This window comes from Sminthopsis crassicaudata, chromosome 4 (genome assembly GCF_048593235.1).
Source record: "Sminthopsis crassicaudata isolate SCR6 chromosome 4, ASM4859323v1, whole genome shotgun sequence".
Taxonomy (NCBI): Eukaryota; Metazoa; Chordata; class Mammalia; order Dasyuromorphia; family Dasyuridae; genus Sminthopsis; species Sminthopsis crassicaudata.
Genome location: NC_133620.1, coordinates 209,906,290 through 210,194,647, shown reverse-complemented (window position 1 = coordinate 210,194,647; position 288,358 = coordinate 209,906,290). Strand labels below are relative to the sequence as shown.

The window sequence follows — 288,358 nt, the reverse complement described above, 5'->3', positions numbered from 1 at the left end:
TATAGTGGGGAAACCACAGTCTTTATGTCCTACCTCACCTCTCCCAGCTCCAGTGTAGCTAGATCTATTGGAGAAATAGTTGAAAGCAATGATCCAATGTGCTCAGTGATTGATCCATTTGTTCAAAAAATATTAAATACCTAATATACTGTTAGGTCATATTAATGGCAATACCTCTCTTGTCTATTATGATAATATACTACATACTTTAAAATGAAGAGAACAAAAGAAAGATGTCTCAGTGAACTTCAAACCCCACAGTTCTCTCAATTACCTAGTAATGTTAATATACTTTTAAGAAAAGATCTATGCAGAATGTTATACTATGTAAGTTTTTTTTCCCTTGAGGGGAAAAAAAGCTTTGTCCCAATAAGGATATGTAATTATTTTTTGTCAATATACTACTAAGAATTCTAGATATTAAAAAGAGACATTTTTAATGCTCTTTCCCACACAATTGACTAGTTTCAATGGATTTTTCATTTATCCAATTTTTCCTCTAAATCAAAAATGAAATCTTTTTGATGTTTATAGCCCTCCATAATCTGGTCTCCTCTTACCTTTCAATCTTGTTACAACTTTTTCACCTCTATATACTTTGTGATCCAATGACAATGAACTCTTTGAACAAAGTATCTCATTTCTTAACACTAGGCATTATCACTTTTCTCTGTTGATTATCTTTATTTTATCCTGTATATACCTTGTGCATACATCATGGTCTTTCCTATCATATTGAGAATTTCTTGAGAGCCTGTATTGTCTTTGATTTTTCTTTGTATCCTCAGTGCTTAGCAAAATATCTGATACTTAGTACTTAAATACTTAATAACTTCTTGCTGACTGACAAATTTGTAGTGTTGTCCCCAAATCTATTCAGCCCTTAATGGTATATCATGATTGTCTTTGAAAAATGTCACTATAACTACCAGAAGTGTATCATGTAGTCAGCTAAATCTAGAAATTTTGATGTTCAGTCGTATGTGAGTCTTCATGACTCCATTTGGAATTTTTTTGGAATAAGTACTAGAGTAATTTGTTATTTCCTTCTCCAGCTCATTTTACAGATAGGAAAACTGAGGTGAACAGGGTTAAATGAGTTGCCCAACATTACATATTTGGTGAATGTCTGTGGCTATATTTGAATTCAGGAAGATGAGTCTTCCTAACTTCAGGACCTCCAATATTCCACTTAGTTGCCCAGATCTAGAAATAGAACTTATAATTGTAGCTGAGAGTAACTCATGTCTGTATTTAAAAAGATAAACAGAATGGGAAGTAAAAAATAGGGGAAAATCAGTGTGTTTTCTTGAAGTTGAATATACATCATTCTGTAGTCCCAAGAAGTAGATGTTGAACTGAATATTTTATCTGGATGCCCAGCATTATATAGGTATATTTTTATGATAATCCCATTCCTTCCAGAGAGCGTGACAGATCTGATGAACATCCAGATTTCTGTATGCTAAAGTCATTTAGACCTTGCCTATAGATCCCTTTTCTTTTTCAAAAAATTATAAATTTACGAAATAAACGTTTTCATAACAGTAGAATTTTAAAAATGTTGCACATGTAACTGCAACTGCAAATCTATTATGTACAACTTACTATTCTTTTAAAATATTCAATAAAGTTATCATATGAATTTTTCCTTCTTTTTTTCTTGTTCCCCACCATGGTCCCCTTTTCAAAATAATGATGTCTAAAAGTGTATGAAATATAGGATTAAAAGGAAACCTTAATATTGAAATGTACTTATATAAATAATTTTTAAAAATATATTTTTGCATTAATATAAAATAAGAAAAAATAGGAAAAAGAAAGACTGAAAAGAAAAACAAAATAAAAAAAAAAGCATTGTCATGTACCCAGAAGAATATCAGGAAGGATTCAAAATATATAACAGTAAATTTCCATTTCAGAAAAGCATATATAAGAATAGAAGAAATTATATTCATGTATGTCCATCTTTTCTTTCTTTTTTATTAAAGATTTTTATTTATAAAACATATGCATGGGGGCAGGTAGGTGGCAGAGTAGAAAGAGCACCAGCCCTGAAGTCAGGAGGACCTGAGTTCAAATATGGTCTCAGACACTACTGCCTAACTGTGTGACCCTGGGTAAGTCACTTAACCCTGATTGCTTCAGCAAAAAACAAAAACAAAAACAAAATATACATGGGTAATTTTTCAACATTGACCCTTGCAAAGCCTTCTTTTCCAAATTATCCTCTCCTCCCCCTCTACCCTAGATGTCAGGTACTTGATTACATGTTAAATATATTAAAATATGTTAAATCCTAATAAATTCTACTCCTGATCCTTCTTGTAGCGTTTTTGCAGATCTCTTTTTTGTTATCCCTGCTAATTCTTCTGCTTTAATTCTGCTCCTTAACTTGTCTTGCTATTACCTAACCTCTTCCCACCCATGAATCCCTCCCTTGTCTTTCTTCCTCACTCTTTGCTTCCCCCTCCAACTATTTCTCCCCTGTTATTTCTTTATAGATTTTGGAGAATGTGATACTCCTTGATAATATATGTGCAATGTTGCCTATTTAATCTATTCCCAAGTTGATTAGGTTTTCAGAACTATGAGTCCTCCTCTCCACTTTAATGCCTTTATGTCTGTTTTTCCTCTGCACCTCATTTGTATAACATTACTATTTTTACATTTTCTAGATAGTTTTGCTTTTTAGTCAGATCACATTCAACTCTGTCCTGATCTTTCTTTTGAATTACCCAATTGCTGATGTTAGTCTTAAACATATGGTATTCAAATACATGTAAAAACCAAACAATTTGTCCATGTTTTTGAAACTGATCATTGATATTGGCTCTTATATGTTAAATTTTCTATTGAATTCCAGTTTGTTGGGAGAAAATCTTGATAACCTGCAAGTTCATTGAATGTCCTTTTTTCATTCAATGTAATGGATAATTTTGCTGGATTTGATATTTTTGGCTGCAGACCTAGTTCTTTTGATTGCCAGTATATATGATTCCAGGACTTGGGGTCTTTTATTGTGGCTACTAATAAGTCCTGTACAAATCTAATTGTAACTACAGCATGTTTGAATTTTTTTTTCTTGTTGTTTGTTTTTCTTTGTTTTTTTTCCTTGTTTCTTGAAAAAAAAAAAAACAAAGAAACTCTGGGGTTTTCAAAATTTGATAATGATGTTCTTATGTGTTTTCCACAAAGAATCTCTTTGAGGTGGTGATTGATAGACTTTTTCTATTTCTACTATTTTCTCTTGTTCTATCACTTCAGGACAATTTTCTTGTATTAGTTATTGCATTAGTATATCAAGGGTCTTTTATGGGTTACAGCTTTCAGGTTGTCCACTTATTCTTACATTTTCTCCTCTTCATCTGTTCTTTAGATCTCTTATTTTTATTATGTTTCATATTTGATTCTGTTTTTTCATTCTTTATATTCTGTTTTGTTATTTCTTGATCTCTTATAGCTTCATGGCTTCCACTTGTTCAATTATATTTTTCAAAGAGTTAGTTTTATCTTTAAGACTTTGTATTTCCTTTTTGGTTAACTTCCCTCCCCACCTTCTAATCTTCTTATTTTTCTTGGATGGTTTTATTTTTAATTTTTTCCTTAATGTCTCTCTTTTGATTTTTTAAAATCATATTTTGAGTTCTTCCATAAATTCTCTTTGGGCAGGAATGCTCTTAGCTTTGGGGAAATAAGAGTGTCTTCCTCTGAAGACAAACCCCAGTCTTTCCTATTCCCATAGTAATTTTCTGTGGTTGGGTTCTTTCTTCTTTGTCAATTCATTTTTTTTTAAATGAGAAGTATTAGTGCACATAATATTAATCATAGGATGGGAGGATTATGCCTCTAGCTTCACTTCATCTCTCCCCTTTGACCAGAAACCTTAAATCAACTCTACCTTCTTGCCAGCACCCATAGCTAGCAGCATCTCTGCCTCACTGCTTCTGCATTCACTAGTGTCCTGGTTCCTTCTTTCCCAGAGCAATTCATTACTTACATAGTAAGTGCTTAATTGCTTTTTCATTAATTAATTCAATTCTAGTGCTCATCCATTCATTCTGATACTTTATGAATGGCACCCAAGGTTAATATTTATAGTTGATTCTTGATGGCATCTCATATGATCCTTATAACAGATGAGAGGGAGGTGTTAGAGGTATTGTGATCATTACCATTTTATAGATAAAAAAACATGAAGATTAGAGAAATTATATAATTTTCCAAATATTCATACAGCTAAGGAATATTATCTCATAGCATGACTCCCCCTGGGGCCAGTGATTTAATGCTTCCTCTCTTTGTGAAGTTTTCTTTTGAGGGTACATACTCCTACAAAAATAATGCCAGCTTCTATTTTCTGCTTATGCTTAAAATATAACTAAATAGTGTTCAAGTTCTTTGAAAGAAGTTGAATGACCTTTGGGACATGAACAATTACTTTTTGATAGTCGAGTTTTCTTATATTAATTGTTCCTAATTTTTATTTCAATTTTCACATGGGGAAAGATAGATAAACAAAGATATATAAAACCTAGATTTTGCTCCATAGTTTTAGTAAAAAATTGAGAATACTGAAGATCACTTCCAAAGGTCTTGTGATAATCAGGTCAACTTTTACCTGAAAAAGCTCCCAAATAAGTATAAATAGCTCTCCCATTTTCCTCCCCAGTCAAAAAATGACACATGAATAAGAAAGATATCAAGAAACTTTCTGACGTGTTAGAATGCTTTATTTTAGGTGAAAGTTAAAAAAGAACTTAAAAAAATCATGTACTAGCTGTGTGATTTGGGAATAGGGGAATAGGAGAATAGGGGAATCACTGAGTATCATAATGGTACAAGCAATTTTATAAGACCTTAAAGAACAGAATATTTCTGAGAGAGGGTTTTAACACTTTGTTATCTATATCAGATGAAACCACAGGTCAAATAAATAACACTTCTCTCACCCTCCAAACTCCAAGCCCCACCCAAACTTAGACCATGAGTGAATGGTATACAGCTCTCCAAAGGCCTTTATTGACAAAAAATGACTTGGATTGTTATCTCTTATAGTAGTGGCAAGAATGTGTCAAACACTGTACTAAGTAGTGTATGGGATACATAAAAAACAAAAATAGCTCTTTCCTTCATGAAACTTGCATTTTTTTTAAATGGGAAAGAAGAAATGTAAATAATTAGGTATATATAATTTCTATCCAGAGTAGAGGAAGGCAAAGGAGAAGTCATTAGAAGCTGGGCAGTGAGGTGGGGACACTTTACTTTCTGAGATTATGGAGAACAAGTTCTTTCCTCTTATGGGACAAAGAGAAGGAAACAATTTCCTTTTTTTTTTTTAATGCATAGGGTAATTTCTGTTATACATTTAAAAAGAGTATGAGCCTTGGAAAGGATGCAGATATTACATTTAGTTATCACAATGTCCTTATTCACCTGGTGAAATTGTTTCCTTCAACACAAATTAAACTAGATTTTTTTGCCTAGTTTAATTTCTGTTGATGCAAATAGGAGCAACTATCTGACTTTTCAGGTAGCTCTAATTATAATTCTCTAGTTGTAGAGATAGGTAGCTATAGCTTCTTATGTAAGAAAGTTTTAATATTGAGAAGGGATTGTTTTATTCTTTGTGTTCACACCTTCAGCACAATACCAGAGATATGTTATCTAAAATGCAAAAAAAAATGCTTATTAATTGATTTTCTGTGTGTAAAAAATAGACATCTAAGGCAAAACATCTGAATTTTCCAATCTATTCTTTTCTTATCATGATTCCAGAGCTATCCATTATAATAAAAAGTAAACATTCCCCCCAAAATAGAAATAATAATTCAATGTTAAATGTGGCATTCCATTCTTACTAACTTCTCTGCAGAAGGAAAGTACATGTATTCTCACTCTTGCTTCTTTGGTGGTCAATATAATTTCATATTGTTTAGTTTTGATTGTTTTATAGTTGAAATGTTTTCTACTCTCATTGTTCTAGTTATTCTTTCATATGATCACTAAAAGTATGCAGTTCTAAAATATGTATATCTTTGACATCAGATCTTTATCAAAGAGGATGTAAAGAATTTCTTTCTCTCTTTTTTCACTTTGACCTTGTTTTGTATATAGTGTGATGTCTTGGTGCAGGCCGATTTTTTCTGTCATATTATTTTCTAGTTTTCCCAGAAGTTTTTTGACACAGTGAGTTCTTATTTTAAAAACTGGAATTTTTTGAGTCTATCAAATACTAAATCACTATAGTTATTTACCATTGTGTCTTGTGTGCCTAATCAATCCACTGATCCATCACTCTATTTCTTAGCCAGTACCAAATGATTACTACTTTGTGATATATTTTTAGATCTAGTATGGCTCTACCACCTTCCTCTGCATTTCCCCCATTAACTTTTTTGATACACTTGACGTTTTATTCCTCAATATAAATTTCATTATTTTTTCTAGGTCTATAAAATTCTTTTTTATAGTTTGATTGGCATGTTACTGATTAAGTAAGTAGGATGACAGGTAGAATTGTCATTTTTATTATATTAGCTCAGTCTATCCTTAAGTAATTGATATTTTCCCAGTTATTTAGATTTGACTTTATTTGCATGAAAAACATTTTGTAATTGTGTTCATATAGTTCCCTGAGTTTGTCTTCACAGGTAAATTCCCAAGTACTTTATATTTTCTACCATTCTTTTAAATGGATTTTCTCTTTCTATCTCTTACTGCTTGGCTTTATTGGCATTATATAAAAATGCTGATGATTTGCTAAATCTTGAAACTCTGCTAAATTTGTTAATTTGTTTCAGGTATTACAAAGAATTTTTTTTCTCTATTTTCTGCTTTCCTTTTTTTAATCCCAGAAGCAATAATTATATTCATGTAAAATCTTTTAAATTTCATATAATGTAAATTATTGTTTAATATTTTAAATCACTTTTTATCACTTGTAGGTTTAAGAATATAAATATTACACCTAGCTATGAAAGTCATGTGATTTTTCTAAATTATTATTATATTATCATTAATATTCAAGAAAGATACCATTCTTGATTTATTGTATTATATGATATAAACTCTTGGTCTAAAGCATATTTCCCCCCAAATGCTTTACAGCTTCCCCGATATTGTTTGTTAAATAGAAATATCTTCCCCAAGTAAATTATATTTATAGGATTATCAGTCTGGGTTATTAAGTTTAATAGTTTCTTCTTCTTCCTTATCTAGCCTGTTCCATTCTAATGTTTAACTAGCAATATCTAGTTTTTGTGATCATTGCTATTCCCAGTTCATTACTATTTTTCATTTCTCTTTAGATTTTTGATCTTTTATTCTTTGAAATGAACTTTGTTATTATTTTATTTTTCTCTACAATGCATCCTCTTAATAGTTTGATTGATGTAACAAGAAAGCTGTGTAATTTGATGAGAATTACATTGGCACAATCTGGTCATGAACACTGACTACAATTCTCATTATTTAAGTCATTCTTGATTTTTAAATAACTAGTTTATAATTGTATCTATAAAGATTTTAAGTGTGCCTTGATAGATTGACTGTCAAACACTTTATGTGCTTTATACTGATATTAAATGAGCTTGAGGACCTTTCACCCCCAAATATATATATACAGACAAAATTTTTAGTACTGAGATTTGAGGATAGGATGTTGAAAATATCACTCCTCCTCCAAAAAAAAAAATTGGGAATTTGTTGTTTAGATAACAAGGGCTTTACTTCCTCTTTTCCTTTATTAGATTTCTTTTATTAGGGCTTTAGCATCTAATTATGAATTTTCTATTGATCTTGACTGAAACAAGCTACTACTTTAAATAGTACTGTTTTGCTTGCTTTTATTTGTATTTCCAGTGCTTAGCAAAGAATCTCATATAAAGTAAATGCTTAATAAATATTTTTATTAATTTCTTCATTTTTCTAAAATCTTACTTTGGTTTCATTTAAAATAGTTTTCATCTATAAAATTTGCCTGAATTTATATGAAATTGTACTATCAATATAAAACTTTCTTTCTAAGGATCAATCTGTGGAAACATTTCTGCTTTTAGTAAAAATATGTTGTGCATATGTAGAAATATATTAATGTATACATATACAATGTATAAATAATCAAACATCTTTATACTGATATATTTTAACAATATACTGATATGCATTTAAAATTTATAATACTTATACACATAGTCAGGGAGTGGGGCAATAAATCTTTATTAAATACTTGTATGTCAGGCATTATGCTAAGTATTAGAAATAGAGAGAAAGAAAAAAATTATGATTCTTTCCTATAGATATATTTAATGAGAGAATATGTAAACAATTATGTAATACAATGCACATATATGTATATATGCATATATGGATGATTGAGCATATTTGTTTTTGTACATGTGTGCACATACAGACCCAAACATATATCTCCCCTTATTGCCCCAAGAACAGTAGATATTAGAAGAAGAATAATCTGGGGTGGGTAGTATAGGAGTGGGAAAGATCTTCCATGGAAAGAAGGATTTGGGATGCTAAATCTTAGATATGCAAGCTCAATCTTGAAGGAAATATACAAGGTAAAATGAGTAAGAAGGTCATTCCAATCAGGGGAAATAACCAATGAAAAGGTTTTAAAGAGAATGATGAACCTGGAGAAGAACAAGAATGTCAATGTTGGAGTATGAGTATGTGATGGGGAAGAAATTATAAGGACACCAGAAAAAAACGGAAAGACTCAGGTTGTAAAGAGCTTTAAGTGTTGAAAAAGGATATTGCCTTTGATTCTGGCAGTAATAATGAGTTACTAGAATTTATTTGAGTAAGACCCATGCTCAGACCCAAAATAACTTTGCCAGCTGAACAATGATTAGATTCAAGTGGGAGCGACTTGAGGAAGGGACTTGAGAGGAATGTACCAGAATACTTTTACAATAATCCATATATGAGGGAAGGAAGGTTTGAACTAGGTTAAGACTTGTCAGCATATTTAAAATGTAAAATATCAAGAGGAAGTCAAAGATGATTGTAATATTGGGAAGCTGGGTGAAGATAGTGGTTCCCTCAAAAGTAATTTCAAAGTTTGGAAGTAAGTGGGTTTTGGGAAAAAGACAATGAATACTGTTTTAGACAGGTTGAATTTTAGATTTCTAAAATACAATTGGTAACATGAACAGATATATGCTATGTAGTTCTTAATGAAGTTGTTTATTTGAAAACGTAACAATAAATATGCCTAATGGAAAGAAGTTCTGCTCATATTATTATCCTAATATATATATATGTATATATACATATATATATATATATATATTCTTGTCAGTCAGTATATGGAAAGATCATGGAATCTCTTTCATTCGTTTGTCTGTTTTATTACATTGCTATCACTTTTATTCATTCCCCTTAAACTTGACTATCTTGAAAATGTCTTGTTAATCTTATTTTTCTCCACTGTTCCCCCATACCATGTACATATGTTAGAATAATAGAGAACTGAATTTATTTCTAGTATATTTATTCATTTACTGTGTTTTATAATATGACATTGTATTTTTGGTGTGCTTTTACATGAGCACATATATTTACATGAGTTTATATAGTGTGATTTTTTTTCCTTCATCTATACAGTAAGTTTTTCTTAGTTCAAAAAGCTACTCAAAGGTCATAGTAAACTTGGATAGACATCTAGACACAATTTTATGAAAGCCATCTAAGATTGAGTTAAAAGAAATAAATATTCTTCTTTGATGGTTGGAACAATTGCTCATGTCAGAAAATCCCAGGTTGGAGAAATAGCAACCAGAGTGATTTGACATCTGAATTAGAAAGGATAGATAGCTCTTATGTTGTGGGTGGGCCTTTTATACTTTAAAAGTTATAATGTTTTTATTTAAAGAATTCATTGAATTTCTGAGCATGTGTGGTATGTAGCAATTTAAAATTATTGAAGTTCTTCGTATTTTTAAGGGTACTTCAGCTTGCAAGAGGGAATCTTGCCTGTGAGTGTCAGGCAAATTGTCCTACAAAGTCAGCATGGCTGATCACATCTGAATTGAAATGCTTATACAAAAGGCAGATGCATTCTCATCATTTTAGAGCCCTCTCTTGTTCATTTGTCTAGAACCCCAATCATTTCTCAAGTGAAGTGCTTTCAGAACATCAAAGTTTTATGAATAAAACAGGATTTTAAAAAAAGTTTTACATTTTTCTGCAATGTAAAACAAAGAAAACAACCATATTTAGGGGGCTGATTAACAGAACACCAAAAATGAATGCCTTTGATATTTAAGCAGGTAACTCAAATTAGAATGTTTTAACATGAGGCAGAAACAGATCCACATGTTCCATTAACATTTTGAAAATGTGGAATAAAAGTTGTCCTTGATATTTGTAGAGTAAAGTGGGGAGAATGAGAGTCAAACTAATGATTTTTTTTTGAGGTGGTCAAGGTAAATTGGAGAGATTCAGTATAAGTGACAACAATGTGACAAAAGAGCTATTTAAGTGTTGAACAGGAGAGACCAGGATACAAGGAAAAACTACTTTAGCTCATTTCTAAGCTGTTATATTTTCTCCATATCTTTTAAAACAAAGAACTATTCAGGAAAACAAAATGTGCTCATTTATATAAGGTGACCTCCCTATGTATTCTGAGGATGTAACAGTTATCCTTTAATATTATTAAGATTCTTTAGAAAATATAAGATTAATTTTTGGTTTAACAGAAAGATTGAGCAGAAATACTAGCATCCATTCAACAAAATCACAAGCTAAACACCCCATATGGACACAAAAATCATCTCATTTGTGCAACTAAAATGATTTCTGTGCCTATTAAAAGTGTAGTGTAGTTTGATTATATGTTGATGGGCCACTTGTAAAAAAAATTTGTTTCTCTGCCTCTTCCTCTGATAACTTAAAGAGCTTTATACTACATTAGACAATAACCCATTATCATCACCAACACCACCAAAAAAACAAGGGGGGGAAATAGTGGATTTTCTTTTGATAGTACTTCAGCTTGAAATTTTTGGCAAATAAACTTTTTTTTTCTTTCTTGGTTTCACATCAACTGTTTTATTGGCAGGTTTGTTTATTAATTATCTGGAGCAATGGTTTTGAGAGACTTACAAACTTACTGAATAATAATTAATACAGACTTCTCATAAGGTCATATAGGTTAGTTGAGTTATTCCTGAAAATAATGAAAACTATTCTAAACTAAGAAGTAACTTAGGGAAAATACCTTTAATGGCAGTTAAACTAAATTTTTAATTTGTAGCCTTTCTTTTCTTTTTCCTTTTTTTCTGATGGGAAAGTAGACGGAAGGGTCTCAAAGCTAAGCCAAAAATTTAACAAAGAGGCTATTCTTTCGTTTTCTGTATATACACAATAGAATTATGGAATATTAGAGCTACTTATGTAGTATAATGTATATAGTACTGGATGTGGAATTGGGAATTCTTAAGTTAATGCCTTGCCTCAGACTCTTATTAGCTATCAGGATATGAGTAAGTCCTTTGATTTCTTTGATCCTCTGTTTCCTCATTTATAAAATCAAGACAAGAATAACCATGACAACTTTTTCAAAGGGTTGTTGTAATCCCTCATTGAACTTATGTCTGAACTTTTGAAGTGTTAAATAGAAATCAGACAAGGAAATGAAGTCACCTGGCTGGTTAGTTATGGATACTGGATTAAAAGCTAAATCTCCAAACTAGAATTCAAACCAAGGTTTCCTGACTTTCAGTTTGCTGGACTTTTCTCATAACAGATGAAATTCCATCCAGCTTTGTAGACTAGTTGATTTGTAGTTAAAGTGTAAAGGGGCTAGATATTCTTGTTTAAATTAAGCTTGCCAAAGATATTTGCTTCTAGGACATTTCATGGTTATTAGTTTTAGAAGTAGTTTTATTTTTATTTTATTTTTGAAGGTAATTGGATATTTATATAGATAGTAGAGCATAGAATGTGTATTTCCACTCTGGAAGAGTTGAATCTTTGCTACTTACTGAAAATATGATCCTGGCTACATCATTTATACTTTGTATCTCACGAAATGCTTTCATATTTATTTACTAAATAATAGATGGGAATTTCCCATTCTGAATTTACTGATCCTTCCTGTACTCCGATTCTGTAACTAGGGGAATGATTGGAGTCTTTGGGCATCCATTCACCCTAAAAGATCCTAGCGGGATGATTTAGGTATTCTGTGTACCTTAGTTGCTTTATCCTGAACATAAGAATCACAGGAAATGGAGGAATAAATAGTGAACTATGCCAAAATTGGGAAGTTGGGTATTATTCACACATACTGCTCTTTCAAATACCCTACACAGGGTGACAAGATAAAATTTCAAAGACAATAAGATTCCAGAAAACCCTATGTAAAAATAATTTGTTGTCATGCCAACACAACTTCACTATGCTGGCCATGTATCAGAGATAAACGATCTTAGAAGTTATGAAAGAATTTTTCCTGACCACTACATATATTTTCCCACTTTGATTATGATCATTTGTTATTTATTTCCCCCTTTTATTTTTAATTGGTCAGGGATAAAAGTAGAAGTGGAAGTGGAGTTAACAATATATAGAGAAAAAAAGCACGGGAGGGCCATGAAAAAAAATTTTTAAGTGCCTAGAATAGAAGAAACTTCAGAAGGAAATAAATACAGTTTTAAAATTATTTGTGTGGAATGCATTATATATTTCTTTTAAAAAGCAAATGATATAGCATGAGAATATACTTTTTATAACCAATTCTCTTTTTATGGTCTGTGATTTTTGGAGAACACTGGACTAGGTAGGCATCAGGAAGCCTGAATTCTAGTCTCTAGCTAAAAAATTTAGACATACTCCACCTCTTTAGACCAGTTTCCTTTTCTGTAAAATGAGGGAGTTTGATTGGATGATATCTAGGATTCCTTGTAATTCTAACAATCCTAAGTTCCATTAAGTTATAGATTTTTTTCTTTTGATAGCAGAGGTAAGAGGGAACTAGGGGTCTAGTCTTGCCAGACCTCATCAGAGACCTGAAATTGCAATTTAGAGGCATAGAGAGTTACATGGGATATTGATATTAAGCTTAGCAACTTACCCAGAATTATATAATCAAAATGTATCACATGTATGATTGAAATCTAGTTCATCTTTGAGTGTAACAGACTTTTCATCCATTATACTACACTATCACTCTGTTGTTATATGGTCTTTCTAAAGTGAATTGAAGATCATATTGCATTTGCTTTTAATTGGAGAAGTTTGTAGTTAAAATGTAACTCTTAAAGACTCACATATAACATAGCTTAGAATGGCTCTGTGCAATGTTACATTGATGAAAACTAAAGGGAGTAAGTGTAAATAGAAGTTATGTCAAAGATGGAATTTGAAAATTCCAACTGTACATAGTTTTGTGACTGTCATATTGATTTGTTCTAACATTGAGAAAACCATCAATGAAATTTATTGATTGAAGAATAGTCCATAATAAACCTACAGGGTAGGAAATAATTTGAAGAGTTAGAGTATGTTACATATACATACTGTAGATTCTTGTATTGAAACTGTTTCATTAAATCTTGAGCATAATAATTTAGACTGGTTAAGCACTGGAATTCAAGGAAGGGAAGGGGTAAAAGGGAAGATGGAAGCTTCTATAATACCTTCACAGATTTTCCTTCAGAAGTCTATCAGATTAGATCATTCATCTAGAACTAGAAAAAATATAATGCATGACAAAGAAAATCAAACACGACAAAAATCATTCTATTTTGAAGTACAGTAATATGTTTGCAGACCAGTGGCTTAATTAAAAGTGAATGACTTATGTAAAGAAGTACAGTAAGTGGGTTCAGAGTATGTCAGTTTGTATTCTATTATCACCTGTATTTTTAAGCATGTCAAAAACCAAATCTAACCAGAGTTAAGAATATTGTTTAATTTGGCTCAGTATCCTTTTGTAATCAGGAGAGGAAAAAATAGAATAGTAGATAGATCACACACATACATATACACACACTTTACAGGAAGAAATGATATATGCTGACTGTAGAATTTAGATTTATAATGATAGATCTGAATGAATGTGCAGAACTTCAGGACTCTTTTTGCATATTATTTAGGACATTTTGGCACTGTTTTCTATAAATGGGCTCCTCCCTGAGCAAATTTACTGAGGGATCTTGCTACTGCCAGATATGTCTCCAGGTTTCTATTTTGGCTCAGATCAAAACTATTAATTACTTAAAGCAACTGCTTCTGTAAAGTGGCACAAAATTTTGTCAGTACCAAAGAGTGATGTCTGTTTTCTAGTTCATCTAGAACTGATGTAGGAGGGAAAATAATAACCTCTACTACCGTCAATCTCCAAATAACCATACTAGGAAAGAAGGTAGGTTACTTTTCAGTGCACTATGCTCCTGTTAGTTAAAACATTAGGATCAAATGAGAAAAAATAGATGTGAGTGCCCTTGAAAGAATTTGTGTTATGCAGATTTTTTTTTCATTGCAGATATTTTTAAATCATTGATTTTCTTTTAAACCAATAATAGGCAACTCCACCTCTGCTGAAGGTCACTAATCTAGAGAAATTATCAAGGATCAAATACAAATAAAAGGAAACACAATTTCAGTTTTTTTCTTGGAAAAATATATCTACTCACTTTGTAAATGAAGATTAAGAAAACTGGGATTTTGTACAATGAAAATAAGATAATTTCTATTTATCTATTTGCAATCTTTCATTGTCATATATATTCAGTTAAAGGAGAGTCATACAAGAAGGGAAAGGGAAAAGAGGAAAAGGAGGTTAAGGAAGAAGACAAAATAAGAGAGCCAGAAAAACAGTTAATAGAAAGATCGAGAAGAGTGGTTTATTTATCTCTTCTTGTGGAAGAGGAACATGATGTCAGAGAAGCAATACCACGACATGCAAGTAAATTGGATTTAAGTGAGGAAGGGCTGTGCAAAATCACTACCCTTGCTTTTTCCTCTTGAACCATCTAGGTTAGGTCCAATGGCCAGATATTATAGATCAGAAAGGCTGGACATAGTCCTAGATGCTATGGGAGACTTTGACCTTTTAAAGCTAAGGTCTTTAATAGGTCTAAATTTGACTGAAGCAATGTCTAATCAGTGATTAAGGCTAGGTCAGAAATGAGGCAGAGAATTTAAAGGACCAATCAAAGGAAGAAAGTTTGTGGCCAAAATAATGCTATTTACATTCTCTCAGCCAATCAGGGCCTAAGCAATGACTAAGTAAGTCAAACTTAGCCTGGACCTATTATTTGCCAATCAATGAAAGCTCCAGTGATTTGAGTTTAAGGCTATAATCATAGCCTTATAAGTCATAACCCTTAAACTCCACGGAGAATAGAGAGAGTAAAGTACCTTAGGGGAAAAAAAAGAAGAAGAACACTACATTGTAAAAAGTACACTGGTAGAAGTTAAGTTTTATTCTGTTAGTCTGCCTCATTCACCCATTCCAATACCCTGAAATTTCTAATTAAGCATCATCCTTTAAAAGTTAATTAGCAGATACATCAAATAATTAGATGTTCACTTTAAAAGGGACCTTGGAGATCATGAAGCTTATTCAGGCTCCTCAGTTCGCAATTTTGGAAACTGAAGTCCAGAAAATTACCTAATGTCACAGAGCTGAGAGTACAACCCATTTTTTGTAGCCTAGTCTAGAATATATTCTTCTTTCCTAAAATATCTAGCATGTCTACTCAAAATAAGATAGTAACATAGAAAATGATTTTCTGTGCTCCAGTAATGGCAGACTCTGCAAAATCAAAGGAAGACATCAAGCGAGGAAACTCTGTCTTCCAGTCAAGATAAGCACTTTCTCTATACTTTATATTCTTAGAAATCTGCCAAGAGCATTGAGAAGTTTAAATGAATTGCCCATAGTTGTGTAACAGAATATCAGTGTCATGAAAACATTTGCAACAGTAAAGGATTTCTGAACATAGTTACCAAAAAATTCAAATTTTAATTCAAAATTAAACTCATAATGAATCTGAGGTGTTTCTGGCAGTGCCTTCCTATATTGCATCTCGTGACTTAACTGCAACCTTAGTTCTGAATATGCAACATACATACTTTGTATTGTGCATGTACAAATACTGACAGAAACATCTTAGTTCAGATTTGAGATAGGATCATATAAACTATTTCTCCAGCAAAAAGGGGTCATGAGTGGAAAAAAAATAAGAAGCCCTGTTGTAACTGGCATGATATGTCAGACGAGAGACTTGAACCAAGGCATTCCTGGCTTTAAGCCTGACTATTATTAAATCATAATGATGAAGTCCTGGGTCACTAAGAGGAGTTGGCAGAGAAAGCCTGAAGTATTGATAAGATTATTCCCTGAGGCAAACAGGGAAGGGCATTAATAGGGATCAGTTCAACTTACAAGATCACTCTTATGGAGTTCATGGTACCTCAGTTTACTATATCCAATTAGAAGTTAGGTCAAATTCCTGAGGTTAAATTTTCCTTGTAAATCTGTTTATATCCTACACCATCTTGGCTGAATCACTTTTGGGTTAACCTGACCTGGTGGTGTTCTGCCTCATGGTGTCTTTCTCTTCTCCCCTTTCTCAGCCCCCTATCATGCCTCATATGCCTTATTATAGTTTATTATAGCAATAATAATAATATTATTATTATAGCTAACTCTTTTAGAGTACATGAAACACACCAATGATGCTTACACAACACAAATTATTAGGGATTTAGAAAGAAAACAAGAGTTCCAAATTTAAGTAGGGCAAAATATCAACTCTATTATGTTGTGTTACAGGCGCCACCTGCCAGTGGCTGCTAGAGGTCTAACTCAGACATAGAATGGATCTCTTCATGTGAGAGGATGATGATGATACAAGAAGACTGAGAAGCAATTGCTGTTCTCTGACCTCTTTCCTCTTCACTCTGCCTCCAATTTATTTCATTCCCAATCCACAAGGAACATCTTGGAAGACTGCTTTGTAATTCTGTCGAGTGTTATGATTTACAGCTGTGGAGGCTCCTGGAGAATTGACCTGCCCCTTCACTTAGGCATGGCCCTTAAAACTACTAGATGGCTGTTTTGGCAAACTTTACAAGTCATTTAATAGTGAGAGTCTGCATTGTATAAGATCATAGGGTTAGAATTGTATACAAGTCTTGCCTCTGACACATACCTTTAACAAGTTGCTTAATCTCTCAATGTCGCAAGCACCTAGTTGCAAATACATATTAGTGTATGTATTTCCATATTAAGAGCTCTAGACACTGAAGCATAGATCCAGGCCAAAAATAATTAAATAGTAGAATCACAGGGAAGAGTAAGATTAAACAAGGGAAAGGAATCATGGAAATATTCACAACTGGAACTATATTCCAGTTGTTAATCTCCTTTTTGTTTTCTTTATTTTCTCAGAAATGATATAATTTCTTTAATTTCTTGGAAATTATTACGAATTGGTAGTACTTATTAATTTTATTATTTTATTAATTACTTTTTATAATTCTGTAAGAATTTTCATTTTATGCCTTAAATCTTAATATCTTTCTTTCATATCTTGATGAGGGGAACTGACATTTGTGAAATGCTTTATGATTTGCAAAGTATTTTACATGTATTATTTCATTTGATTCTCATAGTTCTGGTCAACAAGTTAATAAATATAAGAGATGGCATTTGAACTCAAGTATTCTCTAAGTCCACAATTTTAACTAACATTCCATACTACTATTTATTTTGCAATATAGATGACAATATCTCTTTTGCAAGTTTTTGAGCATGTTTTGATCCCTATGGATCTGCTTTCTCATCTATAAAATGAAGGAATTGGACTACAACTCCTTTAAAGTTCCTGTTAGTTCTGTCAATGAACTTCTCCCCCTTCTTCCTTAAAGAAAATTAGGTTAGAATGATTTGATATATCAGCAACAAACAAACAAACAAACAAACAAACAAAAAAACAGCAAAGAAGATCTAGGCTGTATCAAAATAAACTTTGTTCCCATGAGATTATTCATAGAATGAACAACACATAAATTTCTGGGCACTTCAATATTGGAAAGATGTCAGAAAATTCAGTTCAGAAAAGAGCAGCAAAACTGATTAAGGGACTGTGAAAGCTGATTTATGAGGAAAGATTAAAAGAAATATATATTATATATCCCAGAACTGTGTAACATAATGTTCTGAAATGGCTGAATGCCAGAAAAAAAAGTGTAAAGAATGCTAAGACAGTTGGGGATATGTGCTAACTGTGAAAAATATCAGGCAAGTCCATAAAGGTACCCCTCATTTAAAATTTCAATCCCAAATAGAGATGGTTATCATAAGTATGGGATGCCAAATAATATTGTTTTGACTTTCTTTGTATTAATTTTCCAGTTCTTATGACCCAAGTTTATTGGAAACTGAATAGATATTTATAATTGTAGCTAGTAGGCATTCTTAGCAATGTTCTCTTTCATAAGGTGGTCCAATCAAACCTATAATACAGAGTCTACAGGAAACCTTGCTGCATGTTTTTAGCTAGCTGAGATCATAAAGAAATATAAAGCTGTAGAACCAGAGTTAATTAGAAAATAAGTATACCTTAACACTTGATGAAATTTTTTCATTTTATACAGGAAGAAACTAAGTTATACAGAAGTGATGACTTGGTCAGGTGATTAAGAAGAGTTGCAGCTAGAGCCCAGGTATTTTGATTGCCAAATTCTCGTAACTACTAACTACCCTCCTACCACTAACACAAAATCTATGGGAATGCAGTAATCACTTCAATGATTTGGCTTAAAATTAGACTCTTACTTAGCAGATAAATCATAAGGAGAAATTTGAGATGTAAAAAGGTTAAGTTACTTGCTTAAGGTCAAACAATTAGAATAGATAATTGAAGCCAAATCTTTTTGACTTTAAGGTCAAAATTTAGTTATTATGCCAGACCTTCCTTTGTAATGTGAGGCTGAAGGCTTGAATTAGGCTGTATGGATGAATTGGAAAAAGGGAATATGTGAGATATGTTGTGGAAGTAAAAATAATAGGTTTGTAAACTTGGGTGACTAAGGAGAATGATCATGTCCTCAACAGTAACAGCAAAGTTCTGAATAAGGGTATAGTTTTGGGGAAAGATAATGAGTTCTATTTTGGACATACTGAATTTTAGATGTCAATAGGATATGCACTATGAACTGTCTAATAGATTGTTGATGAATTGACCATGGAATTCAGGGGAAAGATCCCAATTGGGTAAATAGATCTGTGTATCATTAGCACAGAGTAAACAATTGTTATCTGTGGTTGTTGATGAGATTACCAAGAGAGTGTAGACCAATGGTGTCATATTCAAATAGAAATGGATTCTGTTGGCTGCACATTTATTTAGGAAACCTCAAATTAATATTGTATGTTGTATTGTATTGTATTTATTTTTTAAAAACGTTTCCCAATTGCATTTTAATATATGTTTCCAGAGTTTTATATGAGGCTGGGCTATAAGTTTGGTTCAGTGGTATAGAAGGGAAAAGAGAAGAAGGACCATGATAGAGCTAATGATCCCATACTTACTAATGATGACATTGTTGGAGACTTCAGCAAAAGAGACTGAAAAAGAGGCAATTTGATAAGAATAAAAACATGAGAATAAGTCTTGGAAACTGAGAAAGGAGGAAATATTCAGAAAGAGATGATCAGTAGTGTCAGATGCCTCACAGGGGTCAAGAATGACATGTATTAAGAAAAGACCATTTATCAAGATTAGAGGTTTATAAGAAAGTGAAAAAAGAAAGTAGAGGTGTCCAGTATAAATGGCTTTTTAAAATTTAGTTGAGAAGATTGATAAAGATGATAGGTAGTAGAAATGGTATGATTTATTATAGTTTTTAAGGATGGGAATGTTTGTAGGCAGCAGAGGTGTATTGTTACTTAGGAATAAATGGAAAAGTAGAGATAGAGGGTATATCTACAGCAATCTATTGAAAGTGTAAAAATGGGATAGGATCAAGATTGCATTTAGAGGCTTTGACCTTGGCAAAAAGGAGGATAGCAGGAAGATAGTAGAAAATGATATTAAACTTATTGCTATTGTTTGTCCTTCATTCTCAAAGAGGATCATGAAATCAGGGAGATGATGCCATGACATGCAAGTGAATTATATTTAAGTGAAGGAGGGCTGTGTAAAATCATAAGCCTTACTTTCTCATCGAGAAGCTTCTAGGTCCAGTGACAAGATATAGATGAGGATAGGTGGAGATGGCCCTGAATGCAAGGAGACTTTGGCCTTTTTAAATATACTAAAGTCTTTAATAAGTCTCAGTTTGACTGAGATGATACTAATTAAGTAATTAAGACATAGTAAAAATATGTGTGTATGCGTATGCATTCACATATAATGCATATATTATGTGCATGTGTGTGTCAGTCTGGGAGAGGAAGACCTTCAGGGTCTAATTGTTGATCAGTTATTGATAGAAGAGATCAGATTTGGGTTAAAGGCATGGTCCTAGCCTGTAAACCCCAAGATATCTTGGGAGATTTCAGTGATCCAGGATCATCTTCAGTTGTTTTGAGATATAACATGTCACTTCACCCAGATGGCACTAGTGAGAAGAAAAAGCTCTTGGTGAATAGTCTATTTTTTTTCTAGTGAACTATAAGGTGAAGTAGGATGGGAGATGATGTTATGGTTATGGGAAGCTTGAGTAGAGAGAGGAAGTTTTGGAATAGTTATTATGGTGAGGAGGGGAAAATAATTAATTATCAAAGGGTAGAAGAATAAATTTGTGATGACTCCAGTTTGCATGTTTTCATGATTTCGTCCAGCACCATTAGGCAGCACATGAATATATGATATGCCAGAGCTAGGGTTTTCCAAGGCACAATCAATAAGAGGATAAGGAATTAAGGGACTGGAATTGAGAGAATAGTATGAGTTTGAACTAGTTCATCAGTTGATGAGAACAGGAAGGAAGCAGAGTGTAACCAGAGCACAAATAGTGATTTAGAATTGAAGGCTGGGAATATTGTTCACAATGAAAATGAATAACAGGTTTGAAGTCATAAGGCATAGTAGATGAATGATATAAGGATGTGATCACATGCAGGAATTTCAGAATTCTTGAATTTGGAAACTGAGTCTAAATAAGTGATAGCAAGATCAAGGACATTAATGTTCCTGTATATAGAGAAACTGGAATTTTAGAGTTCATTGGGGAAGCTGAGTAGATTAAGGAATTGGGAAGTTAGGCTGCTTGAGGCAAGTCAATGATTAGTTAGAAGACCCCTACTATGGATTCAGAAGTTGGGATGAAGAGAGATTGTGACCAAGGGGCTAGGCTCACTGAAGGATAGACATTATGCTGAAAGTCTGGGAGTTGCAATGAGGAGTGATAAGTATTAGTATCCTCTGACCTTTTAATAGCTAGTTAATATCAAAATGAGAACTAGGATAGTAATTGAGAAAAATAATTATAATACAAGTCAAACTGCAATAAATGATAAGAGAAAGAGGCAGGGTGCATTGGAAATTCAGAGGATAATAGAGATCATTCTAGCTGAGATGATTATTTTATCATCCTATGTAATTATTTACCAGAGGTTCTCCTACTAGCTCTTTGAGTCTGATAGTTCTCCAAAGACATTGAAAAAGCCTGATATTTGTATAATTTTCTTGCATTTGTTGACCTTCATTTAAAGAAAATTTGATGGAGTAGGTAATGCTTAAATGGAAAGAAGAGCTGGGTTATCTTAACCACTCAACTACCAAATTAATATTGCTAAAGCATGGATATAAATATGTCTCTGCCCTGTTCATTATGCTTTGGTGACTCCCCAATGGCTACAGGATAAAATACAAACTTCTCTTTTTGCCATTTGACTTAAAGTCAAATCTTAAGTACTTTGCCATTTTGTATTCCAAAGGCATTCCAAAAACAGTCTCCAAAACAAAGATATCCAAATATCCAAATACAAAATAATATATTTTTGTATTTATATCTTCATCTCCTAAAACAGTGTATGTATATTTATATTTAATAAATTTATAATTATTATTTAATAAATCCATGTTGAATTATACCAAATTGAATGGAGGAAAGGTATTCTAAACACAGAGAATGGTGGGAACCAAAGAACTGAGTTTGAAAAATGCAAAGCATATTTGAGGCATAGTAAATAATATAGTTTGATTTTGATTGCAGCATTTAATATGTGAAAGTGTCAAGAGTGTAAGTGATTATAGAATATTTAAGAAAAAGAACACCTTGAATGCCAAACTATTTTGACATTTTGACAATGGACAGTCATTAAAGATCTTTTCATAAATGAGATTATTCTGGTGCCACTATGCTGAAAGGACTAAAAGGAAGAGAGGCAATAGTCAGGAAAAGCATACTCTCCAAATGGTTCTGGTGAAACATAATAAAGGTTTCATCTAGGGTAGTACATTGGAAATGAAAAATTAGAGTTTCAAATTCTGTGAAGAAAAACCAATAGACTCTCAGTTTTATGTTGAAGAGATTATTGGTGGCCTTCTAGGGACTCATTTCAATAGAGTTATTGAGTGAAAGCCACTGGAAGCAATCTTTTAGCAAGATGTGAGAAATCTACTACAGGTAACTCAAGGATGGTGGTAATGAAGGGAAGGAAGAAAACAAAAAATGAGAACTTGAGGTTATAGGGATGAGAGAAAACATTTTAGCAGATGGGAGACTTGAGCATCTTTTAGGCAGAATGAAAGAGTTAATGAAAAGTGAGAAATTAAAGATATAAAAGAAGGATAATTGAAGGTACATGATATTGGAGGAGACGTAAGGCATAGGTAGAAGAGTTAGTTTTGGAAAGGGTGAAGGGGCATTAAAAAAAAAAAGAATAAGAGGGGATTCTTCAAGTACATTTTGATTAGAAATAAATTTTATTCTATATTTTCTGAATTCTAGGCTTAATTCAAAATCCAATCACCAGAGAGCAATCTAATTTTTTTTTGTTCAACATTTCCAGGAAAAATTTATAGACTATCAGAATATATAATATCTATGTTGGACCATTCAGTCATGTAAAACTACTTGAAATTTACTCAAAAATTCTGGCATATTAAAATAATGGCATTGAGGGATAAAGATTTAGGTGACTATACATTGCTTGGAAGAATGGTGGTGTCCTCAAAAGAAATAGATAGGGTAGGAAGGAAAGCTTTTTCAGGGGAAAGATAATAGGGTTCAGTTTAAATATGGTGATTGAATTAGGATATTTCTCACTTTAAGTGGTTTCAAGTATGAATGAATGATGCAAGGCATCAAACTTCTTTACCATGCCAGAATTAAAAACAAGATAAAGAATTGGAAAATTGGTGTTGAGATGGTTTCCAGTCTTCTGTAAAGTTTTTTTTTTTTTTTAACCTGAGCATATTTTTAGTTTCTACTAAAGTCTTTGAAACAGTCATCTAGGAATTGTAATATAATAAAGCTGAGATGCATAGACAGGAAAAAATGCAGTCAGTAGATGATTGCTTTTAAAATTGGCAAGCTTATGGACTGAAAAAATATTTAAATTCAATACTCTCAATAAAATTTAACTAAGAAAAAAAATTGAACCATGTACTAGCACTATGCAAGGTGCTAGCAATACAAAAATGAAATACAGTTTCTACTCTTAAGTTGCTTGTAGTCAAGTCAACAGAACAAGGTATTCCAATATATATATAAATATACACACACATATATGTTTATCATTGATCTATAAGTTGTTCTTTATCCACATATATGCATATCACACACACATATATATGTATATACCGTGTTTCCCCGATAATAAGACACTGTCTTATTATTTTTTTGGGACTAAAAAACACCAGAGGGCTTATTTTCAGGGGAGGGCTTATTTTATCCTCCATCATGCCCCTTTTATCCTCCATCATGCCCATTTTAGCCTCCATCATGCCCCTTTTATCCTCCATCATGCCCATTTTAGCCTCCATCATGCCCCTTTTAGCCTCCATCATGCCCCCTGAGTGCTTATTTTATTCTCCATCGCTTACTGAACTTACCGAGTTTTTAGATGGTCCTGTCTCAGCTCTACTCCGCAGCGCTGCTCTCAGTAGCGCCAGCAAGCAAATCACCAGGGAAGAAGAGGATGACGCGCTCACTGCTGCAGCTCTGATTGGATGCAGCTCGGAGCGCGACGTGCGTTTCACCCGGGAGGGGAGGGCGGCGCTGCTTACTGAAGGTACCGCTACGCAGCATATAGCGCAGGGGATCACCATGATGACCGTTTTCATAGTAAGTTCGATAGGGCTTATTTTCGGGGGAGGGCTTATTTTAGCGGAATATTAAAGAGTATGTGGGTGTCTTATTTTCAGGATAGGTCTTATTATCGGGGAAACACGGTACATACACATATGTGTATGTGTGTGTGTATATAAACAAAGTAATTTCAGTAAAAAAAAGCACTAAAATTTGAGAGGGCTGTGAAAAGCCTTAATTAGGATTTGGTAGATAAAAAGAGCCAGGGATTCCAAGAGGCAAAAGGAAAAGAGAAACAATCTCAAAGTCCTGAGTGACAAACTGTTTTTAACCAGAATCAGGAAACAGAATATTGTGTATTACTGAAAGCATGCAAATCAATTTGGCTAGAATATAAAGTAGAGTTTTGAAAGGAGTGATATATAATCCGTCTGGAAAATAGGGAATCACTGAAGTAGGAAAAAATAGGGAAGGGTTGGTGTCAGCATCAAGTTTAAGCAGTATCAATTTAGTGGATATATGGAACATATATTGAAAAGGAGACGGATTAAATGTAAGGAGACCAATTAAGAGGCTTCTGCAACAGCAAAATAAAGAAATGTTGGTAGTCCAAAATTGAATATTGGGCTATATAGATAGAGAAGAGATTGTGGAAGTAGAATTGTTTGGCCTTGGCAGCTGATTGAATAGTGAGTGGAGAGGGATGGTTGCTGAGAAACAGTGAAGACTTGAAGACTTTTGTTGAGATTGTTGACTTGGATGATTTAGAAGAATGGTAGTGCCCTAAGTAGAAATGTAAAAGTTAGGAATGGAAATTGGGTTCAGGGAAATAATAATAATAGGATCCAGTTTGGACATGGTGAGTTTGATATGCCTAGTGAATAAAGATTCCAACTCATAGTTGTTTTTTTATAGCTGTAGCTCAGAAGAAAAGTGTTGGATATATATTTATATATATATATATTAGATAGTAGTTTTCATAAAAATAATAATTAAATTAATTATAGCTAATGATATTCCTGAGAAACGAAGAGAATTTATAATAAAGAGGAGGGGCCCATGTTTAGGTAAATAAAAACATTAAATAATAATAATTACTATATTATTATAGACTACATACAGAATATTAATGTATCTTTAATTTGGGGATATTGGTTCATAATAACATATTAAAGTTGCATAATTATAACAACTAATATTATTATAAACAATATTTATATAGCCTCTGCAAAATACTTTACAAATATCTGATTCTACCTTCATAATTTTGGGAGATAAGTTCTATTATTATCTCCATTTTATGGGTGAGGAACCTGAGACAAACAGGGGAAGTGGCCTATCCAGGATAATTCAGCTAATAGTGTTTGAGGTAGTATTTGAACACAAAGTCTTCTTGACTACAGGTTCAGTACATCCATCTGCTGTACTACCTAGCAGCCAAATGAAGCTCTAATAAGAAGAGAAACTCCTGAATGGGGAACAATCTATGAATTAATTATCTGATAAAAAATCTGATATATAAGATATATGGTGAACTCACAAGTCCAAAAGAACAAGAACTGTTTCCCAATAGATGTGTGGCAAAATGTTATGAATAAACAATTTATATAACAATACACTAGTAATCAACAACCTTGTGAAATATAGTTCTAAAACACTAATAACTAAAGGAAATAAGATCAAACTCATTTCATAACCAATACAATAACAAAAATAATAGAAAAAGGAAATAGTACTGAAGGTGTTGCAAAAACACACTAATATATACTATAGATACCACATCTATCATACAGTATATGATGTAGAGATATAAACTGATCTAACTTGTGGCAATCAATTTGTATTTTGCAAGAAAAGGCATTAAATCATTTATAGCCTTTGAATTCTCATAATTAGCATATACCACAAGGAGGTCAGTGACAGAAATAAAGGTCCTCTAGATAATAAACTCTTCTGAACTGCAATCTTTTTGGTAGAAAAATAAAACAAAACCAAACCAAGTCCCTGAAAAATTGGGTTTTCATCAATTGGGGGAATGGTTAAATCAATATAATAGTGTTTGAATTTAATGGAATATTATTTAGTCACAAGAAAAGGAAAATATGAGGATTTCAGAGAAACATGGGATTACTTGTATGAATTAAGAGAGAATAAAAAAATAAAAATGAGGATACAACTACAAAAAGAGTACTATAATGTAATGTAAACATAGCACTAAAAAGAAATTAAACAATTATGAATTGTAATGAAAGTTTAGGATCTCAGACATGGAATGCAATATATGCTGTTAGATCTAATGGCTGTGTTCATATGCTCTGCTTAAATGATTATTAATACAAGGACACGTTAAATATGATTGAATCTAAGTTGAAATGATTATGTTCTGAAAATGAAAGATAATAAAACGACTAAGAAAAAGAGAAAAGAGGAAAAAATATAGGATACCATAAAGGAAAATGAAACTGTTAGATTAACTGTGTGACCCTCTTAAGTAAAACAGCAGAGGTAATAGTTTCGTTTTCCCCTCACAGAGTTATTGTGAGGACTAAACGAAAAAAAGTATTTGTTAAGTGTTTGGTAAGCCATAAAGCATTACAAAAATTTTAGCAATTTAGGTGCAGTGTAGTGTAATACAAAATCAGGCTTAGAGTTAACAAATTTGGATTCAAACACTTTATAATTTATTTATTATTGACAAGATACTTTAAATTGTTCTAATAATCACTTTCCTTGTCTGTAAAATGGATAATAGTCTTTGTACTATTAGCATCTCAGAGGTATAAAAAAACGTTTTGTAAAATTACGAATTTTACATTGATGGCAAATTATCATTCATAGTTAATTATTTATCAGTGATTAATAGTACATACATTACTAATTTGGGATAAGGGAAAATTTTTAAATTATGTCCACAAATGAGGGATGAGATGTAATTGAGCAAATCAAACTATGGAGTGGTCAGGTAAGAAGAAAAATTAGTCAGTAGTATCAAATGCTACAGAGATTGAAAAAAGTTTAAGGTCCAAGAATAGACCATAGACTTTTGAGGTTAGGAGGTAATCCTTGCATAAAGCAGTTTCAATTGAGTAGGAGGGTCAAAATCAGGATTGAGAAGTAAGCAGGAGGTGGTTAAATGGAAACAATACGTGTTGACAGCTATTTCTAGAAGTCTGAAAGGGTGAAGAAAGATGGTGTGATAGCTTGAGGGAATACCAAGATCAAGTAAAGGCTTTTCAAAGATGGAGATACTTGGGTTATTTGTAGGCAGCAAGAAAGGAACCATTGGAGAAGTACAGATTAATGGTGGATAAAAGAGAGGAATGATTGAGGTGCAAATTCCCTGAGGAGATAGGAGGGAAAGGGAGCCATTAGCAAACCATAGCAACAAGATTTACTTCATTCTGGATAAAATGGGAGATGCTGAAAAGGGATGTTAAAATATGGAATGAGTTAAGGAGGAGCTTCTGCTTTGTCTTAAATATTTAGCCAGAGCTTTGTAGATTTTGAAGATGTCTATATCCTAGATGACTTCAAAATCCCTTCCTACTCCAAATAGATTATGATGAGATTAAAAACAAAAACAAACAAATCAAACCAAACCAACAACAAAAACATCACTTAACAGTTCTCTAACACATCTCTAAATAGTCTTCTGTAGATGTTGAAAATTCACAAGCTTTTTAAAGTGATTTCAATGGAAGTGAATTGAATCCCTTAGTTGTCCCTTTAAGAAGCAAATTAAATTAAACCCTATTGCTTTTGAGAGGTTTCTAGAGGAACTCCTTCAAATTCAAAACTAGCAATATTACCATATACTATTAATCACTAGTGTTATATACAACATTCAAATATACTGGAATTTTCTCTTTTCAGACATTTCACATAAGTATAAAACGAATTTTATGTGTTGCATTTTACTTCAAGAGGAACACTTAATCCTGGTTTGCTATCTATCAGTGCTTCAGATATATTTCTAAACAGAGAACGTCCTAAGGGATTCATAAATCATACATTACCTTTTAGCTATGCCATATTTTAAAGTAATGTTAACATACTAAAATAATAAAGGTTGGTTATTTGCTCATAATGCACTTATGTTTGTCTTGCTGGGCTGTGTGAAAATAAACCACGTGCTACTCATGTGGAAGCTAACTATAAGATATGCCAGTTCAGTTTACCAGCACCTTTAATACTGTACCAAAACACTTCAGTAATGAAGAACTACTTGTAACTTCAAAGCACAAGGAAACATTAGCTTCCGCCGCCCCTCCCCATAGCCCTTGACCTACAAGCTTTCCTTTTTATCTTTATATAAAAGGAATACATGCTTTTCAAAAAAAAATAACAAAATAAAATCTTGGTAGATTCTGGATATTTTGTCCATCATGGAATAATAGGCCATGAATATAATCCATGGTTTTCCCCCTCTGTTTCAAGTGTTTCCTTCTTTATGGATATTATGCATATCTATACATATTTATATTGATATTCTTATAAACATATCTATCTATCTATCTGGAGGCAGGGGACAAAGAACTCTTGCTTTCAACAAACAGTGAGTGGGAAAATTCTTTCTAAATCCCTAGGCACTTTTTGTTTTGATAAGCCTGAAGGTCTAAGGAAGTGAAAGTCATCCTTTAAATATATTTTATTTTCTCCTAGGGTAGAAAGGGAGCTACATTTTTGTGCCTTGAAGGAAACTTAAAAAAAAAAAAAAAGATTGTCAACAGCACCAACTGCAAGCATTAACCAATGCTTTTAAAAAGGCCAATAGACACTGGAAAGTGAAATCTTCTATATAGCTGGTTTCAATAGAACAGCTTTTTTTTTTTTTTTTTTTTTTTTTTTTTTTTTTTTTTTTTTTTTTTTTTACAAGCTACACTAACTTATTAACTATTGAAACAGAAGGAGGTAAAACAAAGTTTGAAAAATTAGACTTTTGTAATAGAAGGATCTAGTTTAAATAAAAATAAAAAATCAGTTTGGAAAGTTTGTGCTTTTCCTATTTTTGATTGTATTTTATAAAACATGTCCTTGGGGGCAACACATATGCCAGTTTTAACTCATTATGTTGTATATAGTTACACACAAAATGAGATGATTTTGTGAATAGTTTTAATGAATTTTTTTTTGGTTTTAGATTCTAGAATTGATGATGTCAGATAAAAGTAAATCTTTGATTTGTGCAAACATTTTCAATTTGGAATGAAAAGTTCCAAGTGCCAATCAAATCACTCTGATATCCACTAAATTTAGACACTGATCATATAGGTGAACTGCTTATGAAATATTTCTTTCATGGATTTGACTCTTGATCAATTTAATTCTTTTTGGATTATAGCCAAGGTAAATACTTACCAGTCATAAGACAGATGTTGGCCTAGCTGTTGCATCCTGTTAATGAAAACATAAAGAGTAAATTATATTTAAATAATTATGATATCCTAACATTCTCTTGTTTCAATAGTGTCAATGTAAAGGCAGGAGATCTAAATGAAGGTTCTGGAAAAATTGAGCGGATTGTTTCTTGAGAATTTAAATTAAACATAGACAAGAAGACAAATGAGAATGAATGAAAAATTACCTACAGCATTGGAGAGAACAGGAAGGTTGATAAAATGCAGATATATTAAAGTATCAAAGTAATGGTATGTTACATTTTTATTTACCAGTATAACATTTTCACCATACTTTTACATTTATTTTTTCATTTCAATCTCACAATATTGATCTTAATTTACAGATAAGAAAACTGAATTCTAGAGAGGTTATGATATTTAGTTATTAAATCATGGAGATAAGACACTCAAGATTTTTGCTGTATCCAGTGATGCTTTTAAAATACTGTGTTGTCTAAACTTTATATTCAAACTTAAAATACTTTATTGCAAGTTTCTTCCTTAAAATAGTGCAGCAAACTAGATTCCTTTTCTTTCTTTTAAAATGTTATGGTTTTTAAAAAAAAATTGTATTTTGGAATATGTCTCAATGGTTTTGATGTAGCTGTTTTAAAATCATGGTCTCAGTTAAATTACAGATTTTAACAATATGATATAAATAATTTCCTTTGCATATTTTAACTGAAAATGCCTATTATTTAATTAGCAAAAAAGATCATAGGGGCTGGAATAGCCAAAACCAGGAAGGTAATTTGGGTTAGTACACTGGTTTCCAAAATTTCAAGTATGAGGAAGCCTTTTAATATTAAAAATTTTATAGACACACACATGGCAATAAATGCATAACTATTATTGCTGATTTTTTTAGTATTATTGTTTCTATTTCTTTAATTTACTTAGAAATCATAGGTTGACTAAACCTACTATGAATTTCTATCTATGAATTTTTATTTTATGAATGAATAAAGAAGACATTTACCACTTCTTGTATGTCTAACAATATGCAAAGCATTGCAGATACAAATAGAAACAATGAGACAAGCTGATCTTATGAGCTTACATTCTAATTGGAAGAGAATACACATAATGCAAAATTTAGGTGCGATATTGACAGAAAGATTCAGAGACCTAAATATTCAGTGATTCAGTGGTTAAGAAAAGGCCCAAGAATTCTTAGATTTTATCAGTGGATTAGTTTCCAGTGCTTGGACCTGGAAGTCCTTAGGAGGGAAAGGTAGGGTAGATAGTAAAGGAAGTTGGTCCACTATCTCATCAAAAGGAATGAAGTTGGTGACTTTCATGACATTTAAGTTGTATGAATAGTTAACCAGCCTAAACAGATTCTTGTTTTTGGAGTTTTGGGGATTGAGGAGATAAAAAGTGTTAATGAGGAAGGGAAGAGGTAAAGGAGCATCCAGTGGTGGTGGTTTTAAGTTTTCCTTGGAGACATATAGCATAAGTATAAGGTATTATTAGACAGTCTATAAAAAGTATGTTTTATTATTTATGGCAGTTTAAAAAACAATTGCTCCTTTATTACTTTCTTAAAGTAAAACAAAGTCACACACACACATACATATAAAGACAACAACAAAAAATTAGTTCAACAATCAATTATGCTTTTTTAATGTCTGAAAAATTTTAGAATCAAAGGTTTGGGGCAGAAATTGATTTCTTCCATATTAATTGTTATTGGATCATGCATATTATTTGTTGTATGTCCAAAATATTTATTGACTATTATTTATACAGATGCTTCTGTTACAGGATCAAGGATAGTCACTTAAACCCTAGCCAATTTATTATGTTTGTATTAGACCTTATGCTAAATCAGATTGTTATATATATTTTGAGAGCATTTGCCAGTTTTTGTTTGTTTAAACCTAGCTTAGAGATAAAGTAGTAAAATATTCAATGCTTTATCATTTATACTATGAATGACCAAATTTCCAACTGGATGTGTGATCTTATCAACTTATACATTTCCTCCTTTGAAGCTGATAGCAAGTCATCCATAAAAGTCCATCTTATGTGACTATTGTCAATATCTTATCTCATAAGTTTACCATAAATAGTACATTTAATGGACTAAGAATAAAATCCTTATAATTTTTATTTTATTATGAGGATACCAGTGTAACCTTTGGACCAAGCACTTCTTTATTTTTTTGCTCTCAATAAATACATGTTCCATATTTTATTTCTAATGAGAATATCAAGATTGATAAAAATTAATTCCTATAGTAGTATGATATTCATTGGTCATCATACTGGGATTTATTTAGAGTATAAACAGCTATACTAAATTTTATAGTCTAAAATGGTGATTCTTACTATTTTTCAAAATTTTGCCATTATTACCATAGGAGTAAAGTGTAATAAAAGATTATGAATTGTTTTGTATATTTCTTTGTTTCATGCATTATCATGCCTAAAGCATTTATCACCTAGTGACCAATTTACTGGTGAAGTACTATACTTAGCTATACTACTATTTGAAAAGATTCATAAGCTCTTTGATTTAGAGCTCAATAGGATCTGAGAGATTATTCAATCCAATCCCTTCATTTTATAGATAAAATAGAAACTATTAAAATCTAGCTTCTCTATTTGGAGGAAACTTAAATTTAGCAACTTTTTTTCCCCAATATTACACAAATAGTAAGCAATTGAGGTCATATTTGAACTCAGATCTTCTAGTCTTCCAAGTTATCCATTGAACCATCTAGCTTCTTCAAGAGATTAAATGATGTTCTCACTGATGTGTGAAAAACATCTCAAATATTCACATTAAAACTATTGTGACAACATAGTTGAAAGCTTAGATAAAAGAACCTTGCAGAGCTTGTACTGCCTTGGCATAGAGTTCAGGAACTTGAAATTCCCTCCATGCCAGGATGAGGACTAGGGAAGGACTTGGCAAGAAGAATTGCAGCAGATATCTTATATCTACAAAAATGTCCTACAGCTTTTATAACACTTTCCTCAAAACAACATTGAGAGAGGCAAAGTCAATAGAGTTCCATTTCAAAATGAGAAAACAGCCATGGAGAGATTATTTGTCTTATTGAATTATAAAACTTGTAAAGATAAGATTCAGAAGATCTGGATTCAAGTCAAGATTTTAAGTCTAGTATTAATACTCTCCATTTAACTATGTTTGCCAACTTTCTTTGTTTAGTTTTTCAGGGTTAATTGAATTTGATATGCTCATAGTCTGTGCATGTCATTTAAAATATCTCTTGCATCTGACTCCTTATAGGGATGTGTATCTTTCCTGTTGTATAGAATCTTTATTGAGTACGTCATACAAGGTGGACAGAAAGCCACTCAGCACTATTTAAGGACACTATAAAACATGCCCTCAATGTTGTCAGACCCAAGACAAGCTTGACAAAATAGTTTTGTAACCTATAGAACAAAAAGATCAAAACAACAGACTTCATAGCTATAGATTACAACTTTTAAAAAAGAATATTGACATCTTTTATTTTTTACATCATAGTCATTTGTCAACATATTTTTCCTCCTGCTCCCAGGGAATCTATTGATTATAAAGAAGAATGAAAAAAACTCAGTTCTTCCAGTTAACTAACATATGAACCAAATTCAATATTATATTCATTATTCCATACCGATTGTTGTCACTTCTGCAAAGAAAGGGAAGGGGGTAGTGCTCAGAGATAACACTTTCTAATATTTCTTCTTCAATGACAAGCTTAGTCATTAAACTTTTATGACGTAGATATCAACTTCTAATTATAACATTAGATTATAAGTACTTTAATCATATGGTTTTTGTTAATTTGATTATTAATATGGTCAATTATACTAATAGTTTTCCTAATATTAAACCAGCCCTGCATTTCTGGTATAAATCCTACTTGATCATGATGTATTATCCTGGGGATGATTTTCTGAAGTCTTTTTGCTAATATCTACAAGTACTTTAAATGGAATGGTTTTTGAAAACCATGATTCATTATTCTAAAATGAATTAAGATGTACAAAATACATCTACAGAAGAGTTACATGAAATAGGTGATATATATATGACTTCCCATTTTACAGATGAGGAATTTGGAGCTCCAAATGGGAAAATTACTTCTCCACAGTCATGTTGCTACTCAATCTCAAAGTCAGGATTCAAATCTAGGGCGTCCTCAACTCTAAGCCCAACTCTTTTTATCTTCCCTCTACACTATGCTAATAACAATCCTATAATGAGGTATGGTCAACAGGGACCTTTTCAAAAATTTACTAACAATCAAATCCTGATGTCAAGAATTGTCTCAATGATCTTTTTCTTTTCCCCAGAGTGCTGCATTACTTTCATAATCACAGGTTGTCTGAGAATCAGTAGAGATTGATTTTTTTTTGAAAGTAGTACTTTAACCACTTCCTTGAAATACATGTTCTAATGTACTATTCCCTAGGCTTCCTCTGCCCAATGAATGTTAAATACAGATTATATATGTCACATAGTTTATATATCAAACCCAACAACAATAAAAACAAAAGACATTCCAAGATGCCCATTTTAATTATTCATTGAGACCTCAAAGCTGATTCAGTCATGTTTTTCTTGGGCTGCAAGCCCCTTTCTAGAGGCATTGTAACACTTGTCTCCTCTAAAGGTTGAGTGAAAAAAATTTTTTTGAAAAAAAAAAGTAATTTCATTGGGTAATTTTAAGAATTCAAAAGAGAGAGGATTTTATTGTTCAGGTTGCCATTTGTTGAGTAGTTTCCCATTGTCTTTCTTTATAACACATGGTTTCTTTATGTTTAGTGACAAGATCTTTTTCTTGAAGAGCATCCATTTTCTCAATTTGTGGATATCAAAAGATAAAGTCAGAGACTGTCTTTCCTAGGTCAACTGTCTCAGACTGTCTTAGCTTTTTGGTAATGAAAATAGCTATGTAGAGATACAAGATAAATTGGTGTATGAGGATGTCAGTTTAAAAATTCACCAGTCTTGAGACATTTCATTGTAGATTTTTGAAAAAACTAAATACATCTGAAATGCTATTTTTCTGACACTGCTTTTCATATATTTTTCATGTAATAATGCTTATCTTTGAGTTTACCATATAGGGGAATTTAGAAAGCATTAAGTTCAAATTCCTTATTTTACAAATATGGAAACTGAGACTAAGAAAAGTAAAATGGTCTGATACTAAAATCATAGATTTAGAGATGGAAATTAGCTTAAAGAAAGTCAAGTTGAATTCTACCATTTTATAGTTCAGAAAAGTTTGGGTCAGAGACAGAAACAGAAAAAGCCAGAATCAGAGCCAGAGAGAGACAGAGACATATACACATATACACACCTAGAGACACACACAGAGAAGAAAGAGGGAGGGAGACACACACATATAGAGAAGGAGGGAGAGAGAGAGAGAGAGAGAACAGAAGAACAGAGACAGAAATCAAGAAGGGAAGAAGAAAGGAAAGAAAGTGCTTAGCATGTTCCAAATCTTGTGCCTTATAAGCCCTGGGTGTACAAATATAAAACCAAAGGCAGTATTTATCTTCCAGGAACTTACTTTCTAATGGGAGAAACAACATATATAGGAAGTGATGGGCAGGAATGGTTATTTTATTTCAGAAAGCATGAAAGAGATGATGAGTACCAGATGTTATATTTGTAAAGTAAGAATTAAACTCAGATCTGATTCCTTTCAAAATTTTTCTTTCATTTTTATGCTGCCTATCTCTCTTCCTTAAAGATAAATTATATTGATTTGTATCCATTGCGTATCAAAGAATGACCTCTCCAATATAATTACATATTTTAAAAACCCCACTAGAGCATGCTTAGATAATAAGGGAATTGCTAGGTTTAATGTTCACATCAGTTTTATGAAGTACTCTCCTATGTGAAAGCAAACTGTGTTGCAAGGTGTCTGGTTGATGAGTGATTGTGTATTTTTCCCCTTTAGACTTGTCTCTATAGATCAACTTTCTAGTTATTGTGCAAAAGAGAAAGAGAGAGAGAGAGAGAGAGAGAGAGAGAGAGAGAGAGAGAGAGAGAGAGAGAGAGAGAGAGAGAGAGAGAGAAACTATCACTTTGGAGTTTGTTCTAATTTGTGCTGAAAATTTTCAAATGTGTAATGTTTTGCATCAGAGTGCAAGTCTGAGTAAATTATGTATTGTGTCTGTCTAGTCAGTTAAAGAAACTAAGGCCTCATGCAAGAGATGAATTTTTTTTGTTTGGATCTCACTAATCTGCCAACTTATGGTTACTTACATTTACTCCTGTTTGCCACAGGTGAGATGGGTGGAACATCAGACAGCTCATTAGAGAGACAAGCAGACTGTATTCCCAAAGCCAGATGACAGAACCAGGCATGGAATGTATTGTAATTTCTAAGCTACAATACATCTTCAAGCTGTCTGCAGCAAAATGCTTACTAAGCATTGCATGGCGGCTGTCAGAATGCTTCCGAGGGTGGTAATTAAATAGAAGCAGCTCGATGGTTCATTTTGTGGAACTAAGCCAAAATTATATGTGTTCTGGAAATGTGGCATCATGAACCTTACGTTGGAGGATGAAATACATTGTTTTGGGAGCTGAAGGCTTTCATAGAAAGCAGACCTATGGATGACATTAAAAAAATCCCTTCTCTTTCTTGATAACATGTTAATGTATAGTTCACTTGACTGAAAACCTAGCTATCAGCAATATTGCACTCTGCCCAACTACCAGTGGTCATAATTTCAAATGTGTAGGTCAGGTATGATTAAAAAAAAGCAGCATGAAAAATTGTTCAGAAAGTATATTGGTGGAATCTACTGGATTGTGAAGGGGATAAAACACTAGGCCTGAAGTCACAAGGACCTGAGTTCAAATCTAGCCTCAGAGATTTAATGCTTTCCGGTTGTGTGACCCTGGACAAGTCATTTAATCCAAATTGCTTCTCATAAAAATTCAGGCCGATTCCAATAGACTTGTGATGGAGAAAGCCATGTGTTGTCAGAGAGGGGACTATGGGGATTGAATGTGGATCTCAGCATAGTATTTTCACTTTTTGTTGTTGTTGTTGTTTGCTTGTTTTTTTCTTTCCCATTTTTCCTTTCTTTTGATGATTTTTCTTGTATAGCATGATAAATGTGAAAAATATTTAGAAGAATTGCAGATGTTTAATCTATATTGAATTACTTGCTGTCTAGGGGAGGGAGAAAGTAGAGATGAAGGGAGAAAAATTTGGAACACAAGGTTTTACAAGGGTGAATGTTGAAAATTATCGCTGGAATGCATTTTGAAAAATAAAAAAAGTATTGTTATATAAAAAAGTATATTGACCAAAAGAGATGCATTTATTTACCTACTGATAATTTCTCTTCTAGATCTTTTTTGATGCTTTACTCAATAATTTTATTCCTCCTAATTTAGAGGTGAGTTGTAGAGAGATACCAGCAAATATCAAGAGCATGCACCCTCACAATTTGTGACTCAGGAGTTTTTCCAGATGTGTTAATTTAGGGAGAGGAATTGGTCATGTGATCAGACTATTTATAGTTAGTTAAGGATCTCAAACCTCTAGTATTTTTATAACTCTTTAACGTTTGCAAAATACTTCATAAATATTGTCAGATTTGATCCTCACAAAAATCCTCAGAGTTAAGTGCTATTATTATATCCTTTTTAAAGATGAGGAAAGAGAGGCAGATAAAAGAGAAGTGTCTTCAGGCTCACACAGCTAGGCTGTTTTAAAGCTGGGTTTGTACTCAATTCTTCTTGAATCCAGGTTCAGTACTCTATTTACTATATCTCCTAGCTGCCTCTTAGAAATTATCTATTTTACACACATGAAAGTCACAGTCCAGAGAGGCATATTGACTTTTCCAAAGTAAAACAAATTAGAAAAAATAATTGAAATGTGAATCTGGATAATGTAACTCCAAATCTTGTTCCTTTTTTTTTTTTTTTTAACTATATTATGGAACCCTTGGGGATAAGGAGGGAAAGAAAGAATGAGATTGAAAGAGTTAAAAGAGAGAGTTTTTTCTTTAGGTACTAATTGATTAAAATATTTATTCTTTCCTAATGCCATGATCCTTCCCCCATACTGTTATTCATTTATTTTTTTATAATTCCCAATGAAGTCTTTTCTTAATGAATCAGATACTACTTACCAACATTTACTATCTTTCTCTACAATGACTATTCCAAAGCTTTTCATGTCTACTCTCATCTTCAACCATAATTAAAGCTCTGGAATTATTGATTCCTGTCTGATGTGAACAGCTGTGTCTCCTCCCCTGCCTTCCAATTCAGTGAGGGTTCCATTTTAACAAAGATTTTGAGGGGAAAAACAGTTCAGAAAAAAGCAAACCAAAATATTAACCTTGCTTGAAACTATATGCAATACATATATTTGCCTATCTTTTAAATGAAAGGAGGAATCTATTTTTCCCATTTTAATTTAGTACCAAGATTTATCATTATAAATATATAGTTGATTTTAATTGTTTTTTCTTATATTGTTGTAGTCATTGTATATATTGTTTTCTTGTTTATGCTTCCCTCACTCTGCTTTTATTCATGTCTTCCTATGCTTGATGAATTTTATATATTTACATATCTCACAATAAAATAATTCCTTACTGTATTCCCCAAATGGTTAGTTTTACTCACAGATTTAATCCATTGAAATGGATTCTCTTCTTGATGGTATGCATGGAAATTTTCTATCTGTGATCCTCTTTGGGTTTATGTTCAGGAGTAGGATCTTTAAGTATAAAAGTATGGATATTTCAGTCACTTTTTTCATATATTTCCAATTTTTTTTCCAGCCATGGAACCAATGTAGCTGAGTAGCAATCTAGCAATGTAGACTGGTTATTGGTTGATTGATTGTTGCCCTTTGTTCTTGAAGAGGACCCAAATAACATCCCTATTTTAGAGTTGAGTTACAGTGTGTACACAGTCTGACTGTGGCTGATCAGACCAATATGAGCTTGGAATGCTTTGCTACAGATTGGACACAAATAGTCTCTATGAACATTTGGAGTAATTCCCTAACTTTGTGCATCTTGTATTTCTTTTGAGCTAATTAAATTTTGCTTTACTCATAGTACACAGCATTTTCTTTAAGAAGAACATGCTTTCTCTGGGCCTTTGTCCTACAATAAATTCTAAGGTTCTTAAGAGTGATTTTGAGAGTGTCCTTGAATTGCCTTTTCTGACTACATTGTGAGAACCTGCCCTGTGTGAATTCTCTATAAAATAATCTTTTTGACAAGCATACAATTGGCATTTGAACAATGTGACCAGTAGAGTGGAGTTGTGCAAGTAGAGTTGGAATGCTTGGCAGTTTAGTTTGATAAAAGACCTCAATCTCAGTATCTTATCCTGCCAGATGGTCTTCAGAATCTTCCTAAGACAATTCAAATGTAAGTGAATCAGTTTCCTGGCATGGTGCTGATATACTATCCATGTTTCATGTGTATACAATGAGATCAGCACAATGGCTCTGTAGACCTTCAGTTTGGTAGTCAGTCTAATACCCCTCCTCTCCATACTTTCTGTCAACATGGCTATGTAACATGGATTGACTTTGGACTAATTTGTGATAGCCTAGTCTATTATTTTTTTATATCCAGTCAGGGATATTGGCTCAAACCTCCACTAATTTAGTTTCCTTCTTTTATGAATTCAGTGATTAGCACCCTAGTTCCAGCATTTAAAAGTAAAAAGGAAGATGTTTACTTTAAAGATATAAATCAAATGTAAAAACTCATGGCCTCCCAATTTCAGAATATAATTCCACTTTATACTGCCTTGCTTTCTTGGGAGAACAAGGAAAGAAATTAGACTTGCAGTTTAGCATATTGCTGTAATAGCATTACTTCTACCAAATTCAAATTTAAAACTCCAATATGAGCTTTGAGACCCTGACTTCTCAGGCCTTCTTTGCTGAAATGAGTACAGAATCAAGTTTGGATTTCTGGACTTGGATCCCTTAGGGTAGCACTCCTAATTAAAAGCCTAAATTCTGTACAGATAAAGCTGAATAGGATAGACAAAAAAGGCCCATACCTCAAATCTGTTTCTTAGGTTAATATGGCCTACTGTATGATATCACCTTCTGTGAGTGAAAAAGTCTTTTATCTTCAGATGTAGTCAGGAAAAAGACACCAGGGGAAATTTTAGACACCAGATAACTCATAGAAAATATTGCTCCCTTCTATAGGTCAAATAAATACTAAATATTGCTTTGTCCATAAATGTACAAGTCTTATAATTTTCCAAAGGGAATCCCTATTATCTTCCAGATGGATGATAACATTTTAAGTGACTGAGTATAGATGAACTGAATCCCATTATACTAGTCTTTCAATAAACACTCTAACTTTGACTATTCCATATTTTGATATTTCTAATTTTCAAGATGTAATGGAAATTCTCAGAGCTATTTTGAATGTGTATTTCACTTACTAATAGTGATTTGGAATAATCTTTCCCATTACTGATAACAGTATACTTCTTTGGGAAATGACTTTAGACATTCTGACCACTTTTTAATTGGAGAATGCCTCTTAGAATTGCGTGATTGTCTTAATTCCATAAATATCTTGGATATCAGACTTTATCAGAAATATTTGTCTCAAGTATTTTTACCATTCATCAAATTGATTTTGTTTCTACAAAAGGCTAGTTAATATAATTAAAATTGTTTTATCTTTTGTGAAATCTTTTGTTTTAATTCAATAAAGGGCATTGAAAGCATATATTAAAAGTTAATTGGAAACTAAATAATTAAATATTAAAGAATTAATGGATCAAAGAACAAATCATAGAATCAATCAATAATTTCATTAAAGGTAATGAAAACAGTAAGACAACATAACCAAATCTGTAGGAAACAAAGCTTTACTCTGGGGGGGAAATTTATAGCTCTAAATGTATAATCAATAAAGGAGAGAAAAGGAAAACAATTAATTGGACATGTAACTAAAAATTATTAAAAAAGCAAATTAAAAAACTAATTAAACACTCTAGTGGAAATTGCAAAATTGAAAGGAGATATTAATAAAATTTAAAGTAAAATAAAAACTGTTGAACTAGTAAATAAAACTTCGAACTGATTTTGTAAAATAAATAAGTAAATAAAAAGATAAAATCATTGGTTGATTTGATTAAAGAAAGAATAAAATCTAATTGCTTGAATCAAAATGAAAAGGGTGAGTGTACCACCAATGAAGAAGAAATTAAATCAATTATTAGGAGGTTTTTTTAACCTTATTATATATCAGAAAGGCATACTATGCATTAAATTGATGAATATTTATAAATCATATATAGATTGCCCCAGTTAACTCAGAAAAAAACAGAGTACCCAAGTAACCCTATCAGAAAAAGGAATTGAACATACTATAAAAAATGAGCTCCCTCAGAAAAAATCCCCATGACCTTGTGGATTTACAAGTGAATTCTACCCAAATTTTAAGGAACAATTAATTCTAATAATATATAATATATAAACTATTTTTAAAAAGATTAAAATAAATCCTACCAAATTCCTTTATGACACAAACATTATTTTGTTACCTAAATCAGGAGCAGAGAAAGAAACTATAGATCAATTTTCCTAGTGAATATTGATGCAAAAATCTTAAATAAAATGCTAGTAAGGAGAATACAGAAATATATTGAAAGATCACACATTTTGATAAGGTGATATTTATACCATAAATGTAAGACTTGTTCAGTAACAAGAAAGACATTTTCAATAAAAATAAGAACAAAAATCATTTAATCATATCAGAAGATGCAGCAAAAGCTTTTGATATAGCATACAATTCATTCCTATTGAATACACTAGAAAGCACAAGAATATATGGAAGTCTTCTTAATACTGATAAGAAATGCTTATATAAAAATGACAGCAAATATTATATATAATGGAGATGTTAGGAAGCTTCCCAATAAGATCAGAATGAAGCAAAGATGTCTTTTTGCCACTAGTTTTCAATATAGTATTATAAATGTTATAATAAATACCAATAAAAAAAATAGAAAGGAATTAGAGGAATAAACATAGACAATGAGGAAACAAAACTATTACTCATTGCTAATTATATGATAGTTTACAAAATCATAGAGATCAATAAAAATCTAGTTCTAATAATTAACTTTAGCAAAGTTTCAGGATATGAGATAAATGGCCATAAATCATATGCATTTTAATATATTGCCAATAAAACAAAGTAGGAAAAATTAGAAAGAAAATACCATTTAAAATAACTGCAAACATTTTAAAGTATTTGAGAGTCTACCTACCAACATAAATCCATGGACTATATAAACACAGTTACAAAACATTACACACACACACACACACACACACACACACACGTAAACACATATACATACACACACACAAGAGAACTGAATAGAGAAATATTAATTGGTCATGGTGAGATCAAAATAGAATGGTGGATTAGTGGAATAGATTATGCACACAACATACAGTAGCAAATGCTATAGTAGAGCAAGTATTAATAGTGCTTGATAACTCAAAAACCCAAACTTTGGGAACAAGAATCAGAACTTTACAAAAATTTCTGAGAAAACTGGAAAGTAGTTTGGGAAGAAACTAGAAAGAAATTAATATCTTAAACTAGGGGGCAGCTAGGTGGCACAGTGGATAGAGCACCAGCCCTGAATTCAGGAGGACCTGAGTTCAAATCTGGTCTCAGACACTTAACACTTCCTAGCTGTGTAACCCTGGGCAAATCACTTATCCCCAGCCTCAGGGGAAAAAAAATCTTAAACTATATTTCAAAGTATATAAAGGATAATGTAATAAGTAAATTAAGGATGCATAGAAAAATGTATGAATCAAAAGACAGAGTTCATGGCCAGCCAAAAGACAGAGAAGATCATGGTAGATAAAATGGATAATTTCAATTACATGATATTTAAAAGTTTTGCACAAACAACACTAATGCAGCCAAAATTAAAAAAGAAAGAAGAAAACTGGGGATTAAAAAAAATAAGTCTCTCTCTTGATGATGATGTCATTTTTCAAATATACAAGGAACTGAGGCAAACATAATTTTTAGTAGGAGTCATTCCCTGATTTATAAATGGTCAAGGGATATGAACCAGCTGTTTTCAGAAGAAAAATCAATAGTCATATAAAAATGCTTTATGTAACTATTGATTAAAGAAAGGCAAAATTAAAGTAACTCTGAAGTTCCATGTCACACTTGAAAGAATGGTTAACTTGTCAGAAAATAAAAAATAAGGTTGGAAGATCTATATGTACAATAATATTTATAGTAGTTCTTTTTTTTCTGGAAAATAATTGGAAATCCAGGGGATGTCAATCAACTGGGGAGTCACTAAACAAGTGGTGGTATATGATTTTGATGTAATACTATTGCACTATAAGAAATGATGAACAGAATGAGACCAGAAAATCCCTGGGAAGATTGACATAAACAGATTCAAAGGGAGTAGAACCAAAAGAATATTTTACATAGTACAAACAATTATAATCAATTATGAAATACTTAGATATTCATGACAATGATTCAAGACAATTCCAAAAGCTCATGATGAAAAGTGATCAACATTTCCAGAGAAAGAACTGATAAACTCTGAATGCAGTTTGAGGCTTACTATTTCATTTTGTTTCTTACTTTTTTTTCATTATGGTTAATTTGGAAATATGTTTTACATGACTTCACATGTTTTTTTTTTTTGTTGTTCAGTTCAGTCATGTCTAACTCTTTTTGACCCCATTTGAGTTTTGTTTTGTTTTGTTTGTTTGTTTTAAAGATATTGAGGTAGTTTGCCATTCCTTCTCTAATTCATTTTACAGTTGTGGAATTAAATGACTTGCCTAAGATCACAAGCTAGTGAGTGTCTAAGGTCAGATTGGAACTCAGGAAAATATGTCTCCCTTACTTCAAGCCCAGCATTCTATATACAGTATTACCTAGCTGCCATTTATATGTATAATTAATGTCATATTGCTTGTCTTCTAAGAGAATTTGGAACTTAAAATGAAAAAAAAATTATTAAAATAAAATAGAGATTTAAAAAATTCTCCTGCAGTCTTCATTGTGAAAGTATTTCTGTTTATTTTCCATTTTTTAGCATTACCTATTTAAAATTGACTCTTATATACATGTGACATACTGGTCTAAATTTTTTATTCTTATTGGTGGTAATCTGTTGTTGGCGTTTTATTTGTTTTTTGTGAATTTTCCATTTTCTTGGATAGTTTATGTCTTTGGAATTATCAAACATTGTGTTACTGAGTTTGATTGTCTATTGATTCTATTTATCTAGTCTATCACTGATTTATTCTACAATTTTTGACTAGTGGAAAATAGTTTTAGTATCAGTTATTGAGAGGCACTTAAGAGAGGACCTTATTCTACACTGGCACAGATAATTCATTAATAGGACAAATATAGTTTCAATTGAATATGGGCTCTTTTTTCGTGACAAAGGAGCAATGCTGTGCTTCATGCAAGAGATTCCTGAAAAAAAATAGATAAAAAATCTTGTCTTTCCCACTTTTTCTATTTTATACTTTCCCTACTGATAGTCTCTATGAGCTGGTTCTTATCCTACATTGAGTATTGGAAGCAAAATCTAACCTTTATTCTAATTTCTATATAAGATAATAGTCATTGGGGTTGGGCTTTCTGCTGTTTAGTGATTAGTCAAACTCTTAAAGTAAATTTTGGTTTCTAACTTTTAAAATACCACATTATTTCCAATTTGAGGTTTCTTTCAGAAGTTGACCAGTAGAATTTTTCTTTTTCATTTGTCCTTAAGCTCTAGTTGATCTGGAAAGCTTTTTTTAAGATTTTTAATATCCTGGCTTTTTGTTTGGTGATATTTTTAGGCATTTCAATGATTCCTAATAATCTATCCTTGATCTGTTTTTCTAAGTCAGTTGGTTTTGATGATAGATACATCATCTATTTTCTTCTAAATTTTTAGGTTTTTGATGTGGTTGTAGTATTTTTCAATATTAGAGTGAGATTTTCTATTTTTTTTTTTTTGTTTTTAGCTATTTATTCTTCTTCCAACTCTTCCTTCAAGAGTTATAATTGCATTTCTAAATAATCTGTTTCTTATCTTTCAGCCATTCTTATGTACTTAGTGGTCATTTCATCCTTTTATTTCTTAAGGGTTTATTTGAAACAATTTTTTCTCTTGGCTCTACTTCTTGAATTTTTCTTACCATGATATTTCTCGCTAACTTTATTATTAATATTTTTATTATTTATATTAGTATTTTATTATTAATATACATCCCTTTTCTTTTGCTCCATTGTATATGAAGCTAATTCAGTTAAATCAATCAAATATTTTATTAATTATTTATCATGTGTCAGAAACAGTGTCCCTTGGATATAGAGGATGACATATAGCAAGGAACCCTAAGTTCAGAACATGAATACTCCTCAGCAACATAAGATATATGGGTTCTTCTAAATTGAGGTACAGAGAAGCTTTACAGTGAGGATGTTGAAGGATATAATGATCATGTCACCTATAAGAAATATTGACCCAGCCATATGTTGAGCTATGTCACTTTCAAAGATGAAAACTGAAATGATGATCACTAGGTCTAGAATGGTCTATCAAAACCAAAGTGTTCCACTGTAGAACTCTGGAACAAATACATAAATTTTTGATTTATTTAACAAGAGAAAGATTCCTGTTGGAGCTGGTGGATTTGATGTAAAGTGAATTTTTGAAAACTTTGGATTTATGTTAGAAATCTCCAAAGTCTATTATGAGAGAATGGTTGACAGTTGGGCTGGTCCCAATAGGCAGCTCAGTTAGGCAAGGGAATTAGGAAAACTACTTTGATGTGTTCAAAATGTAATTACCATGTTTGAAACAAACTGTGCTTGTTATGAGACTCAGATGTTTGGGGCTAATGATTCTTATAGCCTTGTCTTATATGATCCTTATTTAAGTATTCTATTTCTTCTATTAATAAAGAAATTTTATATCTTTGTAAATGTTCATCCATTTTATTTAAACTGTCAATTTTACTGGTGTAAAATTAAGCAAAATAACTCCTAATAATCACTATAATTTTTTCACTGGAGTTGTATTCATCCATTTCATTTTTAAGTTAGTAATTTGGTTTTTTTTCTTAAATTAACCAGTGATTTAACTATTTTATTTATTTTTCCCCATAAAATGAGCTCCTAATGATATATTATTAATTCAAATTTTTCATGTTTTATTTTTTTACATTTAATTTTAATCTCTGATTTTCAATATTTCTATTTTGTTGTTTGAGAATTTTTAATTTGTTACTTTTTGATATTTTTATTTGCCTGTCCAATTAATTGATCTGCTTTTATTTTAAAAATTAATGTATGTAATTAAAGATCAATTTAAATATTGCTTTGGTTGCATCCCACAAACTTGGGAATGTTGTCTTATTGTTATTTTCCTGTGGGGACCAAGTTAACACCCTGGATACTTTCAGGATAAGCAAAAGTCCTTGACCATATTCTTGGTCTTTAGGGATAGAAGTGAAGGGAATGGACACAGCATCTCTATGACCTTCATTTTCCTCTTCTATCACCAAAATGAGTCTGATTTGTCTTACTCCACCCCCTAATCCTTACCACAATTCTCTATATACACAAAAAGATTGAACCAGCACAGAATAGTGAGAAGGGCCATTTTCCAAGGAATGCTAATAGAGTATTGTCCAATTGTTAATTAGCCTGAAGTGCTTGGTTGTCCAACCTCAGTGCATCAACTCAGAGTTTCAGCTCTTTACATTTTCCTGAGTGAATTGATTGGTTGTTTCTATGATTTGTTCTTTGACTCACTTGTTCTTTAGGATTAGGTTATTTAGTTTCCAATAAGATTTTAATTTATGAATCTATGATGCTTTATTAAATTAAACTTTTATTGCATTATGGTTTAAAACAGTTACATTTAATATTTTTGCTTTTCTGCATTTGGTTGTAAGGTTTTTATGACTTAGTACATGGTTAGTTTTGTGGATGTGTCATGTACAGCTGTTGAAAAAAGTACATTTTTTCTGTTTCTATTCAGTTTTCTCTAGAGGTCTATTAGAACTAACTTAAAAAAATTCTATTCATTACTTTCACTTCTTTCTTACTTATTTTTAGATTTATCTAGCTCTAATGGAGAAAATTGAGGTTTCCCACTAATATCATTTTACTATTTTCTTTTGCAATTCATTTAACTTTTCCTTAAAGAATTTGGATGCAATGACATTTGGCATTATAATATTAGTATTTTACTTCATTATCTCCATTTCCTTTTTTTAGCAAGATGGAGTTTCTATGCTTATTCCTTTTAATTAGATCTATTTTTGTTTTTTCTTTGTCTGAAATAATGATAGGTAGTCCTGTACTTTTTACTTTATCTGAAATATGATAGATCCTGCTTTAGTCTCTTAATTTAATTCCATGTGTGTCTCTCAGTTTCCATTGTCTTTCTGTAAGCAACATATTGTTGAATTCTAGGTGCAAATCCACTTCTGCTTCCTTTTTAAAGGATGAGCTTAACCTATTCATATTCATAATTATAATTACTAACTGTACATCTCTTTATCCTATTATCTTATGTTCATCCTTCTTTCTTTTTATCCTGTCCTTCTTGTAAAATCTATTTTGCTTCTAACCTCTTCCTTCTTTTATCCACTCTCCCTTTTGTTGCTTCCCTTTTATCTTAATCCTATTCTCTTCCTACTTTTATGTTGGGTAAAATAGATTTCTATTACTAATCGAGCTTGTGTACACACACACACATACACACTCCATATACACATACATATGCATGAATAGATACATATGCATATATGTATATATAAATGTACACACACACACATACATATATATATACACACACGTATTTGTCAGTTCTCCATCAGAACTTTTGCTCTTTCTTGACCAAAAGTACTCTTCTCTGTTCTAGACTTTGAAGCAGAAGTGCATGCAAACAATGGAGTTGCTCAGCAGTGTTTGGTCTTGCATCAATGGTAATACAGGGGTACTCTGTAGTCTTTCGGGTCAGTTATCAGGCTCCCTTATCATCTGTTTTTTGAAAGCTCCTGAAGGTACTGCTGCTTTTGTCACAACCATCTAAATTCCCCACTGAAGTTTTATCCACATAATCTCTGAATTAGCTTTTTTCAAAAATTTATTTTTTAATTAAAGCTTTTTTAAAAAAAAACATATACATGGATAATTTTTCAACATTGACCCTTACAAAATCTTGTGTTCCAAATTTTCCCCTCCTTTCTCCTATCTCCTCCCCTAGATGGGAAGTAATCCAATATATGTTAAACATGTTAAAATATATGCTAAATACAACATACACACACACACATACATATTTATACAATTATCTTGCTGCACAAGAAAAATTAGATCAAAAAGGAAAAGAAACTGACAAGAAAACAACATGCAAACAAGCAACAACAAAAAGAGTGAAAATGATATGTTGTGTCCACACTCAGTTCACACAGTCCTCTCTCTGGGTGGAGATGTAAGCTAGCCTTTTATTTGTGTTGTTGATCCTTCTTTTTGACCCCTTTAGTAGTCTTGGGCTGGAATAATGTCTCTTTCCCCTTTAGTTAGCTCTGTCATTCTAGAATTTGATTTGAGGTGCTATTTTAAAATTGAAGGGAAATGTTGGGAGAACTTAGTTGAGTGCTTCTCTACTCTGTAATTTGGGCTCTGTCTCTGCAAGTTTTTAGATAGTCTTTTAAAGAATCCTTTGGCCTAATAATATATAACTCTTTGACCAGTCTAATGTTGTTCTTCTCCAAAACTTACCTAAACTTGTTCCTATATGATAGATAGTTTATTATCTCAAAGAAATCCTAGCCTGCCAGATACCACCACACCTTCATTTCTGCACACATCCATCAAGAACCAGGGTCACTGCCATATCATGATGTGATATAGTAGAAAGAACACTGACTCAGGACAGAGTACCTATGTTCTATTTTTCCCTCTCATGCTTAATACTTGTGTAACCTTGAAAAAGTCACTTGAACTTCCTAAGCCTATAAAATGATGGAAGTAGAATTAATGTCTTTTCAGATTCCTTCTAGTCTATCAACATCAATGATTTTATTATAATCCTTTAATCCTATAATTATCTCAGCAGGCCTTTGGTAGAGGTCTCCAGATGTGTACAACTCTATTAACTATATGTGTATATACAAAAGCTTAAATATAATGTATTTTAATCAATATTTTATATTTTATTTCTATTTTTATTAATTTCAGATAATTGATTAACTATATAAAATATAAAGAGATTTCTTTTTTGTCTTTTCAAACTTAATAAGAGAGCATACTATAAAATGTAAAACTGTAGATTTTCATATCTCTAACTTATTTTGAATTATTATGTCTATTTAGGACATGAGGTAGCGAATTAAAACAGCAATACAGCAGTCATTTTGTAAAAAAAAAATTCAACTAGTAATGGGTCATCTGAGATTGCTAGTAGTGATTCTAGCAGATGAATTAAGGCTACTTTCTACTTTGAATTTTTTTCACCAGCATATTGCTCATGGTATTTAAATATTTGATACAGTTTTTGTAGGAGAAAAACACCATAAGGCAAATATGAGGGATAATAATACATCAAGTGCTTCTTTTTCCTTCAAAGTTAAAAAAAATTGCTATTTTGAATAATTTTTCTCTTCTTTACTTTCCATTTTTGCTCTTCCCCTCAATAGGAAATAATACTATTGGTTACAAAAATACATAATTTTTAATGATATCATAATGTTTGTGCCATTCTGGCATTAATCAATCATTTAAGCCATAATTTAAATACTTATTATGTGCCAGATATTTTAATAAGTACTAAAGCAATAAGTACAAAAATAGTTGCTGGTGTTGTAGCACACAACTATAATCTTTGCTACTGGGAGGTGGCAAGGAGATGATTTGACTTCAGATGTTTCAAACTGTAATAGGATTATATATATATTATTCACAATATATCTGGCACCAAATTGTGAGTCCTTGGGGAGCAAGGGACCATCAGAATGTCCAACGAGGGGTGAATTAGCTCACACTGAAAACTGAGTGTCAAAGTTCTAGAAAACTGCAGTAGGGTTGGGCCCATGAGTTCCCACTGCATCTTTAGCTAGAGTGAGAGACCTAATCATACAATACACACATGTATTTATATGTGTGTATATATTTATATATGTGCACACATATACATACACGTATAACACACAATTTTCTATATATAAAGAACAAAAGGAGACATTTTCAAAGAGCTCATATTTTGAAAAGAGACAAGAAAAACAGGTACAACATAATTGCAAAATAAACAAATAAAAATATATATGAAGTAATTAAGTACAAGGTAATTTGGTAGGAACCACACTAGTGAGCCGTTGGAGGAAAAGATTTCAAATTAATTACCAAAAAGGAAGCTACAAAGGAAGAGGGAAACTCTAAGAAGCAAAGTAAGGAAAGAGTATATTACAGGTATATAGGATATTCAATGAAAAGAACGGGGGTGGGGGAGAAAGAACAGAGCCAAAGTAAAATTGAATTGTATTGTGTACAAGGGAGTGCAATGTCCAGAAAAGATAGTTGGGATCAAGAAGCAATAGAAAACTATTGACTATTGGAATTGACTATGTCTTGAAGAGTTGCAGGGTAAGTACTACACTTTCCTGGAATTATTTTGTAGGAGAGATTTGAATAAAGAGATATTTGAAGCAGAGAGATAGATTAGGAGGCTTTTGGAAACAACCCAAGTGAGAAATAATTTGGTAGCTTTGTGAGTAGAAAGAATAGGTTAGATTTGAGAGAATTTGTTATGGTGGAGATTGGCAGCTGATTAGCTAAGTGGGGTAAGGGAGAATGAGAATCCAACATGATGGAAATCTTATGTACCTACCTACAGACACTAAAATGATAGTAGGGTTCTTTGTAGAAATTGTGAAATTGTGAAGGGACAATAGTTTAGGGGAAAGTTTTGTATATATTGAGTGAAAGAGGTCTGGCACATTGTTTGAAATACATGTAAATTGGATAGAGCATCAGTCCTGAAGTCAGTAGGACCTGAGTTCAAATGTGATCTCAGACACTTAATACTTCTTAGCTGTGTGACCCTAAGCCAATTGTGTCAGGAAAAAAAAAAAGGACAAATCTCAAGATAGCACAATGATTATTTACTACAGTACATACAAATGACATTACATTTGTGTAGACACCTGTTGAGTTTCATCATAAGTGGGATTTGCTGCAATCATAGATTGTAAATGTTAGGTTCCTGTTGTAAGAATCACAGTGCTTGCTTTTCTTCATTATGTGAAACGTGTAAACTCTAAGTTAAACAACTCTATGTATAAGCTTAAAGTATGGCATTTGTTATTTCTCAGGATCATTCCATTTAATTAATAAAATATTCCTAGAACTTTTAAAAATGGAAATATCTTTAGAATGACTACAGATAATTGAAATTTTCAACATTTAAATGTAACTGCTATTTTATTGTCCCTAACTTTAATAAGTGAAATAAAATAACTGATTTATTGTTACATAAGTAACACAATCAAGTAGAAAAGAAAATCCAATAGAAAAGCTGAAACTATTTCAAGGAAAGATAATAGAATTAATTAGGGGTAAAATAGAAAAAGAAAATTTTAAAAAATACAGATAATTCAATTTGCTAAATTTATCATGGAAGTTGACAAGTATCATTATTGGTGGAAAGATAAGTAACACATTCAATTGGAAAAGAAAATCCAATAGAAAAACTGAAACTAGTACAAGGAAAAGTAATAGAATTAATTTAAGTAGGGGTAAACTAGATGAAGAAAATTAAAAAAAAAATACAGATCATTCAATGTGCTAAATTTATCATGGAAGTTGACAAGTATCATTATTGGTAGAAAGACCATTGTATTTGCTTTCCACAAATTGTGTACGGGCAAGGAGCCAGAAACTTAATTACATGAAATATCTTCAAAATATACAACTAGAGTACATTGAGAATACATTAAAATTCTTCCAAATAAATTGAATAATTTTAACAAGCAAAAAAAAACAACACGAGGGATAAAATGTTGGTGACATCAAAGTAGATTGTTTATGATTAATAATATGACTTTCACATTCTGAAGTATAACAAGTTTGTTTGTTAAAAGCAAAATGATATTAAATGCAAGTGTTTATGTGGTTTAAATAATGATTGGTGAATCATATTCAAAACTGATTAGAATGGTCCCAGTTTCAGATGGTATGATGGGAAAAAAGGATTATAAGCCTAAAAACTGTTATGATCAATTAATTGAGAAATAAAATCTCCTTTTTTAATTGTAGTAAATTTATTTATTTTTAATAAACATTGCTTTATGAATCATTTTGGGAGAGAAAAATCAGAGCAAAAGGAAAAATCATGGGAGAGGAAAAACCCCCAGAAAAAAAAACAAGTAAACATAGCATGTGTTGATTTACATTTAGCTCCTAAGTTTTTTTTCTGGATGCAGATAGCATTTTCTATCCAAAGTTTATTGGGATTGCTTTGGATCACAGAACCACTGAGAAGAACCATACTTTTCATAGTTGATCATCACACATTCTTGCTGTTATTGTATACAATGTATTCTTGATTCTGCTTGTTTCACTTAGCATCAATTCATGTAAATCTTTCTCAATCTTTCTAAAATCAGCTTTTTTTAATAGAACAATAATATTCCACTACCTTTATATACCACAACTTTTTTTAGCCTTTCCCAAATTGGTGGGCATTTACTCATTTTCTAATTCTTTGCTACCAAAAAAAGAACTACTACAAACATTTTTGTATATGTGTATCCATTTCCTTCTTTTATGATTTCCTTGGGATATAGACCTAGTAATGGCACTGCTGAGTCAATGGATATGCACAGTTTTATAGCATCGTTTCAAGTTGCTCTCCAGAATGGTTCAATCATTTCACAACTCCACCAATAATGCATTAATATCCCAGTTTTCCCACATTCCCTCTAATATTTATTATTGCCTTTTCCTGTCATTTTGGCCAATCTGAGAAGTATGAGGGGTTACCTCAGAGTTGTCTTAATTTGCATCTCTTTCTAATCAACTGTGATTTAGAGCATTTTTTCATATGATTATAAATGACTTTAATTTCATCAACTGAAAATTTTCTGTTCATATCCTTTTATCAATATCATATTCCCATTTATCAATTGGGAAAAGACATATTCTTGTAAATTTGACAAAGTTCTTTACATATTTTAGAAATGAATACTGACTGTAAAGATTTTTTTTCTCCTTAGCTTTGTACTTCTCTTTAATCTTGTTTTTGTTGGCTTTATACATTAGTTTAATGTAATCAGAGTTGTCTTTTATCTTTCATAATGTTCTCTGGTTGTTCTTTAGTTATAAATTCTTCCCTTGTCCAAAGATCTGATAATTTATCCCTTGTTCTCCTAATTTGTTTATGATATCATCCTTTATGTCCAAAGCATGTATCCATTTTGATCTTATTTTGATATGGGGTGTGAGATGTAGGTTTATGCTGTATATATTATTTCCCAGTTTTCTCAGCAATTTTTGTCAAATATTGAGTTCTTACTACAGAGATTAGAGTTTGAGGGTTTATCAAATACTAGATTTCTATAGGTCTTGATTATTGTGTTGTATGTATCTAATCTATTTCATTGATCCACCACTCTATTTGATGACTGCTGCCTTATAATATAGTTTTAGGTTTGGTACTGCTAAGCCACCATCCTTTGTATTTTTTTTTTTCATTAGTTCCCTTGATATTCTTGACCTTCGTTCTTGCAGGTGATTTTTTTTTATTATTTTTCTGCTTCTATAAAATAATGTTTTGGCAATTTGATTGGACAAGTAGACCAATTTAGGCAGAATTGTCATTTTTATTATATAGCTCAGCCTAGTCATGAAGAATTGAAAGTTTTCCAATTGTTTAAATCTGACTTTATTTGTGTGAGAAGTTTTCTATAATTGTGTTCATACAGATCTTGGGTTTGTCTTGGCTGGTAGACCCCAAGTATTTTATTTTGTCTACAATAATTTTAAATAGAATTTATTTTTCTGTTTCTTACTGATAGGCTTTGTCAGTATAAACAGAAATGCTGGTGATCTATGTGAGTTTATTTTATATTCTGCAACTTTGCTAAAGCTGTGAATTGTTTCTTTTTTTTTTTTTTCTTTTTTTAATTTTTAGGTTGGGGTTAAGTGACTTGCCCAGGATCACACAGCTAGGAAGTGTTAAGTGTCTGAGACCAGATTTGAACTCTCGTCCTCCTGAATTCAAGGCTGGTGCTCTATCCACTGCACCACCCAGCTGCCCGCTGTGAATTGTTTTTAATAGGTTTTTGGAGGATTTTCTAGGATTCTCTAAGTATATCATCTTATCATTTGCAAAGAGTGATAGTATTATTTCCTCATTACCTATTCTAAGTTCTTTAATTTCTTTTTCTTTTCTTATTGCTAAAGTCAACATTTCTAGTACAATGTTGAATAATAGTGATGATAATAGGCATCCTTGTTTCATTCCTGATCTTATTGAGAAAGTGTCCATCTTCTCTCCCTTACAAATATTCCCAGACTCTCTAGTGTTTTTAATAGGAATGGGTGCTGTATTTTGTCAAAAACTTTTTCTGCATCTATTAAGATTATAATATAATTTCTGTTGGCTTTGTTATTGATGTGGATGATAATGGCAATAGTTTTCCTGACATTAAACCTATGTTCCTGGTATAAATCCCACTTGCTTATAGTACATTATCCTGCTGATAACTTGCTAATATTTTTTTTTTTTTTTTGCTAATATTTCATTTAGAAATTTTGTACCAATATTCATTTGGAAATTAGTCTGTAAGTTTCTTTCTCTGTTTTGATTCTTTCTGGTTTAGCTATCAGTGCCATATATGTGTCATAAAAGAAATTTGGCAGTACTTCTTTAACTATTTTTCCAAATAATTTACATAGTATTGCAATTAATTGTTCTTTAAATATTTGGTAGAATTTATTTGTGAATTCATTTGGCCTTGGAGATTTTTTCTTAGGAAGTTCATTAATGACTTGTTCAATTTCTTTGTCTAAAATGGGACTTTTTAAGCAATTTATTTACTCTTCTGTTAAGCTAGGCAGTTAATATTTTTGTAAATATTCATCCATTTCAATTAGATTGTCCAACTTGCTGCCATAGAGTTATATAAAATAGCTCCTAATTATTGCCTTAATTTCTTTTCCATTGGTGGTAAGTTCATCTCTTTGATTTTTGATGCCGATGATTATTTTTTTTCTTTCCTTTTTCCAAGCAAATTAACCAAATGTTTATATATTTTTAATATATATATATTATTAATATTATAATTATACATTTTTAACAGTATATGTGCATGAGTAATTTGTTTATAACATTATCCCTTGTATTCATTTTTCCAGATTTTCCCTTCCCTCCCTTTATTCCCTCCCCTAGATGACAGGCAATCTCATATATTTTACATGTGTTACAGTATAACCTAGATATAATACATGTGTGTAAATCCAATTTTCGTGTTGCACGTTAAGCATTGGATTTCAAAGGTATAAGTAACCTGGGTAGATAGACAGTAGTGCTAATATTTTACATTCAATTCCCAGTGTTCCTTCTTTGGGTGTAGTTGTTTCTGTCCATCATTGATCAGCTGGAAGTGAGTTGGATCTTCTTTATGTTGAAGATATCCACTTCCATCAGAATACATCTTCATAAAGTATTGTTGTTGAAGTGTATAGTGATCTTCTGGTTCTGCTCATTTCATTGAGCATCAGTTCATGTAAGTCTCTCCAAGCCTTTCTGAACTCATCCTGCTGGTCATTTCTTACAGAGCAATAATATTCCATAGCCTTCATATACCATAATTTACCCAACCATTCTCCAATTGATGGACATCCATTCATCTTCCAGTTTCTAGCCACTACAAAAAGAGCTACCACAAACATTTTGGCACACACAGGTCCCTTTCCCCCATTTAGTATTTCTTTGGGATATAAACGCAGTAGTAGCACTGATGGATCAAAGAGTATGCACAGTTTGATATACTTTTTGGGCATAGTTCCAGATTGCTCTCCAGAATGGCCGGATTCTTTCACAACTCCATCAACAATGTATTAGTGTCCCAGTTTTTCCACATCCCCTCCAGCATTCATCATTATTTGTTCCTGTCATCTTACCCAATCTGACAGGTGTGTAGTGATATCTTAGAGTTGTCTTAATTTGCATTTCTCTGATCAGTAGCGATTTGGAAAATTCTTTCATATGAGTGGATATAGTTTCAATTTCATTATCTGAGAATTGTCTGTTCATATCCTTTGACCATTTATCAATTGGAGAATGGTTTTATTTCTTATGAATTAGGATCAATTCTCTATTGGAAATGAGACCTTTATCAGAACCTTTAACTATAAAAATATTTTCCCAATTTGTTACTTCCCTTCTAATCTTGTTTGAATTAGTATTGTTTGTACAGAAACTTTTTAGCTTGATGTAATCAAAGTCTTCTATTTTGTGATCAATAATGATCTCTAGTTCTTCTCTGGTCATAAATTCCTTCCTCCTCCATAGGTCTGAGAGGTAGAATATCCTCTGTTCCTCTAATCTATTTATGATCTCATTCTTTATGCCTAAATCATGGACCCATTTTAATCTTATCTTGGTATATGGTGTTAAGTGTGGGTCCATATATAATTTCTGGCATACCCATTTCCAGTTTTCCCAACCGTTTTTTTCAAATAATGAATTTTTATCCCTAATGTTGGTATCTTTGGATTTATCAAACACTAGATTGCTATAGTTGTACCCTTTCTTGTTGTTACCCTTTGTACCTAATCTGCTTCACTGATCGACCAGTCAGTTTCTTAGCCAATACCAAATGGTTTTGATGACTGCTGCTATATAATATAGTTTTAGATCAGGTATACCTAGACGATCTTCATCTGAATTTTTTCATTAATTCCCTTGAAATTCTCGACTTTTTATTTTTCCATATGAACTTTGTTGTTGTTGTTGTTTTTTTTTTTTTTCTAGGTCACTAAAATAGTTTCTTGGGAGTCTGATTGGTATAGCACTAAATAAATAGATTAGTTTGGGGGGGGTATTGTCATCTTTATTATATTCGCTTGGCCTATCCACGAACACTAGATATCTTTCCAATTATTTAAATCTAACTTTATTTTTGTGGCAAGTGTTTCATAATTTTGGTCATATAATTCCTGACTTTTCTTTGGTAGATGGATTCCCAAATATTTCATTCTCTCAACATTTGTTTGGAATGGAATTTCTCTTTGTAATTCTTGCTGTTGCATTTTGTTGGTGATGTATAAAAATGCTGAGGATTTATGTGGATTTATTTTGTATCCAGCAACTTTGCTAAAGTTGTGAATTATTTCTAATAACTTTTTATTAGAATCTCTGGGGTTTTCTAAGTATAACATCATATCATCTGCAAAGAGTGACAGTTTGATTTCCTCATTACCTACTCTAATTCCTTTAATCTCTTTCTCAACTCTTATTGCTGAGGCAAACATTTTTAATACAATATTGAATAGTAATGGTGATAGTGGGCAACCTTGTTTCATTCCTGATCTTACTGGCAAAGGTTCCAGTTTATCTCCATTGCATATTATGTTTACTGACGGTCATAAATATATGCTCCTGATTATTCTAAGGAATAATCCATTTATTCCTATATTCTCAAGAGTTTTTAGTAGGAATGGATGATGGATTTTACCAAATGCTTTTTCTGCATCTATTGAGATGATCATATGGTTTTGTTAATTTGATTATTAATGTGGTCAATTATACTAATAGTTTTCCTAATATTAAACCAGCCCTGCATTCCTGGTATAAATCTTACTTGATCATAGTGTATTATCCTGGGGATGATTTTCTGAAGTATTTTTGCTAATATCTCATTTAAAATTTTAGTATCAATATTCATTAAGGAAATTGGTGTATTATTTTCTTTCTCAGTTTTCGATCTACCTGGTTTAGGTATCAGTACCATGTCTGTGTCATAAAAGGAGTTTGGTAAGACTCCTTTATCCCCTATTTTTTCAAATAGTTTATATAACATTGGGGCTAGTTGTTCTTTAAATGTTTGGTAGAATTCACATGTAAATCCATCTGGTCCTGGGGATTTTTTCCTGGGGAGTTGATTAATAACTTGTTATATTTCTTTTTCTGAAATGGGACTATTTAAGCAATTTATCTCCTCCTCTATTAATCTAGGAAGCCTATATTTTTGGAGGAAGTCATCCATTTCACTTAAGTTATCAAATTTATTGGCATAAAGTTGGGCAAAGTAACTCATTATTTCTCTAATTTCCTCTTCATTGTTGGAGAGATCCCCCTTTTCATTTGTAAGACTAACAATTTGATTTTCCTCCTTCCTTTTTCTGATCAGATTTACCAAAGGTTTATCTATTTTATTGGCTTTTTCATAAAACCAACTCTTGGTTTCATTTATTAAGTCAATAGTTTTTTACTTTCAATATTATTGACTTCTCCTTTTAATTTTAATATTTCAAGTTTGATTTTTGGTTAGGGGTTTTTAATTTGGTCTTTTTCTAGCTTTTTAAGTTGCAGGCCCAATTCATTAATCTTCTCTTTCTCTATTTTGTTCAAATAAGCCTCTAAAGATATAAAATTTCCCCTTATTACTGCTTTATCTGCATCCCACAGATTTTGGTATAATGTCTCATCATTGTCATTATCTTCGGTGAAATTATTAATTGTTTCTATAATTTGCTGTTTCACCCAGTCATTCTTTAAAATGATATTATTCAGTTTCCAATTACTTTTTGGTCTATTTACCCCTAACTTCTTATTGAATGTAGCTTTTATTGCATTGTGATCTAAGAAGAAGGCATTTACTATTTCTGCATTCCTGCATTTAATTTTGAGATCTTTATGTCCTAATATATGGTCTATTTTTGTATAGGTTCCATGAACTTCTGAGAAGAAAGTATATTCCTTTCTATCACCATTCAGTTTTCTTCAAAGGTCTATCATACCTAGTTTTTCTAATGTTCTATTTACTTTTTAAATTTCTTTCTTATTTGTTTTGTGGTTTGATTTGTCTAAATCTGAGAGTGCAAGGTTGAGATCTCCCACTATTATAGTTTTACTGTCTATTTCTTCTTGCAACTCTCTTAACTTTTCCTTTAGAAAGTTAGATGCTATACCACTTGGTACATATATGTTTAGTATTGATATGGCTTCATTGTTTATGCTACCTTTTATCAGGATATAATTTCTTTCCTTATCTCTTTTAATTAGATCAATTTCTGCTTTTGCTTGATCTGAGATAAGGATGGCTACCCCTGCTTTTTTGGCTTTACCTGAAACATAATAGATTCTGCTCTAACCTTTTACCTTTACTCTGTATCTCCCTGCTTTAAGTGTGTTTCCTGTAATCAACATATTGTAGGGTTCTGACTTTTGATCCAGTGTGCTATCCGTCTCCGTTTGATGGGAGAGTTCATCCCATTCACATTTACAGTTAAAATTACTAATTCTGTATTTCCTGCCATCATATTATCCCCAGATTATGCTTTTTTCCCTTGACCCCCCCCCTGAATCCCTTCCTCAATATTTAATTCATAGACTTCACTTGTGATCCGCAGCCCTTCTTTTTTAGTATCCCTCCCCCCTCCTTCCAAGTCCCTTCCCTTATTCCCCTTTTCCTTTTCCCTTTTAATGAGGTGAGAGAGAATTCTCTGAAAAACAAATATGTCAATTATTTACTCTTTGAGCCTATTCTGATGAGAGTAAGATTCACACAATGTTCCCCCCCTCTCTAAATTCCCTCAGAAGTGGTATATTTTCTATGCCTCTTCCTGGGATGTAGTTTCCCTGTTTTTATCACTCCTTCCCCTTTTTCTGATACTACCCCCTTCCCTTTACTACACCACCCCCTCTTTTTTAATATCAGTAAAATCAAATTATCCATGTGGATTTTCTATATATCCACAACAGTCATACAGTTCTCAAGAGTTATTTTTACCTTTTTCTTTTTCTCTTCAATCTTGTGGATGTAGATCAAATTTTTTGTTTAAGTCTGTTTTTTTTTTTTTTCTTTTTCTTAGAAACAAATGGAATTCCTCTGTTTCATTGAATGATCATCTTCTTCCATGGAAGAAAATGCTAAACTTAGCTCGGTAGTTTATTCTTGCTTGCAATCCTTGATCTTTTGCCTTTGAGGAATATCAGGTTCCAGGCCCTTCAATCTTTTAATGTGGAGGCAGCCAGATCTTGAGTGACCCTTATTGTGACACCTTGATATTTGAATTGCTTTTTTCTAGCTGCTTGCAATATTCTTTCCTTTGTTTGGTAGTTCTGCAGTTTAGCCACAATGTTACATGGAGTTCTTTTTTTAGGGTCTTTTTCAGAAGGTGTTCGATGAATTCTTTCAACACCTATTTTCCCTTCTGTTTCTATTATCTCTGGACAGTTCTCTTTGATGATTTCCTGTAAAATAGAATCTAGGCTCTTTTTTTTGATCATAGTTTTTGGGAAGTCCAATGATCCTCAGATTATCTCTCCTAGATCTATTTTACAGGTCTATAGATTTTCCCAGTAAGTATTTGATGTTATTCTCCAGCTTTTCTTTTCTTTTTTTTTTTTTTTTTTTTTTTTTGGTTTTGTTTTGTTTGACTGATTCTTGGGTTCTCAATGAATCATTCAATTCTATTTGTTCTGTCCTGATTTTTAATGAGTTATTTTCTTCATTCACATTTTTTAGTTCTTTTTATATGTGCCCAATTGAATTTTTAAATGAATTATTTTGCTCTATTGATTTTTTTTCCATTTCCCTAATTTTTTTAGAGACTTATTTTTTTTTCCAATTCAGAAATCCTACTTTCTTGAGACTTTTTTATCTTTTCCAATTCAGAAATCCTACTTTACTGTGATTTTTTAACCTTTTCTAATTCACAAATTTTGTTTCCCTGCATCTCCTGTAAATTCTTTATTTTTTCCAACTCAAATTTCAGGACATTTTTATTCTCTATCAAAGCTTCTCTTTCCTTTTCCCATTTTTCTTCAAACTCTCTTAACTTTTTAATAGTCTCTTCTAGGAGAGAGTTATGTGATAGGAGGCAGGTATCATTCCCCCATAGGGTATTATCTGGAGACTCTCTGCTGTTAACTTCCTTGGGGTTGGATACCTGCTCTTTCTCTTTTTAGAAGGAATCAATAGTTCTCTTCAGCTTTTTACTCATTGTTAAAAATCTTTTGTGGTCTGCCCTTGGGGTAAGAAGTTTATTTATTTACTTATTTACCAGCTTCCTCCCAGACTGGATGGATGCTGTGGCTCCTATGCCTGAGGTAGGAGAGAGCTCTGGGAGAGAGTTCCCCTCACCCCTCCCTGGAAATGCCTCAGTGGTGATACGGCTGTGCTGTGAGGGTTGCCCAGTGAAGGACCCCACTGTGTGTCCTAGCAACTTCCCTGAGGTTTAAGACTGAACAGTAAAGGCGACACAAAGCCCATCCAATGCATCCTGTGGGGCGCGATATCAGCGGCTGACGTGAAGAGCCTCTGCACTCAAACTGGAAGTGTCTGCCTGGAAACTGCGGTCCCTATTTCAAAGGTTCCCCTTCTCTGGGACTTCAGTGGCTGAGTTCCACAGCCTCTGGCCAAACCCGGAACTATGTGGATTAGATGTTGCCTCAGGTTGTGTCCCCACTGTTCAGTCTCTTAACTACCCCAAGGTGAAGCCCGGACAGTAGAAAGCAGCTGTACAGCTGTGCCCAGATCTGTTAGGTCACTTCCAGATTGGGGTGGTTCTAGGATCTGGCTCTATATTTTAAAGTGGCTTGATTTCTCTTCTGAACTGCTGTTTTATAAGCAGAGAAGAGCTAACAGCCTGTGCCAGATTCCTCTATCTCAGTGGCTTCTCTGATCCCAGAGTTCTCCCCAGGCTGATTGGCACAGTGTGCTAGCACCTAACCATCTGTGCTGGCCTTTTTTCTTCCTCCTTTGGAACTGACCTTTTCTGTAGAGACTCCAGATTCTCTTCAGCTGGTAAGTCGTGCTTTTAATCCTTGTGGTTTCTATCAGTCCAGCATTATTTTTGAGGCTGATTTAACTAATTGGTAATGAGGGAAGAAGGGAGCTTACAATTTCACATATATCTTCTCTGCCATCTTGGCTCTGCCCCCCTGTTTATCTATTTTTTTAGTTTTTTCATAAAACAAACTCTTTATCTATATTTATTAATTTAATAATTTTCTTTGTTTCTATTTTATTAATCTCCCCTTTGAGTTTCAGAACTTCTAATTTGGTATTCACTTGGGGGTTTTTAAGTTGTTCTTTTCCTAGCTTTTTTAGTTGCATGTTTAATTCACTGATCTCTTTTTTCTTTATTTTATTCATGTAGCTATTGAGAGATATATAACTTACCTTAAGAACTACTTTGGCTACATCCAACAGATTTTGGCATGTTGTCTCATTATTTTAATTCTTTTGGATGAAATCATTAATTATTTTTATGATTTGATGTTTGACCCACTCATTGTTTAGAATTAGATTAATTTCCAATTGGTTTTTACTCTATTTTCCCTTGCCCTTTAATGAATATAATTTTTATTTCACTGTGGTCTGAAAGGGAAACATTTACTATTTCTGCCCTTTTGCATTTGATTGTGAAGTTTTTATGCCCTAATATGTGGTCAATTTTTGTGTAGAAGACATGTCCTGTCGAGAAAAAGGGATATTCCTTTCTTTCTCTTTCAATTTTCTCCAAAGGTCTGTCATATCTAGCTTTTCTGGGATCCTATTAACCTTCCTAGTTTCTTTTTTTGTTTATTTTGTGGTTAGATTTGTCTGATTCTGAGAGGGTAAGGTTGAGGTCCCTAACTAGTATAGTTTTTCTATTTCTTCCTGAAACTGGCTTATCTTCTCTAGGAATTTACCTGCTCTGTCACTTGGTGTATACATTTAGTATTGTTATTACTTCATTATTTATGGTACACTTTATCAAAATGTACTTTCCCCTCTTATCTCTTTTAATAAGATCCTGCTTTATCTGAGATTAGAATTGCTACTCTAGCTTTTTTTCACTTCAGCTAAAGCATAATAAATTATGTTCCAGCCTTTTGCCATTACTCTGTATGTCTCTCTGTCAAATGTATGTTTTGTAAACACCATATTGTAGGATTCTCTTTTTTAATCCATTCTGCTATTTGCTTCTGTTATGTGGGAGAGTTCATCCTATTCACCTTCACAATTATGATCACCAGCACAGTATTTGCCTCCATCCTGTTTTCTTCCTTGCATATACTTTTGTTCTGTTTCTACCCTTTTCTTTGTCTTGTGTTTTTTTAACCCACCCCATGTATTGCCTTATCTCCTATCATCTTTCTTTTATTTTCTGTCAACCCTTTCTTACCTTGTCTTTTCTCCTTGTGTTCCTGCCCTTCCTTCTATCCTGTCCCTCCCTTTTATTTTCCTCTTTCTCCTCCTACTTCTTTACAGAATCAGGTAAATTTCTATATCTAAATGAATGATTAAAGTATTCCCTCTTAGAGCCAAAATTGATGAGATCAAGCTTCAGACAATGCTGATTTTGCCTCTCTTCTTTCACTGGTTGTAATAGATCTTCACCTCTTCATGTGAATTAATTTTCCCATTATATCTTTCCTTTCTTCTTTTTCTAGTACAGACATTTCCCCAGCCTTTAAATATCTTTTTCTTCAATGTCACCTCATCAGAGTCCATTCACAGCCTCACCCTCAGTCCATGTGATGCCCATCTCTGTCTGCCCCAGTGACAGATACAGTTCTCAAGAGTTACAGATATTGTTTTCCCATCTAAGGATCTAAACAGTTTAACCTTTAAATTATGTATATATATATATATACATATATATATATATATATATATATATATATATATATATATATATATATATATATATATCCCCTCAAGTTACGTTTCTATGCTTCTCTTGCATCCTGTAAGTGTAGAATAAAATTTTTGTTTAGTTCTGGTTTTTTGAATAGAAATAATTGAAAAGCTCTTGCTTCACTGAAGCTCCAATTCCTCCTCTGAAAGATGATGCTCAATCTTGCTGGGTAATTAATTTTTGGTTGTAACCTTAGGTCCTTTGTCTTCCAGAATTTGATATTGTAAGCCCTCCCATTCTTTGTAGAAGCTGCCAGATTCTGAGTAATCATGGCTGTTGTTCCTTAATATTTGATTTGTTTTTGTCTGGGAGCTTACAGTATTTTCTCCTTGAGATTGTTGTTTTAGAATTTTCAACAATGGGTTTTGTTTGTGGGATTTCTTTCCTAATGTGGTCAATGAAGTCTTTTAATCTTCCCCTCAGTTTCTAGAATATTGGGGCATTTTCTTTAATGCTTCTTATAGAATGTAGAATGATTTTTTTTTTTTGGTCATGACTTTCAAATAAGCCAATCATTTTAAAATCATTTCTTCTGGATCTGTGTTGCAGGCCAGCTATTTTTCTAGTAAGATGTTTCCAATTTTCTTCTATTTTTCTATTATTTTTAGTTTGTTTTATTTTTGCTGTCTCACAAAGTCATTAGTTTCTATTTGCCCTGTTCTAGTTGTTAATGTGTGATTTTTTTTTCAGTTGCCTTTTGTATCTCTTTTTCCATTTGGTTAATTCTACTGTTAAAGGAGTTATTTTCTTTAGACAATTTTTTTTTACTTCCTTTTCCAAGCTGTTGACTCTCTCATGCATACATCTCATTTCCTTTCTCATTTTTTCTTCCACTTCTCTTATTTGCTTTTAAAGTCTTTTGAGTTCTTCCAAGAAATGTCTTTAGGCTTGAAATCAATTTATTTTTGAGATTTCCTGTGTGGACATTATGTTCTTACCTGAGTTTGTGTCTGCCCTGTCATCATAGTAGCTTTCTATGGTTAAGATTCTTTTCTTTTTCTTCCTCATTTTCTTTCCTATTCTTTTGGTATTCCTCTTTTTTTTCTTCTTCTTCTTTTAAAATCAAGCTTTGCTCCTGAGGTAAAAGAAACACTGTCCCAAGCTTCCTATGCAGCTCTCAGCTTTAGCTTTGAGCACAAGCACCCCTTATGTTTGCAGGAAGTAACTTTATTTGCTCTTTTCAGAACACAACCTGGTTTCCCAGATTTTCCCTTCTGAGCTGAGATTGGAAGCTATCCCACTGATTTGCTCCTCTATTGAGCCTGGACTGAGGGGCTTAGTTGATGATTTGCTGTGATTAAGACCCCTCTCAACAGTTTTCCCAGAGTCTATCTGAGCTGGGCTGAACACCCTTTTCACTACAGTGAAACTGACCTTTATTGAAGTTTTTTCCAGTTTATCTTGAACAGGAGGGTGGTTTCATTCTGTCAGACTCTATTCAGAGGGTTGGTTTCATGTCATTTTTGAGAGAAACTGGGAGAGATCGAGCAGCTTCCTGACTTTACTCTAACTCTTCTTTTTTTATGCACATGTTTATTGAGTATTAATTATAAGACACATACTGTGCTAAACACTTTATAAATATTATCTCACTTGATATAAAAATCTTTGGAGCTAAGAGCTATTATTATTTCATGTTCCACAGGTGAGGAAACTGAGACAAATAAAGGTTAAGTGGCTAGTTTATAATCAAATAGCTTATATTTGAGACTGAATTTGAACTTGTTTTCCAGAGTTGGGCAACTAAGTGTTCTGGTTTCAGGAAGTCCTGAGTTTAAATTTGGCCTCTCTTACTAGCTGTGTGATCCTTAACAAAACACTTTACTCCTAATTTCCTTAGTTCCCCCTCTGTAAAATGGAGACAACATGGAGAAGAAAAAGGGAAATCACTCTAGTATCTTTGCCAAGAAAATTCCATGGATTATCTATGTGTCCTATGAAGTTGGACATGACTGAATGACTCAACGATAACAACGACAAATAACAACAACAATAACTTTCTTACTCCAGACCTTGTCCTCTGTTCACTATATTACTTGTTACTTGGTGAAGCAATAGATATATTAAAAATGTTCATGAGATTACTTACATATGATGATGGTGGTGGTGAAATTCATGCATAAATCTGAAATGCCACACATGGAGGAAATTTCAACCTGTTTTTTAAAGTTTTGAATAAAATTATTTGTCAAAAATAACATTGAACTATCCTGATAGAGCTCAGTGAATCTCAGGATAAAAACAGATCACACTCACTAGTTTAAAATCTGTCTTACTGACTTAGACAAAATTCAATGGAGAAAGAATCTAGAGTATCATAAAAAATGCAACAATAAAAAGGAGGAATAAAAGAGGAACACAGTTCCATATTTGGTAATGATTTAAAAAAACCCAAAGTGGATCAATGGAACAGATTAGATATAGAAGAACTAAAAATAATTCAGTGCTATAATCCAGTTTGTCTTTTTGAAAAATTGAATTATAAATTATCTAGTAAAGAATTCTCTTATTGATAGGAATCTATGGGAAAAACTAAATGATAATTTAGCAGAATGACAGTTATACCAACATCTTATGCCACATTTCATAAGAAACTCAAAATGGATAGGTAACCTGAATGTAAATAGTCAATACCATAAAAAAGAAAGGAAGGAAGGAAGGAAAGAAGGAAAAAACAATTCACTTGCCATTTATATCTGTGTTTAGGGGATGAATTTTTGGTTAAATACATGATTCAAAATACAACACAGATAATTTTGATTATGTGAAAATGGGGAAAATGTATGAATGATATTTACTGAACTAGGATAAAGAAATAAGAGGTAGACTTTTATTTTTTCCTTTAAAAAAAAAATCACAATTTTGAATATCACTGGGGCAGAGCTAAAATGGAAGAGAGAAACCAGGAAATTGTTTGAGCTTCCATTAATGCCCTTCAGAAACAACATTAAATCAAGCTTTTAATCAATTCTGGTGCAACAGAATCCACAAAAAGATGCAAAAAAAATTTCCAGCCCAAGATGACTTAGGACATCAGAAAAGGTCTGTCTTATTTGGGTAAAAGAAGAACAAAGCCCAACACAAGCTATGAACAGGAAAGTCAGCAGGAGGCTCTTGGCTACAGCATAGATCTGAAACAGAGGCCCTGTAGTCCTCACTCAGCATATCAGTAGTAAAGCAGGCAAGTTGTAAGACTGTCAGCACCAACACAGCAGATAAACTGCTATCTCCAAGACACAACAAACACAATTAGACTAGGTTAGACTAGACTAGGCTACCCTAGCAGAGTGGACAAGCATCAGAGGTCTCAGCATAGTAAATCACTAACCAGCTGGCTTTCTGAATTAAAAAACAAACAAACAAACAAACAAAGAAAAACAAGAGCCCTCATTTAGAAAGATACTATGGTGAGCGGGAAGGCCCACAAACTCAGATGAGGACAGCAATGTCAAAAATGTCTATATGTAGAACCTCAAAGAGGAATATGATCTCAAGCCCAAAAAGTCCTCTTGAAAGAGCTCACAAAAGATTTTGAAAATCAAATAAGAAATGTAGAAGAAAAAACCAGGGAAAGAAATTATGTAAGAGAATTTTAAGGAAAAAAAAAGGAGGGGGGTCAAATTGGGAAAGAAAGCAAAAATATTGACTGAAGAAAACAATTCCTTAAAAAAATAGATTTGGGGACTTCTGGGGGTGGTGTCAAGATGGTGGAGTAAATTCAGGAATTTGCTTGAGTTCTCCCAGTTTCCCTTGAAAATCATATGAAACTAAGTCTTTGAACAGTTTGAACATCTCAAACCACTCTTCCGCTCAAGATAGTCTGAAAAAATTTCAAGAAAGGTCACTTTCACTGGGGTAAAAAGATTGTTCAGCCCAGCTCAGATAGATTGTTGGAAAGCCAGTCTTCACAGAAAATCAACAATCAAGTTCCTCAGTCCTGGTTCAGTAGAGGAGTAAATCAAAGGGATAGCTTCCACTTTCAGCTCAGAAGGGAATCTCTGGGAAACCAGGCTGTTTCCTGAAAAGAGCAAGCAAAGCTACCCCTTCAAACACAACCCCTGTGCTCAAAGTCAAGGCTCAGAGTTGCACAGGAATCTGTGCTCCCTGTACCCCCTGGGAGCAAAAGTCAATTTTAAAAGTTTAAAAAAAAAAAAAAAAGAAAAAAGAAAAAAAAAAGAAAAAAAAAAAAAAAAAAGAAAATACCAAAAGAAACAGAAAAGAACTTTGATTACAGAAAGCTACTATGGTGACAAGGCAGACTAAAATACAACTTCAGAGGAGGACAGAATATGCACAGAGGAAATTCAATGAGGATATAAATTGGTTTCAACCCCAAAGAGGCTTCTTGGAAGAACTCATAAAGACTTTGAAAGGCAAATAAGAGAGGTAGAAGGAAAAAATGAGAAAGAAAATGAGAAGTATACATGAGAGAGTCAATAGCCTGGAAAAGGCAGTAAAAAAAAATGTATAAAGAAAACAGCTCCTTAAACTGTAGAATTAACCAAATGGAAAAAAGATACAAAAGACAATTGAAGAAAATCACACATTAATAACTATTCTAGCTGGAAGCTAATGACTTTGTGAGACAGCAAGAATCAGTCCTAAAAAGGACTTAGGAATCATCCTAAAAAGAATGAAACAATGGGAAAAATGTGAAATACCTTACTGGAAAAACAGCCAAACTAGAAAATAGATCCAGAAGAGACAATTTAAAAATTATTGTAGTACCTGAAGGCAATGGCCAAAAAAAGAGCCTGGATGACATTCTATCAGAGATAATGAAGGAAAATTGTCCCAATATTCTAGAACCTGAAGAGGAAATCCTGATTGAAAGAATTAATCAACCACAAGAAAAGAGATCCCACAAGCAAAACATTGTTGCAAAATTCCAAAACAATCTCAAGGAAAAACAAAACAAAACAAAAAACACTGCAAGCTGCCAGATAAAAACAAATCAAATATCAAGGAGCAACAGTCAAGATTTTCCAGCATCTGGCAGCTTCTACAATAAAGATTTGAAGAGCCTGCAATATCATATTCTGGAAGACAAAGAATATAGGGTTACAACCAAGAATTAACTTTAAACCTTGCAAGATTCAGCATCATCTTTCAGGGGAGGAAATGGAGCTTCAATGAACTAAGAAAGACTCAGTCATTTCTATTCAAAAAACCAGAAGTAAATAGACATTTTAATCTGTACTTACAGGACAGAAGAAGCATAGAAAGGTAAATAGGGAGGGATAAGATAGAAGGAAGTACAGAAACTCTAGAGAAAAAGTAAGAGAAGGGGGAGAGGGTGATAGAAGATAAGGCCATGGAAGTGTGGTTTAAAAAACTAAGACTAAGGACTGAGTGGAAAGAGAGAACAAAATTAACAAAAAGGAAACTAGTGAGTTTAATAAGATGTTAGAAAACGTAGATAGACCACTGGAGAAACTTGAATAGGGACAGAAAGCAATATATCATTTTCTTGGCAGTACATGGCACCTACACAAAAATTGACCATGTATTAGGGTAACTTATTTATAGCAACTTATCAACAGGATAATGTACTATGACCAAATTGAATTTATACCAAAAATGCAGGGCTGGTTCAATATCAAGAAAACTATTACCATCATCAACCATATCAATAACAAAAGCAACAGAAACCATATGATAATGTCAATAGATGCTGAAAAAGCTTTTGACCAAATACAATACTCATTCCTATTGAAATCGCTAGAGAACATGGGGATAAAGGGAGTTTTTATTAAAATAATAAACAGTATCAATCTAAAACCTATATCAAGCATTATTGGAATGGAGGATAACTGGATAGATTCTCAATTAAGATGGGGTGAAGCAAGGATGCCGACTATTACCACTGTTATTCAACCTTGTACTAGAAGTGTTGGCTTTAGCAATAAGAAAAGAAAAAGAAATTAAAAGAATTATAATAGGTAATGAAGAAATAATATCACTCTTTGTAGATGATAAGTTGATATATTTAGAGAATCCTAGAAAATCCTCCAAAAACCTATTAGAAACAACTCACAGCTTTAGTAAAATTGCAGGATATAAAATAAACCCACAAAATCACCAGGATTTCTTTACATTACTGACAAAACCCACCAGTAAGAGACAGAAAGAGAAATTCTTTTTAAAATTATTGTAGATAAAATAAAATAGTGTACATGGGGAGGTCTATCTGCCAAGACAAACAATTACAAAACACTTCTCACACAAATAAAGTTAGATCTAAACAATTGGAAAAATATCAATTGTTTATGGCTAGACTGAGCTAATATAATAAAAAAGACTTGTTTAGTAATCAATCTGCTAAAACATTATTTTATAGAAGTAGAAAAAATAATAAATTCATCTGGAAGAACAAAAGGTCAAGAATGTCAAGAAAATTAATGAAAAAAAAATACAAAGGATAATGGCTTAGTAGTACCAAACCTAAAACAATATTATAAAGCAGCAGTCACAAAAACCATTTGATATTTGCTAAGAAATAGAGTGGTGGGTTAGTTGAATAGAATTTGGGCATAAATAAATAAATTAGGAGAACAAGAGACAATTTACTTATCAGATCTTTGGAAAGGGGAGGAATTTATGACAAAAGAAGAACTAGAGAACATTATGAAAGGTAAAATGGACATTTTTGATAACATTAAACTAAAAAGGTTTTGTAAAAAGTCAACAAAAAAAAGATTAAAAGAGAAGTAAAAGCTGGGGAAAAAATTTACAATTAGTATTCATTTCTAAAACAGCTAAAGAACTGTGTCAAATTTATAAGATTATGTCATTCCCCAATTGACAAATGGTCAAAGAATATGAACAGAAAATTTTCAGATGATGAAATTAAAGCCATTTATAATCATATGAAAAAATGCTCTAAAGCACAATTGATTAGAGAAATGCAAATTAAAACAACTCTGATACCCTCTCATACTTCTCAGATTAGCTATGTTAATGACAGAAAAAGGCAATAATAAATATTGAAGGGAATGTGGGTAAACTGGGATATTAATGCATTGTTGGTTGAGTTGTGAAATGATCCAATCATTCTGAAGAGCAATCTAGAACTTTGCCCAAATAGTTATAAAATTGTGCATATCCTTTGATCCAGCAGTGCCATTATTGGTCTGTAACCCAAGGAAATCATAAAAGAGGGAAATGGATGCATGTAATGTCCTGTCTTCTTTCAATTATAATCCTTCTCTGGGAGGAGGTTTCTTTTCTGTATAATCTTTTCCTCTGTGAACAGGTTTCTTGGGAGGCTTCTGGAGCCTCCAGCCAGAGTGAAGGTAGAATCTCGAATCCTTTTCTTCCCCTCCAAAAGTGTGGGATTGCTGGACTGCGAATCCATGGGATCTTCTCCTTGACCCAATCCAGACTCAATGTTGCCTCTTTTTATCCTCCCAGAGAATGGGCTTGTGGGTACTCCCAGGGGCTTGTGTGAAGTCCTTACTGACCAATGAACTTGCTCCTCCTTTTAAAAGATGTGTAAAGTCCTTTTTAAAACTCCTTTTAAAGGTGTGAACTAAAACTGTGAACCCTGAGCTAGAGAATTGTTAAGTACCGACTTAGCACCCATTAAGAACCTAACATCTCTCCCTTTCTTTTGATTTAGAACATAAGGTGGTCATGACCTTGAAACATAAATCCATCAATATGGGAGGTATTACACATAATTACATAAATACATAGTAACATAACACATGCTAGAAGTGATGTAACAAATAACATGATAAAATAATCAAAAATTGAGAATTTATACATGTCCATAAGTCCATTAGTTCATGTGTCAGAAATCCAATAATTCCTGCAAGTTTTAAAGTCCTTTAATAGTCTTATCTTGTGTTAGGGAATCTTACAGTCTCCTTATCAGCCATGCTCTTTTAGTGTCAGATATTTCTTAGATCTTCTCCTTTGTTTTGAGGTTTTTCTCTTTTTCTGTCTCTCTCCAGGTACTTGTTGCAAATGGGGGGGGGGGGGCAAATCCACTGAATAAAACAACTCCTTTAAGAACTCCTATGGTCAAATGGAAAAGGATATATAAAAACCATGTGAAGAAAATAATTCCTTAAAAATTAGAATTGGACAAATAGAAGCTAATGGTGCTAAGTAATGTTAATGCCAGTCAAATTAGAGTGGATTAAAAAGTATAATGCTACAATATATAATTTTCAAAAAACACATTTGAAACAGACACACACACACATAGAGAATAAAGGTAAAAGGCTAGAGCAGAATATATTATGCTTCAGATGAAATAAAAATCAAAAAAATGTGGAGATAATAATCTTGGATCTCAGACAAAGCAAAAAGAAAAATAATTCTAATGAAAAAAGAGGCAAGGAAGAAAACTGCATCTTTCAAAAAGTTGAGATTGATTAGGGCTGGGGATATAGATACATACAGTACATATGCAAACCAAACTTTTACTGATAATATAACTTAATGTTGTGACTCACATATTCAGTTATGAGACTTCCTATACGTCATGAACCACAATTTAAGAAGCTGGTCTATAGAAAATGAAGCAATATCACTACTAAAGATATATGCACCAAATAGTGTAGAATCCAAATTTTTAGAGAAATTAAGTGAATTACAGGAAGAAATCAATAGCAAAATGACACCAGTGTGGGACCTCAACCTCCCCCTCTCAGAATACATACTTCTAATTGTAAAATAAACAAGAAAGTTGTTAAGGAAGTGAATAGATTATTTTATAGTAGATATGATAAACCAGTGAAGAAAATTGTATGAGATTAAAAAGGAATATAACTTTTACTTAGAAGCACATGGCACCTACACAAAAATTGACCATGTATTAGGTTATAAAAACATCACAATCAAATACAGAAAGGCTGGAATAGTAAGTGTATCCTTTTCAGATGATTATATGATAAAAATTATGTGTAATAAAGGGTCATGGAAAGATAGACCAAAATCAATTAGAAAGTAAATAATCTAATACTAAAAAATGAGTGGATAAACAATAAATAATATGAATAATCAATAATCTCATGCAAGAGAATGCCAATAATGAGACAACATATCAAAATTTACTTCCAAAGCATTTCTTCATGGAAATTTTATGTCTAGATGCTTAAATAATAAAATAAAAGAAACATTGTTAAATAAAAAGAAAATCTATGAACTGGGCATGGAACTAAAAAAGCTAGAAAAAGGAAAAAAAAAAAAAACAACTTCCAATTAAGCACCAAATTAGAAATTCTGAAAGTCAAAGGGGAGATTAACAAAATTGAAAATTTTTCTGTGTGAAATAGAGCATACTTTAAATTTACCCTAAGACTCAAAGTCACCACATTATTTTTTTTCTATTTTTTTTTATTATATATATATATATATATATATATATATATATATATATATATATATATATATATATATATATATATATATATAATATTCATAATATTGTCCCTTGTATTCATTTTTCCAAATTATCCCCCCCTCCCTCTATTCCCTCCCCCCGATGACAGGCAATCCCATACATTTTACATGTGTTACAATATAGTCTAGGTACAATACATGTGTGTGAATATCATTTTCTTGTTGCACAATAAACATTAGAATCCGAAGGCACATGTAACCTGGGCAGACAGATATTAGTGCTAACAATTTACATTCACTTCCCAGTGTTTCTTCTCTGGGTGTAGCTACCTCTGTCCATCATTGATCAACTGGAAGTGAGTTGGATTTTCTTTATGTTGAAGATTTCCACCTCCATCAGAATACATCCTCATACAGTATTGTTGTTGAAGTGTACAGTGATCTTCTGGTTCTGCTCATTTCACTCAGCATCAGTTGATTTAAGTCTCTCCAAGCCTCTCTGTATTCCTCCTGCTGTTCATTTCTTACAGAGCAATAATATTCCATAACCTTCATATACCACAATTTACCCAACCATTCTCCAACTGATGGACATCCATTCATCTTCCAGTTTCTAGCTACAACAAAAAGAGCTGCCACAAACATTTTGGCACATATATGTCTCTTTCCGCTCTTTAGTATTTCTTTGGGATATAATCCCAGTAGTAGCGCTGCTGGGTCAAAGGGTATGCACAGTTTGATAACTTTTTGGGCATAATTCCAGATTGCTCTCCAGAATGGCTGGATTCTTTCGCAACTCCACCAGCAATGTATTAGTGTCCCAGTTTCCCCACATCCCCTCCAACATTCATCATTATTTGTTCCTGTCATCTTAGCCAATCTGACAGGTGTGTAGTGGTATCTCAGAGTGGTCTTAATTTGCATTTCTCTGATCAGTAGTGATTTGGAACACTCTTTCATGTGAGTGGATATAGTTTCAATTTCTTCCTCTGAGAATTGTCTGTTCATATCCTTTGACCATTTATCAATTGGAGAATGGTTCGGTTTCTTATAAATTAGGGTCAGTTCTCTATATATTTTGGAAATGAGACCTTTGTCGGAACCTTTGTTTTTAAAAATATTTTCCCAATTTGTTACTTCCCTTCTAATCTTGTTTGCATTAGTGTTATTTGTACAGAAACTTTTTAGTTTGATGTAATCAAAATCTTCTATACAAAATAGAAAATTTTGATTATATCAAGTTAAAAAAGTTTTTATACAAACAAAACTAATGCAGGCAAGATTAGAAGGGAAGCAATAAACTGGGAAAACATGTTTGTTGTCAGAGGTTCTGATAAAGGTCTCATTTCCAAAATATGTAGAGAATTGACTCTAATTTATAAATCTAGTCATTCTCCAATTGATAAATAGTCAAAGGATATAAACAATTTTCAGATGAAGAAATTGAAACTATTTCTAGTCATAGGAAAAGATGCTCCAAATCATTATTGATCAGAGAAATGCAAATTAAGACAACTCTCAGATAACACTACACACCTGTCAGATTGGCTAAGATGACAGGAAAAGATAATGATGAATATTGGAGGGGATGTGGGAAAACTGGGACATTGATACATTGTTGGTGGAATAGTGAATGAATCCAACCATTCTGGAGAGCAATTTGGAACTGTGCTCAAAAAGTTATTAAACGGTGCATGCCCTTTGATCTAGCAGTGTTACAACTGGGCTTATATCCCAAAGAGATCTAAAAGAAGGAAAAAGCCCCACATGTGCAAAACTGTTTGTGGCAGCCCTTTTTGTAGTGGCTAGAAACTGGAAATTGAATGATGCCCATCAATTGGAAAATGGCTGAATAAATTGTGGTATATGAATGTTATGGAATATTATTGTTCTATAAGAAATGAACAGCAGGATGATTTCAGAGAGGCTTGGAGAGACTTACATGAATTGATGCTAAATGAAATGAGCAGAACTAGGAACTTATTATATATGGCAACAAGAAGATTATACAATGATCAACTCTGATGGATGTGGCTCTCTTCAACAATGAGATGATTTAAACCAGTTCCAATTGTTCAATAATGAAGAGAATCAGCTACACCCACAGAGAGAACTATGGGAAATGAGTGTGGACCACAGCATAACATTTCTTCTCCTTTTGTTATTGTTTGCTTGCCTTTTTGTTTTCCTTCTCAGTTTTTTTTCTTTCTTTCTAGATTTGATTTTTCTTGTGTAGCAAGATAACTGTATAAATATGTATACATATATTGGATTTAACATATAATTTAACTCATTTAACATGCATTGGACTACCTGCCATCTAGGGGAGGGAGTGGGGAAATGGAGGGGAAAAGTTGGAAAAGAAAGTTTTGCAAGGGTCAGGGTTGAAAAATTACCCACACATATATTTTGTAAATAAAAAGTTATAATTAAAAAAAAAGAGAGAGAGAGAGAAACCACATTGACTCTTTGGTGATGACCATCTTCTAGATGAAAGATCCTCCAATTAAAGAGGATTCTGTCAAGAATGCTGCTGCCAACAGCTTAGAGAGAGACCTCTCCACACCATCATTGCTATTGTAATAGAAAAATCCATTTCATTTTTCCTTATAGATTTGGACTATGAAGGATCCTTGATCTCCTGGAGGATAATTTCTTTTTGCCATATAACTTGGAAGATTTCAGTCAGATTCTGTATGAACAATGGACTCCCTGCCTTAGTGATCTGTGCTTGAATCAGGAATCTGTGCAAGCTGATTCTGCAGGTAAGAAGAGACTAATGGAATTCACATCCTCTTTTTCAGTTGGAAGTTTTGATTAGGGTTGGATTGATTTCAACCTGAGGTATCTAGTTAATGACTAGCTTTTATTGATGGTTTTTTGAAAATATTGTGGAAGTGTTCAGTCTGTCTCTTTAAGATGATATCCTTGTCACTTATCAGTATGACTATCAATGTTGAGAAGTTAAGATTCACAAAAATAACAAGAGTTGGAGACAGACTAGATACACATTGAGTGAGGTATGGCACCTTAATTAAGTGAAATATTAAATGAAATACTAAAATATCATTAACAATTACATCTCTAAAAGTTGAATAATCTCTCAGGAGAGGATGTGAGATGGAGATTTCCCTTCTTTGCTGCTCTTCCAGTAGTTGGGATAACTAAATAATTTATTATTTATCATTATAACCCTTTTAGTTCATTTATTGCCAATGAAGATGACCTAGCTGTGCCAGACCTAAAACTACATGACAAAGCAGAAGTCATCAAAACCATTTGGTGCTGGCTAAAAAACAGATCAGTGGAATAGGTTAGGTTCACAAGACAAAATAGTCAATGACTATAGTAATTTAGCATTTGACAAACACAAAGACCTCAGTTTTTGTGCTAAGAACTCACTATTTGACAAAAATTGCTGGGAAAATTGGAAATTAGTATGGCAGAAACTAGGTATTGACCCACACGTGATACCATTTATCAAGATAAATTTGAAATTGGTTCATGATTTAGACATAAAGAGTGATATTATAAGCAAATTAGAAGAACAAAGGGTGGTTTACTTCTGAGATCTGTAGAGAAGGAAAGAGTTTGTGGCCAAAGAAAAACTGGAGTTCATTATTAGACACAAAATAGATAATCTTGATTATTTTAAGTTAAAAAGTTTTTGTACAAACAAAACTAATGCAGTAATGATTCAAAGGGAAACAACAAACTAGGAAAATATTTTTACATTTCAGGGTTCTGATAAAGGCCTCATTTCTAAAATATGTAGAGAATTGACTCAAATTTATTAGAATTCAAGCCATTCTCTGATAAATGGTCAAAGAATACAAACAGACAATTTTCATAGGAAGAAATTGAAACCCTTTCTAGTCATAAGAAAAGGTGCTCTAAATAACTATTGATGAAAGAAACACAAATTAAGTGTTTGTACCACTACATAATCCTCTCAGATTGGCTAAAAGGTAATGACAAATGTTGGAGGGAGTATAGGAAAATGAGAACTGTTTTACATTGTTGATGGAGTTGCGAATAGATCTAATCATTCTGAAGAGCAATTTGGAATTATGCCTAAAGAACTATCAAACTGTGCATATCCTTCGAACCATCAGTATTTCTATTGGGTTTATATCCCAAAGAGATAATCAAGGAGAGAAAGGGACCCACATGTGCAAAAATGTTTGTGGCAGTCCTTTTTGTAGTGGGAAGAAACTGGAAAATGAGTGGTTGCCCATCAGTTGGAGAATGCCTGAATAAGTGATGGTATATGAATGTTATGAAATATTATTGTTCAATAAAAAATGTTCAGCAGGATGATTTCAGAGAGGCCTGGAGAGACTTATACGAATGATGCTAAGTGAAATGAGCAGAAGAAGATTATTGTACACAGCAATAGCAAGATTCTACAATTCTCTTGTTCATAAAGCTGAATACTTGTGCAACTTAATTATGTTAGACAATTTTCTTGAATTTTACTTCCCTTTCTCCCTTTAGGGTATTCCTATTTGGTTCTCTTCCCATTCTTCTCTTAAGATCATGATATAAGAGAACCACTCTTAAACTTATCTAATTAGATTTCCCCAGTAATTCCTAATAATAATAGAGATTAACAGGGACACATGTATCATCTTTTCTCATTTGAATTTAAATCACTTAGCATGCAAAAGAAAACTTTTGAAATACTGTAAACTTTTTCTTGTGGTTTTACTTTATATTGAAATGAAAATCCTTTATGCAAAAAAAAATCATCTGGTATATTTTCTAAGCCTGTTTGGAAGATTTTTGTGTATACATACATTGTTTCTGGCTACCTTACCTCTTGTCTCTCTCTCTGAATAAGTACTAAATTATTAATTTAGTTAAGTTTAATTTGATGAATTAAGAAATGTACTTATATGAACTTTTATGAAACATTTAAGGTGAATATGGCAATTTTTTAATTAAATTGGCATTACTACAAAAGCTTAAAAACTAAGTTATACTGATCAGAGAAATGCAAATTAAGACAACTCTGAGATACCACTACACACTTGTCAGATTGGCTAAGATGACAGGAACAAATAATGATGAATGTTGGAGGGGATGTGGGAAAACTGGGACACTAATACATTGTTGGTGGAGTTGTGAAAGAATCCAACCATTCTGGACAGCAATTTGGAACTATGCCCAAAAAGTTATCAAACTGTGCATACCCTTTGAGCATTGCTGCTCTTGGGCTTATATCTCAAAGAAATACTGAGGAGGAGAAAGGGACCAGTATGTGCCAAAATGTTTGTGGCAGCTCTTTTCGTAGTGGCCAGAAACTGGAAGATGAATGCATGTCTATCAATTGGAGAATGGTTGGGTAAATTATGGTATATGAAGGTTATGGAATATTATTGCTCTGTAAGAAATGACCAGCAGGAGGAATACAGAGAGGCTAGGAGAGACTTACATCAACTGATTCTGTGTGAAATGAATAGAAGTAGAAGATCGCTGTACACTTCAATGTTGTATGAAGATGTATTCTGATGGAAGTGGACATCTTCAACATAAAGAAGATCCAACTCACTTACAGTTCATCAATGATGGACAGAGACAACTACACCCTGAGAAGGAACACTGGGAAGTGAATGTAAACTGTCAGAACTACTGTCTATCTACCCAGGTTACTTATACCTTCGGAATCTAATATTTAATGTGCAATAAGAAAATGGTATTTACACACATGTATTGTATCTAGGTTATATTGTAACACATGTAAAATTTATGGGATTGCCTGTCATCAGGGGGAGGGGGTGGAGGGAGGGAGGGGATAATTTGGAAAAATGAATACAAGTGACAATGTTATAAAAAATTATTCATGCATATATGTCAAAAATTTTATAAATAAATAAAATTTAAGCAAAAAACCCTAAGTTATTACTTCATAATTATTTGTTTTTACATTATTATTAACCATGTTTCTTTTTTTCTCACTAATCTGAAGAACTTTTTTCCTTGGTGCAAAAAAAAAAAAAAAAAAAGAAGTAAAGGAGGTGTTAGTTGAGTCGTTTTATTATTTTACTATAAACTAGCTTTATTTCTTAGATTTTTGTGTCACAAATATGTAGGATTCTTTTTAAAAGTAAAACCTTTTTGGTGTATTGGATATTTGTCATAATTCTCAATTTGTTACAATGTTTAATCTCATTGATATATACTATTTCTGCCTTTTGCATTCATGCTCAGTTACCTATACCTTCTTTTATTTTTCTATATTTGTCTTTTTAAAATGTGTTGCATGTTGGATTTAACATATATTTTAACATGTATAACATATTGGATTGTTTACCATCTAGGGGAGAGGGTGGGGGGAAGGTGGGAAAAACACAAAGCTATGCAAGGGTCAATGTTGAAAAATTATCTGTGCATGTGTTTTGAAAATAAAAAGCTTTAAAAAAATCTATCTTGGTTGATCAATTGATTATATCTTTATTTTGGTTTCTATAGTTAAATAACTCTAAAACCCCAGAATCCACATCTCCAATTCAGTGCACTATATGAATCCTTAAGCACTGAAAATAACACCACAGAAACCCTGATCAATGTCTTCCTTTTATTTTAGCCATCCTGAAAATACAAAGGCATTTAGTGAAATAACATAATATGAGTTTCAGTAGAACATTTCCTTCATAAACCTGGGGTCTAGTCATCTATAAATTCTCTTTCTCTCTCTTACTCTGTTGATATAGAAAGATATTTGTCTGTGTTTGTATGTGTGTGTTTTTTCATTAGGGATAAGAATAAGTACATATAAGGATCATATATAGGCATATCTATGGGCTAATTCATATGAATATTATTATATATGATATATATATTAGTATAATATATATATATTAATATAACATATTCATATATATTAGGGATAAGAATACCCTAATGAAAAAAAACACACACATACAAACACAAATACCTTTGGATATCTTTAAATGATGTCATTGTGTTGCTCTCAATATAACTGCTTATTGCTCCACTGAGCTCATTGGATCTTTTTCCTATTAGATTAACATTTCTGCCAGATTCATCATTCTTCTGGACTGAGCATATAGTATTTCCTTATAAGTAGTCTCAAAACACTAACTCTGTTGTTATATTATTATGTTGGCCTTAGGATCTCTAAGTACTGCTCCCATATACTGGACTTATCTCTTCAGAGATGCCAGTTGCAAGAATTTCTTCTTATGAAAAGGCCGAGCTTTTTAAAACAATAGCCACTGAAATGAGCTAACAAAATTCAAAACTCCAACACTGTCTAGATAGGAGGAGGTGCCTAGATCTTTTCTTCTTGGTCCCTATGATTGATGATAAAGATCAATACCTTATGTTAGGTAAAAGTAACTAATTTGGCTTTCTACACTCATAAATCTTCAACATCTTTTTCAGTGCTTATAAAGAACAAATCTTGAAAAGACCACTGTCAAGATAATTGTAGTTTATATGTCTACATGAGTTGTGAAAGATAAAGAGTAAGGAAATTTTGTGAATAATTTGACAGACATTTCAAACCAAGACTACTTATACCCTGATATTTGATGACTTTAACACAAAAGAATGAGCAGGTAAGAATAGGAAAAAAAAAACTTGTTAGAAAATTTTGGCTCATGATCAAGACCAATAAGAGGCCAGAGATTTTTGTATTCCTCAGAAGAATCAAACTTGTTTTACTTGCTTTAATAAGAAAGTTGGAAGTTCCTTAGCATCATAAAGATTAAACTGATTATATCTTAATAAACAGGAAAAGGCTGATTTCTTATAGGGAATCATTTCTGAATTAGTTCTAGTTTTGAAACCCAACTTTTAAATAGTTAGAGCAAAGGTAACTTTAGATATCAGTCTTGAAAAAGGAGGAGGATGAGCAGAGAATGCTTGAAATGATAGCACTTGCAATCCAACAAACTGAATTTGAAAAATAGAGAATGAATAATTATAAAAACATTAACATGGACTACTATGAGGATTTTTTCCCCCTGAGGTAATGGGGGTTAAGTGATTTGCCCAGGATCATACAGCTAGGAAGTGTTAAGTGTTTGAATCCAGATTTGAACTCAGGTCCTCCTGACTACGAGTTCTAGAGAAATTTAAGCAACAAAAATTAGTCATCTCTATTAGAAAGCCAATAGACAAAAACTGGTCAGAAACCATTTTAACCAGTAAAGCTTTGCTATCTATCAATAGGGAACCAACAAGTCAGGGCATCAAGTCAGGGCATTATGTGAGTAGGTATAATAAAGGCTTTTAAGATTACACATGGCTGTTCTTGAGCGTGCTATCGGTTATTAAGATATAGATTCAAGAGATCGTGGCCAGAGACCTTGGAAGGCCTCAGAGGAGGCGAGCTGGGTAGAGTTCACACTGCAAAGGTCAGTAGTCAAGGGTACTCTGTTGGGCCTAGGACAGACTAGTAGTTGTAACTGCCAGGAGGGCATGTTACAAATGGCTAAGAGGAGGCACCACTATGTTATAGTAGATAAGATATGACACATTATCAAAAATTGTCTTGTGCAAAAAGTCGCATTAAAGAAATGACCAAAAAATATTTGATTTTAGGAGATAGTCAAGGCAAATAATGGAAAGGAGAACTAAGAGTTAGCCAGCCTCAATTTTCCATATGTTAAAAGATGTAGAGCATGAGACCTTTACCTGAGATATAGGGACTTTTAAAGGTTTTATGGATAGATGTCAAGAGGTTCATGGACTTGGAGGAAAGAATACATGATTTTTTTCTCACATGATTGATTTTTTTTGTTATGCTACATATTTTATTTAATCCCTTCAAAAGTATTATTTTGTGTAGGGGTCTGCAGGCTTTCCTATATTTCCAAAGAAGTCTATGACACAAAAAGGGGTAAAGACTCTTGAGCAATATCTAGGAAAACTTTCATAGGAAAATCAAAAGATATCAGCAAGAATAACATAGAACTAAAAGGCATGCAAGTGCTCTAATGTGCACCAACATAGGAAGTATGTACATGATCATATCCCTGATACATTAAAATATTGGTTTAATTATGATCCTTCATAGTCATATTCCAAAAAGGATTTCTATTTCACAGTTTCTCTGATACTTATAAATCAGGATGTATTTCTTTACCCTCAAGAGCTTTAATTTGCCTTATTTATGACCTATATTTTGATATTGCTCAAGGTTATTTTTTGTTCAAAGTATTAATTTTATTTTCCATATTAGTCATGTTATTATTTTCTTTTGTTCTTTTTTCTGTATTTTTTGTGTTTGCTTAATTTATGCCTGTGATTTCCCTTTTACTTTTTTAACTTTTCCTTTTATTTGATATTATTTTATTAGCACTGTAATTTTTTTCTTCATTTAATTGAATGAATATATAGTTGAGTTTTCTATTCATCTATGTCTGCATATGTGTATGTACGTTTTAATGTCTCCATTTCTCTTGGCACTTTGATTAAACTGCTCTATTATATTTATTCATTGTATCATTACTGTGGTTCATTTTAAAGATTTATTGTGCATATATATGCATATATTTATAATTTATCCATATATATGCATGTATAAAATGAGGATATATTTATATATATATATATACACACACACGTGTATGTGTGTTATGATGAGCAAGGTGAACTATAGATCTCATGACTAGAATGTGGCTATACAAAATGTGGATATACAAAAACTTTAGTGTTTTCCACATTCTTCTCACTCTGACATCTTGTTTGAATTTTTATTACTTATACTTTATGTATTTGAGACATCTGAAACTTGACTTGCATTACCAACTCTTTGAATTCTTAGCAATTATTCACCATTTCTACCAATATTCTTGCTATGTTATATTTGTTTATGTTGTACATGCCACATGAGTATTTGGAAGAGACAGCTACTATATTACAAGTTGAGGTATTTGTAATATTTACTGTACATGTGTGACCTTGAGTTATCACTTGAAAGTCACTTTGTCTCTGTGGGACTGTAAATTGGGAAGGTTGGACAAGATCAAGGATTCTTTTTTTTTTTTTTTTTTTAGTTTTATTTATAAAATTTTTTGACAGTATATATGCATGAGTAAATTTTTTTTTATAACATTATCCCTTGTATTCATTTTTCCACATTATCCCCTCCCTCCCTCTACTCCTTCCCCTTGATGACAGGCAATCCCATACATTTTACATGTGTTACAATATAACCTAGATACAATATGTGTGTTAATACCATTTTTTTGGTTGCACATTAAGTATTAGATTCTGAAGGTATAAGTAACCTGGGTAGATAGACAGTAATGCTAACAATCTACATTCACTTCCCAGTGTTCCTTCTCTGGGTGTAGCTGTCCCTGTCCATCATTGATCAACTGGAAGTGAGTTGGATCTTCTTTATGTTGAAGATATCTACTTCCATTAGAATATATCTTCATACAGTATTGTTGTTGAAGTATACAGCAAAGATCAAGGATTCTTCACAATTTGTATATCCTGGTTCTTTTGGAAGTTTGGTAAAGCCTACAGATCTCTTCTTAAAATAGTGTTTTTAGATGAAAGAAATAAAATATGTAAGATTATGAAGTTATCTAAAAAGCCATTAAGTCTAAATTATTATAAAAGGGGAAAATGTCATTATATTATATTATATATTTTTATTATATTATATTATATTATATTATATTATATTATATTATATTATATTATATTATATTATATTATAGATGGGGAAACTGGAGTCTGGAGAACTTAAGTTACTTGTTCAGGATCATACAGTTAATAAGTAGCTGAAGATAGATTTGGATACAGGTATTCTTTACTCCAGGATCAATTTTCTATCCACTGTATCACAAGGGGAGGGCTAAAACTGATAGATTAAGAAGAGGAAAGAAAACTTGCAAAGTTGATGAGAGAAAATATTGCAGAGATTGCTTAAGGATGAGGATTAAATTCCATAAAGAGGGTGAAGGGGAGTTTATTTAAATATGATGAGTGGGAGGAACTGGTGCACAAGAGGTGAGAAAATGAGAGATAAATAAAAAATGACCACATTTTAACAATGAGGTTATCATTATCTTTCCTAAGACTTTATGATTTCTAGAAATAAACATAAGCTCCTGTCAATAATATTTGCTGCTTATTATAAACCACCTGTTTAGTAATTACCATGCTTGATAAATCTAGTATGATTGGTGCTAAACTTGGAGTCAGGAAGACTAGGCTTCAAAACCTATCTCAGATACTTGCTAGCTATGTGACCTTGGACAAGTTATTTACCATATCTCAGCATTTATTTGTAAAATGAGAGGGTTAGATATCACATCTAAAGTTTCTTTAAAGCTCTAAATCTATGATCTTAGAATACTATGAAACAAACATGGAAGGCTGTGAATCTGAGATATGGAAAGACTTTTCTTACTGGAAGATAAAAAGTTTCTTGAGATATATAAGGAGGACTGCCAAGACTTATTTAGATAAGTGACATTACACTAATTCATATTAATGCCCTCATGAAGAAGACCTGTTTTCCTGTTAATAGTAAATCTTCATTATTATCATGTAATTATTTTGTATGTGTATGGCACATGTTTTTAATATGTATTATTTTCTCTCTTGATAAATATAAGCTCTCCATGTACAATGACATTTGTATCTTTATATCCCTAACACTTAATGTGTTTGACACATAGTAGGCACTTAATCAATGCCAATTGATTAAATACCTGAGCAACTCAAAAGATCTCTGGCTTTCAAAAATGCACCAACAGCCTTTAATATAGATGATAGTCTTTACATACTATGTCTTTACCAAAATGAAACATTTTAAGCACATCAATTATTTTCAGTATTCCCTATTAATTATAGGTATTTAATGATTGCATATTCATTTTCAATTAAAATACATCACTTTATATAAAGTCTTAATTCTAAAAATTTCATACCTTTGCTTATACAAACTTATACAATATTGAAGGACAAAATGGTATAGTGGACAAAAGCACTGACCCCATGTTCAGGAGACTTGGTTTCAAGTTCTGGTTCTTTTGTTTCATTAGCTGAATGACCTTGGGCAATAATTCAATCTTTCTGAGCCTTGTTGTTTTTAAGTGGTTTTAGTTTTGCCAGACTCTTCATGACCCCATTTTTATGGGGTTTTCTTGGCAAAGATACTGAAGTTTGTCCTTCTCCAAAGGCCTTAGTTGCCATGTCTATTAAATGATAGTAATAACACCTACCACATTGTATCTCTGAGGGTTGCTAAGAGGAAAGTACTTTACAAATCAAGAAGAACTGTACAAATATCAGTTGTGTTGTTATTACTGAATTGTTATTTCTATGATACAATGAATTCAGAGGGAGTTATCGTCATTTCCCTTTTACTAATAGATAAAATGAGGCCAAAGAGGATCAATGATTGGTTGAATAATTTACAATTCAGTGGCTTTATTTATGGGAACAAGGTTACTTTTATTCTGTATGATCATACTGATTTTGTGCATCACCAGTCTAAGTGGCAGGCTTTGAGGTTTAATTTTTACTTTCTGAATCTCAGCCTAATATTCTTTTTAGTAGCCCACAGTCCTTTAATCTCTGAATTTTTTGTAAGATAAGTTATGGTAACAATCAAGTAATATTTATTAAGTGCTTTTGTAGGAAAGACTCAGCTAGATGTCATGTGGAGATATATCTATATATCTATCTCTATTTAGAAAATTATTTTCTAATTAAAAAAATATCCCTTAAAGGGTGACTGCTCTCATCTGTAGTATGTTTACTCCATCTACATTCTTAACAGAAATCATAAGTTCCACACTGCCATTTAAGAAATTTCTTTAATAGGTCTTATTCATTCCGACTATTTATTATTGCTAAATCACCAACTAGTGATAACATTTATATGTAACAAAGTTAAAATTCAAAGAGTGTTTTGTAACCACTAGAGCACCAGAATCTTATATTTAATGATTTATTAACTACATTAATATCATCACTTTCCTAAGATTTGTTTAAAATGTACTTCAATACAGCCCAAATGACTGTTTAAATCACCTTTTGTAAAGAGATGTATTTTAGGAATATTTATAAGTAGCAAACAAATGACATGGTGAAGATAACAATCAATATAAGTTAATCACTTTTGATGCCAAGTCTGCACCTGGATTTGCACTGCATTTCAAATCACTTGTTTTCAAGAATCTGTGTGTGCATCAAACATGTAAAAATGGTTAGCTGCTAAAACAGGTAGGACAGAAAATATTTTTAACAGTTTTATCTAAACAAATGTCAGGATTTTTTAAAAAATGAAAAATGCTAAGTATCATACAAGTGTATATTTATGCTCTTGGCAGCCAAATGTGCTTTTTAATGGAATTTAAATAAATGGAATTTTTATGACAAAAAAAGCAACTGTAAAAAGCAGTGATTATGTTTTTCATAGTTCATTTGCCTTCTTTGCCCTGCAGACCTTGTGCAAGAAGAAAATGAGATCCCAAGTGAAGTCTACAATGTCATTGACTCTGAAGGAGGACTCAGAGACCCATTGGTGTTTAATGACCCTTGTTGGCCTACGCAATGGGAACTGGTATGATCTTCAAAAATAGATCGTCCTTTGGCATTGTTAAAAAATGTTATTTTGTCATGTTTAAATGTAGTACATAGGCCTGCTTATAAACTAACTCAGTTTTTGACAGTTGGTGTCACAGACATACTTAACAAACTTTTGAAGTGATATCATCACTAGAAAGTGAATAATCATGGATTCCTTTGATTTTTAGTATAATCTGAGAGTCTAATGCATATTTAGGAAAATTATCCCTCAAGACTAAGACTTCAAAATTATGTCTGTGTTTAAACATCCTCATCCCATATAAGTGATGCTATTTCTTGCTTAGAGATATTACATTTCAATAGCTGAGAACATAGTTCATATTTGAAATGTATTGAGACATATGTCATTTGTCTAGGTTGAATCTAATCACTAAGGATCAATAGTAATAGTTTTGGATCATCATGGGTCAATTTTCCTACTCTGATATCTTTGTGGGAACATGGCATAGTCTATAAGATTTAGAATGCATTAGGAGATTATCTACTTACCTCTATTTACACAGAATGCTATGAAAATGGCAAATGGCAGAATTAAGAGATATCAAAAGATGCTGGGAACTGGATATGCATTGTTATATAGAATATGAGACATTGAGGAAAGTGAAAATAGAAGCTTAAAGTAATTAAAATAGCAGAAGGAAATGTTTGGAAGGTGAAGACAAAGAGAAGGTTTAGAGGAAAATGGTGGTCAAATTTAAACTTTTCTGATTTCCATAGACCTAATACTGTATTAGAGTTTGGTGTTAGAAATCAGGAAAATAAAGTTTATATTTCTAATGTGGAGAATGGATAGAAAAGTCAGAAATATTTTCAGTGTACCCTATGTAACATTGATAACCTAGTTATTAATAAGCCCATTTTTTTCTTATTGAGTAGAAAAGCAGAAAATATCTAGTTCCTATGTTGTGATTTAATACTTATTCTTTGGCTGAATGGAGAATAAATTAGAAAACTTTCCATAGGTCTGGGTGACTACTTCAACATGAAACACAAATAGAAATCATTACATAACAATGTTATGTTTTTGACATTATTATAGCTAATTGAACCCCTTCTTCTTTATTTCATGAATTGAAAGTTCAGTCTAAACTTCCAATTTATTTTCAATGCAATTCAGGTCAACTAGCATTAGAAAATACCAAGTATATGTCAGACACTGTGCTGGAGTCTAAAAATACAAAGGTTTTTTTTCTAAAAGCAATTAATAGCAGCAGAGGAGTTCTAGATGGTAACATGGAAAAGTAGAGAAGAGGCATAGAGATATTGATTAGCATGGGGCTGTCATAAGGGAACAGGGAATAGTGGTCAGAGCTTTAGCTTAGGCCACTAGCACTTCAGAACAACAAGAAATTTAAATAGATCCATGGGGTCATATATGGATAAGACCCCTGATGTAAAGAAATATTCATAATTGTTTTTTCTTTTTATCTTTTGGATTTTTAGGGGAGATTTTTTTTTAAGTTTGAATGTTTTTAAGTACTTTATAAATTCTAAACTGTTTTCCAGAATGGAGCACTTTATAGCTATTGTTGTGCCCATCTTTCCACAATCCATAAATATTGACTATTTCCATCTTTTAAAAATATTTTTAATTGTGTGGATTTGAAGTAAAATCTCCAAGAGTTTTTAGTTTCATTTTGTAATTATTAGTGATTAGGGACAATCTTTCTTATAATTCGTAACAGTAGACATTTCTTTTTTTAAAAGTATATTAAATTTCCTTTGTCTATTGTTGGGATTACTAGGTGAGAACTGAGGTTGTCTGGATGGTGACAAGGTGAGAATTCAGGTTTTCTGGACAATTACAAGGTGAGAACTCAGGTTGACTTGATAGAGGGGGCAAGCTCATTGGCTGGGGTGGTTCTTCCCAGAAGCCCTTGCATTATCCCACGCCCATTCTCTGGGAGGATAAAAAGAGACAGCAATGGGCGCAGACAGCAGATCGGCCTGGAGAAGGATAAGAGCTGGAGGAGATTCAGAGCCAGGATTCAAGAAGGAAGACTCTGAATTGCATCAGGCTTGACGGGGCTCTCTGCAGGAAGGGAAGTCACTTCTTTGGACAAGAGTTAACAGCAACTGCCTGGAGACAACGGTTCATTACAGGAAGAAGAATCTGTCGGAGAGATTTGAGTAGAAGACACAGCAGATCTCTTCCCAGAGAGCGATCCAGCAGCTTCTGGAGACGACAGCACGCTACAATTGGCGCCCAACGTGGGGCAAGGACTTTTGCTTATCCTGACAAGAGGAGCTAGACCAGACCCTCGCAATTTGGCGCCCGAACAGGGACAGACACGGTCCTGATTTCAGTGGAAAAGCCTCCCATCCAGATCTCAGTCTCTCTAACCCAGAACCGTGAGTAACAAGGAAACTTTGTTAAAGATTAAGTGAGTGTGCTAATAGATAAATAAGGAACTTAACTTGTTAAGGACTAAACCAGGAATCTCTTATAGTGAAATGGGGCAAACACCTTCTGTTCAAGGAAAATGTTTAGAGAGCATCATCAAGGTTATGAAAAGCCAAGGATTGATTATAATTTTAGAGGAGATTACTGAACTTTTAAGAACTGTGAAGGTCATATGTCCTTCTTTTTCTCTGGAAGAAGAATTGGATCCAGATGAATGGGAATTAGTAGGAAAGCAATTAGGTGAACACTACAATTCCAGGCCAAACTCAATTTCCAAAGATACAATTCATATATACAATGTAATCCAATTGGCTTTAAACAATGTTATTCTAAAGGAAGAGATGAAACTTGGGGCATGATGGCAGCTAATGCTACACCCAAAGAACCTTTAGAAGGTCAGGACTATGATTTAATCAACCAGCAGAAAAGCAATCACATGGCAGAAAGGGATTACCTGATAAGTGAGTCAAAAGGCAATCAGATTGCAAAAATGGATTACACTTGGGGAGAATACAGGCCTTTTAAACCAACAGGGCTGTGCCCAGTGCGAACAACTCCAATGTAATTGTCAGATGATGAGAAGAGATTTAGAAAGTGGTAAATAGAAGGAAATTAGATAGGTTAACTGCCTGGGAGAGAGGGTTTGCTTGTATTTCTTCAGCAGGAGAAGGAATCAGATGGGTGCCAACAAGTCATATTCGCCTTGTCCATCAGAGAGAGACAGAAAAAGAGAAAGACCTCAAAATAAAGGAGAAGATCTAAGAAACATCTGACACTGAAAGAGCATGGATAATAAGAAGACTGTTAAAGAACTTAAAAACCAGCAGGAATCATTGGACTTCCTCACACAAGATGAGAATAATGGACAATGGACTTATGGACATTTATAAATTTTCAATTTATGATTATGATTATGTTATATACTTCTAGCATGTGTTATGTTACTATGTTACTATGTGCTTATGTAATTTATGTAATTATCTGTAATACTTCCCATATTGATGGATTTATGTTTCAAGGTCATGACTGTCCTATGTTCTAAATCAAAAGAAAGGGGGAGATGTTGGGATTACTAGGTGAGAACTGAGGTTGTCTGGATGGTGACAAGGTGAGAATTCAGGTTTTCTGGACAATTACAAGGTGAGAACTCAGGTTGACTTGATAGAGGGGGCAAGCTCATTGGCTGGGGTGGTTCTTCCCAGAAGCCCTTGCATTATCCCACGCCCATTCTCTGGGAGGATAAAAAGAGACAGCAATGGGCGCAGACAGCAGATCGGCCTGGAGAAGGATAAGAGCTGGAGGAGATTCAGAGCCAGGATTCAAGAAGGAAGACTCTGAATTGCATCAGGCTTGACGGGGCTCTCTGCAGGAAGGGAAGTCACTTCTTTGGACAAGAGTTAACAGCAACTGCCTGGAGACAACGGTTCATTACAGGAAGAAGAATCTGTCGGAGAGATTTGAGTAGAAGACACAGCAGATCTCTTCCCAGAGAGCGATCCAGCAGCTTCTGGAGACGACAGCACGCTACAGTCTATATTCATTTTGACTTGGTTTTTGCTGTTGTATATCTATATTACTTTAGTATATGTCTTAGATTTCAGCCACATGTCAAAATATTTGATGCAAAGATTTTTTCCCAATCAACTGATTTTCTTCTTATCCTAGCTGCATTTATTTTGTTCATGCAACTATTCTCAATTTCATGGAATCAGAATTATGAATGCTTTTTGTTAACTTCTTTCTCTTATTTAGTTAAGAAGTCTCTTTTGAGCCTCAGATATGAACAGTAGCTGTTTTAGTTCTCTTCTAAATTTTTACAGGTATGATCTTTAATTGTAAAACCAAGTATCAATTTTTAGCTTATGTTGGGCTAAATTTCTAAGAAGCAACTCTTTCCCTTTCCTGGCAGTCAAAAAGGGAGTTCCTCTATATGGTTCTTTCTTAATATAGATTGCTAGAAAATCATAGAAATGAAATACAGGTCATAGATTCAGAAATTTAGAGTCTAAGAGAATTATTACAATTTTACATAATAATTACTATGTAATAATACTGGGCGATTTTTATGATCACCTAGTCCAATGCTTAGTACCACAGACAGTATGTAACCATTACTGAAACTTCTACTAAAGCCCTTCTAAAGTTCTTCTAAAGAACTATCTACTTATAAACTATTGCTATAATGTTTAAGGTTCCTTCTACCTTAAACCATTTTTTTTTGTTTTTTTGTTTTTTTATTATAGCTTTTTATATACAAAATATATGTATGGGTAATTTTTCAACACTGACCCTTGCAAAAATTTCTGTTTCAACTTTTCCCCTCCTTTCCTTCACCCGCTCTCCTAGCTGGCAGGTAATCCCATACATGTTAGGTATGTTAAAGTATATGTTAAATACAATATATGTATACATATTTATGCTGTTATCTTGTTGCACAAGAAAGATCAGATTTAGAAAGAAGAGAAGAAAAAACAAAAATGCAAGCAAACAATAAGAGAAAGAGTGGAAATGGTATGTACCTTAAACATTTTTGATTCTGTGATTACAAAATAGAACACACACATACACACACATTTTAGCTCATGAGAGTTATAGAAAGAAAAAAGCCATCTTCTGTTTCTTTGCTTTATTGACCTAGTGAACAATTACTTAACAAGTAAGATGTACAACTCAATATCTTAAAGAGCAGACATCTAAAGACCTCAGAGACCATTTAATGTAACTGACTCATTTTGCAGATGAGAAAACTAAAGACTAGTGAGATTATATGACAATATATCTAAAACAATGTTACATGGTTTATTCAAGAAGGACTACAACCATCAACTCTGATGGTTGTGGCTCTCTTCAATAATGTGATGATTCAAACCAGTTCCAATTGTTCAGTAAAGAAGAAAATCAGCTATACCTAGAAAAAGAACTATGGGAAATGAGTGTGGATCACAACATAGCATTTCCACTCTGTGTTATTGTTTGCTTGCATTTTTGTTTTCCTTCTTAAGTTTTTTTTTTCTTTCTAGATCTGATTTTTCTTGTGCAGCAAGATAACTATAGAAATATGTGTGTGTGTATATATATATATATATATGGACATATATATATATATACATATTGGATTTAACATATACTTTAATATATTTAACATGTATTGGACTACTTGCCATCTAGGGGAGGGGGTAGGGAGAAGAAGAGGAAAAGTTGGAACAAAAGGTTTTGCAAGGGTGAATGCTGAAAACCCGCGCATATGTTTTGTAAATAAAATGCTACAATAATAATAAAAAAAGAAAGTTGACAATCCAAGAATGCATATTAAATTTATTAATTTCATTCCTATGTGACTGCATCCTTTCTATAATGCTAATTGGCAAATCACAAGAGTTTTCAAGGACTCCAATGGGATATGGAGATGTAGAAATGCACCCAAAACTCATAGGATACACTTTCAATAAATATTTTAAAATAGGGGGAAAAAAAGACTACAATCTCTAGGATGAGGGCTTGCTGAGCTTTTAGTGGCTTTAAAATTTGTTTAGGGGCTAGTTATCCATCTTTGGTATTCACCTGTCACCCAATTCTTATTTGTGGTTCCAACAGTTGCACCTCAGTAAAACCATTTTAGCAAATGAACTAAATCAAGTTGAGGGTAATCAATAAGTCTCAGACCTACTGGTGATGTAGGGAGTTGTTTATGCCAAGAATCTGAAGAAGACTTCCTCTAGTGGAATAGATAGTTAAGAACAATTTGTTTCAATAGCCATGAAAATATTTCTAGCAGGTTCTATGGAACTTGGTCAGATATCACAAGTGCTAAAGTTTTCTACTGCATCCTGGCTCATAGTAATCTTGTTTTTTGTCTTGTCATTGGACTTTGATGACTCTGGAAGAGAGAGGGAGGCTGGATATAATTTACATTTGTCTTGAACTAGAAAGTTTCCTGGTAAATCCATGTTTGCCAGTCTTCATTGCTGCCTCTTTCTTCTAGAAAGTTTGATTGTTTTATTGACTCAGATGCCTTTCACCATTATGATTAAGCTTTTTTGGCTAATTACAATGGTTTCTTTCTTCAACATAGTACTACTCTGTTCAAGGTACTGTGCTAGAGAAGATGAAAATAACAATTAGGCATGGTCCCTGTTTCTCACAGAGCTTCCATTGCAGTAAAGTAGATAAAAACCTCCAGGAAGAGTGGATCAATGGCTTGCCAAAGGTCACATAACTAATAAATGACCTAACTGAAATTTGAATCCAGCTATCCTGATGCCATATCTAATATTATTTATACTAGAGCATGCTTTTGCTCACATAAAGACTAAATAAAATGCAGTAAGAGAGGCAGGATCAAGAATCATAAGTGAAGACTGCATAAAAAAGAAGATATTTTAACAAAAAGTATAGTCAGGAATTGAAAATATGGAACTAGAATTGAAAGATCATTTATAAAGGAGTCTAGAGCAAAGGCTAATTTGAAATCATGGTGGAGAATGAGATATAAGGCTGAAATATAGTTTGAGACCAAAAGATAGTAGGTCTGAATATGAGGAAAATTTATTCAAAATTTCTGAATATAAGGTGACAACATCGGATCTAAATACTTCAGAACATTAATCTGACAGAACTCTGTGTGACTGATTAGACAGAAAAGAAAATGAAGTGGGACATTTAGAAGCTATTGTAATAGTCTAAGCAAGGTGTAATGAGAGAGACAATTGAGTGATGTCAACAGAAATGAATAGAAATAGATGGGCATGAAAGATAGTGTCTATGTAGAAAGATTTCTTTTTTGACAAGGCTTCTAGGCTGGTTCATGAGGGGACGCCAAAACTCTACTTTGCTGGGATTTCAGCAAATCATTTGCATAATTTCTCATGCTAGGACCAGATCTAAGGAGAAAATCTGTGCTAGAGATACAGAAATGGCAATCATCTTCATGGAAGTGAAAATGGAAGGTGTGAGACTGGATGGAGATGGAGAGAATTTAGGGATAGGTGAAATGCAGGAATGTCAACATTTAAATGGGCTGAACAGAAAGAACAGGACCAGTGGAATATTTAGACTGGGAAAAAATAAGAGTATAATGTGCAGTGTGTGTATGTGTGTGTGGGGGTGTGTGCACAGAAAATAAGAGTACAGGTTATAAAATGGTTAATGTTGATGAAAAGTTTTGGAGATGCTCAAAGGGATTGTCCAGGAATAAACAACATAAATGAAAGTTTAGCCCTAATTGAAGGCATAATTGTTAGTCTGATGCTATTCATAAGAGTTAACTAAGTTACATTTCAAGGTGAGAAGAAGGTAGTTGCGAGGTATTTATGTTGGTCAGCCTTGATTATTGTCATTAAAGTCTATGACCATCTGCAAAGAATCAGTAATGGGGTGGAATTCAGACCTTGAGAAGAATAGAAAAACTTTGTGATAGCTGCAATTATGGAGAGTCAACTACAGATAAATAATAAAATTTCTGAGTTTTGACAAGTGACAATAAGAAGTTTCTTTATGTTGATATCTTAAAGCTATCATAATTTTGTTGATGTGTTTTTTATTCCACCAAAGGAGATTATAATCTCTCCTTGGTTTTGTTTTTTCTCTGTGAATGTTTTTTGTTAATATTTCCCTGTAACTATAGAGATATCAATTACATTTACTGAAGCCCTTTTAAATTATTTTTACTTTCTCAAGGTTACCTTTGTTGAACTATTATCCATTATTTTTTATTACATGATTAATCCTCATTTTCTATTCATACATTTACTCATTTTTTTTTACCCAGTATTTAATGAAGTCAGTATCAGAAACATTAGAAAGCTTATAAAATTTTATGTTAGAGAACCTGAATTAAAATCTTGGCTTTGCTCTTTGTGTGGGAATCACTTTATATTAAACTAAGTTTCAGTTTGTTCATTTGTGATATCAGGAGGATGGGCTACATAATCTATAAGATTTCTTTGAAAGCTAAAGCTATTGAACTCATGATTATAAACCTAAAGTCCTTTCCCAATTTTTCTTTCTATCGTATTTTATCCCCATTTTACAGTTGAGTAAACTGAGGCAAACACAGGTTAAGGTATTTTCCCAAAGCCATATATAGTATCTAAAGTCAAATTTGAACTCAGATCTTCTTGGTTCTAGGACTGATACTCTATCCACTTCATCACCTGGCTGCCTCATAGACAATGTTCCCTAGTCGATGCTCTTATTTGGGAACATTAAGAGGATTTTATTTCCTCGGCAGTATAATCTCTTGAAAATTAAAACTAAAGAAGGGAGGTCTTCTGGAAATAATACCTTAAAGTTTGCTTTATGAATAATCATAAGATGAAGAATTCAGGAAATTGATTTTCTAGTCAAAGAAATATGATTTATTAGAGATCATGCTCTCAATTGAGATCACAAGATATAACCTATCTTCTGGCATCTTACATGACCCTGTATTTTCACAGTTTAGATTTGATATTAAGGGCAGATCTCAAAGGATAATTTTTCTTTTTTTGACCTATTACCCTTAGCCAGAGTTTTCTCTAAGAACATCTCCAAGTGTGGCCATATCAAATGAAAGTAGCAATGACCTTCAGTTCCTGGATAGAGTCTCAAGGTAACAAATGCATGTCAGGTACAGGACAGAAAATATAGAGTATGCCAAGTTCTTAGAGAACCCCACAGTCAGACAAAGAAAAATAAAATAAATGACTTACAGAAACCCAGTTATGAAATCACACAAAATACTCATGATAGCTCCATTTGGAAGAAAGAAACTCAGATTTGCTTGTGTACAATAGTGTGTGTGTGTGTGTGTGTGTGTGTGTGTGTGTGTGTGTGTTTATTTCCCACAATACATCCAAAGATAATTTTCAATATTTTCCTTTGCAAAACTTTGCGTTTCAAATTTTTATCTCTTCTGCCCCATCCTTGCTCCTTTCTAAGAGAGCAAACAATCCATGTTCTATAATTTTTGTCCTCTTTTAAAGTCACTTTTATTTTTTCTCCCATTAGAATATAAGCTCCTTGAGGATAGAGAGTGTCTTTAATTTTTTTTTTTTAATTTTATTTCTAGTTTCAGTTTCAATTAAGCTTCAGCTTACCACAGTGCCTGGCACATAATAAAAACTTAACAAATGATTTATCTATTAAATATGTTTCCTCCCATTTTTTTGGGAGGATAGGCATATTAGTTTGGTAGCTTAAAGAACTAGCATAGAAAATGCTAACATCTTCTGTGAAACTTTCTCTGACTTCCTTGTTGATAAACAATTCTGTTTTTGTACCTAACCTAGTATTTGTTTAGCGATTCCCGCATGTACTTCTCATGTATTATTGATTTTTATAGTTATCTCTATATGTGCCTTTCTTTCCAACTGAACTATGTGCTCCATATTGTAAAAACTAATTTCAAACCTAATGATATATCTCGTAGTGTTCATCCAGTGCTCTGCATACACTAGACATTAATTTAATAAATTCAATTTAATTCAATAACTATTAAATGCTTACTAAATGCATTATGCTGGATGTAAGGGGATATTGCTGTTTAATATGGTTAAGAACATAGACATGGGCAGCTAGATGGCACAGTGGATAGAGCACCAGCCCTGAAGTCAGGAGGACCTGAGTTCAAATCCATCCTCAGACATTTAACACTTCCTAGATGTGTGAGCCTCAGCAGGTCACTTAACCCCAATTGCCTCAGGGAAAAAAAAAAGGAACATATAGACATTTGTTAAAAAGGAGAATTAAATTCAGCCAATCAATCAACACATGCTTCTTAAATCTCTACTGTGTGCCAAAATCTCTTCTATATGCTGTGTATATATAATGTGGGCCATTCTTGTCCTCTTTGGCTTTACATTTACCTAGAGGGAAATGATGTATTCATAGATGCAAACATTTACAATTTTGAGAGAATTACAGTGGCAGCCAAGGTCACTAAAGAATGAATATGACTTTGTGGAATAGAAACAATGGAACTTGGCAACTAATTTGTTTTAGTGGGGTGATACAGATAAATTAAAGATGATACTAAATTATGAGTCTGGGTCATAGGAAAGATGGTGTGGAGATAATAAGTTCAGTTTTACAAGTGTTAAATTTATTTTTTAAAACATATTTTAGCAGATACTCTGGGTCAAGTAGTCTTCTAAGCACTAGCTAGAGATACTAATAAGAAAGGGGAGATAGTATTATCCCTTAAAAAGTCGGCATTCTAATTAGAAGAAACAACATAATGGACAGGGAGTGGCATTTTGAGTTTTGAAAGTGATGGATGTTATGTGGAGAAATAGAGGAGTGTGTTGGCTTTTAATTTGATTATGATCTTATGAGCTTATTATTATGGTTCAAGAACTGAAAAAGGGAGAAAGGTATATTGAAAGTTGCAACGTGAATGTGTAAGTTGCAAAGCAGTTGATAAAGGAGACCTAGTAGTGAAATGAATTACAGTTGGGGACAGGTCTATATACAGAAGATGTCTGAAGCAACCACTAATCAGGTCAAGTGAATCTCTAGATCAGAAATTTCAAGTCTTTTAAGGCAAAGTTCCTTAGGCATAGTTTCTGGTTATTGCAGTGAGCTATTTTATGATGGGAAGATCTGGGAATACAGTGAAGTATGACTGTGAGTGGACCTACATGTAGTAGGTAACTTTTGCAGCTACCAAAGAGAATAGAAGTCCAATATGGAAATTTCTGTTAGTTTTATGGTAAAGTTTTCTGAATATGGTTTCTTATCCTACAACAAAGCAGCTGGCAAGGAAAAAGTTGGGGAATAGGAGAATTTTGTTGAAAATTATGACTATATTATAGAAAAGGAGTTGGCAGCCTCTTAGAGAAGATAACACAGATATATTTAGATAGATCAAAAGTGAGTCAAAAGAGGTTTCCTACAGTGGACCTCATAGCTCTAGACTTGGCTGTGTCCTCTTTAATATATTCATTAATGATATAAAGACATTGAAAGCATACTTATCAAATAATATAGCATGTATCTAAAAAGAAAAAAGGACTCTGTCAGAAGCCTGAGTTTTAATTCTTCTCTTGCTAATATCTAATAATGTGATTTTTTTCAAAGTGGTTGACTTTTCAAGACCTATTTCCTCATCTATTAAAAATGAAGGGTCAGGGTAGCTGATCCCTTTGGTCCTTTCACTGCAATATTCTGAAACTGAAGAACTTAGATATTTCTGGATGATAGGATCAGAGTTCAAAATAATGAATGAAACTAACAATGAAATTAAATATATTTTCCCATATATGTATATGTATAGTTAAATCAAGCATAAAAATTCTGAAGTAGGGACCCCTTGCTCAGTAGGATTTCATGTGAAAAATACCTAGCAGATTTAGTTCATAAAAATCTCAATATGAACCAATGTTATGCCATGGTTGCCAAAATAGAAATGCAGTCTTTGCATTAATACCCAAATAGTCTTGCTAGAAAAGAAGACAACACAGTAGTTGCTGGACTAATCAGGCAAAATCTGGAGCATTATATTTACTTCTGGGTCCCATATTTTTAGGGGGATATTGATAAATAAAAAAATATTCAGAAGTCATTTCCCAGGATATTGAAGTATCTGGAAAATAAAGGTTAAAAGAACTTAAGACTTTTAGGCTGGAGAAGAATGGGGATAATAACTGTCTTCAAATATTTATAAAGATTTCATTTGGAAGAGCAATTGGACTTCTGTGTTATGCCAGAGGGCAAAACTGGGACTAATGAGTAGAAATTCAGGGCAAGTAATTTCCATCCAACCTAAGGAATAATTGTTTAACTATTGTTATGGTAGAAATTAAAGTAAACCTGAGAGACAAAATTTCAAGCATGATCCATTATTATTGTTGATAGCAATTACCAATAAATGTGGAATCTGGTCACTTGAGCTGACAAAATCTTTTCTAATAATTACAAAATGACATCACAAAATATCTTCTAATTGGTTATAGGTGATTTAGTCAGAATAGACATCATGCATTCGGACTTCCCTTTCTGAAACTTTTTTTTTAACCATAGCTAGGATATATGACAAAGGTTTTCAGGTAATGGGAGTTATAACAATTTTAAATTGATGTTTAACTTGATGAGATTTGACCTTTTAAGTTAATCAAGTTTCTCCAAAAAAAGTGTAATGGGTGGGGTTACAAAAGCAGAGGTAATTACAAGATAAAAGTTTGACCTTTAGGCTGGTTTCTCCAGGATATGAATGCTTTGGCAAAGTGTATTTGGAGAAACAACTTCAAAGAGGAATATTAACTCTAACTTGATTCAAAATAAAATTAAAATAAATTTTAAATTTTGCACTATTAGGGTTATTCAAACATGAAATAGCCCATCTTGTGAGATAGTGAATTCAACATCTGTGGAGATATTGAAGCAGAGATTAGATATACATTTCTCAGGGAGTTTAGGACGAATGTTCCTCTGTAGAATAGGGAGTTGAACTGAATGTTCATTAATCTGTCAACTATAAGATTCTAAATTTCCATTCTTTTCATACTTTTGTAATTAAATATTGTCAGATTCAATTTAATTCAATAAGTATTTATTAAGCACCTACTATATGAAAAATATTATGCTAGGAGCTAGAGACAGAAATGAAAAAAAATGAAAGAATACTTTTTTTTTTTTTTTTTTAGAACTTAGTGGAGCAATGTGTGGTCTGGGGATTCCTTAGGCTACATGAAGCCAAATTTTTTTCAAAATAATACTAAAATATTTTAAATTCTAACATGATAAATATTGACCGACAACCCACAAAAAAGATTCTTGGGATTGTTGATAATTTTTAAAAAATATAAATTGGTCCTAGATGAAACCCTGAATATTGTTTTGCATGAAGAGAAACTGAAGAATTGATTCCTGAGTCAAGCAGATCATTGTAGCTTCATGGTCCCACACTTTGGGGAGATGGTGCAGTCTGAAATCCAAGTTAAGTCAAACTCCTGAGATTTACCTTCTGTAGAAATCCCAGTAAGCCTCTGAAGTTAAATTCTTGCTATGGCACCTGTCTCGTGATGTCTTTCTCCCATGCCACATGTATCTCCCCTAACTCTACTGTGCTTCTCAATCCCACTTCTCCTTACAGCCAAACTAAACTCTTTTAGAATGGGAAGTCCCTTTCAGTATTTAGTCTGCCAGCTAAGAGCATGTCTTAACTTAATGGAATGTTCCCTTTTTACTAGGTAATTATGAGTTCTAGTGAGGAACTTGTCTTTCATATGCTCTTCCAATTCTATTTCATATTTACCATTCCTAGTGTCTGTTATATTGCTTCATTTTTTTCTTGCAATCTATTTCCCTAAGTAAATCTGCCTTTTGACAAAGAAAATGATCATTGTGAATTCTTCACATGACCAAACCTCAACTTTTGGTGTCTGTTATCATTTGGTGACAAATTCCACATCATAGATCACATCACTGAGATGGAGTATGAAAATGATTTTTCCAGAATATATATGTAAATATATATTAACTTCTAGACAAAATGATCTTATGTTTTTGTAGGAAAAAATTTTTATAATGACATATTAATGTTTTAGCTCCTTCTTCCTCCAGTCACAATGGGCATAGCCTTAACTTCTTTTCTTTGTTTTGTCTAGATAATAATATTAGATTTTAAAGGAAAAATAGAATTTGAGGCATTTGAATGTGCAGAATAAAAGTAGGAAATCTTAAAGTGAAGGGCATTTCAGGATAGTCAATAAATTTGGATTAACTAAAGGGATTTTATACAGTAATCTAAATTCTATGCTGCTCTTAACATGTTAAGGAAAACCAGAGAGATACCTTCATATCTTGATCAAAACAGGATTAATTTTTATGAACCAAATGCCACCATTGTTTGGAAACTGACTAGATTTTTATAAATAACAAGCATTTAGAAGTTGGGAAGGAACAGAATATCAGAAAAGTAAGAAGTAGAAGCATGTAGAAAATTGTGCTTTTGGGATGAAAAGAAATGAGAAACTCTCTCTGTAGAGGGAGTATTAACATACATTAGCACAGTTTATTATAATACAGACTTGTGACTTGTCAACCCAAGTATCCCAGACCTAACTATAAGAGACCCTCATTAAACAAGGATAATTGGTCTTGGGAAAAGGCTAGTATCCACTTAAAATAGAAACCAACATGTCATAGCAAATAGTGAATAAAAAGTTGGATTGATTTTGGATTTAGAAAAAGGAAACAAGAAATTGTGAAAAGTTTATTTTTTATTAATTTAACAAATAATAAGTCATAATTATATAATTAGGCTCTAACTCTTAGAATGAACAAAAATTAATCACATCAATATTTTTTTTTAGAAATAGCATTTTTGAGCATTATTGTAGGACAGTACAATAAGACATCTTTTAATTTACCTTAGACTTGGTTAATATGGTCACAAAGAGGGTCATTATGGTGTCAGAGAGAGTTTTATCAGTTTTCCCAAAGATCTTTCTGAATTTTTTGAAGGGCCTACTGGCATTCACATGAATGGTATTAGTGTTAAGCTGACAGTAAGTTTGAGTAAGGAATACTTTTAAAAGTGGTCATTACTTAAGAAGTGTGTGTATTTGTGTGTGTGTGTGTGTGTGTGTGTGTGTGTGTGTGTGTGTGCATGAGCATATATGTTACAATGAGTTTTGATTTCCTATGTAACAGAAATAGTATAACTTAATGGATAGAGAGACAAACCTCTGTTGAACACCTATATTCTCTGAAACATCAGCCAAAAAAAATTTCATGGCAACATCATTATTTTACATATCTTTATAAATCAATTTAATGTCTAGATTAATGGATAATAGTTAGATTTTCATTTCTGCATCTGACAAAGAAAATCTGATATTATGTAGATATATGGTTGGAAAAGGGAAGAGTATTTTAATAAGTCAATAACATCATAATGGTGTATATGGGATGTTATGGGAGGACTAGCACACAAGACTTATAATCCCTTTCCAAGACTGCTCATCGACCTTTAGTGTTCTACTGTCCCCTAATTCTCATTTGCAGTTCTAAGAAACTATAGCATGCACAGTGACCACACCCCCATAAAACCATAGTGTCAGACAGGCTACCAAGTTGAGGGTAACTTGGTGAGCCTCATAAACCATTGGTGAGTTAAGGGAATGTCTACCCTAAGCATGTGAAGATTTTCTTTCAGATGAATGAGTAGGTGAGAACAATGTGTTCCAATGACCATGAAAGTGGCTAAATGAGATTCTGTGGAACACTTATAACTTGGTTTAACATAAAAGATTCCAAAATCCTTCACTACATTCTGAGCCCACCACCAGTAATAATGAATTTTATCTTGCCACTGGACTTTTGAATTTGAAAAAGTGAAGCTCTGTCTCATTAAATCCAATTCATGATTAAGTCAAGGCATTGCCCTATCATGTCATTTGTCCTCTTTAAAAATTAAGGATAATCAATATCTTAGTATTATTATAAAAATATTTTTGAACTCAAAAACCCTGTGAAAGAGACTCAGTGAGCACAAAAAGCTATTGACCATAGATTGAGAACTTCCAATCTCCTCATTTTATGGATTAAAAACCCTCCACTTAGTCAGAAATTTAAGATGTGATTTTACCCAGGGTCACACAGACAGTTAAATATAATTAAACCTAGATCTTCTGATTCCAAATCCAATACTCTTTTTATTAAAAAAGCACTGTTGACTATATGCTAAAGGAAATTGGTCTCTGTGAATCTTGGGCATGAATACTAGAAGTTATCAATTGGTTATACTCTCTGACGTCATCTTACAGGGAACTTTAGTTCTTGCCATGAAAGTATCATTGCTTCTTATATAATCTTGGATCACTACTTGTGTAGTGGCTCATCACTTTATTACAACAGGGATAATTATATACAAAAAATTTTAATTCAATTAGACAAACATTTGTGACAGAGACACACACATAGAGAGACAGACACACACAAAAGAAAGAGAGACAGATAGATGGACAGAGAGACAGAGACAGAGGTATAGAGAGACAGAGAAAGACAGAAACAGAATTAACAACAATCTTATTTGAAAAATATTCCTGTGGGAGGTATCATATGAGCTGGCTCTTGAAAGACTTTGAAACATATTTAATTCTCACATTTACTTTTTGGAATTCCCAATCATGTGATACCCCTTTAGTAAAGTGGTGGAAAATAGAATATTATGAATGGGAAACAGCTAGCAGGACAAACTATCCAGGTTAATTTGATGAAACAGGAAACTACCTATTTCTTCCCCAGGCTTCCATTTCTTCATCCACAAAGTGAAATTAGATTAGATAATCACTATTATCTGTTTAAGATTTAAATCTACTAAGCATTTAAGATGTAACACACAGGAAGTTGCAAGGAGTAACACTCTTAAATATTGATTTTTTTATGAACATACATGCTTTTATTGCTAACTCATCCTACTTACATCTGGATATTGCAACATCAAATGACAATGTACTTCATCAAGGCCTCAAAGCTTCTAATGGAAAGAAGCAGATAGGGCACAATTTTCCAATGAAGAGAACTTAAAAAATCTTATACAACGGGCAGCTAGATGGCACAGTGAATAGAGCGCCAACCCTGAAGCCAGGAGGATCTGAGTTCAAATTTGGTCTTAGACACTTAGCACTTCCTAACTGTGTTATCCGTGGTAAGTCACTTAACCCCAATTGCCTCAGCCAAAAAAACAAAAAACAACACAAAACAAAAAAAATCTTATACAAAAATGTATTGCCCTGGTCTTAGTTAAGATGAACGCAAAATTTAAAAGAAGAATATAAAAGAACAATGAAAAGAAATTCAGAGAAAGGAGAGAAATAATGTTCCTCAGATATTTACACACTCTAAGCAGGGATTCCTAATTATGTGTGCATGTATATGTGTAATGGACCCATTGGATTTCTCTTTACAATAATTAAAGAAAATAATAATTGAAGGACATATTAAAAGTTAGACAATAGTGAAAAAAAGGTGTAGTTTTTTTTCCAAGTTCAAAGACACACTGAAATTTATCTCTGCATCTTTTGGTGTAGGTGAATCCCATATTAAGAACCTGATTTTTAAAGCAATTATGAGAATACTTGTAATTGGAAAGCATTTTCAGCATTTTGCTTTAACAGATCGTTCATATCTTGTTTCCCATGCTTATATATGTAAATATGAAAAGGCATTGTTTTACATATGATAAAAGCAGGAACATCTATACATCAATTTAATATGAATGGATAATCAAACATTTATAGTTCCACTACTGAAAAAGTCTGAATGGATCTTCTAGTCCCTTGAAAGGCTATCACAGAAGAAATGAGCTGCAGCTGAGAGCAGGGATAAGTAACTGGTGTAGTACATTGTTTCTATTCCTACCCAGAACTGACACCTAGCAACCATAGGGGGCAATGCAAGCCCAGCAGTGACACTATAGACTGTATCTTTGCACCTGCTGTACAACAACTGGGCTTCTACGATGCAACTTCCCAGGCTGCCCTGCTATTGTTTCCTCTTTTCAAACAAGCTGAACCCTGAGATTTTCTGTAATCTATTTCCAAGTGCCTAATTATTTTGATTTGCATTTTCAGGGGTTTACCTCCCATTTTCACAATATAAAATGAGAATTAGAGGTTTCAAAGTTGAAACCAAAGACAATGTCAAACATATTAAAAAAAAAATACAGTGTACCAGATAAGAAGCAGTATTTTTGGATTTGTGTAAAGGGAGGATAGTTTGTGGAGAAAGGTAATTTCATCAGTCCTGTGCTTTTTCATTTCATTTCATTAAAAATTTTTTTCTCTCATAAATGAATGGCTATTTTCTGAAATATCCAATTGATGGAATCATAATCTTTTGCATAAATTATGTTGGATCTCTCAATGAAATGAGTGTTTGAAAATTGTGAATGAAAAGGCAATTGTCAAACCAATGAAAAGAGAGTTTTGCAACAGTATTTAATGCCATGTTCATTTCATTTATTTATTCATTTTTATTTTAGGAGAATCACTGGCAGTGTACTACCTAAAACATGCCTAAGTATCAATATTGATGAATGAGATCTTCTTGTTCATTATCATAAAAAGACTTCTTTTAGTTGAAGTATTATTTAAAATGATTAGGATATCTGATGTGAGCTATTAACAGTCTATTCTCATTTTGTTTTTTCTGCATGCCCTAGACTATTTTTACAATTACTATTTATTTGAGTTAACCTCCAGCAAAAAATGATTTAATGTCCAATCTGTGCATTAAAATGCACTTCTTTTCTCTTAATATGTAAAAGCAGATGGGAATTTCATTTAAGCACAACACTGCACTGTGGATTTTAAACAAAATGAAAGTAAGGTAGAAAGCCTATTTAAACATGAGTATAGAAACAATTTCTTTCAGTGGCTGGAGGGAAAGAAGGAGTGGTCGAAGTAATTCTTATCTTTGATGGGATTCACCACTAGTCTGCTTTCTTATTTGGTTGAATGCAGAGTACTATAATCATGCTATTTCTTTGCAGCATTTTTTTTCACTAATAGTAATGAGAATAATTGGATGGTGTTTATACTCTAAAGTGCCTTTTCTCACTAAGCTTTGAAGTACTTTATGGCTATTCATTCTCCCTGCATGCCTTGTGGTGCATGGGGATAGATATTATGGCTTCATTGTTCCCATTTTGCCAACAAGGACACCAAGGCACAAAATGAAAAAAAAAATTAGTGAATGAATGAGTTAAAGGGCATGTTTACAAATACAGTAATAAAGTTAGACTGACAGAAGCTGGCAAGTATGCTATCCACCTGTACATGAGTAGGTTATACTTTTTAGGAGTTATTGATGGTTTCACTTGTGGTTTTATATTCCTAGTTTTCATTCTTTAGCTGCTCAAAGAAATGATAAATAATTTACAGGATGATAATTTTGTGACTCCCTGGATAGCAGAGAGATAATAAAAATGAGGGTGTTTTATAGAATTATAAGCAAAGTAAACTTATTAACATCAACTTAAAAGGTAAAAGTAGAATAGAGATAAGGATGAAACCCAGCAATTAACACACACACACACACACACACACACACACACACACACACACACACATACACACATACACACACACATATGCATATAAGTTATATTGATGATTGAATTCAGATATTAAAAAAAAGTTTATCAAATAGATCTTTAAAAATCACAATCCAATATCTCTTATATGAGACAGAAAAAAGATTATCTAGTTCTAACAAATATAATAAAAAATCAGTTATTGAGTGATGAAAACAGAGCCAAAGATCAATCTACACAATGACTATATGTAAATAAAATTAATAGGGGAAAAAATAGTTCCTCAAAAAGTCAAAGTAAATGTTATCTGATTTCTAATCTAACAATGAATTTATTATATATATATATGAATATATTATACAATGTATATCATATTGTGCACACATATTGCAAGGTATTATCTATATATGTATATAATAGAGAAACACAAATATATAATCAGTAGATGCCCATTTTTATATATGTACACATGTAATTTGTATTATATATACATGTGCATGTCATATTCATGTGTGCATACAATATGCTATCTATTCATATTATATGGATGTATACTGGCACTGTCAATTACCCATTTCTTCTTGATTTTCCTATCTGTTTGATTGATTCTCAGATTCATTTATTGAAACTTCTTCCAAACCATGCCTATGGAAATGCTCCTGGGCTCTGTCTTGGCCCCCCTTTTCTTTTCCCTCTGTACTATTTCTGTTGGTGATCTCATCAGCTCCCAATGGATTCAAATGATCATTTTTATACTGATGACTCTCTTATCAATTTATCCAGCCCTAACTTCTTTCCTATCCTCTAGTCTCTCATCTTCAACTGCCTATTGGACATTTAGAACTGAATGTCCTGTTAATTTCACATTTTAAACTCTTTTTATTCAATAACTTTCATATCGAGTAAGATTTGTCTAGGGTCACATAGCTAATAAGTGTCTAAAGTCAGATTTGAAATCAGGTGTTCTTGATTCCTATCCTGGGCCATCTAGCTGTCCATATATCCTTTCCTAACACAGTATATGGCACATAGTAAATGCTTAATAAGTAATTATTAACTTGATTTACATGTCATATGTTATATTCTTTTACCAGATTTATGATTTCATTTTATCAATGCACATTAACATCTGTTCTACAGTATGTATGTCCTCTTGGAAGAGTACCTAGAAACACTTAGAGGTAAAGGACTTACAATTGTCATATAATCAGAGGGTGTGAGAGGTAAGACTTGAACCCATGAACCCATGTTTTACTAAGATCAGCTTTCTCTCCACTGCATCATGGGTGCCTTTCAAGTATATTAGAAACAGGTAATAGGAAGGGTAGAAGCCCAATGATGGTAGAAAGAAATTGTACTTAACAATCTGATAGTGAGAAAGGTGACAGACAAATTCAAGCATAAGAACTAAAAAGCATAGCATTTTGAGGTCATTTGGAGTACAGACATCCCTATATATCCAAACAGATTGTGAAAACATTGTACTCATAACATGATAATTAATGTTCAGAAAGGAGGACCCTTAATCATTAAGAAATGATTAATTTATATTTTGTCATATGTTTAAGAAGAAAAGGAAATAATCAACATGTTAAAAATTAAAGAAATATATTAACATGGTTTACTTTGACACAGTAGAAACTTACCAACAAATACCCAAACACAATCTCTTTACAAAATATATTTATAGAAAAAAAAATTCATTTTTTTGACATTTAACCAAAAGAAAGAATGAATTCTTTGACTTTGACCAAGTATTCCTGTCATTGATCTTTATATTCAAGGAAGGTTTTGTTACCTCTCAAGGGTGATTTTATTTACATTTTAGCTTTTTGTCGAAACAAAAGGAAGATGGGCTAGGGATATTCAATGTATTCTTGTGCTACCTTTGTGGGGGTTTGATGAATGATTGAGTCAAGTGATCATACCTTTTTTTTTCCCATATGGGAGAGAATATGGGCCTTATATTAAGTTGGGAAGGTTCTTGAATAAAAAAGAATACATATGGTGATGGATTATGAAACATACAATCCTCCCAAAGGATACTTTATAATTTCAGAGACATGAAGAACTGAGTTCATATTCTTTCTCTGATATGTAATGAATTTATTTATTATTATTTTATATTATTATTCTGAGTTAATCACTTAGCTTTCCCTTATTTCAAGCAACTCTCTATGACTAAGTTGCAGAGCCACAGTCTTTATTGCTCACTGGAAGAATTAAATCACAAATTCTAACTGTCCCCTATAATTTCTTCACCCAAAAACAAGCCAAAAATAAAAAATAAAAAAGGAAAAAAAAACTATTAGAAATACTAAGAAACAATTGAGGAAAATACTTTTCTTTTATTCATTCATTTATTCATTCAATACATATTTGATAAATGTTAAAAATAAATTTAGGTAAAGGTGAAGACAAGTTCTCTATAATCTAGTCCAGTAGAAAATAAGATGGAAAGTTAGATAACTATGATATACATATAATGATTATCTGTTGGACCTTATTTCAAGGCATAGTGAATTGAACTGCTTCACAAGAAATTGTATCAAATGATATAATATATTTAAAAGTTTTAAAAAATTAAAATTACCACATTGACATTGCATTTTAAGAAATAAAGATAGAAAGTATTCTGAGCATCTTAAAAACTATTCTTCCTAAATATACATAATGATATTTAGTTCTACTCTTTGGTAGTGTCTTGGTGAAGTTTGGCTCATGGAAGCTGAGAAAATTTAGTGAAGGGAAATACAGATATTTAAAGTCAACCAAAAATGGAACTCCTTAGTAGAAATTCTGTTTAATATTTTTATAATAAGTATTTAGAAAGTGTATATATATATATATATATATATATATATTTTTTTTTTTTTTTTTTTTTTTCCCAAAAGAGCAAGAGAAAGGATCCATGAAACTACTTTCAGCTACAAAGGAGATTTTGAAATTTTGTATAAAAATGTGCTACTAAAGTCTTGGTGGACAATGCTAAGTTAGGATTCTCTGTAAAAGAAGATATTTCATATCTTGCCTTTGCTAGTATTTGTGTGATGTTGAGCTAGTGACAATCTCTCCAGCCCTCCATTTCCTCATTTTTAAATTGAGGGAATTGGATTCAAAATTTACATCTCAGTCTTTAATCTAAAACATATCTGCATTGTATCTAAATGTAGATCTATGATCTAGATATAAAGGATTTGAAAGACTATCAGTTTAAAAGTTAAATCAGTCCAATGTTGGAGAACTTTAAATACATATTATAAGATTCATTGTTAATTTCATCTCTTGAAACTTTAAACATTGGCTATGGTCAATGGCTCCTGATCTATATAAAGGAATTTAAGAAGCCAATCAAGCTTGTTACTGTGTTTTAAATAGTATCCACTATTCTCTCACAAAATTTCAATAATAAATGCATACAGTAAACTAACAATGTTCAAAAATAAACAGCCTGAATTCTATTTTTCTATGTCCTCTTCTATAATCATTTTTTAAAATAATTTAAGTGGAAAACAGAATTTGGAGGAAAATTTAACCAATTTCCTTGACATCATAAGCATAGACATCCTCTTGCCCACATTCACATTCACAATCACATTCTTGCCATTAGGGGATTAGGAACATTAATTAAGGTAACATTGTCTTTTTAATGCCCTTGTTATAGATTTGGATATATTAATACCAGTGCTCTGAAAATATTTTTTCCTAATTTCATTAAAAGTAAAAGATAATAACCTATATATGTCCTTTTTACAGCTGCCACACATTCAAACTTCATTAAGTTACCCTCTACTTAGATAAAGGGAAAAAACTCATATATGTTGTTCCTTTTGGTCTTTCAAAAACTGAATTTTCTGAGCTGAATTTCTGATACTGGTAATGGTGCGAATTTACAGTATCTATAAAAGCTGTGTTATTGTAGTGCTTTAGCTAATGCATTGGGCAAAGAAAATTATTTGGCAGACATAACATATTTGCAAACAAACCAAATTGTGCAAAAATAAAAATTGCATTACTTTTGTCAATAATTTCTGCTATAATTTTTATGGCAAATATTAATAGATGGAATCCCTTTAAAAAAGAGTCTGACGTTTTCCTTTTGCAGCCCTGTTTGTATTTACATTCAGCCATTTATAGCCCATTAAAGAAGTAATGCTATGTTAATGTAAGGGAAAAAAAATCAATGCTACTCAGATCAGTAGCTGTGGGGAAACAGTGCAGCAGCTGGTTTGCAAACAGCAAGCCCATATAGATCAATGAAATTACAAGCTAAATCTGCTGATGCTCACAAACTGCTCCAGCATTGTGATGTCTAACCTTTCTCAAGTTCAAGATCTCCAGCAAGCCAGCAGTCAGTAAATGGGGAGGGGAAGGAGGAGGGTAAGTAGAACAAGAGAATGCATAAGGATAATTTCACTGGGATATGTAATAAGCGACTTCTGAAGTTATTGGGATAACAGCATATTCTTAACAGAAAAAAAAGGTCCTGTAATTTTTCCAGTGAACAATGTAGGGATCTACACACTCCAGAGGTTTCCTTCCTTAATGTTCAAATATGTCACTTATTACCTTGAGTTGTAATAGTGGAAGGCTAAATAGCTCTTCTGTAATGTGCTTGTTAATATGAATTCTAGAAAATAATTTATCAACAAAGCAAAACAGGGCTTCTAGTAAATGTATTTCTTTTGTTTTCTGGTTTATTTGTAGCCTATATAAGTATTTCTATGATATGCTAGTAAAAATCAAATATGCAGAACTTCTACACACTAATTCAAAGCCTGGAAGTTTATACATTTTATGCTTTTAAAAGGGGAACAGGCAACTTTTTTACCCAATAATGTGATTTTTTTTGATGTTTATTTAAGTAATGTTAGTAAATATTATTGTTGTATTGAATTTTTAATATCTCATTTACTCAAACCCTTACTATATACTGACCACATATTCACAGCATTTCCTCAGGGACACATCTTTTAACAAGAAGAGAATTAGCTCTCTCAATAAGCAATAGCTATCTGCATTTGCATTAGAACAAAAATTGTCACTTAAAGACTTAAGGATATATAAAATTTATAGGAAAGGAATCCATTTATCTCTATATACATTTATTTATTCATTATTCATTAATTCACTTATCTATATATCCATTCATTTGTTTTTTTATTTATTAGGTTGGATCTCTACATCTCCCCAGACTGGAAGTTCAATGTTCACTTATGACCCCAATCCCAATACTGATTAGCATAGAATCTTTAACCAACTCCATTTTTCTGAGTTGAATGGATTTACCTTTCCATGGGCTCATATGGGATCATCATGTAGGTTCTGGACTTAGTGTTGACCCTCAGCTGGCTATAGTCTGATTTAAATTCAGATCTCCTAAACTTTAATGATATACTAACCTTGGCCTCTCCATCATTAGCACAGTTATAGGCCTAGCACAAAAACATTATTTGTAAGGATCTTAAACATTATTGCATAAATTGATATTTGGGTAATTTCTACAAACATTTATCAAGCACCTACTATGTGAAACATGGTTCATTAAAATATAGAAATGGCAAACATTGTCCAACATGCTTTATTTTGCCTTGGTTCTTTGAGAATGTGCTTGCTTGTTAATTCATCATGTTAGCACATGTGAAAAGGTCCCATTTCTTTAGTTATTCCTCTTTAAGCTCAAACAATGTTAGAATAGGAAGCAATTCTAGATATCATTGAGTCTGTCCTCTTGCTTGAGAATAACTTACTAATTATACAGTCTCCAACTAACTACTTTCCCAATTATCAATTGCTTTCATTTTAATTTTATTTTAAAAAATATAAACAACAATTATAGGAAATAAGAAAACCTTGATGCACAAAGAAAAAAAAAATCTATTTGTAACTGTAAACTTTCCTAACAGGTTTTTTAAGGTGTGTATCAAATTTAGTAAGATACAAAAAACATTTTTCTCCTGTTGCATTTTTTGGGGGGTTTTATGAGTATTTTAACTTTTAAATATTCTAGTGATATTTTTTCTCTTTTTGTTTTTGGACTACTATTAATATTCACTAATTAAATTCTCCTCAAATAAAAGGCTTACATTATAAAAAATTAGTCAAGCAAAATAAATCAATATACTAATCATATCTAAAAATAGATGTCCCATTTTGCATATTTCTTCTGCTCTACCATGATTCAGGAGGCATATGCCATTATTTTTTTTTAATGTCATGATCTTCATATTCATAATTTCTTATAGCGTAATAATGTTTTATGGCATTTACATACAATAATTTGTTCAGGTATCTCTTATTGTGTCTACTTAGATTATAGTGCTAGACATGAGAAGTGTTATTATCCATGTTGGCTTATATATAGATTATTCCCATAGGTCTTTGAACTTTTTGTAATCAATTTAGTGGTTAAGAGAGTAAGATTCCAAAATTGCATTAGTGTTCCTGCTCTATATCACCTGCAAAATTTGACATTTTCATTTTCTATCATTTTGTTAATCTGAATAATATAAGCTTTTTCAATTTACATTTTTCTTATTAGAGAGTAAATGTGGCATAGGAGGTAGAAAGCCATGGATGAAGAGCTGGCTTCAAATCTTACTTCTGAACATATATTTTTGGTTTGTGATGCTGGGATGGTTACTGAACTTCAGGCAACTTTGTAAAACTATTTATTGTAGAGAAAGTGGTAACCTATATTGATAGGAGGAATTTCCTTACTCCGTAATTTTGGTGCCTATAAAACCATAGATCTAATCTATATACACTATCATCTTTATTAATAATTTTTTATTTTATATAGAGGTCAATTTTATTAAAAAAAATACATCAGTTGAGTGATTTGTAATTGTATTACTTTGCAAATAAAGAAGTCAATTGTAAAATGAAGACAATTCAAATAAAACAAAACTATTTTGTACCTACCAGAAACAGCAAAACAGCATGGAATGATATCTATTGTAAAAACAAAAAAGCTTAAGATGAAACCTCAAATGACCCTGTAAACTTGAGTCTAGTAATTAATGGAAAAAAGGATGAATGTTCAGTGAAAATGGTAATCTATAGTATTCCTGAAAAAAATAGCCATAAACAGAATATTTGACTTGCAAACACCCCCAAAACAAAGATACAAGAAAGATAAAAAAAAGATTTAGAAAGTCATACACAATGAAATAAATTATATCTTTTCTAGACTATTGAAAGAAAAAAAATGATAGAAAGATGAAGATATGTATAGATTTTTTTAAAAAAAGGAATTGAAACAGTGACCATTAAGAAATTTCTCTTCCAAAGTATCCAAGGGAATGATGATGAAAGTGGGATTTGTAGATATAGGAAAATAATGGTGAATCGATATATTTTAGAGAATAAACTGAATAATGGGAGAGTACATAAAAGCAGATTAAAAATGTATAATCTAAATTAATCAGTTGTAAGGCAAAAAACAAAGGGAATATAATGATTCCCATAGTTTCTACCCAAGAATCAGGATGTAAGAATTCTCTCATCATTTTCTACGAGGATGGATGAGGTGATATACAGAAGTATTATAAAAGGAGAGATTGTTTGTTCTTTTTTCTCAAAGAGGACCATAATATTGGAAAGGTGATGACAGAAGATGCAAGTGAATTGGATATAAGTAAGGGAGGGTGGGGCAAGGTCACTTACTTCACTTTCCCCTCTAGAGTCATGTGGGTCCAGTGGCAAAATATAGATCACCCTGTATGAAATGGGAAATATTGGTCTTTTAAAGCTAAGCTCTTCAACAGGTTTCAGGTTTGACTAAGGCTGCACCCATTCAGTGATGAAGAATAGACTGCAATTCAAGAGGACAAAAGAAAGAGTAAGAGTGCTTTCTCTTTCTCTCTCTGCCTCAGAATATTGAATCTTAGAGAGATGCATTCTATATCAGATGATCAAGAACTTGAAATGGGATAAATCTGATCCTTCCTCTGAGATAATGGTGTGCCAAGGGATGTGAGAGCTTCTGGAGAAATTACCATATAGAAGTTTATGAGGGAATGGACTCAGAGAAGCAATGGCATGAGAAATGGAAAATAAAATTCTCATAAAGATTATAATTGGAGGCAGTTATTTGGCATAGTGGATAATGTACCAGCCCTGAAATCGAGTTACAATGAAATTTTGGACTAGGAAAATTAAAGAAGATGTGAACTAGGAATTGAATGGCAGGCAATATGGAATGAGATTTTAATAATGATCAAGAGGATTTCAGAGTTCCTGGGATTTAAAGGATATGACTAGATATAAGAATATTATCATCAAGTGAAGGGTACCTATTCTCTGCCCTCAGAATACAAGCATATCAGGAGATGGAAGGCTTGAAGTTGAAGAAAAGATTGTTCTCCACATCTCATCTGCTAGATTGGGTTTGGCAGATGATGGATCATACCTTTTGTTAGTTCAGATGGAAAGCGCTTTCTTTTGGGGCACATGGAAGCTTCCCAGCGTGTCCCCTAGCACACCTTCTCTTCCAAGCAGGAGATGAAAGTATCAGGTCACTAATGCACTAAGGAGGGGCATGATAACTCTTCAAGTATTTGAGGTCTGTGGTGTGTGTGTGTGTATGTGTGTGTGTGTGTGTGTGTGTGTGTGTGTGTGTGTGTATGTTTGTATGTGTGTGCAGAGAGAGAGAGACAGAGAAAGAGAAACAGAGAGAGAGACAGAGACAGAGACAGAGAAAACAAGAGAACCAGAGAGATAGAGACACACAGAGAGACAGAAAGATAGAAACACAGAGAGAAAATATAAAGATTAGATGTGATCTATTTGACCCTGAAAGCAAAACAAGCAGCTATAGGTGAAAGTTGCAAAGAGTGAATCTATATAAGGTTGATATATGGAAATCTTTCTTAACAATTAAAACTATGTAGTCTGTTCTGTACTTTGTCCATTAATACAGAAACCTCTTTATTCTGGAAGCTTACTCTAGCCCTGGAATTACACAGGGAAAATAACATTGTGGCCTTTCCCTTTGATTGGATGACTCCTCCCAGTTTCTTTATTTAAGTATGGTTCCTATGCTGCCTATGTCTATTCTTCTCCAAGCTGCATTACATACTTTACCCCTACCACTCTTTAAGCTTCTTACAAATAGTGTCTTTCCTTAATTAGAAGGCAAGTTTCTTGAGGGCAGAAAATGTTATCAAGTACATAAATAACTGTCATGTGGGGAGATTATCCTTGATCTGTTTGACTTTAGAGTGCAGAAGTAGGAATTGTGGAGGATTTGCTTTTGTTTCTGAATAAGGAAAACAATATTGGAATGAATTGTCTCAGGAGGAATTGAGTTTCCTCTTAATAGAGTTCTTCCAAAAGAACTAAATAACTATTTGGAAAACTCTTTTTTCAGAGTTTCTTCAGACTTTGAGATTTTGTGATTCTTGCCATTATTTTTTTTTCTTTCTTTATAGTCTCTTTACTAATAATTTTATCCTCAAGAGTGACTTACGTTATTAAATCTATGCATATGAGTTCCAAATCTTTGCATAAATTTTTTGTTTTCCCTTATTTTCAAAAGAGGCAATTCTCAAACTTTTTGTTCTCAAGATCCCTTTATAATCTTAGAAATTATTAAAGATTACTTCTTTAGGGTTTGTAGGGGAAGCTTTTGTTTGTATAGATTATATCTGTCAATATTTGCCATATTAGAAAATGTAACATCTTAATATTATTATGAAAATAATTTTTACTCTACAGACCCACTAAAATGGATCTTAGTGACCTCTAGGAGTTTCTAGAGTATATTTTGAGGACTGTTGTTCTAATCTCACATGTACAACTGATATGATATTTTGGTTCCTTGATTTTAGGAAGACTTCTGGCAATAAGTCAGTATGTCTAGATTTTCTGCCTCAGGATATTCCCATGCCCAATTTGTCTCATTCTGAATAGAACTATTTCTCAATTTATTGATGATTGATAATTTTGTCAGTGAGAACCAAGTTCCAGAGCTATTCCTCAGTTCATTATTGACTGATGATCTGGTCAGTGATAATCAAATTCTGGAGACCATCCCTCAATTCATTGATGACTAATAATCTGATCAACAGGAGCCAAATTCCAGAGACTACTCTCTCACCCTATCCTTGGGCCCTAGAATTAACATGCCAATGGTAGAAGGATGAATAAAACTGTTCTCTGCCCTTTAGTACTCTGCTATTTCCTTTCTAGCCCACTGTTCTTAGTGTCAATAAACCCTTTGCCACTTAACTTGGAGACTAGGTCTATGAATTCTTTTGCCATACCTGAGACACTGACATGGGGACCCCCGAAAGTTTTTAGGGTCTCTTATCCCTCAACACAACTATCTTTTGTGTTTATTTATATTTATATATTTATTTAAATATATATATATATATATATATATATATATATATATATATATATGAATATATATTTATATATTCTGGGACTTCACAACAAAAGTATTTCTTCATCTTCCTTTCAAAAACTATTGTTCTTCCCACTTTCCATATTTTTCTTAATGAAATCAACAACTTCCTTGTTATCCAAGATGAAAATGTTGAATCCTTGTCAATCCTTTCTTCTTTAGTCTACTTAATTCTACCACTGTTAAGGTTGGGAAAGGGGAACCCCAAAAGTTTGGGGTCTTAAACCAATTTCTGTCTCGAGGTATCTCAAAAAAGTTTGCAGGCTTGAACTCATCTCCTTAGCCAAGGGGTAAAGCTTCATTGAAATAGTAATGCCATTACAAAAGCGAGCTGGAATTCTAAGGGAATTTCAGCTGAGAAACAGGAGATACATTTATACAGTTTTCAATCATAAATATGCTAATTCTATGGCTCACAGGTAGAAAGGAGTAATTTCCAGAATTTGGTTCTCTTGACATATTATTACTGACAAGATTACCAATCAGTAATGAAATGAGTGATCTATCCACTATTGTTTCAGGAGTTTGATCTGTGGGAGTTTCCTGAGGCCAGAAGCTATCTAAGGAGTAGTCAGAATCAGACAGATTGGGTATGAGAGTTTCCTGAGACAGATTCCAAAGCTAGAAGACTTAGAACTACTGGTTTATTGTTAGGACAGAAGCCTCCTAAGATCAGGGAATCCCAAAACTACCATTATATTTCCCTAGAAGCTATACCATGTCACCACCATAACACTTATTGCCTACCTTCCTTCTAGTTTGCAACTTAGTTCATATTGTCATAATCCACCCCCACCAACTAGTTTTCTTTTACATTCTGTATTCCCTCCAGCCCACCTTTTACAATGTTGTAAAAATATTCTTTCTAATGCTGGTCTGATTATGTAACTCCTTTTCTCAAAAATCTTTAATGCATTCCTATATTCTTTATGATAAAATATGAACTGCCTAACTTGGAATTTAAGACTTTTTATTACAATATGTAGAAACTATATTTCTAGAATTGCATCATATTATTTATGACATTCACACATTATTTCCATCCAAATTGGAATGCCATAATCTTTTCTTAAATTTCTCTGTATTCACATGGTTTGCCCTTCACTCCTGAAATACCCTACCTTCTCATATATACCTATTCATTTGTTTCTTTTTCTTCTAGTTCCAGTTCAGATAAGATGGAAACTTGTGACCTGAAAGTGGCCAATTATTTTCTTTTAGCTTTAAGATTTACTCTCCTCAATCTTATATATGTTTTAATGGTATTAGAAACCATGGTAGCATAGTTAAGTGGATTTGAAATAAGTTTAGTTATTAATGTCAATTTGGATGTAAATTTCTTAGGAAGTGAATCTGTAGAATCTGTTTCTTGACTTATTTCATTCCATATTTTCACCAAGCCCATGGCAGAAAGCTGGGGAAGATATCTAACTTATTGTATAACAGAATAAGGATCCAAAAAAGACACTGATGATTTAGAACAATGAATCCAATATTTTGATATTAGTTTTATCAAAGATCAATGTAAAGTTCTACATGTGGGTTCAAACAATCAGTTTCACAGTGTAGACTGGGAGAGTTATGAATAAAAGAAAACATTAAATCTAAAAAAAAAAAGTAGACATTAATTGACTAGAAACTAAAAACAGTGTGTCATCGAAACCAAACAATTCATTTGTTCTTAGTTTGTATGAAGAGATATTAAACAGAATATAGGGGAAGAGTAGATAATAATTACTGTATTTTGCCCTGGCCATATCACATCTGCATAATCTCTTCAATTATAGGAATTACATTTTAGAGATAACATTGATAAATTGGAGTGTGTCTTGAAGTTATTGACCAGGATAGTAAGATGATAAAAAGTCACAAATTATGATGATTAATTTAAATGATTGAATATATTTAACTTAGAGATGTGATTGTCATTTTCAGTTATTTGAAGTATTGTTCTGTGATAATAAATAGACTTGGTCCATAAGAAAGGGAGCTATGAATAATTAAGTTCATGTTGTAATAGTCATAGAGTTTGGCTCAATATAGAAAAATATATAAGACATTGATTTTATTTTTAAGTGAAATGAGCTGCCTGAAAAGGCAGCAACATTCAGCAATGAATATCTTTAAGTATAGAATCAAAATATATTTGCTTGAAGAAGGGGTTTATATTAGGGTATGGGATGTAAAAAATGATACCAAATATCTGCCCTTCCAAATATGTAGTTCTATGATGCTTTGCATTATATGTATTTGCTTGAATATTATACTCCCTCTTTCTTTTAGGGAGTAAATTCTTTATGATCAACATCTATCTGTGCTTCTTTTTTTAAATATTTGTATCCCTAGAACATAATGTAATACTTTTAATATTTTGGAGGCAAATGGAGGGAAGCCTTGAATTTTTCCTCTCTTCATGAGTGATTCCATCTTGTAAACAACATATTGTAGAATTCCGGCTGCTATCTGCTTCTGTTTTATGGGAGAGTTCATTCCTAGTGACTCAATTTTTAAAGTAGATTCTATTACAAGTTGATCAATTAGGCAACATAGTAAATAGAGTGTTAAACCTGGAGTTGGGAAAATCTGTCTTCCTGACCCTAGGCAAATCTCTTAATCTTGTTTGCCTCAGTTTCCTCATCTGTAAAATGAACTGGAGAAGGAAATGGCAATCACTCCAATATTTTTTTCAAGAAAATCTCAAATGGGGTCATGAAGAGTCAGACAGAACAGAACAACTCTTTCATTACAGAATGAGTACTCAGATTCACTCCCCTGTGAATTTTTGCTCTAACCTTGTTCATCAGCAATGTTGACCACCGGGACAGTGGGAAGGGATGAGGGGAAAAGCTTCTCTATTCTGTGTTCCCAAGACCAATAGCATATTAGCATATTAAGTAGCTTCTGATCCCTCTCTGACTGAGATGAAATACATCAAGCTGACCTATACCAATTCTAAGGCTTACTGCAGACCTATAAAGACCTACTTTGGTTCAGACTAAATAATCTTCACTTTTTTTCCTTTTTACTCTATAACATATGCATATTAATAGAAAATGTTTTATTATCATAGCTCACTTACACTACTAAGATTACTTTTTTTTTCTTTTAGTCAACCAGGGCCTCTCCCTGACATAGCTTATACCAGCACTCTGAATAAAGCTTTAATTTGACTTGTATTCTAAATTTTCAGCAATAAGTTTTTATTTTTCCTGTTATAACATTGATCCATTGGTTAGAAATTCAAAAACATAGATTAAGTGACCTTTATACTATCTGGAGGCATTGGATTTCCTCCTTTTCCTTTTTTTCCTTTTTTCTCTCTCCCTCTACACCTCTCTTCCTCTGCCCTTCCCCGTCTCCCCCCAGTCCATTAAGATTTCTAAGAAGTAAACCAAAACTTCTTTTGAATTCTAACTGAGATACTTACTAGGTATGTGACCCTGGACAAGTCACTTAACATATTTCAACCTGAGTTTTTTCATCTGTAAAAGGAGGATAATGAGTACTTATCTTATAAGTTGTTGTAAAGATAAAATGAGAAAGTACATTGCAAACATTAAAGTGTTATATAAATACTACTATTCATTTATATTCCATGCAAAATAAAAGAATGAATGAACTATTGTGGATCTATCTCAGTTATCTGTACTGTCTAGCATTGAGTGACTATGTGTCTTTAAGGTGTTGACAATCTGATTAGGCTCTCAAGAATATTTGTACCCTTCCTGTTCCTGTGTTTCTCTAATGATTCTAATTCATTTTCTTCTAATTCATTTAATCTGACCTCAGTTGAGTCTTTTTGTTGGATGAGCCTTAGTGTGATTGTTAACTGGGCTAGGTAGAGGAAATCCTAAGCCTCTCTCTCTCTCTCTGTCTCTCTCTGTCTCTCTCTGTCTCTCTGTCTCTCTCTGTCTCTCTCTGTCTCTCTGTCTCTCTCTGTCTCTCGCTGTCTCTCTGTCTCTCGCTGTCTCTCTGTCTCTTGCTGTCTCTCTGTCTCTCGCTGTCTCTCTCTGTCTCTGTCTCTCTCTCTCTCTGTATCTCTCTCTGTGTCTCTCTCTGTCTCTGTCTCTGTCTCTCTCTCTTTCTCTCTCTCTGTCACTCTCTTCCCTGTGAATTTGCAGGAGACAAGTTCACTTACACCCCAGTTCGAAACTTCAATATTCATATTACACATTAAAATGTGGCATAGTCCTAAAAATTGTGTCATTTGTACTAAAACTTAGAGTAAACTCAGGATCACAAGGAATACTGAGGATAATTAATTTTTTTTCTTTTAAAAAAATATTTTGGGAGTAAGTAAGTATGTTTGAAATAATATCTAAAACCAGAGAAGGCAGAACCATGCACATCTTGTTTTACTTCAATTTTCTTAGGTTAGAGAGAAATACATTTGATTTCAATAACAGAACAAAAAAATGGCTATCAGGGACTTGATTCCCAAGATAAATAGGATGATAATAAGAGAGAATTCAGTCACTCTTGATAAATTCAAGTTTCCTGGCCAAGTTGCACTAAATAATCAGGTATCTATTATTCAATCATCACATTTTTATTAAGCATCTACTAGGTGCCAGGTACTCAAACAGTAGTTGATATGATGGTCAAGGCACTGATAGTGATATCTGAAAGACTTTATGGGATGGGAGAGGAAATATACAGTTGAAGAAATCAAATTTTCCCCCATTTAAAAAAAAAAAATTGACGAGGACATAATATTCAAAATTTAGGCTACTAAGTTTGACTTTAATTCCTGGATAGATTGTGTTATTCAAGAGTTGGTTGATGACAAGGGAATAGTATTTATGAGGAAATAGCCTGTTTCTTAAAGAACAGTTCATATCAAAATGATCTTTTCCCTCCCTCCAACCCCTTTTTGGAAAAGAGTACTAGACTAATAGATCAGAACTGAAATGGCCATCTCAAATAGTCACTACTCATTAGTTTTCAAAGAAAGAGTGGATAATCACTTGTCAAGTTCATAATAAAGAGCATTCTTTTTTGAATAAGGATAGAACTAATTGCCTGCTAAGATCACTTTCTATTTTTAAATTCCGTGCTTAGTTTATTGAAATTTGCTGAATTTCTCTTGAAAGTTAGGCAAAATGAAGTTATGTGTTAGATTAAGGTTAGATTGCAGGGGATCTTGCAACTTTATAATCTATGTGAGCTACTTTCTTTTCAGTATTTTACTTTGGTTGGATAAAAGAATGATTGAAATTATATCACAAACAAAAATGTGAAGATAAATTTACTTGAATGTCATAGTTATTTCTTTTTTGAACATCTAAAAGTATCTTACTAAAGCCATTCTTGGGTTATCGATTTGACAGAATAAACTTGAGCCCATGAGACCCCCAACTTTCTTTCTCGATTCCATTGTCCTGGAACAAATTCTTTCTAAGCATGCCACACTTTTATTTAAGCACCTTAACTTGATATTTGGTACTAACCTACTGCAATTGCCGTTCTACCGATGAAATAAGAGATAGAGACCAAGTTATTTTTTATTGATGCCTTACTGACTCCTCCAATTCTGATGAGGCAGAGGTACTGATGGGACAATAGTATTAATTTCACATTTCTGTTAAAAAATCTGTCATCGGGGGTGGAGCCAAGATGGTGGAGAAGATACATGCGAATCTATAAGCTCCCTTCTTCCCTCATTACCAATTAATTAAATCAGCCTCAAAAATAACGCTGGACTGACAGAAACCACAAGGATTGGAAGCACAATGTACCAGCTGAAGAGAATGTGGAGTTTCAACAGAAAAGGTCAGTTCCAAGGGGAGGAAGAAAAAAAGGCCAGCACAGATGGTTAGGTGCTAGCACACTGGGCCAAATAGCCTGGGGAGAACTCTGGGATCAGAGAAGCCACTGAGATAGAGGAATCTGGCACAGGCTGTTAGCTCTTCTCTGCTTATAAAACAGCAGTTCAGAAGAGAAATCAAGCCACTTTAAAATATACAGCCAGATCCTAGAACCACCCCAATCTGGAAGTGACCTAACAGATCTCAGCATGGCTGTGCAGCTGCTTTCTGCTGTCCGGGCTTCACCTTGGGGTAGTTAAGAGCCTGAACAGCAGGGACACAACCTGAGGCAACATCTAATCCACATAGTGCCGGGCTTGGCCGGAGGCTGTGGAACTCAGCCACTGAAGTCCCAGAGAGGCGGAACCTTTGAAATAGGGACCGTGGTTTCCAGGCAGACACTTCCAGTTTGAGCACAGGGGCTTTTCACATCAGCTGCTGATATCCACACCCCACAGGACAAATTGGCTGGGCTTTGTGTCACCTTTACTGTTCAGTCTTAAACCTCAGGGAAGTCGCTAGAACACAGAGCGGGGTCCTTCACTGGGCAACCCTCAGAGCACAGCTGTACTAATTATCTCTGAGGCACTTCCAGGGAGGGGGAGGGGAACTTTCTCCCAGAGCTATCTCTTAGCTCAGACACTCGAGCCTCTGCATCCATCCAGTCTGGGAGGAAGCTGGTAAAGAAATAAAGAAATAAACTTCTTAACCCAAGGGCAGACCACAAAAGATTTTTAACCATGAGTAAAAAGCTGAAGAGAACCATTGATTCCTTCTTCACAGAGAAAGAGCAGGTATCCAACCCCAAGGAAGTTAATAGCAGAGAATCAGCAGATGACAGCCTAAAGGGGAACAACACCTGCCCCCCATCACATAACTCTCTCCTAGAAGAGACTATTAAAAAATTAAGAGAGTTTGAAGAAAAATGGGGAAAGGAAAGAGAAGCTATGATAGAGAATAACAACGTTCTGAAATTTGAGTTGGAAAAAATAAAGAATTCACAGGAGATGCAGGGAAACAAAATTTGTGAATTAGAAAAGGTTAAAAAATCACAAGAAAGTAGGATTTCTGAATTGGAAAAGGTAAAAAAGTCTCAAGAAAGTAGGATTTCTGAATTGGAAAAAGAAAATAACTCTCTAAAATAAGATTAGGGAAATGGAAAAAAATTCAATAGAGCAAAATAATTAATTTAAAAACTCAATTGGGTATATACAAAAAGAACTAAAAAATGTGAATGAAGAAAATAACTCATTAAAATCAGGACAGAACAAATAGAAATGAATGATTCATTGAGAACCCAAGAATCAGTCAAACAAAACAAAACAAACAAAAAAAAAAAAATGAAAAGCTGGAGAATAACGTCAAATACTTACTGGGAAAATCTATAGACCTGGAAAATAGATCTAGGAGAGATAATCTGAGGATCATTGGACTTCCCGAAAACTATGATCAAAAAAAGAGCGTAGATTCCATTTTACAGGAAATCATCAAAGAAAACTGTCCAGAGATAATAGAAACAGAAGGAAAAATAGGCGTTGAAAAAATTCATCAAACACCTTCTGAAAAAGACCCTAAAAAAAGAACTCCATAGAACATTGTGGCTAAGCTGCAGAACTACCAAACAAAGGAAAAAAATATTGCAAGCAGCTAGAAAAAAGCAATTCAAATATCAAGGGGCCACAATAAGGGTCACTCAAGATCTGGCTGCCTCCACATTAAAAGATCGAAGGGCCTGGAACCCTGCAATTTAAAAAGCTATAAAAAGACCAAATTAAAAACCCCCAACCAAAAATCAAACTTGAAATACTAAAATTAAAAGGAGAAATCAATAATATTGAAAGTAAAAAAAAAAAAACAAAAAAAAACTATTGAATTAATAAATAAAACCAAAAGTTGGTTTTATGAAAAAGCCAATAAAATAGATAAACCTTTGGTAAATCTGATCAGAAAAAGGAAAGAGGAACATCAGATTGTTAGTCTTAGAAATGAAAAGGGGTATCTCTCCACCAATGAAGAGGAAATTAAGAGAAATAATAAGGAATTACTTTGCCCAACTTTATGCCAATAAATTTGATAACTTAAGTAAAATGGATGACTTCCTCCAAAAATATAGGCTTCCTAGATTAACAGAGGAGGACATAAATTGCTTAAATAGTCCCATTTCAGAAAAAGAAATAGAACAAGCTATTAATGAACTCCCCAGGAAAAAAAATCCCCAGGACCAGATGGATTTACATGTGAATTCTACCAAACATTTAAAGAACAATTAGCCCCAGTGTTATATAAACTATTTTAAAAAATAGGGGATGAAGGAGTCCTACCAAACTCCTTTTATGACACAGAGACATGGTACTGATACCTAAACCAGGTAGATTGAAAATGGAGAAAGAAAACTATAGACCAATTTTCTTAATGAATATTGATGCTAAAATCTTAAATAAGATATTAGCAAAAAGACTTCAGAAAATCATCCCCAAGATAATACACTATGATCAAGTAGGATTTATACCAGGAATGCAGTGCTGGTTTAATATTAGGAAAACTATTAGTATAATTGACCATATTAATAATCAAATTAATAAAAATCATATGATCATCTCAATAGATGCAGAAAAAGCATTTGATAAAATCCAACATCCATTCCTACTAAAAACGCTTAAGAGTATAGGAATAAGTGGACTATTCCTTAGAATAATCAGGAGCATATATTTACAACTGTTAGTAAGCATAATATGCAAAGAAGATAAACTGGAACCTTTCCCAGCAAGATCAGGAGTGAAACAAGGTTAGCCACTATCACCATTACTATTCAATATAGTACTAAAAATGCTAGCCTCGGCAATAAGAGCTGAGAAAGAGATTCAAGGAATTAGAGTAGGTAATGAGGAAATCAAACTATCACTCTTTGCAGATGACATGATGGTATACTTAGAGAACCCGAAAGATTCTGTTAAAAAGCTATTAGAAATAATTCAGAATTTTAGCAAAGTTGTAGGATACAAAATAAATCCACATAAATCCTCAGCATTTTTATATATCACCAACAAAATGCAACAGCAAGAGATACAAAGAGAAATTCCATTCCAAACAAATGTTGAGAGTATAAAATATTTGGGAATCCATCTACCAAAGAAAAGTCAGGAATTATATGAGCAAAATTACAAAACACTTGCCACAAAAATAAAGTCATAGTTAAATAATTGGAAAGACATTCAGTGCTGTTGGATAGGCTGAGCTAATATAATTAAGATGACAATACTCCCCAAACTAATCTATTTATTTAATGCTATACCAATCAGACTCCCAAGGAACTATTTTAATGACCTAGAAAAAATAACAACAAAATTCATATGGAAGAATAAAGAATTGCAAGGGAACTAATGAAAAAAAAGTCAGAAGAAGGTGACCTAGGTGTACCTGATCTAAAGCTATATTATATAGCAGTAGTCACCAAAACCATTTGGTATTGGCTAAGAAATAGACCAGTTGATCAGTGGAACAGATTAGGTACAAAGGACAAAAAAGGGTACATCTATAGCAATCTAGTCTTTGACAAACCCAAAGATACCAACATTTGGGATAAAAATTCATTATTTGAAAAAAACTGTTGGGAAAACTGGAAATTAGTATGGCAGAAATTAGATATGGATCCACACTTAACATCATATACCAAAATAAGATCAAAATGGGTACACAATTTAGGCATAAAGAATGAGATCATAAATAGATTAGAGGAACAGAGAATAGTCTACCTCTCAGACCTGTGGAGGAGGAAGGAATTTATGACCAGAGGAGAACTACAGATCATGATTGGTCACAAAATAGAAGATTTTGATTACATCAAACTAAAATGTTTCTGTACAAATAGTACTAATGCAAACAAGATTAGAAGGGAAGTAACAAATTGGGAAAATATTTTTACAGTTAAAGGTTCTGATAAAGGTCTCATTTCTAAAATATATAGAGAACTGACCCTAATTTATAAGAAATCAAACCATTCTCCAATTGATAAATGGTCAAAGGATATGAGCAGACAATTCTCAGATGATGAAATTGAAATTATATCCACTCATATGAAAGAGTGTTCCAAATCACTACTGATCAGAGAAATGCAAATTAAGACAACTCTGAGATACCACTACACACCTGTCAGATTGGCTAAGATGACAGGAACAAATAATGATGAATGTTGGAGGGGATGTGGGAAAACTGGGATACTAGTGCATTGTTGGTGGAGTTGTGAAAGAATCCGGCCATTCTGGAGAGCAATTTGGAACTATGCCCAAAAAGTTATCAAACTGTGCATACCCTTTGATCCAGCATTGCTGCTATTGGGCTTATATCCCAAAGAAATAGTAAAGAGGTGAAAGGGACCTGTATGTGGCAAAATGTTTGTGGCAGCTCTATTCATAGTGGCTAGAAACTGGAAGATGAATGGATGTCCATCAATTGGAGAATGGTTGCGTAAATTTTGGTATATGAAGGTTATGGAATATTACTGCTCTGTAAGAAACGACCAGCAGGATGAATACAGAGGTTTATAAAGACTTACATCAACTGATGCTGAGTGAAATGAATAGAACCAGAAGATCGCTGTACACTTCAATGCTGTATGAAGATGTATTCTGATGGAAGTGGATATCTTCAACATAAAGAAGATCCAACTCACTTGCAGTTGATCAATGATGGACAGAAACAACTACACCCAGGGAAGGAACACTGGGAAGTGAATGTAAATTGTTAGCATTATTGTCTATCTACCCAGGTTACTTATACCTTTGGAATCTAATACTTAATGTGCAACAAGAAAATTGGATTTACGCACATAAAAAAACTGTCATCTATGAAGGTAATATTACTGATAATATTTCCAGAAGAATATTATTGATCCTTGGTTCTTTTTTCTGCTAATGCCTGAAATCAAGTCCACCTAAGATTTTAGTAATTAAACTCTTTGGTGACTGACAATTATTAATTTTACAGAATGGGGAAACTTGAGTCAGTTAAGAAGGAAACTATAGAGGTTTAAGTGACTTATGCAAGGTCATAGAAGTGGGTAACCAAGATTCAGACTCAGGATGTCTGACTCTTAATCCAACATTCTTTTCCCCAAAGACTATTACTTATGTGCTTCTGAAATGCCTTCGAAGTTCCAAGAGTCATGATAAGGATCAGGACATATCTATGCAGAATGTTTGTGACACACTAAAAATAGAAAGTTGAAGTTAATTAATTGAACAACACTTATTAAATGCTTATTATATAATATACTTAGTTAGGTACACTATAGTATCATAGAAGATTCTGTTCTTCTCAGTGTTCCATTTCTTAAGCAAACAAAAGAACAAAGAAGCAACTCCTTCGAAGTTTACTGATATGATGAATTTCTCTATCTTGTACAAGATAATTGGGATTTTATTCTAATTTATTATATTTTTTGATAAAGCAACTGGAAACCAGAGCAGATATATTTAAACAATATGAAATATTATAGAAAAGAAACAAAACAGGAGGGATTTTTTTGATATTGTTCTTACTTTTAAAAAAAATAATGAAAAACATACTCATGCCCAGAAACCCTCAGCAATAATTCCTCTTGACTGCAGTAAGTACCTGCTTTTGAGGAACAGAAAGCTGATGAGCTGCAGGCTTCCCTGCTGCTAAATTCATCTAATAAGCCACTCCTGATGTTTTTTGCTTTTAAGACCAATGGGAACTTTATACAATGGTTTCCTGGCCTCTTTCTCAGTCAGATTTGATCTGGAAATTTGTATGTTTTCCCCTGCAAATATGAAGATTCTGGTTTGAAATGAAATTATAGGGCATAGACCTCAGTCTTAAAAAAAATTAGATGAACTTCATATACTTTATATAGTTCAAAGTGGTTGCTAGAGCTTAGTCTACAAAGTCAAAGTGAATCTAAAAGATGAGTAGTTATCATTAAGGAAAAATAGTACCTAAAATAATCATTATAAGGAACCCAAATATGGGATGAGACGAGATATGTTGAGGAAGGCACACATGGATTTTTAATCCATGTTCAGAACAATTATAATCCAGAATAATATATCATCTATTCAGGACATGGACTAGATCAGTATAGTGTTAATAATATTTGAGAAAGAACAGTTTGTTTACTCAATCCCACTTTTGATATTGAGTTCTCTATTGAAGTGAATAATACAAATTAAAAATATTATAAAAAAGGCCTGTAGACATTTAAATTTTAAATCTTAAGGAAATAAGAGAAGCTCTTTAAACTAGATCATTTTTATATTCTGATACACCAGAATAAATTATCTTGCAGACATAACGATAAAAACATTGTCAATAATCTTTAAGAAAAGAAAGAGAATATAAGTAGTATGAGAAATTTGGAGATGGACAGATGGTATTCTGAATTTCTGAAATGATGGATTTCAGAAAGTCTAGATGTTTAAGTTTAAAGTTGACATCAGGAAAAAAACAGAGTAAATTATTAAATATCATGTTACCACTTCTGGAGGAAGTAATGTTGCCTAAGATCCAGTATATGCTTAAGGATAATAATTTTAGATGGTTAATGCCCATCTCTGGAATAGATATAATGAATCATTGCTCATACTAGCATTTAGGGGCTGTGGGCACTGTACTTCTATATGAAAAGGGCTAATTGTTGGTAACCATTGTGAATACAAATAACATATCATAAGATCTTATCATAAATATCATTCTCATTCTTGAATCCATGTTATAGCACAACCTAGCTTGACTGTCTATGCCTTCCCTCTAGATAGATATTTGCAGATAGATCATGTGGTCCCTAAAATCCTTCTTGACACTTTTGCCTCTGCTTCCCTCTTACGTTCCTTGGGCTTTCCCCCATTGATTTGCCACATTAGATTGCTGAACCAGGCAAATTCATTAACCTTATTTCCTTTAATGATAGAATTTTTAGAATAATTTCATGGATATTATCCTAGTCATCTTTTCAGGCAAAAGTACATGAATAAAAATTGTGCATATATCCCAGATTATGGTGTGTTGGATGAATGGCAAATAATGACTTTAAAGTTTTCAAGGTTTTTCTGCTATGAAAATCCACTTAAAAAACAAACAAACAAACATACATGAATGTCTTGAAGTTGTTCTATGGCTGTGAATTATGGAACATTATAGTATCAGAAAAATCTAGACTTGCAGGTCACTCAAAAGCATAGTGGTTGTTGGCAGGCTAGTATATTGACAATAATCCATTTTTCTTTTTGCAAAGAAAAATGATCTTTGCACTGGAAAGAGAAGGGCAAAAATTGATAATGGGGATTTGACATTCAAGAAAAATAAGGAATACCTAGCACTTAAGCTTGAGCCACTAGAGGGACAGAAGAGTTAGATATGATCTAATACATTGTCAATAATATTTTATAGATTGGGGAGAAGTACAGAATTATTTCAAGATGAATGAAAGTAGTAGTTAACTGTTAATGTATTCTTATAAGCATGTTTTTAGCCAAATGGACCAAGAGTCTACCCTAGACCATGACTATTTTACATCTTGAACAATGACTTAGATGGAGGAGTAGATGTCATGTCTCTCAAATTTAAACATAATGGAAGACAGAGAAGGGAAACTCATGTATTAGATAAAAATTAGTATCCAAAAAGGATCCCAAAAAGTCAGTGTTAAAATGTGATCTTCTCTTCTCTAAAATATAATCGTTCTCTGGGAGCAGATTTTTTGGGGAGCTTTCTGGAAGCAGCCTTAGTTTCAGTTCTGTTCAATAATCACCTCAAAATGCAGCCAGGGATTAAAGTCCAGATTCTTTATTTTCTCCTTCTAAATCTTGTCTCTTTTCCTGGGGCCTGGTTAGCTTTTTAATAGAGGCCTATCTTTCTCTTTGGTTCCAAGAGCTCCTTTCCAAATCTCCAGCCAGCAAAAAGGTGGAATCTGGAATGAATCTAACTCCAGCTTTGAGAGTGGGATTGTGGGCTTCTGTGGGCTTGTCACTGTGGCCATGAGAATTTCTTGCTTATTTTTCTGCCCAACTTGTGAATCTCCTTGACATCTAAGAGTGTGCTTGTCCTTTAGTGAGCTTGTCAGCTCCTCCTTATATAAATTCACTTAAAGGTGTGAATCTTGTGGAATTATAGTAAGTACTAAGTACATGTAAATTAGAGAATCATTATCTCATCAATTCCACTAAGTACCTTGTTTCAAGTTCTGGCCCATAACATCTCCTTGTTGGGTCAGATCAATCATACTGAACCATGCTAAATTAGATAATTATTGTCTCTATCAATTTCAGTGACTTAGCAACTTGTAAGACTCCTAACAGCAAACTTAAAGAGATAACAATTTAATAAGGAAAAATGTAAAATATTTTACTGGGTTTAAATAAATATAAAATGTTGAATACAAATATAAAATAAATACAAAATACAAAAACACAAGTATATAAGAAGACAGTATGCCTAGAAAGGAATTTATTTGAAAAAAAAAAATTGACATTTTAAATCCAAAATCAGGATAAGTTGATAGTTTGAAATGGCAGCATAACAATATATAAAATACAATATTCAGTCTGGAGCACCTCATATTATTATTTTTTTCCATTGAATTTGCCTTTTAATTTTGTATTATTTTCTCTTTTTTTTCAGCTTTTTATTTTCAAAATATATGCATAGATAATTTTCAACATTCACCCTTACAAAACCTTTATGTTTGTATTCTTATAATTTGAATCATTTCTCTATATATTTTATCAGAATCTTGGATGTAAAAAATTTCTCTGGTTTTTGGCTTCCCTTCTCATCTTGTCTGCATTGGTTTTGTTTGTACAGAAACTTTTTAACTTATTATAATCAAAATTATCATTTTGCATTTCATAATGTATTCTAGTTTTTCTTTGGCTACAAATTCCTTCCTTCTCCACAGATCTGAGAAGTAGATGATCTTATAATATCATTCTTTATGTCTAAATTGTGAACCTATTTTGACTTATCTTGCTATAGGACGTTAGGTGTTGGTCTGTACTTAGTTTCTGCCATACTATTTTCCAATTTCCTCAGAAATTTTTTGTCAGATAATGAGTTCTTAAGCCAGAAGCTGGGACCTTTGGGTTTATTAAACACTTAGATTACTAAATTATTAGATTATTGGCATACAATTTGGTAAAATATTTCCTCATTATTGCTCTAATTTCCTCTTCATGGGTGGAAATTTCACCTTTTTCATTTTTGATACTAGTAATTAATTGATTTTCTTATTTTCTTTTTCAAATCAAATTAATGAAAGGTTTATATAATTTGTTGGGTTTTTCACAAAACCAACTCTTACATTTGTTTATTAGTTCAATAGTTTTCTTACTTTCATTTTTATTAATCTCTTATTTTCAGAATTTCAAATTTGGTATTTATTGGGATTTTTAAATTTGTCCTTTTTCTAGTTTTTTTTTTTTTTTAGTTGAATGCCTAATTCATTGATTTTCTGTTTCTCTAATTCATATAAATAAGCATATAGAGATAAAAAAAATTTTGTTTTTCAAGGAGTTGTTTTCTTTTTCCATTTTTCCAAATCTATTATTAAAGGAGTTTTCTTCAGAAAAATTCTGTTTCCTTTTTCAAACTCTCCTGTAAAGCTCTCAATTCTTTTCCCTATTTTTCTTCTAACTCTTTTTAAGACCTTTTTTGAATTCTTCCAAAAGAGACTTTTGAATTGGAGACCAACTCATATCACCCTTTGAGGCTTCATCTGGATGTGTTTTGTCTTTGATGTCCTCAGGGTTTGAGGTTTATTCTTCCCTATCTCCATAACAGGTATCTATGGTCAGAGATCTTTTTGCTTTTTTTTTTTTCCCCCCCTCATTTTTAAAGGTTGAGTACTGCTCTTCAGGTAAAGAGTAAATTGTCCCAAGCTTCCTTTACAAGCAACAATGACTTCATGCTGCCCAAGGATTGGTGCTGATTTCCTTCCTGAGCTAGGTGGGCATGGCCAGATACAATGCTATGTTGGGGTTAAGAGCTCACTATTTGCCTTCTGTATTTGTGTTGGAGGTCTCACAGCTAGTCTGCTGATCCATTATCTTCTGAACCAGGGTGAAGTAGCCAACACTGCTGTATATTGGCTAAGAGCCATCTAGTACATTCCTCCTTTTTGGAGGCTTCTCCCTGGTCCTGTACTGTGACTACATTAGACAGTCTGCTCCCTTGCCTGATTGAGATAGACCTTTCCTGAAGTTCTTCCGAAATATATTTTGCTGAAAATTTGGTATACTACAAATATTTGTGGGTTCCATTACTCCAAAACCTATTCAGAGGCTTGATTTGGTGTTGATCTTAGGAAAACCAGGAAAACCTCATAGAAAGACCTGTCTTTTTTCTGCCATCTTGGCTCCACCTCTGAGCCCCTCATTTTTGAAAGAGCATTGAAAAGATGAACAGTATTCAAAAAAAGATATCCAGAATGCCAAATAACCTGAACATTATGACTTGTGAGGATCAACAGAAATGAGAATGTTTATCCTGGAGCAGAAAAGACTTAGAGTAGGTTCTATTATTTTTCATGTGTGAAGATCTGTTCTGTGAAATAAAGCTTAAACTTGTTCTGTTTTGGCCATAAAGAACAGAGCTGGAAGTGAATAGAAACTACAGAGAGGAAGATACAGTTGGATATAAAGAAAGAAAAATCCGGACTATTAGAACTTCTTGAAGTGCCTGAGGGTATAAAGAATTTCCTCTAAAAATCTTCAAATGAAGGCTAGATAACCAACTTAAGACACTTTTAAAGAAGAGATTAGCCGGTATGATTTGGGAAAAAAAAAAAAAAAAAAAAAAAAAAAAAAACAAACCTGTGATTTTTCTTTCAACAAGGGGATAAAAAGTAGCAAAAAACCCAATACGTATAACCAGAAAAAGTTATAGGTTAGTAATAAGGTGAGAATGAAGTATGTTAGCTTAATCTATTCTAATGCACTAACATCATATTTAAAAAACTGCAAAACAGTATCCTGAGCACTGAATATATATGGGAGATCCATTAAATCAATAAATAGAAAAGCACAAGGTGAAAAAGTTTGGAGGAACAGAAGTTTGCAGTAGTGGAAGAAATACATCAATAAAAACATGAAAAAGGTTACTTCAGAGGACATGATGACTGTCTCCAAATAGCTGAAGTCCTTCTGTCTGAGGAATGATTATGCTTATTTTGTTTATATCTAGAAAATGAAACTAGGAGTAATAGGCAAGTGTTTTAGGGAGGCAGATTTTGCCTTGATGGAGGGAGAAATATTCCAAACAATTAAAGCTATCCAAGAGCTAAAGGGATTATTCTGAGAAGCCATGTGATCCATCAGTAAAGATCATCATTGTAGACTAGAAGACAATTTGTTGAAAAGATTGCAGTTGGGATTGTTGCTTAGATTCAGATTAGGACAATGGATTCTGGGCATCCTCTACCTTTAAAGTTATGCCATTTTGAATCAATAGATTGACAGTTTGACATTTAAATTAGATAAAAGTAAAATTCTGTTTCAAAATTCATGGAACAGGTACAAAAAGGAGTAGATTTAGCTTGAGGAGCTAATGCAGTAAAAGTTATGTTTGATCAAAATTTAAATATGAGGCATGGATATGACACAATTGTTAAAATATCTACATGAATCTAAAGGTACATTGAATACAATTATGGTTATCAAGCACAAAAAAATGATAATATGGCCATTGAACTCCATTTCTCATTCTAGTTGTATTTAGATAAATATGTAGGCTACCTTACTTTCTTATCTTTAGGAGATATTCAACCAAAGTGGAGCAACTCTGCTAACTGACTATTTGCTGGGCACACATATTATGGAATCCCTATTCCTGGAATTACATGATGTGGGTAGACTGACAATGTAGGGTGACTTGAGCTCATTAATTCTGAGTTGTAGTAAGGCTAGAGATGATCTATTATTTTCAGTAATTATTCCAATAATATGGTAGAATCTCATGGTGGGGAAGTGGGTGAGGAGATTAAGGGAAAGTTAAAAGGGAGAAGGAAGACCAGGTATCCTAAGGAGGGGTACTCTAGACTGGATCAAAAATAGCACAGGTCAAAGTTTCAGTTCTAATTATCAGTGAGGTCAGGCCCAGTGATTTATGTTGCACTTTTATTCTAAATGAGATGGAAAAAATCTCAAAAAAAGAAAAAAAGAAAGAAATTAGTAGGTTTTAAAGTAGAAAGAAACCCAAATTGCATACTTGACTGATCAGGTGGTAGTTCGTATCTTGGTGTCTTTTAATTAATGCTGGTTTTGGCAGCAAGTTTTGTTGTTGTTGCAGCAGTTTAATATAAATCCCACCCCTTTTCTAAATAAGATATGAATCTGAACAAATCCAAAGAAACTAGTGATGCTGAGTCTTGATACTTGCCCAGCTGATATCTCTATAAGATTGAAAAAAGAATTGGCACTAGTGACTTTTTAAAGAGAGATCATTTAGTGATAAAAATATGATCATTTTTGTAGCTTTTTTTCCACTTCAGAGAGAAGCTTTGAATTCCAGTGTCTTCTTGGAATTTCTTTAAGATGATGTCAAAATTTAAAGTTAATTGATACAGTATTACGTATAATCCTATGTCCTTCAAACTTTTGTTTATGAAAATAATATATAAGAAAAAGGCATTATTTTATTGTTCCTGCTTTCAATAGAGATTTATTTAATTTTCTTTAAAATTTTTGTACATACTTAGGAGGATATTTTTATGACCAATGATATGAATCAATTCTCAAAAAAGAAAATGAGCAAATAATGGTGAATTCAACTTGAATGTTTTCATTATATTATGTAATCTCTTTTCTACTTTCCACTTTTATGTAGCCTGTTTTTTTTAAATAGTATTTTATTTTTCCAATTACATGTAAAGATAGTTTTCAACATTCATTTTTGTAAGATTTTGAGTTCCAATTTTTTTTTCTTATTCCCTCCCTTCCCCTCTCCCCAAGACCACAAGTAATCTAATATAGGTTATATATGTACAATAATTTTTTACATATTGTCATATTAGTCATGTTGGGAAAGCAAAATCAGAACAAAATAGGAAAACCAAGAGAAAGAAAAAAAAAGCAATAAGGTGAAAATCATTTTTTTCATTCCATCTCTATAGTATTTTCTCTGGATGTGGATAATACTTTCCATCCTAATTCTATTGAAATTGTTTTGGATCACTATATAGTTGAGAAGAGAACCAGGGTGAAGTAGACTATATCACTATATCGTCTGTCATAATTGATCATCACACAATGTTGCTGTTCCTATGTACAAAGTTCTCCTGGTACTCTTCATCTATGTACTTGCCATGAATGAAATGGAGCCCTTGCTGTTCCTCAAAAAATTTCCTTTATAATACAATTTTTATTTGGACTAGATCATATAGAAATCTGTGCCAGCTCTACATTTTTGACCTTATGATCCTGTTTTCAAATATCTTTTTTTTTTTTTTTTTAATTTAGGGGATCAATTGTCTGGGATTCAGCCATAGTTGTATTTTTGAATTATATATCATTTGCCTCATAAATCTAAGATGGATTAATTGTTGCCTTTCAGCCCTTTGAATAGAAGGTTTTAAAATGTTTATATATGGTTTAATTTTTCTATCTTTGAAAATAAAATATTTAAAGGGTTAATTTGAAGGGTTTCTTCACATGAAGAAAGTTTGAATCTTGGGGTGAAAGCATTTTTAAGAAAAAAATCATTCATAGGTGGAGTTCCTCATTATAATTTTGCTAATATCAATGTAAGAGTTCTTATTTAAAAAGAAATTAACAACATATCTTAAAATGAGCTAAATTAGGCATCATATCACAATGGATTCAGAATTAATTTCTAGATGAGAAAAGCTAGTGCTCAAGTTCTAACTCTGATATAGAGTAACTATATGATGTTAGGCAAGTCACTTAACAACTCTGTTTCTGAGGTATTGGTAGGCAGTTTCGTTATCTTGTGAGTTTCCTAATTTTCTTTTTTGAAAGCAAAGTCACTTTATTATAAAATTTTTTGACAGTATATATGCATGAATAATTTTTTAATAGCATTATCCCTTGTATTCATTTTTCCAAATTATCCCCTCCCTCCCTCTACTCCATCCCCTAGATGACAGGCAATCCTATACATTTTACATGTGTTACAGTATAACCTAGATACAATATATGTGTGTAAATCCAATTTTCTTGTTGCACATTAAGTATTAGATTCCCAAGGTATAAGTAACCTGGGTAGATAGACAATAATGCTAACAATTTACATTCACTTCCCAGTGTTCCTTCCCTGGGTGTAGTTGTTTCTGTCCATCATTGATCAACTGGAAGTGAGTTGGATCTTCTTTATGTTGAAGATATCCACTTCCATCAGAATACATCTTCATACAGCATTGAAGTGTACAGCGATCTTCTGGTTCTATTCATTTCACTCAGCATTAGTTAATCTAAGTCTTTACAAACCTTTGTATTCATCCTGCTGGTCATTTCTTACAGAGCAGTAATATTCTATAACCTTCATATACCATAATTTACCCAACCATTCTCCAATTGATGGACATCCATTCATCTTCCAGTTTCTAGCCACTATGAATAGAGCTGCCACAAACATTTCGGCACATACAGGTCCCTTTCACCTCTTTACTATTTCTTTGGGATATAAGCCCAATAGCAGCAATGCTGGATCAAAAGGTATGCACAGTTTGATAATTTTTTGGGCATAGTTCCAAATTGTTCTCCAGAATGGCCAGATTCTTTCACAACTCCACCAACAATGTATTAGTGTCCAAGTTTTCCCACATCCCCTCCAACATTCATCATTATTTGTTCCTGTCATCTTAGCCAATCTGACAGGTGTGTAGTGGTATCTCAGAGTTGTCTTAATTTGCATTTCTCTGATCAGTAGTGATTTGGAACGTGAGTTTCCTATTCTAAGGAAATTACAGATCTAGTCTCTATTTCTTTATTTTAGTATAATAATTCCTCTATCTCAAGCAATTTCAATTTTATACTATTAAAATCATTTATTTGCATAACTTATCCTAAATTATATCAGTAAAGAGCCAATTCCACATGTAGCAAATATAGTTTTAGTAGGTTAATATGACAAGGATAATGTATATGTGTGCATTTCCAATCACTGAAAGAGAAATTGAGTCATGGATAATTGATAAAATTCATGAAGAACCACAAAATCTAAAGAGATCTAAATGAAGACATTCATCAGATTTGAAGGAGGATCTTTGGAGATATCTTACAGATGAGACTTGAAGGAAACTAGGACAATCATGGAGGAGAGAGGAAGTGAGATAGAATTCCAAGAATTAAGGACAGCCATTGAAAATACACAAAGGTAGGAAATTGAGTTTCTTATGTGAGGAATAGCAGTGAGGTTTTTGAGGAGAAAAAGAGTTAGTCGATTGGAAAGGTAGAAAGAGCTGGGTTATGAAATCAAACAAATTAATTAATTATATGTATATATATATATATATGTATATATATATATATATATATATATATATATATATACATATATATATATATACATATAATTAATTTGTGTATATATATATAATTATATATAATAATAAATCAATAATAAATAAAACATTACATTTTATTCTGGAACAAATAGTAAATCACGTTAGTTTAGAAAGTGATAGGCCCAGAGGTTCACTTTAGTAATATAAAATTGTCTGTAAAGGATGATCCAGAGCAAGGAGAGACTTGAGCCAGAGAGACCAACCAGAAGTCTCTTGCAATAATCCAGGTATGAAGTGATGAAAAACCTGAACCAACCTAGTGGCAATGTCAGAGAAGTTCAGGATTGATGTTGGAGGTAGAAAAAGCAAGATTTAGCAAATAGTTGGCTATTGTGTGGGGAATGAAAGAGGAAGAGTAAAAAAATGAGAAAATGAGAAATTGTGAGCCCTGAGAACCCTCAACAGTTACAGAGATATTAGAAAGGGGGAGCATTTGGGGGAAAAGATAATGAATTCTGTTTTAGATATTTTGAATTTAAAATGTCTAGCTTGAGACACCCATTAGACACTGGGGGCCAGAAGAAGGGTTAGGTCCAGACATTAAGATTTGAGACTTATCTGCATAGAAATGAAAGCTAATAGAAAGAAATAGAAGCTAATGAAATCTCCAAATGATCTACCTTTATCTGGATGAAACAAAGAATACTGAAAAGTTACCGGATAGATTAGGAGAACCAGGAGGAAATAGTCATGTGAAAACTCAGGGAGAAAAGAAAGTAATGAGAACCAGAATATATCTGTAGATAGAAGAAAAGAAACTTTTTTTTTCCCCATCTGTGATTTCATCAGTATAGAAAGACCACAGTTTGGGATACCACTAACAGTGAAAATTGGAATACTCTCACCAGCTTAAATTCTTATAGTTGTCTATAGCACCGAGAATCAAATGACTAACAAATGTCAGGCCACATCTGTATAAGGTAGGACTTAAGTCTCTATCTTCCAGAATTTGAGGCAAATCCCTTCCCTTTCTCCTTCTTTCCCTCTCTCCCCCTCCTCCCTACTCTGTCTCTGTCTCTGTTTCTCTTTATCTTTATCTCTCTGTTTGTCTGTCTGTCTCTCTCTATCTCTGTCTCTGTCTCTTTGTCTCTCTCTTTGTCTCTCTCTCTCTCTCTCTCTCTCTCTCTCTCTCTCTCTCTCTCTCTCTCACATGCAATGGGAAAAGAACCTTTAAATAAAATGAAGCTGCTTTAAAAAAACAAAAAACAAAAAACAAAAAAAACAACCAAATTTATTGTTAGAGCAAGGTCCTGTAGGAGGCAAGAAGATATGAAGTCTAGAATCCACTTATAAGTGTTAGTTAACATAAAAATACATTTAAAGATGTAGAAAATAGATCAAAGTAAAGATGGAATAATTGGAGATACCTAATATTAGATGGCCTTGATTTCAGATTAGGGAGTGAGCCATATGTTGACCAAAAAAAAAAAAAAAAAAAAAAAAAAAAAAAAGATGTGGAGGGTGATAGAGGACTTTAAGAAAGGACAATAGTTTGCCACTGTTATTATGAGGAATGAAATAAGCAAGAAGTTGTGAATATAAGAAATGAAAAAAAAAAAAGGAATAACCTATTGGGGCTTTATAGCATGAATTACTTGTGAACCCAATTAATGTGATTCTTTGAATTCTAAAGTGTTAGCAAGAGTACATTTTTGGAATGCTTGACTATGGACTCCAGGCAAGTTAGGGAAGCAAGTAAAATGAAAATAATTTTGATCAATGAAGAGAATTTTGGAAGAAAGAGTTGATGGACAGAAGGTGGCAATTAGTCAAACATTTATTCTGTACTCTACTATGTGCCAAAAACTGTGGATACAAATAGTAGATACAAATAAAAAAGTTAATAGCCTCTTCCTTCAAAGAATTTACTACATTCCTGAGTAGATATTCCTACATTTAAACACATGTATATATACTTAGATTTCTATATGTATGCATATATACATATAAATATATAGCATAGATTAAAAGATAATTGTTATAAGTGAAACCCATTCAAAAAATATATCAAAGAAACTTTAAGTAGAAAGCATTTGTAGCCAGATTAGTGTTGGCAATAAACAGGAAAGTTTTAATGCAAAAGGTGGAAGTTGAAATGAATCTAAAGGGAAATTAAGGTTTCTCAAGAAGTAGAAATGAAAAGGAAGTAAATTTCAGGCACAGATACCAGTCAAGGCAAAAACATGGGAAAGAAAAGATGCATTATAGAGTAAAAAGTCCAGTTTATCTGAACTGAAAAATGTGTGGAGGTAAGTGATATGTAAGAAGGCAGAAAAAGGGGGAAGGAGATAGAGAAGAGCTTTAAAGATCACACAAATTTATTTTTGAACTTTGCTTTAATAGTCAGTCAAGGGAGGTTTTGAATAGAGGGTAACTAAAGCAAATTCATCAATGAAGAAAGAAAGAAAGAAATAGAAAAGAAAAAAAATAGAAAAGAAAGAAGAAGAAAAGAAATAGAAATGAAGACAGAAAGAATGGATAGGATCTTGTGGTCAGAGAGAGGAAACTTAAAAGTTCAGTTTCTTAGACTTAGAACAGTTTTTTGGTGGGCAGAGCCAAGATGGCGGAGAAGATAAAGGTGAATTTATAAGCTCCCTTCTTCTCTCAATACCAACTAGTTAAATCAGCCTCAAAAATAACGTTGGACTGATAAAAACCACAAGGATTAGAAGCACAGTTTACCAGCTGAAGAGAATCTGGAATTTCAACAGAAAAGGTCGGTGCCGAGGGGAGAAAAAAAAAGATCAGCACAGACAGGGTTAGGTGCTAGCACACTGTGCCGATCAGTGGAGAACTCTGGGATCAGAAAAGACAGTGAGAGAATCTGGCACAAGCTGATAGCTCTTCTTTGCTTATAAAACATCAGATCACAAGAGAAATCAAGCTACTTTAAAATATAAAGCCAGATCCTAAGTCCACCCCAATCCGGAAGTGACCTAACAGATCTTGGCATGGCTGTGCAGCTGCCTTCTGCTGCCCAGGGCTTCTCCTTGGGGTAGTTGAGAGCCTGAACAGCAGGGGACACAGCTCGAGGCAGCCTCTAATTCACATAGTGTGGGGCTCAGCCTGAGGCAGTGGAATTCTAACAGCAGCAGAATTCCCAGGGAAGTGGAACTTCCAAAGACGCAAAACCTTTGAAGTAGGGACCACAGTTTCTGGGCAGACACTTCCAGTTTGAGCACAGGGGCTTTTCACATCAGCTGCTAATATCCACGGCCCCATGAGAGGCTTTGGCTAGGGTTTGTGATGGTTTCACTGTTCAGCCTTAAACCTCAAAGCAGTTGCTAGGCCACACAACGGTGTACTTCAATGGGCACTCCTCAAAACTGCAGTGGTGCTAACCATCTCTAAGGCATTTCCGGGGAGGGGGAGGGGAACTCACTCCCAGAGCTCTTGCTTAGCTCAGGCAAAGGACTGCTGCATCCATCTGGTCTGGGAAGAAGCTGGTAAATAAATTTCGTACTCTAAGGGGAGACCCCCACAAATTTTTAACAATGAGTAAGAAGCTGAAGAGAATGATTGACACCTTCTATACAGAGAAAGAGAGGGTATCCAACCCCGAGGAAGCTAACAGCAGAGAGTCTCCAAATAATACCGTATGGGGGAATGATACCTGCCCCCCATCACATAACTCTCTCCTAGAAGAGACTATTAAAAAGTTAAGAGAGTTTGAAGAAAAATGGGGAAAGGAAAGAGAAGCTATGATAGAGAATAACAACGTCCTGAAATTTTGAGTTGGAAAAAATAAAGAATTCACAGGAGGTGCAGAGAAACCAAATTTGTGAATTAGAAAAGGTTAAAAAATCACAGGAAAGTAGGATTTGTGAATTAGAAAAGGTTAAAAAATCACAGGAAAGTAGGATTTGTGAATTGGAAAAAGAAAATAACTCACTAAAAAATTAGTGAAATGGAAAAAAAATTCAACAGAGCAAAATAATTCATTTAAAAAATCAATTGGGCATATACAAAAAGAACTAAAAAATGTGAATGAAGGAAATAACTCATTAAAATCATAACTGAACAAATAGAAATGAATGATTCATTGAGAAACTAAGAAGTCGTCAAACAAAACAAAAAAAAAAAAAGAAAAGCTGTAGAATAATGTCAAATACTTACTGGGAAAATCTATAGACCTGGAAAATAGATCTAGGAGAGATAATCTGAGGATCATTGGACTTCCTGAAAAGTATGATCAAAAAAACAGCCTAGATTCTATTTTATAGGAAATCATCAAAGAGAACTGTCCAGAGATAATAAAAATAGAAGGGAAAATAGGCCTTGAAAGAATTCATCAAACACCTTCTGAAAAAGACCCTAAAAAAAGAACTCCATGGAACATTGTGGCCAAGCTTCAGAACTACCAAACTAAGGAATAAATACTGCAGGCAGCTAGGAAAAAACAATTCAAATATCAAGGTGCCACAATAAGGGTCACACAAGATCTGGCTGCCTCCACATTAAAGGATCGAAGGGCCTGGAACCTGATATTCTGAAAGGCAAAAGAACAAGGATTGCAACCAACAATAAACTACCCAGCTAAGTTTAGCATTTTCTTCCAATGAAGAAGATGGTCATTTAATGAAACAGAGGAATTCTATTTGTTTCTAAGAAAAAAAAAAACAGACAAAAATTTTACCTACATCCACAAGACTGAAGAGAAGCAGAAAAAGGTAAAAAGAACTCTTGAGAACTGTATCTCTGTTGTGGATATACAGAACGTCCACATGGATAATTTGATTGTACTGATATAATATAAATGAAAGGGAAGTAGTAAAGGGAAAGGGATAGTATCAGAAAAAGGGGAAAGAGAGATAAAAAGAGGAAAACTACATCCCAGGAAGAGGTATAGAAAATGTACCACATCTGAGGGAATTTAGAGAGGGGGAGAAACATTGTGTGACTCTTACTCTCATCAGAGTAGGCTTAAAGAGTAAATAATTAACATATTTGTTTTTCAGAGAATTATCCCTCACAAGTAGATTTTTCCTCTTTCCTTTTTCTGATCAGATTTACTAAAGGTTTATCTATTTTATTGGATTTTTTTCATAAAAAGGGAGGGCTGTGTGTCACAAGTGGGATTTATAAATTAAATACTGGCGAAGGGGTTCAGGGGGGTCAAGGGAAAAAAAAAAGCATAATCAGGGGATAATATGATGGCGGGATATACAAAATTAGTAATTTTAACTGTAAATGTAAATGGGATGAACGCTCCCATTAAAAGGGGGTGGATAGCAGACTGGATCAAAAGTCAGAACCCTACAATATGTAGTTTACAGGAAACACACTTAAAGTAGGGAGATACATACAGAGTAAAGGTAAAAAGTTGAAGCAGAATCTATTATGCTTCAGGTAAAGCCAAAAAAGCAGGAGTTACCCTCCTTATCTCAGATCAAACAAAAGCAGAAATTGATCTAATTTAAAGAGATAAGGAAGGAAACTATACACTGCTCAAAGGTAACATAAACAATGAAGCCATATCAATACTAAACATAGATGCACCAAGTGGTATATAGCATCTAACTTCCTAAAGCAAAAGTTAAGAGAGTTGCAAGAAGAAATAGACAGCAAAACTATAATAGTGGGAGATCGCAACTTTGCACACTCAGAATTAGATAAATCAAACCACAAAACAAATAAGAAAGAAATTAAAGAGATAAATAGAACATTAGAAAAACTAGGTATGATAGACCTTTGGAGAAAACTGAATGGTAATAGAAAGGAGCATACTTTCTTCTCAGCAGTTCATGGAACCCATGTAAAAAATTGACCACATATTAGGACATAAAGATCTCAAAATTAAATGCAGGAATGCAGAAATAGTAAATGCCTTCTTATCAGATCACAATGCAATAAAAACTATATTCAATAAGAAGTTAGGGGTAAATAGACCAAAAAGTAATTGGAAACTGAATAATCTCATCTTAAAGAATGGCTGGGTGAAACAGCAAATTATAGAAACAATTAATAATTTCACCCAAGATAATGACAACAATGAGACATCATACCAAAATCTGTGGGATGCAGCTAAAGCGGTAATAAGGGGAAATTTTATATCTTTAGAAGCTTATTTGAACAAAATAGAGAAAGAGAAGATTAATGAATTGGGCCTGCAACTTAAAAAGCTAGAAAAAGACCAAATTAAAAACCCCCAACCAAAAACTAAACTTGAAATACTAAAATTAAAAGGAGAATTCAATAATATTGAAAGTAAAAAAAAATATTGAATTAATAATTAAAACCAAGAGTTGGTTTTATGAAAAAGTCAATAAAATAGATAAACCTTTGGTAAATCTGATCAGAAAAAGGAAAGAGGAAAATCAAATTGTTAGTCTTAAAAATGAAAAGGGTGATCTTTCCACCAATGAAGAGGAAATTAGAGAAATAATAAGCAGTTACTTTGCCCAACTTTATGCCAATAAATTTGATAACTTAAATGAAAGAGATGACTACCTCCAAAAATATAGGCTTCCTAGACTAACAGAGGAGGAGGTAAACTGTTTAAATAATCCCATTTCAGAAAAAGAAATAGAACAAGCTATCAATCACTTTCCCAGGAAAAAATCCCCAGGACCAGATGGATTTCCATGTGAATTCTACCAAATATTTAGAGAACAATTAGCCCCGATATTATATAAACTATTTGAAAAAATAAGGGATGAAGGAGTCCTACCAAACTCCTTTTATGACACAGAGACTTGGTACTGATACCTACACCAGGTAGATTGAAAACTGAGAAAGAAAATTATAGACCAATCTCCTTAATGAATATTGATCCTAAAATCTTAAATAAGATATTAGCAAAAAGACTTCAGAAAAATCATCCCCAGGATAATACACTATGATCAAGTAGGATTTATACCAGGAATGCAGGGCTGGTTTAATATTAGGAAAACTATTAGTATAATTGACCATATTAATAATCAAATTAATAATATGATCATTTCAATAAATGCAGAAAAAGCATTTGATAAAATCCAACATCCATTCCTACTAAAAATGCTTGAGAGTATAGGAATAAATGGACTATTCCTTAAAATAATCAGGAGAATATATTTAAGATTGTCAGTAAGCATAATATGTAATGGAGATAAACTGGAATCTTTCCCAGTAAGATCAGGGGTGAAACAAGATTGCCCACTATTACCATTACTATTCAATATTGTATTAGAAATGCTAGCCTCGGCAATAAGAGTTGAGAAAGATATTAAAAGAATAAGAGTAGGTAATGAGGAAATCAAACTGTCACTCTTTGCAGATGATATAATGGTATATGTTGAGAACATCAGAAATTCTAATAAAAAGTTATTAGAAATAATTCACAACTTTAGCAAAGTTGCTGGATACAAAATAAATCCACATAAATCCTCAGCATTTTTATACATGACCAACAAAATGCAACAGCAAGAGATACAAAGAAAAATTCCATTCCAAACAAATGTTGAGAGTATAAAATATTTGGGAATCCATCTACCAAAGAAAAGTCAGGAATTATATGAGCAAAATTACAAAACACTTGCCACAAAAATAAAGTCATATTTAAATAATTGGAAAGACATTCAGTGCTGTTGGATAGGCCGAGCTAATATAATTAAGATGACAATACTCCCCAAACTAATCTATTTATTTAGTGCAATACCAATCAGATTCCTAAGAAACTATTTTAATCACCTAGAAAAAAAACAACAAAATTTATTTGGAAGAATAAAAGGTCGAGAATTTCAAGGGTATTAATGAAAAAAAATAGTCAGAAGAAGGTGACCTAGGTGTACCTGATGTAAAGCTACTTTATAAAGCAGCAGTAACCAAAACCATTTGGTATTGGCTAAGAAATAGACCAGTCGATCAGTGGAACAGATTAGGTACAAAAGACAAAAATGGGTACAACTGTAGCAATCTAGTGTTTGACAAACCCAAAGATACCAACATTTGGGATAAAAATTCATTATTTGAAAAAAAAACTGTTGGGAAAACTGGAAATTAGTGTGGCAGATATTAGACTTAACACACTTAACACCATATACAAGATAAGATCAAAATGGGTCCATAATTTAGGCATAAAGAATGAGACCATAAAAGATTAGAGGAACAGAGGATAGTCTACCTCTCAGACCTGTGGAGGAGGAAAGAATTTATGACCAGAGGAGAACTAGAGATCATGATTGATCACAAAATAGAAGATTTTGATTACATCAAACTAAAAAGTTTCTGTACAAACAATACTAATGCAAACAAGATTAGAAGGAAAGTAACAAATTGGGAAAATATTTTTACACTTAAAGGTTCTGATAAAGGCCTCATTTCCAAAATATATAGAGAACTGACCTTAATTTATAAGAAATCAAACCACTTTCCAATTGATAAATGGTCAAAGGATATGAACAGACAATTCTCAGATGATGAAATTGAAATTATATCCACTCATATGAAAGAGTGTTCCAAATCACTATTGATCAGAGAAATGCAAATTAAGACAACTCTGAGATACCACTACACTCCTGTCAGATTGACTAAGATGACAGGAACCAATAATGATGAATGCTGGAGGGGATGTGGGAAAACTGGGACACTAATGCATTGTTGGTGGAGTTGTGAAAGAATCTGGCCATTCTGGAGAGCAATTTGGAACTATGCCCAAAAAGTTATCAAACTGTGCATACCCTTTGATCCAGCAGTGCTACTACTGGCCTTATATCCCAAAGAAATAGTAAAGAGGTGAAAGGGACCTGTATGTGCCAAAATGTTTGTGGCAGCTCTTTTCATAGTGGCTAGAACCTGGAAAATGAATGGATATCCATCAATTGGAGAATGGTTGGGTAAATTATGGTATATGAATGTTATGGAATATTATTGCTCTGTAAGAAATGACCAGCAGGATGAATACAGAGAAGTGTGGAGAGACTTACATGAACTGATGCTGAGTGAAATGAGCAGAACAAGAAGATCACTATACATTTCAACAACAATACTGTATGAATATATTTTCTGATGGAAGTGAATATCTTCAACATAAAGAAGTTCCAACTCACTTCCAGTTGATCAATGATGGACAGAATACACCTAGAGAAGGGACACTGAGAATTGAATGTAAACTGTTAGCACTACCATCTTTCTACCCAGGTTACTTATACCTTCGGAATCCAATTCTTAACGTGCAACAAGAAAATTGGATTTACACACATATATTGTATCTAGGTTATACTGCAATATACATGTAAAATGTATGGGATTGCCTGTCATCTAGGGGAGGGAGTAGAGGGAACAAGGGGAAAATTTGGAAAAATGAATACAAGGGATAATGTTACATAAAAAAATTACTCATGCATATTTACTGTAAAAATTTTTTTATAGTTATAAAATTAATAATAATAATAAAAAAGAACAGTTTTGAATGTAGATCCATTCTAAGGAGGCTTCTGATGAGTATCTGAAGTGGATGGAGCTAGTTGGAAATGAAGAGAAGTGGAGGCCTGGATGTTAGAAGAATCATCAACATGGATCCTTTGTTTAGTAATTTTACGCCTTCTCTTGCTTTTCTTAAATATTTCAAAAAAAAGTAAAACCCAACCAATCTCTTTTTTTTCTCTTTCTCTCTCTCTGAAATCTGTTAGTTAGTGAATCATGCCTTAGATACTCCATCACTAACACTGTATATCTTTTAAATATATTTGAATAGAGCAATCTAGACTATAGCAAAATTCCTTTACAGATACATAAGAATGCAATTTCTCCATATCACATTTATAAAAAATGGACCTGGAATCAAAAAGACCTGGAGTTCAAATGTGGTTTCTGATATTTACTAGTTGTGTGACTCTGGACAAATCATGTTACCATTGTTTGTTTCAGTTTCCTCATCTGTAAAATTGGGATAATAATATCATTTACCTCCCAGGAATGATATGAAGATCAAATGAGATCATATTTCTAAAGCACTTAGCATAGTGTCTGGTACACATTAAGTGCTTAATACATGTTTTTTTTTTTCTTGTCTTCCTTTGTTAATCTATCCAAAGATTTTAAAATCTTCTCTGTACAAATCAAAACACATGAACTTTTTATATTTAACCTAACTTCCTATATTTGGCATATGCAATCTCCTCTTTCTCAAGGGAGACAGCCAGCTAATAACTATTGTTTTCATACTCTCTACATCTAAGTTAAGTTTGATTAAATTCCAGTTAAATAGCTTTTATTCAGCACTTATTATGAACTAAGTATTGTACTAAGAGCATAGGATGTGAGGAGAAAAGAAAAAGAAACACAGTCCCTGCCTTCAAAGAACTAATATTCAATTGTTTGTGATCTAATTGGATAGAATCATAAGACAAGGAAGGACATCTAGTTAGATGGAGGAGAAATGTTCCGAAGTACTTAAAGGGATTATATACTTTAAATGAAAATTCATTTAATTCTTAAAGAGAGTCAGTAAAAGATTGGTCATAAACTGGTATGAAATGTGTATTGCCATATGCTTTCAGGATATTGGTCAATTTTTCTGATTTTTTTCCCCCTCTCATCTTTCTTTTTTTCTTTAAAAAATCTTGGATAGTTCTTTACAAGAGTAAAAGAGATAAGATTCAGGGGAAATTTTTAGTTAAATAATGTAAAAAAAATGTCAACAAATATTTTAAAAAAACATGTTTGGTTATTTCAGTTGTCTCCATTTCTTTTTTAATCCTACTTGGGATTTTCTTGCTTTATATTTTATTTTATTTTTTACTTATTTAATATTTTCCCCCAGTTTCATTCAAAATAATTTTTTACATTCATTTTTTAAAACTTTTGTGTGCTCAGTTTTCTCCCTTGTTCCCCACCCATAATTAAGAAACTACTTGTGAAGTTAAGAGAAAACATTTCCATAAAAGTCAAGTTGTGAGAAAAAAAAAATCCATTTCCAACCTAATAAAAATAAAAACCCTCAAGAAAAATAGTGGAGAGAGAGAGAGAGAGAGAGAGAGAGAGAGAGAGAGAGAGAGAGAGAGAGAGAGAGAGAGAGAGAGAGAAAGAGAGAGAAAGAGAGAGAGAGAGAGAGAGAGAGAGAGAGAGAGAGAGAGAAAGAGAGAGAGAGAGAGAGAGAGAGAGAGAGAGAGAGAGAGAGAGAGAGAGAGAGAGAGAGAGAGGGGCAGAGACAGAGACAGACAGAGACAGAGAGAAAGAGAATGTTTCAATATATATACAGACATGATCAGTTCCTTCTTTGGCTATGGATAGGATTTTTCATCTTAAGTCCTTCAGGGTAGTCATAGATGATTATACTACTGAGAAGAGCAAAGTCATTCTCAACTGGTGATCCTGAAACATTGCTATTACTGTGTATACAGCACATTTCACTTTGCTTAAATTCATGGAGGAGTTCCAAGGCTTTTTTTTTTTTCCCTGAGGGTATCCTGTTCATCATTTCCAATAGAACAACAATAATATTCCATCATAAACACCATGGTTTATTGAGCCATTCACCAATTGATGGACCTTTTCTCAATTTCCATTTATTTTTTTCCCTGAGAAGAGAGCTGCTATGAATGTTTTGTACATATAGATCATTTTCCTTTGAAATCTCTTTTGGTATTTATGCCAAGTAGTTGTGTTATTAGGTCAAAGCATATACATGAATTTATAGCCCTTTGGGCACAGATCATATCTTCTGAACATTTATCATTGGGGCATAGCTTATTATTATTATTATTATTATTACCCTCCCTCAATATGCCTTCTCTTTTGCCACCCTCTCTCCTTCCCATATCCCATTGCCCTCCTATTTTCCTGTAGAGTAAGATAGATTTTTATACCCCTGTTGAGCATGTACATTATTTCCTCTTTGAGCTAATTCTAATGAGATTAAGGTTGCCACCCTCTCACCCTCCAGTATAAAAACTTTTTCTTTCCTTTTTTTATGTCAGATAATTTGCATCATTTCACTTTTTCCCACATGCCCCATCACCTCTTAATTTCATCATTTAAAAAACATATAACCCCTTCATATTTAACTCACACATGTGCCCTCTGTCTATGTATACTGCCAAAATAATGAGAAAGTTCTAATAAATTACAAGTGTCATATTCCTATGTAGGAATGTAGACAGATAAACCTTATTAAAGTCCCTTATGATATCACTTTCCTGATTACTCTTTATGCTTCTCCAGAGTCCTATATTTGAAAATGAAATTTTCCATTCAGTTCTGGTATTTTCATCCCAAATTTTTGAAAATTCTCTATTTCATTGAATGACCTTTCTTCTTTCCTCTGAAAGATTATTATACTCAGTTTTGTAGGTAGGTAATTTGTGAAGTCTGAGTTAGTTCCCTGTCGACCTCAGGATCAGCCTGAGTCAGGATCAGCAAAAGTCCTTGGTCTTTAGGAGGAAAAGTAAAGGAGACAGAAGAAGCTCCACAAGGCTCACCATCAATCTCCCTTCTCCTCATTGTTGTCCTCCAAAATGACTCTGGCTTGTCTTACTTCATCCCCTAAATGCTCCGACAATTCTGTATACACCAAAAGATCTAGCCAGCACAGAATAAGTGAGAAGAGCCATTTTCCAAGCATATGCTAATAGAGTATTGTCCAATAGATAATTAGGCTTAAGTGCTCTGTTGTCTCATTCCAGTGTACCTATTCAGAGTTTCAGCTCTTTACAGTAATTCTTGGTTACAATCCTAATTCTAGCTCCATTGCTCTCCAAGCCCTTTGGTCCTTTAATGTAGAAGCTGCTAAATCTTGTGTTATTCTGATTCTGGCTCCACTATACTTGAATTGGTTCTTTTTGAATGCTTGCAGTATTTTCTCCTTGACTTGGGAGTTCCAGAATTTGGCTATAATATTCCTGGGAGTTTTCATTTTGGAATAATTTTCAGGATGTGATCAGTGGATTTTTTCAATTTCTACTTTATCCTCTGATTCTAGAATATTAGGACAGTATTCCCTTGACAATATCTTGAAAGATGATGCCTAGACTTTTTTATTTTTTTGATCATGACCAATAATTTTTAAATTTTCTCTTGTGAATCTATTTTCTAAGTCAGTTAGTTTGAAAATGAGATTTTTTGGTTTTGCTTTATTGTATCCTGATTTATTATGAAGTCATTAGCTTTCATTTGCTCAATTCTATTTTTTTTAAGGAATTATTTTTCTCAGCGAGCTTTGTACTTCCTTTCCCAATCATCCAATTTTGCTTTATAAAGCATTCTCCTCTTTAGCTTTTTTGTATTTTCTTTTGTAGCACTCTCAATTCTTTCCCTAATTTTTCATCTTTCTTGCTTACTTGATTTTCAAATCCCTTTTGAGTTCTTCTACGGTCTGAGTCTAATTCTTATTTTTCTTGGAGGTTTTGGATATAAGAGCTTTGACTTTGTTTTCTTCAGAATGTGTGTTTTGATCTTCCTTGTCACCATAATAACTTTCAAAGATCATAAAATTTTTTTGTTGTCTGCTCATTTTCCTAGCCTCCATTTCAGGATGGAGGGTGCACTGTTCCAAACTGTTTTCAGAGATCCTTATAGGTACTTGACCACACTCTTTTCTGCTCTGGCACTGTTAGGATTGTTCCTGCTCCACTGTACCTAAGATCTAGTGTGCTAAATCAACAGAATTTTCTGTCTTGCTGATCCTCAGTCTGGGGTTGGGATTGGGATTGGGGCTGCTGCCCTGATCCTGCACACAAATTCCCACCTCATTGCCACTGACCTTCTCTACTGATCTTCTGAGTCCTCCCAGGTGTTCCCTGGTGGAAAGATCCAGAATCCTCTAGCACTACTTCTGATTCAGGAGTCTCACCTTGCTGACACTGGGGTCTGGGCCAAGGTTGATGCCAGGACTGGGTTTGGGTTTAGGGTTATGCTGGCATAACTTGCACTGTGATTACAAGCTGGGCTCCTATCCAAGTCCACAAATCTTTTCTGCTGATCTTCCAAGTCCCCTCTGGTGTCTCTGGGTTGAGAGGAATGGAAACCACCAATACTGTCACTGATTCAAAGGTCTGACTGGGGCCTGATCTGGGTTAAGGGATGTACTCTACTTGGGTTTTTCTTGATAAAGATACTGGAATGGTTTGCAATTTCCTTTTCCAATTCAGTATATAGGTGAGAAAACTGAAGCAAAGAGGATTAAGTGAAGTGATGTAAGAGGAACTGAGTACTAAAAGAATGGTTTTCTAGAAATTAATTTTTCCTTTTCATTTACTTCTCTTTCATAGAAAGCTAAAAATTGTTTAGAATGTTAGAAAATAGCATATTTTAATATAAAGTTGCTTATGGCATTATCTTTCCTTTCTTTCCTTTTTTATTTTTTTCTTTTTCTTTCTTTTTTTAAATTTTTTTTACAATATTTAGTATAGTGTTTGGCACACAATAGACATATGTTTCAAAATAATATAAGTTTTAAAGCAAAACAGGCAGGATTTTTTTCTTGAAGTTCCATCTCTTTGTATTAAGGGAGACACAGAGAGAGACAGAGATACACAGAGTTAGAGAGATACAGAGATAGAAAAACATAGACAGAGACAGAAACAGAGAAAGAAACCTAGAGAGATAGAAACATAGACAATTACAGTATATACTTGGGGCTGTCTAGGGCTTCCTGCTTTCCCCCACAATACTGTTTGTTCATTTACTGCAGATACTTGCTCAGAAGGCACTGGAAGGCTTATTTTTATTTGGAGATGAAAACATAAAAAAAAAAAAGTACAGAATATAGCTAAACAAGACTTAAGGGAAAATGATTTCGGTTCTCTAGTCAGCAATGGAGTAGAAGAGACAAAAGTTTAAAGGGCGTAAAACCACTTGATCCCTGTCCAGTAGCAAATAGTGTCTAGGGAAGTCAGTCACTTCTTTAGCTTATCAATGAGCCAGGTAACAAACACACCATTTGCTCATTTTTATATTCACTTTTGTATGGTAGTGTTCTTCCCCTGCAAATCACCTCTGATCACATCTTTGTTCACTCCCAGGACTCCAAATTTCCTGAGGAGGAAGATGAGGATAAATTATATTTCCTATTGGCTTTCTTGCTAATAAAAGGGACTGCAATTGTTTTTACCTTTGTAATCCCAGTACTTATTACAGTGCCTTGCATGTGTATAGTATGTGCATAATGAAATGTTTGATGAGTTGAATTTATTGATATATGAAGTCATTTTGAATCATTGAATAAATGATTTTAACTGGAGTTAGTGAAGCACCACAGACAATTAGTTGAAACAAATGAACAAGAAGGTTTTCTGGCAACCCAAATCTTTGTACATCTGTATAACATATGGAAAGTAAGAAGAGCAGGAACTGAAGATTGTCTTTACTGAATGGATATAGGTGTATAGGAATCCTGTCTCAGATCTTTTCTCCAAAGCTGGAAATATAAGGTTATTTATAAACTATGGAATACATTTTTTTACCTTCTCTATCTCATCTACAATGCATCTGAGGAAACTGATAATGGGTATGTTCCATTTTATTCAGTAGCCACTAATTCCCCTTTCCCTGATTCTGTTTTTTCATCTGAGAGGAACTCATTATGAATCCTTGAGTTGGCAACCAGTTAACTTTCACTAGGCTACTAGGTGTCTAAAGTAGTAATAAGAGGTATGTTGTTCATGACGTTTCAATATAGTGAGAACACATAATTGATTCCACTGTTCCGAAAATAATGATTATTTAATATATGTATGTTTTTAAAGGCCACTGGGGGAAGCTTGTATTTTAAACCTGTATTATTCACATCCTTGGCTATAAAACCATAGATTTAAATAAAATAAATTTTGAAACTAGATTAGACTCTAAAATTTAATCTTCTTTAAAATTGTTATAAATTCTTTGAAATGTCTCTGTGATGATGCCTCATAAATTATCAAAAGGAAAAAAAAAAGAGTGAAGTAAATGCTGACAATCCATCCTTAAAGCAGTTCACAGATAGCAAGCATCATAACACCATTTACAATCCTTTCCTTTAGGAAATTCTCTATTATGTTGAACTCAGATGAATCAGGAACAGTACAATGAATCAACCTAGAACTCTCATTTTATTATTTTCAGCCACTTAATAGATAAAATATTAGTTATTTAGAGTCAAGAATATCTGAATCCTAATTCTTATTCAGTCACCACTAACTGTGATTCTGAGAAAATCAAGCAGTCAATCAACAAGCATCAGGCATTAACTTCTCAATTTTCTAATGTGTAAAATGGAGGTGATAATAGAAACTAATTCAGACATTTGTTGTTCAAAAAAGAATGAAATTATATTTAAAGTGTGATACATATTATCCCAAAAAGTCTTAGTGCAATTTTAACCTTTACTAGCTCTTATAATAAAAACTCTTATTTTTATATCGGTTATTAGAAGGTGTAATGCTATACATATGAAATGGTATGTACTGAAAGGTCCAAAATTTGATAATATGATGTTTTGCCATTATATACATATATGATGAACTTAATATTGTTAATAAATTACTTAGATTACTGATGGTTGATAATTCATTTCCACCCAACCCCCACCTTACCATTATTTTAAAACCATTTTCTGGTCCCTAGGATAACTACAAAAATTGCAAAACTTTTTTTTTTATATTACCAACCTTCAAAGGTCAAAACTAGCTGTGACACCTAAAATTCAAATGTAATTAGTTCGAGATTTACAGGGATTGTATGCCAATCTTCTAGTAGCTTAGAAGTGACATGGTATCTAACCTTTGGTGATCCCAAGAGACATTCAGGTAGATGTGAAGATAAATAGAAAAAATACATCCAAGCAGTACTGCAGTGAGCTTTTTATCAGAATAGCAAGTTTTCCCCTAATTCTTTCTTCCTGAATGGCATTATTAGAGCTTGCATTTCTGCACTTTAAACTTTACCCTTCACTTTACACCCTCCCCAACCTCTATTGCTTTTTTTCCTTTTTTTTTTTTTTTTTTTTTTAAAGTCTGAGCCATGGCCTCTCAGCACTGAGTTGATGTATTTATTTAAAGCTTAGTTCACGTGGTCTACACTTGGATCATTAAACTGAAGGACTTGTACAGTCATGATTTTTAATGAAGCATGTTTGAATAATTATGCTAATTTACAAAGCACTAGAATCAAATCAAGTGATCAAAGTTTCCATGATTGCTATCATGTGCTCTGAACCCCCCTCTGCCACCCTCACAATTGGCGGGATGCAGCAAAAGCTTTTTTTTTTTTTTTTTTCTGGGAATGTGTAGAGATATGGGCATTAATCAATGTTGAACATTAACCAAAAAAAAAAAAAAGATGAAGAAGAAAAAAGAAAAAAAAAAACAAAGAAATCACAGCAACTGAAACATACTCCATCCACTGACTCTATAGTGGTCTGTACATGAATTTGAAGGTAATATTACTCTGCCATAGTCTTGCCTAAATACAGCCTACAATCAATACTATATTCTGTCTTGACAGAAAGCTGAATTTTTATCTGTTAAATGTGTGAGCTTGGGGCAGCACTGTGTCTGAAGTGGTTTACATCTAAAATGTGATGTGCTGCACAGAAAGTTGATTGACATCTTTGTTTATTGAAAAGTATTACATGAACAACAAAACCTAGGCAGATGCAGAAGGCCCCACCGCCAAGTGCAGCTGTGTTATTTTTCAATCCTATGTGTTCAGCCCCTTTGAAGCTTGTCTGATGTAATAAAGGCAAAGGATAGAAAACAAACAAGAACCTTCTTTTGATTCAACAGTCAAAATTTTAGATAAGGGTGATTTTTTTTTTTTTTGGTCTTAGATTCTTCCAAATCCTGTGAACCCTTTCCTCTACTTACCAAGTTACTGTGGATATTTATTTTAAGGGAAAAAAGAATCTTATTTGTTTTTTTTTTAATTGCTCTTATGTTTCTGAACATGAAAATAAATTAGGAAGTATTTAATGAGAAAACAAATTGGAATGGGTTGAAATATTTTTATGTATGCCCTAAAAATGAGAAAAAAGACATTAATGACACTAATCTTAAAGCATTAAACATGCAGAATAAGAAATTAAGTTCCCTTTAAATTTTATGTTAGAATAATTATCCCCCTCAATGCAATTTGCCCATGTTTTATTAAAGCTTTATTATGTCAAGGTAAATAGAGGTTAATGCTGCTGTTACTTCTTCCAATGAAGTATTATCTTTAATCTTGCTTTAATAAAATAGTGGTAAATTGCACAGTAGGGGTAATCACCATGGGCTAATTTAGAGAGTTGTAAAATCCTTTACCAGTACATACTGTAGTTAAAAATAGAAGCAGTCTTAAGAAAACACAAAATGCTATGTAACTTAGGAAGAGACTGGCTATATTGTTATCCGTAATGAAATTTATTCATTCATTCATTTGGCAAGCATTGGAATACTATGTGGAAAGCATCACGTTAGTTGCTGAGGAGAACCCATGGTCAGATAAGACAGTACAGAATATGCCATCAGAGACCTTATAGTTAGAATGTAAAGTATAAGGATGCAAAAATAGATATAGAAAACAAGTATTAAGGTCAAAGAAAAAAATATTATTTATTGCTAGAGTAAGAGAGAAAAAATAATAGATTCTATTGGAATAGAGTGAAGGATGTAATCTGCCTGGAAGACCAGATTATTTTACCTGGTAAAATAATGATTTATCTAGAGTAGTGTTTAGTATAGAAATATGAAATCATGTGCAGAAGCTTAGTTTAAAGTAGGTAAGGCCCAGAAGAGAACTGGTTTAGGCTTAGAATTAAGATTGAGAAATGTGAAAAGAAGACTTGCACTTATACTGGTCTTGTAGGCAGATGCAAGAGTATGTCAGGTGAATGCTTTTCACTGGAATAAAACTAACAACAGAGGAAAAAGACAGAAAACTTAGGTGTTATGAATGGTGGGATAGACAGGGGTATGGTTGACAAGTCAAAGTTTGCATTGAAAAACAGGAAAAGAGAGGTGAACAGTAGCCAAGCTGAATTCAAAGATAGCAGCTTATATTTTTCAGAAATTTAACTTATGCCAAAAATGGCTTACTACTAAGTGCAAAATCTAAATGGTCTTTGAAGTCCTAAGCAAAATGGGAACATTGCTCTCTGATTTATTCCCTTGGGTTTGAACCTGATTTTCTGCAATAGTTTATTTGGATCTTGTAAGGTTAGAGACAAGAAAATGATATATTTAAGCTGGATTTTGAAGGTCGGTAGATTTTTTAACACATGGATACAGGTGGGGGATAGATTCTTGGTGGAGAGTTGATTAAAATTATAGAAATAAGGAATAACACGGGCAAGTTGTGATCTGTCAAATCAGCAATTTATTTATTCACTATATGTCAAGCATAGAGCTTTGCACTGAAAATTCAAAGAGAGGCAAAAGATATTAGAAAGATAGTTTGGAACTAGAGCTTAGAAGGAAGCCAGAAAAGGATTTTAAAGTCATCATCTGAATGTTTCATAATGAATACTATACTTTAAGACAGTCTGGTACCTATGTGCAGGAGGAATTGGAGATAGGAAAAAAGAAGAGACTAGAACCAGGGAGATTATTTAGGAGGCTAAACTAATAAGGGAAGTGGGATATAATGAAGATTTAAATTCCGGTGATGGTTAGACTACTAGCTTATAGCTGATTTTGAGTTGATAAGATTTAGCAATTTTTTTTAGATAGATTCTAGATCCCTAGGAAGGATTTCAAAGCATGCCACCAGGGAAAATTAAATAAAAAGGTTTATTCAATATTTGTATCTCATCAATGTGAATTCTTTGTCTAGTCATGTGGCAGATAGCAATTCATACTTTTTCATTTTTTGTGAATCTCATTCATGTCCTCTCACAGATATTTCTAAGGGCATTTCTCTAGATCTTTTGATATTGAATGGTCAACTAATTAAGCAGAAAAGCCATGTATGTGTAATTTTTCAATCTTATGATTTGATGTGTCTTGGTTGTACATCTCCTCAGTGATATCTTTTATGCTGCCTTTGATGTTTAATTATTGATGCAATGTGGTAATACCCCAAATATTTTTCTATTTGGGGCTCTCTTAGTTTTAGTCATCAGTAATTGCAGTAGATGATATAGATAAAATCTGGCTAAGGAGAAGTAATTAACTTTTATTTATTTATTTTTTGTGGCGGCAATTGGGATTAAGTGACTTGCCCAGGGTCACACAGCTAGGAAGGTCAAATTTGAACTCAGGTCCTCCTGACTTCAGGGTTGGTTCTCTGTCCAGTGCACCATCTAGCTGCCCCAGTGTAATTAATTATTAAAAGATTTATTAAGCACTTACTAAGTACCAGACATTGAAAGAAATGACCCCTATCAAAACAATTAAATACTGGAAAATAGCAAAAGTAGAATATTGGAACAGATTAAGTAAGAAGAATCAGATAATTGAACTCAATAACATTGTGCTTTTATAAATCTGAAAACATTATTATCTGACATAATTTAAGAAAAGAGTCCTAAATCTTGAATCAGAATATCTAACCAACTCCCATCTCTCTTATTTTATTTCTTTTGTCAACTTGGGCAATTTTCTTAAGCTTCCTGAGTCTGATTTTTCTATCTACAAAATTAGGGATTTTATTACATAAGTTTTGAGGATCCTTATTTTGAAGTCTCTTCTAGCTTTAAACCTATAATATTATTGTACTAGGAATGTGAAGACTAATTAGCATACTGGGGTTTGTAGTTCAGAGAGACAAACCAGCTTTTGTAGCCCTGAGAATGATTATTTGTGCTTTTTTGATCAGTAAGAAAATACACTTGAGTCACATATAAGGTTCATAAACTCAATGAAACAATAGACTAACTAGATGAATCAAGAAGTGCATGAACTAAACAGAAAGTTGAGTAGAAAATAAAAGGTCTCCTACCTTGCCCAGAACTTAAGGGCAAGGGACTACAGAGAGATAGGAAAGCTGAATTAAAGCAGAGATGGGAAAAAAGTAATGTGGACTGTCAGGTTCTTGTAGGTATTTTAGAGCAAAGAACTCAGGCTATCTCTGTTGATTACAATTTCCTGTTTGTTGTCTGAGAAATCTATGCTAGCCCCAACTTCCTCTCTTCATCCCTTTCTAGTAGCTGCTGCTCTTTTATGTTCTCCTTGCTTCTTTTAAACAAGAATTTCCTATATTTTGATTTTACTTTATATATAATGAATGTCAACAAAAGAGAAATAGAGAAAAATAAGTTATCTGAATGCACACATAATGTCTGACTTAATATTAAAAATGTTTCCCTAATTTGGGGCTTTAAGCTATTTTGAATATAATTTTTCTTATGAAAACTCTTTAGAATTGAAGATAAGGGGACTATATGGACCTGAGAACAATTATATTTCCCCTTGGGTAAAAGTTTAAATGTTAGCTACTTTTTATAATAGCATATATGTGATTAAAACTCCATGGTGAGAGGAGACAATTAGGAGAAGATGATGACTGAAAGTGTCATACCCTAAACTACCTCCTGGGCAGGTGAAAACTAAAGCCTAGGTATATTCAATGCCACCAAATTTCAGGAGGAAATGGAAGGGTAGAAAGGACTGAGAACTAGCCAGTTAATGTTAACTGTAGAAAAATAGTTCAGTCATCTTCCAATTCAGTGATTGTGATTGTCCAAATTGCCTTCAGTCAATTGCTTTTCAACTTTTCAGTTGTTTCTCTGAACAACATCCCAGAAGACTAATGAATTCCTTACACAATAATCCTAAAATATGGAAGATGATTACCAATTTAATCAAAATTTCTGACAAATCTGAAAATAGAAATTAGGCTTTTAAATAATATTTTACATAATATATTGAAACAAACAAAATGAAATTAGGATCTATACAGTAAGAATAATAACATAAAAAAGAGATGAGAATAAGATTTTATATTTCCCAGCTACTCCATCATATATCAAAACATTATAGAATTGTTTTAAAGAAGCAAAAAATTGAAAGTGTAGAAATTTGTGATTTTGCATTGGTTGAATAAATTTAACACATATGTTTATTATAATATTAGTATGCTGCAAAATAATGAATATGATAAATTCAAAGAAGCTTGGGAAACTTATGAACTGATGCAAAATGAAGTAAGATGAGTCACAAAATAAACAATATTCACATTCATTTTAAATATCATAAATGGAAAGAATAGAAAACAAAAAAAAAATAATAAGAAAAGTTAAAATAATGATCAACCTAAGACTGCCAAAACAGATATAAGAGGTAGTAGTTCTTTCTCTTCAGAGGTGGGGTATTATGAGTATAAAGTATTGGTTATAGTTTTTTAGCTGTTTTATTTTCTTTTTCATTCCTATTTTTAAAAGGGACAATTTTCTAGGTATATGTAAGAATATATGTTAAATGTAATTACTATAAAGATTAAAAAAGCATGGATTGAGAGCATTTAAGTACAATAAGACCAAAAGAACACAAAGATAAAAAAAAATATCTTGCAGATGAGAATCTAAATACTAGATTTCAAATCATAGAGAAAAAATTCTCCAGAAGTACTAGAAGTATATTGTGGATTAGAGTTAAATAATGAATTCAGATATTGACTCTGTCACCTACAAGCTTTGTGATCTGGGTCAAGTTATTTAATCTTTTTTGGGTCTTAATTTTCTCAGTAGAAAGATAAGAATGTGAGAGTAGTTCTCTTCTCTTAGATTATATTATGATACCAAGTACACATTCAAAATATGTACAGATCAAACAAGAGTAAGAACTCCTTCTACTAAGAACTATTATTACCAATGCATTGAGAAACAAAATAAGCAAAATTCAAAACTATAACATAAACAAAAAACTGTAATAGTAGGTGGAACCCTTCATGTTCTTAGTATTAACCTGAATATTTTAGGATTCCATGTCTTTCTAAGAAATCAGTTATATATTAAATATAATATTCTTCAAAGTAAAAAATTCCAATTGGTAATTACAAAATAATATATGGAATGGTGAGCATGGTAAGCATGAAATGAAACAATTTGACCTTCTGCAAAAGGGAAGAATTAAAGTTATTTTTCAAAATAATTCAGAAATAAGTATTTAATAATCAAAATGGCCAAACAGAAGAAAGTTAAATATTTTCAGATACCAATGAAAGGCTAAGAGATGAATTTTATGTTGTTTTGTCAGTACTATTATAGAAAGTTGTGAATGATAGGTGAGGGAGCTTTTTGTGTCTTTGATATTCTTTGAAAAAAAATCTGGACATGATCTAAGAGACATTGAGAAGGCAAGAACATCAATGGGTTATAGAACATAAGGAGTACAACATACCAAGGGAAAAATCATCAGGAGAGTAGAAGGAAAAGGTGAATCAATATTTCAAAGAAATGAATTTCATTTCCTCTTCAGCAAATCAATATTATAAATGGTGGATAATACAAAGACAATTTTCTTGAGTAGAGAGAAGAGAGAGTGGAGCAGATTTTTCAGGAAAAGTCTGGTCAAAGACTTAAAAGGTAGAGAAGAGACTTTCTATTTCTCTTCTTGTGTTAGGGTGATGGGAGAGTAAAAATTAGACATGAAAAGTTAGATAATGGAGGGATGAGTATTTTATATTGTGTGGTTTTCCTGCATTTATATTATGAGGTTTTTAATACCCTAATACATTGTCAATTTTTTTCTTTTTTTTTTAAATATATGCATTGCTTTTAGCATTCATCCCTGCAAAACCTCTCTATTCCAAATTTTTCTCCCTCCCCTCTCACATCCCTCTTTTAGATATCAAGTAATACAATATAGGTTAAACATGTGCAATTTTTTTATACATATTTTCACAATAATCATGTTGTACAAGAAAAATCAGATCAAAAAAGGAAACATGAGAAAGAAAACAAAAAGCAAGGAAATGAAAATGAAACAAGGTGAAAATACTATGTTGTGATCCATATTCAATTCCCACAGTCCTCTTTCCGAATTTTTCTCTTCATCGTAAGTCTATTGAAACTGGCCTGAATCACCTCATTGTAGAAAAGAGTCATGACTATCAGAATTGATTATCACGTAATCTTGTTGCTGTGTACAATGTTCTCTTGGTTGTACTCATTTCCCTTAGCATCAATTCATGTTAGTTTCTCCAGGCCTCTCTGAAATCATCCTGCTTATTGTTTTTTATAGAATAATAATATTCCATAATATTCATATACAATAACTTATTAAGCCATTGTCCAACTTGATGAGCACTCAGTTTCCAGTTCCTTGCCACTACAAAAAGGGCAGCTACAAATATTTTTGCACATGTGGGATGTGTCCTCCTTTTTATGATCTCTTTGCCATATAGGTTGGCTGGAGTTTGCCCTTTGGGTATAGTTCCATATTACTCTTTAGAATGGTTGGATCAGTTCACAACTTCACTAACAATGTATTAGTATCTCAGTTTTCCCACATCCCCTCCAACATTTATTATTATCTGTTCCTATAATCTTAGCCATTCTGAGAGGTAAGAGTTGTCTTAATTTGCATTTATCTGATCAATAGTGATTTAAAGCATTTTTAAAACTATGACTAGAAATGATTTTAATTTCTTCATCTGAAAATTGTCTATTTATATCCTTTGATATTGGAGAATGGCTTCTATTCTTATAAATTTGAGTAAATTCCCTATATATTTTAGAAATGAGACCTTTATCAGAACTTTAGGATGTAATTTTTTTTCCAGTTTTCAGCTTCCCTTGTAATCTTGTCTACATTGGTTTGGTTGTACAAAAACTATCAAACAGAAAGGCCTGGAGAGACTTACATGAATTGATGCTAAGTGAAGTAAGTAGAACCAAGAACATTATATAAAGCAATAAGATTATTATGTAATAATCAAATCTTATGGACATAGCTCTTTTCAACAATCAAGATTATCCATTTTGCTTTCCATAATATACTCTAGTTCTTCCTTGGTCATAAATTTCTTCCTTCTCCAAAGATCTGAGTGTTAGATGATTCTATATTCTTCTAATTTGCTAATAGTGTCGTTCTTTATGTCCAAATCATGAACCTATTTGGACTTTATCTTGGTATAAGGTACCTAATTTCTGCCATACTATTTTCTAATTTCCCCAGCATTTTTTGTCACATAGTGAGTTCTTATCCTAGAAGCTGGGATCTTTGTGTTTATCAAACACTATAATACTGCAGTCATTGACATTGTCAGTTTTTATAACAGAGCTATGTACAGCTGAGAAAAATGGTATACTCCTTTCTATTCTCATTCAATTTTCTCCAAAGGACTATCTTATTTAACTTTTCTAAAATTCCAATCATGTCATCAACTTCTCTCTATTTTTAGATAGATTTATCTAGTTCTGAGAGGGGAAACAAAATTAAGAGCTAATTTTATTTAAACAAAGTTTAACAAACCACTAGTAGTTTGATCAAGGAAAAGAAATAGTATATTAGATTGCCATGATAAAATATGTTCTGGGTGAATTTATAACAGAGAAGAAATAAACAGAATTTTCAAAAACTTTATAATACAAATAACATATAAGCTAATTTGAGAATTCACAGGAAATAAAGTATGTATAAAACATAGCTATATTAACAAAAAAGAAATAAAGAATTTGGATAACTTGAAATTCTCAAAAATAAATTAAACAGTACATAAATCATCTGCTAAGGGATATGGTGTATTGAATTAAACATCAATTCTATCATAGAGAAAAAGTGAAGAAATTGAAACAAACAATACCTAATAAACTAGTGGGATCAAAAAAATACATTTTCCCAAATCTCTGCCAATTCCTTATTACCAAGAAAAAAACCAGAAAAGACAAGAAACCATATGTTCGAAATAACTAAAATAGCCATAAGATATATGGAATATCACTTATAAAACAAAAAAAAAGTGTTCAAATGTACAACTAAAAGACTAGAAAAATAGTAGTGATGCCATGGCAAAAATATAATGATTTTGTCATTTGATTAGATAAATTAATTTCAAAGTTCTAGGTCAAAGATGAGGGACAATTATAGGCGCAGGCAAAATCTAAAATATGACCAACCCAGTGTGTAGAAAAAGATGGTACAGAAGAGTCGGTAATGGGAATTTAATAAATTGAGCAATTGAGGTGTTTTATTTTTGTTTTTATGTGCCCAGCACATAATAATTAGACTTTTACATAAGGGATTACATGGTGAATTAGTTATATACAATACTGTCATATAATCGAATGAATAAAATAGAGACTCCAAGAAGCAAAACTAGAAAGAAAAGAATCCCAATAAAATAAGTACAAAATACATAAATATTTAGTAATTAATTTACCTAAGAAGTTTAATTCTTTTATAGATTCACTTGCAATTCCTTAAAGAAATACCAAACAAAATAATTATTGAAAGAATATTTAGTATTCTTGGCTGACTCATGCCAACATAATAAAAATGACCATACTTCTAAAATAAATTTATAATTTTAATTCTATATCAGTCAGATGTTCAAAGAAATACTTTATAAAACTTGATAAAATAATAGCAAAATTTATTTATAGGAACATAATATTTATAATATCAAGGAAATAATGAAGAAAAAAAGTATACACGAAAGAGAGAAAGCACTTCCAGATCTCAAATTATATAATAAAGCAGAAGTAAAAAAAATTATTGGTTAAAAATAGATAATTAGATCAGTGGCATAGAATCAGAAATAATGGGACTCAACAACTAAAAGTGTTCTATAAATCTCAATATTTAAATTATTAGGAAATGACTTTTTATTTCATAAGAATTATTGGGAAATATAAAAGGCCATTATGGTTGTCCTTCATGGCATGAATGCTATCACTCTTCATTTCTTTGTCCTAGCTTCCATGACTTCCTTCAAGTACCAGTTAAAATTTGATTTTTTACATGAAATTTTTCCCATCCTTTCTTAATTTGAGCATCTTCCTTCTGATATTCCCATTTTTTATTTTTATTTTTTTACTGTGCATGTATCTTGTTTACACATAGTTATTTACATGTAATTTTCCCCATTCATGCAGGGAAATCTTTTAACTTTCTTTGTATCCCCAATGCTTAGCAAAGTGCCAAGTAAGCACTGTATTCATGTTATTATTATCATTAATAGTAATTATTATGTAGCATTTACATAGCACTTTTCAGGTTGTAGAGCATTGCACAATTATTTCACTTTCTCAATATTTCTTCACAAAAACTCAGGAAGAAATGAGATATTCTTTTTTTTATTTTCAAGATAAGGAAACTGAGGCAGGTAGAGCATGTGATTTGTTCATTCAGTAAGTTTCTGAGATTGAATTTTAACTCAGTTCTTCCTGAGTCTATGTCCAGAACTCTATCTACTGCACTACCTTGATATTTTATAGTAAAATATAGTTATATTATAACATAACATAGTTATATTATGACATAAAGTCAGTATAATTTCTGTTCAATTTTCTCTTTTAAATACAAATTATTTGTTAAAACAGTTCAACCTTAAGTTATTTAAATTTTTATACCATATCTTTTCCCATATTATTAGACTTTCTTTTTTATGTAATTCTGATATTACCTTTGATGAGTCAATAGAGAGACTTTACAGAGACAATTCATTCAGCAACAATACCCACACATCAATATTAAGTCATTTATCATGTATTAAAATAGAATTTACTTCAATCTCTATGGTGTTATTTGATGTTTACCAAAACAGTATTGAATGGCTGTTTTCTCAAAATATAAACATATATTTTTTCTTGAATAATGTTTTCCCAATTCCTTCTTTCCATCCTTATCCATATTTTTAAAAATGTGTTCTGTATCGCTATTGGAATATAATCTCCTTGAGAATAAGGAGTATCTAGCTTGCTTGTATTTATATCTATAGCACTTAACATAGTAAAGAAATAGTAGCCCTTAATTCTTTCTCTCTCTTTCTCTTTCCCTCTCTCCCTCTCTCCTTCTCTCCTCTCCCTTTCTCCTTCTTTCCCTCTCTTCCTCTCTCCCTCTCTCCCTCTGTCTCTGTTGTCTTAATCTCGCTGGCTCTTTTATCTATGTATTTACCTTTATCATCTTTGTATTCAATTTACTTATGTTATTATAATGGGATCTCATTGCATTTTTTATATGCTTACTAAATTGGATCAGGGGCATGTGTCAAAAAATTATCTCTCTTTCTCTCTCTCTCTCTATGTGTATATATATATATATATATATATATATATATATATATATATATATATATATGTTCATTTATATCCAAATTCCTATGGAATTAGGTAGAATTTTAGCTAGTTTTAACAAAATTTTAATAAATAATCTTATATTGTCCTGATAAGTATGATGGAATTGTCGATTAGATAATACAATCAGATGGATTTAGGATTGTTTGAAAGGTTGGATTCAAGATGTGGTTCTTAATGTTTTAACATCTAATATATATTATATATATATATATATATATATATATATATATATATATATATATATATATACACACACACACATCCCAATAAACTGTCCTTGTTCCTATCTTATTTATAAACTGTGTTTATAAATTACTTAAAGAAATAGTGTGCTTTCCTGAAGGATATTGACAAGTTTAGAACACTGGCTTCAAAATAAACAAAATAAAGTTTAATGTTAACAACTTTTGTACTATGGTGCAAAAAAACCCTAATACCCCAAGTATGCTATGAGAAAGAGATGGGGATAGATAGAAGTTTTATGGGAAAAAAGAAAAAAAAAGATCTGGGCGTTTAACTGGACTGCAAGCTCTCTCTATATATATAATTCATAAAAGAAAGCCAAAAAACTAATATAATATTGGGATATAATAATAATGACTCAATGTCCAGCTACATTGTATTTTGCCCTCCTCAGTTCTCATTAGTAACATTGTGTTAAATTCTTGGCACCAGGCCAAGAATAGCATTGATAAGATGGATAGTTTTCATAGGAGGGCAAGCAGAATTGCAAGAACTTTTGGTTTGTGGCATATAAAAACCAGTTGAAGGATATAAAGAATAGATTTGGAGGTATAGTAGTATGAAGAAGACATCTTTTCTGGTTTTCTTGTACTTAAAGGACTGGCATGTAAAGGAGGGAATTTGATTTATTTTATTTGACCCAAGAGCAGAACCAGGAACAGGGGGTGGTTGTTGCAAAAAGTTTAATTTTTTAAAGTTTTTTTGGGGGAGAGTTAGGAAAAATTAATAAGAATTGAATATGGCTCAAAATGGCATGGACTACCTAGAACAGTTGTGGTTCTCCTTTCTTAGAAGTCTTCACAGATATTGAATGACCATTTATTGGGTTTGATAGAAGGGAAATTCTTTTTGTAATGGATTTGGTTAACTGAGGTTACTTCTAACTGTGAAATTCTGTGATTCTATGAAATTCTTAGAATTTCTCTACCACATCATTCTTAGCAAGTGATGTTGGCATATAAGCTGTATTATAAGGTCTTTTTTCATTGTTGAAAATTTTTATCCTTTGGGATTATTTGTCATATGCTAACCAAATAACCCATAATTTTATTTTCTAATCTTCCTTCGAACCTGGCTTTGCTAATTTCTTTTTTTTATCTTTTCCAAGAAGAAAATATATCAGCCATTCTTTCATTTCTGGGTTCTGACTTTTTCATACTTGGAATGTTCTCCTTCCTCTACTCTAACTATTGATTTACCTGGATTTCTTTAGAATCCAGATAACATCCATCTTTTGTAGGAAATATTCCCAATTGCTCAAATTTCTAGTACCTCCTGCCTATTAATAATTTTTTACTTTTCTTGTATATAACTTGCTTTGTATATATTTGTGTGTTGTCTTTTCATTAGATAGTAAATTCATTGAAGGCAGGGACTATCTTTTGTCCTCTTTTGTATCTCCAGAGTTTAATGAAGTGCCTATTTTGTAGGCAGTTAAATGTTGATTAATCGATACAAGATGTCAATAATGAACCATCCACAATGTGAGAAATTCCCTTCTTTTTTCACCTTTTTGCTTCTTTCTGATTCAGTGATATCTTTATCCTAAACTGTTTTATACCATAGAATTTCTAGAGTTAAAAAACATCACTACTTATATAGGAAACTCTCTGAAAAGAAATTTCTTCTACTAATGCAGATTGACTCTCTACTCTGTAGTTTATATTCTTAGAGAATTGTTGGGAATCACACACACACACACACAAAAAAAATTGTTTAAAAACAGTTACTGTTTCATTTTTTGTTCTTATATTCCCATGCCTATTATGCTTAATTTATGCTAATGGATTGATTGACTGACTGATTGATTGATTGATTAAAGGGACTTGGTCAGGGTCATGCAAGAAGTATATGTTAAAGACAGGACCTGAAACTGGAATCTTTCAGATTACCCAAGTCTGGCTCTCCATTAACTATGGCATATTGGCTCTCATAATAACTTCCATTAGTAGTCTCTCCCTTCCCTCAAATATAGGTCTATTCATAAGGTGCCTAAGTGATTCTTCACCTATACTTTACTTCTGTGAATTTCAAGAGGGAGACCTTAGATCTTTCGGCTTAGAACTGGATTCATTTTCAGAAATGAAAAGATTTAAAGAGTCCTTAAAGGGCCTTAGAAAATTCCTGTGAAATTATTCAGAGTTGTGCATAAAGGGTGGAAGAAATAAAATATAAATGCTGTTCCTCTTTAATTTTTCGATGGACCATATTCTAAAGCAAACAACCGTACCCTGGATGACTTTTATGGATGATGAACCATTTTCTTCTGTCTTTTGCCAACTTCTATGGTAGGAAGAAACATAAAGCTAAGAGAGAGGATCTGAAGCTGCTATTAAAATGGAAATATTCAAAGCATGCAGGAATCTGTAAGTGTCTGTTCCAGAGACATATTAATGCATTTGAAAGGATATTAAAGCTTAACATAGAGGGAGAAAAAGTCCTAGTAGCAAAATGTAAAACTGCTTAACAGAATTACACCTGAAACTTTGTGTATTAGGTCTCAAATACTCTTCTTGTTCACAAAAAAGCACTGTGTTGGCTTGTGAGCTTTTGGTGTCTTTGACAGATTTCTTTTTCTTTTTTTTTTCCCTCAGAGGGTGGAGATTCCTTTGGTATGTTTTAGAGGCAAAAAACAAAAAAAACAAACAAACCAAAAAAAAAAAACACTCAGCTAAAGAAAAGTGTGTGTGTGTGTGTGTGTGTGTGTGTGTGTGTGTGTGTGTGTGTGTTTGGGGGGGTGAGGGTTATATTCAAACTAGCTAATTATCATGCACAAGGAGTCTATTCTGTGGACATAACATTATGTTATAGGGAAGGTAGATGTAAAAATGGAAAATAAGGTAGTTGTCCTTAGGATCTTTTAATCCAATTACTTTGGATGATGATTGATGATGATGATGATGATGATTGTGGTGGTTTGACAGTTACTAGATCTGTGATTTCATTGATATAGGGAACTTCCCAGAGAAAATCTACTTGTCACCTTCACTGAGACAGACAGACCTCTGTGCGATTAAATGATTTACTCAGAGTTGTATAGCCAGTATGTATGTGTCAGAGGTGGCACTTGAACCCTAATATTCTTAGATTTGATGCTAGCTCTCTCTATATTCAACCTTGATGTCTTTTTCTAGATGATAATTTTTGAACAATTTTAAAGATTTTTGTTAATTTGATTAGTTATGCATGATTCTTGGTGATGTTTGAGGTTTTCTTGGCAGATACAAGAATAGATTGCTACTTCCTTCTCCAACTTATTTTACAGATGAAGAAATTGACAAGTACATATCATTCTCTGCAAATGTAGTATAATGTGAAAATGATTCACATCTGAGTTGGGAAACTTGAGTTCCAGTTCTGTCTTCCATATTACATAGGTGTATGATTCTTGGAAAAGTGTCTGAACCTCAATTTCTCATCTATAAAATGGGGATGATAATTCTTATAGTATACACCATAAGAAACAGGGTTGAATGACTTGCCCAGGATCATATAGCTCGTAAGTATCAGAGGCTGAATTTGAACTCAGGTCCTCATTTCTCCAAAACTAACATGTTATCAACTGTGCCATGTAGCTGCCTTATTTAAAGATCAAAAACTATTTAAATTCATTAATCTCTTTGATTCTAATAATAAATCAGTGTAATAAGTAATAATAATATTTACATAGTACATTAAAGGTTATAAAGCACTTTGCAAATATTATCTGATTTTATTCTCCTAAAAACCCTGGGATTTAGAAGTTATCATCCCTATTTTACAGATGAGGAAACTAATACATTAATTAAGTGATTTGCCTATTGCAGATATTCCCATTTAACAGATTGAAGAAACTGAGACAGAGAGCTTACGTAACTCATACAAGGTCCGACAGTTAATAAATAAATGTCTGATTCAGGATTTGAGCCATTTTTCTTGATACTTCATTCAATGCTTTATCTATGGTTTCATACTTCCTGTCTATTAATCAATAAACTCTATGAATTTAATAGATTTCTATCTGGAAAGGAACTCAGAATGTGTCTTCCCATTTTACAAATGAGGGAACTAAAATGAAATCATACTATTAGCATGCATTGGGGGTGGCATCTGAACCCAGGTCTTTCTGTTTTCTAGGGCAATTCTCTAGGTACTTTTAAAAATTATCTCTCTACTAACAATACAAACATGTTTAAAGATTTGAAATGCTTTATGTCTCCTGTTTGATTTGTTTTACATTAGTGCTATAATATAAGTACTATAGATATTGCTCCCATTTCATGGGTAAGAAAACCAAAAGTTAGAGAAATTCAGTCTTTATCCAAAGTCAGTGTTGTAATTTAAATCTGGTCCTTATTCCAAATTCAGTGCTTTTTCTATCACACCATAGCTCACATAAAGGAACTGGAGAATAGTTAGAAAGCAATATACCAATGACTGCAGAATGATATTATATAGATTAAGTATACAAGTGCTTAAAAAAAGCAGGATAAAGAACAGTCTGAATGAGAGCAAATTTAATCAGAAAAGGCTTTCTGGAGGATTAGAAAGATAAGGATAGTCAGCTTGGATTATGGAAAAAATTCCAGGTATGGTTAACATAAACAGAGCATCCTTTTAAACTAAATGGACTTTGTGTCAAGTTGAACTATTAGGTTTGAGTAGTTAATAATACTAATAAGTATATATCATTTTTCTGCAAATGGAATATAATGTGAAAATGATCCACATCTGAGTTGGGAAACTTGAGTTCCAGTTCTGTCTCCCATAGTACCTAGGTGTTTGATACTTGCAAAAATCTCTGAATCTCTGTTTCTCATCTATAAAAGGGGGATGATAATTCTAATAGTATACTCTATAAGACTTATTTTGAGGAAAGTCCCTTGTAAGTATTAGGTTGTTAACAGTCAACATAATATTGACTGAATGTATATGAAAGACATTACTTTCACTTAGGTGTCTTGTTTCATAAACTCCACTGAATAGTGTATGTCAGTCAGCCTTTACTATTGCTCAATGAATTTATCTACATGTTCCTAAACTATTTCTTTGGATTTTTAATTGGTTATTTATAAGCTCTAAGAATACATACACAAATAATGAATAGTCTTTCTCATTTTGGAATGTAAATGATAATTCCTTTTGTTACTTATTTAGTTACTTTATTTAGGGTGATACATTCTGTAGTTTATGAATAGTGTGAGGGCTTTTGTGAGATTTTGTGTACTTTTTAAGTCTGTTTTGATACAGCATCAAATTCTTAAAGCATTAAGACTGGCACTGCTCAGGTATTAATTGGATGAAGCAGGTTCTTCTAATTCAACTTTGATTTTAGGATGCCAGAGATTCTATCAATAAATTCAACCATTGTCTTATCTGTGATATCTTTATGTGCAGTGTGTCTTTCGTGGAAGAGACCAAGGTTTTATAGACATTGTCTTCATCAATTGTTTCTAAAAGACCCCTGGATTTATTTAGAGCTTTTCATTTCTCTTAGGCTCTGTTTTGTCTTCTGTAAAATGGGATTAATAATAGTATCTACTTTGTGGATTTATTGTAAGGATAAAATGGGACAATATGTTTAGAATTTTGGAAGTAAAATAGTATATAAATTTAGCTATCTTTACTATTATTAATTATTCTTTAGTTGAATTGAATTCTCTCAGTTTAAGTAATTAACATAATTTAAACGAACAACTTTGTAATACCTTTAATGTCTAGGCATGGTATTGAATTGTTCCAGCAGAGGAATGCTAGTTTGTTTACTGGAGTGTGTTAATCTCAGTTGTCTGTTATTACACACCTGCTTAGTGGTCATATTCAAGAAATCTTGGGACCTTGTATTAATAAAATTCTGTGTGCTCTGGGAGTAAATACCAAAGGAATAAATAAATGCTTATTTGTGGCTAGATAACTATTACTCAGATCTTTTATGTGATGGCTTCACAAGATTGAAAAAAACTATAGGACACACTGGGAAATTTGGATTCTGATACGCAGATACATAGGAATATATTAGGAAAGTTTTTTTATGTTTTATTACAAATAAGTTATGCAACATTTGTTTATTAGGCATCTCCTATATGCTAAGAAGAATTTTGTTAGGCACTGGAGGGAGGTATAAACAAAATATTTCCTGTCCCAGAAAAGCTTATAACCTAGTGAGGACAGGGAAAATTGTGTAAATCTGCAGGTATATATAATTCATATAATTCAGTTTTTGTATTGTAAGTACATATGTGTGTATCTTAATCCATCCAGATACCTGTCTACCCATCTATATTTTGCATTATATAGTATCACACTTCTGGGAACAGGGGAAGAAGGGGAAAAGAACAAAGAAATTTCAAATAGAAGGTGGCCTTTGAACTAAATCTTGAAAGCAACTAAAGATTTTACTTTTGGTATGTCTTTAAAACATCTGACTCCTTATATATTTCCCCAATCAACTTCATGGCTTTATAGGATGATGAACTTTTCTTTAAGACTTTGATTTTATCTCATAGCTTGGTATAAGTTGATTGACTTGGACTACTGAGGGCCAAAACCATCCTTGTCATCAAAAGGGAGTCTTTTTTTTCCCCATTTTTGGAAATTCAGCTATTTACTGAGAGTGGGGGCAGTTTCCCTGAATTGGGTTGGATCAAAATTAAAACTATGGCATTTGAGTTGGTCTTAAGAAGATCATTATATATTAAAAAGGTAAAATGGTAGAGAGAAAATATTCTAAGTAGAGACAAGTATAATGAAAGAACAAAGATGAGAAGTGCTGATTCAGTTAGGAAAAAATGTCATAGTTGTTTGGCTGTAACTTAGCATATTCAGAAAGGAGTAATGGAAATAAGTAGAAAAGATAAGGCATCATCAGAATTAAGAAGGCCTTGAATAGGAGGCAAAGGTGTTAGAAATTCACATGAGAGACATTAAAGAATGAAGATTTTGGATCAGAAGTGTGTTGCTATATAATCAGATCTATGCAGAAAAAAGATAAATGAATAATAGATAATATTTATATAGTGCTTACTATGTGCCAGGCTCTGAGCTAAGAACTTTATAATTGTTATCTCATCTGATCTTTACAACAATTTTGGGAGTTAGTTGATATTATTATCCTTATTTTATAAGTGAGGAAATTGAGGCAGGCAGAGGTAAAGCAACTTGCTCAGTGAGGCTTGTAGTTAGTAAGTGTCTGAACCTGGATTTGAATTCATATCTTCCTGATTCCAAGCAGAGCACTTTACCTAGTGAGTCAAATTAGTTTGGGATGTTTTGGAAGATGATCCCATCAGGAAAAGACCAGAGATGGAAAATTTAAAGTAGGAAGAGTTTATTATATAGTAAATAGTGGGATAGTAGAAAATAGTAATAATTCATTAGAAGAAATAAAAGATTTAGAATGTCACAAGTATAAGGGAAATTGAGAAAAAAGTAGGAGAATAATCCTTCCAGATCTCAAATTATGCTGTTAAATAATAGAAATAGAAAATATTTGGTAATAGTTTAAAAAATAGTGAAGTAATCTGTGGAATAAACTAAATACACAAGGACAGAAATAAATCAAGTCATTAACCCAGCATTCAGAATACCAAAGATCATAAATCATTTGTTGAGAGAGATGGGGAAAACTCTTTATCTGAATGATTGAATTATGGAAAAGCATTCATTCATTAAGTGTTTGCTTAATGGCTGTGTATGGTAGAAAAATCCAGAGATAAAAATATAAAAACAAAAACAATCTTTGTCTTTAAGGAGCTTCCATTCTAATAGGAGGGTGTAGAATGTGTGGAAGGAGTGTACAGAGGAGATCACAGTGGTGCAGAAAGTAGAAAAGTTACAGAAATTGGGAATAGACTGGGAAGGTCACAGGAGAAAAGAATGTGAAACTTCATTTATGGGAATAATGGCAGATTTAATTTGATCATATTTTGAGACCTGGAAGAGATAGAAGAACAAAAAGGTTTGCTAGTTGCTACAAGTCTACTGTTGAGAAAATGACTGAGGAATAGATAGTAAAATGAATCAGAGAGAAATAATGATCCAGGTAAGTCAATCAGGACAAGAACTATTAGAAAACTGGAAACCAGTTAAATCAATGTTTTCTGGCATATAAAGGGCAAGTGATCAAAATACTATAGCAAAATATAATCTAATGCCTCACCCCAAAAATAATCAAATAATTTCCCAGATAAGACTAGATTATCAAAACAAACTATATAGAGGAACAATTACAAAATTACCACAAATATAACACCAGTTATTAAATCTTATAATCTTTACCTCAACAATATTTTTTACATTCGGTCCCTTTTCTCTAGTGGCACAAGTATTCTATTTCATCCTGCCATTATCTTTTTCCTAGATTATTATAGTAACCCAGTTAGTCTTTTATCCTAAAGACTCTGCCCTCTCCAATATATATTTCATTAAAGAGTACAAGGTATTTTTCTAGCACTAAGATCAAAGCTTACTCAACAAATTCATGTAGCTCCCTAGTGCCTCTATTATAAAATTTAATTCATCTATTTGGCCTTTAAAGTCTTTCACAAATTGGCTCCAATCTATTTTCACAGACTGATTAGACATTATTACTCTCCTTACACCCTGTAGTCCAATGATTTTTCAAATATAATTTGGATTTGTTCTGAGAAACTGAATAAAATTTGCCTTGATAGATTGAGCCAATAGATGGGTATATTGAGAAATGAAAATGTTATAAAGATATAAGATTAAAAATTACAATTAAAACTCATTTTAAAAGTGTTGACATGAGAAGGCCTAGTAAGACAATAGACTTAGGGTTATGGAAGTAGGAATAGAATAGCGATCAAATATGTGAGTTGTTGAAAAAGTAGACTCTATAGAACTTAGTAACTTAATTGCAAAATTCAAATGAAATATAACACCAACCAATGTTCAAATATAGGTTCATGCTGAATGTTAGTAACCTTGATAAATAATAGGCATGTCAGGAAGAGAAACAAGTTTTGGGGAAGAAAGTAAAATTTGATTTTTGATGTAAAGGTGAACCTGCATGTAGGAAAATGTAAATATATTGATAGATTTTGAAAGAGTTTTCATAGAGATTTTGGAACTCCTATTGTGATAATAGTCATAGAAATGAACAAATTTGGCAAGGGAAAGATTATGAAAAGACCATCTTATACCATCTTCAGGAGTCTGAAAGAACAACTAGAGAAGGAAAAAGAAAGATAGGAAGAAAATTAGGACAATGTTGTGTCTCCAATCTGCAAAACCTTCTGTTCAAACTTTTCCCTTCCTTCCCCCAACATCCTCCCCTATGTGGCAGGTAGTACAATACATGTTAAATATGTTAAAATATATGTTAAATCTAATATACGTATACATATTTATACAGTTATCTTGCTGAACAAGAAAAATCTATCTAGAAAGAAAAAAAGCCTGAGAAAGAAAACAAAAATGAAAGCAAACAATAACAGAAAAAATGAGAATGCTATGTTGTGGTCCACAGTCACTTCCCATATTCCTCTCTCTGGATGTAGATGCTCTCTTCATTACTGAACAACTGAAACTGGTTTGAATCTTCTCATTGTTGAAGAGAGCCACGTCCACTAGAATTGATCTTTGTTTATGCTTGTTATTGCCACATATAATGATCGCCTGGTTCTGCCCAATTCTCTTAGCATCAGTTCATGAAAGTCTCTGTAAACCCTTTTGTATTCATCCTGCTGATCATTTCTTACAGAACAATAATATTCCATACAATTCATATACCACAATTTTTTCAGCCATTCTTCAATTGATGGGCATCCACTCAGTTTCCAGTTTATAGCCACTACAAAAAGGGCTGCCACAAACATTTTTACACATGTGGGCCTCTTTTCCTCTTTTAAGACCCCTTTGGGGTATAAGCCCAGTAGTAACACTGATGGGTCAAAGGGTATGCACAGTTTGATAATTTTTTGAGTATAGTTCCAAATCGCTCTCCAGAATGGTTGGATCCATTCACAATTCCGCCAACAATGTATCAGTGTCCCAGTTTTCCCAGATACCCTCCAACATTCGTCATTATCTTTTCCTGTTATCTTAGCCAATCTGAGAGGTTTTTAGTGGCACCTCAGTGTTGTCTTAATTTGCATTTCTCTGATCAATAATTATTTGGAAGACCCTTTTCATATGACTAGAAATAGTTTCAATTTCTTCACCTGAAAATTGTCTGTCCTTTGACCATTTATCAATTGGAGAATGGCTTGATGTATAAATTATTTTTTGAGATGTCAATTAGAGATGTCAATTTTGCACATATGGAATATATTTCCATGTAAAAACCAACCAATTTTGTTATTGCAAAGTTCCTTCAAATTAACCTTGGGTATTGGCTCTAATATGTTAAATTTTTATTAAGTTTAAGTTTGGTCAAAAAAAAGTTTTGAAAATCTTCAAGTTCATTGGATGGCCATTTTTTCCCATTCAATATTATGAATAATTTTACTGAATATGTTATTTTTGGCCAAGACCTACTTCTTTTGATTGCTGTTACATATGATTGTAGGGCTTGTGATTTTTTTGTTGTAGCTGCTTATAAGTCCTATATAATTCTAATTGTAGCTCCAGGATATTTAATTTTTTTTGTTTGTTTCTTGCAAAATTTTCTCTTTTTCACTTTCACAGCAAACTTTCCAGGAATAATAGACTGGGTTTCTAGTTAGATTTGTTATTTCCTGTTTTCCCAAATACTTCCTCAGCTTGTTCTGACTTGCACTTTTGGTAAGTAGATATTCTTGTCTTCTGAAACCAAGTGACTCCACCTAACTAGGTAGCTTTACTATTGCTGCTGCTAGGTGCAGTAATATGACAATTCTCATCTCTGCAAACCACCTTAACTATATCTATATCTATATCTTCTCTCCTTTTCTTACTGTCATCTGTCCCTTCTATGAAAAGTTTACTTGACATTGCATGGCTCTGACAAGACCACACAAGCTGTCTCTTCATTATGATTTCTTTAGACTTCTCTTTGATCAGCCCAACTATTTTTTTCCCCTGTGTGTACATTTCTCTGATGATATTCTTTATACCACTTCTTCATAATTTCTCATTTGAAATGTGTTGGAACCTGTTCATGCCCATCATTAGACTCTCCAAAATGCAATTTCCTTTATTATGATACAAAGTGCTTTTTTTGTGACTAGTTTTCCATATTTATGCAGATTTAATTTCATAGATAGTGGTCCTTATGTTAAATTTCTTCAAGTTACCTTTTCCAATGTGTCTGCAAAATTATCTTTGCTGGCCAAATATATAGTTTCCTTCATGTACTTCAGTAATTGGCAAATGATTTTACATTTAAATATCATCTATTTTATAAGCAGGTAAGCAGGGGTGAATTGTACTTTCTTATCACTTTTTGGAGGCAGCAACTTTATTTAAATATGTATGTTAAGAAAAGATGAAACTTCAATATTTTTAGAACAGTAGTTATTATAGATAGCCTCTAGGTTTTGGAGCAGCTGAATTGAAAACCCAGAATAACCTTCTGTATAGCAATTCTATAGTCAGATAATTTAAATAAACAATACCAATTTATTCACATAACTAATTTGATCTTTTTAAGAAAAATAGAATTGATTGTATAAATCATGTTTTAATTTTAGACATTTTTGACATTAAATTTAGACAATTTAGACATTTCAAGTAGAAAACTAAATTTTAAATGACATGTTGAAAGGAATTAGGTGTAAGCCACAAAAGACTATTACCTATCTTGAGATCAAGAAGATAATATTATGGGGTCAAAAAAAGCATCTAAAATGCCATCTAGTTCTATGAATAGCAAAATAATTGTTTTTAGTTATTTAATGGATATATTCTGTATTCACCTCTTATTTAAGGCAATCACCATTTATCTGTATTCTGAATGCAAGAAGAACTTCTACCTGCTTGTGGTGAAAGATCAAAAAGCATCTCAGTATTAAAAAGAGTGCAAGTTAATGCTTTATCCACCTCAATTTCATGCCTCTTCCTGGAAACACTCTTGTATTAAAGTAATATAATCACACTATTAGAGAGAATTATGCTAAAAAAGCATATTAGCTAATCTGAGGTTTGTTTGTATTAGACAAATAGTACAAGTAATCCAATTTGGAAATTGAAAAGAAAAATAGTGTAACGGAATAAAAAGAAATCGAAACTAGTTTTGCTGAGTTTAGCAAATGGAAGCATATGACAGAATAGAGAATTTGAAGGAAATAAAAATATCTCTATTAACTATAGAACAAATATGAACCATAGGCAATGAAAATAAACAGCTAGTTGATACAGTAGATAGAGTACTAGACTTGGAGTAAGAAGACTTGAGTTCAAATGAAGCCTTAGGTATTGACTAGTTTATTGGTATGACTGAACAAATTTGCTTCAGTTCCCTCATTCTTAAAATAAGGATAATAATAGCAATAATAATATTAACTACCTACTGGGGTTGTTGTGAGGAGAAAATGAGATAATATTTTTGTAAAACACATTGCAAACATTAAAGCACTGTGAAAATGCAAACTGTTATTATATTACTATTATTGCCCAAAGAAGCTACAGAAACCTATGCTAAAATAGAATAAGGAAAAGAATCATGTTCCTGGTTTAGGATTATTAAACTTAGTAACTTCTTGAATATGAAGCTGGCTAAATTGATCCTGACATGGTTAAGTGAATGGCATATAGTTTTCCTTGAGTGTGTGTTCAAGATACAACGGAACTTAGAGTTCCCACATTTATTTATTTACTTTAGAATAAATAATGCACTAAAAGAAACTTGAATTGTTTAGTAATTTTGACATTGTATGTTAATAAATTTTAACATTTTCCATTGCTTTTAGTATAAAATATAAACTCCTCAACAACCTGATTGATCTTTACCTTTCTGGTGTCATTATAAATTACTCCTTTTCAACTATCCCATGGCCCCCCAAATGGTCTGTTTTGCTATTCTACATATGACATTTTGTCATTCTCTGTGCATTTAAACTGGTACCCTGAAATGGATTTTATCCTTAGCTCTGCCTCATATTATCCCTTCCTTCCTTCCTCAGCATTTAACTCCATTACTATCTTCTATATAAAGTATTTTCTGACATTTATTTGCAGTTTTTAGGGCTGATCTACCCTCTCTAACCTACTTTGTTTTGTATGTAATTCTATATATATACTGTGTGTGTGTGTGTAGGTTGTCTCCCCAAAAGAAATACAAGACTACAGGCATAACCTAGGAAGAGAAAGACAGATATGCTAAATTAATCCGAGGCTACTTGTGTAGTTTCTCTTCTGGAATATTGTGTATGATAGTAGAAAAACAATTCTCCTAGAAGTAGAAAGGGAGAGAGGGACACTTTTGATATATGTCATAGTCTAAATTTACTAATTTTTGGTTTTTTAAAGTTCCTTAATAGTCATTGATAATTTAAATAAGATCAAATTAAAAAAAAGACACTTATAGTTGATTATTACCAATGCAGATGTTTGGCTAAATATCCTATTTCCTGGTGATGACTAGTCATCTACCATCTGATTAAGTGGGCTGTTGACTTTTATTACTGCCAATTCTTTAGAACAGCCCATCAGCTATAACATGTCTTCTTATGTTTACTTTCAAAGAACAGCTAGAAATGTTCTCTCCCTCATTTTGTTTCATAACACGTTTTATTCCTCTTAGTTATTCTTTACTTACTAAGTGCCTACTTTTTTCATATTTTATTATTATTTATTATTATGGACTTCAGGAAATAGAAATACCATTAAGATAGTCCCTGCCCTCATGTAGCTTGTTAAGGGATGCAACACATGCAAACATGCAAAACCAAATAAAAATTCACAATTGAAGCATAAATGACTTTATATTTATTTTCTTTATGGATATATGAATATATATATATATGTATATATATATATGTATTTATATATGTACCAATAATGTATATTTTAATCTATATATGTGATTTCTCTCAATTCCTTTAATTCAGGGAGTATTTTCTTTTTTTCTTTCTTCATCCCTAGCCCCAGAGAGTCTGCATAGTGTATTGTTCATAATAGATATCTAATAAATACATATTGATTAATTGTAAATAGTGGATATTCATAAGAAATCATCTAAGGGAATGTGTTTAGAGTACTTATGTAAAGATATGTACACTCAGGGACGTGTGTGTTAAGGTGACACATATGTATGGTCATGTTGTGTAGTTTCCTTTATATTTAAAGCCATCATACACAACTCTGCTGGATCTGCTTTATACTCCAGGACTTGCTTCAAGTTAGGCAAGGCTCCTGTGCTTCTGCTAGTCTTGTTACTTAGCAAGTTTTGGAGTTCCCAATGTGATATTCATCATTAATTGAACAAACAGTTAGTTAGCTTCTCCCTCATAGGGAAAGAATGTAACTCTTTTCCCCTCACTTTTTTCCTTGCTTTTTCCTCCTAATATTGATTAGATAGATAGCTAAGTTATGCTGATACAACCTGGAGTCAGAAAAATCTGAGTTCAGACTTGACCATAGACACTTACTAGCTGTGTAATCCTGGGAAAATCCTTTTATGTCTCAGTTACGTTAGCAGTAAAATGGGGCTAATAATAGAATCTATTTAATTGTTGTGAAGGATCTATTGAAAAATTAACAAAGCTGTCTAATAGAGTGCATGGCAAATAGTTATTCCATTATGCTGTCCCCAATACCTACAATGCTACCTCCTGCTTTAGGGTTTTCCTTTTATTTCTTTTATTTTTTTTTTAATAATAGCTTTTTATTTTCAAAATATATGCAAAGATAATTTTAATTTTCAGCCTTGCAAAACCTTGTGTTCCAAAATTTTCTTCCTCACTTCCCCCAACCCTCTCCCCTAGATAGCAAATAATCCAATATATGTTAAACATGTGCAATTCTACTAAACATATTTTCACATTTATCATTCTGCAGATCAAAAAGGGGAAAAATGACAAAGAGAAAAATGGTGAAAATACTTTGTTTTAATCCAGATTTAGTCCCCATAGTTCTTGAGGATTTTCTTGATAGTATTTGATAGTGTAAATGTCTTCTCCTGATTTTATTGTATATTTAATTGTATGTAATTCTATGTAGTTATAATGCCCTCGATAAAACATAAATAAACTGTTAGATAACAAATACTATTTACTTTTTCTTTTTTTTTTTTTATAATTTTAGCATCTAACACAGGATCTGGAACCAAATTTGTACTTAGTAATTGTATTTTAATTTATTAATTGTATAAAGGAAGGAGGTTGCTAAGTAAGTAAGGCCAGGTAAGGAAATGAGAGAAAAAAAGAAAGGTCCTGAGTGTGATTGTCAAAGCGGTAATTATTGCAAAATAAGCACTGAAGAGGCTAACAAAGATGATTGCTAAAGAGGTGAGATGACTGTCAACTAAGGAGTTGAAATAATTCAGTAGCAATTTGTGATAGTAATTCTAAAACTGAAGTTTTCCCAGATGCCATTAACTTGGACAATCAAAGGAATTTTACAATTATTTCCATAAAATGTACAGTTTATTTCTTTCCTAGCAAAGAAGAAAGGACAGATTATTCCTCTTCCTGTAAGAGAATGGCAAGGCTTTCACAAGTTCTCCTTGTTCTAAATTATTAGAGACAGTGAAGTGTTATTAAGGGACAAATAAGATTTTGCAAGGAATATTCAGTGAAGGACCAATTTATTTTACCATTTTACAATTAATTGAAAGATGTACAGAACATAAGATCCCACTTTTTATTCATTGGTCACCAAATAAAATAGATCAAAATTATAACTTATTGAATCTTTTGTAACTAAGTGTCTCCCAAACACATAAAACCATTCAAGATTCCTTGAAAAAAATATCAACAGAAATAACCTTTTCTGATGATTTTATATAAACACCAAGAGGTGTGAGTTCAGGAGATGTGTTCACTACCATGATGATAATCATCATAATAATAGCTATATAAAGCAGTCTCTATTTTAAACCCTTACAATTACAATCTCTCTTAATCCTTATAATTAGGTACCATTATCATCTCCATTTAAAGATGAAGGAACTGAGGTAAACAAAGGGGAAATGACTTGCCCAGGATCATAAAACTAGTAATTATTTTAAGCATTTGAATTTAAATATTTGTGAATCTAGAATCGATGTTCTATCTACTGGATACTGCCTTCCTTCATAGAGATCAAACATCTATTGCATGCTCAATAGAGATTGCCAATGAAGAATTAATTTCTCTAGATGTCTCTTTTTGTGGTTCATACTGTACAGATACATCAATCCTTAGAATAATGCAGAGGCTCTTGTAAATGTCTATTATCACTCAAAGAAGTTTTTCCTAACTAATCACACAAGAAAGATTAGATGAACAATATCAATTCACCAGATTACCATACATATTTTGATGGCAAAGACATAGAGCTTGTTAGTCATTGTGTCTATGCAGAATACAGATGAACAAAAAATTGAGCCCAGATTGCCGAGGAGAAGAGTTAAATGTACTTGGTTTTTTTTTTTTTCCCCAAAGCAATAAGTGACTTGCCCAGGGTCACACAGGTAGGAAGTATTAAGTGTCTGAGACCAGATATGAATTTAGGTCCTCTTGACTTCAGGGCTGGTGGTCTATTCACTGCACCACCAACCTGCCCCATGTACTTAGTTTTAATATTTGTAGTAATGAATGCGATTTTGCTATTTATATTTTCTCTGTAGTTCAATTTTTCTCCCTTTAAATATTCCTTATGTGGACACACATACATAACTTACATATTTATATTTGATGCATATATATTTACTACTGATATTTATTAATTAGCTTAAGTATGTTACAATTTCCTTTTTCTTTTTTAACCATTTTTATTTTTTACTGTTATACTTAACCAAGTCTGGTTTAAAAAAATTTTTTTTTACTGTTATCCCGTCTGAAATCAAGACTATTCACTTATGACTTTTTGCTTTCAGTTGAAGCTTAGGCATCACAGTTTCTATTATATTCCATCATTTTAACTCTAAACACACATATTTCACATGTTAACAAAATTATTGTATTTAGTTTTCTAATTTTTTCTAATCATTTTATGAGTGTACTCATTATATTAATATTCTTGGTTGTGAGTATCAGTTTTGTTTTTCCTTCAATCTAATTCTATTGTATTTTTTGTTTCACTCCTTCTACCATTACAAATAAAAAAGCAGGGGAAAGGGAATAAGATAAGCATGGGCAAAATATACTTGAACTCTTCTAATCCTTTGTCTTCCTTTTCTTCACTCAGTTCAGACTTGAAGTTGGATTTGCTTTCCCTTATCCACTCTAACATTCTACTTTATTACCACCTTTTTCTTTCTCTTATTTCCTATTTAGTTCTATATTGAATTTAATATATTTATTCTCTCAAGTCCATGTGTTTACATATTCACTTTTCTTTTTTATTAAATTTAGTACTTAATTTCCATCATTTACATATAAAATCATTCCTCTCTCACCCCTTAATTTAAAAATTTTAAAGATATTATCCCTTCATATTCAACTACCACTTATGCACCTTGTCTATATACATTATATATAACTAATACTGGGGAAGGAGATCGGGAAAAAAGCATATTCAGGGGATATTATGATGGCAGGAAATAGAGAATTAGTAATTTTAACTGTAAATGTGAATGGGATGAACTTTCCCATTAAGTAGAGTCAGAGAGCAGACTGGATCAAAAGTCAGAACCTTACAATATGATGTTTACAGGAAACACATTTAAAGAAGGGTGATACATACAGAGTAAAGGTAAAAGGCTGGAACAGAATTTTTATGCTTCAAGTAAAGTTAAAAAAAAGCAGGGGTAACCATCCTTATCTCAGATCAAGCAAAAGCAACAACTCATCTAATCAAAAGAGATAAGGAAGGGAACTATATCTTGCTAAAAGGTAGCACAGACAATGAAGCAATTTCCATACTATATATATATATATATATATATATGTATATATATATACACACACACCAAGTGGTATAGCATCTAACTTCCTAAAGGAGAAGTTAAAAGAGTTGCAAGAAGAAATAGACAACAAAGCTACAATAGTGGGAGATCTCAACCTTGCACTCTCAGAATTAGATAAATCAAACCACAAAACAAATAAGAAAGACATTAAAGAGGTAAATCAAATATTAGGAAAATTAGATATGATAGATCTTTGGAGAAAACTAAATGGTGACAGAAAGGAGTATACTTTCTTCTCAGCAATTCATGGAACCTATACAAAAATTGACCATATATTAGGACATAAAGATCTCAAAATTAAATGCAGGAAGGCAGAAATAGTAAAGGCTTTCTTTTCAGATCACAATGCAATAAAAACTACATTCAACAAAAAGTTAGGGGTAAATAGACCAAAAAGTAACTGGAAACTAAGTAATCTCATCTTAAAGAATGATTTGGGTGAAATAGAAAATTATAGACACAATTAATAATTTCACTCAAGATAATGACAATGATGAGACATCATACCAAAATATGTGGGATGCAGCTAAAGCAGTAATAAAGGGAAATTTTATATCTTTGGAGGCTTGAAGAAAATAGAGAAAGAGAAGATCAATGATTTGGTCTTGCAACTTAAAAAGATAGAAAAAGACAAAATTAAAAAACCCCAATCAAATACAAAACTTGAAATTCTAAAATTAAAAGGAAAAATGAATAATATTGAAAGTAAAAATACTATCAAACTAATAAATAAAACTAAGAGTTGGTTTTATGAAAAAGCCAATAAAATAGATAAACTTTTGGTAAATCTGATTAGAAAAAGGAGAGAGGAAATCAAATTGTTAGTCTTAAAAATGAAAACGGGGAACTGTCTACCAATGAGGAGGAAATTAGAGAAATAATAAGGAGTTCTTTGCCCAACTTTATCCCAACAAATAATAACCTAAGTGAAATGGAGGACTACCTCCAAAAATATAGGCTTTCCAGATTAACAGAGGAGGAAGTAAAGTGCTTAAATAGTCCCATTTCAGAAAAAGAAATAGAGCAAGCTATTAATCAACTCCCTAAGAAAAAATCTCCAGGACCAGATGGATTCACAGGTGAATTCTACCAAACATTCAAAGAACAATTAGCTCTAATGTTATATAAACTATTTGAAAAAATAGGGAATGAAGGAGTCCTACCAAATTCCTTTTATGACACAGACATGGTACTGATACCTAAACCAGGTAGGCTGAAAACTGAGAAAGAAAACTATAGACCCTAATGAATGTTGATGCTAAAATATTAAATAAGATATCTGCAAAAAGACTCCAGAAAATCTTCCCCAGGATAATATATCATGATCAAGTAGGATTTATATGAGGAATGCAGGTCTGGTTCAATATTAGGAAAACTATCAATATAATTGGCCATGTTAATAATCAAATTAACAAAAATCATATGATCATCTGAATAGATGCAGAAAAAGCATTTGATAAAATCCAACATCCATTTCTATTAAAAAGACTTGAGAGTATAGGAATAAATGGACTTTTCCTTAAATAATCAGTAGCATTTATTAAAATCATCAATAAGCATCATATGTAATGGGGAAAGATTGCAACCATTCCCATTAAGATCAGGGGTGAAACAAGGTTGTCCACTATCACGATTACTATTCAGTATTGTATTAGAAATGCTAGCTTTGGCAGAGAAAGAGATTAAAGGAATTAAAGTTGGTAATGAGGAAACCAAATTATCACTCTTTGCTGATGATATGATGTTATACGTAGAGAACCCCAAAGATTCAACTAAAAAAGCTATTAGAAATAATCCACACCTTTAGCAAAGTTGCAGGATATAAAATAAATTCACATAAATCCTCAGAATTCTTATATGTCACTAACAAAATCCAACAATTAGAGCTACAGAGTGAAATTCAATTTAAAGTAACTATTGATAGCATAAAATATTTAGGAATTTATCTGCCAAGGAAAATCAGAAACTATATGAGCAAAACTACAAAACACTCTCCACACAAATTAAATCTGATGTAACCAATTGGAAAAATATTAAATGGTCTTGGATAGGGAGAGCAAATATAATAAAGATGACAATACTACCTAAACTAATCTATTTATTTAGTGCTACATCAATCAGACTCTTAAGAAACTATTTTAATTACCTAAAAATAATAAAGTTCATATGGAAAAACAAAAGGTCAAGAATTTCAAGGGAATTAATGAAAATAAAAATCAAATGAAGGTGGCCTAGTTGAACCAGATCTAAAATTATATTATAAAGCAGCACTTACCAAAACCATTTGGTATTGGCTAAAAAATAGACTAGTTGATCAGTGGAATAGGTTAGGTCCAAAGGACAAAATAATCAATAATTCTAAAAGTGCAATGTTTGATAAACCAAAGGACCCTAGCCTTTGGGATAAGAACTCAATGTTTGACAAAAATTGCTGGGAAAATATGAAATTAATATGGCAGAAACTAGGCATTGATCCACACTTAACACTATACACCAAGGTCAGGTCAAAATGTGTTCATGACCTAGGAATAAAGAATGAGATTATAAATAAATTAGAGGAACATAGGATAGTTTACATGTCAGACCTGTGGAAGAGGAATGAATTTATGTCCAAAGAAGAACTAGAGATCATTATTGATCACAAAGTAGAAAACTTTGATTATATCAAATTGAAAAGTTTTTGTACAAATAAAATTAATGCAGATAAGATTAGAAGGGAAACAGTAAACTGGGAAAACATTTTTACAGTCAAAGGTTCAGATAAAGACCTCATTTCCAAAATATATAGAGAATTGACTCTAATATGTAAGAAATCAAGCCAATGTCCAATTGTTAAATGGTCAAAGATATGAACAGACAATTCTTGTCTAAAGAAATTGAAACTATTTCTATTCATATGAAAAGATACTCCAAATCATTATTAATCAGAGAAATGCAAATTAAGACAACTCTGAGATACCACTACACACCTGTCAGATTGGCTAGAATGACAGGGAAAGGTTGTGCACAATATTGGAGGGAATATGGGAAAACAGGGACACTGATACATTGTTAGTAGAACTGTGAATACATCCAGCCATTCTGGAGAGCAATTTGGAACTATGTTCAAAAAGTTATCAAAGCCAAAGAGATCTTAAAGTAAGGAACAGGACCTATATGTGCAAGAATGTTTGTAGCAGCCCCTTTTGTGATGGCCAGAAATTGGAAACTACGGGGATGCCCATCAATTGGAGATTGGCTGAATAAATTGTGGTATATGAATATTATGGAGTATTATTGTTCGGTAAGAAATGACCAACAGGATAATTTCAGAAAGGCCTGGAAAGACTTACATGAACTGATGTTGAGTGAAATGAGCAGGACCAGGAAATTATTATATACTTCAACAACAATACTGTATGATGATCAATCCTGATGGACGTGGCCCTCTCCAACAATGAGATGAACCAAATCAGTTCCAATAGAGCAATAATGAACTAACCAGCTACACTCAGCAAAAGAACTCTGGGAGATAACTATGAACCACTACATAGAATTTCCAATCCCTCTAATTTTGTCTGCCTGCATTTTGGATTTCCTTCACAGGCTAAACGTACACACTATTTCAAAGTCCGATTCTTTTATTTCAGCAAAACAACTGTTTGGTCACGTATACATATATTGTATTTAATTTATACTCTAACATATTTAACATGTTTTGGTTGACCTGCCATCTGGGGGGGGGGCAGAAGGAGGGGAAAAATTGGAACAAAAGTTTTGTCAATTGTCAATGTTGTAAAATTATCCATGCAAATATCTGGTAAATAAAAAAACTACTTTAAAAAAAGAAAGAAAGAAACTTATTCTCATAAGTTTTGGCTCAAAGAAGGAATAACAATCATTCAGTTGAGTATAGAAATGCATCTTATCACATAAAAATGCAGGAGGATAAAGGGGAAAATGAAGGGGGGAGGGGTGATAGAAGGAAAGGCAGGTAGAGGGTGAGATGGGTTAAAAACAAAACATTACTTAAAAGAGGAACAGATTGGGAAGAGAGAGCAAAAGTATATGAAGAGTAAAATAGGATGGAAGGAAAAATAGAACTGGTAATCATAACTGTAAATGTGAGTGGAACAAACTCTCCCATAAAATGGAAGCAAATAGCAGAGAGGATTAAAAGAAGGAATCCTACAATGTGTTGTTTACAAGAAACACATTTGAAACAGAGAGATACATATGGAGTAAAGATAAAAGACTGGAGCAGAATTTATCACTGTTCAGCTGAAGTAAAAACAACAACAACAACAACAACAACAACAACAACAAACAGGTGTAACAATTCTGATGAAACATATAAAGCAAAATTTAAAAAAATAGATCTAATTAAAAGATATAAGGAAGGAAAGTACATAATGTTAAAGGTACCATAAATAATGATGTAGTAGTGATATTAAATGTATATACATCAAATGTTAGATCATTCAAATTCCTGGAGAAAATATTAATCTAATAACAGGAAGAAATTTACAGCAAAATTATATTGAGAGGGGGCTTCAACCTCCCCCTCTTACAATTAGACAAAAGTAACCACAAAATAAATAAGAAAGAAATTAAGGAGATTAATAGAATTCTAGAAAACCTAGATATGATATATCTTTGGAGAAAATTGAATAGGGGCAGATAGGAATATACCCTTTCACACAACTGTACATGGCATTTACATAAAAAATTAAACCATTAAAAACCTCACAATTAAGGCAGAAATAGTAAATGCTTCTTTTTCTGACCATGATCCAATAAAAGTTATATTTAATAAAGCACCATGGAAAGACACACTACCTCCCAATTAAATACCAAATTAGAAATTCTGAAACACAAAGGAAAGATTAATAAAATTGAAATAAGAAAACTACTGAATTAATTAATAAAGCTGAATTGGTTTTATTAAAAATCAAATAAAATAGATAAATCCTTGATTAATCTGATTAAAAAAGGAAAAGAAAAAATTGTCAGTATCAAAAATGAAAAAAGATGAATTTTTACCATCAATAAAAAATAATTTAAAGCATTAATTAGAAGCTATTTTGCCCAATTGTATGGCAGCAAATTTGACAATCTAACTCAAGTGGATGAAAATTTATAAAAAAAAAAAACATAAATTGCCCAAATTGACTAAAGAGGAAATAAATTACTTAAACACCTCCATTTTAGAAAAAAAGAAATTGAACAAGCCATCAATGAATTGCTAAGAAAAAAAAAAAAAAACTACAGGGCCAGATGGATTTACAAGTTAATTCTAATAAACATTTAAAAGGAAAAGTAATTCCAATGCAATGCAAACTATTTGGAAAATAGGGAAAGGAGTCCTACCAAATCCTTTTTATGACACTGATATGGTGCTAATAGCTAAAACAGGTAGGGTCAAAAAAAAAAAAAAAAAAGAAAGAAAGAAAGAAAATTACAGACCAATTTCCCTAATGAATATTGATGCAAAAATTTTAAATAAAATGTTAGCAAAGAAATTCTGCAAATTATCAGCAGGATAACATACTATGACCAAGGTGGGATTTACATGAAGAATGCAGGGCTGGTTTAATAGCAGGAAAACTATTGTATAACAGAACAGAAATCATATGATGATCTCAATAGATGCTGAAAAAGCTTTTGACAAAATATAGCATCCATTCCTATAAAAACACTAGAGAACATAAGGATAAAGGTTAAAGAATAAGGTTAAAATAACAACAATATTTATCTAAAACCAACAGCAAGCTTTATGTTTAATGGAGAGAAGCTGAATGCATTCCACTCAGATCAGGAGTGAAGCAAGGATACTATTTATCACTGCTAGTATTTAGTATTGTACTAGAAATGCTGGCTTTAGCAAAAAGAGAAGAAAAAGAAATTAAAGGACTTAGAACAGGCAATAAGGAAACAAAATTATTGCTCTTTGCAGATGATATGATAATATACAATCCTGGAAAATCATCAAAACAATTGACAACTTTAGCAAAGTTACAGGATATAAAATAAACTCTCACAAATCATTAGCATTTCTATATGTTATTGACAAAGCCCAGCATCAGGAGAAAGAGAAATTCCATTTAAAATAACTACAAATAAAATGAAATACTTGGGGGTCTACCTGCCAAGAAAAACTCAGGAATGAACACAATCACAAAATACTTTTCACACAAACAAATTCAGATATAAATAGCTGGAAAAATATCAATTGCTCATAGGTAGGTCAAGCTAATACAATAAAAATGATAATTCTGCCTAAATTAGTCTACTTGTTTAGTGTTATACCAACCAAATAGCCAAAAATACTTTATATACAGCAAGAAAAAAATAATAAAATTCATCTGGAAAAACAAACAAACAAACAAAAAAATCAAGTGATTTAATGGAAAAAAAATATAAAGGATGGTGGCTTACAAGTACCAGAACTAAAACTATAATACAGATTAGCAGTCATCAAAATAATCTGTAGAGACTAAAAATTAGAGTGGTGAATCAGTGAAATAAGTTACAAACACATGACACAATAATCAAATAACCACAGTAATCTAGTATGTGATAAACTCACTATTTCACAAAAATTGCTGGGAAAATTAAAAAATAATATGTCTGATACTTGGCCTAGACTTACATCTCACACTCCATAACAACATAATATCAAAATGGGTACGTGATTTGGCCATAAAGAGTCATGCCATAAGCAAATTAGGAGATTAAGGGATAATTTACCTATCAAATATTTGGAGAAGGGAGGAATTTAAGACCAAAGAAGAATTAGAGGACAATATGAAATGCAAAATGGACTACTTTGATTACACAAATTAAAATGTTTTTGTACAAAACAGAATCAAAATTAAAAGGGAAAGTACAAAACTGGGAAAAAATTTTACAGCCAGTGTTTCTGAAAAATGTCTCATTTCTAAAATATATAAAGAACTGTGTCAAATTTATTAGAATAAAAATCATTTCCCAATTGATAAATCATCAAAGGATATGAACAATTTTCAGAAAAATCATCTATAGTCATTTGAAAAAAATTCTCTAAATCACTATGGATTATTATTTATTGGAGAAATGCAAATTAAAACAACTCTGAGGTACCTCCTCACAAAGGACTATAAAACTGTTCATATCCTTTGACCCAGCAGTGCCACTGTATACAGTAACAGAAAGATTGTGTGATCATCAACTATGACCCTGGTTCTTCTCAGTGGTGATCCAAGGCAGTCCTAATAAACTTTGGGTAGCAAATGTCCTCTGTCTTCTGAAAAACAACTATGGATATGTAATGTAAATCAACACATTCTATGTTATGTCTCTCTCTCTCTCTCTTTTTTTTTTTTTTTTGGTTCTTTCTCATTATTTTCAGTTTTTTTTCTAATTTTTCTCCCCCAACATAATTCATAAAAAATGTATTAAAACAAATTAAAAATTAAAATGGAAAAAGGAGAAAACAACTGATATATATACATATTTTTGTATATGTAAGTTCTTTTTTTTTTTAAAAAATCTATTTTGGCAGATAGACCCAGAAGTGATATTGCTAGGTAAAATAGTATGATTGGTTTTATAGCCCTTTGGGGACAGTTCCAAATTGCTCTACAGAATGTTTGAATCAGTTCCCAATTGTACCAGAATTTCATTAATGTATCATTTCCTTCACATCCCTTCCAACAATTGTGATTTTCCTTTTCTGTCCTATTATACAATCAAATAGGTATACAGGTATGTGGTAGTACTTCAGAATTATTTTAATTTGTATTTCTCCAGTCAATAGTGAGTTAGAGCATTTTATGGCTATAGATAGTTATGATTAATTCATCTAAAATTGTTCTTATCTTTTGATAGTTTACCAATTGAGGAATTGCTCTAATTTAAAAAAAAAAAAATTGACTCAATTTTCTATGTTTGAAAAATGAGGTCTTTATCAGAGGAATTTCAAAAATTTCCCCCCACAATTACTCTTGTTTACTGTATTCCCTCTGCTTTATTCTATTCTCTCTTTTTTCAACCTGTCCTTCCTCAAAAGTGTTTCACTTTTTTACTGTTCCCTCCCCAAATCTTCCCTCCCTTCTATCTGTCCCATCTCCCTTATTTCCTTTCCCTTCTATCCTCTACCACTATTTACTAGCCTAGAGGATAGGGTAAGACAGATTTCTGTATGTGCATGTTTATTTCCTCTTTGAACCAATTCTGATGACAGTTATTCCTTTTTGGCTCTTAACTCTTTCCCTCCATTGTAAATTTTTTTTCCTTATTTCTTTTATATGTGATAATTTATCCGATTCTATTTTTCTTGTTTCTTTTATGTGATAATTTATCCCCTTTTACTTGTCCATTTCTTTTTCTCTAGTACATTCCTCTCTCACCCCTTAATTTAAAAATTTTAAAGATATTATCCCTTCATATTCAACTACCACTTATGCACCCTGTCTATATACATTATATATAACTAACAGCTCTGGAATATCATTTTCAAGGCCTCTGAGCCTTTCATGTAGAAATGGCTAAATCTTATGTTATCCTGACTATAGCTCCAAAATATTGGAATTGTTTCTTTCTGGCTTACTGCAGTATTTTTTTCCTTGACCTGTGAACTCTGGAATTTAGCTATAATATTCCTGGGAATTTTCATTTGGGAATCTCTTTCAGGAGATGATTGGTGAATTCTTTAAATTTTTATCTTACATGCATTCTGGTTCTAGAATATCAGGAAAGTTTTTCTTGATAATTTCTTGAAAGGTTATGTCTAGGCTTTTTTAATCAAGGCTTTCATATTGTCTAATAATTTTGAAATGATCTCTATTGGATTTATTTTCCAGGTCAGCTGTTTTTCTAATGAGACTTTTCATTCTTTTGGTTTTGTTTTATTTTTTTCTTGACCTCTCATAAAGTCATTAGCTTTCATTTGCTGAATTCTAATTTTTAAGGAATTATTTTGTTCAGTGAGCTTTTGTACATGTTTTTAATTTCATTTTCCTTTTAAATGAGATGTTTTCTTCAGTGGATTTTTCCCCATTTGGCCAATTCTGCTTTTTTACATGACTATATATTTGGATTTCAAAAAAAATTGTTTTCTAAATATATGCATAGATAGTTCCCCACCACCCTTACAAAACCTTGTGTCCCAAATTTTTTTCTCCCTCCCTTCCCCTATTGCCCCTAGACAGCAAATAATCCAATATATGTGTTAACCATGTTGTTTTATACCTCCTATTTCCACAGTTATTATGCTGCACAAGAAAAATCAGTTAAAAAAGGAAAAAAAATGAGAAAGAAAACAAAATGCATGCAAACAATAAAAGTGAAAATACTATGTTGTTTTCCATACTCAGTCCTGTGATAGCAAAAAAAATCTCCTTTAATCTTTTTCTGACTATTTGTCTGATGCCCTACTATCTCTGCTGAGAATCCCCAAATCTGCTGCCCTGATGATGCAGCAGTCTTCAATGCATGGTCTGTGATGCCTATACTGTGTTTCCAAGATGAACTACCACTATGATCAACCAGACCTTTCACGGAGACCTCCTCATTGTTTCATTCTTGTGTTTTGTGGTTTCTGCTACTCTTGAATTCTTTTGGAAAATTATTTTACAATTGTTTGTAAGAAAATTTTGGAAAATTCATTAATCTGCTTTCTTGGTTTCCTCTCCCCTTCTATTCTATTAAAATTGTATTTCTTATAGGATTAAACTAATATTTGTTTTATGTGTTATTATAATCTATTTGTATCATTCTTTTTTATCATTGAAATAGCATTTTCTTTGTATTGACTGACTTATTGGTACCTCATCTTTTAATTTCTAGTTGATTCATAGGTTTTTATCTTTGAATTGAAAAGTGAGATTTTGAAAACACTGAAGTTTCTTGCTGTCTAATGAGTTTCTTTCAGCATGTATAACATTATATTTTCACACTGTCCTTATTCTAACAATTATGGTCAAAATTTTTTTTGTGTGTTGTATTGAAATGTGGTATTCAGGTTTTCTCTTTGGCCATAATTTTCAGATCTTCAATAACTCTCAAAATATTTCCTCTCATTTTATGATTTTATCTCAGTTATTTTTTATTATAGAAATCTCACATATACTTCTGACTTTCATTCTTTGTACTCAGAATCAGTAATATAGCAGAATTGAGAATAAGCCTACAAATGATCATTTCTCTCTATTATTGATAACCATAATTATAGTAATTACTAGTAACAGAAATTTAAAAAATTCTATTCAGATTGATAAAATGCACAAAATAACTGGGGGTCTACCTAATAAGACACATAGAATATGTATAAAAACAATGTAAGCTATTCCTTATGGAAATAAAGATGAATGATTATTAGAGTGATATTAATTCCTCATGGTTTGGCCAGGCATGTAATGAAAATAACAACATTCCCTAAATTAATTGACAGAATTAGTGTCAAACCAATCAAATTACCAAGAGAATGATTAGATAAGACAAAATAAAAACAAAACTCATCTTGAGGATCAAAAGGTCAAAAATCTTAAGAGAAACAATGCATTGAAGGAGATCTAGCAGTATAAGGTTTCAAATTACATTAAAAAACAGTAAATATGAAAATTGTTTGATACTCTTAAAACACAGAACTCTTGATCAATTGACCATATTAATATATAAGACCCAAAACAATATACAATCATGGTATTAGTAGGATAAACCTTAGCTTAATAACTACTAGGCAAATATTCTATATTTACAAAATCTCAAGGGAAACTGAAAAAGACCCTTTAAGGAAGGAATACTAACCTTGAAAAACCTACCTATAAATTGATACTAATTATTAGAAAATTTTTGGTTTCCCCACTTAATCCTTATCTCTCTTTCTAAAATATGTGAAAAGCCATTAAAAAAAGTCCTCAAACTCTTCTTTTTTCTTAACTTCCATCTGCATTTGTTAATTTATTCCCCATCCTCCTTCACTCAGTTTGTATATTTACTTCATGATAGGCTAAATTAATAAAAACAAGGGAGCTTTTACATTCTTTTTAAAAGGGAGGAAATATGTAAAATAAAAAAAATTACATTTTCTTCAAGGTGATGGTATAATGAGGAGAACATACTTTTGTCATCACACACCCATACCCACTGAACCAACCTGCCACTATGCTTTATTTCCTCTCTGTTTTTCTTTCTTTCTCCAATCTGGAAACTCCCAATATTAATTAAACCACAGGGCCACTCCTTATCCCAGTTACATTTTAGGCACCTAATGATTCTTTGTTGATGATTGAATGAATTTAGAATCAGAAGACTGAAATTCAAATAGCCACCTCAGTTGCTACCTAACACTGTGATCTTAGGAGTCACTTCACTTTAATGCTTGCTTTACTTTTTTTCATCTGTAAAATGACTATGATTAAATAGGATGATAAATCTAGATATGAAATGATACTTAACAATTATTTAGTTATTTATTTACAATCCCCCACATTTAACAGACAGAAACAGAGGACCAAAGAGTTGAGCTGGCTTCTCTATAAGGATATAGATGTAGAATGGAATTTTAACTCAGGTCAGGAAACTCTAAATTCATTGATCTCCATAAAAGAGGATAAATGTGCAAAAATGTAGCAGTCCTTTTTGTAGTAGCAAATAGCTGAAAATTGAGTGGATGCTCCTCAATTTGGGAATGACTGAGTCTATGAATGTAATGGAATATTATTGTTCTATAAGAAATAATAAACTGGCTGATTGGAAAAGTATGAAAAAAAACTGACATGAACTGAAGCTAAGTGAAGTGAGTAGAACCAAGAGAACATTGTATACAGTAACAACAAGATTATATGATAGTCAACATGACTTTTTTCAATAATGAGGTGATTTAAGGCCATCCCAATAAACTTGTGAAGGAAAATGCCATCCAGAGAGAGAACTATGGAGATTGAATGTGGATGAAAGTATAGTATTTTCATTCTTTTTGGGTTGTTGTTGTTTGGTTGCTTTTTTCCTCCTTTCTTGTGTTTTTTTCCCTTTTGATATGATTTTTTTTTCTTTTCCATAGCATGATATACATATATATATATATATATATATATATATATATATATATACACACATATACATATACACACACATATATATACAAATATCTATCTATCGATATTATATATATATATAATATACATATATATGTATATATATATATATATATATAATATACATATATATATGAACTGCACGTGTTTAACCTATATAAGATTGCTTGCTGTCTTGGAAAGGGGAATGGGCAGGGAGAAGAGGGAGAAAAAATTAGAACACAAAGTTTTGCAAAGGTAAATGTTGAAACCTATCTTTGCATGAATTTGGAAAAATAAAATACTATTAGAATAAAAAAAATCATCGATCTCTTCACTGCCTATTCAAGGTCTTTCCCAAAGTTAAATGCCATAGCCCTTCTCTGGGTCCTGATGAATATGGCTGGTATTAAACTATGTTCCTTCAAAGCTAGGGATTTCAACTGGGTCCTATACAGTCTCTGTCACATGGAAAACATCAGAAGTATGTTGCTTCTATATAACTTAATTCAATTACTTGCCTATGTCCATTATCAGCATTCCCTGCTCTTCAATTTGACTCAAACAGTGAAAATTGAAACTTAACATAAAAATGATCTCTATTTTTCCAGGAGAACTGTTGTTCCTTGCTCTGGTGCATTATATCTCAGATAAACCTCAAATCAACAGTCTCTTTAAAATATACTCAAATTTTTAATGATTTTTTACAGAAACTATTAAGGAAACACATAATCTTTGTATTTTTCCAGTTCTTTCTGATTGTGTGACATTGTCTGATTAGTTTTCTTAGTTTATTAAATATGACTTATAGGATGTTTGTGGCAGCCCTCTTTATAGTGGCCAGAAACTGGAAACTACGTGGAAGCTCATCAATTGGAGAATGGCTGAATAAATTGTGATATATGAATATTATGGAATATTATTGTTCTGTAAGAAATGACCAACAGGATGATTTTAGAAAGGCCTGGAAAGACTTACATGAATTGATGCTGAGTGAAATGAGTAGGACAAGGAGATTATTGTATACTTCAACAACAATACTATATGATGATCAGTTCTGATGGATGTGCCCATTTTCAACAATGAGATGAACTTAATCAGTTCCAATAGAGCAGTAATGAACTGAACCAGCTATACCCAGAGAAAGAACTCTGGTAGATGACTATGAACCACTACATAGAATTTCCAATCCCTTTATTTTTATCTGCCTGAATTTCTGATTTCCTTCACAGGCTAATTGTACACTATTTCAAAGTCCAATTCTTTTTTGGATAGCAAAACAACTGTTTGGACATGTATACATATATTGTATTTAATTTATACTTTAACATATTGAACATGTATTGGTCAATCTGATATATGGGGGGAAGGAGGGGAAAAATTAGAACAAAAGGTTTGGCAAATGTCAATGTTGTAAAATTACGCATGCATATATCTGGTAAATAAAATCTATTAAAAAGATAAAGACATACTGTAGGCAAAATAAATTTTCTGAAGTCTTAAAAACAAAAAAAATATGACTTGTAATTTAATGGATAAAACGATGAAAAAAAATTAAATATAAAAAAATTTAAAACTGTATCATTTTAACAATGCCAGAAATTCACACATACCTCACAACTGTGCTATCAGATTTGTAGTATAGGAATCACATTTTTCAGATGAGGAAATTGAGGCTCAAGATAAAAAAAAATTGTTCTTGTGGTTCATTGTTAATGTATATTTAAGAAATGATTTTAATATCAGAATACAGGTGACCAAACCCAGCACTCTTTCCATTTTGTAACACTCCATTTCAGAGTAACAATGGAAAGGTATCAGCAGCAAGAAAATAACAACAATATATTATCCATCTATATATTATAGCAAATAGAGACATTTTGGATGCTGTAGATAAGTTATATTACTTTGGTGGTATACTTTCTAGGGCTGTCCACATTGATAATGATGTTCATGCACACATTTCCAGAACTAGCTCAATGTTTGGGAGCCTGAAGGAACATATGGGAGAGAAGAGTTGTTGTTGAATACAACATTATATGCCTGTGAAATCTGGATAATATATCAGCTCCATGGCACTTCCATTTGTACTGTCTTAAGAAGAGCCTGAAAATCACCTGGTATGATAAGGTATGAGACACTGAGGTCCTTTCTGTAACTAAAGTGCCAACCATTCAAACTCTACTGCAGACAATGCAACTCTGTTGGGCTGGCCACATTGTTTGAATGTCAAGCACTCATTTGCCAAAAAGGCTATTTTATGGAGAATTCATATAGAGCAAGGACTCATGTGGTGGTCAGAAAAAGCATTACAACGACACTCTTAAAGTATTTCTTAAAAACTTTAAAGATGGTTGCATGACATGGGAGAACACCAGCATAAGACGGCCTAGAATTCTATACCCTCATTAGAGAAGGTGCTACACAGTATGAGCAAAGCAGAATTGAAGTCACTTAAAAGAAACTAGAGATTCACAAAATTAGAGAATCACAAATGGTCACATGAACTATTTGAACCCATCCTATGGCAGAGCATTCTGAACTCACATTGGTCTGATTTGGTCCTATTTGACAACAACAGACAACAAACAGTGACCTACTATTTTCAGTTTGTAATACAGTTTGAGAGGTGGTGCAGCTAAGTACTTTTATTTACATTCTTTTTTAAAAAATGAATTCCCTTGATATTGACTTTTGTTTTTCCAGATGAATTGTTATGGTTTTTATGGCTTCATAAAATAAAAAGGGAATTTGATATGGCACTGAATAAGAAGAATTTAGGTATAATTTTATTATATTACCTAAGCCTACCCATGAGTAATTAATATTTTTCAAATTGTTTAGATTTGGTTTTATTTGTGTGAAAAATGTTTTGACATTGTATATATATGGTTCCTGAATTTATTTTGACGGGTAGAGTTCAAGTTATTTTATATTGTCTATAGTTGTTTTAAATGAAATTTCACTTATTTTTCTGCTGTAGACTTTGTTGGTAATATGTAGAAATGCTGATGATTTGTGTGCTTATTTTATATATTGTAACTTTGCTAAAGTTGTTAATTGTTTCAATTAGTTTTTTTAAAAAGTTGATTTTCTAGGGTTCTCTAATTATTCCTATTAATCTAATTACTTTCTGTCATGTTTACTTCATGGTTAGATTCATCTAATTTTGAGAGGGCAAAGTTGAGGTTCCTCACTAATAGAGTTTTGCTGATTATTTCCTCCTGGAACTTATTTAATTTTTCCTCTAAAATTTATATCATGTGTAAAGAATGATAAATTTGTTTCCTCATTGGCTATTCTAATTCCTTCATATTCTTTTTCCTTGTCTTATTGCAATAGCTAGTATTCTGAGAATAATTTTGAATAAAGGTGATGATGTGCTTCCTTGCTTCATCCCTGATCTTATTAGAAAGGCTTCTACCTTATCCCCATTATAGTTAATTCATGCTGATGGTTTTTAGATAAGTACTATTTACTAATTTAAAGAAAACTCCACTTATTTCTATGTTTTCTAGTGTTTTAAACAGGTATGATTATTATATTTTGACAAGAGTTTTATCTTGATCAATTGAGGTAATTAGAAAATTTTTTGTCAGTTTTGTTATTGAAATAATCAATTATACTGATAGTTTCCTTAATATTGAACTAGCTCTGCATTCTTGGTTTAAATCCCAACTGGTCATAGAATGTGATCTTTGTTTTATATTACTATAACTTTCTTGCCAGTATTTATTTAATACTTTTTTGCATCAGTATTTATCATAGAAATTGGCATATAATTTTCTTTTTCTTTTTTGCTATTACCAGTTAAGGTACAAGCACCATATTGGTGTTGAACAACAAATTTGATAGAACTCCTTCTTTACCTCTCTCTATATATTGGAATCAATTGTTCTGTAAAAGTTAAGTAGAATTCACTTGTGAATCTATGTGGTCTGAAGGATGTTTTTCTTATTAGGCTTATTTATGGGTGGTTCAATTTCTTTTTCTCATATAGGGTTAAGTATTCTAGTTTCTATTCTGTTAAGCCTGGGTAATTTATGTATTTGTAAATCATTATCTGTTTTATTTATATTGTCAGAATTATTAGTATGTAAATGGATAAAAAACATATTTTATTATTTGCTTTAATTTCATCTTCATTGGTGGTGAATTCACCCTTTTCATTTTTTTATTTTTTTTTTGGAGGCTGGGGTTAAGTGACTTGCCCAGGGTCACACAGCTAGGAAGTGTTAAGTGTCTGAGATCAGATTTGAACTCGAGTCCTCCTGAATTCAAGGCTGGTGCTCTATCCACTGCGCCACCTAGCTGCCCCCACCCTTTTCATTTTTGATACCAGTAATTTGTTTTTCTTTTTCCTTGGTTTTAATCAAATTAACCAGTGGCTTATATATTTCATATTTTTGTTTTCAAAAAAAAGTTTTCCTTTCAAAAAAGAAATTATTTTATTTATTAGCAAATCTTTGTGCCTAGCATTCCTAAAATTTTATTAATCTAATTACTTTCTTATGTTTACTTCATGACTAGATTTATTTAACTTTGAGAGGGCAAAGTTGAGGTTTAGTAGAATTTTATTGGTTATTTCCTCTTGGAATTTAATTTTTCCTTTAAGAATGTGGATGCTTTCTCTTTCATGTATAAATGTTTACTATTGATATTATTTCATTGTCTATGCTACCTTTTAGAAAAATATATTTCCCTAGTTATTTCATTTAGACTTAATTTTGTTTTTGTTTTGTTTAAGATCATGATAGTTACCTTGTGATTTCTTTCTTTTTTTTTTTTTTCACTTCAGTTGAAGTATAATAGATTTTTGCTCCAGCACCTCATTTTGACTCTGTATGTGTCACTCTATCCAGTGTGTTTCTTGTAAATAACATTTTTGAATTCTGGTTTTTAATCCATTCTTCTAACTACTTCTATTCATGAATGAGTACTTCTCACATTCACAGTAATGCATACTGTTTATTTTTCTCCATCCATTCCCCTCCTTATTTTTCTGTTTCCTTCCTTCTCTCCCTCCTCCTTTCCTCCCTCTGTCTCCCCTCTCCCCTTTCTTTCTCTCCTCTCTCTCTTTCTCTCTCTCTCTCTTTCTCTCTCTCTCTCTCTCTCTCTCTCTCTCTCTCTCTCTCTCTCTCTCTCTCTCTCTCTCTCTCTCTCTCTCTCTCTCTCCTTCTCTCAGCTCCCGCTCTTCCATCCCTCCTCAAAAACCTGTTTTTGATTACTATCTTCCTTGTTTATATCAGCACTGATCCCTTTTTCTAGGATGCTTCCCATCCTATTTCCTTGTAGAGTAAAATAAAGTTCTAAATCCAACTTAGTGTGTATGGTATTCCCTGTTTAAGTCAATTCTGATGAAAGTAAACTTCAAGCTAACCTCATCCCCATCTTCTTTCCACTGTAAAAATCTGTTCTTTTCATACCTTTTCTATGTGAGAAATTTCCCCTCTTCTTCCTCTCCCTTTCTCTTTCTCCCAGTGCATTCCTTTTTTCTCCCTTTCTACTGCTTTTTGAAAAAACTCACACACATGTCCTCTATCTATCTATCTACCTATCTATTCCTTCTAATTTTGCAGTAATGACAATGCTTTTTTTAGGAGGTATACTTATCATTGTCCAATATAATTATGCAAACATTTAATCTGTTTTGATTCCCTTATAATTTCTTTTCCATGTTTACCATTTTGTGCTTCGAGTTTTATATTTGAAAGTAAATTTTCTACTCAATTCTAGCCTTTTTTTCAGGAATGCTTTAAAGTTTGCTATTTCATTAATTATCTATTTTCCTCAAAAAATATTATGCTCAATTTTTTCTGCTTAGGTTTTTCTTGATTGTAATAATAGCTTTTTTGGATTCCAGAGTGATGCAGATTGTGGTCTCTTTAAGAAACTAGTCCTTTCAGATTGATTTATTCCTTTCTGATTTCCAGACCCTCCTAGCTGATGCATTATCAATTCAAGAAGCTAGGACCTTTGATTCACAAATCCTGGTTAAAAGCACTCCTTTGAATTTGAATAGGACATCCAGGACATCCCCCATTGGATCTGAGTCAACTTGGGCTGTCTCAGCCTCCATTCTAATAATTTGCTCAGGTTTTCCAACCCCCATCAAGCAAATTCTAGCCCTCCCTAAAACTCAGTGGGAAGCCACGTTGGGACTCCATCCATGGTCCCCTTTACCTAAATCTCTCATTATAAAAGAGCCAAGCTGGAGTCTTCTCTTTGCAGAGGGTCTAAACATGTCAGCACCATGCCTGGCACCAAAGACTCTCTGCCCACTAGAACACTGTTTCTGGTGCCCTCTTATCTCTACCTTTACCTTTTACTAACTAGACTTTAACCTTACTTCCAACCTCATAATAAACCTCTTTTGTCAATCTAGGTTTTGGGGTCTGTAAATTCCTTTACAGGGGACTTTTGTCACCACTAGACCTCATTTAACTCCGTATCCTTGTGCCAAATCCAAAGGGTTGCAGGGGAGCTCTACTTGACTCTGTGTACCCTGAACTTGCCACGACCTCAATTAAACCCTAATTTCATTTGGGTACCCCAATTCTAAACCTCATGAATATTCTAAATCTTCCTATCCTGTAGTGTAGAAACTGCCAAATCTTATTATCGTAACTGTGGCTGCACTATACTTAATTGTTTCTTTCTGACTGTAATTTTTTCATTGATTTTGGAGCTCCAGAATTTGGCCTGGGATTTTTCATTTTGGGTCTCTTTCAGAGGGTACTTGGTGCTTTTAAAAAATTCCTATTTTACTTTATGGTTCTCAGATATCAGGACATTCTTAGCTTGATAATTTCTTTAAATGTGGTAGCTAGGCTTTATTTTTGCCTAGTTTCATGAAAAGCAAAATTTTAATATTTTTTAAAAGTTTGAGTTCTTTTCCCTTCTTTTTATCTCACCCCTTACTCATTAAGAAGGCAACCAATTTGATATAGGTTATACATATATAATCATGAAAAAATATTTCCATTAAAAGTCATATTATATAAAAATATAGACCAAAAAAAACATCAAGACAAACAAAGTTAAAAAATACTTCAATCTACTTGGACACAATCAGTTGTTTTTTTCTGGAGATGCATAGCATTATTCATCATAAATCTTTCAGAGTTATCTAAGATCACAGTATTACTAAGAATAGAATAAGCCATTCACAGCTGATCATCTACAATATTGCTGCTACTTTGTATATAGTACATTTCATTTTGCATCAGGTCATGGAAGTCTTTCCAAGCACATTTTTTTTCCTGAGAGCATCCTGTTCATCATTTCTTAAAGCACCATAGTATTTCAACATAATCACGTACCATGGTTTATTCAGCCTTTCTCTAATTGATGGGCATCTCCTTGATGTCAAATTCTTTGCACCCAGAAAAGTTGCCATAAATATTTTTGTACATAGACAACTTTTCCCTTTTTGTTTTTTGATTTCTTTTAGAATAGAAAGCTAAAAATGTTATTGCTAGGTCAAAGGGCATTCTTGATTTTATAACCCTTTGGGCACAGTTCCAAATTGCTCTACTGAATAGTTGAATAAGTCCACAACTGCACCAAATTGCATAATGTCCTGTTTTTCTCACATCCCCTCCAATATTTGTCACTTTCCTTTTCTATTCTATTAGTCAATCTAATAGGTATGAGGAAGTATGTCAGAATTATTTGAATTTGCATTTCTCAAATTAATAGTGAGTTAGAGAATTTTCACATGGCTATAGATGGCTTTGATGATTTTATCTGAAAAGTGTTCATATCTTTTGATCATTTTTCCCTATAATTACTCTAACTGTATTTCCCTCCATCTTATTTCCTTTGTTTATTCTTCTCTCTCTCTCTCTCTCTCTCTCTCTCTCTCTCTCTCTCTCTCTCTCTCTCTCTCTTTCTCTCTCTCTCTTTCTCTCTCTTTCTCTCTTTACTTTAAAACTGTATCTTTTCAAAAGTGTTTTGCTTCTGATTACAACCCCCCTGCAGATTCCTTTTCATCACTTCCATTTTCTCTTATCCCCCTTCCCCTCTCCTCCTTTCCTATAGGGTAAGATAGATTTCTATATCTAATTGAGTGTGTATGTTATTCCCTCTATGAGCTACTTCTAATGAAAGTATGGTTCACTTACTCCCGTAATCTCCCCTTTCTCCCCTGTAAAAACTTTTTCTTTCCTCTTTTGTGAGGTGATTTACCTCATTCTTACCTTTTCCTTTCTCTTTCTTTCAGTGCCTTTCTCTCTCAACCCTTAAGTTTTATTTTTTTTAGATATTATCCCTTTAGATATTATCAATTCATATTTTTACCCTCTGTTACATACCTTCTAACTCCTTTAATAAGGAGAAAGTTCGTATGAGTTATAAGTATCTTCCTGTGTAGGAATATAAACAATATAAATTTATAAAACTCCTTATGATTTCCTTTTCCTGTTTACCATTTTAGGTTTCTGTTCAGACTTGTATTTGAAAGTAAAATTTTCTATTGAGCTCTGCTATTTTCATCAAGAATGCTTGACAGTTCTCTATTTCAGAATTTCTATTTTTTTTTTGCCTGACAGATTGCTGAATAGGTGATTTTTGTTTGAAATCCTAGCTAGATCTTTTGTCCTTCAGAATATTATATTCCAAGCCTTTTGATCCTTTAATGTAGAAGCTATTAAGTCTTTTCTTATCCTGATTGTGACTCCAGCATGCTTAAATTATTTCTTTCTCAGTGCTTGCAATATTTTCTCATTGACCCAAGAGCTCTGAAATTAGGCTTTAATATTCCTGGAACTTTTCATTTTGGGATATCTTACATGAGGTGATTTATGGATTCTTTCAATTTCTATCTTACACTTTGGTTCTAGAATATCAGGGCAGTTTTCCTTGGAAATTACTTGAAAGTTATTATCTAGGCTGTTATTTTTTTTTAATAATGGCTTCAAGTAGTCCACAAATTTTCAAATGATCTCTTCTGGATCTATTTTCCAGGTCAGTTATTTTTCCAATAAATTATTCCATACTGTCTTATATTTTTTCATTCTTTTGATTTTATTTTTAATTCCTCATTAGCTTTCACTTGCTCAATTCTAATTTTAAAAAATTATTTTCTTTATTTAAGCTTTTTGTTTTCAGAACACATGCATAGATAGTTTTCAACATTCACCCTGGCAAAACTTTGTGTTCCAGATTTTTCTCCCTCTCTTCCCCCCACACCCTCCCCTAAATAGCAATAAGTCCAATAGATGTCAAACATGTACAATTTCTCTGTACATTATGCTACACAGGAAAAATATGATCAAAATGAAAAAAAATGAGAAAGAAAATAAAATGAAGCAAATGACAACAAAAAGTGAAAATACTATGTTGTGATCCAATCTCAGTCCCACAGTCCTCTTTCTGGTCCAGTGGGCTCTTTCTATCACAAGACCATTGGAATTGGCCGGAATTATCTTGCTGTAGAAAAGAGCCATGTACGTCAGAACATCGTTGTATAATCTTGCTGTTGCCATGTATAATGATCTCTGATTCTGCTCATTTCACTTAGCATTAGTACATGTACATCTCTCCAGGCCTTTCTGAAATTATCTTGCTGATATATTTTTATAACATTCATATACCATAACTTATTCAGCCATTCTCCAATTGATGGGCATCCACTCAGTTTCCAGTTACTTGCAACAAAACAAAAGGTTGGTACAAACTATTTTTGCCCATGTGGGTCCTTTTTCCTTTTTTTATGATCTCTAGGATACAGGTCCAGGAAACATACTTCTGGATCAAAGTATATGCACAGTTTGATAGCCATTTGGGCATGGTTAGAATTGCTCTTCACAGTGGTTGGAGCAGTTTACACATCCACCAACAATGTATTAGTATGCCAGTTTTCCCATATCCTCTTCAACATTCATTATTGTCTTTTCTAGTCATCTTAGCCAATCTGTGAGGTATGTAGTGGTACCTCAGAGTTGTCTTAATTTGCATTTCTCTGATCAAGTGATTTCAAGCATTTTAAGAAATTATTTTGTGCAGTGAACTTCGGTGCCTTCTTTTCCATTTGGCCAATTCTATTCTTTAAGGAATTTTTTTCTTCAGTGAATTCTGCCTCTCTCTTTCAATTTGGTCATTTTTGCTTTATAAGTCATTTTTCTCATTGGCTCCTTTACCATTTTCTTTAGTCTGTTTTTTAAGTATTACATTCTCTATTTTTTTTTCAGCATTTTTGTCTCTTGTACCAAGCTATTGACTCACTTTTCATGATTTTCTTTTACCCCTCTCATTTCTCTTCCCAATTTTTGCCCTACCTCTTTCCTTTAATTTTCAAAAACCTTTATGAATTCTGCTATGGCCTAAGAATAATTCCTATTTTTCTTGGAGCTTTGCATGTAGTAGCTTTGACTTTGTTATCTTCTTCTGAGTGTATGTTTAGAACTTCCTTTTATGGCCCAAATCTTTTTTTTATTGTTTACTCATTTTCCTAGCTTATTACTTGACTTTTAACTTTGTTAAAGTAGGGCTCTATTTACAAGATAGAGGGTTCACTCTCCTAAGCTTCAGAAGTTTTGTGGAGCTGTTTTCAGAGAAAGTTCTAGGGACCTATAAAAGTTCAGTGTTTTCAAAGTGGTAGGATCTAAGGAGAGGTGTATGCCATCTTGTCTCTACCTCTTAGATCCTTTTTTTGATCATGGCTTTCAGGAAGTCTAATACTTCTTAAATTATCTTTTCTTAATCTAGCTTCCTGGTAAGTTCTTTTACCAAAGAGATATTTTCTTCTGTTCTTGTAATTTTGTTATATTTTTTTTCTTGGAATCTAATGGGAGTCATTAGATTTCACTTGTTCAACTCTTAAGTTTTAAGGAATTGCTATTTTAGTGAGCCTTTGCACCTCTTTTTTTTTATTTGGTCCTTTCTTTTTAAGGACTTCTTTTCAGTGGATTATTGAGCCTCTTTTTATCATTTGGCCAATTCTGTTTTTTAAGGTATTATTTTCTTCAGTATTTTTTATATCTCTTTTACCAAGATGTTGACTTTTCCCACCATTTTCTTGATTTACTCTTATTTCCTTTCCAATTTTCTTCATAAAACTCATTTGATTTTTAATATCCTTTTTGAGCATTTCCAGGAATTCTTTTTGTACTTATTTCTACTTAGCATCTTTCTTTGAAGCTTGGCTTATAGTTACTATAATGTTTTGTTCTTAGCTTGTGTCTCAGTTTTCCCTGTCAGCACAGTAATTTGCTATGGCCAGGTTCTTTTTGTTTGCTTGTTTGCTCATTTTCTTAGCATATGACATGATTTTTAAACTTATATTAAAGTTAATGTTTATGGTTAAAGTTATGCTATAGTCACCAGCAGTCACATTTTTCCTGGCCCTTGGATTGTGAGCAGGTTCCAATTTCAAAATATATGCATAGATACTTTTCAACATTCTATTACTGCTAGTGCTCTCTTTGGTCTTAGAAGTGAGAGCAGGGTTCTTATTATGCCATTAGCAACTACCAGAACTCCATATGGGCAATGTAACTGAGTTCTGATGTTAGTGCCAGTAAAAAGAAAAAACAAGAAAGAAAGAAAATTCCAGCAATTTCCTTCCAAGCAGTTGTCTAATCATCCATTGTCTGAGAGCTTCTGAATTTTGATACTGCTACCAATCTAGCCATTACTGGTGTGACTTTGTGGCCTGTGTGGCTTGTGCTACAAAGTCTTACCCACTCCCTCCTTCCCCCATCCAGTGACAGACACTTCTTGCTTATCTCCTAAATTGTCTTGGGATAGAAAACTTTTACCTGGCCTTTTGTTTTTGTCACTGTAAAATTTGATATGAAGCATTATTTTAGAATTATTTTGAGGTGACTTTGGAAGAACTTAGTTCTACTCTGTCATCTTAGCTCTACACCTTTTCTACAGACTTTTCATTTCCTAAAAACTACTACCAGACTAAACTTGTATCATGAATAATGAAGATGATAGTCCCATATTTATTAAATATGCTGGTCTAGAATGGTGAATCCTGCAATTCTCACTTACTTACTGTGTTTAAATATTATAATTTAAATATGCTTGTATAAAAGCTTATTGATTGAGGAAAAACTCACTTTTTTGTGCTTTGTTAATCAGACTCCTCTTTTGAAATCTATCCAGCAATTCACCATGGTACCCTCCCTAATCCATCTTTTTAAATCTCAAATGGCTTCCCTACTCTACTCACTTACCAGCTCTGCTAGAATGTTAGTGCTTTATGATTAAAGGATGCTGTTGTTCTTTTCATCCATCATCCTTGAGTTTGCTATTAATAATACAGTTAGTTGTAGGCTGGCGGGTGGAGAAGAGTTGAAGACAGTGAGATTAGGATGTATCTTTTTTTTAATATCAATCCCTTCCTCTCCTTTCTCCCAACTCTAGCCTTAATTTTACATTTTTTCACTCTTATTGAGATAGGTTAGTTTTGGGGATTAAATCAGAGAGAAGACAGGGACAATTTTTTGTCTTCAAATATTTTCAACACACAATTCTTGCAAGACAATCTTAAATAAAATAAAAGGTCATGTTATGCAGATGGAACAGGAGAGATGAAGGATCCTGGCAGAACCTTGTAATTGTTAGTAAATATACCACCATGAAAACTCAAGCTTAAACTAAAATCAAATTGATGAATAAGCATCTGCTGATGAAATTCTAGTTAAGAGCATTAGCAATTTATTATCAAGTTGATTGTGAAAGACCTGATTTAAGTTTTAGTGAAATAGGCTAGTGCCCTCTTACAATATCTATAAACAGGAAAGGAAACTAGCAGATGAAAGCCCCGAAAGCATGCTGGGACACTTCATATTCAATACACAACCTTATAAAGAGAAGAAAAATGAGCCTTGTCCAAAACTCTTACCTCAGCACCCAGTGGCAAAAATAAAATGTAAGCTTGGGACCAGGTCTCTTTGAAGCTGATTTTTTTTTAAAAACTCTGTAACAGGCCTCTGGTGGTTACAGATATTGATCGTCAGAAAGTAATCTGTTCAGGTTTGGGGGCATGCCAGTACAAATTGTGGAGTACATTCCTTCCTCTCCAAGGACATGTTGAGCTTTTTATATTGTCCACACTGGCTCACTTGTCAGCTGTCTACCCTATTTGTCATGACTTATTTTCCTTCTTTGGGGGAGGTGTAATTAAATACATTTTTTTCACAATGGAAATATTGTTAATATAGAATTTTTACCTTGAGTCAAAACATTTTTTTCATCTTTTTTTAACCCTCATTTTTCTTCCATAATCATTATTTGATTCCCTCTGGCTGCCTGCTACTTATTTGTAGTAGTACCATCCATCCATTGAGACCTTTCCATCTGTCACACAGCTTTGCCTCCTTTCCCCAGAAGCTTTATTCTCCTACTGTGTCATGTTTACTTTTGGTTGTTTTTTTGTTATTGGTCTAGTTGAATATGTGCATTCAATAGTGCAGGTATTTTATTCTATTTCTAAATAATTATTGTTAGAAATCTATGTATATATATGTATATATATATATGTATATATATGTATAATGTGTGCATAGATATGTGTATGTAGGTGTGCTTATATGTGTATATGTGTATATTTACTATAGTTATCATACCATCCATTTTAGGATTTTTATTCCAACCATAGAGATGGTAGTTTTACGATTCCTAATCTCTCTCTCTCTCTCTCTCTCTCTCTCTCTCTCTCTCTCTCTCTCTCTCTGTAGTCCTCTTTTGAAATTTGGTGAACCCTATAGACCCATTATCAGAATAATATTTTGAAAATGTAAAACAAAATACATATGATTACTAAAGAAATCAAAGGTTATTAAAATGAAGATGTATTTTTTCTTCCCATTCAAAGAATCCCTAAAATCTATCCAGGGATTCCATACAGTAGTTTTAAGAGAATTAGCTGAGAAACTTCCTCTTAACAATGAAGCTTTACAATTTTCCCCATATCTTATAATTTTAGAGAGTTATAAGGAACTTTGTTGTATATCTTTCTTTCTCAAAAAAGACCAATGACATTGCAAGACTGATGTTTTGACTGGTGAATTGCATCTAAGTGAAGCAGAATTTCAGTTTCCCTCTTTCTTTCAGTCATCAAAGTCCAGTGGCAAGAAAAAAATCAAGACAAGTAGTGATGGTCCAGAAGAGGTTAAGCAAACTCATCATAATCACAGAGCCACATCCCAAGGGTGTCATAATTAGGATTTGAACACAGATCTTCCTGAGTAAGAGGCCAGGTTTCTATTTACTATATTACTCTGTCTCTCTATTCTTCCTTTTCTTATCAGCATCATTATCATGAATTATTATAGCTAGGATTTATAACACCTAATATATAATATGTCAGATACTGTTAATCACTTTGTAAATATTTTAAAATTTGATTCCCCCAACACCATGACATAGTTATTATTATTACTATTATTATCCCTATTTTCAGAGACAGGGGAAATGAAACAATTAAATTACTTTCCCAGGGTCATATAGCTAGTGAATATCTGAGATTGGACTTGAATTCAGGCTTTCCTGATTCCAATTCCAGTCTTTTATCCACTCTGCCCAATTTTCTTCTATTTCGAGTCTGGGACAGAATTGGGACTGCAGCCTAGAGGAGGAGTTGTGGATTGGGTAAAGGAGAAGACATCCTGTGGATTCGTAAGTTAAGAGGACAGAGAAAAAGATTCATAGAGAAAAGAAACCTCCTCCCAGAGAAGGATTACAACTGAGAGACGATCAGAACTTTACATATTTTGTTCCATCACTTCCTCTTCCTTTTTTTCTCCTTCTCTTCCTTCTTCTACTTCTTTTTGTTCTTCTTGTTTTTGTTCTTTTTTCCTCTTCCTCCTCCTCCCCTTCTTTTTCCTTCTCCTATTGTTCTTCCTCTTTCTTCTTTTCTATCTTTTCTCTACTTCTCCCTATTATTATTATTATTATTATTATTATTATTATTCATACAACTATGGACAAAATTGCCATTATTCTTGAATTTTTTCTGAGAAAAAAGTCAATAAAAATCAGAACTGACACAACATGTTTTCTAATGTTGAATATTAGAAGAAATAAAATACTATATATTGTCCCTTCTCTGTATAGATAACAGTAAAATCTCAAGAGAGTTAATGCCATTCTGAATGGTGAATGAAATAATGAAGATTTCTTCAGCTGGTATTAATAAAATGATAATATTTTGCTCCCTGTGTATATATTTAGGTGTGCTTATCAAGTACATTTGCTAATTATGATTTTCTTATGAAGTAGATAACACATTTATTTTGTAATTTCCCTGCTCAGGAATGAATACATGAAGAGTCCCATTTCTATCTGCCATCTTATTTCCATCCTGACTACCTTGCTATTAAACAAATCCTGGGCCTCTTCTGAATACACACTACTATACCAGAGATTTTAAAAAATGGTTTAGCATTTTATTAGGATAATAAGTTGAAAAAAATCTCTGTTTTGATTACAGTATTTTAAAAAAGTGAAATTATCTTCCCATTAAGTTCTTGGAGTCTGATTAAATTTAACCAATGTAAGTTTTTGTTTTTGTTTTGTTTTGTTTTAAATTGACAAAAAGCTGTATAGTATAATGGAAAGGACACTGGCTCTTCAGTCATGAGACCTGGAAACAAATCATACCTATGATATTTACTTTCTGTATGACCTAGAGTTATACATCTCCTTGGGACACAGTAGTTTCATCTTCTATAAAATGAAAAGTCTTGTTCTAGATGAGCTCAGAGATCTCTTAAAACTCTGGATTGATAACTCTATGGTCTTCTAGCAATTATTAGAGAGAATATGAATAGGTCTTCCATAAGGCAAAGTATATGGTTGATTTATTATTCATATTGCCTGTAATTATAAGGTGATTACAAACAACAAAGTGACTTGATGAATTCTTGTACAGTGGCAATAGTCATCTTGGAAACTTTGTTCTGGGTACCATGACAACAGGTGGTTTTTTCCCTAGGAATTAGACTATGAAAGGGAAGAAAACTATAGGATATTTTGAGGAGAAGGTAAGGCAAAATGGGGGTTTTCTAATGACAGAAAAGACCCAGGAACATTTTTAGTCATCAATGATAGAGCTAATTAGAGGTGGTTTATTGTAATAATATTCTAGAAAATACAAGATGGGATACTATCAAGGGTATGAGATAGGAAAATTATGTTGATTAAGAGAAGGGCAAACTCTTCATCAGAGATTCAAAGGGGAAGTGAATAGGAAAGGATGTCAAAGGGTCTTGAGATATAGAAAAAGGGAGAATAGAGTAAATGTTCTCTATTTTCTCAGTTAAGTATGAGATAAATTTCCTTTGTTGTAAATGTAGAAGTTAGTTATTATATCAGAGACCTGAAGAGAGAAGATTGGATATAAATACCATATTGCTTCATAGTTTAGAGAGATTACTTCTAGAAAAGAGTGGGAAGTAGAAGTTATCTCTTCTTTGAAAAAGAAGAAAAACACATAATTAAGAATTATAAATGTCTGGGGGATGGAAAAGATTTAAGGAGCAGAAATCAATAAAATGAAAGTGGTCATCTGTTGTGATACTGGAGCCACCTGCCAGTGGCTGCTGGAGGTCTAACTCAAATCTATAGAATGGATCTCTTCATGTGACAGGATGATGATGATACAAGGAGACTGAGAGGCAGTTGCTGTTCTCTGACTTCTCCACTGAGAGGCAGTTGTGTTGTCTGACCTCTCTCCTTTTACCTCTGCTTCTGATTTATTGCATTTCCAATTCAAAAGAAACATCTGTATTAGTAAAGGCTGCTTTGCAACTCCTTCAAGTGTTATAATTCACAATTGTGGAGGCTCTGAGAGAATTGACCTCCCCCTTCACTTGGGCATGGATCTTAACAGTCATCTATTGAAGAAGTTAGCAATGAATTTGTGGGCTTGCAAATGGAAAAAAAATTAAGAGTTATTTCTGATGATTATGTTATAGGAAGTCAATAAAATGTGATCCCAAATGAGGGGTATGACAACAATGAATTCAGAGGCCAAAGTTAAAGTCATCAAGAGAAATTACAGGGTTACTAAGTTGTAGTCAGGAATGACTAGAGCATCATTAAAGAAGAGCCAAAATTCCTAAAGATCAGGACTTAGTACTGAGCTAAAGTAATAAATGAGTAAAGGAGAGTATAGACTATAATGGAGTAGAAGAAGTTAACACTTCTGGGCAATTTGAAAACTTGACTTTAACTTGATTTGCCAAGGATTCCTATCTCCTTTGCTAATGAGGTGGTAACACTTCCTTACCTTGGAAGCAAGCATGAAATGGACTGTGTGTTTTAGCTTGATCCAAAGTCAGGAGCAAGGGGAGACCACTAACTATTCCCTGAAAAACCCTCAATTAATTAGAATGATCAAGAGATCAAGGATCAAGTCAAGCAACACTTTTGCAAAGTATTTCATGATTTACAAAGACCTAAAACTTCTGTTTTGTGACACAGATGAAACTATTTAGTACTTTTAATTGGTGATTGTGGAAAAGGTGTTCACTAAGGGATACTGTAATAAAAAAAATTTGCTCAACAAAACTAATATAAATTTGGGATGTTAACTACTGGTGTGGTCAAATTAAATGAATCATATAATATTTGAGTCATCTAGTTCAATTCTTTTATTTTATATATGAGAAAACTGAAACCCAAGCCTCCTTTTTACTTTCACTTCACTTGATAAGTGACTTGAAAAAGATCACATAATGGATTATTGCCAGAGCTGGCTTTATAACCTAAATCTCCTGATTCCTAGTTTGGTGGACTTTGGGAAGCATGGCTCTGCTACAAATGTCACATACTAGTTTGGCACCATTACTTATGAATCACACTTGGCATTAGTGAAAAGGTGAGATGATTATTACCGAACGCAGCTAATCTAATGGCTTCATTGTTAATGTGTATACTGTGGTACTGAAATTTTTATTGAGCATGATGGAGAGTTAGTGGATAAAAGATAGATGGAAGCAGAGAGGGCAGAAAATATTAATAAGGATATACTGAGTTACAACTTTTGAAAACCAGTATGGCTATGAAAAAGACATTATATCAAAGACAGATTTTGAGGGACTAGTTGGTGGCCATTTGTGTCTGGCAGCCAATGATGGAGGGAGAGAAGCACTAATACTTTATAATGAATACCACATTTTTGTGGGATACCACAAAGCAAAATTATGTGTGTTTGTGTGTATGTGTGTGTAAGAGCAGAGAGAGGGAGAGAAAAAGTAAGCAGGCTATAGTCTTTTTGGCACATGGTTACAAAAACACTAACTTCTATAGTGAATGGTAGCAAATGACGTTCTTTCAACTATCTGGGAACATGAAATTTAAATAACTAATTATTCCTTTGAATCACAGAGTTTTACTTACTATACATCAGATTTATGAATAAAATTATTAATGAAAAACTCAAGTTGATTGTGTAATTACCAGAATCATTGTAAAAATGAAGTGACATAATAAACATTATATGCTTTGGAAATCTTGACGTGATTTGTGTCATGAATTATTATTATTGCCAGGTTTAAGTATTTGGAATGAATTGACATATAATTATATATAATAAATATTATTGTGTAGTTGTAAGACCAATGCACTCTTAAGTTATATGAATGTTTTTCTCTATTTTTAAACATATACAAATATATTATATAATAAGACAATGCAGGGAAATATAATATTAAAAATAGGAGCTGGAATTAGGCCTGTAATTTTATTGGCATAGGGAATTCTCAAGTGAGGAAACTTTCTATCAATTCAAGTTGATACCCTTTCTGCAATTTATAAGGTTAGAGAGATGCTTAAAGCACTGAACAGTTTAAGTTACTTTCTCAGGGTTATAAAAGGCTAAATGTCCACATGAATCTTCGTGGGAAGAGTTACTCAACAGAATGTTGGATATCCCATGTCCAGCAGCACCAAATGTATTTCCCTTGTGGTCAGAATCCAAACCACAAGTTTGTAGGTTACTGTGTAAGCCATTATGGCAATGAGGACTCATCAAAATGTAGCATGGGGTTACTCCCTTGTGATTGCAAAACACATTTTTCTTTTGATAATAGTCCAAAGCATGGAATGTATTTTGTGACCTTCTAGAAGATGGATAGGAATTACTAGAGTGTGAGAATTACTCTGACTGCTTATGGATTATTATGAATTCTTTATATATTTTCTCTTCATTATTTATGGTTTACAGTAAGACATTCATAATTGCTATCAGAATTTCTGTGAGATAAGATAGTCCATCATATATCTCATAAAATATTTGTAATTCAAAGTTCTGTGGATCAGAGGAACCCTTAACCAACATCTGGGGAGACCCAAAGACAAGTCAATTCTGAAATTTCTTAGGGTAAACTTTGGTTTGGTGATGAATATAAAGTACAATAAATGATATTTTGTATCTAACCTGTTTTATGCAGGCCAAGAAAACAATGATGTGGAGCTACCAGTTATAATAGACTATTATTAGAAATATAATCTTGGTGAATGGAATAAATAATCATTAAAGTATAAGCAAGATAGAAAAGAGAATTGATTAAAGGGAACATGTCCCAACATATGGAGGCAAGGACCATTTTAAACAAAACTTTCTAGCTTTTTTTGTCTACATAATGTTCTACATATCAGTTATGCTTAACATATATCTATTTAATTAAATGTTTAAATAACCTGAGATTAAGGAAAAAGCAGCATGATTTTCTATTTGTTATCAGCTCAGCCTGGGTGCATATATAAGGATCTTCAAAGTCAAACAAAATAAATGTAAAACAATACTTATCTAAAATATTACACAGATCATCATCCATCCATCAGTAAAATAGTTACTCATGTTAGTATTGTATGTGGCAAAATAGCCAATGCATTTGGCATGTATGATAGAATTCCGACATGTTGTAGAAGTAAAAATAATAGTATTTTCTGGTGAATTTTTGAAGATGAAATATACATCAAAACAGGCAAATTAGACCTTTTGAATAATATGATATGGAAGGATTTATAATAAATGCCCCATTCCATACTATTAAAAAAATGAACTAGTTTTATTAAGCTGAATATATTTTTTTTCCATTAAAGAATCATTGATCTCAGAATATTATTAGGAAAAAAGGATCATCAATTGATAAGTAAGCATTTACACTTTGTTATTTGTCTGCCAAGACAGAAACCAAGCTAAATTTCTTTAGAAATCCAGGTATATTTTTCTTTTCCCTGTGCAAGCTCCTTTTCCAGATAACTTTTTCTAGTTGGCACATACCAACTGTGAATATTAAGTGAGTATCTTTGACAAGAGCTAAGTCTTTGGGGGGGTATTAAAATAGGTTATCTTCTTCCCTTGACATGTGAGGATTGAGAGCATGCTTTGACAATCAGGAGCATAGGATGTGAGCCACAGTATCATTCAGCATCAGATGTGTCAGTATCAGGAACAATCAGTGCTAGATCATTCTGGTGAGGAGACTTCCTCCAGCTACCATATTCCATGAAGAATGCCAACTCCTTTTCACTCCAGGAACAGGGAGGCTCCTTATTGTTAAATACAATTTAAACTGTTCTGTCAGCGTATAGCATGATGAGTGGTCCCCTTCCCTCATAGAGAAGATGAGAGAAAACCCTCACCATATTTGAGTGTCTATATTTATCTCAGCTCAGTGAAATTACAAAATATATTCACATGTACTTCTTTTCTCAGTAAGATATTTTGAAGGGTTTTTGTTAGTTTGAATCAATAAATGAACATTTATTAAGCACTTACTCCATACCAAGCACAGACTAAAATACTGAGCTTGGAAATACAAAAGCCAGACAATCTCTTCCCTCAAGTATTTTACATTTTAATAAGAAGAGCAGCAACTGCTATTTGGGAACATCACAGGCACTCTGAACTTTTAAAGGTGCCAGTTAGCTGAGAAGGGTTAATTAATGCCAGTGGCTGTCTACTCAGCCTCCAACTAGGCATAATAGTGATAGCAGTAGTCTTTTATCCCTTTATTCATTTAAGAACATTATTCTGTAGTGTCATTGAGATAGTGAGATAGTTAGTGCATTGGGCTTGAAGTTGGAAAGACTCCAAATTCAGATTTTTCCTCAGTTGTTTTTAAACTGTATGTTCCAAGACAAGTCACTTAGTCCCTTTGCCTGTTTCCTATATAAAATGGAGATAATTTATAGCATAAGAAAAATGAAATATCTGTAAGAAATGACAAAAAACAAAAAACAAAAACAAAAACAAAAACAAATTCCAAAACATTAGATTGTGAGCTCCTTAAGGGCAGGAACTACTTTTCTTTTTTTCATATTTATATCCCTAGTAAGTTAGAAGTGGGAATAGTGTTTACCTTAAGCATATGAAGACTTCCTGTGGCAGAATAAGTAAATCAGATCAGTTAGTTCCAAAGCTGGCTGAAAAATATTCTGTGGATATTTCAGAACTTGGTCAGATATCAAAGATACCAAGATCAGCCACTATATCCTGGATCATTACCAATAGTCTTGAACTTTGTCTTGCCACTGCACTTTAATGTATCTGGAAGAGAGAGTGAGGCTGACAATTCTACATGAGTCAAGACACTATCTTGTGATGTCATAAGTCTTCTGTTATCGTCATAATGGTTGCTATCACTTTTGATGTCTTAGTAGTCTACAGAGTTTTTCACATAGTTAACATGAAATGATCATTTGTATTGGAAACCAATAGTTTCTGAAGCAATAGGATCTTACCCTACTTCCTAATATTATGGCAAGGTCTTTGTCCTTCAACAATATGAAATGAGGGTTTTTTTCTCTGTCCTTTGTCCTAGGTTAAATATCCTAGTTATGATTTCACTTTTGAAATTCTTTTTTCCCCCAAAGAAGTCAATTTGAGTAGATAGATGACCCAACTTTTCTTTACTATCCTCTACTTCTTTGATTTCAGATTTCTTAGTTCTGAGATCTTGCCTCCTTCATTCTTGTTTTAATGAACTTCTCTCTCATCTACTTACTGGTTGTCCAAATTTGCCATGGGAAGTTACTTAAACGCTATCAACTTCAGTTTCCTCATATATAAAATAGAGGCAATAATAACTGCCTTATAGTGTTAATTTGGGATCCAATAAAGTAACTTGTAAAGTAGTTCTCAGATATTTAAACATTATATAAATGCTAGTTATTGTTGTAATTATTATTTAGAGGATATAATAACACTGTGCCAAAATGTAATGTCCATGATAGTTTTCTGGAGGATCCCTAGACGGGCCTTGGTATTTTAGGTGGAGAAGTGATGAAGGAGGCTGATCAAAGATGGAGTCTGGAGTCTGAAGTCTTCTCTATGTCTGTGACTCCCAATCCCAGTCCTCTCAGCCCTTAAATATCTCCATACGATTACATCATTATAGCAACTGAGCATGTGACAACTGTAGAACCATTACATCACCATATCACACTATATATGACAACTAGAGTGATTGCATCTTTATATCACATTAAATATATGTTTTACTAGAGAACCACTATCCCATTAATCACATTGAGTAGGTGCTGATCTATAAGCACCCTGCTGTCCTTGATTAAAGTATATCTTTCCAGAGTTTGGGCCCTCTACATCTTTTGCTTTCTTTTGTTTTAGAACACAGGTGGTCACACCCTCCCTGACTTCTCAGGAAGGGAGATGAAAATACCAAAGGGAAATGGAGACTCAAACCAGATATTGTTAGCAGATTTCTTCTGGGCTGAAGGGTATTTGAAACAGGTATACATAAATCCATCAGCATGGGAGGTATTACATAAACATATAGAAATATAACACAGGCTAGTGATGATGTAACAAACAACATGAATCAACATGAGGAATTATACACGTACATAAGTTCTAGAAAGAGGGTATATAAATAACAATCACATATACACCTCCTTCAGCAGCCAAAAGATAGTCCGAAACTAATCTATTGTCCATTACTTCACGTCTCAGGGAATCCAATGATTCTTGTTGGTTTTAAGGTGCTGCAACTGTCTCATTGGTAATTTTTGATGTTCATGAGTCTATTGCAATACACATTAGGTTAACAGTCATGCTTTTTCAGTGGCACATATAGTAAAAGATGGAGCCATCTAATTTTTCTTGGGTCTTCTGCTTGGATTCAAGGATCTGCTTCATCTCTCTCCGAAAAGGACAAGGAGAATATGGCTCATTGGCACCCATCTGATTCCTTCTCCATCTGTGGAGATACAGGCAAACTCTCTCCCACAAGCAGTTAACCTATCGGGTCCCTTTCATTCACTACTTTCTGGACCTCTCCACATCACCTGGTGATTATCTAAAGATAGTGGAGCTGCTAGCACTGGACACCACCCTTCTGGCGGGTTATAAAACCTGTCTGCTGGAGCCAGTGCATCTTTGTCAAAAATCAAGAAGTTAATAGTATAAAGAACTAAATTTAGAAGTTCTCTAGGTTACCTGTGGCTCCTCCTTTCTTTTGTTTTTGGAGGAGTGTCTTGATGTCTCTGTTTTTCCTCTCTACTGTTACCTATCCTTGAGGATTAAAAGGTATGCCAGTGGTGTGTAAAATCTTATACTGTGCACAAAAGTGTGAAAAATGTTTAGAATGATATGCGGGTCCATTGTCTGTTTGTGGCACACCCATAATTGCAAAAGCTTGTATAAGGAATTCAATGACTACTTGGGCTGTGTCTTTTGCTGCTAGTATTGCAAAAGTAATTTCTGAAAAGGTGTCTACTACAACATGGATAAAAGACAGATGACCAAAAGATTTATAATGGATCACATCCATTTGCCAGATTTAATTGGGCCTCACACCACAAGGGTTTTTCTCTGGAGGGAGCGTAGGAGAGTGGAAAGGAAGGTAAGCTATATAGGCTTTTATTATGCTCCTAGGTTTCCACTTTATCCCAAATTGCAAATGTAAAGCTCCAGCAGCTTGATGATGTTTAGAATGAGATTCTTGGGTTGCCTGAAATAAAGGAGTATTAGGTAACATGGTAAGGAGGGTATCTGCCTTTGAATTTCCATAAAAAATAGAACCTGAAAGTCCACTATGAGAGTGGACATGCAAGATATAAATCTTACCTAGATGCTCTATCACTTGCTCTTGAAGTTCCTTAAAGAGCTGATATATATTAGAGATTACAAATTTTATTTGGGCTGTGGAAATTCTTTGTACCACACCTATTGCATAGGCTGAATCAGATATTATATTTACATCTCCTGGATAATAAGTAAGAGCTAGCATAATTGCATACAATTCATTCTGCTGATTGGACTGAAAAGAAGTTCTGACTACTCTCTTTATTGTTAAGTCATGAGAATATACAGCACAAATGTTATGTTTGGATGCATCTGTAAAGATAGCCGGTCTTTTAAGAGGATCCTTAGAAATCTTTCTTCAAGAATCCAACGCCAATTATGTAATAATTGGGTTATCTTTAATGGAGACCTGTGTGTAAAATTTGGAGCCGTGGCTAATAAATTTGCCACTCTGGGATGGTTTCACATCATATGTTAATTTGTGCATTGGTATAAAAAGTATATATCTTGTCAAGTCTTATCCCAGATAATTATAATTACTTGCTTAATGGCCTTTAATGAAATTCTAGCCACAAGCACTGGGTAAGGAGTAAGGCTTTGTTCTGATTATGTTGGGAGGTTCACCCACTCTATTACACTGTCTCCTGGATAAAGGACTGTTGTAGGTGCCTCTTTTGTAGCAAAAACTGATATTTCCAAGAGTTTTTGAGTAACTCTTTCAGCTGCATTGGATAAAGCCAGTTCAATGTCTCTCAAGGCCTCTTGAGCTTCTTTTGTAAGTGGGCGTGGTGAGTATAAAGCAGTGTCTTTTTAAAAAATGGCTGAGGCAGCCTCTAATCTACATAGTTCAGGGCTCAGACTGAGCGGAATTCTAGCAGCCGATGAATTCCCAGAGAAGCAGAACCTTTGAAGTAGGGAACAGGGTTTCCTGGCAGACACTTCTGGTTTGAGTATAGGGGCTTTTTATGTCAGCTGCTGATATCCACAGCCCCACTGAAAGCATTGGCTGGGGTTTGTGACTTTCAGCATTAAACCTCAGGGCAGTCGCTAGGCCACACAGCAGGGTTCTTCACTGGGTACTCCTCACAGTGAAGCCTTGCTAACCACCTCTGAGGAATTTCTGGGGAGGAGGGAGGGGAACACTTTCATAGAGCTCTCTCTTAGCCCAGTCCAGGGTTGTTGCATTCTACCTCTGGTCTGGGAAGAAGCTGGTAAATAAGTAAATAAATTTCTTACCCCAAGGACAAACCCCAAAAGATTTTAAACAATGAGTAAGAAGCTGAAGAGAATGATTGGCACCTTCTTCACAGAGAAAGGATATCCAACCCTGAGGAAGCTAACAGCAGAGAGTCTGCACATAACAACCTAAAGGGGAATAATACCTGCCCCCCATCACATAACTCTATCCTAGAAGAGACTATTAAATAGTTAGGAGAGTTTGAAGAAAAATGGGGAAAGGAAAGAGAAGCTATGATAGAGAATAACAACATCCTGAAATTTGAGTTGGAAAAAATAAAGAATTCACAGGAAGTGAAGGGAAACAAAATTTGTGAATTATAAAAGGTTAAAAAATCACAGGAAAGTAGGATTTCTGAATTGGAAATGATAAAAAAAATTCTCAAGAAAGTAGGATTTCTGAATTGGAAAAAGAAAATAACTCACTAAAAAAAATTAGTGAAATGGAAAAAAATTCAACAGAGCAAAATAATTCATTTAAAAACTCAATTGCGCATATACAAAAAGAACTAAAAAATGTGAATGAAGAAAATAACTCATTAAAAATCAGGACGGAACAAATAGAAATGAATGATTCATTGAGAAAACAAGAGTAAGTCAAACAAAACAAAAAAAAAAAATGAAAAGCTGGAGAATAACGTCAAAGACTAACAGGGAAAATCTATAGACCTGGAAAATAGATCTAGGAGAGATAATCTGAGGATCATTGGACTTTCTGAAAACTATGATCATAAAAAGAACCTGGATTCTATTTTATAGGAAATAATCAAAGAGAACTGTCAAGAGATAATAGAAACAGATGGGAAAATAGCAGTTGAGAGAATTCACCAAATACCTTCTGAAAAAGACACTAAAATAAGAATTCCATGGAACATTGTGGCTAAGCTGCAGAAATACCAAACTAAGGAAAAAAATATTGCAAGCAGCGAGGAAAAAACAATTCAACTATCAAGGTCCCACAATAAGGGTCACACAAGATCTGGCTGCCTCCACTTAAAGGATCAAGGCCCTGGAACCTGATATTCCGAAAGGCAAAAGAACAAGGATTGCAACCAAGAATAAACTACCCAGCCAAGTTTAGCATTTTCTTCTATGGAAGAAGATAGTCATTTAATGAAACAAAGGAATTCCACTTGTTTCTAAGAAAAAAAAAAACATTTAAACAAAAACTTTGATTTACATGCATAACACTGAAGACAAGCAGAAAAAGGCAAAAAGAACTCTTGAGAACTGTATCTCTGTTGTGGATATACAGAAAGTCCGCATGGATAATTTGATTTTACTAATATAATATAAAAAAATAGGGAAGTAGTAAAGGGAAGGGGATAGTATCAGAAAAAGGGGAAGGAGTGATAAAAAGAGGGAAACTACATCCCAGGAAGAGGCATAGAAAATCTACCACATCTGAGGGAATTTAGAGAGGGGGAAAATCATTGTGTGAATCTTACTCTCATCAGAGTAGGCTCAAAGAGTAAAGAATTGACATATTTGCTTTTCAGCAGATTCTCTATCACCTCATTAAAAGGGGGGAGAGAAAAAGGGAAAAAGAAAAGGGGAAGGGACTTAAAAGGAGAGGGGAGGAATACTAAAAAGGATGGGCTGTGCATCACAAGTGGGGTCTATAAATTAAATATTGGGGAAGGAGTTCAGGGGGGCCAAGAGGGGAAAAAAGTATAATCAGAGGATAATAAGATGGCAGGAAATACAGAATTAGTAATTTTAACAGTAAATGTGAATGGGATGAATTCGCCCATTAAACAGAGGCAGATAGCAGACTAGATAAAAAGTCAGAACCCTACAATATGTTGTTTACGGGAAACACACTTAAAGCAGGGAGATACATACAGAGTAAAGGTAAAAAGTTGGAGCAGAATCTATTATGCTTCAGGTAAAGCCAAAAAAGCAGGGGTTGCCACCTTTATCTCAGATCAAGCAAAAGCAGAAATTGATCTAATTAAAAGAAATAAGGAAGGAAACTATACACTGCTCAAAGGTAACATAAACAATGAAGCCAAATCAATACTAAATATATATGCACCAAGTGGTATAGCATCTAACTTCCTAAAGGAAAAGTTAAGATAATTGCAAGAAGAAATAGACAGCAAAACTATAATAATGGGAGATTGCAACGTTGCACTCTCAGCATTAGATAAATCAAACCACAAAACAAATAAGAAAGAAATTAAAAAGATAAATAGAACATTAGAAAAACTAGGTATGATAGACCTTTGGAGAAAACTGAATGGTGATAGAAAGGAGTATACTTTTTTATCAGCTGTTCATGGAACCTATATAAAAATTGGCCACATATTAGGACATAAAGATCTCAAAATTAAATGCAGGAAGGCAGAAAGAGTAAATGCCTTCTTCTCAGATCACAATGCAATAAAAACTACATTCAATAAGAAGTTAGGGGTAAATAGACCAAAAAGTAATTGGAAACTGAATAATCTCATCTTAAAGAATGACTGGGTGAAACATCAAATTATAGAAACAATTAATAATTTCATCCAAGATAATGACAACCATGAGACATCATAACAAAATCTGTTGAATGCAGTTAAAGCAGTAATAAGGGAAAATTTTATATCTTTAGAGGCTTATTTGAACAAAATAGAGAAAGAGAAGTTTAATGAATTGGCCCTGCAACTTAAAAAAGCTAGAAAAAGACCAAATTAAAAAACCCCAACCAAAAGCCAAACTTGAAATACTAAAGTTAAAAAGAGAAATCAATAATATTGAAAATAAAAAAAACAACTATTGAATTAATAAATAAAACCAAGAGTTGGTTTTATGAAAAAGGCAATAAAATAGATAAACCTTTGGTAAATCTGATCAGAAAAAGGAAAGAGGAAAATCTAATTGTTAGTCTTACAAATGAAAAGGGGGATATTTCCACCAATGAAGAGGAAATTAGTAAAATAATAAGGAGTTACTTTGCCCAACTTTATGCCAATAAATTTAATAACTTAAGTGAAATGGATGACTACCTCCAAAAATATAGGCTTCCTAGACTAACAGAAGGGGAGGTAAACTGCTTAAATAGTCCCATTTCAGAAAAGGAAATAGAACAGCTATTAATCAACTCCCCAGGAAAAAATCCCCAGGACCAGATGGATTTACATGTGAATTCTACAAAACATTTAAAGAACAATTAGCCCCAGTGTTATCTAAATTATTTGAAAAAAAATAGGGGATGAAGGAGTCCGACCAAACTCCTTTTATGACACAGACATGGTACTGATACCTAAACCAAGTAGATCGAAAACTGAGAAAGAAACCTATAGACCAATTTCCTTAATGAATATCTATGCTAAAATCTTAAATAAGATATTAGCAAAAAGACTTCAGAAAATCATCCCCAGGATAATACACTATGATCAAGTAGGATTTATACCAGGAATGCAGGGCTGGTTTAATATTAGGAAAACTATTAGTATAATTGACCATATTAATAATCAAATTAATAAAAACCATATGATAATCTCAATAGATGCAGAAAAAGCATTTGATAAAATGCAACATCCATTCCTACTAAAAATGCTTGAGAGTATAGGAATAAATGGACTATTCCTTAGAATAGTCAGGAGCATATATTTACGACCATCAGTAACCATAATATGTAATGGAGATAAACTGGAATCTTTCCCAGTAAGATCAGGGGTAAAACAAGGTTTCTCACTATCACCATTACTATTCAATATTGTATTAGAAATGCTAGCTTTGGAAATAAGAGTCGAGAAAGAGATTAAAGAGTAGGTAATGAGGAAGTCAAACTGTCACTCTTTGCAGATGATATGATGGCATACTTAGAAAACCCCAGAGACTCTAATGAAAAGTTATTAGAAATAATTCACAACTTTAGCAAAGTTTCTGGATACAAAATAAATCCACATAAATCCTCAGCATTTTTATACATCACCAACAAAATGCAACAGCAAGAGATACAAAGAGAAATTCCATTCCAAACAAATGTTGAGAGTATAAAATATTTGGGAATCCATCTACCAAAGAAAAGTCAGGAATTATATGAGCAAAATTACAAAACACTTGCCACAAAAATAAATGTCAGATTTAAATAATTGGAAGGACATTCAGTGTTTGTGGATAGGCCGAGCGATCTAGTTATTTAGTGCTATACCAATCAAACTCCCAAGAAACTATTTTAATGACCTATAAAAAATAACAACAAAATTCATATGGAAGAATAAAATGTCGAGAATTTCAAGGGAATTAATGAAAAAAAAAGTCAGAGGAAGATGATCTAAGTGTACCTGATCTAAAGCTATATTGTATAGCAGCAGTCACCAAAACCATTTGGTATTGTCTAAGAAATAGACCAGTCTATCAGTGGAACAGATTAGGTACAAAGGACAAAAAAGGTTACATCTATAGCAATCTAGTGTTTGCCAAACCCAAAGATACCAACATTTGGGATAAAAATTCATTATTTGAAAAAAACTGTTGGGAAAACTGGAAATTAGTATGGCAGAAATTAGATATGGATCCACACTTAACACCATATACCAAGATAAGATCAAAATGGGTCCATGATTTAGGCATAAAGAATGAGATCACAAATAGATCAGAGGAACAGAGGATAGTCTACCTCTCAGACCTGTGGAGGAGGAAGGAATTTATGACCAGAGGAGAACTGGAGATCATTATTGATCACAAAATAGAAGATTTTGATTACATCAAACTAAAAATTTTCTGTACAAACAATACTAATGCAAACAACATTAGAAGGGAAGTAACAAATTGGGAAAATATTTTTACAGTTAAAGTTCTGATAAAAGTCTCATTTCTAAAATATATAGAGAACTGACCCTAATTTATAAGAAATCAAGCCATTCTCCAATAGATAAATGGTCAAAGGATATGAACAGACAATTCTCAGATGGTGAAATTGAAACTATATCCCCTCATATGAAAGAGTTTTCCAAATCACTACTGATCAGAGAAATGCAAATTAAGACAACTCTGAGATACCACTATACACCTGTCAGATTGGCTAAGATGACAGGAATAAATAATGATGAATGTTGGAGGGGATGTGGGGAAACTGGGACACTAATACATTGTTGGTGGAGTTGTGAAAGAATCCGGCCATTCTGGAGAGCAATTTGGAACTATACCCAAAAAGTTATTAAACTGTGTACACTCTTTGATCCAGCAGTGCTACTATTAGGCTTATATTCCAAAGAAATAATAAAGAGGGGAAAGGGACCTGTATGGGCCAAAATATTTGTGACAGCTAGTGGCTAGAAACTGGAAGATGAATGGCTGTCCATCAATTGGAGAATTGTTGGGTAAATTATGGTATATGAAGGCTATGGAAGAAATGACCAGCAGGATGAATTCAGAAAGGTTTGGAGAGACTTACATGAACTGATGCTGAGTGAAATGAGCAGAACCAGAAGATCACTATACACTTCAACAATAATGCTCTATGAAGATATATTCTGATGGAAGTGGATATCTTCAACATAAAGAAGATCCATCTCACTTTCAGTTGATCAATGATGGACAGAAACAACTACACCCAGAGAAGGAACACTGGAAATTGAATGTAAACTGTTAGCACTACTGTCTATCTACCCAGGTTACTTATACCTTCGGGTTCCAATACTTAATGCACAACAAGAAAATTGGATTTACACACATATATTTTATCTAGGTTATATGGTAACACATGTAAAATATATGGGATTGCCTGTTATCTAGGTGAGGGAGTAGAGGGAGGGAGGGGAAAATCTGGAAAAATGAATACAAGGGATAAGGTTATAAAAAAAAATTACTCCTGCATATATACTGTCAAAAAATTATAATTATGAAATTAATTTAAAAAAAAAAGAAAAAGAAAAGCAAATCTTTTCATATCCTCCTTATCTAGAGGGATAGAATAGAAACAATCCTTAATGTCTATAACCCAAAGATGACATTCTTTAGGCAATTGAGTAGGAGATGGAAATTTAGGCAGAAGAGTTCCCCTAGTTTCCTGTTATGGGCCAGAACTCTATACTTAAAACAAGGATTCTTACAAAGTGCAAATTCAGTGGAATTGATGATTCAGTGGCTATCTACTTTAGCATGGTGATTAGAGAACTATTAATTTAGCATGGTGATTAATAGTTCTCTAAGTTCAGTATGATTAATTTAATCTTACAACAAATAATGGTTTCCTTGTGATATAATGATTGGTTTATACTCAAAATAGAGCATAAAAAGCTGCGACAAACTCAGCCAGAGTCAGAGCCAGAGACAGACTCAGAAGGGCTTGGATAGAGACTCAGAAGGGCCAGCCACAGAGTCGGAAGGGAAGCAGAATCAGATTCATTCCATTGTCCAACTTTGTGGTAGTTGGAGGCTGAAGCACAAGCCCTGGGATTCAGAGAGCCAGATTCATTCATTTCATCTCACACCACTGTGGTGGCTGCTCTGGCCTCCTGCACTTCCCCAACTGAGACCAAGACCTGTCTGAAAGGCACTCAATAAAGCTGCCCAGCCAGATAAGGAGATAGTAAATGATTTAGACTTTAACATTTAGCTACTCTTTTGGTGATTACTCAACTGAAATAAAGGCTGCTCCAAGACCTCCAGAACACCAACACAGAACACGTTTCCATCTGATCATTTACTTTTCTCAAATCAGTCAACATCCTCTATTTTTCAGATTTTTTTACAACAAATATAGGGTAACTCCAAGGACTTAGAGAAGGTTGTAAATGTCCTTGGTCCCAAGTTGCTCCTGTACTATATTAAATAAGGCCTGACTTTTATCACTAGCTAAGGGCCATTGTCCTACTCATACTGGTGTATCAATTTTTGTAAAGGGCCTAAATGGAGATGCACTTGAATAGCCGAACACTTAAAACTAATTACCAATTGGACAATACTCTATTAAGATATGCTTGGAGAATGACCCTCCCCAACTATTCTATGCTGGCTGGATCTATGGGTAAAGACAGAGAAGTGTGAGAAAGATCAGAGAGTAGAGTAGGACAAGCGGGATTATTCTTTGGCAGTAGAGAGAGAGAAAGGAGATGTGGAGATTCCTATATCTAATCCCCTGATAGTGACCCCCAAAGACCAAGAATAAAGACTTTTGTTCATTCTGACTCTGGCTGATTCTAAGATATCTAGGGTACTAATTAGGTCATTACAAATTTTCCATTGAATGGGAACAGGTGAGAGTGCAGGCAGGCCTTCAACAGCAGCCCTGCCTAAAAAGTCAAAGCACTCAATTGTAATCCTAACTGTTGTAAGATGTCTCTTCCCCAGAGATTGATGGGGATTTTTTTCAAGTACAAAAAGGAGTAAAAACTCCTGTTTCATCCTTAGATATCCATCTCAAAGGGATAGCACTAACTTCAGCTGCTATTGATCCTCCTACACCAGACATATAGGTGTCTGCCTTAATCTCTAGCCAATAACTGAGCCAATTGGCACTTCTAATATCTGTACTATCTGCACCTGTGTCTCTTAACCCTTTCAATGGTATGCCATTTACATAGATAGTGAGCAAAAAAGATGGTCAGCTGTAATGACTGCAGTCCAGAATATTCCTGGATTCTGTTGTTGGGAGTCAAAATCTGGGTAAATATCACCAAATTGCCTATCAGAAGTCTGTATCAGTAAACCTGATGATACTACTTCTCTTGGGTAATAGATCACATGTTGTTTACCTGTATTAGTGACTGGGATATTAGCTACATATTTCCAAATTTCCTAAATCAATACATGGATAGACACTCTTTTGTAAGTATTCTTAGGAGGTGAAATGGTCAAGCCTACTGTGCCTGGAAGCAAAGGATCCATAGGCTAGACAGGGACAGATTTCACCTCTCCAGAGGATATTTAATAGTCCCAGCTGCATATAATTCTATTTTCCCCAATTGTAATCTCTTTCTCCCATCAGGTTGCTTCTTGACTGATTGATCATGTTAGAGTACTAAACTTCTAAGGACTCTCTGTGTGTAACATCGGATGCCATCTGATCAGAATCTACATTCTGATGCCAAATGGAAGCCTTTGTTGTATTTTGGATATGGGGTTTTGGGTTTTGTTCTCCCACCCTATTTTTTTCACTTTATCTTTATTCCAACATTGAACTTTCAGAAGAGCTACTTTACCACATTGAAAGCATTGACAAGTCTCTCTGTAAGGCCCTTTCCAAAAGGGACCCTGTCTTCCCATGTTTGGATCCTGGGAAGTCTGCATCATAGCCTGACTATAAAAAGTATTTGTACCCACTGTGGCAAAATGTCCTATAATATACTCTAAAGGAGCATCCTTGTGTAGTCCTAGTATAATCCTTCTACAAACCTCATTAACATTTTCCTTAGCAAGTTGTCTTATAATTTCTGTTGCTGCAATTTTATCAATAGGTCGTATGACAACTGTCTGCAGACATCCCATGAAATCAGCAAAGGGTTCATTTGGACCTTGTGCTATTTTTGTGAAGGCTTCCTCTTTATTTTGTCTTCCTGGAAGGATGTTCCCTGCTTTGACAGCAGAAGAAGCAATTTGTTAGTATGTAATAATCTTCTCTAAAATGTAATGTCCTCTGGGAGCAGGTTTCTTGGGGTCTCTGGAGGTAGCCTTCGTTTCAGTTCTGTGTAATCATCCCAAATGCAGCTAGGTATTAAAGTCAAAATCCTTTATTGTTTCCTTCAAAGTCTTTTCTCTTTTCCTGCACCCTGATTAGCTTTCTTAGAGGCCTATCTCTCTCCTTGGTTCCAAGGGCTCCTGCCACTAGCCCTTTGCCTCTGCCAGCTTCTGCCTCTAACTTCCTCTGAATGAGCTTCTAGTGGGCTTGTCCTTCCTGGCCCTGAGACCTCCTCCTTATATGCCCCACACTGAGTGTACACCAATAATTCTATCACTAGGAAACCATTATATGTTGTAGGATTAAATCAATGCTAAACTAGATTTAACCACTGTCTCCTCAATTCCATTTAGTAACTTCAAGTTCTAGCCCATAACATCTCCTTGTAGGATCAGATAAATCATACTGAACCATGCTAAATTAGATAATTATTGTCTCTATCAATTCCACTGATTTAGTACCTTGTAAAAATCCTAACACTCATATGCTGTCAAAGGGTAATTAATCTGCGCTATAGTGTTTGTATAATGACTTATACCTCTTAGTTGGTCAAAGGTGACTGGTATATTAACTCCAGTTTGCCTATTTCATTGACCTTGTTCAATATACTCAGAGAGCCACAACAAGTTTTGTCCATGTTCTAAACATGTCCTTGCTCTAGATTTCCAATCATTAGGGCTAAAATTTCAAAAGCCAAATTCTCTAATACCATCTTAACATAAGATGCTGTAGACCCATAAAGAATGCAAGCCTTTTTCAGATCTTTGATAATTTCTAGATTAAAAGGAATGTATTTTCTTTGTTCTTGAACTGAAGAGTCAAATTCTTCAATCACAGGGTATGCTTCTATTCTCAAATCAGATGTATCTTGTCCTTACTCTTTAGCTTTAATTAGTTCCCTTTGTAATTATGTCATAGGGGGTGGACAGAGCTGCTGCATGGGTGGTGCTAGTGGTGTCTCTGCCCTTCCCATTCCTCCTCCTTCCTCCTTCTACCCAGGAATGTGAAATTGAGGAGAGTCAGGAGATGGGGAATTGCCTTAAGGGTGCCTGCTGGGGTGTAGGAGGAAGTGAAACTGAGCTGTGAAATTGAGAAGCACCACAACCCTTAAGTCCATTAGCACTGTACTTAATTCCTTTCTTTTCCACCTTAAAATTGTTCCTTTTTTTTTTTATTTAGAACTTTTGGGATTCTTTAAAGCCAATTGTATTATATTGTACATAAGGACTATTTTCTCAGCAATTGAATCAGGACCTTTAGCTTTGTAATATTCAATTAATTGTTCTCCCACTATTGTCCACATATCTGGCTCTAATTTTTCTTCTTTAGAAAGCCAAGGAGACATGCACTCTAATATATTTAAGAGCCCAGTAATCTGCCTCTAAGTTACCAACAAAGTTTGCTTCTCTATTAATCTAACTATGCATGCTACATACTTCCCTTGGGAAGGGTAGGGGACTGTTTTCTTAGTATTTGCCTCATTACAGCTGAAAACCAAAAGTAATTAGTTTAGCACTTACCAAAGTCTCTTGCTTGTATATTTTTATACTCACCCTATTTCCAGGTCACACAATCTCCTCCACTGAGCTTAGAATCCTGTCAGGGAGTATAGGTCCTTATGTCCAGAGCCTCAAAATGTAGTGTGCTTCTTTCAGTGTCCCACTTTGGATGCCACCACACCAATGAAACATAGCTTTTAAAAAATTTTAAATAACAATACAAAATATAGAGTAAGCACTATATAAATGTCATCTATACTAATAGTTATTATTGATAATAAAATCATCAATGATCACTATGTTACTCACTAGTCACAAATTCAATACATCTTTATCCCTCTTATTCAGAAAAGTATTTACAGTGATGAAGGGGAAACAAGAGATTGGTTAAATGTTACTGGAGAATATTGGTTCTCCTCTTTTCATCTTAAAGTACCATTCATGGATTTTACCAATTTCTCTAGGCCAGAAGCAGTCATGTGGCTAATTCCCTCTCAGTAAATGATAGTATATAGCTTGTGAACTTCAGCTGAATAACACTGTGATCTCTTGCCTTGGTAACTGAGAAAATCTGACATCAAGAGAATGATAGGGAATTCAAGATTTTAGTGGCCATCCCTGCAATGATTGTAGTCATGATTGATGGATCTCATTATATTTATTAGCCCATAGATGCAATTATAATAGTACTAGCATAAGTCCAAGCCCAATAAGTAAAGTTTGTCTCCTTTCCCTGTTTCAGATACAAGAAGGCATTATTCCATTCGGCCCCTCACTCCTCCCTTTCAACTTCCAAAGTCCCCTAATCATTGAACCTTACAACAATAAAAAGAATCTTTCTTACCAAATACCTTACAGATTACTTACAGATACTAAAATGCATTTTGGCATTATTTATCTCCTGCCTCTCAATGCCCATTTACTAATTTTTTGTTACCTATAATTATTGTTATTTTGTGGTGTCTTTCTCCTCTCTTCATCAGGCCAAAATAGCTGAATACATAACATGGTACCACATTTCATGCTAACCACATTTTGGGAATGGAATAAACAAACATTCTTTACACTTTTTAGGCTTGCTTTTTGTTCCAATATTTTCAGCAAATTTAAGCTTTTGGCTAATGAAACAAGCTAGTTCATCAACATGTTACAAACTAGAGAGTTTAAAGGCAGGTTGTTTTAAAATATTTTATTAATTTCACTAAATATTTCACAATTGCATGTAAAAATTTCATAATCATTAAAAAAATTGAGTTCCACATTCTCTCCCTTGCTCCTGTTCTTCCTCATAAAGGTCATTGATTTGATATTACTTAAACATATGAAGTCATTCAAAATATATTTCTATATTAACCATATTGCAAAAGAAAAACATAAAGCAATGCAAATACAGTAAAAACATGCTTCAGTCTTCATTCAATATTCATCAGTTTTCTTTGTAGATAGATAGAATTTTTCATTATGATTTCTTTGGAATTGTTTTTAGTAATTGTCTTGCTCAAAATAACTAAATTTTAGTTAATCATCCTTACATAATTGCTGTTCTTGTGTACAATATTTTCCTGGCTCTTCTCACTTCACTTTCTATAGCTTCCCAGGTTTTTCTGAAATCATTTTCTTGTCTTATAGAACAATAGTATTCTACCACAATAATATGGTATAACTTATTCAGTTATTCCCTAACTGATGGGCATTTCTTCAATTTTTAACACTTTGCTACCACAAAAAAGCTGCTATAAACATTTTTGTAGAAGTAAATCTTCTCCTTTTATTGAACTATTTGGAATATAAAATTAAAAATGATATTGATATTTCCGGGTCAAAGAATGTTCTCAACCTTTGGGCATATTTCTGAGTTGCTCTCCAGAATGGTTGGACCAGTTCAAAACTCCATCAACAATGCATTAGTGTCCCAATTTTCCTACATCCTTTAGAGCATTTGTAATTTTTCTTTTCTGTCATGTAAACTAAACTTATATATAGGAGGTATTATGTAAGAGTTGTTTTATTTTGAATTTCCTTAATCAATAGGAATTTAGAGCATTTTTAATCTATTGATAGCTTTGATTTCATCTTCTAAAAACTGCTTGTTTATATCATTTAACCATTAATCAACTGAGGAATGAGTCTTGTTTTTATAAATTTGACAAAGTTCTATATATATTTTGAAGGAATAGGCCTTTATCAGAAAAGTTTTCTGTAAACGTTTTCCTAGTTTTCTGTTTTTCTTTTAATTTTGGCTGCTTTTGTACAAAAGCTTAATTATCTATTTTAAGTCCTAGTTTATTGTTTCAACCAGTTTTTTAGTTGATTCTCTAGGTTTCTCTAGGTATATTATTATATCATCTGTGAAGATATAGAGTTTTGGTTTATTGCCTATTTTTAATTCCTTGAATTGCTTTTATTTTTTATTTTTTTAAATAGCTGGCATTTCTAGCATAATACTTAATAATAGTGATGAAAATAGGTAACCTTACTTCACTCCTGGTTTTACTCACTGTTATAGTTTGTCTTACCAATAATACTTGCTCTTGATTTTAACTTTTTGTCAATTCATTTCTATCCTTTCTGGCATTTTAAAAAAGAAGGGCCACTGTATTTTGTCAAAAGCATTTTCTTGCATCTATTGATATAAGCATATGCTTTTTGTTCTTATTATTATTGATATAGTCAATTGTGATGGTTTTATTTCCTTTTGCTTCTTATTTGCTAGATATTTTTAATCATTTTTTTCTCTTGTAATGCAATTGGGCAATAGTTACTTGCCCAGGATCACACAGCTAGAAAGTGTTAAGTATCTAAGCTTAGATTTGAATTCAAATCCTCTTAACTCCAGAGCCAGTGCTCTATCTACTGTACCATCTAGCTGCCCCTATTTCATTTTGTTCCAAATTTGCATTCCTGATATAAATATCAGTTGGTCATACTGTGTAGTCATAGTGATGTATTGCTTTATTTCACTTAGTAGTATTTTATTTTAAAAAAGTTTCAAATCTGCATTAACTGCTAATTGGTCTATAGTTTTCTTTCTCTTTTTAAATATCCCTTGTATACGAATCAAAATCATATTTGTGTCCTAAAAGGAATTTTATGGAACTTCTTCTTTATTCATTTTTCTAATAGTTTATATAATATTTGGATTAATAATTCCTAAAATGTTTGGTAGAATTCACTTTTGAATACATTTGATTTTGCATTTTTCATTGATGACTTATTAATTTTTTTAAAATATAGGTTTATTTGATTTTTTTATTATCTGCTTTGTTAATCTGGGAAGTTTATATTTTCATAAGCAATCATATACTTTACTTAGATTATCAGTTTTACTAGCATGTAATTGGGGAAATAACTCCTAATATTTTCTTTAATTTGAACTTTAATTGTGATTATCAATTTTTTAGAGACTGGTAATTTGATTTTCTTTCTTTTCAAAATCATTAACCTATAGTATATATTCATAAAGTCAGCTGCTAGCTTTAATTATTAGTTCAATTTCTTACCTTCAATTTTATTAATGTTTCCTTTGATTTTCAATATTTCCATTTTTTGGATATTGAATGGGAATTTTTAATTTGTTCTTTTGTAGTTTTTTTAGTTGCATGCTTAATTCATTGATTCTTTTATTGATGTATGCATTTAGAAATATAATTATTTACTAAAATACTGCTTTGGCTACGTTGCGTGAATTTTAGAATGTTGTGTCTTTGTTGTCATCCTGTTTAATGAAATTATTGATTTATTCTATGATATGTTTTTTAAGCTATTCATTTTTTAGGATTACATTGTTTAGTTTTCAATTAATTTTTAATCTATGGTTACATGGCCCTTTATTAAATGTAATTTTTATTGTATTGTGATCTGAAAATAGTGCAATTAATATTTCTGCTTTTCTGCATTTGGTTATGAGTTTTCACTGCCCTAACACATAGTCAGCTTTTGTATAGGCACCATGAATAACTATGAAAATGGAATATTCCTTTATATTTTTATTGTTTCTCCTATTGTTTTGTTTCTGGCTGGTAGTCAGATCTCCCAATTTTCTCTGGCTTGAGAACTTTGGAGCTCTGATTTCTATCTCCAACAAGTAGTTGCCTCTGGTTCAGCCTCTTCTTCCATGTCACAGATCTCTCTTTCCTAGCTTTTATGTTGTCTTAGTTGAAAGAATATATCATTTTGACTTTTTACTGCCTTCATCATTCAAAAAGTTGATTTGAAGAGTTATTTTAAGGTTGTTTGGAGGGGAATGTTGGGAGAGCTAAGCTAAGTACTTTTTCTGGCCTTCCATGTTTTTTTTTTTTCTTTTTAGTCTCCTATCTTGATTCTGTCCCCAGAAGTCCCCAAATAGAAGTTATATTGTATATAAATATATAGCACAGCTATTGAATTCCTGAGCATTTCTTTGATTAAGATAACTTGAAAATAGGGATACTTCAGTTACAAAAAAAATATTGTTTGTTTCTTATTCTATCTTTAGAAATCACATTAAGTTTGGCATATATGTCAATTCAATTCAACAGAGTATCTACCTACTGTGTACAGAGCATTGTGATAGATGTGGAGAGGGAGATAAGCTTTTCCCCCATGAACAATTTACTACATTTCAAAACTCTGGGGATGTTTCCTGACTATCCTACATACCTGGAATTTTCTCCTTCATCATCTCTGACTGCTAGATTCCCTACCTTCCTTCAATTCTGAGCCTAAATATCTTCTATAAGAAGTATTTCCTGCTGACCTTTATTTCTAGTATTCTTTCTTAATTATTTTTTTATTTAGAATTTTTTCACAGTATATATGCATGAGTAATTTTTTTTATAATATTATCCCTTGTATTCATTTTTCCAAATTATCCCCCCCTCTCTATTCCCTCCCCCCGATGACAGGCAATCCCATACATTTTACATGTGTTACAATAAAACCTAGATACAATATATGTGTGTAAATACCATTTTCTTGTTGCACATTAAGTATTAGATTCCGAAGGTATAAGTAACCTGGGTAGATAGACAGTAGTGTTAACAATTTACATTCACTTCCCAGTGTTCCATCTCTGGGTGTAGTTATTTCTGTCCATCATTGATCAACTGGAAGTGAGTTGGATCTTCTTTATGTTGAAGATATCCACTTCCATCAGAATATATCTTCATACAGCATTGAAGTGTACAGCGATCTTCTGGTTCTATTCATTTCACTCAGCATCAATTGATGTAAGTCTCTCCAAGCCTCTCTGTATTCCTCCTGCTGGTCATTTCTTACAGAACAATAGTATTCCATAATCTTCATATACCATAATTTACCCAACCATTCTCCAATTGATGGGCATCCATTCAACTTCCAGTTTCTAGCTACAACAAAAAGAGCTGCCACAAACATTTTGGCACATACAGGTCCCTTTCCCTTCTTTAGTATTTCTTTGGGATATAAGCCCAGTATTAGTACGGCTGGGTCAAAGGGTATGCACAATTTGATAACTTTTTGGGCATAGTTCCAAATTGCTCTCCAGAATGGCTGGATTCTTTCACAACTCCACCAACAATGTATCAGTGTCCCAGTTTTCCCACATCCCCTCCAACATTCATCATTATTTGTTCCTGTCATCTTAGCCAATCTGACAGGTGTGTAGTGGTATCTCAGAGTTGTCTCAACTTGCATTTCTCTAATCAGTAGTGATTTGGAACACTCTCATATGAGTGGATATAGTTTCAATTTCACCATCCGAGAATCTTAATTATTTTTAATGTATACCATGCATAGCTTGTTTGTGCATATTTGCTTATATGCCAGTTCCCCTATAGACTGTGAATTGTTTGATATCAGAAACTATTCTTTGATATCAGAAATAATTGATTTGAATCTCAGCCCTCAGCTTAGTGCCCCATACCCCTAGACCTTTAATAGATGTTTATGACTATTTAGAAAAGACATGGCCTCTACCTTCATAGAACTTAGTACTATGCTATACTTATGTACATTTCACTTGCAAAGTCAGGTAGAGAAATACTAGTTCCATTCATTTTCCCTATTTTAATGACTTTTGTCTCATTACCTCCTTGGCCTTTGGTGTGATATAATATTCCCATTAAATTCAGTAAGAGAGCTTGTATAACTAGACCTCTTCCTTCAATCCTTTGATGCCACAACAGAGGGCACAATATGTCAATTATATTGTTTACTCCAGATACCACATCTATAATACATTGTTTGTGCCAATCTGCTCACAACCTTGACCTTTAACCCATAAATCATGTTATTTCCATTTGCATCAGATACAAAATTTGTGGGTATTTCATACAGCTTCCAGCTATATTGCTATGCTTTTAGGCCCAGAAGGTAGTGACTTTCTAAATAGGGTTAACTATGTTAAAAAAGGAAGGAAGGACAAAGTTGAGAATTTGAATAATGGACTCAATATAATTACAGAGGAAACATTGGTCCTAAGTCTAAAATCCTCATGTTCCAGGTTCTAGAATCATAGAAGGAGGAAAAAAAATTGTTCTCATATAACCCAAATGCTTTACCAGTGACAGCTGAATTCTTTATTATTCATTGTCCCCAATACCATATATTGATATGTTTATAGTTAAAATTCACTAGAAAGGATAGAGATCATTAAAACAAAACAAAGATCATTAAGATGAATAATATAAAACTATTAAAAATTAAGATTTTGAACTGAGTATTCCATAGGCATTTCAAATTAAAAAATGTTGAAACAAAATTAATCTTCCTCTATCAAACTTAAATGTTTTCTGAATTTGCCTATTTCAGAAAAAAAGTTTAAATGTTATCTTTCTAGGTGCTAATTTCAAAACCTTCACGATATTCTTGACTCTTTACTCTTCCTCATCCCACATAGATAATTGTCATCTTGTGTTCCCAGCATCTGGCATTTGTTCCCTTCACTTTCTCTCTTTTTTAATTATACAATTTTGTTTTATTTTATTTTACAAAAAATTACATATTATTCCTACTTATGAGAGATATTTTGGTAGTAAAGTAAAACAGTTAAATAAAATTACAATGTTTTTAAGTATAAGCAACATTTCACATTTGTAGTTTTCTGTATCATTTTTATATTAACAAAAATCAATTTTCTTTTCCTTTTACTCCTTAGTCCATTAAAAAAGAAAAGAAAAATATTATTTTTAACAAATATGCCTGCATAGTCAATGAAAACAAATTTCATCAATGGAGGTATACAAAATATTTTTGCCTAATTCTATACCCTAAACCTGACAATTTTTTTTAATGGATAGCGTGTTCTATAAATAGTCCTTAAGGATTATGAATCATGATTCCTAATTATATTGATCATTATTCTCATAATTTTCAAAGTTGTTTTGTTTTTATAATATTGTTATTCTACAATTTCTTTCTTGGTTCTTATTTCATCCTTTATCAATCAATAAAAATCTTTAAACATGTAAATTAATTTTTTTATATTGTGGTTATAATGAAATTGTTCTCCTGGTTTTGCTGATTTCATTTTATATTATTCCTAATGATTTTCCATTTTTTTGAAATTGTTTCATAATTACTTGCAGAAAAAAATATTCATCACAGTCACATAAAATACCTTATTTAGCTACATATCTCAGTTGAAGGATTTTTTCTTCTTTCTTGGATTTCTTTTGCGTAATGTCCTAACAGTGGTATAGCTCAAAGAACAGACATGATATAGTAATTATTATGCATAATTAATTTAAAAATGCTTTTCAGAATATTTGTGCCCATTCACAGAGGGCATCTATATGACTTTTCTCTCCTTACTCTTCTATTTCCTTAGTTTAGGACCTTATTGTAATTTGCCTATATTAGTTCTATCTTGATAGATACAAAAACAGATACATATACATTAATATCTATACATGTACTTGCCTATGTCTATATATTTCTATCTATCTAGTTGTGTCTAAATCAATGTATCTATCTACCTATAAAGAGAATGATGGATAATGGTTGCATTCAATGACAGATTCAACAAATACTAAGTACCTATTTTGTGCATAGTGATATGTTGGGTATTATGAGTAGAAAGATAAATAATAAATATTTCCTGTCATTAAAATGTGATAAAGACAAAAGAGAGATCCAAATAACAAACTTTTAGGAATGTTGGAGACTAATAGAATAAAATATTACTTCCCTATAGTGAATCAAATATAATAGGTGCTTAATGCATATTTACTGATTGGTAAATCTCTGGAGAATATTTATTAGTAGAGACTACATAGCCTTAAGCAATAACATAATGGCCAACAAATTTATGTGCTTGAAAAACCAGGTAACCTAAATTTTACACACACACACACACACACACACACACACACACACACACACACACATACATATGCACAAAAAACATACACTTTCTTTAGTAGAGTTAATGTTTTTGCTTGTTGTTGACCCTAAAATTTCCCCATTTTTCCTCTCTGTAAATCTTTCCATCTATGTTCTATGTTGTACTTGCCTGTTTTGTGAATGAAGGTTTAAAGGTTTTACTTCAGAGGTATTCATTGTGATTCTTTCATCACACGGTGGGGTTACTGACTACTCAGAGTGCAGTGCCAAGATTTTACTTTGTATGATGCCTTTTTAACAACACAGTACAAAATAAATCTCTAGATCTGGTAAAATGTTAAGAATCATGGCAAAAGAGAACTTGGTTCAACACGTGAGGAAATACACTGAATATTAATGAAGTGTCAAATTTTCCCCATAGAAATAATATAATGTGTTCAAGGATGGTGCAGGGTTCATCTGCTTTGAAAATAGATTACTCATTATTGTTTGAGAGACAAAACCAGATTTGAATATATTTTCCTGAAGAGTTGAACTTAAATAACCTTTGCTAGAAAATAATGAGGAGCCTATATATATTTTTATCTGTATATGTGTATATATGAATATGTTTATGTATTTGTGTTTATACATTTTACATATAGATGTACATATGTGTATATATGTATATATATGTGTATATATGTATATGTATATGTGTATATATATAAAACACTTTTATTTCAACAACCCACTGCAAAGCAAATGAATGGTAATTATTATTGACCTTTGTGATGTTTAGAACCTTAAGATTATAATTCATCTTTGGATCTTTGTATGAACTGAAAGAACCTAAGTAATGAGATCTTAATTAGAATGTTTGTTTGTTTAACAGTATATGTTTTTTTTAATAATCAAAAAGGAATGTGAATTTACTATAGGCAAGAAAAAAGAAGTCACACTGAGTCACAGCCATAACTAATAGCATTGGAATTGGGGCATATTTGGGGCATTTGGGGCATGTTTCTCTTACTGTAACCAGTGCAAAAGCCTTTTAAAAAATATCCTTAACAATGGTTTAGTCCAATAATGAGGTATATCTCCTATTTATGTTATATAATGCACAATAGAATATTCATGCTTATATAAGTATACATACATGCGTCTGTATGCTTGTTTGTATATATTCATTTAAGTATATCCTTCCAAGGAGATCTGGGCAAACTGCAGTGAATGGTGATTTTTTTTTTATTTTAAATAAGAATATAAAGTCTTTCTAGGTTTTTAAATTTTTAATTTTACTGTTATCAGGTCAAACTTAGGAAAAATTCTTCATGCTCTTGACCACTGGGAACATTGTAGCTATCTTTTTTCCTTGGGAAATACATCCCTCTATGCTTTCCTTTGCCCTCTCTTCATCATCCTCCGCCTCCCCTTCCCTTGAAGTATTTCTTTTGTTTGTCTCCATTACAGCAACGCGCAGTGACACAATGTTTCTGCACAGTGGGGGTTGGCAATCTCCGAAGAGGCTTTCCAGCGTTGCTTTTTAGACTGAAATCATTACAATCTTCAATAGCTCCATGGATTTGAAAAACTAGCACATTATTATTCTCAGGACCATCTCGATGTAAAAAGAGGCTATTTGCTTGGTGATTCTCTCCCTCCCTAGTTTTCCCCTTCCCCCAACCTACCACCCCCCCAATTTAGCCTCTTTGGATACAAGTTTCCTTCACATACTTAAGTCCAGTTTTTTTCGGGTCCTGGTCCTTGTTCAGTATTTCTATTCAATGGCATTGGTGTTTTTCTTTTTGTTTTTAGGAATTTTACACTGGCTAAGAAAGGGATACAAGAATGGCTTAATTTCACTGACAGATTTAAAAGAGTTCTACCAAAGCATGGGCAGGATATCTTTTTCAAAAGCAGAGTATGACCCTGACCCTTTCAACCCCTTTGGGTAAAACTCCGGAAACCATGAGCATGCTTCCTTTAGGTGAAAAGTAGGCTACAGCAGTGTCCCTGGACACTCTTTTAAAAGGAAACTGCAGCTATTGCTGGTACTTCTATATTTACTGCATACCACCATTATATATCTACCCACAGTTACTAGGGTCTATTTTCAGCATGTTGTCTCCATATATGGTGTGTATGAATATGTGAATGTACACTGTTCACATGAAAATATGTACTTGGTATTGAACTTGTGCCCACATCAAAATCTAGTTGTAAAAGTTTCAACATTTAAATGTGATTAATGCATACATGTAATATTTCCTCCTCTGGAGGGTGCATTAGTATAGTGTTCCCACAGGATTCATTTCTATGGTATAATAATGATAAGAATGAATAATGAAATTAAGCATAACAAATAAAGCAAAAAATATAATTCATAGGACTTAAAGTTATTTTGTAGCTGATTTACACTCACTGCCCAATCTCATCCCCCTAAAACACACTATCTTTAAGTATAACTAATTTTTTTTAATAAAGGATCACTTTTTTGGTATTTTGGGATATAGAAAATATACTAAAATAATTTCAACCAGTATGTATCTTTTCATTATTGATTTTCTTACAGAATATTTTAAAAATAAAGTAGATTTGCATCCATGAGGAATCATCTGAGTGTGGTCCTGCCTGGTATTTGAAACTTTTATAGGATGTTTATCAGTTATTTCCATGTCAAGGGCACCATTCTAGATTTCTAAGTTTGGTTTCCAGACTCCAAATATAGTAGCCAGTGGTCCATACACAAATTATATAAATATAAACAATACATATATTTGTATAATCACACATATGAATATATACATATTTATATACATATAAAAATGTCATTTCAGCATGATTGAATAAGGTGATTTCTTGAATCTTTGTGATTTTTCTAAAAATTAAAGTTCTAAATTAATTGTCACCAAATTCTAAATTCTTTTCTCAGAATGTTTTGATTAAAAGAAGAAAGAAGTTGTTAAAATTTAAACTGCATTTTATTGAAATACAGTGGTCAATAAACAACTCCCTATAATCCATCTTTCTAAAACTGTAAAGCTTAGCATTATGCTGCATGGACATTACATCATTAATATATGCTTGTGGCCTGAGCATACCTTATGTTTTACCACCTTGTTGTTTTAGTCAATGCTTTTCCCTCTGTGTTCTCCAGCTTTTTGAGCAAACTCGAGAAGAAAATGACAAATCTCTAGTATTTTGGCCATGGACAAAAGTCTATTGGGTCACTTAGAGTTGGCCACAACTGCACAACTCAACAAAAACAGCACTAATATTAGGGATCTACCTCCCCACACTAAAGCATGATGAGAGAACTAATCTATTTTTGCTATTGTTTTCATACTTATTTATACGCAAATCCCAAAGTAAATACAAAGAATCACAGGTGAGAATCTGCTGAGGAAAAAGTCAGTAATGTGGAAATTCAATTGTTGTTTGCTTCAGACATGATCTATCAAGAGGGATATAATGGGAAATATAGTAAGTAGTTCAGCCTTAGTCTGGTGTCTGCAAATGACAGCTGATCCAAATTCACTAGTTGCTAAAAAGGTTATGAATGATGTCATTTGCATCAGCATAGTCAAAGATTCTTGCTTGACTTTTCAGCTCTATTTACAGAGACCCAAAATGGTCTTGCCTGTTTGTTTATCTAAAATATGTTCTCTGTGAGTGCCAAAAAAGGAATTGCTACTATAATCCTAGGTATCAATTTGCTTCCTGTAAGATATTGCCTTATGATCCTTTCTACATTCTCTTTTATTTTTTTTTCTAATCCAAAACCCTAGAGGCATCATTTCAGCCTAAGTCAGTGATTTAAGGGCTCTCATGCTTTTATTTATAAATGTGTATGCCATAAAAAATTACGTAGCATGAACTATAATGAAAGCTGGTCACAAATTTTGCTTTGAAAATCACAAACGTGTCCTAGTAAAAAAAATTAGTTTCTGCCCAGCCATTTTTGCCACTTGGTGCTGAAGTAGTCACCTACTTGCATATGCCTGAACTCATTTTAAATCCAATTTAGGAGTTGGTGCTTTATCTCTGTGAGAAATGTAGAATATTGGCACCCTGGTGGGATACAACTGTAGCCTGGTATTTTGTCACTCTGGTGATTACCAGAATAAGCCTGGAATAGAGACCCTGAATTTGAGGTAACACCAATGGGAGCTTGGATTTTGAGTATTATTTTCTTGCCAATTCCTGTTGTTTCTATGTTCACAGCATCTCTCATCTATATTTTCTTTTCTCCTTTGATGCTACCACTATCTTGTTGCAGACTATAATGTAATCCCATTTCTATACTAATGTAATACTTTGCAGGTTGGTCTTTGGGCTTCAAGTATATCCCCATTTTTCTCCATCTTCTAATCAGCTGGAAAAGTGATATTCATAAAGTGCATGTCTGACAATGCCATGTCCCTCATCCCTCTACTCAATAAACATCAATGGCTTTTTATTATCTCCAGAATCAAGTAGACAATCTTTGTTTGACTTCAAAAGCCATTCACAACCTGACCTCTTTCTAAATTTTCAGTTTTCTTTTACTTTATTTTCTTGTGAGTACTCTAAGATGAAACAGTGATGGTCTTCTTGTTCTTTCTCACAGAAGAATTATTACTCTTTGATGTCATTAGCTATAAAGTGGGTAGGAAGAAAAAGAATAAGCATATATATAATTCTTACTATGTGCCAGGTATTATGTTAAGTCCTTTTAAATAAATAGTAGCTTATTTGGTCCTTATACTAACTCAGCAACATAGATGCTATTATTATCGCTATTTTACAGTTAAGAAACTAGGGCAAGAGAGGTTAAATGATTTGCCTAGGATAATATATCTAGTATATTTCTGGGCTAGATTTGAATTCATATCTTTCTGACTCCTGGTCCATTGTTCTATCCACTGTGTCATCTGCTACTTTTATGACAATGGCTAGCATTTATATTACAAAGTGATTTACAAATGTCATGTAGTTTATGCCCTTCTCAGCTCAAATTCCATTTTCTGTGCGAGGTCTCTCCTATTTTCCTCAAATCTCATTATCTTCTTTTTGAGATTACCTCTAATTTACTTAGTATATATTAGGGTACATATGCAGTTGTTTTCTCTGGAATGTAAGCTCCATAAGAACAGGACTATATTTGCCTTTCTTTGTGTCCCTTTATTAGATTAAGCAATTAAAAATATTTGTGAATAACTGAATGAATGAAGATAATTTGTACTACTTACCAGGGAAGTCTAATTTTTATATTAAATTGTGAACTTAATCATTGACAAACACAAATAATTAAAAGCATAAGAAAGAAAAGGGAAGAGTACTATATGTGAAACTAAGCTTCTTTATATATATATATATATATATGTTATATATATATATATATGTATATATATATACACATCACACATAAACACAATATAATCTTATAAAGTAATAGATTTAAACCTAGAGAAATTGGAATCTTAAAAGACATCATATCCAACTCCTTCCTTTTACAGATCAGGCAACAAGAAAATATATGTTAAACCCCCTTGCCTATGGTCTCAAAAGTTATTAACAACATGAGTTAGAATTCGAACTCAAATTTTCTTGAAACAAAGTCTATGCGATTTTCAGATGATGAAATTGAAACTATTTCCACTCATATGAAAGAATGTTCCAAATCACTATTGATAAGAGAAATGCAAATTAATACAACTCTGAGATACCACTATACACATGTCAGATTGGCTAAGATGACAGGAAAAAATAATGATGAATGTTGGAGGTGATGTGGGAAAAACTGGGACACTGATGCATTATTGGTGGAGTTGTGAAAGAATCCAACCATTCTGAGAGCAATCTGGAATTATGCCCAAAAAGTTATCAAACTGTGCAAAACCTTTGATCCAGCAGTGCTACTACTGGGCTTATATCCCAAAGAAATACTAAAGAAGAGAAAGGGACCTGTATGTGCAAAAATGTTTGTGGCAGCCCTTTTTGTAGTGGCTAGAAACTGGAAAATGAGTGGATGCCCATAAATTGGAGAATGGTTGGGTAAATTATGGTATATGAATGTTATGGAACACTATTTTTCTGTAAGAAATGACCAGCAGGATGAATACAGAGAGGCTTGGAGAGACTTACATGAACTGATGCTGAGTGAAATGAGCAGAACCAGGAGATTATTATACACTTCAACAACAATACTGTATGAGGCTGTATTCTGATGGAAGTGTATATCTTCAACATAGAGAAGATCTAACTATTCATATAACTATAGATAGCTTTAATTTCTTCAACTTAAAGTTGTCTTTGACCATTTATCATTTGTTGAGTGTCCTTTATTCTTAAAAAAATTGACACAGTTCTTATATATTTTAGAAATGAGACCTTTCTTAGAAATACTGGCTGTAAAAATTGTTCTCCAGCTTTGTACTTCCCTTATAGTCTTGTTTTTATTGATTTTCTTTGTGCAAAACTTTTAAAATTTAATGTAGGCAAAGTTCTCCATTTTGCCTTTTATAATGTTCTCTAGTACTTCTTTGGTATAAGTTCCTCCCTTCTCCAAAAATCTGATAAGTAAATTATCACTTGCTCTCTTAATTTATTTCTGATATCATCCTTTGTTTCCAAATCATGTATCCATATTGACCTTATTTTGGTATGGAATGTGAGATACAGGTCTATGCCAAGTTTCTGACACATTATTTTCCAGTTTCCCAGCAATTTTTGTCGAATAGTGAGTTCTTATTACAGAAGCTGGAGTTTGGGGGGGTGGGTTTATCAAATATTAGGTTGCCATAGGTCTTGATTTTTGTATTGTGTGTATATAATCTATTCCACTGATCCACCAATCAATTTCTTAGTCAGTACCAAATCATTCTGATTACTGCTCTTTAATAATATAGTTTTAGGTTTGGTTTTGCAAAGTTACCATATATTTTTCCATTAATTTCCTTGATATTCTTGGCTTTTTGTTATTTCAGATAAATCTTGTTATTTTAAAATAATGTTTGGACAATTTGGTATAGTATGGTACTAAACAAGTAGACCAATTTAAGCCAAATTGTCATTTTTATTATGTTTAGCTTGGACAAACATTAGTTTCATAATAAGTTCTACACACTGCTAGAGATATTAAGGATACAGAATCACAAGTGAGATAGCTTTAATGATGTTACATTCTATTGGTCAAAATGGCATGTGTAACTATTTATTTATTTATTCATTAATTAAAAAAAATTATTTTATTTTAAAAAACAGAGTAAGAAAAAAAATACCAAAGAAAAGGAATACCAAAACAATATAGAACAAACAAAAGAGAACATTGTCATGTGCCCCATAGAACATCAGGGACTATTCAAAATATATAATAACAAATTACCAGTTCAAGAAAATATGTATATTACTAGAAGAAATTGTATTAATAAGAGTCCATCTTTTCTTTACTTCCTTATTCTGCTACACACTTTTTTTACTTTATTCTTTTTACCTCTTTCATCCCCCCACTCTAAGCAAGCTACAGTTATTTATACACACACACACACACACACACACACACACACACACACACACATATATACATACACATACATACACAGACATCCCACTGCCCCCCAAGACAAATACACAAACCTTTTCTAATCCTGTTGACTCTTTGCTTTAATTCTGCTCCTCAATTTGTCTTGCTGTTTTCTTCACCCCCCCACATGCATCCTTCCCTTGTTTTCTTCCTTTACCCTTTATTTCCCCATCCCTCCTTCCTTCTCTTATTTCTTTCTTTTAAATTAAAGCTTTTTATTCACAAAATATATACATGGGTAATTTTTCCAACACTGACCCCTGCATGACCCCCTGCCGCAAATTTCCCCTTTCTTCCACCCATCCCCTCTCGACCTGATATTCTAATAGATACCAAATATGCCGAAATACATGCCAGAGATCCAATATGTGAATACATTTCCACATAGCTATCTGGTTGCACAAGAAAAATCACATCAAGAAGAAAGAAAAAGAAAAACTGAGAAAAAAGACACAAAATGCAAGCAAATAATAACAGAGAGAGTGAGAATGATATGCTATGTTCCACCCTCTCTTCTCATGGTTGTCTCTCTAGATGTAGATGGTTTTCTTTATCACTGTACAAGTGAAACTGGTCTGAATCACCTCAATGTTGAAGAGAGCCACATTCATCAGAATTGATCATCATATAGTCTTGTTGTTGCTGTGTATAATGATCTCCTGGTTATGCTTATTTCACTTAGCATCAATTCATGTAAGTCTCTCCAAGCCTCTCTGTATTCATCCTGCTGGTCGTTTCTTATAGAACAATAGTATTCCATAGCATTCATATACCATAAATTATTCAGCCATTCTCCAACTGAGGGGCATCCATTCAGTTTCCAGTTTCTTGCCACTACAAAAAGGGCTGCCACAAACATTTTTGCACATGTGGGTTCCTTTCTCTTTGGGATATAATTGCAATAGAAATACTGCTGGATCAAAGAGTATGCATAGTTTGATAACTTTTTGAGCATAGTTCTAAACTGCTCTCCAGAATGGATCTGTTCACAGTTTCACTAACAATGTATCCCAGTTTTCCCACATGCCCTCCAACATTTGTTGTTATCTTTTCCTGTCATCTTAAACAATCTGTCAGGTATGTAGTAATATCTTAGAGTTGTCTTGATTAGCATTTATCTGATCAATAGTGATTTGGAGCACCTTTTCATGTGGCTACAAATAGTTTCAATTTCTTCATCTGAAAATTGTCTGTTCATATCCTTTCACTATTTAGCAATTGGAGAATGGCTTGAACTATTATAAATTTGAGTCAATTCTCTATATATTTTAGAAATGAGGCCTTTATCAGATCTTTTGGATGTAAAAGTGTTTTCCCAGTTTGTTGCTTCCATTCTAATCTTATCTGCATTGGTTTTGTTTGTACAAAAACTTTTTAACTTAATATAATCAAAATTATTAGGTTATATAGGTTTGGGTCTATGCCTATTTTCTGCCATACTAGTTTCCAATTTTCCCAGCAGTTTTTGTCAAATAGTGAATTTTTATCCCAACAGGTGGGGCTTTGTGGTTTGTCAAATATTAGATTGTTATTGTCATTGTCTATTTTGTTCCGTGAGCCTAACCTATTCCACTGATCAACTAGTCTATTTCTTAGCCAGTACCAAATTGTTTTGATGACCACTGCTTTATAATATAATTTTAGATCTGGTACAGTTAAACCACCTTCATTTGCTTTTCTCTTCATTAATTCCTTTGAAATTCTTGACCTTTTGTTCTTTCAGATGAATTTTGTTGTTATTTTTTCTAGGTCAGTAAAATAGTTTCTTGGGAGTTTGATTGGTATAGCACTAAATAAGTAGGTTAGTTTAAGTAGTATTGTCATCTTTATTATATTTGCTCAACCTATCCAAGAGCACTTGATATTTTTTCCAATTTCTTAGATCTAACTTTATTTGTGTGGAAAGTATTTTGTAGTTTTGCTTATATTGTTTCTGACTTTCCCTTGGCAGATGAATTCCCAAATATTTTTATATTATCAATTGTTATTTTAAATGGATTTTCTCTTTGTATCTCTTGCTGTTGGATTTTGTTAGTGAGATATAAAAATGCTGATGATTATGTGGATTTATTTTGTATCCTGCAACTTTCCTAAAGTTGTGGATTATTTCTAATAGTTTTTTAGATGATTATCTGTGATTCTCTAAGAATACCATCATATCATCTGCAAAGAAACCAAATTTTCCTCATTGGTTTCCGTATTATCTACTCTAATTCCTTTAATATCTTTTTCTTCTCTTATTGCCAAGGCTAGCATTTCTAATACAAAATTGAATAGCAATGGTGGTAATGGGCAAACTTGTTTCACTCCTAATCTTCTTGGGAATGGTTCTAGTTTATCCCCATTACATATGACTTGCTGATGGTTTTAAATAGATGTTACTGACTATTTTAAGGAAAAGTCCATTTATTCCTATACTCTCTAGTGTTTTTAATAGGAATGGGTGCTGGATTTTATTAAACGCTTTTTATCTGCATTTATTGAGATAATCATGTGATTTTTGTTAATTTGATTATTGATATATTCAATTATGTTAATAGTTTTCCTAATATTGAACCAGCCTTGCATTCCTGGTATAAATCCTATTTGGTTGTGTTGTATTATTTTGGGGATGATTATCCATATTCTCTTTGCTAATGTTTTGATAATATTTTGCTTGATCTGAGATGAGGATGGTACCTTGCTTTTTTTACTTCACCTGAAGCATAATAGATTCTACTCTAGTCTTTTACCTTTACCATGTATGCATTACTCTGTTTTAAATGTTTCTTGTAAACAACATATTATAAGATATTGTCTTTTAATCTAGTCTGCTATCCACTTATGTTTTATGGGAGAGTTCACCCTATTAACATTTACAATTAAAACTACTAATTCTATATTTCCTGCCATCTTATTAATCTCAAATTATACTTTTCTCTTTCCTTTTCCCCTTTCCCTACTCCCCAGTATTTTACTTACAAGCACTACTTGCTTCAAGCAGTACTCCCTCTTTAGAGACCCTACCCCTTTCTTGTACCTTTCCCCTACTATTTCTCTTTTCCCTTCTATTTAGCCTAACCCTTCCCTTATCCTCTTTCCCCTCCCACTTTTCTATAAGATGAGAGATGTTTCTTGGTGAAACCAAATATTCTAATATTCTTTCTTTGGGCCAAATCTGACGAGAGTAAGATTCACACAATATTCATTACCCTCTCTTCTTTTCCTTAATTATAATATGTTTTCTTTGCTTCTTCCTGAGATGTAATTTCCCTCATTTTACCTTCACTTTCCCTTTTTTTTTCTGTTACAATCCCCTTTCCATCTCTAGTTTCTTTTTTGTATTATAACATTAAAATCAGATTATACATGTGTTCTCAATGTATACTGATAATAGAAATACAGTTCTCAAGAGTTTTTTTAACCTTTTTATCTTTTTTGTGCTTCTCTTGAGCTCTATATTTGGAGGTCAAATTTTTTGTTTAGCTTTGGTTTTTTTTTTCTTCAAAAATAAATGGAATTCATCAGTTTCATTGAATGTCCATCTTCTTCCCTGAAAGAAAATGCTCAGTTTAGCAGCATAATTTATTCTTGGCTGCATTCCAAGATCCTTTGTCTTTTGGAATATCAGTTTACAGATGCTTTGATCTTTAAAGTAGAAGCTGCTAGGTCCTAAGTAATCTTTATTGTGGCTCTTAGGTATTTGGGTGGTTTCTTTCTAGCTGCTTATAATATTTTTCCTTGGTTTGATAGTTCTCAAATTTAGCTATGATATTCCTTGGGGTTTTAATTTTGGAATCTCTTTCAGGAGGCATTCAGTGAATTCTTTCAATGGTCATTTTATCTTCTGTTTCTATGATATCCCAGCAGTTCTCTTTGATTATTTCCTGAAAAATTGTGTCTGGGCTCTTTTTTTTTTTCATCATATATTGCTGGGAGTCCAATAATCCTTTGATTGTCTCTCCTAGATCAATTTTCCAGGTTGGTTTTTTTCCCCCATTAGGCATTTTACATTTAAATTTTTTTTTCATTTTTTTTTGGTTTTGTTTGACTGATTCTTTTTGTCTTCTTGAGTCATTTATTTCCATTTGTTCAGTTCTGAATTTTAGTGTGTTATTTTCTTCATTTACTTTTAAAACTTCTTTTTGTATTTGTTTAATTGAATTTTTGAATGAGTTGTTTTGTTTTATGGATTTTTTTTCTATTTCACAAATTCAGTTTTTTTTAAAGAAGTTATTTTCTTTTTCACAAATTCTGTTTTTCTGAGAGTTGCTTTCTTTTTCTAGTTAATCAAATTTATCTTTTAATGAGTTATATGTTTTCCCCATTTCATTATGTCTATTTTGTGTTGCCTTTTCCAAACTCTCTTGCAAGGCTTTCATTTCCTTTCCCCATTTTTCTTCTAGCTCTCTTTTAAGATTTTTTAAAAGTTCTTCTAGAAGAGTCTTGTGTGATGGGGATCAGATTATTTCACCTTTTGGAGCTTCATGTGGAGACAATCTGCCTTTAGTCTTCTCAGGGTTTGAAATCTGTTCTCTTTCGCCATAAAAGCTGTCTTTTCTACTCATTTTTTAGAGTTAAGTTAAGGTCTGCCTTTAGGGTGTGAGAGGTTTTCCAAGAGGCCACAGCTGTGCTGGATCAGTGCAGATTCACTCCTTGTGCTTTGTCTCCCATGTGGAGTCAGCAATGCTCTGGGGCTCTGGGCTATCTGTGCTGGTGTTTGGGGTCAGCTGCCCAGGCTTCCCTGTCTCTTTCCTGCTTCTGTTTGAAACAGACCTTCTTCCTCCATCAAATTCTCTGTCCCCCAGAGATTGCACTGCCACACTGAGACTGCCCTGTTGGAGGGTTCTGCTCTGTGCTGGGGTTTACACTCAGTTGTTTATGCTTTGCTGCCTCTCTCCCATTTCTGATTGAAACAGATATTTTCTGTTCTGTTTCCTCCCATAAATTTTCTGCCCTAGGACTCTGTACTGTATGCACTTGCATTTGTGCTGGTTTCCCCAGATGCTTCGCTCCTGTTTCCATTTGAAACATATCTTTATTGGTGATCTTTGAAATTGTCTTCTGCTGATAATTTATTGCACTCCCAATATTTGTGGTTTCTGCCTGTGCAGAGCTAAGTCAGAGGCTGGATTTCCTTATAATTATGAGGGTTTTTAAAGAAGGTCAGAGAGAAGGGTGTGTCATTTCTGCCATCTTGGCTCTGCCCCTTTTAATTTATTTTTAAAATGTGTAATGTTGTGGGTAATTTTTACTCATAGCTGACTTTATATAGGAAGAGAGGTCTTATGTAGGAGATGGTAACTGATTGACTTTTGAAACTAAGAGTCACATATAATAAGGGCTGGGGAATAACTAGAATGAAGGAATGGAGTGACTTCTGTGAGGAAGAATAAAGTTCCCTTTTGGCTGGATCATAGAAGAGCTGAAAAGTAATAATGATGTATATTAACCTGGGAAATTTATTCTAAAGCCTGTGATATATTTAAATGCCAAATAGTTTTTTCCTTGATATAGGAGATAATAGCTTATTGAACATGAGAATGATATGGTTCAGATATGTATTGTAGAAACATCCTTTAGGTATTTCACTTAGGAAATTGATTTTTTCCCCTTATATTAGAGTTTTCCTAACAATAAGAAGAAAGTAAGGGCAGCTAGAAGGACCTGCATTCAAATTCAGCCTCAATGACTAGCTATGTGACCCTGAACAAGTCACTTAATTTTGATTACTTCACCACTACCCCAGAGAATTTTTTTAAAAAGGAAAAAAATATTAATATTATTTTTCTTATTCTCAGAAAATGCCACTGTGAGAACCATATTTTCTTTGCCCTCAAATTCATATCACTATATGGAAAGGAAGAAAGAAAGGAAGGAAAGAAGGAAGGAAGGAAAGGATTAAGGAAGGAAAAGAAGGAGAAAGGAGGAAGGAAAGGAGGGAAAGAAGAAAGAAATAGACACTTAATGAATGCCTACCATGTAATAGTGTAGAAAAGAAATGGAATGGTAAATTTAAGGAAAACAGAACACTTAGATTATAGCTTCATTAAAAGTCATTATAACAGAAACCAACCATTCTATAAATTGTCAGAAGAGACTTTCAAAAAGTGCAGTATGAAGCTTTTAAATAGATTGAGCAAAGTTCATTTAAAAATACACATTTTGATTATAAAATTATTTAATGAGACAGCACTATTTTAATTCAAATTTTAATTTCACTTTTAAAACTTATGTTTACTAAATTAATTAACTTTCAAAAAATTAATTTTAGAAGTCATGAATCAAATGTCTCTGAATCACTTCCCATTTGGAAATTAGCAGATGGATGAAGCCATTTGCAAATGGACTGTTTTATGCATGTAAGTTATAAGGTCTATATCATGCAAAACATGCTGATGAAAACAAAAAACTTCATTCATATCATCAGATATTTTGTTGACCATTGTCAAACATCCAGGTAGTTAGGAGAATTGATTTTTTTTTTTCATGTTCATTTAAATGTGAAACAAATTCTGATTTTCTATCTATCCATCTATCTAGTTTCTAATGTAACCCAATTCTTATTTGTTATTATTATTATTTTTTGTTATTACAAGTCTCTGAATTTCACATTTATTTACTATGTAATTTCAAAGATTCTTAGTTGCCAAGGATCTATTATATAGTCATCACAGACATATCTCATAAAGTGGTTATTTTAAATAAGTTGAAAAGAGGAAAGTTTGTTTTAAAATTACTAGATTTCAATACTTATGATACACTTCTTGTAAGAGATTGGAAGAGAAGCTAAGAAACAGTATTCTTTATGGCCCCTTAGGAAGCTGAAATATGTAACAGTGTTCAGGGGAAAAAAATGTACCAATACTTTCTTAACAGCTTGTACTGTACCCAATATTAACCCGCTGGGCATATTGGAGCTGTAAGGAATCTGGACACAGTAGTAAGCTCTTGTTGAAAAAAAATGAACCGATCAATAGTTTGCATTACTGTAAAAATCCTTCTGGGCTTAAAATTTTATTTTCGTGTATTAGGATAGGAACCCTGAAGAGTAGGGATGAGGGCTAATCAAAGAAATAGTAGAACACAGGATTTGTGTTCCAATACATGACAATTTCTATTCAATACATTATGTTTTTAGTGTAGAGGACTATGACATAGATTTTTTTTTTTTGATTTCCTAAAGACATGCATACTCATCACAACAACTACATCTTGTTTCAAGGTATATTAAATAAAATGATGTTGGAATCAAGTTTCAATAGGAAAAATCTCAAGATAGTAATTTTTATTCAATAGCATTGATTTTTTAAATTAATGCTTGCTTGAAATTTAAAATTTCTCCTCATATTACATTGTCAATTTTTTCTTTCCTTCTTTTTTCCTTCCTTTTCTTTCCTTTTTCTTTATTTTCTTCCTTCCTTCCTTCCTTCCTTCCTTCCTTCCTTCCTTCCTTCCTTCCTTCCTTCCTTCCTTCCTTCCTTCCTTCCTTCCTCCCTCCCTCCCTCCCCCTCCCTCCCTCCCTCCCTCCCTCCCTCCCTCCTTTCTTTCTTTCTTTCTTTCTTTCTTTCTTTCTTTCTTTCTTTCTTTCTTTCTTTCTTTCTTTCTTTCTTTCTTTCTTTCTTTCTTTCTTTCTTTCTTTCTTTCTTTCTTTCTTTCTTTCTTTCTTTCTTTCTTTCTTTCTTTCTTTCTTTCTTTTCTTTCTTTCTTTCTTTCTTTCTTTCTTTCTCTTTCCCTTTCTTCTTTCTTTCTGAAATTCCTGTTTTAGAATTAGTGAAATAGTGGAGAGAATATTAAATTTGAATTCAAATCATCTGAGTCTACATTCCAACATCTGAGTTTTGAGACTTTTGTTATTTCAGCTCTTTGGATCTTGGTTTCCTTCTTAATAAAATTAGCAAATTGGGGTTTTTTGATAATTAAATTTTATTGTCCCTTAATTTGTGATTTTTATATATCTTCTGGAAGATTTTAAAAAATAAATTGTCTGGAAGCATCACAGATTGGCTCACAAGATATCTTTGCCATCAGAAACATTTATGTTTGTGTTTTACCTGTAACTGACATAGTTTGTTAGCATGGAAAAAGTCACTAACATTCATTATGCTCAAGGTAATGAATATATGTTACATGTAAATTGAATGGTAGGATTAGGGAAGTGTTGAATTAAAATCCTTCCCAAAACACTAAATTTTTGACCCTATGTAAGTCATTTAATTCCTATGTGCCTCAGTTTCCTCATTTGTAAAATAATATAATAGTAATACACTCTAGAGAGCTGTTTCCAGGATTAAACTAAATAACCTACTTGCAAGCAGTGCTCCTTAAAAGCTATCTATTGTTATTATTATTAGCTTCATTGTTGTAATTATTTTTATTGCAATACTATTTATTGACCTTGGCAGAAATTTTCATACAATGAAAGAAGGAAGGGACAGCATTTATTAAGTGCTTTTTGATATGTGCTTTGCAAATGTTAATTCTGAAACTCTATTTTTTCCATTTTACAATTGAAGGTTTCCTAAGAATTAAGTGTTTAAGACTAGTTTTAAATTTATCTTCCTGATACCAGATCTAGCATGCTATTGAATGTACCACCTAGTTGATTCAGGAATATGAATTTCTTCCATGGATAATAAAAGTAGCCAGAATCCCCACAATCTGCTTCCCACCTTAGTAGATCAAATTGCATATTCATTCACTTAAAATAAATTTTTATTCTTGAAATCAGATGATATCATGTAAAAATAAAATTTAGAAAAAAACTACAATTATATCATACTTTAAAAATATTCTGCTAAGAAAACTGAACAACTTTATCTCTTTATTGAGTTTTTCATTTAAGAAATGAGAAATATTATGTGGGGGCTGTGAAGTTCTTGATATATTTTTTTTGTCAATCCATCTGGAAACTTAATTTATTGGTTAAAAAAGAATTAAATACCCACCAGAAGGCAAAAAATAGATGATAGATTCTCCCTAGAGAAAGATAAGAGTTTTTAATGTTGGATGGTGAAATGAAAGCTTCTTTTTCCTGGAGAATCTCTGGTCATGACTTTCCTATTCTTTTAATGGTTTCGTTATTTTTCAAGTAACCATCTTGTAAGACTTGGAAATGTATGCTTTAACCCTTCAAATAACAAATTTAAGGAAAGCCAAAGTCAAGTTTTAAAATTAAGAAAAAGTTATCTTTAGGTCTTTTTAAAGTAATGATAATATATTTAAAGAAGATATATATACACACACATGTTTACACATGAATACATATATGCCCACTCATTCACATAAACAGATCCACCTAATTCATTCAACAATTCATTCTATGTGCTAAGCAATAGAAGTGATGCAAGTTTTAGAAAAAAAAAATGATATCCTCATGCACCTTACATTCTACTTAAGAATAATAGTTGATAATAAATTGTTAAATAAATTAATCCAATAAGCATTTTAATGCATACAACATGCAATGGCTTAATACAATATATTTAGCATGATAATTGGGACACTAAAGGAAAATAAAGACAATTACTTTCTACTACCTGAGATTCTACTGATTTAAAAAGTTTTATTTTTTCCTTCTCCCTTAGGAAGAGGAATTAGGAATTTTAGGAGATGTTGAATTTTTGGTTTAGTCACTATTCAATGCTATAGTATTAAAATGTATTTGGTAATGTTTCTTTTTTCCTAATTTGTTTATTGTTTCTTTTCTTCCCTAATAAATTTTATTTAAGTGTTTAGGATAAAATATTAGCAGTGCTTTTTACCCTCATTTGTTTGTTACAAATTTTCCCAAATAGTTGAACCTTCTTGTGTTTTCTAAATTTTGGATTGCTTTCCAGGACAGCACCATTAATGTCTGTGTTTATCTTGTTTTATCAAAACTTGGAATATGAAATCATATTTGATAATTTCCTTTTAGCTTAGCATTGCAAAATCTATTATTCCAAAGCTAGAATTGCATGCCCGTATCCAACCTCAGCTAGTGCTGCATCAGCACTTTGAATCATGACAGATCAGAGACGATGGGTCTGAATACATAATTATTGTGACAGAATAGTTAATGTTAGTTGTTAAAGGTTTGCACACACGATTAAGAGACTAGGCATCATATATTGGGTCTTTTCCTAAAGGAACTGGGGATCAAAACTGAGAGGGGGCTTATAAACTTCCCTTTGCCTTCTAGAATGCCATGGTTTCATACTGTCTTGGCAGCTTCCAATATGGACTTCACCTCATGCATAATGATGTCTTCTTTTCCTCTCCACTCCTACTCCCTCCCATTCTGGAACAGTTTTGCCTTTTCAACTAGTTACTGTTACCACCATTTAATAAGAAGGTTTTCCTGGGCTTTCTAATCGAAAACTTGCTTTTATCTTTCTTCATGAAAGAATTGAAATGGCTTCTTTCAGGTTGCTGTAGCCTCTGGGGAGATAAGGACCCTGCGGTTAACAGGATGAGAGATTTTTGTTTAGAAATTTTTATTTAGACAATGAAAAATGACCTCTGTAAACTCAAAGCTATCTTATTTTTGGGCTTTAGGCTTCTGGCAGATAAATCAATTGGGCCCTTGGGACAGCAAAGGAAAAACCTTTGCAGTAACTATGTCAGGCCAACGCAATAGATTTGTTGTGTGTATGCAGTTGTGTTGAATGTAGAATGCACTTAAAAATAAATATCATTTTATTTTCTATTAAATATTCAAGATCTGGATCCTACTCTTCTCAGCTGTTGCAAGTAAATATTTCTTTTTGTGATGTGAACTGGAGAAGGCGGCAGATTTTTAATATGAAAGATGGGGATATTATTGATGTTTTGATTTTGACTTTTTAATTATTTACCTGGGATTTTTCTAATGTGGGCTGCTTTTTTTCTAGCCAAAAATATGTGCAATGATAGCTAGTTATCTTTCTTCCCATGGAATGTGAAAGAAAAAAAAAACAGTTGAATAAACCATCATATGGAGGAGGGAGGGGTAAAGGATTTTCATTTTTACCTAAATAATACAGTAGTTGGTTTCCAATATGCGTTTACAGATTACCACCAAGCTTTCACACCAGTGCATCGCCACAAGGTGCTTTCCAAGTCCTCACAGCATGAATTTGCAATGCATGCTGGCTGTCTAAAGCAAAAATGTTGAACTGTGATGCAAGTTTCCTACCTGTGTCATGTAGAGTGGAGATACAGGGTGAAAAGTTATGCAGAAATAAACTGGAAAGTTGACAAGAAGGCAAATCAGCAGACAGATGCTTCACTAACATGCATCTATGTGCAACTGTTAGTGATGTAGTGTTGATCAACATGGTAAAGAGGCATTGGTGAAAAATTTAACTTGTTTTTTTTTTTCTCCTGTTGAATGTAAAACCTATCACACACATTTTGAAGTAACATTAAGGTTGTGATGCAAACCGACAAAGAGTCAGAAACTTGAAATGAAAGTGTATCAGGAAGCAAAGGGATAGAATAACTTAGCAAACATTATATGAAGAACTGGCAGTTGAACCAGGGAGAAAAAGAAAGGAAGCACGGTGCAGAGGAGATAGGGCATTATATGGTAGAAAAGAGATTGTAGCACTGGGTTTGGATTCAAATATTGCCTCTGTTACTGGAGCTAAAGCTGGAATGGTAAGTAGGGAATGGGAGGTTGGATGTTCTTTGGACTAGGTGAAAAAAAAGATTCTTTGTCTCAATTGCTCTCTCCCCTTCATCTTTGAATGGGTTCAGTCTTGGTTAAAGTGAGACCTGTTGAAGATCTTAGCTTAAAAAAAAAAAACAAGGTCTCCCTTTTCATCCAGGATTATATCCACTGGCCAGTGGACTCAGACTGCTCTGGAGGGGAAAGTGAGTCAGATGACCTTGCACAGCTCTCCCTCACTTAAAATCCAATTCACTTTCATGGCATGGTATCATCTCCCAGATGTCCTAGTCTTCTACAAGAATGAAGGACAAACAATTATCTGCCTTTGACACTTGCTAGCTGTGTCAGTCCTTTAATAGCCTCTGTTTCTTTATCTGAAAATAAGAGCAATAATAGCACCTACCTCAGAGGGGTGTTGAATGGAGTGATCAAATGAGATAATGTAAGCAAAGCACTTTTCAAACTTCAAAGCTGAGAGAATATTACCTATTGCTATTATTTTTTTTTCCTTAAGTCATCTTCCTCTCTTTTCCTCAGTTCTCAACTATTAAACAGTTCTAATACTGTTTTTAAGGTTTTCTTTTTCTGCATGCTGTAAAAGAAAAAGAAAGAAAAAAAAAACAACTTAGAACAAAAGTATTACCATTCTAATTTGTTGATTGCAAGACTAATCCAGTTCTTTATGGACAAAGACATGAGTATTTTTCTTCTCTTGCCTGCTCAAATTCTCTGCCTCTTCCCAACTATGACCTAGTACATGTCTCAGTGTCTTTTCCTCTATTCTCAACTTCTCCTTTTTCCTCATAAGCCCAAAGCATTTATTAGTTTTAGGAGATGGCCAAAATTGACAGTGAAATCCATCATAGAGGTCAAATATTGTCACAGTTATTAAGCTGAATCATCCTGAGCAAATCACTTCATCTCTCTGTCTTAGTCTGTTCATCTGTGCAAGGGGTAATACCAACACCTACCTCACAGGATTACCATATTCAAATGAGTTAAGATATGTTAAGTCCTTTTAAAACTCACAATAACTCTTTAAATAGTAACCAATGTTATCATTGTTAGCTTCATTATCATCTTATTTCCCCTATTTCTCTGGCTTCAAGGAGCTTATAAATTTAACTGCATTAGTGGGTGCATGTTTGGGAAGACTTGAAAGTACACCAATGAGGGACATGTCTTTTATAAATGAAATGTTTCTTTCATGTTTTTTTTTTTTTTTTAAATCAGTGTAGGTTCTCCATTTATTAAGGAAGATAAAAACTCATCTATTTGCAAATGACAGTTTCATGGGTTAATCTGGCTAAAGAAATCTAACACTTAAGATTGACCTTAATTATACTTATTAATATAATAGGAGCAAGAAGCTTTTCCAATCCTAATAACAAGGTATAACTTTTAAAAATATATTATGTTAATTGAATATTTGAATCTATATCTAGGATTTCATTGATATAAGGAATTCCCATTGGAAAAAACTCTTTAACAATTCAGATCAGCAAATTTTCTGCAATGGGTCATTATAGAAATAACAAAAAATACTCATATCTTACCATCATTGGGTATATTTACTCAAAAATTTATGTTAAAAAGGTTCTGTCTTTAGAAATCTTTATTACATCATTGTATAAAATTGCAAAACAAAAATGAAAAACAAATAGGCAAACAAACCAAACTCAAACAACAAAACAAAAGAAACACACAACTAATGAAACCTGGAAGCAACAATATAAATATCTAACAACAGGGGAATGATTAAGTAAATTGTGATACTCTCATATAATAGAATACAATAATGAAATTAAAACTTGTAAGCATAAGAGTTGTAAGGAGAAGTCTAGAAATAATATTATGAAATAATACAAAGCCAAAAAATGAGAAGAATGGAGTTTTAATGACAAACATATGAGGATAATTAAGTTGGAATGAGTGGCTAAAGAATTCTAGTGAGCAAATTCCAGGGAGCAGACAAAAAAATTTATTTTTTCTATACTTTGTGTTAACATTAATTTATTTCAATAAAATAATTTCCAAACAAGTTTAGCTGTTTCTGTAATGTTTTATATTAAGTTTCTAATAAAAGATGTTGCTTTTAAAATAGGAAAATCAGTAATATTATTCAGGAGGATTTCTTCAAAAATAAGGAAAAAAAAAGTTCTGTCACTAAAAAAGAAAACTTTGTATAACTTGCAGATTAGATTTACATGATACACATTATTCTCCAATGACATTGAAGGATTAAGATATGATAGTACACTTGAATTAGATTAAAATTTTGAGTTTTCCCATAACATCTCATTTTTCAATTCATTTAGAATTTATTTTGTCTTAACAATTGGAATTGTATGAAATTTACATAATGGCTTTTGAGGCAGAAGATCATTGAGGCTTGGTATCAGAAAACAAGTTTTAATTAAAACCCTGTTATTTATAAACTATGTGAATGAGTCATTATTGTGCTTCCTTAGGAAGTCATGTAACATCTTTGAGCATCAGTTTCCTCATTTTTCAAATGTGTGCCATACTTATTATTTATACTTCCAATTTCACTGTTTTCTCTTCATTTATTTGTTTGTTTAGTTGTTGCCTATGATTTTATGTAAGTAAATAGTAATGAATATACTTCATAAGAGTAGACTAGAAACTTTTCAGCAAATAAACCACAAATCATTATTTTGTAGTCTTTGTTCTTGAATTGTTTACATTCTCATAAGATAAAAGACAACATATAAATTTCAATCATTATTAATTTAATTAACTTTTAATTAAAAGGTAAATAGGATTGCATATAGGAAGTTGGAAGTTAAAATGAAATTAATTTTTTGGTGAGTAAGCAAGAAAGGAATCTTTCTCTAGGTATCACATAATAATGCATATTGTTATCTATATCTATATAGATTTTATCATATATTATATGTAGATATCTTGTAATGTTTGGGCTAGCTTTCTTGAGGGTCTTGGGACCAGCCTTGGTCTCAGCAGAATAATTACAATGAGAATAGTCAGAAATAAAGTCCAAAGTTTTTATTGTATCATTCAGTTTCCTAGTCTGTACCAGTAGTCTCAATAGGTCAGCCTACAGTCTGTAGTTTCTTCTAGTCATCCAATCATCTAGTCAGCAGTCTGCAAATCTTGATCTCTTATTTCAGTCTGACTCTGATCTCTTAAATACTGTATTACAATTACATCAATTCATCGTAATGAATATAAGCCAATCATTATATCCTAGGGAACCATTATCTCATCAATTCCATTGAGTTAACATCTTGTTTCAAGTATATTTGTTACAAATATACTTCTCCAATGTTCCACCCTCTACAATATCTCATGATATCTGTATGTCTGTCTGTCTATCTATCTGTCCATCTATACAATGAGAGAGGGAGGCACAGAGAACAAGTACTATTCTACCCAATGAGAATAAAAAATAAATTTACAGCATCTAGATTGAAAATGAATCATCAAATCTGAATATTTTATTCAATACCTTGTTGCTTCAAAGTATATACTATTTAGATGGTGTGGAGATCTTTACAATAAGGTATATTGTAGCTCCACTATAACTTATATGGCTTTGTGAGATACGGTGCTAGAATAAATTGATCTCAATGGGCCAAGTATTCTGGAGTACATGGAACACAGTGCAAGAAACACTAGATTTAAAGTCAGAGGACCTGGATTTAATTGAAATTCTACCAATTATTAGTTGTTTTAATTTGAGTTTGATCCTCATGGGATAAGACACAGAGTTGGAAGGTATTTAGAGTCAATGTAGTTTAAGTCTTACTAGTTTTAATTAAGGTCACCAAATTTCACATCTAATAAGACATTTACCACTGTATTGTGATCTATAGAACCACAGGTGCAGAGTTACAAAGAACTTCAGAAATTAGCTCAACTTCCACATTTTGCAAGTGAAGAAATTAAAATTCAGAATAATTAAATCACTTATCCATAGTCACACTGATGAAAAATGGCAGACATTATTCATAATTTTTATATCAACAAATTAAATGAATGATGGAGAAATTAGAGAGAAACAAAAATAACAAAAGGAATGGTAAATAGAAAACAAGAGGGGAATGAAAACCTATTGAATTGTTGAGTATAGAGAAAAAAGCCAGGGAAAGGAAGAGTGAAACTTAAAAATCTCCTAACACATAAAGAAATATTTAAGGAAGTCAAGTGGATTCTTTCATTCCTTCCCTACTTCTTTTTTTTTTTTTTTTTTTTTTTTTTTTTTTGCTTGCTGGGGAGAGGTGTCAAGAGAGGACAAAGGCTTTAAGAATTGCAGAAAAATCTGATGTTAAAAAGCCTCTGAAAGATTGTATCAGGAGAGAGTAGAGCCAAGATGGCGGAGAAGATACACGTGAATCTGTAAGCTCTCTTCTTCCCTCATTACCAATTAGTTAAATCAGCCTCAAAAATAACGCTGGACTTATAGAAACCACAAGGATTAGAAGCACCACTTACCAGCTGAAGAGAATCTGGAGTTTCAACAGAAAAGGCCAGTTCCCAGGGGAGGAAGAAAAAAGGCCAGTACAGACAGGGTTAGGTGCTAGCACACTGCGCAAATCGGGCTGGGGAGAACTCTGGGATCAGAGAAGCCACTGAGATAGAGGAATCTGGCACAGGCTGTTAACTCTTTTCTGCTTATAAAATGGCAGCTCAGAAGAGAAATCAAGCCACTTTAAAATATAAAGCCAGATACTAGAACCACCCCAATCTGGAAGTGACCTAACAGATCGTGGCAAGGCTGTGCAGCCATTTTCTGTTGCCTGGGGCTTCACCTTGGGGTAGTTAAGAGCTTGAACAGCAGGGACACAGCCCAAGGCAACATCTAATTAACATAGTGCCAGGCTTGGCTGGAGGCTGTGGAACTCAGCCGAGGAAGTCCCAGAGAAGTGGAACCTTTGAAATAGGGACTGCGGTTTCTGGGCAGACACTTCCAGTTTTTGCTGCTGATATCCATGACCCACAGGACACATTGGCTGGGCTTTGTATCACCTTTACTGTTCAGTCTTAAACCTCAGGGAAGTCTCTAGGACACACAGCAGGGTCATTCACTGGGCAACCCTCACATAGAAGCCGTACTAATCACCTCTGAGGCACTTCCAGGGACAGGGAGGAGAACTCTCTCCCAGAGCTATATCTTAGCTCAGTTGCAGGAGCCACTGCATCTATCCAGTCTGGGAGGAATCTGGTAAAGAAATAAATAAATAAACTTCTTACCCCAAGGACAGACCCCAAAAGATTTTTTGATCTTGAGTAAAAAGCTAAAGAGAACCATTGATTACTTCTACACAAAGAAAGAGTGGGTATCCAACCCCGAGGAAGTTAATAGCAGAGAGTCAGCAGATAACAGCCTAAAGGGGAATGATACCTGCCCCCCATCACATAACTCTCTCCTAGAAGAGACTATTAAAAAGTTAAGAGAGTTTGAAGAAAAATGGGGAAAGGAAACAGAAGCTATAATAGAGAATAACAATATTCTGAAATTTGAGTTGGAAAAAATAAAGAATTCACAGGAGATGCAGGGAAACAAAATTTGGGAATTAGAAAAAGTTAAAAATCACAGAAAAGTAGGATTTCTGAATTGGAAAAGATAAAAAATTCTCAAGAAAGTAGTATTTCTGAATTGGAAAAGATAAAAAAGTCTCAAGAAAGCAGGATTTCTGAATTGGAAAAAGAAAATAATTCTCTAAAAAAATTAGGGAAATGGAAAAAAAATCCAATAGAGCAAAATAATTCATTTAAAAGCTCAATTAGGCATATACAAAAAAGAAGTAAAAAATGTGAATGAAGAAAATAACTCATTAAAAATCAGGATGGAACAAATAGAAATGAATGATTCATTGAGAACCCAAGAATCAGTCAAACAAAACAAAACAAAACAAAAAAAAAAAAAAAAAAAAAGAAAAAGAAAAAAAAGAAAAGCTGGAGAATAACATCAAATACTAACTGGGAAAACTATAGACCTGAAAAATAGATCTAGGAGAGATAATCTGAGGATCACTGGACTTCCCAAAAACTATGACCAAAAAAAGAGCCTAGAATCTATTTTACAGGAAATCATCAAAGAGAACTGTCCAGAGATAATAGAAACAGAAGGGAAAATAGGTGTTGAAAGAATTCATCGAACACCTTCTGAAAAACATCCTAAAAAAAGAACTCCACGGAATATTGTGGCCAAGCTGCACAATTACCACACAAAGGAAAAAATATTGCAAGCAGCTAGAAACAAGCAATTCAAATACCAAGGGGCCACAATAAGGGTCACTCAAGATCTGGCTGCCTCCACATTAAAAGATTGAAGGGCCTGGAACCTGATATTCCAAAAGGCAAAAGATCAAGGATTGCAACCAAGAATAAACTACCCAGCTAAGTTTAGCATTTTCTTCCATGGAAGAAGATGGTCATTCAATAAAACAGAGGAAATCCATTTGTTTCTAAGAAAAAAACCAGACTTAAACAAAAACTCTGATCTACATGCATAAGACTGAGGACAAGCAGAAAAAGGTAAAAAGAACTCTTGAGAACTGTATCACTGTTGTGGATATATAGAAAGTCTGCATGGATAATTTGATTTTACTGATAGAAAAAAAAGGGAGAGTAGTAAAGTGAAGGGGGTAGTATCAGAAAAAGGGGAAGGAGTGATAAAAAGAGGGTAACTACATACCAGGAATAGGCATAGAAAATATACCATATCTGAGGGAATTTAGAGAGGGGGAGAAACATTGTGTGAAACTTACTCTCATCAGAATAGGCTCAAAGAGTAAATAATTGACATATTTGTTTTTCAGAGAATTCTCTCTCACCTCATTAAAAGGGGGGAGAGGAAAAGGAAAAAGGAAAAGGGGAATAAGGGAAGGGATTTGGAAGGAGAGGGGAGGGATACTAAAAAGGAAGGGCTGTGCATCATAAGTGGGGTCTATAAATTAAATATTGGGGAAGGGGTTCAGGGGGGTCACGGGAAAAAGCATAATCTGGGGATAATATGATGGCAGGAAATACAGAATTAGTAATTTTAACTGTAAATGTGAATGGGATGAACTCTCCCATCAAACGGAGATGGATAGCAGACTGGATTAAAAGTCAGAACCCTACAATATGTTGTTTACAGGAAACACACTTAAAGCAGGGAGATACATACATAGTAAAGGTAAAAGGTTGGAGCAGAATCTATTATGCTTCAGGTACAGCCAAAAAAGCAGGGGTAGCCATCCTTATCTCAGATCAAGCAAAAGCAGAAGTTGATCTAATTAAAAGAGATAAGGAAGGAAACTATATCCTCCTAAAAGGTAGCATAAACAATGAAGCCATATCAATACTAAACATATATGCACCAAGTGGTATAGCATCTAACTTTCTAAAGAAAAGTTAAGAGAGTTGCAAGAAGAAATAAACAGTAAAACTATAATAGTGGGAGATCTCAACCTTACACTCTCAGATTTAGACAAAACAAACCACAAAACAAATAAGAAAGAAATTATAAAGATAAATAGAACATTAGAAAAACTAGGTATGATAGACCTTTGGAGAAAACTGAATGGTGATAGAAAGGAATATACTTTCTTCTCAGCAGTTCATGGATCCTATACAAAAAATGACCATATATTAGGACATAAAGATCCTAAAATTAAATGCAGGAAGGCAGAAATAATAAATGCCTTCTTCTCAGATCACAATGCAATAAAAGCTACATTCAGTAAGAAGTTAGGGGTAAATAGACCAAAAAGTAATTGGAAACTGAATATTCTCATTTTAAAGAATGACTGAGTGAAACAGCAAATTATAGAAACAATTAATAATTTCACCCAAGATAATGACAATGATGAGACATCATACCAAAATTTGTGGGATGCAGCTAAAGCGGTAATAAGGGGAAATTTTATATCTTTAGAGGCTTATTTGAACAAAATAGAGAAAGAGAAGATTAATGAATTGGGCCTGCAACTTAAAAAGCTAGAAAAAGACCAAATTAAAAACCCCCAACCAAAAATCAAACTTGAAATACTAAAATTAAAAGGAGAAATCAATAATATTGAAAGTAAAAAACACTATTGAATTAATAAATAAAACCAAGAGTTGGTTTTATGAAAAAGCCAATAAAATAGATAAACCTTTCGTAAATCTGATCAGAAAAAGGAAAGAGGAAAATCTAATTGTTAGTCTTACAAAGGAAAAAGGGGCTATTTCCACCAATGAAGAGGAAATTAGAGAAATAATAAGGAGTTACTTTGCCCAACTTTATGCCAATAAATTTGATAACTTAAGTGAAATGGAAGAATACCTTCAAAAATATATGCTTCCTAGATTAACAGAGGAGGAGATAAATTGCTTAAATAGTCCCATTTCAGAAAAAGAAATATAACAAGTTATTAATCAACTCCCCAGGAAAAAATCCCCAGGACCAGATGGATTTACATGTGAATTCTACCAGACATTTAAAGAACAATTAGCCCCAATGTTATATAAACTATTTGAAAAATAGGGGATGAAGGAGTCCTACCAAACTCCTTTTATGACACAGACATGGTACTGATACCTAAACCAGGTAGATCGAAAACTGAGAAAGAAAATAAAAGACCAATTTCCTTAATGAATATTGATGCTAAAATTTTAAATGAGATATTAGCCAAAAGAATTCAGAAAATCACCCCCAAGATAATACACTATGATCAAACAGTATTTATACCAGGAATGCAGGGCTGGTTTAATATTAGGAAAACTATTAGTATAATTGACCATATTAATAATCAAATTAATAAAAACCATATGATCATCTCAATAGATGCAGAAAAAGCATTTGATAAATCCAACATCCATTCCTACTAAAAAGCTTGAGAGTATAGGAATAAATGGACTATTCCTTAGAACAATCAGGAGTATATATTTATGTCTGTCAGTAAGCATAATATGCAATAGAAATAAACTGGAACCTTTCCTAGTAATATCAGGAGTGAAACAAGGCTGCCCACTATCACCATTACTATTCAATATAGCACTAGAAACACTAGCCTCGGCAATAAGAGCCGAGAAAGAGATCCAAGGAATTAGAGGAGGAAATGAGGAAATCAAACTATCACTCTTTGCAGATGACATGATGGTATACTTAGAGAACCCCAAAGACTCTGCTAAAAAGCTATTAGAAATAATTCAGAATATTAGCAAAGTGGCAGGATACAAAATAAATCCACATAAATCCTCAGCATTTTTATATCACCAACAAAATGCAACAGCAAGAGATACAAAGAGAAATTCCATTCCAAACAAATGTTGAGAGTATAAAATATTTGAGAATCCATCTACCAAAGAATAGTCAGGAATTATATGAGCAAAATTACAAAACACTGCCACAAAAATAAGGTCAGATTTAAATAACTGGAAAGAAATGCAGTGATCTTGGATAGGCCGAGCGAATATAAATAAAGATGACAATACTCCCCAAACTCATCTATTTATTTAGTGCTATACTAATCAGACTCCCAAGAAACTATTTTAATGACCTAGAAAAAATAACAACAAAATTCATATGGAAGAATAAAAGGTCGAGAATTTCAAGGGAACTAATGAAAAAAAAAAGTTAAATGAAAGTGGTCTAGCTGTACCTGATCTAAAGCTATATTGTAAGGCAGCAGTCACCAAAACCATTTGGTATTGGCTAATAATTAGACCAGTCAATCAGTGGAACAGATTAGGTGCAAAGGACAAAAAAGGGTACATGTATAGCAATTTAGTCTTTGACAAACCCAAAGATACCAACATTAGGGATAAAAATTCATTATTTGAAAAAAACTGTTGGAAAAACTGGAAATTAGTATGGCAGAAATTAGATATGGATCCACACTTAACACCATATACCAAGATAAGATCAAAATGGGTCCACAATTTAGGCATAAAGAATGAGATCATAAAGAGATCAGAGGAACAGAGAATAGTCTACCTCTCAGACCTGTGGAGGAGGAAGGAATTTATGACCAGAGGGGAACTAGAGATCATTATTGATCACAAAATAGAAGATTTTGATTACATCAAACTAAAAAGTTTCTGTACAAACAATACTAATGCAAACAAGATTAGAAGGGAAGTAACAAATTGGGAAAATATTTTTACAGTTAAAGGTTCTGATAAAGGTCTCATTTCCAAAATATATAGAGAATTCATCCTAGTTTATAAGAAATCAAGCCATTCTCCAATTGGCTTGGTCAAAGGATATGAACAGACAATTCTCAGACGATGAAATTGAAATTATATTCACTCATATGAAAGAGTGTTCCAAATCACTACTGATCCGAGAAATGCAAATTAAGACAACTCTGAGATACCACTACACACCTGTCACATTGGCTAAGATGACAGGAACAAATAATGATGAATGTTGGAGGGGATGTGGGAAAACTGGGACACTAATACATTGTTGGTGGAGTTGTGAAAAAATCCAACCATTCTGGAGAGCAATTTGGAACTATGCCCAAAAAGTTATCAAACTGTGCATACCCTTTGATCCAGCATTGCTGCTATTGGGCTTATATCCCAAAGAAATACTGAGGAGGGGAAAGGGGCCTGTATGTGCCAAAATGTTTGTGGCAGCCCTTTACGTAGTGGCTAGAAACTGGAAGATGAATGGATGTCCATGAATTGGAGAATTGCTGGGTAAATTATGGTATATGAAGGTTATGGAATATTATTGCTCTGTAAGAAATGACCAGCAGGAGGAATACAGAGAGGCTTGGAGAGACTTACATCAATTGATGCTGAGTTAAATGAATAGAACCAGAAGATCGCTGTACACTTCAATGTTGTATGAAGTAGTATTCTGATGGAAGTGGATATCTTCAACATAAAGAAGATCCAACTCACTTCCAGCTGATCAATGATGGACAGAAACAACTACACCCAGAGAAGGAACACTGGTTAGTGAATATAAATTGTTAGCACTACTGTCTATCTACCCAGGTTACTTATACCTTCGGAATCCATTACTTAATGTGCAACAAGAAAATTGGATTTACACACATATATTATATCTAGGTTATACTGTAACACATGTAAAATATATGGGATTGCCTGTCATCTAGGGGAGGGAGTAGAAGGAGGGAGGGGATAATTTGGAAAAATGAATACAAGGGATAATGTTATTTAAAAAATACTCATGCATATATACTGTCAAAAATTTATAAATTAAAAAATATATATATTGAACCAAGGGCGACTTTAGCCCTCCCATTCTAGGTATTTTGAAGACTTGGCAAGGCAATATATTTTCCTGGGTTGATGATCTCATTCTTTGGATTAAGGGGCCCAATTAACTTTGTGGATCTGTAGATCCTTGTACTTTATTATCTATTCTATACGTTTTAATGTTTTATCTGAATCTTTAATCACTTTACTGCTTTGTATTATTATTATTATTATTATTATTATTATTATTATTATTATTATTTTGCTATCCTGGTGGCAATTTTAGGGTTACCTCGACATGTATATGCTCAGGAAGCAGTCCCTGAGACTCACAGATATAACAATATGTCAATCATTATGTTAAGATAATAATATCCCCATTTTTCATCCAAATCTTTTTTATTTTTATATTTTCCTCTAGACATAAAACGTTTTCTTCCAAATTGTACCTAGAACAAATTTTCTTGAGGACATCAAAATGTATCCCTACATAACTAAATTTCAAATTTTCTCTCTAATTTAGGTTTTTTCTTTTGAAATCCAGTTTTTTCCCCTGGATTTGTTTTCCTTCTATTTAAAAATATTTTGAGGGGTTCTCATCTTATATATTTTGTGAAGCCTCTATTTTGGGACTTGGATGAGTTAATAATCTGTTCATCAACTATCAAGTCAGTGCTCAATAAATATCAAATAATAATAAAAAGAAGACTAATCTAATAGCAATTTAACTGTCTTTTGTTATGATCCCATTACCCTTCCTTAAGGATCCAATAGAGTATTATTGATTTTTATAACAAATATGATTCTATATTCCTGAAAGCCTCAACATTTTTTCCATTTTCATTTTATTTTCCATGTCTTCCAAGATTCTTCTTTATGTTAGTTTTCTTACTATGTTAGTAACACACACAGAGACAGACACATGCAGACACAAGCACACACATTTTCGCCTTCTCTGTGTGTGTCTCTCTCTCTGTCTCTCCTCTTTCTGCTTCTAGAACCTTAGAATTGATAAGTAAAGTTTCATCTTATTGTGCCCAGAATTAGGCTATCATTTCAATTCCTACTATTTCCTTCTTGAAGACAGGTAGTGTCTTTCTTGATTGTAATTATATCTTCAGTTCTTAGAACAATGTCTAATATATAGTGAACATTTTACACACACATACATACACATGTATACACATAAGGTTTGTTTTTGTTCTTCTCTCTCTTTCCCTACCTCTCTCTCCCTCTGTTTCCCATGTACTGTATGTACTAAGTATCAATGATACAAAGACAAGTAAGAAGGTAACAACATTATTTAAGAAGTTTATATATTAATATTGGAAAATTATATATATAAATTTGTATACACTATATATACAGTCCCATAAGTATAATACACATGCATATGTGTGTATATATATATACGTATATATATATATACGCATATATATATATATATATATATATGTATATACACAATATACTCCAAGATGAGAATGTATATGTACATATATACATGTGTATATGCATATATTTATTTTAATTTCTTTTTTAGACTGGATCTCTCTATCTTGCTGAGGCTGGGATGAAAGTTTCTACCTAGATACCTGGTGCATTCTGATCAACAAAAGTGCTTTGATTTGCTCTGTTTTTTATTGGGCTTTCTTCCATCTTGGGCAATCTGGTGATATCCCTGATCTTGCTGTCTTAATGTATTAATGTGGAAACTAGCACAGATAAATAAGCAACATAGTCCATTGCAGTTTAGAATTCCCAAGTTCAAGAGACTCACCAGCTTCAGCATCTCTGATAGTAGAGATTTCAGATACACATTATAATGACTATCCAATATTTCAATGTATCTTAAATCTCATTGACATGGGTGTGCTTACTAAGATACATTTCAACCCATCCACAGCTTCTGATCCTGGACTCTATCTTACCCTGGATTCTATCTGGCCATTTATATTCTCATAATATAGAATCCTTAACATGAGCTACATAAGCCTTCTAGGTATTTCAAAATGTCATGACAATCAGTACAGCAAAATTTCATGGGAATCAGTAAAGCAAAGTAAGACTCATCTCTTTCTGCTCATTTATTTCTTGAATGATATCTTTTTTTATGTCCGAGTTATTTGTTTGTAATAAGTTGTAGACAACTTAAGCCTATCATATGATTTTCTCCTACTTTTTGTGTCACCATAATTTTGATTCTTCGGAGATTGAAGAGAAAGACAGAGGCAGGATACATATGCACACAAATATATAAGACTATATAATGAGTTTATTTGAGTAAGTAGATGATATTAGGAGAAAGGAAGGGAGAAGCATCTATATAGTTCCCAGTACCACGTACTTTGCTAAGCTTTTCTATAAATATTATCTCATTTTTCTGCACCCAAATCTTGCTAGATATTATTATTATTATCTCAATTTTATTGTTGAGGAAATTGAGGAAGAGATTAAATTATACTAGGGTCATACAGCTAACAAATGTTGAGGCTGGATTTGAACTCAGGCCTTTTTGGTTCTAGGTCCAGCAGTCTTCCACTACCATCAGTTGCCTCAAGTAGTGTTTTGTCTAAAGATAAAAAGTTGTTTTTTATAAATGACTTCATTCATCCACTTAGAACATTTTTTTCTTCAGCTTATTGGAAATACCAATTCATGTCATCTGTCAATTATCTAACCAATTGAGGAGAGGGTTTTGTTTTTTTTTGGCCACCAGATGGGGCTCCTGTTACTCATGAGTAACCTGCTCTTTTCTGTTGTCTATCAAGACAGTGTTTGTGGTTGCAGCTGGCCCCCAGTTTTAATGGAAGACTATAAGGAATGGTGTGGAATATCCTCAAAACAATAAAAAATGTAAAATATCTTACTCTTCATTTATGAATCCCAACATTTTGCATGATCTGGCTTCAGTATCTTATTAATAATTCCCTTTCCCTCTGAACTCACAGCATTTGCTTTATTATTATTATGGTTATTATCATCCTGATGATATAAAAATGCAATTAATATTAAAAACTCAAATAAATTACAAAGGAAAGCTATCAATACTTTATTTCAATGGTGTTACAACATGTCCCCCAACAATCACTTCATCTTGAAGTTGATCTTGAAATGGAAAGAAAATAAATTGATAAGGATTAAAAATAGCTGAAACTTCCTTAGCAAATGATCTAAGGAAGTAAAGGGAAAACTATGAACTGGAATCCCACTTACTTTCATTGATGGAAGCTGTTAGTTTTGTTTTGACTTTGTTTGCATTCTTTTTTCAGCTTGACTGATCTTTGCTTTTTCTGACAGCCTTCAGTCCATACCAATTTGGTTTGTACCTTTTGTCCATATTTGCTTCAGTGAATGGCATCTCAGAGACTTCAGTTTACTTGCCCCTATTCACAACTGGTGGACCAATATAGCATTTTCTATTCTTGTTGGCATGCCAGTAAAAGTATGGATTCCTTAATAGCTTATTGTTCCTTTTTTCTATTTCAGTTAATGAAAACTTCAGGAAGATGTCTCTCTCCAAGGTCAAAGAAAAAAAAGGATCTCAGAATTTCGGGGGAAAAAAATTCCTGTATGCATCTTCTAGCTTAAGCAAGACTTTGCATTATCCTTTTTATCCTGGTTCTCCTGGAGAGTAATCAGAAAGGTGAGTTACATTCATATTGAGAATGAACATGTGAATACCATAATTAGATTGGTCCATTCTTTTTTGTTTCAAGGGATTTTTAAATGGATGACTTTTAATATCATATTCATTTTTAATATACTCACTTCCCCCTTCCTTACCCAGTGATCCTATTCTTGTTTTTTTTAAGGTTATGCAAAACAAATCAACATAACAACCACATCTGATTTGTTGGTTCTTTAATTATCTTCAGCACAACTTCTCTGAAAAGAATAGAACTGGAATTTGATATAGAAAAATCTTTATATAGAAGCTGAATTATATAAAGGCCAATTGTCATGATATATTTACTTGGTCTTTGTACTTATATTAAATGAATTTTTTAATAAGTTAAAACTTCATAGTTCTTATAAATGTTTTATGATCCAGTGTTGTTTTAGAGGTAGGATTTTGGTTTTTTTCCTCTGCTGTGAACATTTGAGTTTTCTTCAAATTTTTTTCAAATTTATCAGAACCAGGTCCACATTCTGGTTCATGTCCATATAACTCATGCTTTACAGTCATATACTGATGTGACACAAGGTAATAGAAAATGATACATTGCCTGAATTTAAAGGAACATGGACTATTTCTGGATCTGCTATGCAGTATGAGATCTGTATCACATTTGAAACAAAGCTAACCAAGCAGACAGAGCAGAAAGATATCTATAGCATCCATTAATCAGAGTATAGTATGTTTCTTTAAGCATCAAATACTATTTGGTGCTTTTTTGAACTTGAAATATATAACAAAAGTATTTTAATATCCATCCATGGTCTTTTCAATATACTGTCCCTGCAGAAGCATTCCTGCATAAAGTAAAAACAAATCCAGTTTGACTGAAAATTGCTAAATATATAGCATTACATTTATCCATTTATTTCAACCTTTCTCACCAAAGTGCCTGTTCTGAAATATATTTGTTTTGAGGTCTTATGTTGAAAATGCTCCCCTTATCAGAGAGAGGAATGTCCATCTACTATTCAGAATTGATTAATGTCAAAGAATTTGAAACAAAGCTCTTAATAATATTAACCTATTATCTCAAGCATATAGTAAGTAAAGAAAAAGATAAATTAAAAAAAGACTTGTGAAATACTCAGGCTTTGATAACTTTTTTGGATATCTTTGACAACAGAAAATTCACCAAACAAATAAACATAATATAAATTGGATCTTACTGAGCAAACCATCATGCTAGACATTATAAGCTGTATGAATACCTTTATATTCTTATGTATCAGTATTTTTGAAGAGTTTGTATTGTCTCTGAAAACATAAGATATAAACAGGCATAAAATTTTAAATACTTTTTAATACAGGAAAAGCTATGAGATGCTTAGTTTCCATGATGATTTACTTAGTTTCATCATCTATAAATTGGGGATAATAATAGCAAGATCAACTGAAATCAATTATGTGAAGCATGGTCCAATGCTTAAAGAGTTCTATAAATGTCATCTGAAGACAATAAGAACAACTATTGCTGTTATTCTTGCTACTACTACTACTTATTATAATAATTATATTAATACAGTAGTTCTAAGGATGTGATCTAAAAGATCACCAAAACTTTCTATAATCAGAAAAGACTATACAGAGGGATGATAATAATTGATCTAAGACTTTTAGAACTTTCTGTAATTCAGAAGGAGATAGGTGGGGGTAAAGGAAAGAAAGAAGAACATTTGAAAGAGAATGTAAATATAGCATTTCTGTCTAAAGTAAAATGTTAGTATAGAAAAATAGTGGGAGAGATGATAGCAATGTAAATTGTTTAGAGGATATTAAATACAAGAAAAAGAATCAAAATATTGTTTTTCAAAAGTTTAATTATATTTAAAGGTACTTACAAATTACATATAATTTTTTTATGAACTTAAAAAATTGTGAGGTCTAAATTCTCTTCCTCCTCCCTTCAACCACTCTTTGAGAAGGCAAGAAATTTAGTTATGATTTACATGTGAGGTAATATAAAACATATTCCCATATTAGCCACATTACAAAAGAAAACAAAAAATAAAAGATAGTCAAAAGAAATATGCTTCAATCTGCATTCAGAGATCATTAGTAATCTCTCAAGAGGTGGATTACATTTTTCATTATGGGTCTTTTTGGAATTCCGTGATCATTGCCTTAATCAGAGTAGCTAATTCTTTCAGAGTTGATAACCCTTACAATATTGCTATTGCTGTGTACAATATTATCTTGGTTCTGTTTACTCCACTTTGCATGAGTTCATATGTCTTCTCAGACTTTTTTCAAACCACACTGCTTGTCATTTCTTATAGAAAAATAGTATTCTTTCTTATTCTTATACTTCAACTTGTTCAGACATTCCCCAACTGATGGTCACATAATCAATTTTTAGCTCTTTGCAAGCACAAAGAGATGCTGTATATATTTGTTTTTGTGTAAATAATTTTCCCCCTCTTCTTTTATCTCTTTAAGATGGAGCCCTAGTAGTGGTTGTGCTAAGTCAAAAATGTGCAGAATTTAATAACTGTGAATAGTTCTAAATTTATCTCTCAAATGATTGTGTTTTTCACAATCTACCAATCTACCAATAGTGTATCAGTGTCCCAATTTTTCCATATCCCCTCCAGAATACATTATTTTCCTTTTCTGTCATGTTAACCGATCTGACAGGTGAAAGTTTTTTAAAATGTACATTTCTCTAATAAGTAATAATTTAGATCATGTTTCATCTGATTATTATAGCTTTGATTTCTTCTGAAATCCAGTTCATGTGCTCCAAAGACTATGAAACTGTCATACCTTTTGATCTAGAAATACACGGTGAAGTCTATATCCCAAAGATATTTTACCCAAGAAAAATGGCAAAAGGACCCATATGTACAAAAATATTTATAGTAGCTCTTTTTGTGATGGCAAGTAATTGGAATTTATGGAATGCCCATCATTTGGGGAATGGTTGAACAAACTGTGGTATGTGAATATGATGGAAAACAATTGTGTTGGAAGAAATGAACAGCAAATTTCTGAAAAACCTGGAACTGATACTGAGTGAAGTGACTGATCCAGGAGAACATTGTACATAACAACAACATTCTGTGATCATCAACTATGATCATCAACCTAGCTCTTCTGAGAAGATACTATTTACAATAAAAGAAAGTTTTCATTTCTTGTTAATATTCTTTGTTTATTAGCTGGGGAAAAGCTCTTTTTTTTATAAGTTGGTATCAGTTCCTTATATATTTGAAAAATGAGAATTTTATCAGATAAAATTGATGCAAAATTTCTCCTCAGTTTCTTCTAATTTTGGCCACATAAGATTTAATTGTGCCATTAAAATTCATATAATCAAAATTATCTATTTTATTTTGCATTATCACCTCTAACTCTTGTCTCTTAACTCTTTCTTATCCATCAATGAGATAGATAGTACATTTCACTAGCTCCCCTAATTTCCTAATGATATTACTATGTTTAAATCATTTATCTATTTTGACAATATCTTGGTTTACAAAGTAAAATATTGTTCTATGCTTAATTTCTTTTTTCTTTTTCTTTCTTTCTCTCTCTTTTTCTTTTCTTTTCTTTTTTTTACAGAGGCAATTGGGATTAAGTGACTTACCCAGGGCCACACAGCTCCAAAGTATTAAATGTCTGAGGTCAGATTTGACCTCAGGTCCTCCTAACTTCAGGGCTGGTGTTCTATGCTAAATTTCTGCCAAACTACTTTCCAGTTTCCCCAGCACTTCGAGAATTCATGAGGACTTAGTCCCTAAGTTGAATTTTTGGGCTTATCAAATATTATATTACTGTAATTGTTTACTACTATTTACTGTATACCTAAGCAATTATTTCCACTCTATTTCTTAGCCAGATATCATATTGTTTTGATGATTTTGTAATATAGTTTGAAATATGGAATTGCTAGGTTACCTTCTTTTATTTTATTTTTAAAAAAGAATTCCTGTGATATTCTTGACCTTTTGTTCTTCCGGATTAATTTTGTTATCATTTTCCTAGTTCTGTAAAATAATTATTGGATAAAATAAAAATTTTATTGGTATGGTAATGAATAAGTAAATTAACTCAGGTCAAATCGTGATTTGTACAACATTGGCCAACTTATACTTAAGCAATTAATATTGCTCCAGTTTTTAGATCTGTCTTTAGTTGTGTAAAAAAATATTTTGTAATTTTATTTATTGGATTTATCTTGGCAGATAGATTCCCAAGTATTTTGTATTGTTGTTATTTTGAATGGAATTTATTTTTATATCTCTTCCTGCCATATTTTATTTTTATTGTATAGAAATGATGATAATTTATATGAACTTATTTTATATGATGAACTTGGCTAAATATGTTAATTTTTGTATCAATTTTTAGTTGGTTCTCAGGGGACCCTAAGTATATCAAATACATACCAAATATAAAGAGTAATAGTTTTGTTTCCTCCATGCCTATTTTGAGTCCTTTAATTTTGTTTTCTTGACTTATTTATATAAGTAACATTTTTAGTGCAATATTGAAAAATAATGGTGATAATGGACATCCTTGCTTCACTCTTGATCTTATTGAAAAAGCTATGTTTATCCTTTTAATAAATATTTTTTTTTAGTTTTTTTTAGTTGCATGCCCAATTCCTTGTTGATCTGTTATTTCCTCTATTGTATTTGTATGCTTTTTGAGAAATTAATGTTTCCTTAAGAACTACTTTCACTACATCTTGCAAATTTTGGGATTATATCTCATTGTTGTCATTCTCTTTAATGAAATTAGATTATTTGTGTGATTTGTCCACTCATTCTTCCAATTAACTTTCAATCTATGCTTTCATGGCCCTTTTTTGAATGTTATTTTATGTAATTATGTTCTGAAAATAACACATTGAATAGTTCTGCATTTAGTTTTATTATTATTTTGGTTTAACATATAAGTTTTTATGAAGATGCTATTTATAACTGAGAAAAAGTTAAATTCTTTTCTATTTCAATTAAGTTTTCACAAAAGGTGTATCAGATCTAAGTTTTCTAAGATTTTATTTGTCACCTTCACGACTTTCTTATTTATTTTATGGTTCGATTTATCTAGCTCTGTGAGGGAAAAGTTCAGATCTACCACTAGTATAGTTTTATTATCTATTTCCTTTTGTGATTCATTTAACTTTTCCTTTAACAATTTGGATACATTCTAAAGAAAACTGAATACAGAATTCAGAATACAGAATACAAAAAGGAACACAGCTATTTCTTAGCAGTACATGGCATGTTCACAAAAACTGACAATGTATTAGGGCTCAAAAACATCACAATCAAATACAGAAAGAGTAAAATAGTAAATGCTTCATTTTCAGACTATGATGTAATAAAATTATGTTCAGTAAAGGGTCAGGAAAAGATCGGCTAAAAACCAATTGGAAATTAAATATTCTAATTCTAAAAAATGAATGAATCAAAACAACAAATCACAGAAACAATTAATAATTTCATCCAAGAGAATATCAATAATGAGACAACATACCAAAACCTAGGGGATACAGCCAAAGCAGTTTGTAGGGGAAATTTTACATCTCTAAATAGTTACATTAATAAAACAGAGAGATCAATGAATTGGGTATGCAACTGAAAAAGCTAGAAAAAGAACAAATTAGAAACCTCCAATTAAATAACAAATTAGAAATTCTGAAACACAAAGAAGAGATTAATAAAATTGAAACTAAGAAAACTATGGAACAATTTAAGAAAACTAAAAAATTTAATAATGGTTTTATTTTTAAAAAAGCAACAGCAAAACAGATAAACCTTTGATTAACTTGATTATAAAAAAGTAAATCACTAGTTCCAAAAATGAAAAGGGTGACCTTACTTCCAGTGACAAAGAAATTAAAGCAATAATGAGGATCTATTTTCTCCAACTGTTTGGCAGCAAGTCTGACAATCTAACAAAAGTGGATGAATGTTTACAAAAATATTAATTCCCCAGATAAATAGAAGGGGAAATAAATTACTTAAATAGTTTCATTTTAAAAAAAATTGAACAAGCTATTAATGAAGTCTCTAAGAAAAAATCTCTAGGTCAGATGGATTCACAAGTGAATTATACCAAACATTGAAAGAACAATTAATTCCAGTACTATGTAAACTTGGAAAAATTTGGTAGAGAAATAGGTAGAAAAAGATTTCTGCCAATTTCCTTCTATGACACAAATATGTTATTGATACCTAAACCAGGAAGAACCAAAATGGAGAAAGACAATTACAGACCAATCAGTCTAATGAATATGGATGCAAAAAATTACATAAAATATTAGCAAAGAAATTACAGCAACTTATTAGCAGGATAATATGCTATGACCAACTGGGATTTATACAGGAATGCAGGGCTGCTTCAGTATCAGGAAAACTATTACCATAATCAACCATATCAGAAATCATATGATAATCTCAATAGGTGGTGGAAAAAAAAAAAAACTTTTGACAAAATACAGCACCCATCCTGGTTAAAAACATTAGAGAAAATAGGGATAAAAATATATTTTCTTAAAATAATTAGCAGTATCTATTTAAAACCAACAGCAAGCATTATGTGTACAGGTGAGAAGCTGGATGCATTCTCAATAAGATCAGAAGGGAAACAAGGAAGCCAGTTATACCACTATTATTCAGTATTGTACTAGAAATGTTGGCTTTAGCAATAAGAAAAGAAAAAGAAATTAAAGCAATTAGCATAGGCATTGAGGAAATAAAATTATCAATCTTTGCAGATGATACAATGATATACTTAGAGAATCCTAGAAAATCATCTAGAAACAATTCACAGGTTTAACAAAGTTGCAGGATATCAAATAAACTTACACAAGACATTCACATTTCGTTTTATTTTGCTTTTTTATTAATTTTTATAATTATAACATTTCCTTTGACAGTACATATACATAAGTAATTTTTAACAACATTATCCCTTGTACTCCCTTCTGTTCAGAGTTTTTCCCCTCCTTCCCTCCACCCCCTCCCCTAGATGGCAGGCATTCCCATACATATTAAATATGTCATAGTATATCCTAGGTACAATATATATGTGCAGAACCAAATTTTGTTGTTGTTGTTTCAAAGGAAGGATTGTATTCGCAAGGTAAAAATAATCTGGGAAGAGAAACAAAACAAAACAAAACAAAACGAACAAACAAACAAACAAACAAAAAAAACAATGTTCACAGTTTACACTCTTTCCCAGTGTTCCTTTTCTGGATGTAGCTGATTCTGTCCATCATTGATCAATTGGAATTGGATTAGCTCTTCTCTATGTTGAAGATATCCACTTCCATCAGAAGACATCCTCATACAGTATTATTGTTGAAGTGTATAATGATCCCCTAGTTCTGTTCATTTCACTCAGCATCAGTTGATGCAAGTCTCTCCAAGCCTCTCTGTATTCCTCCTCTTGGTCATTTCTTACAGAACAATAATATTCCATAACATTCATATAACATAATTTACCCAACCATTCTCCAATTGATGGACATCCATCCATTTTCATAGCCACTATGAAAAGGGCTGCCACGAATATTTTGCACATACAGGTCCCTTTCCCTTCTTTAATATTTCCTTGGGATATAAGCCCAGGAGTAGCACTGCTAGGTCAAAGGGTATGCACATTTTGATAACTTTTTGGGCATAATTCCAGATTGCTCTCCAGAATGGTTGGATTCTTTTACAACTCCACTAACAATGCATCAGTGTCCCAGTTTTCCCACAGCCCCTCCAACATTCATCGTTATGTGTTCCTGTCATCTTAGCCAATCTGACAGGTGTGTAATGATATCTCAGAGTTGTCTTAATTTGCATTTCTCTGATCAATAGTGATTTGGAACACTCTTTCATATGAGTGGAAATAGTTTTAATTTCATCATCTGAAAATTGTCTATTCATATCCTTTGTCTATTTATCAATTGGAGAATGGCTTGATTTCTTATAAATTAAAGTCAATTCTCTGTATATTTTGGAGATGAGGCCTTTATCAGAATCTTTAACTGTAAAAATGTTTTCCCAATTTGTTATTTCCCTTCTAATCTTGTTTGCATTAGTTTTGTTTGTGCAGAAACTTTTTAATTTGGCGTAATCAAAATGTTCTATTTTGTGATCAATAATGGTCTCTAGTTCTCCCTTGGACACAAACTCCTTCCTCCTCCACAAGTCTGAGAGGTAAACCATCCCATGTTCCTCCAATTTATTTATGATTTCGTTCTTTATGCCTAAATCTTGGACCCATTTTGATCTAATCTTAGTATGTGGTGTTAAATGTGGGTCCATGCCTAGTTTCTGCCATACTAATTTCCAGTTTTCCCAGCAGTTTTTGTCAAATAATGAATTCTTATCCCAAAATTTGGGATCTTTGTGTTTGTCAACGATTAGATTGCTATTTGTATTCACTATCTTGCCCTGTGAACCTAACCTACTCCACTGATCAACTAGTCTATTTCTTAGCCAATACCAAATGGTTTTGGTGACTGTTGCTTTATAATATAGCTTTAAATTAGGTACACTTTAGACCACCTTCCTCTGACTTTTTTTTCATTAGTTCCCTTGCAATTCTCGACCTTTCATTCTTCCATATGAATTCTGTTGTTATTTTTTCTAGGTCATTAAAATAGTTTCTTGGGAGTCTGATTGGTATAGCACTAAATAAATAGATTAGTTTAGGGAGTATTGTCATCTTAATTATATTCGCTCGGGCCTATCCAAGAGCACTGAATGTCTTTCCATTTATTTAAATCTGACTTTATTTTTATGGCAAGTGTTTCGTAATTTTGCTCATATAATTCCTGACTCTCCTTTGGTAGATATATTCCCAAATATTTTATACTATCAACCATTATTTTGAATGGAATTTCTCTTTGTATCTCTGCTATTGGATTGTGTTGGTAATGTTTAAAAATGCTGAGGATCTATGTGGATTTATTTTGTATCCTGCAACTTTGCTAAAATTCTGAATTATGCTTTTTAGCAGAGTCTTTGGGGTTCTCTAAGAATACCATCATGTCATCTGCAAAGAGTGATAATTTGATTTCCTCATTTCCTACTCTAATTCCTTGAATCTCTTTCTTGGCTCTTATTGCTGAGGGTAGAGTTTCTAGTACTATATTGAATAGTAATGGTGATAGTGGGCAACCTTGTTTCACTCCTGAAGGGAAAGGTTCTAGTTTATCGCCATTACATATGATATTTATTGAAGGTTATAAATATATGCTCGTTATTATTTTAAGGAATAGTCCATTTATTCCTATACTCTCAAGCGTTTTTAGTAGGAATGGATGTTGGATTTTATCAAATGCTTTTTCTGCATCTATTGAGATGATCATATGGTTTTTATTAATTTGATTATTAATATGGTCAATTATACTAATAGTTTTCCTAATATTGAGCCAGCCCTGCATTCCTGGTATAAATCCCACTTGGTCATAGTGTATTATCCTGGGGATGATTTTCTGAAGTCTTTTTGCTAATATCTTATTTCAGATTTTAGCATCAATATTCATTAAGGAAATTGATCTATAGTTTTCTTTCTCAGTTGTAGATCTACCTGGTTTAGGCATCAGTACCATGTCTGTGTCATAAAAGAAATTTGGTAGGCTCCCTTCAATCCCTATTTTTTCAAATAGTTTATATAGCATTGGAGTTAGTTGTTATTTAAATGTTTGGTAGAATTCACATGTAAATCCATCTGGTCCTGGGGATTTTTTTCTTAGAAAGTTGGTTAATAGCTTGTTCTATTTCTTTTTCTGAGATGGGACTATTTAGACTACTTACTTCTTCCTCTGTTAATCTGGGCAAGCTATATTTTTGAAGGTATTCTTCCATTTCATTTAAGTTATCGAATTTATTGGCATAAAGTTGAGCAAAGTAGCTCCTAACTATTGTTCCAATTTCCTCTTCATTAGTGGTGAGTTCTCCCTTTTCATTTTCAAGACTAACAATTTGCTTTTTCTCTTTTCTTTTTAAAATCAGGTTTACTAAGGGTTTATCTATTTTGTTTTTTTGTTTTTTTCATAGAACCAACTCTTAGTTTTTTTGGGTTTTTTTTTTTTTTTTACTTTTTTTTATTTTTTATTATTTATTCATTTTTCCAAATTATCCCCTCCCTCCCTCCATTCCCTCCCCCTGATGACAGGCAATCCCATACATTTTACATGTGTTACAATATAACCTAGATACAATATATGTGTGTAAATATCATTTTCTTGTTGCACATTAATTATTAGCTTCCGAAGGTATAAGTAACCTGGGTAGATAGACAATAGTGCTAACAATTTACATTCACTTCCCAGTGTTCCTTCTCTGCGTGTAGTTATTTCTGTCCATCATTGATCAACTGGAAGTGAGTTGGATCTTCTTTATGTTTAAGATATCTACTTCCATCAGAATACATCCTCATACAGTATTGTTGTTGAACTGTATAGTGATCTTCTGGTTCTGCTCATTTCACTCAACAAAAGTTGATGTAAGTCTCTCCAAACCTCTCTGTATTCCTCCTGCTGGTCATTTCTTACAGAGCAATAATATTACATAACCTTCATATACCATAATTTACCCAACCATTCTCCAATTGATGGACATCCATTCATCTTCCAGTTTCTAGCTACAACAAAAAGAGCTGCCACAAACATTTTGGCACATACAGGTCGCTTTCCCCTCCTTAGTATTTCTTTCAGATATAATCCTAATAACAGCAATGCTGGGTCAAAGAGTATGCACAGTTTGATAACTTTTTGGGCATAGTTCCAAATTGCTCTCCAGAATGGCTGGATTCTTTCACAACTCCACCAACAATGTATCAGTGTCCCAGTTTTCCCACAGCCCCTCCAACATTCATCATTATTTGTTCCTGTCATCTTACCCAATCTGACAGGCGTGTAGTGGTATCTCAGAGTTGTCTTAATTTGCATTTCTCTGATCAGTAGTGATTTGGAACACTCTTTCATATGAGTGGAAATAGTTTCAATTTCATCATCTGAGAATTGTCTGTTCATATCCCTTGACCCTTTATCAATTGGAGAATGGTTTGGTTTCCTATAAATCAGGGTCAGTTCTCTATATATTTTGGAAATGAGACCTTTGTCAGAACCTTTACTTTTAAAAAATATTTTCCCAATTTGTTACTTGCCTTCTAATCTTGTTTGCATTAGTATTGTTTGTACAGAAACTTTTTAGTTTGATGTAATCAAAATCTTCTATTTTGTGATCAATAATGATCTCTAGTTCTCCTCTGGTCATAAATTCCTTCCTCCTCCACAGGTCTGAGAGGTTCCTCTAATCTAGTTATTATCTCCCTCTTTATGCCTAAATCATGGACCCATTTTGATCTTATCTTGGTATATGGTGTTAAGTGTGGATCCATATCTAATTTCTGCCATACTAATTTCCAGTTTTCCCAATACCAACTCTTAGTTTTATTAATTAATTCAATAATTTTTTTTACTTTCAATTTTATTAATCTCACCTTTTATTTTTTGAATTTCAAGTTTTGTGTTTGTCTGGGGGTTTTTAATTTGTTCCTTTTCTAGCAATTTTAGTTGTAAACCCAATTCGTTGGCCCTCTCTTTCTCTATTTTATGCAAGTAGGCTTGTAGAGATATAAAACTTCCCCTTATTACTGCTTTGGCTGTATCCCACACATTTTGGTATGATGTCCCATTATTGTCATTTTCTTGGGTTAAGTTGATAATTATGTCTATAATTTGCTGTTTTACCCAATCATTCTTTAGTATAAGACTATTTAGTTTCCAATTATTTTTTGGTCTATTTTCCCCTGGCTTTTTATTAAATGTAATTTTGATTGCATTGTGGTCTGAAAAGGATGCATTTACTATTTCTGCCTTACTGCATTTGATTTTGAGGTTTTTATGCCCTAGTATATGATCAATTTTTGTATAGATTCCATGAATTGCTGAGAAGAAAGTATACTCCTTTCTGTCTCTATTTAGCTTTCGCCAAAGATCTATCATATCGAACTTTTCTAGTATTCTATTTACCTCTTTGACTTCTTCCTTATTTATTTTGTGGTTTGATTTATCTAATTCTGAGAGTGCAAGGTTGAGATCTCCCACTATTATAGTTTTTCTGTCTATTTCTTCTTGCAGCTCTCTTAATTTCTCTTTTAAGAATTTAGATGCTGCACCACTTGGTGCATATATGTTTAATATTGATACTGCTTCATTATTGATGCTACCCTTTAGCAGGATATAATGTCTTTCCTTATCTCTTTTAATTAGATCAACTTTTGTTTTTGCTTGATCTGAGATGAGGATGGCTACCCCTGCTTTTTTGGTTTCACCTGAAGCATAGTAGATTCTGCTCCACCCTTTTACTTTTAGTTTGAATGTATCACCCTGTTTCAGGTGTGTTTCCTGTAAACAACATATAGTAGGATTCTGACTTTTAATCCAGTCTGCTAACTGCTTCCTCTTTATGAGGCAGTTTGCTCCATTCACATTTATGGTTAGAATGACTAATTCTATATTGCTTGCCATCCTATTAACCCCTGTTTATGCTTTTCCCCTTTCCTTTCCTTTTACCCTCCTATCCAGTATTAAACTTGTGAACACCACTTGCTTTTCACAGCCCTCCCTTTTTAGTATCCCTCCCCCACCTTAAAGTTTCTCCCCTTATTTTACCCCTTTTCCTCACAATTTCTGTATTCCCTTCCCCTTAGCTTACTCCTTCCCTCTCACTTTTCAATGAAGTGGAAGGAGTTTCACCATAAATCGAATATGTCTATTGATACACACTATGTTCATCTCCCTCCTTTCTTTCTCTCAGATATAATAGGTTACCTTTGCCTCTTCATGAGATGTAGTGCCACCACTTTACACTTTTTTATGATATAATTTCCTTTCCACCTCTAGTTTCTAGGACAAATTATACATATGTTCTTTACATATTTTTATGGCAGAAGTATAGTTCTCAAGATTTCTTTTTACCTTTTTAGAAATCTCTTGAGTTCTGTATTTGAAGATCAAACATTTTATGTAGGTCTGGTTTTTTCATTAAGAATAGATGGAATTCATTTATTTTGTTAAATGTCCATCTTCTTCCCTGGAAAACGATGCTAATTCTTGCTGGGTAAGTTATTCTTGGCTGCATACCAAGTTCCTTAGTCTTTTGGAATATCATGTTCCAGGCCCTTCATTCTTTTAATGTAGAAGCTGCTAGATCCTGGGTTATCCTTATTATGGCTCCTCCATATCTGAACTGCTTTTTTCTAGCAGCTTCCAATATTTTTTCCTTTGTCTGATGGTTCTTGAACTTGGCCACTATATTTCTTGGCGTTTTGATTTTAGGGTCCCTTTCAGTAGGTGATCAATGAATTTTTTCAATGTCTATTTTACCCTCTTTTTCCAAAATGTCTGGGCAGTTCTCTTTGATAATTTCCTCGAAAATAGTGTCCAAGCTCTTTTTTTCCTCACATTTTTCAGAGAGTACATTTATTTTCAAATTGTCTCTCCTGAATCTGTTTTCCAGGTTTGTTGTCTTTCTGATAAGGTACTTGACATTCTTTTCAATTGTTTTATTTCTCTGGTTTTGCTTGACTAACTCTTGGTTTCTCCTTTTTACTTATTCGAGTCTAATTTTCAATGATGTATTTTCTTCACTCTTTTTATATCTTTTTGTAATTGTCCAATTGTGTTTTTAAGTGAGTTTTTTTTTTTTCCTATGGAATTTTTTTCCATTTTATTTTTTAGAGAGCTGATTTCTTTATCCAGCTCACTAATCCTGTTTTCCTTGGAGTTGTTTACCTTTTCCAATTCACTAATCCTGTTTTCCTTGGAGTTGTTTACCTTTTCCAGCTCACTAATCCTGTTTTCCTTGGAGTTGTTTGCCTTTTCTAATTCACTAATTTTATTTCTCAATGATTTGATCTCTTTATCCACTCTGGATAATTTCTCTAGGCTCTCATGCCAAGCTTCCCTTTTCTTTACCCATTTCTCTTCTAGCTCTCTTGTGAGAGCCTTTTTGATTTCCTCTATGAGATTCTTTTGTATTGAGGAACAGATCATATCTCCCTTAGACTCCTCTGGGGACAGTCTGTTTTTAGTCTCCTCAGTATCTGAAGTCTGCTCTCTCTCCATACAGAAGCTGTCAATGGTTAGAGTCCTTTTGAATTATTTGGTCATTTTGTCAAGAGCGGAATGGAAGAAAACAAATTGACAAGAGAAACATTTGGTCTGTTTTGGGGGAGATGGGGCTGGATGGTGTTAATGGGCTTCCTCTATACACTGGGGGTAGGGCAGCAGAGAGCCACTAACAGGACAGCGATGGCTGCACTTAGTCTGTGCTCTGACCCTCTGAGAACTCAGAGTCACTCCAAGTGGGGGTAGGGGTGGCCGGGTTCCGAGAGATGCTAGTTTTCCGGGGTTCTATTCTTTACCTCAGGTCTTTACACCCTCTCTGCTGCTCCTGGCTTGCTGCCAAGATAGTCTTTTTGCAGAAACGGCAGACATCGTACCCCTCCCCCCTCCAGTCTGGTTGTGTGAGCTGCCTGTATTGCTCTGGCTGCCTGCCCTCAGTCAGTGATCAGTCTGTTCGACCCTCCCCTGAGCAAACACAGACCTTCTCTGGCGATTTTCAA

At 32.8% G+C, this 288,358-nt stretch overlaps 1 long non-coding RNA gene across 1 annotated transcript; it reads left to right on the top strand.

Annotated features, from left to right (window-relative positions):
* The first annotated feature begins 139,044 nt into the window (after nt 1-139,044).
* On the top strand, nt 139,045-141,870 carry LOC141566135 (uncharacterized). The gene is made up of 2 exons (XR_012489239.1): nt 139,045-141,515; nt 141,558-141,870. It is a non-coding gene; the product is annotated as an uncharacterized LOC141566135 (long non-coding RNA).
* Nucleotides 141,871-288,358: the final 146,488 nt, after the last annotated feature.